This window comes from Panthera tigris, chromosome C2, assembly GCF_018350195.1.
Source record: "Panthera tigris isolate Pti1 chromosome C2, P.tigris_Pti1_mat1.1, whole genome shotgun sequence".
NCBI classification, from domain to species: domain Eukaryota; kingdom Metazoa; phylum Chordata; class Mammalia; order Carnivora; family Felidae; genus Panthera; species Panthera tigris.
Window position 1 is genome coordinate 155,644,859 of NC_056668.1, and position 273,777 is coordinate 155,918,635.

At 41.1% G+C, this 273,777-nt stretch overlaps 2 protein-coding genes across 31 annotated transcripts; one reads left to right on the top strand and one right to left on the bottom strand.

The window, feature by feature from the left end:
* Positions 1–4,912: 4,912 nt before the first annotated feature.
* On the bottom strand, positions 4,913–185,324 carry CLASP2 (cytoplasmic linker associated protein 2). Of its 14 annotated transcripts, XM_042957080.1 has the most exons (41): positions 185,083–185,324; positions 170,854–170,932; positions 164,992–165,095; positions 163,214–163,305; positions 161,976–162,051; positions 160,100–160,197; positions 151,084–151,154; positions 128,003–128,149; positions 112,576–112,655; positions 109,381–109,473; positions 105,339–105,484; positions 102,742–102,877; positions 97,295–97,365; positions 93,037–93,096; positions 91,776–91,853; positions 90,874–91,041; positions 88,649–88,704; positions 87,299–87,472; positions 80,823–80,846; positions 79,091–79,108; positions 76,940–77,044; positions 70,664–70,834; positions 70,112–70,219; positions 66,077–66,139; positions 64,992–65,098; positions 61,665–61,909; positions 59,206–59,269; positions 52,573–52,575; positions 48,129–48,292; positions 47,298–47,376; positions 47,121–47,171; positions 43,253–43,396; positions 29,366–29,509; positions 27,531–27,637; positions 25,978–26,131; positions 22,482–22,710; positions 15,573–15,766; positions 14,936–15,064; positions 10,893–11,099; positions 9,267–9,383; positions 4,913–6,701 (listed from the first exon to the last, which is right to left on the bottom strand). In XM_042957080.1, the coding sequence occupies exons 1-41, from the start codon at positions 185,275–185,277 to the stop codon at positions 6,615–6,617; spliced, it is 4,638 nt and encodes a 1,545-aa protein (XP_042813014.1). In that variant the 5' UTR covers positions 185,278–185,324; the 3' UTR covers positions 4,913–6,614. The 14 variants fall into 14 exon arrangements, with proteins under 14 accessions (XP_042813014.1, XP_042813016.1, XP_042813020.1 ...); XM_042957082.1 differs by lacking the exon at positions 47,121–47,171; XM_042957086.1 differs by lacking the exons at positions 47,121–47,171; positions 66,077–66,139.
* Positions 121,910–201,911, top strand: LOC122230731. Of its 17 annotated transcripts, XR_006207788.1 has the most exons (9): positions 122,079–122,165; positions 128,736–128,799; positions 134,131–134,188; positions 150,383–150,683; positions 155,470–155,672; positions 158,414–158,469; positions 164,888–164,981; positions 186,237–186,474; positions 201,384–201,911. XR_006207788.1 is itself a non-coding variant. In XM_042957094.1 (5 exons), the coding sequence occupies exons 1-5, from the start codon at positions 122,052–122,054 to the stop codon at positions 201,712–201,714; spliced, it is 642 nt and encodes a 213-aa protein (XP_042813028.1). In that variant the 5' UTR covers positions 121,910–122,051; the 3' UTR covers positions 201,715–201,911. The 17 variants fall into 17 exon arrangements, 7 of the variants coding, with proteins under 7 accessions (XP_042813028.1, XP_042813032.1, XP_042813030.1 ...); XR_006207787.1 differs by lacking the exon at positions 134,131–134,188; XR_006207793.1 differs by lacking the exon at positions 134,131–134,188 and having other exon boundaries at positions 158,414–158,461.
* Positions 201,912–273,777: the final 71,866 nt, after the last annotated feature.

Here is a 273,777-nt window from a genome sequence, read left to right on the forward strand (position 1 = left end):
CGTCGACTTCAGCTCAAGTCATGATCTCACGGTTGGTGAGTTCGAGGCCCACGTCCGGCTCTGTGCCGACAGCTCAGGGCCTGGAGCCTGCTTCCGATTCTGTGTCCCCCTCTCTCTGGCCCTCCTCCTCTCTCTCTCTCTCTCTCTCAAAAATAAAATAAACATTAAAATACATACATACGTACATAAAATAAAATGAGAATGTTACCTTACTGGCCCTGGGGGGCAGGGGTGGGGGGGTGCCTTGCAATCAGATTTTGAGAACTGGAACGGTGTCAGAAGTAGTATGAAAATCATGCAGACCACTCAACCCCAAATATGGGCCAGGTATGCTTTGGAATATAAGATAGGAGTCAGCCTCGGTAGCTAGATTGCCTGCATTCAAATTCCAGTTCTGACAATGATTAGTGTGCGCTCTAGGGCTATTTGTATAACCTCTCATTACCTCAGTTTCCTCATCTGCAAAATGGAGCTAACAGTAGATCTCCCTCATGGAGTTGTGCACGGATGAAATAAGTTAATACATCGGCCGAGCTCAGAGTACGCGCCGCGGAAAGTGCCTGCTGTGGCGTGTAATCTCTGAAGAGCTTTTAGCCTCTGACCATCTCATCAACGGGAATTAGCTGCCTACCATGTCCCGGCTAAGCAGGAGACCCAAGAACAGTGCCCTTGCTGTCACCGTTCGTGACGGTGTTGACCATGTCGTAAAATCCGACGAGGATGACCTGTTCCTTGCCCTGTGCGAATGCGGACAGTCTCCAGCTTATAGTCATTTTGTCAACACGCTGAGCCATTTGGGAGTTTCTTAGATATTTTACTCAGTGATGACCCAGAAGACTCTGACCCTGGGGAACTCTGACCCTGGGATGATCCGAAGATGCTTCCAAGTGGCCCAAGTGAGGGAAACAGAACAGGCGAAGTTTTTTTCTGCTAGGTGCACTGAATGTCAAATTCTGCTTTTCCAAAACACCTAATAATCTTCCTTATTTATTTTCTCCAACTCTGTATTTAAATTTTTTAACCTACAGAAAAGCTAAAGGAACAGAAAAACGACCAACTATATATTCTTTAGTCACATATTTTATTATTGTTAACATTTTATTCATTTCTCTCCCTACTTAGGTGTTTAATCACGTGAAGCTAAGTGGTAGCTTTCAAGGTAGCTCAGGCCTAAATTCTTCAAAATGCGCTCTGCGAGGACAGAAATGCTCTATCATGATTCTAATATCATTATTACATCCAAGAAATTCAATAATAGTATCTAATAGTCCATTCACTTCCCAGCCTCTCCATCTGTCCCTGCATTGTTTATTATAGCTTTTTTCGAATCTGGGTTCAACCAAGGACCACAGCTACATTTCTTTTTCAGTTTCTTGAGTCTCTTTAGAGCAGTTCCCCCACCTCCCATCGGTTTTGTTTTTGTTTTTTTTTTACATTTGTTTTGAGAGAGAAAACACAAGTGGGGGAGGGAGGGAGAGAGAGGGAGAGGCAGAGAGAATGAGAATCCCAACAGGCTCTGTGTTGTCTTCAGCGGGCCGCAGTCGAGGTGTGGGCGGGCGGCCTTCCCCGGCGGGGTCCTGGGCGCGGGGACCCGTCCCTTCGCCCTTGGCCGGCCCCGGGGGGGGGCGCTCGCCCGGCTCGGACGACGTCTGCTCCCGCTCTGCCCCTCCCGCCTCCCTCCTTCCCGGACAAGGACACTGATGACCTCGGGCCCACCTGGGTGGTCCCGGCCCGCCCCCCGCCGCAACATCCTCAAGTCGGTAACACCTGCGGGGCCCCTTGGCCGCACGGCGCGCAAGAGCCGCGGGCCCCGGATCTGGGGCACAGACAAGTTGGGGGTGTGGGGGAGCCCTTCCTCCCCCCCCCTCCCCCCAGACCCGCACCTGTCTGCTCGGCCTCCTTCTCAGGGAGGGCTGCCCTGGCCAGTCCTCGTGAGCGGGGAGCCCACCCTCCCCTCTTACAGCCCCCCTTCCCCGACCTCTCGCCCGCTTAGCCCTTGTCACCATCTCAGGTGCAACACTTGCCTTATTTCTCCTTTCCCTGCGGCGAGAGGCGGGAAAGGCTTTTGCCTGCTTCCCCAGAGCGACGCTCTTGGGGCCCAGGACACTCTCCGCCTTCCCGCCCCGGGCATCCGAGCCCTCGCTGAGCGAGGGCTTTTCCAAGACAACGCAGTCACACTCTTTGTGTGGCACTTAGGCCTCAAGCGAGGCTCGTGGGGGCCAAAGGCCGTGTCACTGCGATGCCGCACACCTTTCGTGACCAGAAGCCGGGTGACCTCGGATGTACTCCTGGAATTTCCAGGACCGCAGTTAACGAATCTGCTCCTAGATTTCCTAGGAGGACGTGTACTGAAAAAAATAGCTGCCAGCTGGAAAGCATCCAAGGAGGAGCCCATAAACCGCCGGGCAATTGAAGCAAAGCCTTTTTTTTTTTTTTTTTTTAATGTTTATTTTTGAGAGAGAGAGAGACAGAGCACGAGCAGGGGAGGGGCAGAGAGAGAGGGGGACACAGAATCCGAAACAGGCGCCAGGCTCTGAGCCGACAGCACAGAGCCCGACGCGGGGCTCGAACTCACGGACCGCGAGATCGTGACCTGAGCCGAAGTCGGCCGCTTAACTGACTGAGCCACCCAGGCGCCCCAACATTTATTTATTTTTGAGACAGAGAGAGACAGAGCATGAACGGGGGAGGGGCAGAGAGAGAGGGAGACACAGAATCGGAAACAGGCTCCAGGCTCTGAGCCGTCAGCACAGAGCCCGACGCGGGGCCCGAACTCAGGCGAGATCACGCGAGATCATGACCTGAGCGGAAGTCAGCCGCTTAACCGACTGAGCCCCCCAGGCGCCCCACGATTGCTTTTTAAAAGTAGGCCCCATGTCCAACCCGGGGCTTGAATTCATTACCTGAGATCAAAAGTCACATGCCCCGCGGAGCCAGCCAGGTGCTCCCCGTGGTGACTGATTTTTTTTTTTTTAAATGTATTGAATTCAGTTTCCTAGTATTTTGTTGAGAATTTTTGCATCTATGTTCAGCAGGGATACTGGACTGTAATTCTTTTTAGTGGTGTCTTCACCTGGCTTTGGTATCAGGGTAAGGCTGGCCTCACAGAATTAATTTTGAAAAATTTCCTTCCTTTTCCATTTTTTTTTTTTTTTTTTGGAATAGTTTGAAAATAGGTACTAATTCTGCTTGAAATGTTTCGTAGAATTCACCTGTGAAGTCATCTGGTCCTGCACTTTTGTTAGGAGTTTTTTGATTACTGATTCAATTTCTTTGCTGGTTTTCAGTCTGTTCAATTTTTTCTACTTCTTCCTGCTTCACTTGGGGTGGGTTATGCTTCTAGGCATCTAACCATTTCTTGTAGGTTGTCCGATTCGTTGGCGTGTAGTTTTTCACACTGTATTTCTGTGGTGTCATTTCTCTTCTCTCACTTGTAATTTTATTGAGTCCTTTCTTTTTTCTTGGTAAGTTCGTCTAGAGGTTTATCGAAAAAGACCACTTCCTGGTTTCACTGGTCTGTTCTATTGTTGTTTTTGTTAAGTATCTATATAATTTATTGCTACTCTACAGAGATGGGTAACTTTTTAAGAGCTTTTTAAAGCTTCTTTCTTTTGCATAGCTGTAAAACTGTACTTGACTGATCGCAATGAAACAAACCTAAACAACACAGGAAGCAAAGATCTCAAAGTTTAAAAGAGCCCACATGTATTATGCCAATCCTCGTTTCTATTGACTGTAAATGTTACTCTAAATTAATAATGATGATACATTTGAATCTACAAACAGACCTGGCCTGATACATTTCCAGTATTTTATTGTGAGACATATTTGGTGAAAAGTCATTCTGACCCAAAGTTAGATAGCTAAGTCAGATAGATGTAAGATAGATAGAATATGAAAGAATGCAGTAAACAGACTCTAAATTTGAAACCTCAGGTTCAATCCACATGTTACTTGAAAACCTATTACAGATTTTGAAAACACAAGAAACAAACATGGCTTATAATTTGGAATTATGTGCTTTTAATTAGTTCTGAGCAGTGCAGTAAAGAAATGATACTGATAATGGTTAGGGAGAAAAGCAGAAAGAAGAAATTTAACCAGGAGCTTACCACCATTCTTTAACAGTTGACATCTAAATGTATTTCTGGGATGAACAAATTTGAATAGTCAATAATAACTTTCCTAAAGCCTCATTAACTGAAACTATACAATTTTGTTTTTCATACGTGTGTGTGTGTGTGTATGTATATATATATATATATTTTTTTTTTTTTTTTTAATTTAATTTTATTTTTTTTTTGTTATTTCTTCAAGTAATCTCTACACCCAATATGGGGCTCGAACTTAAGACCCCAAGATCAAGAGCTGCCTGCTCTATCGACTAAGCCAGCCGGGTGCCCCTGAAATTATAGAACTTAAATATGACTTTTTTCATGTGTTTATATATTAGCTTTCACTTAGTCACATTAAACCATCCTCTTTCATTCATTTGAACACCTGCCTTTAGACGCCAGGTCCTTGATCTAAGTTTTCAAGCAGAGTTATTATTCAGCTTATGTCACACTACTGAGTCGTCAATGGTAGTTAAAGCAGTATCTTAAAGCAGAGGTCAAAATTAAATTGTTAGATTAAAAACGATTATAAGACATACCGAAGGTTACGGAACAAAACACATCACTGAGAAGAATTCAGTGTTTAAAATGCCTTTTCTTCCTAAAGATAAGCGATGTCACAGACATGCTGTACAATCTTGTGGATGCTACTCCTGACAAGTCTTTTCTCCTCAGATGCACTTATAAAATTCATGAGAACACCACTGATACAGGACCTTCAAAATATTTTTAAAGACCTAGTTAGGAGCTAAATGACTTGTCACACAGTGAGACAGAAAAACAACCGATGCACATTGTTAATTTTTTCAAGTAATGTTATGTACAGTTTTATTGCCAGTATATGCACAACAGTAAGCATAGAACTATAAATACACAATGTAATTAACAGTAGAAAACAAAATTGTTACAGGTAAAGGGGGGGGATATAGAGAAACTATTTTCCTGCTGCTAGAACAGAAACAAAGGGAAGAGCCCATGACAAACCATCCATCCAGTACTTTTGTCTTAAACTCTTTACATACATTTCTACATGTTTTTCAGTTAAACAAAGAAAGTACAGATCACTCCGTAACAATAGCAAACTGCTATTTGCCTTTCCAGTCAAATTCACTTCATGTTAGGATTAAAAAAAAAAAAAAAAGTCAAGATGAGAAATCATTCGTGTCCCGGTTCCAAGTGATCTCATTTGCTTTGCACCAAACTGGTGAGTTTTGCAAGTCGGCTGCACAGGAAAAGAACAGGTGTAGCGAAAGGTGATTAAAACAATGTGTTAAAATGTAACAGAAAATCACCCTTGAAGTAGTTTTCCAAAAGACACTGTAGGCAGCAGCTCAGTTAAAAGGATCAGCCCTGAAGAGGTAGAGAATTTGAGTCCATTACAGAGATAATAGCCTTGTGCCACCTTCTCTCTCGTCAGGATCAACGTTTTCAAGTAAGACAATTTCACGGTCAAAGGAAACCAGGTGCCACCATTTAAAGAAAAGGTGCTGGTTGACTCGCGCGTCTCAGTGATTAATAAGTTTGTTTTTTAATGAGAAACAGAAGACGGTCAAGACGCACATGCACTGGATTTTCTTCTCTCTTTCCATTATCAAGTTTATTCATAAGTGAATTTGATATTAATAAATACGAAAAAAGCATCATTCACAACAACGAAAAACAAACCAGAAACCCTGCAAGAAAACCTTCTATTTTAATAAGCATCTAGAAAACAACAGGCAGATGATCTGGTGCAGCTTTCTTAAGGGGCCGCAGGGGGGACACGGTTTTAGGCGAGGCGGCAAGATCGAGAGCCAACACGCGGAATCGGCGTCACAGAACTGGCTGATTCTGTGGCACTCTCTGAGGACGTCGCTTTACGCTACGGGTCACCCCAAAGAAGTTGCGACTAACGACACGTGTCACCGTCACGTCGACAGAGTCCAGCCGTGGTTCAAATCAGTCCTGCATCGTTTCACATCATTTCAGTATTTCTAGCATAGGACGTGATACAGAACGAAACTCCAAGTAGCAATAAAAATAGTATTCTGCATTTGAATAGAGGCAAAAAAATGTTTTAGACTGTTAAACTTTTAAAGCTTTAAGCATTCCTCTTTCACCAGCATTTAAAACAATGTATACAATCATAACACTGGCAAAGGTTAATGGGAAGACAAGTACAAACGTGAAATGACGAATTCGATTAAAAATTACTCTGTATCGATCCACTGATGTTAATACTGCTTCTTCTTGAATTTGGAATAACTATCATAAAAGTTACATGCAGACTGAGGAGAGCCCTCTGTTACAGAAAATACAAAACGAAACAAAGAACTAAAGCCGGGAAAAGATGGGAGTTCCGAAAGATGCGTTTGAGTACTTCCTCTCGCTGCTGAGGGGTGGTCTGCCCGTCCCGGGCCGGGGCGGCCTGGCCCGCTTCGGTCCGTATTTCCTTTCACTGATGAGGGGTGGTCTGTCCGTCCCGGGTCGGGGCGGCCTGGCCCGCTTCGGTCCGCGTCACTAACTCTGTCCGGAAACATCAGCAGCGGGGTCAGCTCCTCCAGAACCTGTCTGTGCACGTTTGATGTACAGATTCAGGAGCTTCATCTGCGGATTGAAACCAGAGCGAAGGCGTTTAGCAGGCTGCTCTGAATTACAGGAAGATGCTCACGGAAACAGGTTTTGTGCGTATCGTGAGTCTAAGAAGAGAGGCTTTAGGGGCGCCTGCCTGGCTCCGTCAGTGCGGCATGGGGACCCTCGATCTCAGGGTTGGGAGTTCGGGCCCCACGTTGGGTGTAGAGATTGCTTAAAAATAAAAACTTAAAAAAGTAAATAGAGATTTTAGATTACATTATGCCCAAGTTATTGTTGATAGTTAAGAATTACCAAAAAGCTTTTCAAGTCTCCATCTGTTTATGACTGAGTGCTCTATTTATGCATTTATTTAAGTAACCTCTGCACCCAACGTGGGGCTTGAACTCACGGCCCCGAGATCAAGAGTGACGTGGTCTACCGACTGAGCCAGCCGGGCGCCCCTGGTGACTCTTACAATGTGCCTTTTCTGTAACACTAAACCTGCTGTAGTGTTAGCATGTGAAGCTTAAACGTAGAAAAGAAGTCTCATTAGGACAGTCGGGACAAACGTTCGAGCACTATGTGCTATAGAGTAAGCTAACGACCTGAGGAAATCAAGACACGAAACATGCCAGTCGTTGTCTAGAGTCACAGAGGCAGGTAAGAAGTGGCCCAGGACAGAAAACCAGGCCCCTGGGTTCCAGGACCCGAGATCTTCAACGACTGTAACACTGCCCTCCAAGAATGTTCTTGATTTGTGTCATTTTGTGGTCTTTACCAGATGAGACCCTATTTTTATCAACTGTTAATCAATGCATATGCAATTTTGTATTCTACTTTTTTTCGTCTGATGTCATTTCCAAATATTTTTTCGGCCTGGCTATAGTCTTCATATGCAACATTACTGGCTGCCTCATATTCTGACAAAGTGCTTAACTTTAACTCTTCCACAGACATCTTTGGTCATCAGGACACAACCTGAGCTTATCACAAAACCTGAGATCGTTTCTCTTTGAAAAGCACTGTGTTGGGGCGCCTGGGTGGCTCAGTCGGTTGAGCGTCCGACTTCGGCTCAAGTCATGATCTCGTGGTCCGTGAGTTCGAGCCCCGCGTCGGGCTCTGGGCTGACAGCTCAGAGCCTGGAGCCTGTTTCAGATTCTGTGTCTCCCTCTCTCTCTGACCCTCCCCCGTTCATGCTCTGTCTCTCTCTGTCTCAAAAATAAATAAAAACATTAAAAAAAAAAAAAAAAAAAGAAAAGCACTGTGTTGGGGCACCTGGCTGGCTCAGTTGGCAGAGCACGTAGGGCTCTTAATGTCGGGGTGGTGAATGCAAGTCCCATGCCAGGTGCAGAGTTTACTTGAAAAAAAGAAAGAAAGAAGAAAGAAAAAAGAAGACTGTGTTGTTTCAAGTTTGCTTTTGTAACATTAAATCATTGATCCAACGGGTTTTTAGTCTGATGTCCAGGGGCTTCGGGCACTCACTGAATCCCCTGAAACCACGTGTAAATTTTTCTGTATTTATTTACCTTTCTTGGGATGTGGTAGTAATGCCCGAATCTCAAAGCGGGTCTGCGAGTCAGAGAGAGTTAAGAACTACCACCCACAGAGAACGCACGCAGGTATTTACCTGAGCCTTACAGGCATTTTCTCTACTGTTCCGGTATTTTAAAACTAAATCTGACGATAGTAATGACGATCACTAGGGTCCTGGGAAACTCTTAAAATGAGGGTGTCTCCTGCAAACAGCTCATAAGCAACAATCCAACAATCATCACCTCGTACAATAAATTTCAATGTTTGACAGTATCAAAAAAATGAGGGGAACAAGACTTAAATTAAAAATTTTTTTTAATGTTTTATTTATTTTTGAGAGAGACAGAGACAGAGTGTGAACAGGGAGGGGCAGGGAGAGGGAGACACAGAATCCGGAAAGGGCTCCAGGCTCTGAGCTGTCAACCCGGACGGAGCCCGACACGGGGCTCGAACTCACAAGCCACGAGATCGTGACCTGAGCCGAAGTCGGATGCTCAACCGACGGAGCCGCCCGGGCGCCCCAAGACTTACATTTTTTAAAAGTGTATTTATTTAAGTAATCTCTACACCCGACGTGGAGCTTCAACACACAACCTTGAGATCAAGGTCATGTGCTCTACTGACTCAGCCAGCCAGGTGCCCCTGGTTTTTCTTTTAAGTCTTAAGGACAGTAAATACTTGATTATCGGAGTTCATAGGGGAAAATCTAAGAAATATTCCCGGATTCCCCATTTTGGGAGACAGGAAGTAATCCATGAATACACAACCACTATTTATTCTTAAACCGTCCTTGGGGGCTAGGATCGGGTGTGGGAGCTGGAAAGGAGTCAGCTGAGTGGAGGCGTTTCTCTCACGGCCACACACCCTCCACCGAACCGGCGGCTTCCCCCAGCGACTGATGCGAAAGTAGAAACAGTTAACACTCAAACGGTAGGAGGAGTGAGTCGGATACTCAAGGCCTGACTTATCCAAAGCCAAATACGAATTTACCCTTAACCCGACAGAGACCTAAATTTTGAAACAGGCACCACTGCCACCACCCGTGGACCAAAGGTCGCCACTTACCTTGCTGCCCGTGAGCTGACTGAGATGTGGTTTTAGTTCGTCACCAATTACCGCGTGAACGGCCACCAGGCAGAAGACACAAGCTTTCCGAACACTGCTCTCCGAGTTATCGTAACCCTAGGGAGGAGAGTCCTCGTTAGCACTCCTGGGGGGCCGGAGAAAGAACCATTCCAGCATGGACAGGCGGGGTGGCTCCAGCACGAGATCGCGGGCGCACCAAGGACAAGAAGCTTTAAGGACGGAAGCGACTCCTCCAGCTCTCCCGGCGGAAACGCGCCCTCCTCTCCGTCCGCCTCCCCTCCACCGTCCGCTTTCCTGATCGGCTCCTACCTTATTTGGCCTGGAAGGCGGTCCCTTTGCCAACCGGCCCTGTGAAGTCTCCGGACGGACCTTGCTAAAGCACTCAGCCGTAGGGAGCCCAAGAGCGCCTCCCTTCCGAAAAAAACCTGAACCGAAGTAACACTGGGCCTGGCGGTCAGGGCCCGCCTATGATCCAGGCTGAGTTCTAAGCTCAACATCTGTCCCACCCCTACCGTTACCCTAAGTCATTCACCCAACAGAACATGTAGTCGGTAGCCACCGTGTGTATGATACCCACACACCATGTACATTCTGTGCAAAGAAAGGGATTTGGATCCCATCTTCAAGGACCACACAATTCGGTGAGCAATATTAGACTCAGAACAGAGTCAAAGAGAACATTATAGATGCACAAAGAAATGAATAATTCTCTTCGGGAGGGGTATACGCTCTGTAATTCTGGTCATTAAAATTACATTACAGAATAATAATTTACTGGATGGGAGAGTTAACAATTCATGATTAAGCAAAAAAGCACGCTATAAAATATGATCCCGTTATGAAAATGTTTCTGTGGATGGGTTTGTGTGCATAGAAAAAAACCACATTACATCTATGGCTGTAAATCAGTGTAACCATTTTGGAGAGAAATTTGGCAACACCTAGGAATTCTACTTCTAGATATATACACAGAAGTATAAGAAGATATTATAAAGAAGTTCACTGCAATATTTATATCATTAAAAAAGGAAACAATCCATATATTCATGAAAAGACGAGTGGATCAACCAATTGTGGGATTCACATACGTGGAAATTACTCAGCCATAAGACAGGAATGAAATTCTAACACATGCTGTAACACAAGCCCCGAAAACATTACGCTAAATGAAACAAGCCGGCCACAATAGGACAGATACTGCGGGATTCCATTTACGTCAAGAACCTAGCAAGCAGAAGAGCCAGAGCAGAAGAGGAGTTACCGGGGGCTAAAGGGCACGGGAACAAGGAATTATTAATTAATGGGCACAGTTTCCACTGGGGACGAGGAAGTCTGTCCTGGACATGGGCAGTCGTGAGGGCTGCACAACAGCATGCACGTATTTAATGCCGACGAATCTCACGCTTAAAGGCGGCTCAATGGTAAGTGTTAGGTTACGTATGTACTTAACACACACACACGCAAAGCTGGCCATGGAAAGTCTCTGCTCTGAACGTCCGGGACGGCAGGAAGGCTTGGTTATGCCGCTCGTGCTGCCTAGAGCGTGCCTAAAATAACCGAATCCCCGACGTAGTACAGCTTATGCCTCCAAGTTTGGATTCTTACCTGTATCAAGCCTGGCATAATCTCTGGCAAAAGCAGGTTAAGGGTGTCCTTGGACACCCGCTCTATCACTTTCGTTTGCATCTTGATTGCAGCCAGGTTGATTGGGTAATCTGCGGTTTGGATGATGGGGCAAAGCACTTTGATGCACTGCTCGGGGCTGATAGAAGTGGCCAGCACCGATGCGGCTTCCTCAGCAGATCTCACCACCTGAGACAAAGGGGAAATTGGGCCGGGAATAAATTTAAGAACGTTATGCTGCGTCCTGGGAGTACAAAGTCATGAAATACGCAACAGGACAGGATATCTACAATTAAAAGCAACTTTTTAAAATGCTTGTTTATTTTTGGGGAGAAAGGGAAGGAGTGGGGAGGGGCAGAGAGAGAGGGAGACAGAGAATCCGAAGCGGGCTGCGGGCTCCGAGCTGCCCAGAACCCAACACCGGGCTCGAACTCACGAACCGTGAGATCATGACCTGCGCCGAAGTCGGGACGCTTAACCGACTGAGCCACCCAGGAGCCCCAGCACATCTACAATTTGCTTTGAAAATACTACAATAAACACGACAAAGTGAGGGTACAGGTAAAACAGGAGTGGCAAACTACAACCCGTTGAAGCCAGAATGGACACGGGGAGAATATTTCTTCCAGAATTCTTCCCTCTTTTGTGTTCTTAATGTTGGCTAATGGCGATTTTTACTTTTATTCTTTTTGAGAGACAGAGCAAGTGTGTGTGTGTGCGCACAAACGTGGGAGGAAGGGGAGGAGGAGGAGGAGAGGGATGAAGAGAGGGAGGGAGAGACAGAGGGAGAGACAGAGGGAGAGAGAGAGAGAGAGAGACAGACAGACAGACAGAGAGAATCTCAAGCAGGATCCGTGCTCTCAGGATGGAGCCCAACACAGGGCTCGAACCCATGAACTGTGAGATCACGACCAGAGCTCAAGTCCAGAGTCGGATGCTCAACCGAACAAGCCACCCAGGCACCCTGGCTAATGCAATTTTTAAGTGCTACTGTAGTCTCGCTGTGCTGGGCAGTGAAGGCTCTATTTACCAAGACTATAACGCGAATGGACCCTCTACAGCAGCCGTGCTGAGACGCTGCTCGTTATCCTATACCCTCAACTCCAGGAGTGTTTGTGTTCTTTTCATCACATTAGTACAAAATAAAATAAAATCTCATTAGTAAGTTATCAAGTTAACATGCTATTCTGTTCATAGTGATTTTCTTTCCTTCCGTACTGGGCCTAGGAGAACAGACACTGACTTTGCAATGAAGAAAAGAAACGGTTGTCCATCTTCACAGAATCTGTAATCTCTAAGATGGTCTCGAGACCACGCAAACATTACTGCTTTGGACTCTACTTTACTCGTTTCTCACTTAGGGTCTCAAGCTGTGAGCGGCACTAAGGAAAGGTACAGCGGCAGATCCAATGGCAGACCCGGGGCTAATTTTAGCTGTATTACCTTAAGAATGTTGATTTTACCTTTTGTAAACATAGGGATTCCGGGTCTTATTTGGGTCAGAGGCTGGATAACTGAACCACAAATAGTCGTTTTTTAAACCTTCAGCAAGATACTATGGATGTTCCACTACTGCTGAACAATAGCTCAATACAAAATAATCCGAATAAAAATCCATACAGATTTAAAAGTTATGACTGACTCTCCTACAAGACTCACAGTCATATCATTTGAAACCCAGAGGGTTTCGAGTTCTTCAAATATGTACCAACACTTCTTTTTTTAAGCTATCTCTACACCCAAGGTGGGGCTCGAACCCATGGTCCTATCAAGAGCTGCTTACTCTACTCACTGAACCAGCCAGGTGCCCCAAAGTCCTCACCAACACTTTTGTTTTATTTATTCATTTTGAGAGAGAGAGGGAGGGAGGGAGGGAGGGAGGGAGGGAGCCTGTGTGCCTGAGTAGGGGAGGGGCAGAGAGAGAGGGGGAGACAGAGAATCCCACGCAGGCTCTGCACTGTTGGTGTGGAGCCCACCTCAGGCCAAACCCGGGAACCCTGAGATCACGACCTGAGCCGAAAGCAAGAGTTGGATGCTTAACTAACTGAGCCACCCGGGGGCCTCATCTCACCAACACTTCCGACTGTCGTTCTTCCTAGTGTATATATAAAGTGGTATCTCATTGTGGGTTTAGCTACATTATTTTCCTAATGAGTACCGATATTGAGCATCTTTTCATGTGCTTATTGGCCATTTGTATATCTTCTTGGGTGAACCGTCTATTCAGGTCCTTCGCCCATTTTTAAATTCAGTTATTTCTTTTCGTTGTTGAGTTGTCAGAGTTCTTTATATATTACCTCATCAGACATAGGATTTGCAAAGATTTTCTATTCTGTGGGCTAAATTTTCCACTTTTTTTATGGTGTCCTTTGAAGCACTAAAGGTTTTTTTTTTTTTTTTAAACATTATTCTTTGTGACACTGCTTTATTTATTTTTTGAGTAAACTCTATGCCAGATGTGGGGCTTGAACTCATGACCCTAAAAGAGTCTCACTGACTGTCGCAGCCAGGTGCATCTGAAGCACAAAAGTATTTATTTTATTTTATTCATTTTTAAATGTTTACTTATTTTTGAGAGAGAGACAGAGCATGAGCAGGGGAGGGAGAGAAGAGAGGGAGGGAGACACAGGTTCCGAAGCAGGCTCCAGCTCTGAACTGTCGGCACAGAACCCAACGTGGGACTCCCAACTCACATGCTGTGAGATCGTGACCTGAGCTCAAGTTGGACACTTAACCGACTGACCCACCCAGGCGCCCCGTTATTTTATTTTTAAAACAATATTTTACTTTTAAGTAATCTCACCACCCAACGTGGGGCTTGAATTTACAAGCCCGAGATCGAAAGTTGTGTGTTCTGCCCACTGAGCCAGCCAGGCACCCCGAAGCACAAAAGTTTTCAATTTTGATAAAGTCCAATTTATGTTCCTGTTGCTGTTGGTTACTTGTGCTCTTGGTGTTACATCTAAGAAACCATTGCTCAATCCAAGGTAACAAAGGTTACAATCATGTTTTTTCCTGAAAGTTTAGTTTCAGCTCTTTCATTTAGCTTTGATCTACTTTGTCTCACTGCTGTTTTCTAACTTTTCTTTTTTGATTTCTTTTGCTTATGTCTTGGTTCTACAGAGATATCTAATGCTACTGCTCTGGTGCCTTCTCTTAGAATTGCAGTCTGTACCTGACATTTCCTTTTTTCGTTATGTCTGAGACATAATAAAAATCCTCATGGTTATCTCATCGATGCCACTGTAGGTGGTAGAAATATTGTGACTAAAAAGAGAGGAGACAGGAGAGAGAGACAAACCAAGAAACAGACTCTCAACTCTAGAGAACAAACTGATGGTCCGCAGAGGGCAGGTGGGTGGGGGACGGGGGAAACAGGTGATGGGGACTGAGGAGGGCACTTGTGACGGACCTGGGGAGTTGTATGGAAGTGACCAATCACTGTACTGTACCCCTGAAACGAATCCAACTCTGTGTTAACGAACTAGAACTTAAATACGAACTTAAAAAGCACCCCCACCAAATGTTTTTTTATACAACTGTAAATGCATACACAGAGGAGACAGATTTACAGGACTTCCAGGAAAGCTATCCTCATTATTCTACTGAATAAACTTTTAACAGATATCTAGTTCCCAGAGGCGATTCACTACCACTTTAAAATAATGATTCTTGTCTTCATTAGTTATCTCAAAAAACCAAATTCTTATCGGTAAGTGGAAAGAGAAGGCTGGCGATTCTAAGTAGAAAACTACAAGACAAATTACAGAGGAAATGAAATCAGGATTATTTCCCAGAGCTGGTTGTATTAGGGGAAAGTCCATGATATCACCAGAATTCACTTAGTAGAAAAAATATGACTGCAACTCCAACAGATGTTACCCGGAACATCGAGGTTAAGTGTTCGTTTGATTGAAATGATTGATACTCTCCAAGGGTACTCTTCAAGCGATGTTTGTATGTCTCATGCAATCACGTCAGAGGTGCTGAGAATAAAATAGTAACTTAATCGTCAGGTAACTTACCTCCTTATGAGGGTCTTTATGTGCTTCCAGCGTTTTCATGACCGTCAGTTCTGCATAGTTTTTAAATCTGGCTGGTTGATGCCTTAGGATTTCTCTTAAAACCTTTAACGCCAAAGCCCTGATTGTAGGCTAAGAAGAAATATTTTAATGTTTTTAATATTTTGGGTTGTAGACAATCTACTACATTTTCTGTATCTGTATTAAGGATCTTAACGTTGGGGCGGGGATAAGTTGCAGACAACTGTATAAAGCATACGGTATATGGCATAATTAAGTTTTCACATCTCTAGTTGAAAACTCATGTCATACTTCATATATTTGTAGGAGATCCAGAACCAACAACATTCCATGAAAAAGGAAATTTTACTTCTGAACTGGTTTAAATACGCAAAACAAGTACTCTTCTATAAAAACACTTTCAGCTACCTTTCATTTCTCCCATTGTCAATTGTTCCAAATCCACTGAGTTGTTGGTTTAGAAGACAAAATACTCGTAATGAAAATTTCACACGGGAAGAAACAGTAAAAGAGACCGATCTTCTCAATTTCCAAATTTGTGAAGCACTTGATTAGCAGGCAAGGACGGGCAATCCAAGACAGGAAAAACAGGCTATTATTTACATATTCTGCCATTTACCTCTTTATCCCCAAGGGTTTCAAGCAACAGAAGTAATATTGTTTTGAAGTGTTCATCCCAAACGCTGAAAGATTCCTCCTGTGTCAGTTTCATGAGTTCATAGAGGGCAATTTTTCTTTCCTCTACACGTTCATTATGGTTAGACAACTCCTTCAACAACTCTGCAACCAGGTCAGAATGGTCTAGGGAAAGATCTGGCAGGAGGACACAAGATTAATTCTGTAACTCTTGTTAAGTATGGGGATGACAACTTTAGTTTTAAGGGAAAAAAAGGACTAATTTTCTTTTCCATTTAGTCATCTTGAACCCATCAGTTTTAGTTGAAAACTTTTTATAATAAAAATTTACATGGAGAAAATATATAATGAACCCCATATACCCATCGCCTAGATTTAATAATTAGCCAGATTTTACCGTTCTTACTTCGTCTTCCTCCCTCCCCACATTCCTCCTGAAATATCTCTAGTAAATGGCAAATACATCACTTTATCTTTTATCTTTAAGTACATCAGCATGCACGTCTATGGTATCATGCCAGGAGGCTCACAATGTTTGATGCCTCCATTTTCAGAGGTACCAATAATGGCCAACAGATTGAAGTGGTGACAACGTGACCCTACCGTTGTAAAGTTCCCCATCAATCTTTTTTTTTTTTTTTTTTTTGAGGGAGCTGGGGTATGGAGAGAGAGACAGACACAGAGAGGGAATAAGTGAGAATAAGTGGGGGAGGGGCAGAGAGAATTTTAAGCAGGCTCCACACCCAGCACGGGACCCGAAGCAAGGCTTGATCTCAGGGCTGTGAGACATCATGACCTGAGCTGAAATCAAGAGCTGGATGCTCAACCGACTAAGCCACCCAGGCACCCTAAGAAAGACTATATTTTACTTAAGGGGATTCAGAAACCTGAGGAAAGGAAATAGAGCTGAACCATTAGAACAGATGAGTTCAATGAGAGTAAAACTAACAGATGATAGGGAAGGAAAACGGAGCCAAAATGATGACAACATTCGCTATTAAAAAAAAAAGTTTGCTCTGACAACTTTCATGGAATTACAATTAGAACACTAACGTCATCATACACAGCACACAAGATATGATTACTGAACTTAAAAATTTGAGATATGTGAGAAGACCACTCACATATATGAAGATCTATGACCACTAAGGTGAACCAAGTTGGGGTTTTGGAAGATCAAGTGAAAGAACCTCTATAAAGAGCAGAGCAAACCATGAAGAAGAAATCTGAGTTTGAGGATAACATCAACATCTTAACCTGTAGGATGAAAACTGTCCACAGTAACTTCATTTATACAGACCAGCACTGGAACAGCATTGCCAGTTTAACAGGAAATACCAAAGCAGGATAAATGCGTCTCTATAAACCTCATAAAAGACATTCCGGCAAAGTTGTGTTATCAGACTTGCACAGAGGATTGTTCCAGTAAAAGTGAATTTTATTTCGGCCCAATAAAGGGAAGTCACCAAAAAATGCTTTCCAGGGAATGCAGCTCTTTTCTCTACGAATATAAGCTTTGTAGTTACACTAGGAGATAATCAGAAATGACTAAAATGGTCTGGACAGGTGACTGACAGGAAAATCATTTCTGCCAAAGAAAACACATTTGTTACAAAACCGAACTATTTATATCATACAAATGAGATAAGCCTAAAGTCATTAATTCAGATAAAGTGTAACCGACTGTATTTCCTCTTCTGATAGCCAGGCATCAAGGTCATGTGAAAAGATAAGGCTCTGGACCCACCAAACCTGTGCCTCTGATCCTGAGTGCGACAGAGGTACATTCTTAATTACTGTGGAGGCTCAGATTTCTCACGAGTAAAATGGGAAAAGAGCACCGACTTCCTACTGTCACGGGGACCTGGGCTGAACTAATAGTTTTTCTTGTGTCTTTATGATAAATATTGGCCCAATTACAACTCTGATAATACTTCTGTTGCAGTGCTGAAAATATACGGGATATTCTTTTCACTGGCAAACTTTGATAAGAGGATTCCTTGAATAACAGTGTCATCCTCACCAGCAGTAATATTCTGATATTTTATGGTCTCTGGTAAACTTTACAAAGGTCATGTGGACATTAGTGGGGTGTTAGTTTTTTGTGACACGTTAATCCTGACAAATTTATCGCTCATGTGTCTGTAATGTGTAGAGAATCATCTGAATAATAGACATACTAATTAAGTCTCAGAATTTCAAAACAATTTCTTTCTACAGAAATTCTGACTTAAAAAAATAACTACATCCTGCCAAAAGTTATGGATTTTAAAAACCAAAAAAAAAAAGAGGAGGAATTTTGCAACCAGGCAGACATGAAAGGACAATCCAAAAACCAATGGAGGTCAATACGTTAAAAAGAATGGGTAATGCTAGCAGTGTTCACAAAATAGGCCTTTCTAACAAGGCCTTCCCCACCTCAAGTTTAAAAATGAACACAGACAATAAATGAAAATAACTGCAATATGAAGCTTAGAGCAACTACTATTTTGTTTGATGGCTTATCCATTTTCAGAGAGCGTTTACTCAACGTAAAATGGCTGTCTTAGGTTTCAGAAGTCAATCAAGTGTTATGCTGCGAAGAAATTAATTTTCTCAAGTTCAAAAACATTCCACCCAGTTTAGATTTTGGTTACGTAATTTCCAAACATGTCTTCCTTTAACAAATGGAAAATATATGATCTTTAGTAAAGGAGAAGAGAATTAGACAATGAGTGGATAACCTTGCCAAACTGTCATAATTTTGGCTTTGTGATAATATTAACTCTCTTAACCTGAGCAGTTGGTAAAAATGTAATTCTTCAGCCTCACAAATGAAGAGATTTTTCCATTCGCCAAACTACACCAAACTACAGATGACCAGGCCTGGGAACACAGATTTCTGAGCAGCGTAGGCAGGGTCTCCACACCTGACAGTGGTGAACTACGGAATTTCAGGGCTCAGCCAGGGCAAGAAGGGTGTCCACATGGAGTGGTGACCAGGTGTGACCTGTGAGAGCCCAGGGAGAAGGAGAAGGGCACCCATGGCCCCGGGAGTCAGAGCCCAAGGAGGCTGAGCGCACCCAGGTGGAGTGGCAGAGGTGAGGAGTGCAGGAGAAGGAGGAGGGGCAGAGATGGAAAGCTGGCTGCAGACAGGAGGACTGATCCAATAGGTAAATATATTAAAGGTAATGAAAGGCAGGTTGCTCAGTGTCACAAAGGGGGGCTTATCCATATAGAACAGGAGGATACTAGAAATAATCTTATGGCGCTAAATTGAATTGGGAGTTTATGTAAACTCATAGCTCTTGATATAGAAATAAATAGGTATACATCAGTGTGTGTATGTGTGCACGTGGATAGACATATGTATACATATATTCCCTTAGCTTTGGCCGCTGAGAGGTCTTAGGGGGAGTGATATCCCACTAGCAGTGGCTATACCTAGTGCTCAGACTTTAGCCTTCAAAGACCATTTTCTATTAAATGAAACCGAAGATCGACCCCTGGGGAAATGATTGATTCGAAGACTCAAGTAGGGACAGCACAACATTTTGTCATGCCAGATGCAAGGATGGGGACACTGGCAAGAGAACAGGTCAAATCAAAGGCAATCTGAGCATCAACATAAATAATGATATTACAAATTATAAACGGTTGAGTACAATGCAAACCATGAGTTCATGTAATTATAAATACATAAATGAAACTTTTTAAATGAATACATTTTAACACAGTTTTAAAGTACCACCTTACAAGGCACTTACTAATTATACTTTTTTTTTTTTTTTTTTAAACGTTGACTCCTTTTTGAGAGATAGAGAGACAGGGCATGAGCAGGGGAGGGGCAGAGAGGGGGGAGACACAGAATCTGAAGCGGGATTCAGACTCTGAGCTGTCAGCACAGAGCCCGATGCAGGGCTCGAGCCCACGAACTGTGAGATCATGACCTGAGCCGAAGTCGGACGCTTAACCGACTGAGCCACCCAGGCGCCCCAAGCACTTATGAATTATAAAAAGAGTAACTTCACAGTGGAGAGCCGTGGTAAGCACCAACATAATCAGGTGATAAAAGTTTCTATCACCAGGCACTGGGCAAAGTGAAACCATTTATTACCTGAAGAATGGACTTTCACTTCTGGGACACTGATGCCAAGAGCACATGACCTGAATCCAACCACAAGAGAACGTCAGACAAACCCAAAGTGAGGGAAGTGCTAAAATATAAGTGGACGTCACAAGTGCCACGGCCACCGAAGGAGACTACAGAGACATGATGAGATTCGGAAGTGGGTCCTCTGGCTACAAGGTGTTCTTACTGGACAGGTGACAAAACTCAAATGGGGTTTCAGGACGGGCGATTATTAATGCACGAATGGTAATCGCCTGATTCTGAGGCGTACCGTGGGGTTATGTGGGAGAGGGTCTGTGTTTAAGGGGAGCACATCCTCAAGTACTTGAGGTGATGGGCCATCGGTCTGAAGCTTACTCTCGAGAGGTCAAGAGAAGGTTCGTTGTGCCGTACCTTCATTTTTTAAACTTTCGATTGCTTTAAAATTAAAAAAAAAATACATAAATTGCAGCTGAGGTAAGAAATGTCAGCGGACCCAGTCTGGTCTGCCAGCTTGTGACGGCTATACCTAAGTAATTTAAGAACAAAGCTGCTAAGCTACAGGTCTCAGTTTACTGGGCTGCTGGAACCACAAAGGGATTAAGGGACAGGCACACGCTACGTCCAATGCATTCCCTCCGGTTCTGTTGCTGCCACAACTAAACCTCAGCAACAGAGCCAGCTAATTGTGACAGATCAAAACACACCAAAATCAATCATTTCGGCAGTTTATAGATTCTTCTGTAATTCAGAGTTAGTTTGGCAAGTTGCCATAATTCTGTCTTTGTGATAACTGAGATATATTAATACTTAAAAAATTTTTTTTAAATGTTTATTTATTTTTGAGAGAGAGACAGAGAGAGAGAGAGGGAGAGAAAGTGCAAGCAGGGAAGGGGCTGAGAGGGAGACACAGAATCCGAAGCAGGAGCCAGGCTCTGAGCTGCCAGCACAGAGCCCGACGCGGGGCCTGAACTCATGAACTGTGAGATCATGACCTGAGCCAAAGTCTGACGCTTAACAGACTGAGCCACTCAGGTGCCCAAAATTTTTTATATTATTAAAAAATTTTTTTGTTTTAATGTTTGTTTCTTTTTAACACAGAGAGAGACAGAGTACAAGCAGGGGAGGGGCAGCGAGAGAGAGGGGGAGACACAGAATCTGAAGCAGGCTCTAGGCCTTGAGCTGTCAGTACAGAGCCTCATGTGGGGTTCAAACCTATGAACCACAAGATCATGATGTGAGCCAAAGAAGGACGCTTAACCGACTGAGCCACCCAAGGTGCCCCTAAAAATTTTTTTAAAGTGTTTCTTTTTGAGACAGAGAGAGACAGAGTGTGAGCAGGGGAGGGGCAGAGAGAGAGAGGGAGACAGAATCTGGAGCAGGCTCCAGGCTCTGAGCTGTCAGCTCAGAGCCCGATGTGGGGCTCAAACCCATGAACCGCAAGATCATGACTGGAGCCAAAGTCGGGTGCTTAACCAACTGAGCGGCCCAGGCACCCCGATACATTAAGACTTAACGTGACATATTGGTAAAAACATGATTCGTCAACCTGGTTGGTAATCAAAGAAATAAAAATGAAGATATTTTTCCACTTACCAAATTATAAAAATTAAAAAAAGATTGCTGATCTCTAACTTCTCAATCTTTCTAGTGATTAAGGAAATGCTATCATTGGGATGACCTATTTTATATCCGTCATGGTGACAAAATTTTAAAACGTTTGAATATTCTGTGCTGGTGAAGCAATCAGCACTACACCTCAACTGGCCAAGTATTCTGAGTCAGTAATTGGGTAGTAACTCTCAAAACTTCAACTTAGATATCCCTTTATCAAGCAATTCTATCTCTAGAAATCTCTCAGAGTAAGTTACTGACATAGGTGCATAAAAGCTTATGCAGAAACATGTTCACTGACAGCAACACTGGGGTAACAAAGGAGAACCAGAAACTACCCGAGCGTAGTATCATACAAATGTTAAGGGGTGGATTTTCAAATTCACCCACATACAGTTATCTATTATTTTACATTACTTGAATCTTCAGTAAAAAATTAAAGACTTATATAAATTTGCAGAGAAAAATGTAGTTCCTTGTTACTAAAAATACCTAAGCCATATGCAGTGTTTTGCACTTTGTGTCTGTACATCTTACTCAAACCTAACTGCAAAGTGTGGCTGGAAGGGCAGATAGGTAGTACACAGCCATCCTCCTTCCGAAGGGACGCTGAGGAACAGTCAACCAAGCACCAGGCCGGGCAGCAGAGTCAATGTTGGAACCCAGTCCTGTGCCCTTGGTCCAAGCACCGTGAGTGCTGGAGCTCGTCCCGCGCCCTCGGTCCAAGCCGCTGCAAGTGTTGGAGTTGGTCCTAAGCTGACTTCAGATTCTCATGGTGACTTTGTCCACACTTGGTCGTGAACGCATCTTATGAGAGTTTATGATTTCACACTTTATTAAAGGGCCCTTACAAAGAATGAGTAGTTCTTCAAAGGTTTTGTCACGCTGGTCTAAAAATTAACGGCTGAACGGCGTCTGGAGATAAACTAAATTTAAGCCGCAGCGGACTTCACTTGTTTCTGGGCAGTCAGTATGGTTTTCCTGGTTTTTGAGGATGATGTCAGGGTTACCCTGTTTCTCACTCTGGGGCAGAAAACTACCAAACCACCAGAAAGGAGCTCCTGGAAGATGGGGGAACACCTCTCCCTTCCGAAGCTCCTTACTTCTTAGGGAGTTACCGTATTTCTCCTGCTCCACTGATTACCAGCCCCCGAAAGCACAGGTGACCAAACATGACCCACGACCTACCGTCAGGAAACTGGTCGGCGTCGTCGTCAAACATGGCTTCCTTGAGGGCAGACTTATTGAAGGGACTGATGCTATCTGAATAGTTATATGGATTATAGTCTCGCGAGCGTGGGGAGGAATGAGCAGGCATCGACTGGAGCAACGAAGCTTTATTATCAAGGGAGGTTTGGCTTGAGTCGGCAGCATCGCCTCCTGCCCTTGGGTCAGGCATCCCGGGACCGCCACACATCTATCAATGGGAAGGGGAAGGCGCAGAAAATTAACTCACTTTCAAATATCTCTTTGAAATTCTAAAAAAGATGTTTCTCTGTTGCTTCAAAGGAACCAACGTGAGAAGTCAAAACTTACATTCAAAATGTCAAAGCTTATCGTAAAGATGTAAAACAGAAACAAAAAAACCTAAACCCGCAGCTGTGAGAGCAAATAAGAACCATAAAAGCATGTCGTTTCCAATGACCCCTGCAGTTCCCTTGCTAAGGGCTTGACCAAACAACACGCAGGCAATTACAGCTCTCTATGCCAGTTAAAGACATAAAAGGACTTTCACTACCAACACGGAACTAAAAGCTGCCGGATTCCATTGTTAAGGTAGTAAATCACACAAGGACAGGATGTCAACAAAGTATAAAAGAATGAAATTTTGGGGTTGCCGGGGTGGCTCAGTTCGTTAAGTGACCGACTCTTCATTTCGGCTCAGGTCACGATCTCACAGCTCCTGAGACTCAGCCCTCCGTCAGGCTCCATGCTGGGCATGCCGTCTGCTTAGGATTCTCTCTCTCCCTCCCCCTTCCCTGCTCTCTCCCTCTCGCACATGCACCCTCTCCCTGTGTCTCTCTCTCAAAAAAGAAAAAAAAGGGAGGGGGGGTTGTCTGGGTGGCTCAGTCAGTTAAGTGTCCCACTTCTGCTCAGGTCATGATCTCACGGTTCATGGCTTCGAGCCCCGTGTCGGGCTCTGTGCTGACCGCTCGGAGCCTGGAGCCTGCTTCGGATTCTGTGTCTCCCTCTCTCTCTCTGCCCCTCCCCTGCTTGTTCTGTCTCTCAAAAATGAATAGTAAAACATTAAAAAATGATAAAACACTTTTACCAAAGGCCTCAAGGCTTGTAACTTTTGAAAGGATGCCTGACGGAGTTGGAGCGCATTAACATACTTTTATCATAAAACATCAATACTAACGCTGATTCTAATGCTAGCATGAAACTCATTACTACCACCAGATCACCATCACCACCGTCTACTCAGCAACTATGTGCTAAGCCATTACTCAGGTGCTTTACTAATATTCTTCAAACATGCGCCGTGCACCTACTGTGTGCCAGGCTTCATTCTTGGCAGTGGGGGTATATTAACGAACAAAAGAGCATGCTGGCCACCTTCACGCAGTCTACATTCTAGTTGGGGGACAGACAGTACAAAACGCAGTGAATGAGTAGACAGAATGCTGGAAGATGATTCGCGTGCGGGAGGCGGTGCCGTGTTAAAGGGACCGCGAGTGCTGCGGCGGGAGGGAGGCAAGTGCAGGCCAGCTAGGGTGGTCGGAGTAAGCCGTGCGAACCGGGACTTGGAGGAAATCGGCCAGGAAGCAGGTTTAAGACAGCGGGAACGGCCCAGACAAGGGCCCCGAGGCAAGAGCGCGCCCGGGAAGTTCAAGGAACAGCAAGGAAGCCAGTGTGGCTGGAGCAGAGGAAAGCGGTAGGAGACGAGGCCAGAGAAGTGACAGGGAAAAAAAGCCTGTTGTGTAGACGTTGGCTTTTATTCCGGGACGTCCCACAGGGTTACAAGCGGAGGTGTGCCAAGACACGACAGGGGGTCACCGGCAAAATCAAGGAGGCCGGTGAGGTGCCGATTTTCACAGCCCAGGGGAGAGAGGACTGGTGGTAAGGCCGGCTGGAGCCACAAGGGCAGTGACGGAAGTGGACGGAGTTTGGATCTATTTTGAAAACGGGACGACAGAGCGAGCGTGGAGGATGAGAGAAAGAGGGCCGTGAGGACAACTCTCCGGTCCCAGGCTTTTGGCTAAGTGACTACTGCTACCAACCGCGACACAGAGGAGCAGCCTCGTGGACGAGACTGCAGGTGCGGCAGGAAGCGGGCCGGAGGCATGTGAGCTCCAGAGGGAAGCTGGGCTGCACAGACTCGTATCACTTCTGACACGGACCACACCTTACAGAGTACAATGTCGTCGCCTCATCTTCCTAACGGAAACACTGAGCTGTAGACGTGATAACGTCATCTGACTACTGGGTATCTGCCAGGAAGCGGGATTTGAAGTTACTTCGGCCAGAATCCTGTTTGAGCTCCCCACCCCGCAGCCTGCGATCTCTGAGGAAAAAAAGTCTCAGCAGTGATTCTTACCAAACCGTTACTGCTTTTGGGGTGGGGAACCTCAAATATGAGTGGTGAGCCGGCTCTGGCCCGATAGGCACGGGGAGAAAAACAACAGCGGGAAGGCAGAGGAGGGAGCCCTTTCGAGATGTGCTGAAGAACTGCCACGCTCCCCAATTCTGCCAACGCTGAGAAACCACAGATTCCATAGGAAATGACGGGATGGCTTGTTCTGAGAAAAGTCTAAGCAGCAGCAGCAGCAGGGTAAAAGACAACTACTCTTTTTTTTTTTCCTTCCCTCGCCCCAAACAACTACTCTTTGTATGAACAAACTGAGCAGTATTCACCAATGTCAGAAAAATGGGTCATAACATTCTTCACTGGAGCCATACAAACCGATGACACAAGTCTCCACCACTGCACTAAGGGGGAAAGAAAAATCGAAACACATTAGGTCTTACGAGACCCATGTGATCTGGCCCACGTTCCACCCCCAACCCTCTCACAACGATCCAACAACACTGCCTCTCATCCTGGTTCCCGACTAGGCACAACTTGCTCTCATCTAAATGTCTTTAGACTTGCCACTTCTTCTATGGGATTCTCCTCTCCCAGACCTTGTACGGCTCCATTTAGGTCTCGGTGGAAAAATCACCTAGTGAGAGAGGCCTTCCCTGACCGATTAATCTCAAATAGATTCACTTTGGGGAGCCTGGGTGGCTCAGCTGGTTAAGCGTCCAAGTCCCGATTTCGGCTCAGACCAGGATCTCATGACTGGTGAGATCTGTCCACACGAGGGGCTCTGCGTGGACAGTGCGGAGCCTGCTGGGGATTCTCTTTCTCTCTCTGCTAGTCTGCTTGTGTGTGTTCATGTTCTCTCTCTCTCAAAATAAACGAACGTTAAAAAAACCAGATTCATTTATGTTCTAACCTAAATCTCAATAGTACTCGTCTCTATCAGAAAATTCATAAGGAACTTGAGGGCAGCGACTCTGCCTTGTAAAATCTAAGACCCAGCACGGTGCCTGACGTGTGGCAGATACTCATTGAACGCTTACAGAGCGAGCCCTAAAAACTGACATCTGAAGATGACAGAAAGTTAAAAAAACAAAACAAAACCCAGCAAAAATCTTAATGAACAAATCTGCACCGTAAGAATGTTCAAATACTCACAGAATCACCATCATCTTTTTTAGAATCTCTTTTCAACGGCTCATTCATATCTTCTTGACTACGGAAGCTGAAATTCTGAATTGCTTCAGTGACACCTCTAAGAGAGCTATAAATATCTTCAGAGTTCATATTTTCTGTGTCATAATCAAATGCACTATGAAAAAGACGACTAGTTGTTATTTGGGGGTCGTTTTAAAACACATAACACATTTGAGATTAGGTAGGGTATTTCTAACAACAGGATGAGAATGTACACTCCCCGAAGCACAATTAGCAAAACCAAATCAAACCTGGCAACTGTCAACGGTGAAGGCACATGTCCCCTGGTCCATCCACTAAGGGCAGCTTACGAGGACTGTGAATGCATAGCCCTTAACAACTGGTTTGTCTTTCACCTTCAAAAATGTTCTGATTAACCACAGGTCAGCAAACCATGACCCGTGAAATCTAAAAATGTTTACTTCTTTAGACACTTGGGAGAAAAGTCAAAGTAACGATTCATGACACGTGAAAGTTACATAAAAGTCTTCTTTCAGCGTCCGCAAATAAAATTGTATCAGGTAATCGGGGTATCGGTACCCGCAACACTTACTTACTCCGGCCTCCTCTAGGGACGCCTTTACGCTGCACCAGCAGAACCGGGTACAGGTAACAAGGCCTAAAATATGTGCCATGCGGCCCTTTACAGAAAGTTTGCTAACTCCTGTGATTTGTTTACAATAATGGCACAACTTGAAGACAAGACAAAGGTATTATACACAAATTTACAGGAAGGCAGAGAAGTTTCACTACTGAATATATGTTTATAGTACAATTCTATAATTAGATTCTAAAACTCAACTGAAGCTGGAATTCAGCCATCAGATCGTCACATGTGTGTGACAAGGAATAACTAGGCTAGATGTTAAGTCTGCAATGTATTTTTCTTCCTCAGACGCTGAAGCATTCTATAAATGTAATGAATATGATGAAACATGCTATGATACATGGCTAATAATAAAATTGATAACTACACTAATAAAAATGGACTGCTATGCAAATGTTTTTAAAAGCTAGGAAAAGGGAAACAAATGTTAGTCCATTAATGAGTCAAGAACTTCATCTGAAATACAGCCTATGCTTGAACTTCACAAGTGTGTGAAAAGTTTACACAGCTTATATTTTGTATTAAGGCCCAATCTCATAGTCACGTTTTTTTCCGAAGACACAGTCATAATGCTATTTCATATTTAGCCTTTCCCCATTCTTCACTATTTTTATGCTTTGGTCTATAAGCACATCTGAGAAACATAACTATGCCATTTAAAGCATCAAGCAGTAATTTACAAAAGTAAGTGTCCTTTGCACTTACCAAAAAATTTGATATCCTATGCGTTATTTTCACTTAAGGCTTAGTTTGGGAATAAACTTAAAAATTTTTTGAATCTGCTACATTTCTACATGTCAAGACCTTTGAAGCCAAGTGGAAATCAACTGGAATTATATCAATGTCCGTTGTCTAAGAGTGGGACTCTGCAAACACAAGCCATGATGGAAAAGAACTCTTTTGTTACCTTGGAGATAAAGTATTCTGTGATGTGTTGGTAGGAGAAGTAAGAGGACTGGACCAGTTGGCTGGTGAACGTGCTGTTGGCCTTGTCAAAGGACTCCCCATGGGACCCTGATGGGGGGAGTCAAGTAAATATTAACACATGACAGGTAAGTTCAACTAAAAGGCTCTTAAGGAAGCCATGCAATCAAGAAGTTGAACAGTATGAAAGAGCTGCATTTGTAGGTCAGTATTTTAAATATTCATGTCCTTATCTCTGCTTTCTGTAGGGAAAAACTTTCCCCCTATTTGGAAATCTAACTCTTTAGTCTTCTCTTGTTTTCCTTACCCACTTCCTGCCCTCAAATATCATCAACATCTTCCTCCTCAAAGAGTCATTGGACCCCAAACTAACAATTTGTTTTTTAAAAACAGTTTTGTTTTTAAACAACAGTTTATTTATTTTGAGAGAGAGAGTGAGCGCGCATGTGAGCAGGGGAGGGACAGAGAGAGAGAGAGAGAGAGAGAGAGAGAGAGAGAGAGAGAATCCCAAGCAGGTTCTGTACTGTCAGCACAGAGTCAATGTGGGGTTTAATCCCATGAACCATGAGACCACGACCTGAGCCAAAATCAAGAGTCAGATGCCTGGGGCACCTGGGTGGCTCAGTCGGTTAAGCGTCAGACTTTGTTTGCCTCAGGTCATGATCTCACGGTCTGTGAGTTCAAGCATTGTGTCTGGCTCTGTGCTGACAGCTCGGAGCCTGGAGCCTGCTTCGGATTCCGTGTCTCTCTTTCTCTCTGCTCCTCCCCTGCTCGCACTCTCCGTCTCTTAAAAATAAATAAACGTTAAAAAAAAAAAAAAAGAGAGAGAGAGAGACGCTTAACCTACTGAGCCACCCAGGTGCCCCCCAAACTAACAATTTTAAATTAGCTCCCCATTCTGGGGTGCCTGGGTGGCTCAGTCGGTTACGTGTCTGACTCTTGATTTTGGCTCAGGTCATGATCTCATGGCTTGTGAGATTGAGGCTAAGAGCCTGCTTGGGATTCTCTCCTTCTCTCTATGCCCTTCTCTGCTCATGCTCTCTCAAAATAAACAGAAGTAAAAAGAAGTAAAATTCACTCATATTATTAACTTGCCTGCCTGTTAAGATACAATTAAACGATTCCTTCTCCTTCTAAAAAGATAACTAGCTTTAGTCCCAAGACATCATTCTGATTATTTTTAACCCTCAGACTTTACCTTAAGCCTGCTATAAATGCATCTAATTTCTCTTTCATCCACAGTACAAGGTCTGTCCTTTTAAAAAACCTAAGTTCAGTTCTTTAGGCATATTGTGTAAACGATGCTTGCCATTTAAGGTCTATAAAACACTGTAATGTTTCATTTATTCAGAACTTACTTTCCCAAAACCAAAGTTTGTACCTTCAAGCAAGTATGGGCCCACAAACCTGTGAACAGGTTTTGGAACATCCCTTTCAAAGCCCCAGCTTCTTCAGATGTTATTTGTCAGTCAAGTCACCCCTTCTAGCCCTCCAACAAGGACCCATTTCTCTAAAGAGCATGTCCCAATTCCAACGGCCTGCAGAGCCGCTGCCGTCATCAGAGTTGTGCTCACGTTTTACTTTCCTGTTTGTGTCCTGGCCATGTTCATCACCAACCTAGTTGATACAAACATGCGAAGCCTAAGGACCGTACTCTTTCCAGGACAAGATTTAATTCTGCTTAGGGAATGCTGCCCAGTACAGATGCAAAAATTATACACTAGGATCAAAAGTTTACTTCGTGTAAAAGCAAGCAACTACTGTGAAACCAACCATCCATCATACCACAGGATAGCCGAGAGAAGAACTGAAAGGTACCTGGGTTCCATTGCCAGTGTTTCGAAGGTGATTATGAAGAAGCTTGGTAGCACCATCCTGAAAAGTTTTTGGTAAAGCTCCTAATAACATTGTAAACTCTGGAGTATTGAGTTCAAATAGGGAAATCAGCACGGACTGTGCTGCCTGTAAAATGAAGACATTTAAGAAGTAGATGAGTGTACTTTGGTAACTCAAAGGAGACAATTTTCTTCAGTCAACATTTCTGTTCAATAGCACAAGGCCATCTTTCCCACAGAAACATAAGTTGCCTTTACATACTTTCAGATTTTGTTGCTGGGAGAATAAAAAAATATTTATTTGCGAGAGACAGAAAGCGAGCACGCACGAGCAGGGGAGGCGCGGAGAGAAAAGGAGAGACAGAAGAAGCCCAAGCAGGCTCTACGCTGTCAGCACAGAGCCTGACATGGGGCTCGATCCCACGACTGAGAGATGACGACCCGAGCCATTACCAAGACTTGGATACTTAACTGACTGAGCCACCCAGGTGCCACATCATTTATTTTTTTTTTGAGGGTAAGAAGGGAAGACAAAAATTGTCAAAAATATAATCTAGCACTCAATGGCAGCAGTTAACCAGTCTCCGGGGTTATTTTTTTTAAGTTAAAAAACAAAAAAGTATTTTGAGATAGAGAGGGAGGGAGGGAGGGAGGGAGGGAGAGAGAGGCAGGGCCAGGCAGAGAGAGAAGGTCAAGCAGGCTCTGCATCGTCAGCACAGACCTGATATGGGGCTTGATCTCACAAACTACAAGATCATGACCCGAGTTGAAACCAAGAGTCAAACGCTAAACCGACTGAGCCACCCAGGTGCCCCAAGACAGTTTCCTTCCCAGGGTTATTCTACCAAAATATACCACTTCAGTTTTCCTAATAAATAACTACAAAAAGATGGATGGAAATACCTAAGTATGGGTATCCCATACCCTTCAAAAATTCCCGTCGTACCACTTGACTTTTATGAAAGACCTACCACAGTACCTGCTTTCCCTAACCAAAAGAAAAACAAAGATCCTCACTTTTATCAATAAAGGCAAAAAGCCAAAATACACTCAACATTTGCTTTGCACTGAGCCTGTACTCCAAGCAGTGAGAAGGGCGTCACCAAGCTCCTTCCCCAGGAACTACACTCAGCATCTCAGCATTGAGCCAGCATCGCTTTGTTGAACTGGGTTGTGTATGTGTGCTTTATCTTGATTTGTGCTGCGTGTCTGTTAGCAAGCTGCATCCTAAGGTGTCAGAAAAGATGAAGAGGGAACTCTCAAAGGTTTTTCCATGGAAACTAATGGCACTGCTTCTTTGCTCTACACGTTTTGGTGTGTGAAAGGGTTCACACAACAGTCTACTTTCGGGTAGCAGGGGAAACCTGCATATCCCTAAGCTATACAAAGCTCATCCAGAGCAACTGAATACTTACTTTTCATTACATAAGTGAAAAACTAGTCTAACGTTTGGGTGGAAACGGGAACAAAACAAAGCTTACTCAGATCGGTTAAGAAAACTTATAAATTTACTTTCTTCTTTTAAAATAACCAACTGAAGGGCGCCTGGGTGGCTCAGTCGGTTGGGCGTCCGACTTCGGCTCCGGTCACGATCTCGCAGTCTGTGAGTTCGAGCCCCGCGTCGGGCTCTGTGCTGACAGCTCAGAGCCTGGACCCTGCTTCCCATTCTGTGTCTCCCTCTCTCTCTGCCCCTCCCCTGCTCATGCTCTGTCTCTCTCTGTCCCAAAATATAAATGAAAACATTACAAAAAAATTAAAAAAAAAATAACTGAGTTACTGAAAGCCAAACTTTGAAATTCAGATTTCAAAGAAACTTAACGAGAGGAGAAAGAAACCCACATAGCTCACAATCATGACTCAGAGGGAAACGTGTGCATCTGATTCTGGACGTGTTCAGATCCCAGTCTTAGAAAACTTAAGTGTCCTAAGTTTACGACATCTGAACATGCAACACCAGTGGAATGGTTACATTCTGCTCCACTGGTGCGACGGCAGACCGCAGAACACAGCCTTGGAAGGTGACGGAGCTGAACGCACGCAGAGATCGGCAGAGGGCTGTTAGACACTGCCGAAGGAAAGAGCTAATAAAACCACAGCTGTGACATCAGCCCAGTTTTCTGAAAACGACAAAACACACATTGTGCGGGTACGCACTCTAACACAGTGCTTAAGTGAAACTGCGTGTATTTTGAAACAAAACTTTATGATCTTTTTTGGAAAATATTAAAACTACCTCAAGTTTATTTGAGCCAATGAATTAAAGTACACTTTATTCCATCTAGGGTTTATTCTGGTGTATGAGACTCTGCTTTCTTTCCTCCCAGAGACAGAGAACCCAGCTGTTCCAAAACCGCTTCCCGGACAGTGTATCCTTTCCTCGTGACTCAAAGTGACACCCTTATTGTGAGTTAACCTCCTAAATAAACCTAAGTGTCTTGGATCCTCTATGTTCTATCAACTATTTCTCTATTTCTGCATTAAGTAATATGGGTTTAAGTTGCATGATTTGAAATGCAATAGTTTGTGGGTATATTTTGATAAAGCCCGTTTTCATTAGTTTATATTATAGTATCACATTTTTTTTTACTAGATACATTTTTTAAAATGTTTATTTTGAGGGGTGGGGGAAAGGCAGACAGAGAGAAGGAAAAAGAGAATCCCAAGCAGGTTCCATGCCGTCAGTGCAGAGCCTGACATGGGGCCGATCTCATAAACTGACCTGAGCCGAGATCAAGAGTCGAAGCTTAACTGAGACACCATGATGGCCCTAGATTTTAATTAATTAACTTACTTCTTTCACAGCATAAACCAGGTCTTTATTAGAGTACTGTATTCCATTTCTGTCTTTTTATTTTCTTAAAGATTTGATTTTTAAGTAATCTCTACACCCAACGTGGGACTTAAACTCACAACCCTGAGATCAAGAGTCCTACACTCCACTGACTGAGCCAGCCAGGTGACTCCCCTCCTTTTTAAAAAGTTTTTACCGTTAGTTAGCATAACAGGGTTATCAGTTTCAGGTGTATAATACAGCAATTCAACAATTACACACCTCATCCCGTCTTCATCAGAAGTGCGGTCCATTACCTATGTAATCTCCCCACCAATCTCCCCTCTGGTAACCTTCAGTTTGTTCTCTATAGTTAAATTTGTTTCTGGGTTTCTCTCTTCTTTTTTTCCCTTTACTGCTGCTGATTTTTTTTTAAGTTTATTTATTTTGAGAGAGAGAGAGAGAGAAAGAGAGAGAGAGAGAGAGAGAGGAGTGGGGGAGAGAGGGAGAGAGAGAACATGTGCACACATGCAGGGGAGGGGCAGAGAAAGAGGGAGACAGAGAGAATACCAAGCAGGCTCCACACTGACAGTGTGATGCAGGGTTCAAACTCACAAACTGTGAGATCATGACCTGAGCCGAAACCAAGACTTGGATGCTTAACCCACCAAGCCATCCAGGGGCCCCACTTGTTTTGTTTCTTAAATTCCACATGAGTGAAATCATATAGTATTTGTCTTTCTCTGACTTATTTTGCAAAGGATTATACTCTCTAGCTCCATCCATGTCATTGCAAATGGCGAGATTTCATTCTTTTTTATAGCTAATATTCCACTATGTATGTATACCACATCTTCTTTATTCATCTATACATGGATACTTAGGCGGCTACCATAATTTGGCTATTACAAACAATACTGCTATAAACATAGGGGGATGTGTATCCCTTCGAATCCGTGTTCATGTATTTCTTGGGTAAATATCCAGTCGTATGACTACTGGATCGTACGGTAGGCCCATTTTTAACTTGAGGAACGTCTATATTGTTTTCCACAGTGGCTGCACCAATCTGCATTCCCACCAACCACACAAGAAGGTTCCTTTTCTCTACATCCTCACCAACACTTGTTTCCTGTGTTTCTGATTTTAGCCATTCTGGCAGATGTGAAGTGGTAACTCATCGCAGTCTTGATTTGCATTCCCGGGATGATGAGTGATTTTGAGCATCTTTTCAAACGTCTGTTGACCATCTGTATGTCTTCTTTGGAGAAATGTCTGTTCAGGTCTTCTACCGATTTTAAATTGGATTGTATGTTTTTTGGGTGTTGAGTTTGATAAGCTCTTCATAGATTGTGGAGTTCTGTGGCAAACCTCTGTGTTGAACAAGTCTGTCGGCACATGTTTTCTTTTTTGATTTTAGAGAGCGGGGTGGAGGGGAGAGAGAGACAACGTGAACAGGGGAGAGGGGCAGAGGTGAGAGAGAATCTTTTTTTAATTTTATTTAATGTTTATTTATTTTTGACAGAGAGAGTGAGCAAGCAGGGAAGCAGCAGAGAGAGAGGGAGACCAAGAATCCAAAGCAGGCTCCAGGCTCTGAGCTGTCAGCACAGAGCCCAACATGGGCCTCGAACTCACAAACCGTGAGATCATGACCTGAGCCAAGGTTGGACGCTTAACCGACTGAGCCACCCAGGGGCACCCCGCCTTTTTTTGAAAAAAAGAAAAAAAAATTTAATGTTTAAGAGAGAATCTTAAGCAGGCTCCAGCCTCAGTGTGAAGCCTGATGTGGGGCTCGATCTCACAACCATGAGATGATGACCTTAGCTGAAATCAAGAGTTGGCCATTCAACTGACTGAGCTACCCAGATGCCCCCGGCACACTTTTTCAAACAGCATTTACTCATTTTGCATCTCTGTGTCACATCTGATAATCCTTGCAACATTTCAAACTCTTTCACTGTGATCTCTTACGTTACTTTGTAATTCTTTTGGGGTACCGCAAATTGTGTCCAAACGAGATACCAATCGATACATGTGTGTGTTCTGACTGCTCCACTGAGCAGCTGCTCCCCGTCTCTCTCCTTCCCCCCAGACCTCCCTGTTCCTGGACACACAGCCGTGTTGAAATGAGGCCAATTAATAGCTGCACAACAGCTTCTACGTGTTCAAGTGAAAGAAGGCGTTGCGTGGGTCTGACACTGAATCCAGAGCTAGCGGTGATTAAGCTCAGGAAGGCAAGTCAAAAGCCAAGACAGGCCAGAAGCTAGGCCTCTGGTGGCACGCGGCCAACTTGGGACTGCAAAGGAAAGGTGCTCGAAGGAAACTGAGCATGAAGGGTAAGAAAGCAGAACGGCTTCATGGCCGATCTGGACCTAGTTTCGGTGGTCTGGAGAGGAGACCAGAGCAGCCACGACGCTCCCTTAAGCCAAAGCCTCATCCGGAGCGGGGCCCTAACTCTCTTCAATTCCGTGAAGCCCGAGATTGGTGAGGAAGCCACGGAAGTTGGCTCGTGAAGTTGAAGGAAAGGAGCAAGGTAGCACAGGCAGCACGGGAGTCCCAAAGCGTTCCTCAGAGGACCCAGCTGGGGCGACCCCCGAAGGTAGCTGCCTAAACAGCGGATTTCCAGTGTAGACGGAGCAGCCTTGCATCAGGAAGGAGACGCCACCTAGGACTTTGACGGCTGCAGAGGAGAAATCGGTGCCTGGCTTCGGAGGACAGGGTGACTCTCTTGTTCGGGCTAATGTAGCTGGTGACTTTGAGTCGAGGCCAGTGCTCGCATCATTGTGAAAATCCTGAGACCCTTAAGCATTGTGTTAAATCCACTCTCCTTGTGCTCTGTAAGCGAAACAGCAACGCCGGAAGGACAGCCCATCTGTTTACACGGTTTCCTGAATATTTGAAGCCACTGCTGAGAACTATTGAAGGAAAAAAGATTCCTTTCAAAATATCATGGATCATGACAATGCACCGGTACCCAAGAGCTACAATGGAGCTGTGCAGTAAGAATTAATGTCGGTTTTGTGCCTGCTAACACCATATCCGTGCTACAGCCCATGGATCATAAGCTAATTAAAAAAAAAAATGTTTCTTTAATGTTTATTTACTTTTGAGAGAGAGAGAGACAAAGAGAGAGCAGGGAAGGGGCAGACGGAGACAGAGGATTTGAAGCAGGTTCTGTGGTGACAGCAGAGAGCCCAACGTGGGGCTCGAACTCACGAACCGTGCGATCGTGACCTGAGCCGAAATCAAGAATTAGACACTTAAATGACTGAGCCACCCAGGTGCCCCAAGAAGTAATTTTGACTTTGATGTCTTCTTACTTAAGAAATACATTTTGAGGGCACCTGGACGGCTCAGTAGGTTAAGTGTCTGACTTCAATTCCAGCTCAGGTCACGATCTCACGGTTCCTGAGTTCAAGCCCTGCCCCGGGCCCTGCACTGGCAGCACGAAGCCTGCTTGGGACTCTCTCTCTCCCTCTCTCTGCCCCTCCCCACTCAAGTTCTCTCTCAAAAACAAAAAAGAAACAAATACATTTAGTAAGGCTACTGCTGCCACAGTGATTCTTCTGATGGATCTGGGCAAAGTAAATTGAAAATCTTCTGCAAAGGATGCACCATTCTAGATGCCATTAAGAGCATTTGTGATTCATGGGAAGAGGTCAAAATATCAACACTAACAGGAATTTCAAAGAAGCTGATTCCAGCCCTCAAGGACAATTCTGAGGGATTCAGGACTTCGGGGGAGGACGCAACTGCCGATGTGGTGGAAACAGTAGGAGAAGTGGAATGAGAAGTGCGGCCTGCGAATGTGCCCAGATTTCTCTTGACGAAACTGGGACATGAGGAGACGCCTCTTACGGATGAACAGAGAAAGTGGTTTTTTGAGATGAAAGCTATTCCGGGTGAGCACGCTGTGAAGACTGTTGAAGTAACAGCAAAGGATTTAGAATATTACATAAGCTTAGTTGATAAAGGAGCAGCAGGGTTTGACAGGACAGACTCCAATTTTGAAAGAAATTCTGTGGGTAAAATGCTATTAAACAGCATCTCATGCTACAGAGAAATCTGTTGGAAAAGGAAGAGTGGGTCGATGTGGGGAACTTCACAGTCTTATTTTTTAAACATGAATTCTTAATGATTTTATTTTGACTTAGTTATTTTACAACAATTTTAAAACTTTGAGTGTAGCTGATACCCAACGTGACATTGTTTCAGGTATGCAACATAGTGACTTGACTTCTCTATTATTCTATGCTCACCGCAAGTGTAGCTATCGTTTGTCACCGAGCAATGCGGTCATGACATCCCTGATCATATTCCTTCTGTGGTACCTCTTACAACTGTGACTTATTCACTCCCTAACTGGAAGCTGGTATTTTCCATTTCCTTTACCCATTTTTCCCATTCCCCGCCCCCCCCACCCCCCGGCCCCTTTCCCTCCGACAACTGTTTGTTGTCTATACTTATAGGTCCGATTCTGCTTTTTGTTTATTCATTTGCTTTGTTTTGTAGATTCCACATAAGTGAAATCACATGGTATTTGTCTCTCTCAATCTGACTTCTTTCACTTAGCATAAGACCCTTTAGGTTCATCCATGTTGCTGCAAATGGTAAGATCTCAACCTTTTTTTTTTTTTTTTATGGCTACTAATAGATCTCAACTTTTTTTTTTTTTTTAATGACTAGATGAATAGATCCATTCATCTATCAAACAACACTTGAGTTGCTTCCATATCTTGGCTATTATAAATAATGCTGCAATAAACACAGGGGCGCAAAAGACCTTTTCAAATTAGCATTTTCACTTTCCTTGGGTAATAACCAGTAGTGAAATTATTGAATCATATAGTATTTCTATTGTTGTCTGAGGAATCTCCATACTGTTTCCCACCACTTCTGCCTTTTTAAAAAAAAAAAAAATTTTTTTTTAATGTTTATTTATTTTTGACAGAGAGACAGAGCATGAGTGGGGGAGGGGGAGAGAGAGAGAGAGAGAGAGAGAGAGAGAGAGAGAGAGAGACACAGAATCTGAAACAGGCTCCAGGCTCTGAGCTGTCAGCACAGAGCCCGACACGGCGCTCGAATTCACAGACCACGAGATCATGACCTGAGCCAAAGTCGGACCTCAACGGACTGAGCCACCCAAGCGCCCCAACTTCTGCCTTATTTCAAGAAACTGCCACAGCCATTGCTTCAGCAACCACCACCTTAACTAGTAAACACTGAGACAAGCCCCTCCACTTGCCAAAAGATTACGGCTCTGAAATCTCAAACGATAATTAGCATTTTTTAGCAGTGTTTTTAAATTAAGGCATGTACTTTTTTTTTTTTAGACATAATGTTTTTGCACACTTAATAGGCCACAGCATAAAGATAACTTTATATACACTAGGAACTGAAAATAATCATGTGACTTGGCTTTATTGCAGTGGTCTGGAACTAAATTTGCAGTTTTCTTAAGTATGCCTGCCTATATAAGGTTTTAAAATCAGGAAGTGTGAATGCCTCTTACTTTGTTCTTTTACAAGATTGCTTTGGTTATTATGGGTCTCTTGCAATTCCATATGAATTTTGGAAAGAGCTTGTAAATTTCTACAAATTTCTGGGATTTTGATAGGGATTGCATTTCACCTGTAGATCACTTTGGGTGGTATTGCCACCCTAACAACATAAAGTCTTCTCATCCATGAACATGGAATGTTTTTTGGTTTATTTAAATCTGTAATTTCTCTCAAAACTGTTTTGTACTTTCTACTATAAATTTTGCACTTCTTTTGTTAAATTTATTCCTACAGATTTTAATCTTTTCGATGCAGTTGTAAATGAAAGTGATTTCTGAGTTTCATTTCTGGATTACTCATTTCAAGGGTTTAGAACTATAATTTCTGGATAGCGTTTTATATCCTGCTGCCTTGCTGAACTTGTTTATTAGTTTTAATAGTTTTTTAGTGATTCCTTAGGATTTTTTCTACATATAATCGTATCATTTGCAAATGGAAATAGTTTTACTTCTTTCCAATCTGGATGCCATTTATCTATTTGTTTGTTTAGCTTTAAATTCAATTTAGTTAACATACAGTGTAATCTTGGCTTCAGGAGTAGAACCCAGTGCTCATCCCAAAGAATGCCCTCCTTAATGCCCACCATCCATGAGATGGGATCTTTAGCCCATCCTCCTCCCCCATCTCCCCTCCAGCAACCCTGTTTGGTCTCTGTATTTAAGAGTCTTTTAGGGTTTGCCTCCTCTGTTTTTATCTTATTTTTCCCTCCTTTCCCCTATGTTCATCTGTTGAGTTTCTCAAATTCCACATGAGTGAAATCATAAATCTGGCTTTCTGATTTCACGCAGCATAATACCCTCTAGTTGCCATTTGCAACAATGTTTATCCACATTGTTGCAAATGGCAAGACTTCATTCTTTTTCACTGCTGAGTAATATTCCATTGTGTTTATGTATGTGTATGCTTGTGTGTGTGTATCCATTCAACAGTCAATGGACATTTGGGCTGTTTCCGTGATTTGGTTATTATTGATAGTGCTGGTATAAACATTGGGGGTGCCCCTTTCAATCAGTACTTTTTTAGTGTTTGTTTTTGAGACAGAGACTGAGTGTGAGCGGGGGAGGGGCAGAGAGACAGGGAGACAGAATCTGAAGCAGGCTCCAGCCTCTGAGCTGTCACACAGAGCCTGATGTGGGGCTCAAACCCACAAACCAGATCATGACCTGAGCTGAAGTCAGACGCTTAACCAACTGAGACACCCAGGTGCTCCAAATCAGCATTTTTGTATCCTTTAGATAAAGTCCCGGTAGTGCAATTGCTGGGTCACAGGGTGGTTCTATTTTTAATTTCCCGAGGAACCTCCATACTGTTTTTCAGAGTGGCTGCACCACTTTGCATTCCCACCAACAGAGCCTAGACGGTTCCCCTTTCTCCACATCCTCGCCAACATCTGTTGTTTCCTGAGTTGTTAATTTCAGCCATTCTGACAGGTGTGAGGTGGTACCTCATTGTGATTTTGATTTATATTTCCCTGATGATGAGTGACGTTGAGCATTTTTCATGTGTCTGTTAGCCATCTGGATGTCTTCTCTGGAAAAGTGTTTATTCATATCTTCTGCCCATTTCTTGACTGGATAATTTTTTGGGGGGTGTTGAGTTTGGTAAGTTCTTCATAGATTTTGGGACACTAACCCTTTATCCAATATGTCACTTGCCAAGGATGCCTTTCATTTATTTTTTCCTGTCATAGCTAGAACCCCCAGTTGAATAGAAATAGAAATTGCTGAGTTGTACGTATTTTTAGACATAAGGGTACTGCACACTTAGACCAGAGTGTAACACATAGTATATACTGAATTGCAGAGTATATGGTGAATAGAAATGCTAAGAGCAGACATCCTGTCTTCCTCCTAATTTCAAAGAGGAAGCATCCAGTCTTTTACCATTAAGTATGATTTTAGCTGTGGATACTTGCAGGTACCCTCTCTTGGGTTGAGAAAGTTCTCTTCCATTATCAGGTTTTTTTGGTTTTGTTTTTTGGGGGGGTTAAATCATGAAAGGATGTTAAGGTTTTGCCAGTTGTCTTTTTCTTTTTTTCCCAGATTTATTTTTAAGTCATCTCTACACCCAACATGAGGCTCAAACTTACAACCATGAGGTGGAGAATCCCATGCGCCACCACCTGAGCCACCCAGGGACACCACCAGATGCCTTTTCTATTGATGTGATCACATGTCTTGTCTTGTGACTGACAGGGTGTATTACATTAACATACTTTCAGATGTTAATTTAACCCAGCATTCCCGGGATAAATCCCATTTACTTGTGCGTGGTGTGTAATTCTATGCTGCACGATTTAGTTTGCTAATATTTTGTCAAGGATTAAACGCATCCATATTTGTAAGAGATACTGGCCTGTAGGCTTTTGTGTGTGTGTGTGTGTGTGTGTGTGTGTGTGTGTGTGTGTGTGGCATCTTTGTCTGGTTTTGGTATCAAGGTAAAACTGCCCTCATAGAATGAGTTGGAAAGTGTTCTTTCTTCTGTTTTTTGAAAGAGTTTCTAAAGAACTGGTATTAATGTTTGCTGGAATTCACCAGTGAAGCCATTTGAGCCTGGGCTTCTCTCTGTGGGTTCTTTTTTGATTACTAAGTCAATCTCTTTACTTGTTCTTTCATTTCGAATTCTAGTAATTTAAGTCTCTTTTCTTCTTTGTCAATCTAGTTAAAAGTTTGCCAATTTTGTTGATCTTTCAAAAAACCAGCTTTTAGTTTCACTGATTATCGTTTTTGTATTTTGTTAATTTGTGCTTTAATCTTATGTCTTCCTGTTTACTTTAGGGTTTGTTCTTTTTCCCATGTCATAGGTAGCAGTTAAGCTTTCTAATTTAAGATCTTTCTTCTTTTTTATAATAGGCATTAACACTTATAAATTTCCCTCTAAGCACTGCTATAGCTGCATCCTGTAAGTTCTGGTATATCATGTCTTCATTTGCATTCACTTCACTGTATTTTTCTAATTTCCCTTTTGAGTTCTTCTTTGATCCACTGGTGATTTAGAAGTTCTCTAATTTCCACAAATTCGTGAGCCCTCCACACTTCTGTGTTACTAATTTCTAGTTTCATTCCATTGTGGTGAGAGAACATTCTCTGTATTATTTTCATCCTTTTGAGAAAGCTACTGAGGTTTATCACCTAGCATGTGGTCTTATCCTGGAGAATGTTCCATGTACATTTGAGAAGAAGGTAATATTCTGCTTCTGTTGGGTAAAGTGTTCACCATTAGAAATAAAGGTCAAAAGATGTATACTCCATACTCTTCTTTGTAGTAAATATTGAAGATAATGATTCACAAAGGAAGAGAGTGCACATGCTACATGCAGGATGCAAGAGATGACGGGTGAAGACGAAGTCTCAGGAGGATGGCGAGAAGAACAAAAGGTCTAAGAAGGGGCTCCCCATGGAATAAATAAATAAATAATTTACGTCTTTGAGCACATGGAAAATGTTAGCCATAAGCATGTTGCAGAGATGGCGAAAATATGAACAGATAAACATTAAAAAAAACCCAGGCAAATGAAAAACAAGGCAAATTATTTACACCACGACAAAACTCTTATAAGAAAAGAAGGAAGCGACAAACCACTTGGTATAGGAGTGAATTCTTCCACAGTCAAAAGGTAAATTGATTCTATTGATTACCAATATCTGATTCATACGTATTCTGAAAATTATGGGGAAAGATACACGGAAAGATGTGGGAATGGTATGGGTTAAGCTAAGTTCTTATGTACAAAGGTAGATAGAAAGCTACTCATGGCTAGATTTGTCAACAGATCAATAGATCATGCCCAAAATGAGTAAATCAGGAAACACTGTAAATTCTTATCTGAAATACACTGGTACATCCAAGTAGAAACATTTGGACTACAGTTGACCCTTGAACAATGCAGCGGTTAGGGACACCAACCCTGTGCAGTCAACTCTGCACTTTTTATAAGTTGATTCCCCCTAAACTTAATTACTAATAGCCTACTGTTTACCAGAAACCTTAATGGCAATATAAACAGCTGATTAACATACCTTTTGTATGTTATATGTATTATATACTGTATTCTTTTAATAAAGTAAGCTAGAGAAAAGATGTTATTAAGAAAATCATAAGGAAGAGAAAATACATTCACAGAACTACGCTATAAAAAAAAATCTGCATGTAAGTGGACTGGCACAGTTCAAATCTGTGTTGTTCAAGGGTGCACTGTATTTTTTTGTTTTTATTCACTTTATTTATTTTTTTGATCATGATACGTGTACTCTTTAATCACCCTTCTGTATTTCCCCCATCCCTCTCAGTTTTTTTCTACAGTTAAGAGTCTGTTTGGGGTGCCTGGGTGGCTCAGTCAGTTGAGCGTCTGACTCCAACTCATGATCTCGCGGTTTGTGAGTTCGAGCCCCACGTCGGGCTCTGTGCTGACAGCTCGGAGCCTGGAGCCTGCTTCAGATTCTGTGTCTCCCTCTTTCTCTGCCCCTCTCAGAGCTCATGCTCTTTTTCTTTCTCTCAACAATAAACAAACGTTAAAAAAAACAAAAAAAAGGGTGTTTCTTGGCTTGTCTCTTTTTTTTCCACCTTTGTTTTGTTTCTGAAGTTCCACATGAGTGGGATCATATGGTATTTGCCCTTCTCTGACTTATTTTGCGAAGCATTGTATTTTCTGGCTCTATCCATGTTGTTGCAAACGGCAAGATTTCATTCTTTTTTTATGGCTGAATGATATTCCACTGTACATGTATATGCTACCTCTTATCCATTCATCAATTGGTGGACACTTGGGCTGCTTCCGTACTTTGACTATTGTAAATCATGCTGCTATAAACATGGGGGTAAATGTATCCCTTTGAATTAGTGTTCTTGTATTTTTGGGGTAAATACCTAACAGCGCAATTCCTAGGTCACAGGGTAGTTGTTCTATTTTTAATTATTTGAGGAGCCTCCATACTGTCTCCCAGAGTGGCTGCACCAATTTGCATTCCCACCAGCCAAGCAAGAGGGTTCTTTAGTCTCTACATCCCCACTAATGCTTATTGTCTCCTGTGTTTTTGATTTTAGCCATTCTGACAGATGTAAAGCGACAACTCACTGTGGTTTTGATTTGCATTTCCTTGATAATGAGTGATGTTGAGCATCTTTCCATGTGTTTGCCTGCCATCTGTATGTCTTCTTTAGAGAAATGTCTGTTCATGTCTTCTGCTCATTTTGAAAACTGGACTATTTGTTTTTAGATGTTGAGTTCTGTAGTTCTTTATGTATTTTGGATACCAAAGAGGGCCAACTGTATTTTGAATGGTTACAAGATTAGAGGTTGGGAGGACTGTGGCAATGAGAGTCGGTTTCTTATTCTAAGTTTGAAAACTATACTCCTATTAACTGGATAAAATTTTAAATCATTTAAAAGAGAAGATTAAAAAAACAAGTCTTCATATCACCAAGTAAATAAATCAATACTAACTGGTAACGTCCAGAAATATTAATTCCCTTTGTTGGCAATCCAAAATGACTGACTTGTTTTTCTAATTTACCTTCTAAATCTTACGTTAAAACATACCTTCCGAACATCAGAACTTTTGGGTTCTGTTGTCCAAGTGATGACCCGCGACACTGCCAGGCGAGTTTCACTGGAATTTATAAAATCTCCTGGATCCATCTGCTTGGCCAGAGTTTCTATGTATTTAAGGATAGCAACCTTCACCTGCAGAGGTAAGCAAATGAGAGAGGACAACCAGACGGTCACTGAGGGATACTGACTACACTTCAAAAGCAATCAGGCGATTATTTTTCCAACCAATACGAAACGAAACGTCAATAACAAAAAAGAAATTACATAACCACCTACATACCTGAGGCACAAATACATGGAAATGTGGATTTTTGTTTTCACATATAGCAGAACTTTTAAATCCCAGGTGTTTCATTCCCTGTGTCTGAAATGCTGAAGACTCTCTTGACAAGATTATACCCTTCTCCTTGAGTCGGCCTTCAGAGCTTACAGCTGACTCTTGTCTACATTTCCCTGGGAGCCAGTCTTTATAAATTAAGTGTAATTTGGCTTTTGGGGAAATGAACCAAAGTATTCTGGAAATAAGGTATCATAAACCAAGTAAGTAATCAAGGTGGGCAATACAGGTTTTTCTGCCAAACATACAGTAACGTTCACCCCATGAGATCCAGAACCACCTTTCAAGAGAAGTGTCACAAAGAAGTTTTACACAAGGACCGCTGGAGCAAAGACAACATCTCTTTGTAATTCCTGAGGTTTGGGTGCCTGGTACAGGTGGGGGTGTGGCCAAATGCAGGCTTCAAAATCAGGTGGGGCAGAGCGTACATGCTTCTTTGTAGGCTCAGCCTTTGTCATCCTTAGTGAGCCGCTGTTCAATTACCGCCGTTCTCTCGGGGATGCGAGGGCAGAAGCACCGGCTGAGAAAAACTTCGAGACGTCACATCTTCTAACACCCTAGCGGTTCTAGACAAGGACTCTGAAAGACTCTGCTAGTGCGGTTTAGAAGTGGCAGCTGGCAAACCGCACAGCTGGATAGATCAGGTGTTACGTAGAGCAACATACTAAACACCCACTTGCTGACTTAGATAAAGGAAGGCGTGTATGATTAAAACAGCAACATTGAAAAAATACTGCCAAAGACGAAGATAATCAGGTTTTCAATGTTCTGTCTCCCCTTGTTATTGATCTTAAGATGTTACTTGTCTCCCTAAACCCAAATAAGGTCTTCGGGAGGTACTGTGCCAAGTTTTATGTAAAGGAAGCAAAGTGTTAATATAAGGTTCTGACTCTTGCACATTTTCCCCCTTTGGCTTCCAGTTTAAAAAAGGGGGGGGGGATCAGATTACATTCTTCATTTCAAAATGATTAAAGTTTTAAAACGTTTTAAATATGTTTATTCATTTTTGAGAGAGAGAGAGAGAGCACGTGCAAGTGTGAACAGGGGAGGGGCAGAAAGAGAGGCGGTGGGGGCGGGGGGGGGGGGGGGCGGATAGAGGATCTGAAGCGGGCTCTGAGCCGACAGCAGTGAGCCTGATGCAGGGCTCGAACTCACAAACCTCAAGATCGTGACAGGAACTGAAGTCAGATGCTCAACGGACTGAGCCACTCAGGCACGCCTCAAAATGAATACATTTTAAGAAGTAACTATAACTTTTAGATGTATTGAGAAAAAATTTGAGAGTTAATCCGTCATCTGTCCAGGTAAGATGTACAGTGGAGAGGGAAAGAGGCTTATGATTGATTTTGCAGTAGCAAGCCCGATAAAGTACAGTAGCACTTAATATTCTGGATTCCCAAAGCCGTGTCACCTCTCAGTGTGAATAACTGAACAGCAACTACAGTGAATCAAAGAATGAACATCAATGTCGTCGTTTTCAACTTGCTACCACCAATAACTGAATATATTTATTTGTTCTACGTGAGATTCAACTAGTGCAGTGTCTCAGCAATTTACAGAGACACGTAAGCTTTAAAAGGGCTTCACAGAGTAGGTGCGTTTATAATCCTACTAGGCAAAATAACCACAATACACACATAATAATCAGTTGAAGGTTTAGATTTAAGTAGGATATTTCACGAGTTTATATACACAGTCTGGAATTTTAATAACACAAACATGCATTCAGAGAAGGAAAAATAATCTAGCTGCTCAAGTGTGTTTAACTTTACAACATACCTGTGAAACCCAGAAAAAGATCACCAAAATCATTCTTTTTAATATTACTCAGAATCACTCTGTATTGCTATTTCCCCCTATTCTATTGCTTCTTTTCTGACATTTAACCACGTGACTGTGAGAAATAAATCTTCTCTTTTATCTGAAAGATCCATCATTTTTTATCAATAAAGAATTTTATAGACCTCATACACAAGTTGTTTGTGTATAACCTGTTTTTTCTATAACCTGTTCAGTGTTTTAATCTTAATCTGTCACCCAATTTAAAGTTACTTTTATTTTTGGCCTAAGGTATGGCTCCAATTTAACTTTTCCTTGTTATCTTCAAGTATCAGTTTAGGAGTTTTAGAGTGATTTTCCCCTACAACGTTGCCTGCATACGTGTGTGTATATAATCTATAATACATGTATATATAACATAAGATATAAAAGCCATATAGATAATGGCTTTTACAGATTTAGTCTGTAACTCCAGTACCCACTATGTTTCCCAATAGGAAAGCAAATTTTAATTAGTCTTGTTTCCCACTGTTTTTCTTTAGGCATTTAGCAACTTCATTCTCTCCCCGAACTCCCCTATGACCCTTATTTCTTAAGCTAACGGTTTAGACCTCCCTTTCCGCGGCCCCATGAAAAATCTCTACGTATATTTTCTACAGCACTTGAGTGCCTACTCCCTGGTACCTAAATCATAATCCTTACTACAGTTTATCATGCATTATAATAATGATAAGAAATTGTAAGTTTTATATTCCTAGGAGTGCCTTGCACAATGGCTAGAACAGAGAATGAATTCAAAACATATTTATCAATAATATCAAGTAAATTATTCTCCTGTAGGTCACGTTTTAAAATCAAAACAGATAGAATCCCTTTCATAAAGCAGCTCTGAGAAATTAACATTATGTCGAGTCTAAGTCAACCCTGGTAACAAACATAATTGTGAATTTTAAGGCAAAATCATATTCAGAAACTTAAAGGAAAATTGATCATTGGCAACAATGCTTGTAGAAATATATTTCGTGCAGAAGAGAGCAGAAAAACGTAAGGCTTTTAAATGCACATATGCTTGTTATTTCCCTGACTTTAATCTCATTTAATAAAACTAAGAAAACATCCCTACTAAAGAATTTAGGGGTCTCTTTATTATTTTTTCTTTTATGTTTAAGTCACAAATTGGAATCCACCTCGTTTTCACATAAGTTAACTAGAAAATGTGTGCTAAAAGCAATTGAGAAAGTTAACCCCGACTCTAAATTTTATGCACACATTCGAAATATCACATTGCACAAAGAAGAAAAAAGTTATCGTTTCAGTTAAAGAGAACTGGAGAACAGCAGGGAGATTAAACTTAAAATTTTTTGTTTACTAGAATAAATACATAGGCAAAACTGACAGTTTGCCCAAAATGCCTATTCGAACTTCTACACTTAAAAAAACAACTGGGAAATCACAAACATAAGATGAGAGAGGACTTTATAGAACGAGTCTGCGTTACCAGCTTAGAGTTAGATGGCCATACTTGTGCTGCCTTCTAAATGGAGATCCCCAGGAAGCTTCTCCCAGAGACAGTCTGGCATTTGAGCCACATTTGAAACAAAATCTGTGCATGCTTAAAGTGAGGCTTACAGAGGTTAGTAGTTGAAAACAGATGCACACAAACATTCTCTGAAACACGGCAGCGTTTTTAAAGAGAGTCAAGAAAAGAAATAATGCAGATTAAAACAAAAACAAAAAAACCTTGGAGCTCCAAAAAGAGTGAAGCTGGTCCCGAAGCGCTGGCTTGAGTGTCTGAAAGTTTATAAAACAAAATCCACTGATGGAACAGCTTCTTATTAGACAGAAATATAAACGTCAACATTATTAACAAAACGCTTTAATTCCTTACAATGTCTTCGAAAGACTGCAAATTTTTACCTTCAAGCTTGGTGTTTGGGTCTGATCAACTGTAAATCTCATTAGAATATTGAATTGAAGATCATTTGGAAAAGATTCTCTGAAATAAGGAAAGAACAAAGCAGAACAAAAATTAATCAAGTAAACGTTTAGCAAACTAAACAGAAAACTATGCTTACTACCAAAACATCACGTCACTCAAAGAGCACGCACAAAGCAGTGTCTGTGAGCGGTATACCGTCTATGTCGGGAGGCACACAAGCTGTTCCCAGAACAATCTGAACATCTGAATCTATGCCCAAAGGGGCTTAAAAACCAACACTACAGCAATAACCGTCTATCTTGCTTCAACTGTGCATGTAAACAGAACATTCTGCAAGTTGACATGATCAGAACTGGCTCCCTAGACCTAGTATCTGAATTCTTAGACTCACCTCAACAATCTATCTACACAAGAAAGTAGAAACAGATCACTGGTTCAACATCATCTGAAGAAAGATGCTGAATGTTTAAATGCATAACAAAACATTCTTTTTAAATTTAGGAAATATTTTTTTTTTTTTACATTAGATTGAATAAGATCTTGAACTCTATTTTGAATATCTTAAGTAAGATAAAATACGACCTTGAGTTACTCAACTAATGTTCATGACAGTTTTAGATAAGAAAGGCAGTGTTTGATTTAAGGACCATTGTTGCATTAAATATATCATGTGAACGAGCATGATTAATAATTTTCAAATGAAGCCCATGTAGCATAAATGGACTGAAAGGACTCAGAAATTGAAACAGAGAAACTAAACACTCCTGATTACTACTGAATAAACTGGAAATAGATGAAGAAACTATTACCTTGTAACATCAAGGGCTTTCTGAACTTTTGCCTGAACAGACCCCAGCAAATCAGCACCCATTTTTTTTAAGAGTTGAGTCAGCAGTACAAACAACCAATCTTGAAGATCATCTTTGTGGACTTGTATGAAATCCACTAGAGTCTCCAAGAACATGCTGAATACCTACGGTGGGTAAATGGGGAAGGGGAGAGAAAAAGGAGGAAATATTGACCTCTATGCTTCATTCAAAACCGAAATAGAAAGGGAATACAGGAATCAGAGGCACAGCGATTGGCAGCCAAGCGGAAAAACAATCTCTCTTGCTTTTCATTGGACTCTGTGATACAAGAGTACGTTTGAAATGTTATCCAACTTCTGCCGAAGTTCAACAATTAGCTATTCCATGCAGCATCACTTGGTAAAGAAACTTTGGCCACAATGGCTGGCACACCTAATGATGTCAATGATGCCATAGCTCAATCTGGTTCAACCGAAATCCGCGGTAATCTGAAATTTCGGGCAAGGAACTACCTACTGATAGCCTCACCAGGACTCAGCTCTTTGAAGGAGTGGCACTGAGTTAATCAGAGGGGGACTATGCTGACAGCTACCTTAAAATATAAGAACATCCTGACATATTGGGCTAATTGGAGACTCCTACATTTCTCAATAGGTCAGTTGTCACTCATTTTTTTTGGTATGAGATCTATTATTTATTAAAACCTCCCCAAACATAATTTTAACTGATCTGGAATAAGTAGAACTGTACCTAAAATAAAATAAATTCAGGACACAACTCTACATCTTCATTTTAGTGATTTCTAAAAAAATCCTAGATGGCTATTAGTCTCCATTTCTTTCGATGGGTTTTGTACTGGGTTCCAGTATTTATCTACTAGTTTAAAAAACTTTATAAGATAAAAAAAAAAATTAAGGAAAGGAATGCTAATATTCTTAAGTAATGCATCTCATTAAAATACTTACGAAGAATGACTGACACTAAGGTATATCTCTACAAGAAATTCACCAGAGTGGAGAATTTATTTCCAGGTAAAGAAAAAAACTCTTAGGACAACGTCAGGCATTATATTATGAGACAACTTATAATCACAACAGACCATAAAGACTATAGTTTAAAAAAGTTAATAATCTCAAAACTTTGCTAATTTGGGAATTAAGGAGTTTTGCTCAATATATGTCTTATTATTGACTTCTCGTTATTCAGTTATACACGAACTCCCATTTTTTCTCTTATGTTAGAAAATGAAGGATTTTCCTGACCAGAATTAGAACTAAGGTTTCATATTTGACCCCGAGTTAGAAAGAAATACACCTTAGCTCTGTGCTCAAATGTACTCTAATTATAAGAGCAGGAACTATGACTACTTAAAATTTTCTAACACCGTCCGATCCCCAGGCCGTACAGCGCAAAATCATTAACTTCCACCCACTTCCCCCAAAACCTGGCTTCTCTTAGATATACTGACTCGAGTAGCTGCTGGCTGTCTCCTCAGAGTCTGGCATAAAGTTGAGGAGCCCCACTAAACCCACTCTAGAGAAAATGCATGTATCGAACTTAGTACTCACTCTCACTGGTACCTGGCAGATCGGTCCAGTGCTGTGCCGGAGTCAGTGGGTACTCGCCTAGAAAGCTGACTGCCCAGTGTACAGGGATTTTGTAAGCTGGCTGGTAGCCTGAAATCGGCCACGGTGGGAGCACGCACACCTCAGAAGTTACAGCAGACACTACACATTGGGGCTTCCGGCCCATCCCCTTCCACCTGCTTTGCCAGGCACAGCACTCTAATTCTTTGATTCGCTTTTAATCTTGTTTCAACTCCTGCCTCTTTTCCTGAAGATTCCAACTTTAAGCTTTCACTACAGCAAAGCTAACATTAGAATGCCTAAGTCAACTCTCGTTTTATCTGGTTCTCAGGAAACTGAGAACCAGAAAATTACATGACTTGCCCAAGGCTTCCTTAGTGAATGGTTGGATCGGGACTTAGAGCTAAGTCGCTAGGTTTCCCACTGTGTTCCATCCACTCTATTATGAGATAACTTACCTCATTCACTTTACTGTCACTCGACATAAAATTCTCCACTGACATCCCCTCACCCCCTTTGATTTCCTCTACAGCCACCCTTCTAATAATCGTTTCTACAAGGGAGAACCAATTTTATTCCTCTTTAAGACTAATCTTTCTATTCTGGATTCTTGTTCTCTCCCCTCTACTATCTTTACTCTTTTATTCTCAATCTAAATCCCTTGCTTACAGCTGCAGAAGACAATGTCTCACGAATTTCCCCTTCAGTTTCGCTCCCACCAATCATCTTCTCACCGTGAAATGCAGTAGCTTTTTCACTAGCTTAGTATGCTTGGCCATTCTGGAGCTTCCACTGCTTTCCTCTCATTCTTTCCCGTCTTTCTTTCATTCTACTTGCCAGGCATTGTGCTTCTCCATCCTAAATGTGTGGCGACGAAGAGCTAGTCTTCTTCCTGATTCTCTTTTCATCAAAAGTGTGACCTTAACAGACCCTCTCTGATCTAGCCTACTAGGCCCCATGACCTCTAGAACAGTTCTCTTGAGGCCTTCTCCAAATCTGTCCGTCACACTATCACTTTAGGCACCACGCCTTTCTACCTCAGGTCTGGATTTCTAGAACAAGCCAGGTGAGTACACGTTCTAGGCTTTGTAGGCCATATGGTGTCTGTCACAACTACTCGACTCTGCCACTGTAGCACAGCTGCAGACAGTATGCACATGAGCGTGCACAGCTGTGCTCCATACAACTTTATCTACAGGACGGGCAGCAGGCCAACGCGTGCCTGCTTTCTCACCTGCAGACGGGTACCATTCTGAGAGAAAAAAAACCCTCCACTGTCTACACAACGGTGTGCAGAATAACATCTCAAATGCTTAGACAAGGTTCTAAGTCTCCAAACTGATCTCAGACTATCTGGCAACACACGGTCTACTGTTCCTGAGCACATCTCACCACACTCCTGATTTCCTACCATACTTCCTCTATTTATACACAGCATGTGACTCGCTACAAAGTTTACCACTCACGTCCCAGCCAAAGAGCTTCTCAGACCACTTGAGGATATAGCCACTGATCTCTCCTTCTTGGAAGCTGTTGTGGGACTAGCTCTATGGTGCTATTTAGCTTTTTCTGTATTTATATTATCTTCCCATTTGAAACATAGAACACTCGAGAATGAAGCCTCTGTCTTTGTATAGTTGTGCATTACCAATTAGAACCAAGCTCACAGTTTACCAGAGGCTGAGGACTGAGTAAAACGTTGTTCAATTAACGTGTAGGAAAAGTTCCTTAAAGGATAAGGGTCTTCTATTAAGTGGAAATTTACCCTGTAATTGGTAGCCAGCCCTCTGTTCTCATTGGCAAGGGAAGATGCACAGGATCTTCCCTTCACCCCGGCCAAGGTTAACCTCTTTCTCTCTTCTACACACTTCCTGACATCTCCCACTTCTCGGGACTCAGGGCAGTCCTTCCCAGGAGGCCCTACCATCTCATGCTGCCATAGCCGAAGTTTATGTTCCTGACAAGATCTGAACTGCTATTTTCTTCAAGAAGACTTCTCTGAGTCTCCTGGGGAGAAATTTCTTTTGAGAGAGTACAGATGCACAAAAAAGTAGACATGTTATCTACAGTACTCCACACAGAGAATTCTACTATTGTTTTTCAAAATACATCCTATCAGTGGTACTTACTAAGTGACAACATACACGCCTGTATCTATCTATCGATCTATCGATCGATCTATCTAAAATATATATTGGGAATGTCACATAAAATTTCTTATGTGGCTGCCTTATCACAAAGAGTTCACTGCCAGATGTTGATATCCTCCCATGACCTTATCTAAAATTAAAGAAGAAAATGGAAAGTAGATATGCTAATATTAGGGTTAAAAATTTGATTTCAGAAAAGAAATTTGAGACCCACTGCACCATAAACTGTTTTGTTTGCTTTTATGGAATGACATTTATAGAATATTAGAAAGTATATATGGGGAGATTGGGACTAATTTTTTTAGTAATTGCAAAATTTGGGAATTACTTTTTTGAATAATTCAATGGAACCAACCTTCAGTGGAATCGATTTATAATTCCACGTATCTCACACCTGTAATTTACTAGAAAACGACTAGACCACTGGAGCTATTACAGTTGAGGTGGTCTTTTCTTAATCTCACTTATGTCTTAGGTGTGCCAGTCATCAAATACAGAACAGAAGAACATCATCAAATTAGATCAATTAGTAGATTAAGAAGCACATCTCCAAACAGAATGACAGTTTGCATAACTGCAAATAGCATTTCGTGGATTGCAAAGGGTCCAACACTGCATGAACTCTTCGGGAGAGAAAATAGAGAAAAAGGGTTAATTTCACAGTCATGCAGTAAAGTTAGGTTTCCAACAAATATTGAACCAACTTACTCTCTATTGAGAGTTCCAACACAGGGGACAGCATGCAAAAAGAAAAAAAGAAAAAAAAGAAAAACACACAAATTAGTCGCCATCAATGCAAAGTTCCTGTATGGAAGAAAAACACTTAGAAAATAAAAGTGACAAATGTTTTTCAAAGTTTTGTGATAAACTCAAAGTAGTTTTTAAAACAAGAGTTAAATGAATAGTATGAGAGAAGAGTATGTGATTTTTCCTGTGTTTCTCCCTCACCTCCTTGCAAAAGAAATTTAAAACCAAAAACCAGAAAACCAACTTCTTTTCCAGACCCTAATATCCTTGAGGCTCAACTTCTAGAAAGAATCTAAGACTAACAGCCACCCGCCCCCCGTTTCTGAAGAGTGCCAGCATTTATGTCCAAAGCACAGCATCTAGAGTTTCTCTTTTCCTCTTCAGAAGCAGTATGTTCATAAGTGACTTCTGTGAAGGTTTAAAACAACCACAGCTGACTGGAAATAAAAAGGAACCGTTTATGCCACAACTTTAAATCTTGCCCAGGTAAGATGTCTGTTATGGTGTCCTGATCCTAGGACACCTCTGCTGCCTAGCACACTCTTTAAGAGACCAGATGTGACCTGGGCACTCAAGTGTGTCCATTTTAGTAGCCACAGATTAAACTCCTACCCTAGCTATTCGAGACTCAAAGATAGGACCTCAAGAGGTAGGACTAGACGGACCATAAAATGCCAACTCACAGCATGCACCTTGGTGAAGGCGGCTCTTTTCCAATAGTCTCTTCAGAGACAAATGTCAGAACACGTAAGATAACTTCTAGCATCTGACGCTCCTTACGTTTGAGGGGAAAAAATGAGTCTAGAGCAGTCCAAATAAAAATCTTCCCTGATCTCCTTAATTTTCAAACTTATTTAGTCTTGAAAAACTTACATGAGTGCTTGGCTTTCTAAAGGCTTTACATATATTAACTCATTTAAATATCCTCACAATCTTACGAGGTACTACTGATTATTAGCTATTCATTACTATTAAAACTTGATTTTACAGGTTAGGAAACTAAGGCACAGACTGCCAGTAAGTGCTGAGGCACATCTGCACCTAAGGATCTAGCTCTGCCATCCACACTTATCACCGTGTTGCTCTCTCTGTCTCTGGAAAAATATCAACAGGCTTTAAATCAGACATTTGTAGGGGCACCTGGGTGGCTCAGTCGGTTAAGCGTCCGACTTCGGCTCAGGTCATGATCTCATGGTCCGTGAGTTCGAGCCCCGCGTCGGGCTCTGTGCTGACAGCTCAGAGCCTGGAGCCTGTTTCGGATTCTGTGTCTCCCTCTCTCTCTGACCCTCCCCCATTCATGCTCTGTCTCTCTCTGTCTCAAAAATAAATAAAACGTTAAAAAAAAATTAAAAAAAATAAATCAGACATTTGTAGCTTCTGTTCTAAATTACTGTCATACATACATCATCACTTATTCCCAACTCTAGGTATCTGAAGTAAAAAAAAAAAAAAAAAAAAAAAAAGCATAGCAAGTGACAGGCATATCAACTAACTTCAGCCTGCAAACTCTATTTGCCAATCCTGCCCAGCGTCTACCTCCACGGGATTCAGAGAGTGCTCTTTTCTGGCCCTTCTTTTCTGGGGTGTCTACCTCATTTACCAGAGCTCACCTGATACTTTAGTTGGACTCGGGTGTTTACCGTGAAATATGTAAGAGGGGAGCATTCTGGGGGCTGGAGAAGGAGATCCTATATGAAAGTGGACCGGGCTGCCCACAAACTGTTTCTCTAAGTATCTTGTTTCTGCTGAGGACAGCAGGTAGTCTGGATCGTGTTGGGCGTGAGAACAACTCTCGTTTACCATGGCAGCTGGGTAATACCTAGAAGGTGTGAACACAGGACTGAAGTGTTGATTTCCACCTGAAAAGACATGGGAAAATCCACCTAACCAAGCTCATGGAATGAGATGTCTCCCGAACACTGTGGCCCATTCTGGGGGCAAGTCTTCAGAGAGTTTCTGCCCTGTGAGCTTTCAGGACAGTTGAGGTTATGGATAAGAGATTCCAGTTCAGAGTGGAGAGCTAACCCCGGTTTCAGGAACACAGAGAAATGTCCCTGATGGCATTTTTCAAGGCTATGAAAAAAAGTGCATGGCTCCTCTGGGGACATGGACGTAGTCCAGGCTGGGGTGAGAGCGAGGAAGGGACGACCAGCAAAACGATAGGCTCTGTTTGGGCATTTTCTTGGGGACAGCGAGCAGTCACCGCAGGGTTTTAAGCTGGTAGAAAAGATCTGTCTCCTGTGCAAAGGACGCGGTGTGGAGCAGGTGCCACAGGCAACAGACTGCTCTGCCCCGAGTCAGCAGTGAGAACAGAGAGAGGTTCAGAAGGCTGAATGAGGAGTAAGTGGAGTTGCCAGAGTGATGCCCAAATCCTTCCCTGGAGCAATGAGGGAACGGTGATTTCACGAGACGAGATAAAGCAACGCAGGAGTTCTGAGGCTGAAGATGGCCACGAGGCAGGAGACTACGTGCAAGAGAAAATATGGGCTGGAAGTGCACATCTGTGAGTCACCAGGTTCCCGCCAGTGGTAACGTAAGCTTCAGAGAAGGTACAGAATTAAAGACAAGAGCCTAGGGCAAGAATCGAAGCGACACCTATGCTCAGCAGAACGAGCAGAGAGAGAGGTGCCGTAAGACGAGCGGTACGAGAGAGACTGGCTAGGACACAACAGGCACATCACAACAGGCACATCATGCTCCTCAGAACGACAGAAAAGACACAGTGAATAACTGACAGCAAAGTTGAAAGGCAAAAAGGAATGTCAACCAGCAAACTGGAATTTATGAGAAGTCCCCGGAAGCCGAGAGGATAAGACCATCTCAGCGAAAAATAGAATACTTATTAATGTGGCTAACGACAGCTCTAAGGTGACACCTCCTTCTATTTCAACCGGAGGAGAGGCAGAAAGCATGAGTTTATGTGTAGTTACAGTGGCTGGTCTGGAGGCAGGAAATGGAGTTTCTGCTTGATGGCTTCCGTTTTCTGGGTAAGCTAGGAAGCCAGGACACGTGCTTAGGGCATAAGATAGGTTGGGAGGTGAACGGGCTGCAGTTCTGAGGAGAGAAACTGTTTGACATGGTCTCCATGGAGAACAGAAGACAAAGAGGAGGATTCCTACATAGCACTGAGCACTAGACAAAAACCACAGATCAGTAGTGGAGAATGGCAGGAATACACATAGCTGATTTCACTCAGGGGCCAGTACAGTGTTTCCCTTCAAGAATCCTAACCTCCAACCAGGTGTCACGAGCTCCACGAGCAGATAGGTTATTGAACCTATGTTTCTATTACAGTGTCAATAACTTAAGAATTAAGCATAAAAAACAGGGATCAGCAAACTATGGTTTGCACAATGGTTTTTACAATTTTAAATGGTTAAAAAAACTTTTTTTTTTTTAAGGCAATTTCGTGGGGTGCCTGGGTGACTCAGCCGGTTAAGCGTCTGACTCTTGGTTTTGGCTCAGGTCATGATCTCACGGTTCATGGGACTGAGCCTTGCATTGAGCTCTGTGCTGACAGGGTGGAGCCTGCTTGGGATTCTCTTTCCCTCTCTCTGCCCCTCCCTGCTCACTTGTGCACTCCCTCTCTCTTTTCTTAAAATAAATAACTTAAAAAAAAGTAGGCCTTTAGTATTACATAAAAAGGCAGTTTTGTGACACATGAAAATTAAAATTTCAAGGTTCATAAAGTTTTGTTGCAACCCAGCCACATTCATTTGCTTACATACTGTCTAAAGATTCCTTTGTGCTATATAATGTCTGAGTTGAGCAGTGGTGACAGAGATCAATATGGATGCAAATATTTACCATCTTGCCCTTTACAGAGCAAAAAATGGTCAACTGATAAAGAACAAAACTGTATTTGGAACGGGGCACTTGAGTGGGTGGCTCAGTCGGTTGAGCGGCTGACTCTTGATTTGAGCTCAGGTCATGATCACACGGTCGTGAGACTGAGACCCACATTAGGCTCCAAGCTGAACATGAAGCCTGCTTAAGACTTTCTTCCTCTCGCTCTTGCTCTCTCTCTCTCTCTCTCCCCTGCTCCGCTCCCTCCGCCCCTCTTCCCAGCTCATGCTTTCTCTCTAAAAAAACAAAACGAAAACAAAACCAAAAAAACGCTGTATTTGGAAAGAAAAGCCACAACCGTTGCCTGATCCCGAAGACGGGGCTGATGGTACTTTGTAAGATGGGGAGGGAGAAATCTGCTATTTTAATAATATCAGGATATAATGCAAAAGCTCAAATCAAACCCTGACATTTTAAACTCAGCACAGTATGGTGACATATCCAGTGTATTCTTTTTTTTTTTTTTTTTTTTTCAATTGAGAGGCAATGTGAGCAGGGGAGGAGCAGAGAGAAAGGAGAGAGAGTGCCAAGAGGACTCCGTGCCCAGGGCAGTGTGCAGCCTGATGTGGGGCTTGATCCCAAGACCACAGATCATGACGTGAGCTGAAATCAAGAGTTGGATGCTCAACCAACTGAGCCACCCAGGAGCCCCATCCAGTCTATTCTCAATGAATTCCATTACTGGCAGGGCCTCTGACAATCACCAAACAAAAGTCAAACAGAAACAAATGAATAAACATCCTCCCATCAGTCTTCGCTGAACTAAAACAAACCTAATCAAACACACCAGATGGGTAAGAATTATATACGGTTATAAAACCTGATGAAGAAAACCCAAAAAGTCATCTTTCTCACAACTCTAGGGAGGACTGTAGCTGGTTCTCCGAGTCTGCTAAGGAAAGCCAAACATACGTGCTCGGTTCAGGTCCCTTACCAACATCAAACTCAATTTCCCTATTGATCTCTAACAGCCTCTTTTAAAAAGCAGTTCTCTTTATCACTGTATAAATCCTAGCATCCAACTAAATTGTATTATTGCCCTAACGAAAAATAAAAAATTGTGACTTTGAGAAATAATCCAGCCCTGGTCCTATACCTTCCAGTAGACAAGAATTTTACCACTTAATGAAGATGTTTTAAAATTCTGTTTTTAAAGGCTGTATAGATAATTATTAAAATATTATTTATAAAACAGGTCCATCCAGATCACAACTGTCTTGTCCTTTGGTTTATATTGCCAAGAAAATATTTCAACAACCAATTTGTTCAGGATTTACAGAACTTTTGCATTACAGGGAGTCCTACAGCTGTAATTAGTGGTAGGAATATAAGTATACAATGGTACAGTTATCTACATGCCCAGCTTGAAAATTATAAACTGTATGTACGTATGTATGTATGTACGTACATACTTACTTATTTATAATCTCTACACCCAATGTGAGGCTTGAACTCATATGAGGCCCTGATTGCAAGAGTCACATGCTCTGTCAGTTGAGCCAGCCTGGTGCCCCTGAAAGTTGTGAACTTTAAAACAAACTGCTTGCCAACTGTTTTTTTAATCTTTGTTTTTAATGGAATCTTGTATTCTTGGATAAGATAAATATATCTTCCGATAGAGGATAATCTTTGAAAATTGTTTTAAAGTAGAAGCAATTTATCACCTTCAGCTGGATTTTATTATGTATAAAATGGGATTTCATTATCTTTAGCGTTCCAAGTAATGAAAATCTTGAAAACAGAAAAAAAATGAGAATGATATGCGCAACAATAACGTGAAGACAGTAAAAAAAAAAAAAAAAAAAAAAAAAAAGCAAAATTCATTAATATTTTTCTTATAATTTCCCTTCCACATCTCCCTCTCACTTAGGTTAGAAATTCTCAGGTAGACAACTGGTAACCTAAAAAAAGATACTTAAAGTTTCACCACTGTCAGACACATTACTGAAAACAGAATAAACAAATACGTTTTATAACAGTACTATCCTGCAACGTAAACCACAATTTCACAATACACATGCAGATTATGCCTCAGTATTTAAAATTAAGTATGTTTAAAAACTTTTTTTTTTTAGCAATCTCCACACCCAATACGGGGCTTGAACTCACGACCCCGAGATCAGGAGTCACATGTTCCTCTGACTGAGCCAGACAGGCACCCCTAAAATTAAGTATGTTTTAATCAACATTAAAAATTAAACACTGTTCTGAAAATTTTTATGGACTACTTCAATAAATAAAATGCTTTTTTGACTGTTCCTACGAAACCGTGGCCAACACTGTATTTTGTGCTTTTGTGTTATTTAATGGCAATTCTTTTCTACACAATTGCTCTTTTAAGAATATATTCACGTTAACCTTGCAAAAGAAGAAAACAATAAGAAGCTCACAGAAACGTCTCTTTTTGACTTACCCCAATTTCTTTTTTTTATAAACAGTAAAAAGTTTCTAGTAATACAAAAACATTCAGTTTGACTAATTCTGTGAGTTGTGCTTGTTACTGATGTCCCTCAATTTATATAGTCTTAAAACAGTTCCTCTTTGGAGAAGCTTAAAAGGTTGCCAGTGAACAATTTCTAAATTATGTACGACATCAAACAATTTCAATTGTGTTTGAAAAAATTATTACCATTTTGAAGCAATAATAAAACGCAAACGGCCTACAGTGTTTTGCTATCACTTTACTTTTTTTTGCAGCACACAAATGACATCCCATAGGAGTAAATAATCTTAAATACTAAAACATACCTTGCCGTGAGGATCAGCAAACATTCTTGTGAAAATTTCACATAATCTTTTCAGTTCAACTCGACTGTCAAAATAATAAAATAGCTAATTAGTATCTTGCTATAGGAAGAATTCATTTAAAAGGAACTTTAGGGGTACCTGGGTGGCTCAGTCGGTTAAGCATCTGACTTCAACTCAGGTCATGACCTCATGGTGTCCAGTTTGAGCCACCAGGCTCTCTGCTGTCAGCACAGAGCCCGCTTCAGATCTTCTGTTTCCCTCTTCCTCTGCCCCACCCCTGCTTCTTCTCTCTCTCTCTCTCTCTCTCTCTCTCTCTCTCTCTCCCTCTCTAATAAAAAAACAATGAAACCCAAAAACCAAAAAACAAAACTTTGGAGTAACCTTAGCTGTAATTAGCTTCTTACAAAAAGAAAGGCTAAAAAAAAAACCAGTCCTCAAAATCATAAAGTTTGTGGGACTTACTAATCAGGAATAAACACAAATTTATCAAATGCAACAATAATCCTGTTGCAACCCACATTATCTTAAAAGTTGAAAGTTATATTAAAAGAAATACAGTTGTATTTCTTTAATGTAGCATGACAGGGGAAACTGTACAAATGACATTCCTAGCACACAAATTTTATCCTTTATTTTTATTTTTTAAAAACTTTTTATTTATTTTGAGAGAGCATGCATGTGAGCAGGAGAGAGGGCACATGTGTGATATGGGGCTTGATCTCATGAATGGTGAGATCATGACCGGAGCTGCAATCAAGAGCCAGATGCTTGACCAAATGAGCCACCCAGGCGCCCCTGAATTTTTCCTTTTTTTTTTTTATTTAAAAAAAAATTTTTTTTAACATTTATTTATTACTGAGAGACAGAGAGACACAGAGTGTGAGCATGGGAGGGGCAGAGAGAGAGGGAGACACAGAATCTGAAGCAGGCTCCAGGCTCTGAGCTGTCAGCACAGAGCCCAACGTGGGGCTCGAACCCATAAACTGTGAGATCATGACCTGAGCCGAAGTCAGACGCTTAACTAGGTAAGCCATCCAGGCACCCCTGAATTTTCCCTTTAAATGCGAAGATGTTTTCTTAAATTTGGCCACCTGACGACTAAAATCTTTCTAAACTATGCCTACTCCCTCGCCACTGAAAATGATATACTGAACCTAATATTAACCTAATCTTGATGGGGCCAGGAACAATATTATGATGATTTATTGCAATGATTCATGAAGTGTGATATACACACATTAGAATATATTAGGTAGTACATAAACATCTATTTTAGATCAAATAGTTCTAATACTTCCTAAAGTAAACATACAACTAGTAAATCTAACCCTGATTTCAGGTATCAAGTCAGGAAGTAGCCCTCTGATTTTCCAGTACCCTCAAACTTATGAATTATCTGAAACGAGTTTTTTTTTTTTTTTTTTAAATGTTTACTTTTTATTTTTGGGAGAGTGACAGAGAGTAAGCGGGGGGGGGGGGGGGGGGGCGGGCGGGCGGGCGGGGGGGAGGGGAGGGGCACAGAAAGAGAGGGAGACATAGAATCTGAAACAGACTCCGGGCTCTGAGCTGTCAGTGCAGAGCCTGACATGGGGCTCAAACTCACAAACTGTGAGATCATGACCTGAGCCGAAGTTGGACGCTTAACCGAATGAGCCACCCAGATGCCCCTGAAGCTAGGTTCTTAAAGGGGTTGGCCAGAGAAGTTTAAAACATTACAAAGATAAAGACAATAAAGAATTTAGAGGGAAAAAAAGGAAGTAAAAACCATTAGGAAAGGAAACCAAATCAAGTCAAACCAAACTAAAAACCAATATAAAGTTCTGTTGCATTTCTTTTATTATTTATTTATTTATTTATGAAGTTTATTGTCAAATTGGTTTCCATACAACACCCAGTGCTCATCCCAAAAGGTGCCCTCCTCAATACCCATCACCCACCCTGCCCTCCCTCCCACCCCCCATCAACCCTCAGTTTGTTCTCAGTTTTTAACAGTCTCTTATGCTTTGGCTCTCTCCTACTCTAACCTCTTTTTTTTTTTTTTTTTTCCTTCCCCTCCCCCATGGGTTTCTGTTAAGTTTCTCAGGATCCACATAAGAGTGAAAACATATGGTATCTGTCTTTCTCAGTATGGCTTATTAAGTTCTGTTGCCTTTCAATACACTGGTCAACTTTTTTTTTTTTAAATAAACCAGTCAGTTTTAATTTTATGTACACTTTATTATTTTTAATTTTAAAAATAACTTTTTCATTAACTTGTATTTGTGAATACAAAGTTTCCTTTTAAATAAAAATTTCTAGTTTAGATAATACAGATGGCCTTGGAGACTGGGAAAATATTTTGGTATCACCTTCTGAATTTAAAACAAGTCTGTTCCCATACGAATATCTTGAAAGTGTCCTGGGAACAAAGTTGAAAGTGCGAACCTGACAGGACAATTATTTTAAGATAATAAACTCACCTTAGCGTTCTCTGATTTTTTAGCAAGTTTTGTAGCCCAAGGAGGCCTTCTTTCCTTTCTGACCAGTTGGAACTGGCACATCTATTGAGGACCTCGGCCACATCTTCCGTCTGCCTCATGTAGGTAGGAATACTGCCATTTCGAGAGCTATACGAGCGTTCTGAACAAGCACTCGATGCATCGCTGTTGGCGTCATCATCTGAATGCATTCCGTAGGATTCGTATCTTCTTCGAGCAGGCTTTTTCTGTTACACATAAAGACTCTCATTAGCAGTAGCCAAAAGAATGTACTGGTATTTCACAATTTCTACTGACCACAAAAGGACTGTTTTTTTTTTTTTTTTTAAATCAGTACCAAGCATGCGTCTAAGCACTGTAATAATAAAATTATTATCAATGTTGTATCCATCGATAACTGATTTTATTTTCAATATTTAGTTTTGCTTCAGAAAACAGGTTTTAGAAGTTAGTAGACAATGAGATAGTTTTTAATGATGGGATATAGTGGAAACAGAATAAGACTACACGAAAGTTCATGTATGTAAAGTGAGAAGTGCTCAACTTGTGGGTTTTTCCTTTTCATGGAAACCAAAGAACGACTAGTATATATTTTAGATGAAGAGAAATTACTGGGAATTTGAGTTGGTAAGAAGAGAACATTACTTTATTTTTTTTGAATATTACTTTTTTAAAGGATGAGAATGGGTCAGAAAAACACGTTTTCTTATATGAACTTCTACTTTTGCCTGTGTATCTTCTCTTTTCTCTAGTCCCCCTTTTACTTCAGCTACTGCTTCTCTTGTCACCCTTTCTTCCCTTGTACCCAACCCTCAAGTCTCCTAGAGAAGTAAAATACAGACATAATGAGAATGATGAGAACCTATTTTGCTTACTATTATTTTTAGGAGGCAAGCTCCTTGAGGGCCCTCCATGTTTTCCCCAACGTGTCTATACTGTCTATTTCAATAAATGCAAGAAAGTCCACTTAGATTCGATTTCTTTACATCTGAAGCTTACCGTTTAATATATGTAACTGCTAATTATGCCTTGCATACTAAAAATGAAATGAGCAAGTAGTTTATTTGAGATTTCCTTGGAAGAATTGGAGATACATCTTTATATAATCTGGTATTTGAATTTAGGCTAATGAACAGTGAAGACATTTCTAGAAACATGTTAATAAGCACAAGAATTTAAAACAGTTCCAGATGGCTGTAAATTCTCCAAAGTCTAAAATCTTAAAAAAACAAACGAATTTAATTCAAAACAGTTTTATAAAGACATTTCCATCACTAAATGCCTCTTACTGATTTAGAGACACCAAGTTAATTTAGAATGTGATAATGTGCCATGTCCTGTGCTGGGCTCCAGGATCAGTCTTGTCACAGACATAAGTGTCAATGGTATCGCCTCATCTGTATGGAGCAGTCAAGCTTAAAGGACAAGAACCCCCACAGGACATTCTATCCAAGCAGTATCTCCCTATTAATAAGCATATATACAGAAAAGTGGGTGTATTAAAGGATCTTATTACTTCCACTTGAATATTTATTTTATAGAAGACTATCATCTGTTAAACTGATGAAGCAAAGGAAAAAAGTTATGGTATCATAAGATGTCAGAAAACAGCAATGTCTATACCTTAGTCCGTATGTCTCCTAAGAGCTGAGCGCAGTAAATTTTTAAAGAGAAAAATTGAAAATAATGAAGAACATTTTGCTAAACAGCACAATGAAGCAGGCATAAACAATGCCCATAATCAGAAACAGTAAGTTTTGTTTGTATACAGATACATAAAAACTGCTTAGTAGCAGAGTAGATCTTCAACCTTGGCAATATCCTTTAGTCCTAAGCTACGAGAATATTCCCATAACCAGTTTCCTAAAGAAACTAACGTTTTCTTTCTAATTGGATCCTTTTGTCGTTTCCAAAGTTAACTTTGTTTCTATGATTTTCCCCAGGTCCAAATTAGGCTTAATCAAGTTTTTTTTCTAGAGATTGATAGTTACAACTGGAATATCTAAACTATGCAAATAATGGAAGTAGACCGAAGGAGATTATTGGGATTTAGCTTTTAGCCCTGGTGGCTAAATACCCCTTATATAATCCAAACACACCTTAGTATTAGAAGTAATAGTTCAAAAATAACCCATTCAATTCATAAAACTTATGTGAGCACAATTTAACTGGTACAACTTCCATCTAAAAAGAAACTAGAAAACATGATTTAAGGAATACGTTGATTAGGAATAGTAAATTTAAAGCACTTGACTGATCGTCAGAACAAGATGTGATCAATATATCCCATGCCCAAGAGAACAAAGTTCCTACCTAGTTGTATTAGTTATAAAAAATTAAATAACGGAGGTAAAGGGGAAAATTCCGCACTTAAAGACTGTTAGCGCAGAACTACACATGTGATTACATTTCCTGTACTACAGCTATGATCAGCAGATATTTTTTAAAAGTTTTTTCCAAATACACGTGGCATAAATTGTATTATAGCAACACTGGTTAAGATGTGATACACAGTTTTAAAAGGCACGACGTATTTTTTTTTTTATTTCAGAGCAAAGATGAGGACTTTTATAAGTTATGATAAGTAACTGAGTAAATGCTTCTTAAATATAGATGGGATTAATATAATTTGAAAGAGGAAGTGCAGACCGAATTGATGTGGGAGATTGGCAGAAACCAACTGTATTCACTGTTTCAAATGATACTCCCTTCATAATTTTAAGTGAGAAAAACAACGGTGATATATGGACAGCACTCTTCCGACAAACTATCATGGATCTGTAGATGATGTTTTTAAATCTCACTCCTTAACGTGTCAGGCATAACAAACCAGGAGGGTATCTTAATTATAATTTGTCTTGAAGTCGTGCTTCTCTCAGCTCAGAAAAATACAAGCAAGTAAGACTAAATAAAATCCTACCCCGAACTAAAACAATGCCTAAATACTCCAAACGTGAAGCAAGCCTTGAAACGTATGCCTGCAGTGCACCCATTTATGTACTAAATCTGCCCTTACTCTTCGTGGACGACAGTGCCCCAAACACATCCTCATGTTAACAACATCAATATTCACATTACATTCCTGACACCCCATCAACTACTTCTGGCCCTCGCTTCAAATTCTGACCGAGTAACAGGGACCAAGAACTGATGACACAACTCTGCTTTTTCCATGGCCCACGTTTGATCTTCCTAGATTGAATCCACTAGCTTTTCCCCGTGACCTTCCCCACACCGGGGGACCGGCTTACCCACACGTGAGTTTCGTAATTGGAATATCTCTAATGAAAAGGAAATGGAGAAGAGTACCAAGGCATCTGCTACGGCCTCCTCCACGTCAGAGCCTGTGTTCAGGACTCGCATGGCACTGACAGAAGACGACAGTCGGCTCGATTGGCTCATCCCATACCCTGGACCTAATTCATCAGAAGGAGGAAAAGAGCTTTGAGAGAGTCATAAATGTAACAGCGTCACATTGGAAACTTCAAGATCCTTAAGGGGAGGGGAGGGAAAAAAAAAAACAAAAAAAAAACCAATGGGGCAAAGCATTTTAAAAGCAATTCTGTATTTTCTGGGTACGTTTGGTCTTCGGTCAAATAAAATGGTAAAGGCAATTAAATTACTGACAGTGTATGGAAAATAAATTTAAAGAACAGTAGCTATGATACATTTATGACCAGAAAATAGAAGAAAGCATGGGTGGCTAACTAAGGGCTTGTGAATCTACAGCCCTGGCAATGAATCCAGCTCTATCAGCCAGGCAAATCTCAGCCATGCAGGTGAGCCATGGAGGAGTCTAGAACACACGTCAAACCTCAACCCAATGAAGATGAGGGAACTCAGTGAAGCTACACCAGTCTACAGGGAAAACCTGCCAATTGTTGTCTCTTCTCCGTCAGGAGAGGGTTTCATTCTACAACTAAGATATGCCATTCGACATCTGTTAAGCACCTAGTGTGTGCCCAACACTCTGAGGTATGTAAAGACAAACCAGAGATGGATTCTCCCCAACTACTTTCTACACCATCATTTACAATTAAAACACTTCATCCACCATTTTGGTTTTTTTTTTTTTCCAAAACATGTAAAAAGATGAAGTACATAATTGAGAACAGAAAACAATTCCATATTTAAAAATGACGTAACTTAGATTACATACACACAAAAAGGCTATCTGTCAGTGAGAAAAATGCTCAAATAAGGTTGTGGGAGGGGGAAAAGTTACTTGGGGGAAAAGTAAAAAAAAATACACAGATGATTTATTATCTGACAAATCAAACTTAAACAAAAACAAAGTGATTTAAAAACACGAATGTACCATTCAATGGAAACTGAAAAGGACAAAAATCTGAGATGAATGCACAGATGATAGTGAAAATGTACTCATCCTTCACCTGAGGCCCCATACACATCGGGGGCGTAGAGGGCACCAGTAGATCTGGAATGGTGTCTGGAGGCTGGAATAACAGGACCATACAAACCTCATCTATTACCACAGAAACAAGGAATAGTGGCAGCACTATAGTCAGGCAAGGAGACTTAGTCAACACTGGTATTACTAGTAATAGGTAAGGATCAGAATACTGCCAAGCGAGGCAACTGAACATCAGGACCGTAACATTATCCTCGACACACAGAAGATCTTACACCTAAGGGGACAGACACAAGCCCACAGGAGACAAAAAAAAAAAGCAAGTATTCAAATGGAAGGAAATGTCGAAAGTACAAGCATGAGACAAAAAAATGAACACCGTAGTTTAAAAAAAAAAAAAACCACCATGGTAACTAGTAACCAATAATACACCTAGATCCTTTAGTCCCGAACCCAATGAGGCAGGTATTACTGTTCCATGTCATAGATGGGCAAATTGAAGCAGACAGGGACGCTAATTAACGTGACCAAAGCCACACTACGAGTAAGTGATACACCTCGGTATCTGTACTCTTTCAAGGCCTTTGCTCTCGAATGGTACATGTGCCGTCTTCACATCGTTCAAAAGATAACATACCTCACTTACGTTAATCAAACATTTTCCATAATGGTTCACAGAATACAAGTTCTGCATTCGGTAAAAGATTTAAATATCAAAGACATGTGAACGTAAAAAAAGGATATCAATAATACAATCAAAAGACCTACAAAAGGTCTCCCTATATTTATGTCATGTTTCTCTACGTCTAATTTTAGCATATTTTAAGTTTCATACATTAAAACCCCGATTTTCACAACACCATAAAGTCCATCTTCTTCCTACATAAATATTAAAGATTCATTTTAATATTTAATGAAATAGATTACTCATAGTTAGAAAGTTACTCTTCTTCAGATATATATATATATATTTTATTAAAAAATTTTTTTAATGTTTATTTATTTTTGAGAAAGAGAGACAGAGTGTGAGTGGGGGAGGGGCAGAGAGTGGGAGACAGAGAATCCGAAGCAGGCTCCAGGCTCTAGGCTCTAGGCTCTAGGCTCTAGGCTCTAGGCTCTAGGCTCTGAGCTGTCAGCACAGAGCCCAATGCGGGGCTTGAACCCTTGAACTGAGAGATCATGACCTGAGCCGAAGTCGGACGCTTAACCAACTGAGCCACCCAGGTGCCCCTCTTCAGATATATTAATTAGAGCAGTTAAAATACTTTTTTACAAAAAGTTTATTTACTATTTTGAGAGAGAGAAAGTGAGCAGGGAAGGGGCAGAGAGAAAGGGAGAGAGGGAGAATCCCAAGCAGTGGGATTAGTCCCCAACGTGGGGACTAAACTGACAAACTGTGAGATCATGACCTGAACCGAAATCAAGAGTCAGATGCTTAACCAACTGAGCCACCCAGGTGCCCCCAAAACACTTTATTACATGAATCACTCTTTTCTTTGCCACTGGACCTTAATGAACGCAAAAATGATCAAAAGGATTGAGACAAAGGATTAAACAGAATGCTGTTCGAAATGTTTAATCAGACTCTAAGAGGTGACTGCTGTTGTTAATAAAACATAATACATAGTTTTAATTCTACCTGAAACAATTTTTAAAATGGTGACCGTTGAGTCAATATCAACATGCCCAATGGATGAAAATTTGTGAAAAATTTTATGGTATCAATGGTGGCTGAAGGTAAGAGGTGAGTGGCACCACTCACATTCTTGTAGGAACATAAGCCTATTTTTTGAAACTTGGCTCCAGAAGTAAATGGCAACTAGGGTACAAGTTCCAGAGAAGTTCAGCTTTGCTCAGCTCTGATTTATTTCTGATGCTTTAGAGCCCTTACACCGGTTCTGTGCCCCAGCTGAATGCATAGCAAACTACGGGGCTCACTTGCTGAATGGCGACATTCAAGTCGGAGGTGAAAAAAGAGATTCACCGGGTAAAGCCAGTAAGGACGGCAGAATGCAGGCAGACGCCACAGACACCGGGGATGGGAAGGGTAACCTGATCTCCGAGGCGGCTACTCCTCACCAGTCTTATAAGAGGGCGGATCTGCTACCTTTACGAAGCAGCATCCAGATATAAATAAAAGGGCTACAAACATCAATTCTCCTAAAACTACAGGGTTAAAAGATCTAATCTTCTTTAACCCAAATAGAATGTTTCATTAGAATCAGGAAAACAGCTTCCTTTAATAATAGAAATTTAAGTGATTTAAGTTGTCAAATGGAGGCTTTGAGATGAATCTAGAAAATTAATGGCTAGCTACCATTTCTCTTTAAAAAGACCTAGTAGCAAGGCTTATTTTTTAAGTGATTCATGGTTGGTTATAAATTTCCTCTCATGTCTGACTACTGCACAGGTTTAAAAGGTACAGAAACAGATTTTGTTTTCTTCTTGATATCTCATGCTTTCTAATAATTCTGCAGTACGGCATTATGCAAATACAGGTGTTACCCCATTAAAAACATCTAAGATCTCTGCCACAGAAGTACAAGGAAACTACTTCGAGGCAAGCAGTCAGAGCTTGGTCAGATGACCAAGTGCTTACTGTGTGCCAAGCACTGTTGTCTATGTTCTCTCGTTTATAGCTTCTTCAAAACAATCCTAACAAGTGCATGCTATTCATGTCCTACTTTTACAGATGGGGAAACTCAGGTACAGAAGTTACAGAGCCCAGGCCGTCTGACCCTAGAGCACAGGCTCTTAAACCATCACACGCCCACTCACTTTCTTCAACTCTTCAAGATGGCATGCTTACTTTATACAAACGTAGCATTTATTTCATTTTTAAACATATACACACGAACATATACCATGTACATCTATACGCAGGCACGTGTGCATATGCACATACATAGTCTGCATATGAACTAAAAATACTGTATATGACTCTTGCATATGAGTTAAAAACATCCCTGGCAAAGCACTGGAAGGGAACTCTTCACCCGGAACTAGAACGCACACATCAAAGGCCGAGGATGTCCCTATCTGTGTCCCCAGCGCAACAGGGTTTTCTAGGTCGGTACACGACAGTCCCGTGACTTATTTGAACCAAATGGCCCAGAGAACAAGAATTTAACCTCTGGATGTTCTACACTAACATGTCTATTGAAGGAAATAATAATTCCACTTGGCAGAACTGCACCATGTGCAGAACTATGTTGTACTTAAAAGTCACAAAATCTGAAGAGCAAATCTCTAAGTATTACAGTCATCTCTGTTTTGTGGAATTAAAAGAAAAAATCTGAAAGGGCTTTAGGTATGTATATATAAACAAAGTACTAGTTAAAAAGCTGAAAGACCATGCAGAAATTCTAAAACATTTCAATGTAAAAAATTCTGCCTCTCTGATTATTCTCAAAAATTGTAAGTTTAAAAAATCATTTACTATTTTTATAGCTGAGGTAAATATACTATTATAGGGAAGGACATAGTATAATCTCTATAATCAGGAACACAGAGGTTTTACAGCAGTGACACAACACAAGCTAATATATGCGGAACCACTATTAACCTGTATAATTACTATTTTATATACTAACCATTTTAGTAAGTAGTTCATATGGTATTTTGCAGCACTCTTTCTGGTAAATATCTAAGGTGAAATGTTAGTATTTCTGCTGAAAAAACCAATAGCATTTATCTTATCAAATGAAATGGTCCATACTTCACATGAGAGTAAATATTTAGCTATTATCTTTAAATTTTATAGGTTTATTTCTTAAGATAAATCTTGAACTCCACATCCTGTAGTCCAAATCTATGTGCTATTTACTTGATTACGAAGACAATCTGTTTATACAAGGTCTAGCCTACTCATTTCAACAAGGAAATGTCAAAGGAATTGCCAAACCTATAATTTCCTTACGACTCTTTCTTCTGTCAGGGCAGAAAAGAGAGGCAAAGAAAGACACAGTCGAAGAAAGCTAAGCCCTAAGTACACGGAAGTTATCTGATGGCGATAACAGGGCAAAGAAACGCACCCGACACCTGCGCAGGTACCTACCGAGGGGCTGAAAAGAACGAACAGGACTCGTGTCCCGGCTGCTCTCCCGACTGGCTTCCCGGCTGCACCCTTGACTCACACTTGGTCGAGGAATACGACTGCTTCGGGCTGGTACAAAGAAACAGCCGCAGAGAAAGGGAGGAAACAAAAGACAGAATTTGCATTTTTGATATGTTAACTTTAGTTTTCTTTCTCAAAAACTGATTAATAGGTTAAGTTGTACTAAGGCTGAGAAGAAACTACTCTTGGTAAGGCATTACCAGGAATACGATACAGGTAAATTTGAATACAGTCCTCCAGTTTGTATGAGATTAGAAGGGTAAAATAGTATTTTGCAAACATAAGTAGGCTGCAAATAAAAAGCTTTAAAATAGACTTTAAAATTATACTTTCAGGGTAAAATACCTAATTCAATTTACAACCTGTATTTAAATTCTCCCTGAACTCTCAGTTGTTTTCTTCTAGCTTCTAAGCACCGAGCTGAGGTCTTCACTGTTACCCAAGCCTGGAATACAAACGAAGAGGTCCCATGTCTCACAAAGAAGACCTTACCCACGGACAGCCTAGACGGACTAGCCTCTCTGCTGCACCCCTGGCTCCGTGGGATCTTGCTTCTCTTTGGCGCCGAGGCGGAATTGACCAAGACTCTCTGAACACCAGAGCTCACAGTGGAGAGGGCTGTTGTGCTCAGAACTCTTCCTGGAGACCCGGACCGGCTGCCAGCTGAACACCAAACACACGTGCAAGTGTTATGACGTGAATTCTAAGAGAACTTGTTGAAAGGATAAAAATTCAAGAAATACACCTGAGGAGACTGGGATAGTATGGCAAGTTCTAAGTTCAAAGGAAATGGACTGAGGAAGACGTGTGCATAGAATCATAACCTGGAAAAAAAGGTATGCTGTATATACTAGGACTGAAGAGTGAATCATATAAAATATATTTTCAGTTTTGGGGGGTATAAGATGTTATGTTTTTAATAAGGGCAACACTAACAACAGTATGTTTGTTTCAGAACACAAATAGTATAAAGGATTTCCAAAAAAAAAAAATAACTTATCTGACAATACATTTCATGTGGCTGAGGCTATATATTAAAACTATATATTTATAAGGAACGAAATTAGTCATTACGTTATTTCTATTTTTTCGTTAAGGATATAATAAACATTTGCTTCCTGTGAAACAGCTGGCCTTCCTGAGATGCTTCTGAATGGGTATGACAAAATTATTTTGTTACTATGTATACTTTTAATTTTCACAAAATTAAATTTTAAAGGTTTACAAAATTGGGCCGGCTGAAAAAGAAACTTGCTTTTTGCCTTCAAACCGCAAAGGGATCTTGGGTGGCCACATCCAGGATGGAGATGCAGAAGTACTGAGAGTAAAAGAGAACTAACAGCAAATGTCAGAGAAGTCCGACCCTTTCCCAACTAGTGATTCTCAGTTTTGGAAGGCAGAGGATACGTGGGCCGGGGAAAAGAGAGAGGGAGCCGGACAAAATCTCAGAGACTGGGGCAAGGATTAAGAGATGGGCTCCTTGTCAATCAAAACATTTTACGTCTGCACTGAACGGGAAAACAAACTAGGTCAACTCCAAGATGTAATTTAACTCTACATTCTGAATGGCAGCGTTATAAAAAAGGTGAACTTGCACTTAAATAAATGAAAGCAACTTTTCCCCTTTGTTGGGCATCGCTTCTCTTCACCAACAGGGCGGTCACTGCTCACCTTGATAATCTTATTTCATTTCCACAGAGCAAAACCCAAAGACTCAAGTGCCAATGTGGTCAAGCAGGAGATGTTTATGAGGGAGGAGCACTGAGTGTGAGGCAGGGAGCGGTGACTTTTCAGCTCCAGCCAGCTGTGTCTTGAGGCAAGACTAGCCAGGTTTTAGGGTTTTGTAAAAAAAATGAAAACTCTGAAAGTTCCTCATTTTTATCATGGTGTGTAGACCAAATAATACATGAATGGAGGCAGGCTGGATATTGTCCACGGGCTGCCGATCTGTGACCTTCACTGTAGCTTTCTTGGCATGGTCTTGCTGAATACGATTTAAATTCATGCTTAATTCACAAACTTTATCAGCACACAAATTTTAAATCATCTTCCATTGGTTATAGCAATACTGTATAAAAGCAGTGTTTCCAATGAAATTAACAATTTATTTGAATGGAAGTAATTCTAAGTTATTACAGGGAAATTATTCAACTCTACTTTAAAACGATGGCTCGTTTGAATTATCTCTTGGTGTTTCAGGTGAAGAATCTTCAAAGTAGGTTTTTTTTGAGTTACAACCTTAAGGATACCCACAAGGCACCTATTTTCTCCATGCAGTATCTAAACTAAACATACACACCAAAACATCCAAACACCCAACATGCCACAAACTCACAATGCAAGATAAGCCAATGGAATATTTTATGGGAACACTTGCAACGATATAAAAAGTATAAATAATGAGCTGAATGAACACATACAATATGATATTCTGTTAAAACTGATATAAATTTTAAGGGGTGAAGGTGTTGGTAGGAGACCAGAGAATTTCTTGAAATGTGTGGGTCTATTCAGCAGAGAGGAAACACGCAGGACTCAAGTACAGTAATCACTCCACCGGTTCTGGATTAACTGCATTTATCAAAATCATGCAAGCTCACCCTCTATTTAAATTCATTTATACCCTCTCCTGGAAAATAAAATCAGCAATGTTTATTTTGCTTTCATCATTAGCCTCTCTTCTCCACTAAATCCAAACCTCAACCAACAGTGTGATAATTCCAATGCCTAGGACTCGTTTTGGAGTTATTTATACTTAGGAGATAACACCAAGGCTCATTTCCCAGCCAAGAACTACCAAGGCTAATTGCTTCTTCTAACAAAACCACTGAGTTGATGAAAAAGGGCATGGTGTTACCTGGGAGCGGCATGCTACTGGAAAATACTCTAATTTGCAAAACCTGACAGTGGGTATCGAATTCTTCTCACGCTACCTAAAATTTTCAAACTACCATTTTAGAACTTTTTACAAGGTATTTGCAAGGCATCACTAAAGCTCCTTTGCTTTTGAGTGTCAAAACCTGCGGGATCCACTTGGATATTTTCAACAACTCAAGGTTTTAGCGATAAAGACAGGCCAAAGATAACTGGCAATTTTTGCCCCAATGTGGTCGCACCACGATGGAATATGATGTTGAGAATTTCTGCTGAATAGAACCCAATCTCGATAATGAAAACAGGTGATCAAACAACAGATGCACACAAAAAGTCTATAGATTCTTACCACCAATGGTATTAGCAGATTGTGATCCTGAACAAGTGTAAAGGCAGAATTAGGGTAAGGATTATAATCCATGAAGAGGGAAGGAGCAGATTTAAAATGAATGGCAGATGAAAATAAAGCTTTAGTCAGTTCTTATAAAATAAAAAAGCCCTGAAGCAAAAAAAGCAAACTTCAAAAGAAAACTCCCTAAACCATAGACGTCTGCAACAAAAGCAGTACACTGAGTAGCTTTTACAGCTGAAATCAGACACTCATGTACAGAGCAGATGAAATGAAGTGCAAAAATAAATGTAAATTCTTCAGCTTTCCTTCTACTAACGGCCTATAATCTCAATAATTAAATGTTTAACTTTTAATTATTTAAACATTTAATTTGAAACTACAGGTAAAGAAGAACTACAACATCTTAGAGCTGAAGAAAGCATACATGAAAAAGCTACATTTTTTTTCCTTCAGATGCACAGGAGAAAACCCCAAAAACAAACGGCAGGGGCTTGGGGTGAGGAGACCAAGGTTCCGACAGGCTGCACAGCCGTTTGTACACAACCAGTCACTACCGACAAGGACACAAGACACCATCCTTACGTGTAACTAGAAACCTGGAAATCTCTCCAATGGGTCTGCTTTTATTTATTTTGATCAGTCATCAGAACACACCTGCTTTGACCCATGATTTTTTCCCCAAATGCTAATCTACAACCATGGAAAGACCACGCAAACTCTAATGAATTACTTCACAACAAAGTGAAGACGGAGGTCACAGCGATATTTCTGTGCAAGTATGTTGTAAAGAAACTTGCGTCAAATCATACGGGGCCACAATTTCTTTTTGCAAAAGGATCTAGAATGGAATATACAGTCACTCGAATAAATAAGGAAGCAAGCAAACAAAAACGTCTCCAATGTGATTTAAAACCTGAGTGATTTTATAGGGAGCAAGTCTTCTGATCTTAAAATCCTACCAGGTCTAAAAAGCCTGTCATTATGTTCTCATACTTCCGTAAAGGATTCTAAGTATTGTAGATTGGGTTTCAAAGTGAAAAACCAAATGTAAAATAGTTATTCTATATCCTCCTGAAGTGATCAGTAATTACAAAATACCTAAAAGGGAGGTCCTTAATATATTAGAAAACCATACACAAAGCCCTTTGAACCTTTGCCACAAGCTCCATCTTGCTATTCCTTTAGAAAAGAACTAAGTAAAACAGCTCACATCAAATTAAATTTTATCCTTAAGATCCTAGATATAGACAGTTTTGGTTTGCTATCTTTATTCTTCTTTATGCTTTAAATTTCCCAACTATCATTATTTATTTGTTTCCTGAAGGTCATAAAAATAAAAGGTACAAAAGTACACAACAGGAGTTTAGATTTCAGTTATAGTTAATATGGTTAAGAGTGGCAAGGAGGACAATTTTATCAGCTGAAATATATAATGCTTATTCTGGGCCCAGGTACGGTCTTCAAGATATTAAATGTACTACAACACTGAATACTGCAATCCTCTGAGATTATCTTCTTCATTTTATAGGTGAAAATACAGGGGCGCCTGGGTGGCTCGGTCGGTTAAGCGTCCGACTTCGGCTCAGGTCATGATCTCGCGGTTCGTGGGTTCGAGCCCCGCGTCGGGCTCTGTGCTGACAGCTCGGAGCCTGGAGCCTGTTTCAGATTCTGTGTCTCCCTCTCTCTCTGACCCTCCTCCGTTCATGCTCTGTCTCTCTCGGTCTCAAAAATAAATAAACGTTAAAAAAATATATATATAGGTAAAAATCCAGAAACACAGCAACTTTAAATGAACCAGAAGAGCCATGATTCAAATGTGGGCAGTATGGCCCCAGAATCCATGATCTGAATTGGACACTTCTCAGACTTTACTATAACACGCTCACTTGGCGATCGTGTTAAAAAGCGCCTGAATTCAGGAGATGTGTGGTGGCATGAAACTGTGCATCTCTAACGAGCTCCCAGGTGATGCTGATACTGCACTTGGAGGAGAAAGGCTCTGAGCTGCTATGCTGCAAGTGCTAAAGACTGAGTTACTTAAGAGACCACTCAGGGCTCCTGGCTGGCTCAGTCTGTTAACCATCCGACTCACGATCTCACGACTTGGCGCGTTCAAGCCCTGCAATCGGGCTCTGTGCTGGCAACTTGGAGCCTGCTTGGGATTTTCCCTTTCCCTTTCTCTCTGCCCCTCCCCGACTAGTGCTGTTTCTGTCTCTCAAAACAAACAAAAACTTAAAAAAAAAAAAAAAAGTTACTCTTAAAGTCCAGAAAAAAATAAAAATAAAAATACGGAATATCAGGGAAGATTGTGGATGATTTATTCCTAATTTGGTTGGGAGAAGAGCCTTTACCCAGAGGACATTTGCCATTTTTCCTATTTATAAATAATCCTCAAATTGCAAACCAATTTTACCAAGCATTTCCTTATTTTTAGGACTCTTGTTGAACGTTCCATCATTTTTCTGCCTGGATTTTTTGACTTCGGAAAGAGGAGGAAAGGAGAACCCGCTGGCAGGACCTGAGTCATCACCGCCTGGCTCCCTCCAAGCCTAGCTCTTTTCCTGGATTCCAGGATTCGGGAATCAAATAAGAAAGCAGACAGAGCATCTGTATCTTTATAAATTGCCTAAACCACCGTGAAAGATAAAGATATTTCTTTTTGAAATGGCCAAGTATGTAGAATAACCCCCAAATTACTTCCCTAGAAAAAAAATCTCTGTTTTTAGAGCCAAGGGCTAATGAAAATCTCTTGATAAAGAAAGAATAGGAAGAAACTCTTTTAAATTAATAATGCCATAAATGTGTTCAGGAACATGTAGAAATGAATCATTCATTTTACCTAGACCTCAAAATTGTGCTTTTTAATAATTGTACTTATGAGGAACTCCGCTTCCAATGAAATAGTAAATATAAATCTTAAATTTAACAAGGAGCATAATAGAACTGGACATTTCAATTTATGTTTCCTCGCTATAAATCAGTATATACCTGTCCCAGATGCTAACTGTATTCTGAAAGATTTTGGACAGAGTTTGAAGACACGCTTATCTGTCCTCGAATAGCATTAGCTAGATGCAACCAGATTAGATGCTAACACATGGCGATTATTTTGCCTCTAAAAAGCACAATTTTCTACATTTGCAAGTTTGAGTAGACCATGAAAACCTTAAGGCTAAGAGTTCTGTGCTATTTAAAATATCTCCATGCAAAAGTTTGTACAGCAGATGAAGTATTTTCTTTCTAAGTGGCAGATACCAATGATGCAGCCCTAGGAACACACCAAAGACAAGACGACACCCACTCAAAAAAATTCCAGAACATGCACAACAACTGATCCAAAACATTGAAAAAAAAAATACCTTCATTTTTGTCAGGTGATGACGAACCTAAAGTACAGAACGAGAACTCAGTATGCGGCTTGTGTCTGGAAGTCAGCTTTGTCTTTACCCACTGCTCAAGCGCCTAGGACAGTCAGTCATACGCAAGCAACACGCTTCTCCTCAAGTATCACACATCCGGGAGGACGCATAGGCAATACGTACGCTGAGACTGAGACACCATTTTGGTTCGACTTCTTCCTCGAGAATCTGTCTTGGCATTTCCCATGCCCGCGAGGGGCGCTGCTGAAAGCTTTGCTCTCACCCGGCCTGAGGAATAAATTGATGTATGTAATTAAAGACGTTTTTCTATAATAATACGTACTAATGAGGAGAAAAAAAAAATCTCACTATAAGTTTCTAATTGGGTGTGCTTTTCAAGTATCAAATTCTGTCATAATGTAACCATCACCGAGAGGTTATATTTCTCTTTATATTTTTAAAATATATACTCCTTTTTATGTGCTGCACCATAAGCTAACTTTTCTTCAAGGGTAAAAATAAAGTCAAACTAAAAGATCTCCTTTTTTAGTTTGATATTATTAGTCCAGTAGAGTTATAATTAAGATATTTACCACAGCATGCCACTTGCTCCTTAACTGGCAGTTCCAATTCTAAAATTTCAATTTCTATGAAACTCAGTTTATTCTGAAATACAGACTATAGTTTTAAATATAAGCCTACTCTTAGAACCAACAACCCAAACAGTTCTTTTGACTGAAAATACACTTCTAGATTTGCAAGAAGAGATATCAGGTCAAGTATTTCGTTTTTTATCCTGTGCTAAACATCAGATTACTATAGATGGATATATTCTCTTCCCCCAACCAATTTCATTTATGAAACAACTTGAGGAAATACCTATCACATAAGAGCTGGCACTTTTCTCGGTATGTTTCCTTCTCCACCTCCTGGCCGCACTCCCGTCCCTACCACTGCCTCATTCCCCTCCACAAAACCAAGCCACAAACATCTATTTCTAGAGCTCCTGAACCAAAGGAGATCACGTTTCTCAAAGTACCTAAGTGTCATTAGTAAAAAAATATATTAGTGGTAAGCAGTCTCAACCACTATCAAATCTGAACCGATACTGGATGCAATCATAAAGAGGGCTCACAATCCTTTGAGGTTAAAAGGTACAATTTGTAGGGCAATCACTGTACTAGCTAGCCTGGTATGGCCATATTAGTTAGGAAAAAAATAAATGAAGAGCAAGGACAAATTACAAAATTAAGAACTGAGTGAGAGAAGATAAGAGAGTGATTAAAAACCAGGAATAAAACAGAAGTCTAGTTGGTGAGTCCTATTCTCTCAATTCTTCAAGGCCCTTAATAAGCCCATAGTTCAGGCCTTTTACCCTTTTACAGAGTCTGTTTAAAGTAGGATACAATGTTCTCCCGACTAAGAAGCAAAACAGAAAGACAAAATTATTATTTTTGAAATGGAGAATTTATCCAACATAACAAGGAAATGAGAATAAATATTTTGATACTATCATTCTAAATTACAAGGCTAAAGTGCCAGAAACCATTTTATAGAGTACTCCAATTTAAAATTTAAAATATGAAAATATTTCAAATACATCAGAGTAAATATGAGACCAAAAAAATGTTAAATATACTTGGCTTTGTACCACAGGGTCATCCATGTAAAACTCAGGAGAAAAAAGGTGTTTCAAAATCAGAGGTTTAGAGGACAGCCTTCAGGCAGTATAAATTGAAACACGGAATTTTTTTCCTTTCTACAAATTCAAAAGCAATGAAAAATTATTTTCTTAAAGTAAACTGGCTTAGTAAAATAAAGTGGTATGTCTACGAAGTTTTTGTAATCCCCAATTCAAATCATATATGCAACTTTCCACTGTTTCTAAATCAAAGACACACTTAAAAGCGGACTAAATAAATGCACTTAGCCCCTCATGATAAAGCAATGGAGCATGCTCCCCCAAAGTATAAATGAATTAGCATAAATTAAAAACACACACACACAAAATTAAAGAAAAACATTAATGATGCTGCTGAAAAAAAAAGAAACTATTTATTAACCTTACACCAGATATTATTAAACATGTTAAGCAACTATGTTTTCCCAGCACGAGATGATCCAAGATACAAAGCAAAGCTCAAGATGAAGAACTAAAGAAAACAATCCACATCTGTAACTAACACAACCAAACATAAAATGTAGAAGTTGTCATGGCTGTCAAATTATATAGTTTTGCAAATTAGCCTATTTTAGTTTGTGATATTTAATTCCTACTAATGAAAATATTAATGTAGAGGTATTCGTGTTACTAACAAAATGTATGATTCTTACCATCTTCAGATGTTGCTCCTAAATAAGAGAAATAAAACAATAACATTTCAACAAATTCTGCCAATGCTGATGTTAAAATCTACTCGTACCTCCCACCCAAGACTACAATGAAAGAGTGAAAAAAAAAAAAAAAACTTCTAGTTTGATAGCCTTAAATTAACTTATAAAACATTCAGTTTGAGAGAAAACAAAATTTGAAGTAACCTAATGACACACAGCACAATAAAGGTTGAAACTAGACAAATGAAAATGGCAAAATCCCACAACAAACACTTTTACCTGTGACATTTCACACTCAAAATTTGAAATGGTGAAGAAAGTTATAGAAGCTAATCACCCAAGAAAGATGCAGTCCTGTCACTGCTTTCTTTGAAATGAAGATTTTTATAAAATAAGAATACTTTCTGTGCATTTTCTAAAAGCCATCCATAAAAGAACTAGAAAAACTGACAAACATGGGAGCCAAATGCATGACCCAGGTCTCATTAACCCACTATTTTCATGAAAGCATTACAGAGACCTATCAATCCATTAGCTATGTACTCAACATTTATATACATTCCCTAAGATGTAAAGGAAAAGTAGCAAAAATGAATAAGTAAAAATATCATAACTCACTACTACTAAAGGGCAGTAATAGATATACCTCTGTATGCGTATAGACAGATTTAAAAAAAAAATACGATTGAACATCATTGAGAATAACACATCACATGACACAGATGATTCTTCAAACAGGTTTATGTTTCTGACCCAAACAAGAAAAGATTTTAATCTGGAAAATGAGAATAATTTAAGGACATACAATTTCAGTGCGAGAAGTGGTACTAAAGGGTTTTAAAATACAGAAACTATCTTTTGGTGGACTTCCATTTCATTCAGTAATTTTTAAAATTTACGAAATACTTTAAACATAGAGAGGAGCACAGAGACAATCATGTCATGTATCCAACCCAAGATTAAATAAATCTTCCATTTCATTGGAATGGAAGTTAAATCTATTTGAGTTTATGAAGGAATAAACAGGAAACCACACAGTTCTCCATTTTTCCTCGATCTCCTACTAAGACTTACAGATTGAGTATCTTCTTACAAGTTCTTAACAAAAGCTCAAGTTCCTACACATTATGGTATCTGATGAAGCGAAGGGAAAATGCAGATAATACGTTGTGTAGTATCAGACAAAAAAATACCAAACATACAAAACACCACACTGAACCGAGCAGCTACAGATACACTATATTCATTTGAATACTGAAATTAAAAAGGCAAGACTTAAAGTTCAGTTCTGGTTAAATGTTAGTTAAAACTCACTCTTAAAAAGAAAGCATCTGTGACTTGCATTTTATTTTCACAGATAACCATATGAATCTATCAGAGCTAGGAAACTCAAGAGTTCAATCAAATGACTTAGGGGATTCCTTTCCATTTTTATGAGTCTGATTCTATTTCAGAGGAAGACTTAAGAAATCGAGACTAGTTCTAGGAGCTAAGGCAAAAAATTGTAAGATAATTGATTTTACTTACAGCAAACAGTAACCTAGTACTTGAGTAGACTGGGAAACCCCAAAATGGATATGCCTAACCCCAAATTCAGAGAAATCCGTAGCTATTTTTATATCAAATTGCTGCTAAATAAACAGTCTATTTTCAGAAATTAAGAGAATGAAGATATTACATAGGATCCAAGGGCCAAAAAATCTTTAGTAGAATTAGAAAAGGAAGTTCTTACCATCCATCTTGTCAGAAGTATCCTCTTTGATGAAAGAGCAAGCAAAGAACAGAGGAAAACTTAGCATATTAGAAAACAATAATTTTACAATCCCTAGAAACATTATTTTTAAGAAGACAATTCATAACACAGACATATACATATGTTTTCAATTAAAACATACTAGGAGATTTAAATAAGATGAGGTGCCCATATGAGGGAAAGATGAAAAAAACAAAGAATCGGTAATGAATTTAATTTTCACCGGCCGAGAGAGAAGTTAGTGAAGCCTATATCCCAAGCTGGGACCTTTGCCATCATCAGGCAAACCTCTTGCTCTGGTCTTCGGAGTTTCTTGAAATCCAACACTCGTGATATCCCTGTTCCCAAAGGATTCAGTACTTAGGTGAGAGGAAAAACCCAGTGGCAATTGCTTTAAGGAACGTACTGTTTAACATTGAAAGAATATAGTAAGAAACATCTCTAGTGACTTCCAACTCTCCTCTCAAGCACAGATCTCTCTCCTGAGTTGCAAACACAACATCTCGATGCCACTGGATCTCTCCTGCTCTCATTATACCACTGTGGTTCCTCAACACCTCCAGTCTGATGTGATGCCTCCCTGGGATTTCAAATGCTAAACGCATATAACACAACAAGCTTCTAGCGGCTCATCCTTTAGCAATCTGCCACTAGACTGAGAGACTCTGAGTACAGAAGCATGCATTTCTGCACCTCTTGTACCAAGTGGGGTGCCTGGCAAAACCAAAGTGCTCACTGAGTGTTTGCTGAAAAACAATGGAACACTGCCTCTGATCCGTAAATGTCCAGTTATGAGAAGACTCAAAGTAGAAGAAAAGAGACTATGCCAGTCCCATGTGTATAAGAACGCTGGTGGTGTTGGTGAATGGGGAGAGGGAGGGAGGGAAGAGGAGAGAGGCAGAAGAGGGGGGGAAGCGGGAGAGGGCGAGGGAGAGGAAGAGGGGGAGAGGAAGGAACAGAGAAACAGAAAAAGAGAGAGGAAGAAGGGAGAATCCATTATCCCTGGAAAGAGCCAGAGGCAAGTAGCTCACTGAGTATAAACCTGGGCCAGATAAAGAGGATAGAGGGACACCATTCCCTTCTGTAATGAAGTAAGTGTGTGATTCAAACCTCAAAGAACCAAAATAAACTGAATCCGTCTCACAGCACTATTACAGACTTTCTTAAGGAAAAAAACGTTACAAACTGCCTTTCTGGTTCACATTAAAACGTTTCAAATATTGTATGTTTTTCCTGCTAATAAAAATAATAGACACTAAATCTCACATTTTTATTTTGAAAACTCCAGATAAATAGGTTTTATATTTGTTTTCCGGTGTTCTCCCCACTTAAAAAAAGGTAAGCTATAATTCCTGTACCATAAAATTCACCTTTTTATAGCATACAACTCAGTATTTTTAGTATATTAACCACCCTCATCACAAATTCCATAAAGTTTTCCTCACCCCTAAAGGAAATCCTGCATCCATTAGGAATCACTCCCTATACCCATGACTCTCAGCCCCTGGCAACTACTAACTTATTTTCTATTTCCGTGGGTTCAGCTCTTCTAGACATTTCATGTAAATGGAATCAAACAGTAAATGTCTGTGTCTGACTTCATAAGGCTCTCAAGGTGCACCCATCCCGAAGCTTGCGTTAGTGCCTCTATGTAACGTACTCCCTTATATGGCTGCCTAATATTCCGTTCCACTGTATGGACACATCTGTTTAACGATTCACCAGCTGATGGACATCTGGGTGGTTTCCACGGCTACTATGAACACTCAAGTATACATTTTTATGAGAACGTATATTTCATATTATCTTAGATATACAGCAAGGAGTGGAACAGTTAGGTCACATGGCAACCATTTCACTTCGTGCGAAACTCCCAAACTGTTGCCATAGCAGCGTTCTTACCAGCACTTGGTACTGTCTATCCTCACCAGCATTTGTTACTGTCCATCTTTTTGGTAACATCCACCCTCGTGGATATGAAGGGATAGCTTATTATGCTTCTGATCTGTGCTTTCCTAATGACTAATGATGGTGGGCATCTTCTCATGCACTTTCTGGCAATTAATATGTTGTCTTTAGAGAAATGTCTATTCATATCTTTTGCCCACTTTTATTTTATTTAAAAAAATTTTTTTCAACGTTTTTTTATTTATTTTTGGGACAGAGAGAGACAGAGCATGAACGGGGGAGGGGCAGAGAGAGAGGGAGACACAGAATCGGAAACAGGCTCCAGGCTCCGAGCCATCAGCCCAGAGCCTGACGCGGGGCTCGAACTCACAGACCGCGAGATCGTGACCTGGCTGAAGTCGGACGCTTAACCGACTGCGCCACCCAGGCGCCCCAAAATCTTTTGCCCACTTTTAAATGTAATTGTCTTTTTGTTACTGAGCTCTAAGAGTTCTTCATGTAATTGGGATCTAAGTCCCTAATATCAGATACGTAATTTGCAAATGTTTTCTCTCATTCTCTGTTCTGTCCTTTCACTTTCTTGATGGTGCCCTTTGAAGCACAAAAGTTTTAAATTTTGATGAAGCCCAGTTTATCTCTCCTTTCTTAGATGGTTTGTGTGTTTGGTGGAGGATGTGAGAAAACATTACTAAATCCAAGTTACAAAAATTTACACGTATGTTTTCTTCCAAGAGTTTTATAGTTTTAGCTCTTAAATTTGGCTCTTTGATCCATTTTGAGTTAACTTTCTGGATATGGTGTGAGGGAAGGATCCAAATTCATTCCTTGGCAAGTGGCTACCCAGTTGTTTCAGCACCACTGGTTGAAAAGAATTCTTTCCCCACTGAATGGTCTTGGCACCCTTGTGAAAAAATCAACTGATCATAAATATACTGGTTTATTTTTGGTCCCTCAACTCCATTACACTGGTTTCTATGTCTATCCTTATGCCAGTACTACAGAGACTTGATTACTTTAGCCTTTAAGTTTTGAAATTGGGAAGTGTTGAGTCCACCGACTTTCTCAAGATTGTTCTCAAAATTGTTTCATCTAGTTTTGATCCCTTGCATTTTCATATGGATTTTAGGATCTGCTTATTTCTATAAAAAGGCACCTGGACTTTTGACAGGGATTACATGGAGTCTGTAGGTGAATTTGCTATATTAATAATAAGTCTTTAGAGAACCTGGGTGTATTTCCATCAGTTTAGATCTTATTTAATTTCTTTTACTATAGGTTATAGTTTTCAGTGAACAAGTGTGAAAATAAATATATACACATATAAATATATATATACACATATAAATATATATGTGTGTGTGTGTGTGTGTGTGTGTGTATATATATATATATATATATATATATATATATATATGTATAAATTTTGCCCTTGGTTCTCTGTCCCCTGGTTCCTGAGACAGAGCACCTAAGACCCTTAAAATTTCCTAAATTGTAAGAGCACTAAGGATATCTTTTGTTCTAATATTTGGTCTTTGACCCTGGTGCCTGACAGATACCTTGACTTAAGACCCCTATAATTTCCTGGGTGACAGGAGTGTCTTTTGTTCTACTGAGGTGATTCCTGGTGGCTCCTGGAGAGCTTCAGAATGGAGGCTAGCCGCCAGAAAGATGAAGCCATGATTAGAAGCTTGAGAGTTTTTAGCCCTACTCTTCATCTTCTGGGAAGGGGAGAAAAGCTGAAGACTGAGTTAATGACTCATCATGCCTATAGGATGAAGCCTCCCTAAAAATCCCCAAAGTACAAGGTTCAGAGACTTCTGGGTTGGTGAATGTACCAGGTGGGTGGCACGCTGTGACTCCATGGGGACAGAAGCTCTTGTGCCAAGGACCCTTCTGGACCTTGCCTCATGTGGTTCTTCATCTGCCCATTCACATCCTTTACAAGTCCTTTGTAATAAACCAGTAATCTAGTAAATAGACTGCTTCCTCGAGTCTGTGAGGCAGGCTAGCAAATTAATTGAACCTGAAGAGGTTATGGGAGCCTCTGATTTATGGCTGGTTTGGTCAGAAGCTTGGGTGACAAGCTGGGTTTGCACGTGATGCCTCAAGTGTCAGGGTGGGGGCAGACAGGGGCGATCTTATGGGACTGAGCCCTTAACCTGTGAGGTTTGTGCTTACTGTAGTTAGTGTCAGAACGGAACTGAAATGTAGGACACCCAGCTGGTGCAGGAGAACTGTTTGGTGTGGAAAACCCACACGTCTGGTGTCAGCAGCATTATTAGTGTGAAAGTAAAGAAGAAACACGGGAGTGGTTTTTCCTAGAGAAGTCTTACACTTCTTTTGTTATATTAATTGCTAAGTATTTTATGCTTTTTAATGTTGTTATAATCGATATTGTTTCAAACTGTTCGTTGCTGGCATTCGGAAATACAACTGATTTTTGTACATTGACCTTGTATTCTGCAACCTTGCTGAACTCATTTTTAAGCTCTAATAGTTTTTTTGTGGATTCCTTAGGATTTTCTCTACATAAGATCATGTTTTCTGCAAACACAGACAGTTTTACTTTTCTTCCAGTCTGGACACATTTGATGTCTTTTTTTTTGCCTTAACGACCTGGCTAGAACCTCCACGGTACTGTTGTTGGGAAGGGCAAGGGTGGAATATTCTCTTCTTGCTGCTGGTCTTGAGAAAGCATCCCATCTGTCACATTAAGGATGATGTTAGCCCTGGGTTTTTCATAGATGTTCTTCACTAGGTTCACAAATTTCCCTTCCATTCCTAGTTTGTTGATTAGTATTCTCACAAAAAGGTGTTGGGTTTTGTCAAACGCCTTTTCTGCATCTACTGAAACAACTGTGGTTTTTGTGGTTTTGTCCTATTACTCTATTAATAGAGCGTACTTAGTTGATTCGTTCTCATATACTCAAGTCACACTGCATTCCTAACAAGGGAACATTTCTGTCCTTTCACTTTGTAACACAGAAACGTTTTACGAAAATCAAAAGCATTAAACAACCCACTTTTGACATCTTTTTTAACATCTCTGTCCATATGTATTTAACATCTCATATATATTTAACATATATATTTAACATCTCAGTCCATATATATTTATCTATGTATACTTTTATATAAAATGATGAAATTATCACATTGTTAGGTACCATTCATTTGATCTTTGTTGAAAATACTACTCGTTAATGGCTGCCTAGTATTTTAAGTACATATCATAATTTAATCATACGTCCTTTGTTTACATATCAAGGTTGACTCTAATAATATCTATTATTAAAAACATGATGAATATTCTTTTTTATTTCTTGGTATAATTATCCCCTTTAAGTTTTCAGCCACTCAATTTTATATTTTTACACTTAAGACTGAAATCAGAGGGACTTTTCCCTCCTGGCTTTGGCTTTTACGTTTAGAAATTCCTTCCCCAATCTGAGAAGAGACGAATACTCAAGTACTTTGGTTTCATCAAGTTGCTTTCCAACTTTTTAGTCCTCTGGATTAAAAAAAAAATTTTTTTTAATGTTTATTCATTTTAGAGATGGACAGAGCACAAGTGGGGGAGGGGCAGAGAGAGCTAGAGACAGAATCGGAAGCAGGCTGCAGGCTCCGAGCTGTCAGCACAGAGCTCGACGCGGGGCTCGAACCCACGAACCATGAAATGATGACCTGAGCCAAAGTCGGACACTTCACCGACTGAGCCACCCGGGTGCCCCTGGAATACATTTTTATATGTTTATAAACCCTATTTACCGAGTCATGTATCCTTTCCTCGCTGACTGTTGATGCGCCACACTTTATCACGTACTACAATTCATCCTACTATCTCTGCACTTCCTACTGCATTCCAATGATCTGCCTGCCTAGGGTTCTACCTAAGAGGAAAAAAAAAATGAAGCACAAAAATAGAGATAAGCAATATGAATCAGCAGCCTCAAACTTTTAAAGTTGATTAACACACAGAGGCACCTGGCTGGCTCCGTTGGAAGAGCACACAGCTTTCAGTCTTGGGGTCGTGAGTCTGAGTCCCACGCTGCGTGTAAAGATTATTAAATAAATGAACTAAAAAACATGAAGTCGATAAGCATAAAAAACAAACTCCAAAAAGCTCTGGGAATACATGGTTCAGCTCTGATTATAATTAAGCTTTGCACTTTCCCCAGATCCCCAAAAGGCTTTCTCGTGGCAAGGGAACAGAAGCTGGCTACAAGGCCAAAGCCCTTTCCAACTTCCTCAAGTAGACAGTGGTTGGGTGTGGCAGGAGCACAGAAGGGTGCAAATTCTACAGGCAAATTATGGAGTCAAGAACTGTTCCTCTGATGCGGATGTTCGGGAGGATGACAAGGGAAAAGTCGAAACAAGGCAGCTTGAGTACCTTCCAACTATGTCCTAAGTACGGAATTCTATTAAAAGATGCAGACTATCCTTAACTGGGGAGAATGGACAAGAGGCGATTAAGATATCGCGGTCGCCTGACTTCGCTGAGACCAGGGAGAAAACAACGGACGCTACCCCACGGAGAGCGGCCTTACCTAGTGACGCGTAGGAACCCGGATTCAGGGCCCCTGCACCCAACCGCCCGCTTCGCGCAGACTGCCCGGCAGCATGGTGAGCCTTGGCACCAGCAGCAGCATTCACGTCGATGTCGCTTCGTGAACGCTGCAGGCTTCCGGGAAGGCAACTGGCTTTGCTGCTGCCTGCCGACACTACGGGAAACAGAGCAGAGGCGGCGTATACAATTTAAATCGGCACGAACAGTAAGGAAGTTACATCGCCTTGAAAACAAGACGAGCTAGTCCGTGACGACCAAGGGTCAAAGAGGGAGTGGTGCACAAATGGACACCGGAAAGCACTCCGCAGTATTTTCAGGTCGGGGTCCTTCCGTTTCAATCCTGTTACCCCTAAATCTTCTTGGACAGTCTTCCCAGTGTTTTTCGGCCTCACTTTCCTCTTGCGTAAAATGGGAAAAACCTCTATATTGGTGACATTCACACAACTGCTCTGCAGATGACGAGAGGGTGTCTATGACTGATTCATGAAAATAAAGCACAGGAAGCACGGTACAAGATATGCACAAGACAGCAGTGTTTTCCTTACTATCAGAGACATGCAAGGAGAGCTACCAGTCTAGTATATGGTTATTCAGAAAATAATGCAAATTCTACCCCTCTTAGGCAAAGCAGATTGAGCCATTCGATTTCTGGCCTGCAGTTTTCAGTTTTAAAAATGAAGACTTTTATACACTGTGACTTATGATCCATGAATAGGCCATGAAATCAACAGAGTGGGTCATGACCAACGTTTTGAGGAAGTGAAACAAAAAAGAGTGCATCGCAAGTAAAGGTAAGCGGTGCTTCAGGGAACCTGGCTTATACTCTATTCTGTACAGTATATGTATATCATATGCATATAATTACATACACCACGTTGTACATACTGTGTGTAGTATACGTATATGGTATACAAATGTAGGTACAACGTACACATGTGGTATTAGCTTCCTGCATAAAATGTTCTCACTACACAGTTAAAAGCAGTAGCTTTTAAACTGTTCTGATGTGGCCCGTGGTGAGAAAATCATTTCATTATTTTTTTAAACGTTTATGTATTTTGAGAGACAGCATTCGCACACACGAGGTGGGGAGGGGCAGGGAGAGAGTCCCAAGCAGGCTCCTCGCCATCGGCACAGAGCCCGATCCGGAGCTCAATCCCCGGACCTTGAGATCGTGACCCGAGTCGAAGTCGAGAGTTGGCCGCTCAACCGACTGAGCCCACCAGGCGCCCCGAAAACAATTTTAAATAGTAACATGACTTCTAACGTAGCTTTACTTTGTTATTCAGTACAACATGCTTGGACTCTTGCTTAGAAAAAGACAGTTTACCTCTTCCAGCCACAGTCGATGGGTTTGCTGTAGACCATTTGGAAGAAAAAGGGCGACTGCAAGGTAAAAATAAATGCTTTTAGTAAGAAGATGTAATTTATCACTCTTCTCAGAACAATGAAATACTGAGTTTTCTGAAGAGTTGTCTTAATTTCATTTTAATTTTCCTTTTACAAATCACTTCGGAACAGTGTGGTCCCTCAGCTGTGGAGCAGAAATGAGATAACTAGCAGCGAAGAGACCACAAGCTCTACAAAGACAAGCAACCGGCCTGCTGTTGTTCACTCGGGTCCTCGGCACCCATCACAGTGCTCACCACGCAAGACTCAATAAAGCACACTCCAACCCCTGTACCCCAAGATGTCTTCCTTAGAAGGAGACAGGGGCAGTGTCATCACCAGCACACAGGGAGTTCAGCGTGACCAAAGCCTCTTCACCTAAGCCGTAATGGGCGCGGCCAACGGCACTTCAGAGTAGGTATCACGCTGCCTACGGCCGTGCTGAGCGTAACTGCCTGGGACAAGAGGAACGAGGCTGAGGGCTACTGCTGAGGATAACACCAACGATTAGAAAGCAAAACAGCTCAGATCATTTCAAAGAATCCATCTGCCCTAGTTATCCTTACAAAAATGTTTTTTAAATGTTTATTTCTGAGAGAGAGACAGAGACAGAGAGAGGCAGAGAGACAGAGAGAGAGGGGGGGGGACACAGAATCCGAAGCTGGCTCCAGGCTCCGAGCCGTCAGCACAGAGCCCGACGCGGGGCTGGAACTCACGGACCGCAAGATACTGACCCGAGCGGAAGTCGGTGCTCAACCGACTGAGCCACCAGGTGCCCCTGCCTTAGTATCTTGATTATCTTTCATTATAATGCTATTCTGCAGCCCATAGGTAAATAATATGTCTAGGTATGTCTAGGGGATCAGGGACGTTTATCTACAAGTTTTAAAGGCGCGGGAAGAGGAGCAAAGACCCCAGACAGGTTCATGGTAGGAAAGGTAATTATTCCTGCGATAATTACACTGAAATGGATCGTATCTGCTTTTTCTCTGGACCTAAGTACAGCACTCACAAAACACTGGGAGCGCCTTCCTGGATCCTGTGCCCTGGGTGCCTCACTTGCCTCTCCCTCGTCCCACTCCTGCATCAGGGCCCTGCCAAGCAACCAGCAACCTTTGTGCGGTCCCACAGGATTACACAGAGGTGAGCTCACATTCTGTGAGCTGTTCTTCCCTGGGGAGACCTGCAGCTACTTGGGGCCACCCTAGGGAGTAGACATGGCATCAGAAATTCTAGCAATCTCACAGGGCTAGAGAGATAGAAAGTTAGGGTTAAGGCTGCCAAGGCAGGAAGGGTTTGAGGAAGCCGATAGAAGGAGAATGCGATTACACAGAGGTGAGTCAGATACTAGTGAATCTGCCCCTGATCCACTTTGCCACTGAGGAATTGGCTCAAGTCTTCAGTTGTGCAAAGGCAAGGAAGGAAAGCAGTGTGTTTACTAGTCACACGGTGCGGTGTAAGGGTTCTGAAGATAACTTCAGAATCCCCATTACAATTCCTCCATTATAATGCCCTAGAAATGGGCGGTCTACTGTACCAACTATTTTGGGGGTACTAAAAAAAATATATATATAAATTAGTGCTTCCCAATCTTTATCAAAGGCATGAAAGCACAGACACAAAATCTGAATCACTACACTCTTTGCCTGAAAAGAAGTTACACTAGCATGTAATCCAACCCTTGCAACAACAGACCAAGAGACGAGTAAGTACAGCTGACCTCGAACAACACAGATCTGAACTGAGTGGGTCCGCCTACATGAGGATTTTTTTAACACAGTACAGTACTGTAAATGTGTTTTTTCCTTATGATTTTCCCAATATTTTTTCCTCTACCTTACTTTACTGTAAGAATACAGTATATAACATACATACAGAATACAGAACGTGCCCATCAACTGTTTATGTTCTCGGTAAGGCTTCTGGTCAACAGCAGGCTATTTGCAGTTAAGTTTTGGGCGGGTCAAGTTGTATGCGGATGTTCGACTTCACGGGGTATTGATGCCCCTAACCCCCATACTGTTCAAAGGTCAACCACACCTTCCAGTAATCATTCTTTTAAGGCTTGAAGGGGAAGCAAGCAGACACCCAACCATCTAACTTACGGAACTACCGGGAGTTGGAGAGCGAGTAAGAAATCAGTAATTATCATTTATATGACCTTACTTGAGACTTTCCTGTGAGCTAGATGAGGACCTGTCTGATTGTGGAAGAGATGCTACACTGCCAGAACTCTTTAAGTAAGTCTGAAGACTCTTCTGATAAGATGGCTCAAGTGAATTATACAACGTTTCAGCTTCACCAGGAAAGTGGTTTCTAAGACCCATGTATGTCCTGTAAAACAAAAGAACAAGTAACAACAAAAGAATATAAAGTAATAGCTTTACATAAAATGTGCACATTCACGACGAATGAAGATGAGACCATATTAATATATCCACCACCTATCAAGTGAATACTTTCTAAATCTAACAAGTTTTGGTGGAAAGATGGCAGGCTTTTGAGAAAAGATCTCAGTCCAAAATCTGGTCGTGATCCTTACTGTTTGCATGGCCGCGAAAAAAAACCCTGAATCTCCAAACTTCTGCTGCCAGTCTACAGAGATAGCATGTTTGCAGGTCATTTCCAAGACTAGACAGTAATGTATACCAACTGCTCCACAGTATCAGGTACTTAGCACATTCTCAATAAGTGACAGTTATTTTTATTCATAATGAAAGTGAAGGTGTTATGATGGAACAGGAATACTGACGATGATACAAATGACAATGTGAAGTCCACCATTAGACATCCAGTACAGATACAAAAAAAAAATCTCTACTCCCAACATGGGGCTCAAACTCACAACCCTAAGATGAAGAGTCGTAGACTCTACCAACTGAGTCTGCCAGGCGACCCATACATCTAATACAGATTTAATGGAGAAAAATCTATCTCAATTTTACTAAAGGGCTGATGTAGTAGAATACTTGAGACACTGCTGATATTTTCATTCTTCCGGTGTAATTCTTTTCAAAGAAAAGACCCAAGTATGTTTAAGATGTGACAAAAATACATTATAGACCTACTTTCTTGCCTCCACTCTGGCTTCAGCATCAGCATCATGAATCCCCTTCTTAATAGTTTCAACCAAGACAGCTGCATGTCTATTAAAACAAAACATATTACTTTTTTTAAGATTTTGTTATTTTTAAGCAATCCCTACACTCAACAAAGGGCTCGAACTCACAACCCTGCGATCAAGAGTTGCATGTTCCACCGATTCAGCCAACCAGGTGCCCCAAACACCTTTAGATTCATGAGTAAAACTATATTTCACCACAAATCATACTGCCTGTATGTTACAAATTAATCACAAAGGGGCAGGGGAGGTAAAAAGATTAATTAGTGCGTAATAATCTAAGATTGTAAGAGTTTCTGATAATCTAATTGTAACCCCACATATTTCATTCATGGATGGTTTCCTCCTGACAAGTCAAATATTAAAAACTTGAATATAATTATTTTTATAGAGTCCAAATAACGTATAAATGTACAGTGCTTAAATTTTAAATTCTCAACGAATAAAAAAACCCCTTTGGTGTGGTTCTCACTAACCCACCAATGTAGAAAATAATCTGCTAATAGTATGATCAGTTATGATCTGGACCAAGCTAAATTGTAGTTGCCACAAAGAACTTAAAGGAAACTTAGAATTATATCATGCCTACACGAAACAAACTTATTTAAAAAAAAAAAAAAAAGGCTGTGAATAGGTTCTTACAATTTCCATGTAAATGCAGGTATACGCCAAACTTCAAACTTGAAATTATACCGTGCAAACAGCCAACTAGCTAGCTGGCTGCCTACATTTTTCTCTTGTTCATCTCAGAGCTGCAAGAGATACTGCCCAGTATATACCTAACCAATGATACTGGACAGCTGGTATGGAGAAACTTTCCAATGAATCTCTCTCTTCTTAAAATCTTTTTCCTCTGAAAAGAAGTGCCTTCCTTCCATCTTAAATCATTCATTACTTGATTAATTATACCTCAGGAAACCTAGGTCACTTGTCTGGAGATACATTTTAAAATTTCTGTCCAATTTAACCTGCAGTATCTTATTTAATCCATCCTACTTAAGAGATCCTCATTCACCCCATAAGTAAAGAAGAAAATCATAGGTGCACCAAGTAAGAGGAATCAGACGACATTACAGCTTTAAAGGAAAACCAGTATAAATAGCTTTTAAGCAAAAGGAGAAATCATGCAAAACCAATACCATCAACTTCTAAAGAACTGGTGATAATGGGAAGGAGAGGGAAGCAGGAAAGGAAGAGTTAATACATACCTTTCCAATGAATGAGTCTGCCACTCTTGTAACAATAAATCTAAAAATTCAAATGAGCGCCTGAAAAATAAGTTAATTATAACTAAATGTTATAACACTACGTTAAGTTATGTTTATTTAAAGCTAATTGTTAATTAGCACTTCTACTGTACTTTGTTCTCTGAATTAAAGTACAAGGGGGGCACCTGGGTGGCTCAGTCAGTTGAGCGTCCGACTTCAGCTCCGGTCATGATCTCACAGTTTGTGAGTTTGAGCCCCGCATCGGGCTCTGTGCTGACAGCTCAGAGCCTGGAGCCTGCTTCAGATGCTGTGTCTCCCTCTCTCTCTGACCCTCCCCCACTCACGCTCTGTCTCTCTCTCAAGAATAAATAAACATTAAAAAAAAAATTTTTTTTTTTTAAATTTAAAGTAGGAGATATTTTTAGGTTAGCTTTTTTTTTTTTTTTTTTTTTTTTAGGTTTATTTATTTATTTTGAGAGAGAGAGAAAAAGTGCAAGCAGGGAAAGGGCAGAGAAGGAAACGGAGAATCTCAAGCAGGCTCTATGCTGTCAGGGCAGAGCCCTACGCAGGGTTAAATCCCACGATCCATGAAAGCATGACCTGAGCTGAAATCAACAGTCACACACTTCATCAACCGAGCCAACCCGGTACCCCATGTTTTTAGTTACTGTAACTTCTCAAATACTTAACTACTTTAAGGCTCCAACTACTCCTATGCTGCACAGTTCAAAAAAACCTTCAGGGTTCCCCATGATTTTAACTTAAAATGTGTGTCAATTATAAAACTTAATACTATTTCATTTTAAAAAATACTTATGGAGCACCTACTATGCACTAGAAATTGAAGACATACAAAGGTGACCAAGAAAGATGGAACGGATCTTCCATTTCCACATCTGTTTTCTTAAACATGCATACACGTAATTTTTAATCAAGTGTCTGTATATTTCCTCCTATACCCTCTAGTTCTCGACTCCTTCAACTGTCTCACTCTTGAGCTTCTCTTTCTTGGCATCTGATGACACAGTTCTCCCCTATTTTTCTTCTTTTATTAACACTTTTCCTCCACCTTCCCTTAAATAAGTGTTGACCTGGTTGGTGCTCTTTGTAACCCACCTGTTTCATAGTCTTTACTTGGGAAACATCATCTGAATCATCTATACCCTTAGCTCTGACTATCAGCTATGCTGCTCACATCTAGTCCTTTACCTCCAGCACTGGTTCTTTCATTCAGCCGTGAAGTCAAAGTTTCAACCAGCTCGCGGACATGTCTACACTGGCAGAGACTGTCAGCTCAAACACTACATACGAAAGGACAAATTAATTCTTACCCTCTCAAATCCATTCTTTTAGCCCACACTGTATAGTTTAGAAAATGTTAAGTTAACTTGCCCAAAGTGATAGGACCTAAACCCTGGCATTCTGACTGCAGAACTCCCAGTGTGAAGCATCTGATCTATATCCAATGATCAAGTTCTCATTTCTATACCCTTAAATCCCTTGGATTTATTTACTGAATAAAATCTGTAATCAGTGATCACCAATACAGCTTACTTCAGACCCTGCCCCTCTTACATGAGCTACAAGAACAATAATTCCTACTTAATTAAACCAATATTTCTCATTGTCCCTTTTTTTAAAAGTATATTTATTTATTTTGAGAAAGAGGGAGAGTACAAAGGGGGTGGGCCAAAGAGAGAGGGAGAGAGAGAGAGAAATCCCAAGCAGGCTCTGCACTGACAGCACGGAGCCCGACGTGGGGCTTGAACTCACGAACCGTGAGATCATGACCTGAGCCAAAACCAAGAGTTGTATGCTTAACTGACTGAGCCCCCCAGGCGCCCCTCTCACTGTTCCTTTTTAATCACTGGTCATAGCTGAAATAAAAAGATGGATGACATTACCTCCTCACCAAAAACTGTCCGAGTATGAAGCAATGTCAAAATTTCTCTTCGTAGACGTTCACAGCCCTCTACACTGACTTTAACCTACTCCTGGCCTCCCTCCCCCACTCACATCAGCCTCTTTTCCTACTGTAACCTTCCGTTTATCACGTGTTCTGGCCTCAATGGCCTGTCTGATGGCTCTGCACCACTCAGAAGCTTTACATCTCTGCCTAGGTAACACCCACTCAATTCCCCTACAGTTACTGAATTGCTTCCCATTTTCAAGGCATTTGTTTTTTAAATTAAAAACCTTTATTAATGTTTATTTTTGAGAGAGAGAGAGAAACACACAGTGCAAGCAGGAGTTGGGGAACGGAGAGGGAGGGAGGGAGACACAGAACCTGAAGTAGGCTCCAGGCTCTGAGGTGCCAGCACAGAGCCTGAAGCGGGGCTCGAACTCACAGACCATGAGATCATAACCTGAGCCAAAGTTTGAAGGTTAACCTAAACGACTGAGCCACCCAGACACCCCTCAAGGCAATTTTATGACGCGTTTCCTGACTCCCTCTTCTCTGTTACATTCCTATTTCTCTAGTTACCACTTTCCTCGGTGTTAAGACAGAGACTGGCAAACCTCTTCGGTAAAGGGCCAGGCACAGAGATTTTAGGCCTTGTGAACCACAAACAGTCTCTAACTCGTACTTTTCTTCTTTCTCCCTTTATAACCACCCTTCAAAAATGAAAGAAATAGTCTTTGCTTGCAGACTGCATCAGACTAGACTGTTGGCCAGATTTGACCAGCGACCTGTCATTTGCTGACCCTGGACATAAGAGACAGGTGACAGAACACTTGTCACCAAAACTCTGAACCACTTAAAGGCAGTAATACCTCTTTCAGCTTCTTCCTAGCAAAGTACTTAAATACATAGATTTATCAAGTCAAAAAAAGAGATTCTTTACAATTTTCTTTGTTTTGTTACTCAAGCAATAATGACCAAAGGAGTAAGAACAGATTTTATAAGCATATAGGAACAGAGGTAATATCAAACATGATCAGATAGGACTATAGTTTAAATTGTTTTGAACTAAACATCCTTCACTGCAAATATAAAAATGTAGTTTGATTTTCTTATATCTGCTGTCTTGCAAAAATTGTTTGAGATGGTTTTTGAATAAAGTAAATCAAACCAACAAAATTTTAAAGCAGTTAAGAAATTGAGATCAGGAAAAGAATATGAATTCAAAACAGATGGGTACATGCATCATACTAGCATATACAATATGGTACTTAAAAATGTCTTTAAAGTCATTTCTAAAGCTTATTTTTAAGTGTAGTTGACATACAACATTATATTAGTTTCAGGCATACAAGCTAGTGATGTGACGTCACAAAATGCTCACGATAGTTATGACCTGTCACCATACAAAGGTAAACAATATCATGATTATGTTCTCTACGTTGTACTTGACATCCCTGTGACTTATTTAAAGTTCAAGTTGGTACCTCTTAATCCCTTTCAATCTATTTTGCCCATCTCCCTCCCCTCTGGCAACCATTAATTAGTTTTCTGTATTTATGAATGTTTGTTCATTTGTTTTATTCTTAGGCTCCACATGTAAGCGAAATCACATAGTATGATTCTTCAATTTTTTCTGTAGTATCCATATATTTATGTATTTATTTCTTTATTTATGTAAGTTAAGTAAGTAAGTAAGTAATCTCTATACTCAACATGGGGCTCAAACTCACGCCCGAGATCAAGAGTCACGTGCCCTTCCGACTAAGCCAGCCAGGCGCCCCTGACTCTTCACAATTTTCTTAAACATCAAACGTACAAATCTTGTTTTCGTTGTCTTTAGTATTGATGGTGATCCCGATGGTATTAAAACCAGCAGAAATCACAAGACAGAGAAAGACTGACAGGCTGACCTGGTGTGGCTTTTATTCTGTCCCAAACACTCTAATGAATTCTACTCATGTGGATCTGCCTCATTTAATCCTCACGATGGCATGGGGTCGACATCATCAGCGGTACTAACATATACACACACTGACGTGCAGAGCAGTGTAAATTGCCCAAGTAGAACAGTCAAGTGGCAGTTGTGGGACTCTAGCAAAGGCCTGGTTCCAGACTCCATTCTCTCTGAAAGTGAGGCAACGAGTGGCCCAAAGAAACCAAAGCTTAAAAGGAGAAATCTGGAAAACACGGGTGGTTGTAATGGTCATTTCTTTTTCCTTGTAGGACACGAGATGAAAAAGTTTACTAAGGTTTCCAGAAGGCAGGAAATTTGTGACAGCTAAGTTTTGCACCAGAATTAAGAATTCAACATAATATAAAACTATACTAAATTAGTTTTTTCTCAAAACTTACCTCCTTACAGGAACTGATTTTGATGTGCAATTGCTTGTGATTAAAGGTATAAGTCTGGGTACATGAGTATGCTGAAAAAGATGTTTTAGAAAAGGTTGAGAAATATAGTCCGCTTCACATAATCTCTCCTATTTGCCTTACAACCAAGTATTTAGATATATTAGAACAGAACAAAAAGACCATAAAATGAGATCTGGAAAGAAATCAAACCTGTCCAACAGTTTCCCCCACTTAAATAACAGTAATGACGATATAGTTTCAGAAGGACAGGGGGGCTGTAATACCACCTAAGAAAGGTTAATTGTGTAACTGCAAAGAACTGTCGCGGCAGTGTGTTTGGGGGCGGGAGCCCTAGCAGGACTGGGCTCGCATCTGCCAAACTCTCTGAAGTGCCACAGCTACGGCCGGTGGAAGAGAATAATTAGTAGGCCATCAAAGCGAGTAACCAGAGTGAGCCTGCAACCCTACCTGCTGGGAATGCACTCGGAAATGGTGATTTTAATGGAAGTTTCACTGTGGCTAAACCACAGCTGTCTAGAATTCAGGTAAAGTTCAACAGATATAATGTTTTGATTTCTATTTGTAATTTTACATTCCTCTAGTGAAGTGAACACCAAAAAGTACACAATAGACAGAAGGATAAAATAGTAACCTAAGCAGACATATCTGATGCTTCACATACCCTGTTTTTTCTTCTGAGCTAATGGTACAGGCCAGATTACCTAGGAAACCAGCTCTGAGATGAAGTCTAGCATGTAGGATACTACCAAGTGCCCTTGGGATCAACACCTGTGGAAGGAGGGCAAAGGAGGCAGGGGTGGGCCGAGGAAGAAATGCATCTGTGATTGGGCCTTAGGATCTCTTCGCTAAAAGCCGTTAGGGAGCTCTGGAGTTCAAATGGCCCTTCAGAGCAGCTCGAATTGGTTCCGAACGGCCCCAACGTCAACTTCCACATCAACCAGTTGTCGCATGTGGGCCATAATGGGAAGGGGCGAGACCCTGGGGAACGCAGCTCTCTGCAGAAGTGCTTCCGGTATTGGAAAACCCAGTCTTTCACCGAAGAGGAGTGTGTGTGGCACATCTGTGAGCTAGAGTGAACTCAACCAAAATAAAAGAGCCAACTTTGTTCAGCTGCTTCAGAGGGAGGCTACCTACAGACCTGAAGTTGCTCCAATGAGAAGCGCACAAGGGAGTGCTGACCTGTGGGCCACTGAACTTACACTCCGCATAGAAGGGCCCCGTGGACGTGCTCCCTACAGCGCCCAGAAGAGCCTATTCCCAAACACTGCCATGGACCCCGAGCCCAAGGAGACTCTCCAGCCGCAACACACCGCGTAGGTCTTACCTACCATCCTCTTCTTCCCTTCATAACCTCCCCAAACCCTACTGCTGATGAACACGATTCAACACAGTGGCACGTACGGAGAGATACACTGGCCTAACTATTGCTATGTCACATTCAGGGAGAGCTGTACCCAAGGAAAATAAAAAGTGAACGTTACAATTACAGATGAAGCGTTCAACCAAACACCAAGTCGGACAATTCAGGTTTTAGTTTAGGAATGCAAGCTGACAACCGAAAAATAAAAACCTTTAGAATTAAAAAAAGAATTAGAAGTCAAAGACAGCAATCTAAGGAAGGAGTCTTCTGGGAGACAGACAAAATACAGAAAATAGGAAATAACATAAAACAACAAAACCACCTGATTTGTATTTTCAGTGAGATGACCGGGTAGTGTATCAATAACATTAAACAAGCTTATGAAAAATAAGAAGTTGGAAAACAATGTATGATGTATAAGGCCTCAGAATGGCAGCATGGGTATTGTCACATAAGTAGAATTTAAAGGAATTTTTCTTGAGAACATACACCTGTAAGGCAAAAAACAAAAAAATTATCCAAGAAATGATAAATGATACTGAAGGTTCCAAAACTGTATAACAAGAGTAACGGGAAAAAAAAAAAAAAAAGAACCCAAAAACCTAGCAAAGAAAACAGAAGCAATAAATAAATGATCCACAAAAATTAATACAACTTAAGGAAAATTCATCTTCATCAGAAACTCTTGTACGCTGTGGAAGGGAAGCACTAGAGAAGTTCGAAGTCTCTGCTGGAGGAAAACTCCTAACACCTGGAAAGCTTCCGCAAGTTTTTAGTTTTGCTTTTCTAGGAAAGAAACAAGTGGGATCTCAGTTCTTAGAAACACAATAAAAAGTGAAAATAATTCTGAATGAAAGGTAAATAATTCTGAGAAAAAAGGAATATGAACCTGAAGTCCAACTTTTTAGCTCTGTTAGGGTAAAGAAAAGTCATTTTAAAATATGCAAAAGTAAACATACATGAAAATTGAGAACACACTAAACCAAACAGAAATTACTCAGAACCAACTAAAAAGTGGGTGGTAAGAGCCAATGGCCAGGAGAGAAAGAAGTAAAAAAACTGCAATTTCCAACTGCTGGACATGAAACTGTTTTTATTCAATTTAACGTTTGAGGGGGAAATGACATGAATTAGACAAAAGGTAGTCTTTTAAAAGGTGGGGGAAGCAAAACAGGTTCTATTCCTGACACTGATAAAGAATAAGGAACTTCTAAGAAAATAAGAAACAGGTAAGAAAAAGCACAATGAACAGAAAACAGAAATTACAGGAAGAAACGCTATTTCAAAATGGTAATAGTAAAAAACTTTGACCATACATAAAATCAAGTAAGAACTGTTAGGAAACTGAAATTGACAAAAAACAGAATCAGAATTTTTTAGATAAATTACTTTTTTAAAAAATGAGACCATGAAGAATTGGAATAATAGAAAATATCAAGTTGGATTTAGACATGAACAAAGTACTTTATAAGCAAATTCCGTAGTTTGCAAGTACTAAAAGACCACCTGTATAAATTTATGATGTACTGAGACACAAATAAAATTTAAGGCATTCACTGAAGAAGAAACTGTGTGATCAAATTCCCTAGTTAGAATGTAATGAAATTATGAACTAAGGACAAGAGCAACAAAAGAACCATCTGAAAACAAAGTATCATCATGTAACTCAAAGAGGATGTTGAAATGGAAATTACAAGTGATAAAGAAATATAAAGAGAATGTGGTAAATCTAAATGATTCATGCCAAAATCCAAGAAAACCTACAGCCTTATCATATTACAAAACAAAAACTGTAACAAATTATCTAAGGACATACTACAAAGATCTAAGGGGGGAAAAGGAGCCAAAGCAGGTCAAAGAAAAGAATTAAGAAACTTATAGGAACTAAAAAGTTAGAAAAAACTGAAGAACATCGCTGGAACCAACAAAACTAAAATTTGAGGCTTATAAAAGAAACAATGCCTCTGGCAAGTTAAAAAAGAAAAAAAAAAAGAAAATTAGTATTAAAACAAGAAAAAAATGGTACAGAACCACAGTGCTACAGAGGCATTATTTTTTTAACTTAAGAGAAGACAGTATACCACATCGTGCTGAAGATTCTTAAACTCTATATGAAAAGAATATTCTAAGAAAATACAAATAACCAACAATTCAAAGTGAAATGCAAAAGGGCCCAGGGTCTAAAACATTTGAAAAATTATTATAGAACTTCCAAGGTCAGCAAGCCCTAACAATAGAATAATGTAATAATAAAATATATAAAATAAGAAAAGTACAGGAAATTCTAAAAAGACTCATATATTAAAATGAATGCCAAAATCTGAAGTATTAGCCAAATGAATCCAGCAGTATCGTAACAAACAACGGCCAAGCAGAATCCAGTTCAATGAATGTCCAATGGATAACTAAAAAGAGAACCATTTCTAAAGATATTACATAGAAGCTGGTAAGATTTCACATCTATTCCTGATCAAAATTTAGCAAAATACGAACAGAAGGAAGTTCCCCTAACCTAACATAGAGTATCCAAAGAAATCTGCACCAAACATCGTATTTAAAGTACTCCCATTAGACTCAAGACAAAACAAAGACCTCAATAATTTCTGTTATTTTTCTGGATTTAGAGAACCTTAAAAAAATATTAAAACAGAAAAAACGGACCATCTTCAAAGATAAATTCATAGCTTTTTAAATAGCCATTTGATTTTACCGCTGAAAAAACCTTCTGATGCAGCAACATCAGAAAGAAATTTCATTCCTTTAATAGGAAAGAATAAACTGACCAAAGAAACTGAATAGGAGCTCAGGAAACAAACCCATACACTTAATGGAAATTTACTATATGAAAATGCTGCCGTTGCAAAAAAGACTGAATTACACATGCCACTGAGTCAACTCATTTTGTACTTGGGAAAATCATGTTAGATATCTGTATTTCACACAGAAACAAAATCCAGTTAGATTTAAACATAACAAACAAACTTATAAAAATGTTCAACTGGATATTTTTATAATTGTGAAATAGGGGAAGTCATTTTAACTATAACAAAAACCACAAAAGGAACATTGTCTCAATACATAAAAATTTAAAGGTTCTCTATATAACAAACAATAGTTTAAACAACATTTGAAGAACTGTTTTTGTAGAAAACAGTACCTGCAACATATGTAAAACATATGTAACACAGAATCAATATACTTATGATATATAAAAAAGACCTTAGAAATCAGTGAGGAGAAACTGTACCAAGAGTATAAACTGGGCAATCCATAGAAGAATTCTGAAAGGAAAAAAAAGTAGCCAATGTCTCTAATAATCCAAGAAATGCAAAGTACAGAATATGAAATAATATTCCATGTATTAAATTATAAGACCTGTAAGTGACTGATAATACACAATGTTGGTAAAGGATGGAAAGAAAGGACTCCATAAAGATGACTTAATGTCAATGCCTTTTAACAGAGAACCAATCTAGACGTTAAGAAGAATTAAACGTACAGACAAGAGAAGGTGCCCAAGTTCATGAAGCTGAAAAAACCAAGTGAGAAAGTATTATTTATATATATGTAAAATATAAACATTAGGTTTATATTTTGTACTAAATACTGTTTGTATAGGCATAGAACAGACGTTTGCAAAAGTATATACTGAATGGCTAGACTGATTAATGGTAGAAGAGAATTCAAGAGGGGAGATTTATTTTTTTTAACTGTTCTTTTGGGGGCACCTTCAAGATATTGAAGATGAGAAATATTAAGAATTTGCCTATCATACCACTGCCTATAACAGTTTTACTGTTTGATATCTGCCCGTTACTACCTGTAACGTAATTACACATACACCTAAGTACATGCACATGTGTATATCACATTCTGTATGCAAGTGTATTTACTTCAAAACCTTCTGTATTATTTAAATGTTCTATATAACTGTAATAAGCATGTATTGCTTTTATTTCATAAATCAGTGAGTAAATAAGTAAATAAATAAAAATGCCAACGACTTATTTAAGTATGTTGAAAAAGAGGGAGGGGAGGAGAGAGGGAGGAAGACAGAAGAACCTACCCGAATGATGAACCTGATAGCCGCACATCCAGAAGTTGCCATGACTTTTGCACTATTGGGGACGAGATTAAAAAGCGTAGGTACAATGGCTTCAGCGCCATGATCAAACTTGTTTCCCAAAACTGTTGAAAGATGTCTACAAAGGAAGACCAAAGAATGTTGTTTTGTTTTTAAGTTAGTGGTAAGTATAGGTAGAATCAGATACTTGAAAAATATTCTCGTTGAATTAACTTAAAATTTTTATTTTAAACAGTTCGAACAGCAGAAAAGCAAAAGAGAAAGGGAAGTGCAAATATTACTCATTTCCCTCTTTTCCCCCCTTTCAACTGTCCAGTCCAAAGCTGCAATCTGGCATTTTACTCTCTCTTTACAATGCAAAGAGAAGCCATCTGATCTCAGAATTTAACCATTATCTTGACAGGTAAAAACATTCAGCCCTGATTGTCCTGACCTTTATTAGTCTTCATCCATCAAGTATTTTTATTCTGACGCTCCGATATCGATCTTAAATTCAACATCTGTTCAAAATCTTACGCAATCACTACTCCTCAAGGCAGCCCCTATTTCTATTAATGGTACTACCACTATTTTAGTCAGCAATACTCCACCTTTGGGGTAGGGTTTCAGAATTTTTGACTGAAGATACACCTCTACTACACGCCAGTTAGCTGGGTGACCCAAAGGACGTCTGTCTTCTCTTTCCAATTCTGCAGTTAAACAACGAAATTCAGCCTTTAATTGCGTGAGTTAGTCAGGACACTTAGAAAGGATGTTGTAATCACGCACAGTTCTCACAATGCTTGCAGTGTTGGTTCTTTTCTGTGTATCTTATTTAGAATACACTGTTGGGATACAGTTAGCTCCAAACCTCAGGCTCTTGATTCAAAGAGGAACTCTGACTCAGGCTTATTTACTAGTGTTCAGTTATACTTTCAGTTTTCGAATGTCTAGACTTGTGGGCAAAAAGGAACCTCAAACCAGAAGCAAGCAAACAGATAGTGTGGTCGTCCCTTAAAAAGGGAGTTTTGTTCCGGAAGGCTGGTGAGGCACTTGGGAATCAGTGTGATCTTTATCAGTCTATTGGAAGGAGCCTTGTTTTGGAACTACTTTAGTGCCATCCCCATACAACGGCCTCTCTGGGACCGCTACCGAATGTCCTGGGTGTTCAACTGGGTTTCTGCATCCCACTCCTCGGAACTTGAATCTCTGCAGCCCACATGAGCTCTGGGAACTGTCGTCTGCCTTCTAGCTCCCAGCAACAGTTCTTTCCCAACCTCAGGGAGCTGCCCCTGTCACACGCGCAGATCAGCATCAGGCGAGACTCATGGGACCCAGCTGGCGCAGCTCCATCTCTAGAGCTCTCTTCCGTTTCTCTCCCTACTCTCCCGGATTCTGCATCGCGAGTGGTGACCACTCCAGCCTTCCGCAACTCCCGTCTCTGTTTCTTCTTCAACTCAATGGAACTGTCTTGCTCTGCTTGGTTTCCTTCTTCCTTCTCCAAGGTCCAGAAAGTGTCTCTTGGTCACCCTGCGCTGATCATACTGCTCAACGGATTGGTTTCTTTCCAGAATCAGAGTCCTGCTCTGTCCACTGGCCACCATCTATGAGCAGCTGTTCTACACGTTTCGTCCACGTTCCTCCGGGACACCTAGTCCTGTACCAGCTCTGTTGCATCATCAGCTAGAAGCAGAGCTCTCGCCATGAAATATTTTTCAAGGTTCTGTTTTGTAGATTTCTGTTTTCCTTTTTATTATTGCTTTTAAGAGACACTCAGTTATTTTGTACATTGACTTGCATCTGGCATCTTGCTGTCGTCCCTTAATTATAATAATTTACCTACATATTCTTGTGGTTTTCTGCATGGATAATTGTATCATCTGTTAATAATGTCAGTTTTGTTCCTTTTCTAGCAATCCTCACAGTTTTTATTTCCTGGGCTTTTTCCTCCACTGCTGTGACCAGGACAGAATTCTGATTAGAAATATTAACAGTAGACATCTTTGTGTTTCCTATCTTCAAAGGAATGTTTATACAACAACAGTACTCATATCAGAAGTAGAGGCAAAAGAAATGTAACTGTCATACCATACTAGAATTTTGGGAGAATATTAACATACGGAATAAACTTAGATATTGATAAGTTAATGACACACGCTACAATTCCAGAATAATTGTTAAAATTTCAGAACTGGAAATCCAAATCAGCAAATCCAAATCAGTTACTATCCAAATCAGTAAAGAGAAAACTGAATAGTTCTCAGACCCATTCATTTTCTTCTTACGCACTCAGTGATCAAAAATGAACCGGTGGGCTTTAGATATATAAGCATATTTTAACGTTTTTGTTAAGAAAGATTAAAAAAACAAAGGAAAGGAAAGGAAAGGAAAGGAAGAAAGAAAGAAAGAAAGAAAGAAGGAAAGAAGGAAAGAAAGAAAGAAATCACACAAACTGAATCCTTATTTATAATAAAAATTATTTTTGGATCACATACATGCTGTTTTTGGGTTATCCTGCTACTACTTTACTTAATGAGCACTGAATCACTGAGTACTAAATTTACTCATAAAAAATACAAATCCAAAAAGAACATACTTACGCTACAGTAATGCAAGCTTCTCTAACCACTTGGGATCTAAGATCCTTTGCTGAAAGTTTAAGCGCTCCATCCAACAAGCGTAAATGTTGGAAGAAGCAGTCATATTGTGCAGCTCCAGCAACAAGCAATGATCGAATTTTCTTAAGCTAAAGTAAAGAGAATTCTCATTATTGACATAAACAGTGTCAGTGCAAAAAAGAAAAAAAAAGTTACCAAAACTTCATTATTTAAACAAAATTTAAAAAATAACATTTCAGTATATTTGTATAACTACATTCAGACCTTTTACCAGCATTAAATGTATTTTATAAACATGCAAACCACAAAAAGCTTTCTGGAAAAGAACATTATATATAGATTTAGTTATATACATAATGGACATACATGATGTATGAATAGGTAAGTAAATCTTAAAGTTTTAAGGGAGTCTTTTTATTGTGTAAAATACACATTAACATAAAATTATTTCAAACATTTTAAAGCATACAATTCAGTGGCATTAAGTGCAGTCAAACCGGGAAACATCACCACTACCTCCCAAGGAGATTATTTTTAAAAGAGCCAGATCTGCAACCTGCACTCACCCATAAGCAAAAGTGCAGAATCCAATGGACCAACTACTGTGCCAGCTTCGTATTTCAATACGGTCACAGGTACTTTGTGAAAGAAATAGCTCTTTCTCCCTGTTTCTAACCTTTAGCACGACTTTTTAATACAGGATTGACAAATGTGTCCCATGTTAGCACCCGACATACCTAATAAAATCACATAATCAAAACATACCCACCAGTGCACATCTGTGCTGACACATAATGAGAAGCTAAAAGTTTACCCATCATCTCCATTATGTATAATTTCACAGTAAACTCTGAGGTTCTCTAAAATTCTAAGAGATCTTTATAAATCAGACGGATTAACAATGAAAAAGATACAAAAGATACTATAATAGTACAAAAAAATCTGAAAGAATAGTTACGTAATCTTAAAGCACATAATGAAGGGAAACTATCATTGAAGTCAGAAGACACCTAAGCAAGAGTAACTAAAAACAAAAATCACAATACGGTAGGAAAAAATTACTTGTAACACAGGAGTACAATACACAAAGAATGACAATAAAGTGAGACAAAGACAAATAACCCAATATTAAATTGAGCCAAATAAATACATGAAAATGTGCTCACCCTTACTAGAGATAAGCAAATGCTAATTACAATAAAGACACTTCATTTTTCTTCATCAGACTAGCAAAACTTAAAGACTTCACTGCATCCAGTATGAGAAAGAAAACAGACGCTCTTATTGTAAGGAAGATTACGAGCTACTGACACCTTTGTTCAAAACATTCTGGCAATATCTACTAAAATAAAATTGTATCTATTCTTTACCCAACAACCTCACTTTAAAAAACTTAGCCTACAAAAATAGAACACCAGTGTTATAAATGTGTATAAGGATGTTTATTGCAATGCTGTCAAAATAGCAAAAAAGAAAAAGCAACTGGTAAGTGCATCGAATGGGAAATGGGTTAGTAAATTACATGGTATCTTGCAACTAAGGAATATATGTACATATTGATCTGCGTTCAATAAATATCTGAGCAACTATTATATGCTTGGCACCTATAGCAAATGTACTGAATGGGCACAATTTATGAAAGTGAATGAAAATAAGTTATTAAGTAATATATCTAGTATGATCTCTATTTTTATAAAAGGAGTGGGGAGGGGGCTGTTTATTTTCTCATACATATACAGAGAAGAGGGTATACTCCAAAATGAAAACATTTGTTTCCCCAATACGAAGTAAACTATTAACTTTTTCCTTATAAAACTTCTGTACTGTTTCACTTACTAAAATGAGCCTATGTCACTTTTCTAATTAAAAAAATTAGGGGCTCCTGGGTGGCTCAGTCGGTTAAGCCTCCGACTTCGGCTCAGGTCATGATCTTGCGGTTTGTGGGTTCGAGCCCCGCGTCGGGCTCTGTGCTGACAGCTTGGAGCCTGGAGCCTGGAGCCTGCTTGGGATTCTGTGTCTCCCTCTCTCTGCCCCTCCCCTGCTCGCACTCTGTCTCTCTCTCTTTCAAAAATAAACAAACATTACAAAAAAACTTTTTTTTACATTAAAAGACCATCTATAGGTTTCCAAAAGGGCTGTTTCAAAGTAAAAGAAAAACACTCATTTTTTAAAAAAAGTAATCTCACCCAAAGCAGGGCTTGAACTCACAACTCGTTGGACTCCCAACCCCAAGGATTAAGCATTGTATGCTCCAATGACTGAGCCAGCCAGGGACCCCAACAGGAAACTCTTAAGTACCAAGTTTGTGTTTTATATTGACAACATTTAATTTGTCCTGTTTCTCCACAGATGCCCTATGATACAGGTCGTCCTGTCTCATACTAATCTCAGAGCTGAAGCCAGAGTAATGAGCCATATTTAACAAAGATGGGACACATTTTCTGTTAAACTACTTTAATACTTTAAAATATGTAAACTTCCGGGGCGCCTGGGTGGCGCAGTCGGTTAAGCGTCCGACTTCAGCCAGGTCACGATCTCGCGTGATCTCGCGTGATCTCGCGTGAGTTCGAGCCCCGCGTCAGGCTCTGGGCTGATGGCTCGGAGCCTGGAGCCTGCTTCGGATTCTGTGTCTCCCTCTCTCTCTGCCCCTCCCCCGTTCATGCTGTCTCTCTCTGTCCCAAAAAAAAAAAAAAAAAAAAAGTTGAAAAAAATAAAATATGTAAACTTCCTATTAAAGAGAAGCTAACATTCTTTTGTTTGTAGCATCATAAAGGCCAATTTTCAGAAAGCCATATGCGATTTATTAACGAAAGTGGAGACTGAGAACAGGCTGCTCTCCAAGTGGAAGACTTCAGATGGAACCCTTTCTCTGGCTTTTTGGGGGTACTGAGGTACTTATTTGGAATCTCAGATGTAAATCTGACAAATTTGCAAATTTTAACATATACAGTCCTTTGTCAATGTAGATGTTATTTTAAAAATATTTATCAAATATTTTATTAAGGAATTTAGGCTAAATAAAATATTCTTTTTCAAAATTAGATTTATTTATTTACTAAAAAAAAAATTTTTTTTTAACATTTATTCACCTTTGAGAGACAGGGAGTGAGCAGGGGAGGGGCAGAGAGAGGGAGAGAGGGAGAGGGAGAGAGGGAGAGGGAGAGGGAGAGGGAGAGGGAGAGGGAGAGGGAGAGGGAGAGGGAGGGGGGGGAGAGAGAGAGGGAGAGAGAGAGAGGGAGAGGGAGAGGGAGAGGGAGAGGGAGAGGGAGAGGGAGAGGGAGAGGGAGAGGGAGAGGGAGAGGGAGAGGGAGAGGGAGAGGGGGGGGAGAGAGAGAGAGGGAGAGAGAGACACAGAATCCGAATCCGAAGCAGGCTCCAGGTTCCAAGCTGTCAGCACAGAGCCTGACGTGGGGCTCGAACCCTCAAACCGCGAGACCCTGACCTGAGCTGAAGTCCAGCTTAACCGACTGAACCACCAGGCTCCCCTAAATAAAATATTCTTAAGCATATGAGACTTTTTTCTTTTCAAATCATGGGTGAAAAATATTGATTGTACTCAGAGAGATGTACGGGAGGAAAGAAAGCAAGCCAGACACACATACTGTCATGGACTTCTGCCAATACTATGTGACTATCGGGCATGCAGGCAAAGCGACCTGCTTTACTGGAAGCCCTTCTACGAGCTGAGGACACTGCTGAGGAACGACTACGTTCGCCACAGCCCACAGAGCCACTGCCCTGGGACATCAGTGAAGCTCACATTTTCCTGGTCAGACAAGAGGCGGCACATGGAGGGAGACAAACAAACGTGTGAGCCAGGCTCCACTGCACTGATCAGCACGAACAATGAAAACTAACCCTACCTAAGCGAATTCCGACCACCTCAAAGTATTTTCCAGAAAGAAATGTTAGCTAGCAAACTCTTTCATAAGCAAATACTATGTAGTAATATTGCCCAACGTCCATGTCTTTGGAACAGTGAAAAAAAGAGGAAAGGGGTCAGAAAACAAAAAATAAAACTTACTGCATTGGCACGCTGATCCCAGTCATGTTTGTCATCTGACAATATTTCCCTGATTTTATTTAATGTTTCTTCAAGTTCTCGGCTAGAATAGATCTTAAAGATACAAAAGTATACCATTAGTATTTCTTGCCATGAAGCAAAATCAAAACTGTGCCCCGATATTTACAATAATCTTTCAGGTAATAAGGTTAATTCTCATTCTAGTACCGTTTTATTTTTAAATAAAACGCTATGTAATTTATTTTGTATGGCAGTACTTAGCGGCAGTGTTACTGCTCCCATCTTATTTATTTTAATTTACATCCAGGTTAGTTATATAGTGGAATAATGATTTCAGGAAGATTCCCGTGATTCATCCCCCGTGTATAACACCCAGTGCTCATCCCAACAAGTGTCTTCCTTAGTGCCCCTTACCCATGTAGCCCACCCCCCACCCCAACCCCTCCGGCAACCCTGTTTGTTCTCTGTACTTAAGAGTCTCTTATGTTTTGTCCTTGTTTTTATATTATTTTTGCTTCCCTTCCCTTATGTTCATCTCTTTTGTATCTTAAATTCCACATGGGTGAAGTCGCACGATATTTGTCTTTCTCTAATTTCGCTTAGCATAACACCCTCTAGTTCCATCCACGTAGTTGCAAATGGCAAGATTTCATTCTTTTTGATTGCCGAGTAACACTCCATTGTATATATATACCACATCTTCTTTATCCATTCATCCATCGATGGACATGTGGGCTCTTTCCATACTTTGGCTCTTGTCGATAGTGCTGCTATAAACATGGGGGTGCATGTGTCCCTTCGAAACAGCACACCTGGATCCCTTGGACAAATGCCTAGTAGTGCAATTGCTGGGTCATAGGGGAGTTCTATTTTTAGTTTTTTGAGGAACCTCCATACTGTTTTCCAGAGTGACTGCACTTGTTTGCATTCCCACCAGCAGTGCAAAAGAGAGCCTTTCTCCGCATCCTTGCCAACATCTGTTGTCTCCTGTGTCATTAACGATAGCCATTCTGACAGGTGTGAGGTGGTATCTCATTGGGGTTTTGGTTTGTATTTCCCTGATGATGAGTGATGTTGAGCATCTTTTCATGTGTCGGTTAGCCACCTTCTAGTACCATTTTTAGTGGAAAATGGAAATACATTATAGACAATAAAGTAAAATCCTTTGTCTTCCTTATCTGTTACCCTTATGCTATTTCTCTGCTCATGAGTAACTTCAGATATATTCTTAAGATGGTTTGTTTTTAAAAACAAGATGCAAATATCCTAAGAAGTAATAAAAGCCCAATTCCCCAAAACGACTTCAGGTATGTATCTACTGCGTTCATATCCTTATCATGATTCACCACTGCAGAAGGACACGGTTTAGGTTAGCTCCCCCACACGGTAACCAGGAGAGCTACAGGCTTCGTCTCCTCAGGAGCCAACCATGTGCCAAACACCGTTATCCTCTCATTCACTTAAATATTGACATAACAGGGATGCGCTTCGCTAGGCATGAAGGAGACTATGGGGAGCAAACAACAGGTCTTTGGCCTTATAGAGCTTAGAATCTAACTACAAAGAGAAAAAAGAAATTTATCAAATTATACAAAATTGCAAATGGAAAAGTACTGCCAAACAGAATTACAGTTCCACGTCTATTCATACAGAACGGGAGGCTTGAACTAGTTAAAAGAGTCAAGTGTGAACAGAGAGCTAAAGGGTGAGGGGAGCATCCTCAGGCCAAGTAGGGAGATTAGCCTTCCCTAGAATGGAAAGAACACGCAAAGGCTCTGCGACAGAAGGACAGTAAAAGAAGGCCTAAGTACAGGAGGAAAAAGTGCAAAGGGGGCCAGAGGAACAGCCAATGACCCAACCAGAAGTCAACAGGTGCACATTATTTTTCCACATCACAAGGGTTCAGCGTGCGCATGCGATCTAAATCGGTTCAGTCAGAAGGACTCTCGCAAATTTTACGGCATCAACCAGAAAAGAGGCAGAGGGCAGTGCAGCCATGTTGCTGACCGCGAGCGAAGACGAAACGGAGGAATCCAGAAGCGAGAGATGGAAAGAAAAGGGGTCCTGGTGACACTGAGCATCACTGTGATACGATGCATTGCTCTGGAGTATAGTATCGGACAAGCACCGTCCTCAAGAGAGTCTTTCTTTTTCAGTAGCCATCACTTTCCCCTTTTGCTTGAAACAAAAGCCCCCAAAAACAAGAGTACAGAGGGGAGCAGGGCACGAGACAAGGGGAGGTAGGAGGGAGCCCAGATAACATTCTGTTGGAGGATTCTGAGCAGCGCTTTCTTGCCTCCCGATAGTCCTTCTGCCCAATTTCAGAGTAAAGGCAGGCCCCCCAGCCGCTCTTAATCTTACTAGGATACGATGCATTATCCTGGAGTACAATGTCAGACTTCCTCTCCCCCAACAAGGGAAACGGGGTCAACTCAAACATTTATTTCCGTGAGAGGGTACACGAGTTTTCAAACATTCTCTCAGGAGACGATACAAGCAAAAGAACTCTGAATACTACTAAGTGAGAAATCCGACGCAGTAGGATTCCTCGATTTCTGACTTTTGCAAACCGGACTGATGGCGTCCACGTACACAACACTGGAAGCGCAGACCTGTCAGGGGTCGATCGTGAGTCCCGTTTCGGACAGGCTGGGTCTGAGACGCCTCTGAGACCTCGAGAAGGACATGCCAGGTAAACAGCAGCGGAGAACTTATTCTGGAGCTCAAGAGAGATAAAAACCTGTGCGGGAGCTCGAGCCGTGGGTGTGAAGAAGTGACTCAGTAAGAAAGTGGAAAGGAGAGGGCCCACCACTGACCCCTAAGGAATCCCCATATTCAACAGCCAGGTAGAGAATGGAATGCCCGTGAAGGAGACAGAGATGAAGTGGACAAAAAGGTAAGAGTGTAAAAACAAAACGAAACGAGTCAGAAGAAAGAAGAACAACGTATCACAAACAGCTTTGAGAAAAGCGGAGGTAGTCGAACACTGCTCAAGGTAGTGACTCAACTTTAGCCTCAGTGAAAAATCACTTGAAGCTCGAATCGCACCAAATAACAGCTTGGTAATAATAAGCCCAGTGTTTTACTTACGGTAATTTAAGGGGAAAAAGAACTTTGAGAAAGAGACCAAAATAACTCTATGCACAGGGGTATGAGCAGTAATCACAGGAAGTGCTTCTTCACTGGTGCCCTTACCTGAACAGAAGGGACATCGGTGAAAGCTTTTATAAAATCCTCTTCGTCCACTGCTCCAGCACCCCCTTCCTTAGAAGCACCTGCTAATTAAAAGGAGATGGATTTATTTCTTGAGTTCATTTGTTTTTTGAGAGACAGAGAGAGAGAGCGCGCACGCAAGCACAAGTGGGCGGGGGAGGGGCAGAGAGAGAGGGAGGGAGAGAATCCCAAGCAGGCTCCGTGCTGTCAGCTCAGGGCCTGATGCAGGGCTCAAACTCACGATCCATGAGATCATGGACCTGAGCCAAAATCAAAAGTCGGACACTCAACTGACTCAGCCACCTAGAAGCGCCTAAAGTTTATTTTTATGCATTCTGGCACCAAGGAAAATATGGAAAATATAACTCTCTTGATATCAAAAAGGCATAATTTTGAGCGAAGTTCCATTTTGTAAGACAGCATTAAAATAAAATCAACATCTTTCAGAAAAGTCAAGGTACCTCGCAGTAGTTGACTAATTCCTTATAAAGTAAGAGGGCAGGGGCGTCTGGATGGCTCAGTCGGTTAAGCATCTGACTTCAGCTCAGGTCATGATCTCGCGGCCTGTGAGTTCGAGCCCCGCATCGGGCTCTGGGCTGACGGCTCAGAGCCTGGAGCCTATTTCAGATGCTGTCTCTCCCTCTCTCTCTCTCTGTCCCTCCCCTGTTCATGCTCTGTCTCTCTCTGTCTCAAAAATAGACGTTAAAGAACAATTTAAAAAAATAAAATAAAATAAAATAAAGTAAGAGGGCAGGCTAGTCATAAAATGCAAATTATAAGAACAGAGCCCTCCCATCCTTATTCAATGCAACAGCAAGTACACGAGAAATACAGGTGAAAAGACAATCATTTAAAAAGGTAAACAGCAATTTTAATGACACCGAATATCAATAAATGATGGCAAATAAATGAGGCAGAGGGTCCACGTACGCAGCAGAGCCTAGGAAAGCAAGTGTGAAGGAAACGACGTTCTTGAAATTAAATTTCAACAGGCAAACAGATCTCCCCTGACTGCACACAGACAATAAAAAAGCGAACTTAATAGGTAGTAGCCGTTTAAGAGCCAGTAACTGAACCACCGTCTTCCAGCCCCGGCTGTGCTCCTTCACACTCCGGGATGCTGGGCCTAGGATGGGGCAAACCACCTTTCTGCCAATTCTAAGGGTTTCCTGTCAAACTCTGCCAACAGGGGGAGCGGGCGGAATGGCAGGAGAACCAGCAGGCGCAGCGGAGAGACCGGAAAGTGAAAGAAGGGAGCTGCTCCTTCTGGCTTCCCGCTTGCCTCAGTAAAACCCTAACAGCTCTGACAGGGCGCTCGTTGCAGCAGCAGCACTTGGCCCCCGTCAGCAGTTGCTCTAACCCTGACCAGGCCCACGGCGGGCGCCCGTCGAGAGCAGCTCCTCACGGAGGTGTGAGCAGCAGCTCTGCGGGGCCCCAGCTCCACGTTTCAACAATCGGCCCCTCGTTTTCCCTGCTCTGGACCGTAATTACTACCTCCGTGACGCTTCAGGGTCCTGTTTTTTCATTTTTAATTCACCAGGTCCATTTAATAATTCTTTATATTGAATTCTCTCTGTAAAAATACCGGTTGTGGGTTTCGTCTCTGGACTGAACCCTGATCGATGGAGGCAGTACTTAGTTTCTAACTCTATATACTTATTTCTTCATGGTGATAACTCGACACATTCAAATCGATTTCAACCACACCAAATGTACATCCTAAGAGACAATTAACTTAAAAAATCTATCCGATTAAAAAATTAAATAATAGTATCTCCCAAATTAAGTTTATCATCTACCGAGAGAAATATTAATACTTCAAAACTGGATTTAAAAAATTCACATTGTCCTTGGGGTGCCGGGGTGGCTCAGTCGGTTGAGCCCAACTTGGGCTCAGGTCATAATCTCGCGGTTCGCGGGTTCCAGCCCCACGCCGTGCTCTGTGCTGATGGCTCAGAGCCTGGAGCCCGCTTTCGATTCTGTGTCTCCCTCTCTCTCTGCCCTCCCCTGCTCACGCTCTGTTTCTCTCTCTCTCTCCCTCTCTCTCTCTCAAAAATAAACATACGTTAAAAAATTTTTATAAAAAATGAACATTGTCCTAATTAAAAAAAAAAAAAACCACTCAGGATTTCCCAGGGCAGGTAAGAAGCTCCTCATCTTTAACAAAACAAACAAAACCCTCTGACGCTATATCTTGTTGTGTGTGAGTTTTAAAGGGACTAAGAGGTGGACCACAGGACAGCGTAACAAAGCTGCAAGGCAATATAAAACTGCAAACTGAAAGCAATGACAATTTAACAAATTAAGAGAGGCATGAACGCATACTTGCTACAGAAAATTCAGCTATAAGAGTAAATAAATTAGTTATTCCCTAGATATTATAAAAAAATCAAGTAACAATAAAACTCTCAACCCTGTGCCCATGATCAGTCCTAGCAACTAACAGATTAACTGAAAAGCAGTTGAAGCAAAGAAACAAAAAATAAGCTACCTAATCATACTATCTTAACATCTCATAACATTTACCAAATCAATCTCTTCATGTGGGCTTCAATTTTTTTAAGGTTTTTTTTTTTTTTTAAGTCATCTCTACACCCAGTGTGGGGTTTGAACCCACGACCCCACAATCAAGAGTCACTCTCTCTCTTCCAACTGAGGCAGCCAGGCGCCCCTGAGTTTCATTGTGTTTAACAATGGGTCCCTGAGAGGAAAGCAGAAGCCTGGATTTTTATTATTTCCTCCCAATCTTTCACAGTTGTCTTGCCCAGCCTAGCCCACTGAAACAAATTTCTTTAGGGACTTGTCCTTATCAAGTAGTTCCTAAATATTCAACACAGTTTTAATAAAAACAGTTTTCTTTCCTCTTTCATTCAATATGGGTTGTTCACTTACATGCCACTTCCCGCAAAATACTTTGTTATAGTAACAAGAGGAAGCATTATAGGCAAGTTTGAGAACAGTAATTGACTCCTGGAAAGTATACCTCTCAACTGGCAGAGGAGGCCTGTGCAGACGTCCCAGAGCAGAGCCAGTTGACAACTTTGCTGTGCTCAAGTGTGGAAGACAGAATCCTACAGAGGACTGGAAGACGGAGGGGGAGAGCAGTATGAAGACTGCCTACAGCGTGCACGCAGTTTACGAAAGGTATCGTATGGAGAATAGAATGTAAACTCCAACACATCAACCCACCAGCTACAACACAGTATTAAAAACCTTCAAGGGAATGCAGAGCATCTGAACAAATCCCAAATGAGCCCAGAAAAACATGCCAGGGACTGAGGACGTACATAGGAAAAGTCTAACTTTAAACAAGTCACGATTCACTCAGATCGTAAAGCCTTTTATTACGCAGTGAGTTACGTCTTAGGAGTAGGGCCAAATAACCTAGTGGGGAGGGTGGGCGGAGTCGAAATTAAATGGCTTTGAAAGTCCCACGGAAGCTGCAGACGCAAAAGGCTACAGATATCACCGAATGTGGCCTGATGACCAGCTGAGATGTGACAATTAGGTCTCTAAACCTGGACACGGGCATTACAGAATTTCTCAAGCATGCGCACGGTTCTGAACAGCTGACCCCAACCTATCTCACTCTTACCTTTGAAACTCACTTTGTATAAGCAGAGCTACTGCCACTGGGAGCGGACTGGGTCCGTGAATAGTGTCAGGACAGAGGACGTGTGGATCTGGTCCTTGCTTATCTCTTGTATTATAAGTAAACCTTTTTACAATCCTAGTCCGCCTAATGCTTCCCTTCCCCTTGGTTTTGACTGGGTGGCCAACAAAACAGAAAAGGATCTCTGCATCGGGAAAAACTCTGTGGAACAGACTGTTTCACCTCACGATCACTATCCCATTTTCTGATGCAGCTTTAAAGTTCACCTAAACAAATGCTACCAGACATTTTTAGCACCAGCAAGGAGAATGAATACCATAGGCAGAGAGTCAGAACGGGTGATGGGTTCTAATGTCAAATATTACTGCAGGGAAGGACAGCGAGTCTCTACACCGAGAGGAGGTACAGTGAGTCTGCAAGCAGGAGCACGAGCAGGGGCTGGAGGGCAATGCTGGCCTCCAACCTGACTGAGCTCTTTCAGATGTAACTGGGTCAACAATCACACCGGAACATACTGATAGGCCAAAACAACAGAACGGCTCTGCTCAGATGTCTACCCATGCTAAAACAGAGGTCACTACATTTTTTCTGGAATGGGCCAGACAGTAAGTATCTTAGACTTTGTGAGCCATATGGTTTCTGTTGCAATTACTCAACTCTGCCACTGTAGGAGAGCAGCCACAGACAATATGTAAAATGAATGCGTGGGGCCGTCTTCCAATAAAGCTCTATTTATGGACACTACAATTTAAATTTCATATAGTTTTCACATGTCACACAATCTTATTCTTCTTTTGAATATTTTTAATCATTTAAAATGTAAAAAAAAAAAAAAAAAAAGGCATTCCTAGCTCAGGCATAAAACAGAAACCAGTCGGCTGGACGTGCGTGGCCCGTGGGCTACAGTTTGCTGATCCCTGCTCTAGAACTCACCGTAAACTAGGTGATGCCCCTACTTGGATGGGGGCAGAGAGGGGGGATCAGAGGGTTCTGACATTCAGGGGGTAGCATGTTTCTAGTAAGCCAGAATGACTAGGGTAGGCACTCTCAGAAATTCCCAAATAGTACTTAAAGGCTGAAGGACAAAGAGAAAACTCATTCTACTTAGTCCTCAACTACCAATAAGATGAAGTGCTGAGTGCTGGATACAAAGGTGAGTGAGCCAAAGGGTAAAGCAGTGTGTTTCAGAGACAGGAGCAAGGGGAACAAGTCTCAGAAGTGGGAAAGGGCAGGTTCTTCCCATGTTACAACCAAGAGACTAGCCCTTAGAGAAAGATAAATAATAATAAAGAAACAGCATGGGGGGTAAATATGGCTTAAACCCCAATAAAATTCATAGAAGACCAGAATTTTAATTTTTTAAATTTATTTTAAAGGTTGATTTATTTGAGAGAGAAAGAGAGACACAGCACAGGCTGGGCATGGGCAGAGAGTGAGGGGGACAGAGGATCTGAAACGGGCTCCAGGCTCTGCACTGACAGCAGCAAGCCCGACGTGGGGCTTGAACCCACAAACCGTGAGATCTTGACCTGAGCCGAAGTCAGACGCTTACCTGACTGAGCCACCCAGGTTGCCCCTAAGACCCATAGTTTTCACAGTGAGTGATCCAAGGAGAGCATTACCAGTGCTTCTGAAGAGTGCTACCAAGACTCAGAGACAGTTTAACCTAAGAGCCTTCTTTCAAGCAGGGTTGAAAACGATACTCAGTCGAAAACACAAGATTTTTACGCAAAAGAAGGAAATATTTCAGGAGGCACAGCCCAGAGTTCCGCACAGACCAAGAACAGAGGAAAACACTGGTTTAGAGAACCACACCCAGAGAGAGAATAAAACCCTCAAAGAAACACAATCCCAGAAGGAAGGGAACCTGACGACAGGTTCCTGTTGGATTTGAAAACTGCCATAAGTCAGTGACTACTATGAACTTCCTGTCCCTTCCCTTCTCAAATGGAGTGTCCATTATGGATACTCTGTTCTGATACCCGATTTTGATGCTGTCTGGGGGCGAGTAAGACGTCTTTTTAGTTCACAGGCCTCTGGATGGAGAGGAGCCACACCAAAGAACCCTCCCATGTGACCTGATGGAGACCACAAGATCATGTACTTTGAACCTGACATTATCAATCAGTTGAAACTTTTGGGAAAAGTCCATGAGTGTATCTTGTACCTGAAAGGCATGTGAATTATTGTGGTCAGAGGGCAAGCTGCAATCGATTGTTTGCAAGAACAGCTGAGCAATTCCTCGCATTCCCGAATGCTCCTTTCACTACGTGACTTTGCATCCCCAGCCAACAGGTGAGGAGTGACCTTGAATTCTCGACTTGAGACAAGACCTAGGAGAGGCTGGGGGGGGGGCGGGCGGGGGGGTTCCTGATTGGTGATGCCCCAGTTTTGAGCAGGAATAAATCTCTGAGGAAAGCTTCTACAATTGCCAGTTTAGGCTCAAAGAACTCTCATCAATGAAATTAACTTCAAGCAATGAAATCACAAGGCAAACCATTATGAACTAAGAGTCACAGGTAACAGATAATAAATTTTAGAATTACAGACATTAGAACTGTCTAGTATGGACTACAGAACATATGTGAATACACAATTTAAAGAAATAATGTGGACAGAATCACGAACACACCAATCAACAAAGGCATTAGGAATGACAAACGAATTTGGGGGAGGAAGCACTTGCCCTACCACCTATCAAGATTTACAAAGCTAATTATGACAGGTTTTAGTGCAGGAACAGGCCAACTAATCAAATAAACAAATTAGAGACTTTAAAAAGAGACCCCAAAATACATGAAACTTTGATACATGACAAAGAAGTGATTAGGATTAATGGCGCAAGTAGAAACTATTCACACAGTAACCCTCTGGGGCACCTGGCTGGCTCAGTCCGTTAAGCACCACTCTTGATTTTGGCGAAGGTCATGATCACATCACATGGTCTGTGGCTTGAAGCCCGCATGGGGCTCTGCATTGGCAGTGTGGAGCCTGTTGGATTCACTCTCTTTCTCTCTCTCTTTCTGCCCCTCCCCAGCTTGTACCTTCACTCACTCTCTCCCAACATCAATGATAAACTCAAAAAAACAAAACAATAAAATAGTGTCCTAAAATTCAACAAAATGCTGAGATAATGGATTATCAAGAAAAAAAGGTATTTTCTTACTAAATATTAAAACTTATAGTAGACATTTTGAATCCCGTGGGAAACGGTAGTTCCCCAAATTCAAATCAGACATTCAACTACATACTCCAAAAACCAAAGACCAAAAAGAAGAGCAAGTAAAACCACCCACAGCACATATCAGCTCAGAGAAGATTAATAACACTTCAAACTTTGATTTACAAGTAAATGGGGAAAAACAAACATCCAAGGCCAGCCTTGGACTGGACTTGAGAGTCCTCACTGGAGAGAAAAATCAGAGGACACTCTATGGAGGATGAGGGTCCTGGTGGTGGTAGAACAGACCTCAGCTAAGATTCCCCCAGGACTCCCAGGTAAGTAGCACTCAAAAAGGAGAGGGATCCCTTCGAAGCTTGTGGATAAAGGAAAGGAAGAAAGGGAAGATACAGGCTCTACTGAAATGAGATGCCATCACAGAATTAGAAATAGAAAGCCCCCCAGGTATCATTTAGTGAAGACACCGCATCTCATTATAACGAGGGCATTCTTGAATGAAGAAACTGAAAATTCTTCCTGGGCCCATAGAATTTATATATTTGATATAAAAAAATATTCTTAGGATACTTGGGACAATTTGAATACAGAATGGAAGTGCTTAAAAGGAGGGGAGTATATAATTTAACAATTTACAAAAACTAAAATGGCGAGAAGAAACAAGTTAAATAACATCAAAAAGAAATCAGACAAATCTAGAACAAACCCAGACAATCTAAGACAACTGGCCTAGACTCTTCAAGTTATATCAATGTTACGGGTATAAAAATTGGTAAGGTGACTGTTCTATACACATTATAGAATCTTCTTGCATATGATAATGATATTATACATATAACAACTGTAGCATACCCGTAAGTCTTAGGAAGAGCATATTTAATATTTATGGCTGGAATGTCATAACGTCTACAACTTGGACACTACAATGTTTCCAACTGTTGAGATTAAAAAAAAAAAGAATATGTGTGGGAATAGGTTTATATAGAGTCAAATATGGCAAACACTAGTTATTCAATCTAGGTGATGGGCGTTTGCTGCATGTCAACTTTGCTATATATGCTCAAAATTTTTCTTAATAAAAAGTTTGAGGAACCACTCACTATAAAAGCTATAGATCAGGAAAAAAGAAACTATAGAAACTAACTGAAATATATGCAATAGCACTCATTCAATGAAGTAAAGAATGTTTTCTTTAAATGCACAGACATTAATTGGCCATGCATAAGAACATAAATTAAAATAGATAAATTGTCATTGTATACAAAAATAAATTCAAGATATACTGATAAAATTAAGTGTGTAAAATAATAATTTTTTTTTTAAGTTTATCTATTTATTTTTGAGAGAGAGCACATGCAAGCCAGGGAGGGGCAGAGATGGAGACATGGAATGTAACACAGTCTCCAGGCTCTGAGCTGTCTGAGCCCAGTGGGGCTCAAACCCACAAACCATGAGATCATGACCTGAGCCAAAGTCGGAGGCTCAACCGACTGAGCCACCCAGGCGCCCCTGATTAATGTGTTAGAATAAATTGGAATAAAACATTTGCATAGCCTTGGGACTGGATAATAGTCCTTTTTATTCAGGTTAGGAAATTTGGAAGTCAAAAAGAAAATAACACATATATTACCTACTACAACAAAAAGTTTTTAAGTTTTTTTTACAAACTTTTTACAATTTTTTTTTTTTACATTTATTTATTTTTGAGAGACTGAGAGAGACAGAACACAAGTGGGGGAGGGGCAGAGGGCAAATGAGACACAGAATCCAAAGCAGGCTCCAGGCTCTAAGCTGTCACCACAGAGCCCGACGCAGGGCTCGAACTCACAAACCACGAGATCACGACCTGAGCCAAAGTCAGACGTTTAACCGACTAAGCCACCCAGGCGCCCCCAAAATTTTTTAAGTTTTGATGTAAAAATGCCATGGACAGAGGAGATACGGATGAAATATTTATGATTTTTAACAAAAGACTAAGAGGCCTAATATTTTAAAAATTATAACAAACGGATGAGAAGAAAAAAAGCCCAATAAAAAATGGGCAAATAACAACATGTAATTCACAGAAGAGGATACGCTAATTTCATTAATAGATGTAAATATTCTGAACCTCAATAGAATAAAAACTCCAGGAAGGCAGCAGGGTCTTTGTTTTTGTTCACCGACTGTTTTCCGGAGATCACAAAAGTAGCAGCATGCTAAAAAGCTTTCCGTAAACATCTGCCAGCTGCTGGCCAGATGGATAGGTGAATGGAAAAATGCAAATTAAAAAGAAAAAAAAAAAATAAACACCATTTTTTACCTATCAAAATGACAATAATTAATAAGGCTGTTACATTCAAAGCTGGAAAAGGTAAAATAATGTCTTTATTAAAATTAAAAATACAACCTTTAATTGAACCTTCAGAGGAATCGATTCCACAGATCAGCAACAGAATGTGCAAATACAGGAAGTACACGGAGATCTGCATTCTTGGTGACACCATAAAGCTACAGACAACCTGAATGACCCTGGCAGAGAAACAGTTTATTACATCATGGTACACCAATCATGTGGAATACTAGATGGCTATTAAAAGGATGTGATCGCTGCCATTCTTGATGCTGAAGGATGGACGTCTTGTGAAAAAAGTCAAGTTGCAAAGTGTTTACTAACTAGTGTGTTTAATGTGGGTGAACATAACATGTAATCCGGGCACCTACATAAACGAACGTGGAGTAAGAAGTAGAAGGACACATATCAAACAACAGTGGTTACGGCAAAGCAACAGGATTCGAGAGGTAAGATGCTATGAAACTAAACTTGTTGAATTACTTGAATCCTACTCATCTTACAACTAAAGCTGAGACAGATGGCACCAGTGCTTCTTACGATGAATAAAAATCCATCAGTGATACGGTTTTTGTTGTAATTTAACATGGAATGATGGCTACAGGCCAATCACTAAATTCCCAATGTCAATAACAGTATCTTGCTATATGGGATAAAAATAAGAAATATGCATCATGGGGCGCCTGGCTGGCTCAGTCGGTTAAGCATCCGACTTCCGCCCGGTCATGATCTCACGGCTTGTGAGTTCGAGCCCCGCGTCGGGCTCTGTGCTGACAGCTCAGAGCCTGGAGCCCGCTTCGGATTCTGTGTCTCCCCTTCTCTCTGCCCCTCCTCTGCTCATGCTCTGTCTCTGTCTCAAAAATAAATTAAAAAAATTAAAAAACGTTAAAAAAAAAAAAAAAGAAATATGCATCACACACAGTGCTGGATAGGAGATGACCAGAGATGATCCAAGAAAAAGCCTCTGGCCAAGCAGAGGCTAGTAACTGTCTTATCTTGGATACATCATTTTACTCTCAGGAGGCTCAGTCTCTTCACCTGAATTGTGCCAGATAATCTTTAAGATTAAGGGCTAAAACACGCTGCTTCAGTACCTTCCCTTGGCATTAAGCGAAGAGAAGAAAACAAACACAACAAAACAAAACACACAAACAGAAAAGTTATTTGATTTCATATAAAGTTCAATAGCAAGATATTGAGGTTTACCCGTTAAAAATTTGAATTCCAAGATTAAACATCCAATTCTGTGAGATTTATTAAATATATACCGATTCTCATGATCTTTATTTGTTTAAAAGAAAAAAAAACTTAACTGTTTGCATGAGGGGAAAAAATGGGAATGATCAGCATGGAAAATCGACATTTGGATCTTCTTAATAAAACTTCAGGTCAGACATAAATGAAGTTAAGCAAATATAAAATATCAAAATGATAAGTACTTCTGAATCTGAAATGGTGGTAATTATCTAATTATATGAATTAAAAGTTAAAACCATTTCAAAGGAATCTTTGATATTAGATGAAAAGAGTAGAGAGAAAATACTGTCCACTTGAATGAACGAGCAAGTGAGAAAGAACATCAGAACTTTGAGAACTAACTAAAGATTTAGCCAATGATGTGTCTCAATGATTACATACAAGCCTCAAAAACAAATGACTAACCTCAAAATCTGGTACTAATCATTAACAATAACAATTATATTATCATCTAAGTCAACCTCTATATTAAAAAGAATAACAGCCAAAATAATTGGTACGGGGTGATTTCAACAAGAAAATACTAAAAAGCATTTCTATTGACAAAGAATAAATTTCAGGTTTGCTTATTTCCAAATATTCTATTTTTCTGAGAATCATATTAGTTGAGCTTTAAAATGACTGAGTTATGGATGCTGAAAGGTAGTGACCATCCCTGTAGATTATAATCTTAGATCTAAAGGATCTAGAAGAATTCTTATTTACCCAGTGACATTAGTGCGGGTGGCTGTACAGCAAAGTGCTTTCTGTGCTTTGCCTACTTATTAGATGCATGACACTATGCAACTTAACTTCTCCAAACCTAAGTTTACTCATCAGTAAAATTGGGATAATAAAGCACGGAATTCTACGGGGTTTGAGGTTTAAACAAGAGAATATATGTGAGAACACGAAAACTTTTTTTTTTTTTTTAAATTATTACCTAAAGTACTCTAGAGATACAAATATTTTAAAAAACCAGGTTCCATCAGTATATTCTAAACCATGAACCCAAAAGAAAACATATTTACCTTAACCCCTATTTAAAAAAAATTTTTTCAATGTTTATTATTATTTATTTAATTTTTGTGTTTGTTTATTTTTGAGAGAAAGAGAGGCAGAGCATTTATGGGAGAGGGGCAGGGAGAGAAGGAGACCCAGAATCCGAAGCCGGTTCCAGGCTCTGAGCTGTCAGCACAGAGCCCAATGTGGGACTCGAACTCAAGAACCGTGAGATCATGACCTCAGCCGAAGTCGGACCCCTAACCGACTGAGCCACCCAGGCGCCCCCAATGTTTATTTTATTTTTGAGAGAAAGAGACAGAACATGAGCAGGGGAGGGGCAGAGAGAGAGAGAGGGAGACACAGAATTCGAAGCAGGCTCCACGCTCTGAGCTGTCAGCACAGAGCCCAATGTGGGACTCGAACTCAAGAACTGTGAGATCACGACCTAAGCCGAAGATGGACCGACCCTTAACGGGCTGAGCCACCCAAGCACCCCTACCTTAATCCCTATTATGAAGTTATAAATGTTATTCAGAAAAGGACTATTTAGAGGAAATCATTAAAAAAAAATAATACATAAAGGAATTCATTTTATCCTTTTATCTAATTAGCTAAGCACAAAGGTAACGCTGACACTCACATAATATGGGTTTCTATAGCAATAATATACTGGTATGGAGCAACCCATGACCCTTTGTTTGATTCTCCTTGACTTAAAGGCCACACGATTACAATGTGAGTAAAACAGGTTGGCACCCTGAGCCAAAGGACAGAGAAAAACTAACACACACTAAAGATTAAACACAGGTCCTATTGGCTTTAATTAACTGGATAGGATACTTTGCTAAAAATAGTACACATCTCTTTAATCTTGACATATATCTCTGAGAAGTAACTTAAACTCCAAAACTTCAAAAGTAGATTCAGTAAGGATTCCAAAGAAATTCACTTATCTTGGCAATCTTACTTGAAAGAATATTTGTTAAACGCAGTGGACTGTGATGGGTTTATTCAACTAATACATATACCCCTCCACCACCATATTCCTTTAATAGGAACTAAACATACCTATCAGTATATTATATGCCTAGAAGTAGCAAACGAAATGCTTAGACTGAATCCTCATTATTCCATATAAACTTATGAGAAAGAAAGTGTATAGTCTAGAAAGCAGAATACTTACAGAGAGAGACAGGGACAACCCAACCTTCAAGTATTTCAAAGTATCATGTTAACAAATAATTAATCTTCCCTGCTTAAGTTACAAGGAGGCAGAATTTAATGCAATGTAAAATAGAATTCATTTATTCAGAACTGAATTTGGCTTATAACCTTTCTGGAGGACACTGTGCCACACTGAAAGGAGAAATCCCTCTATCTTCTGAGTCAGTAAACTTGAGAAACTTATTCCAAGGAAATGATTGCAAGAGATGTGCTGAAAGATACCCATAAAAGCCTAATGGAATTATTTATAACGGCAGGAAATATTGAAAGCAACCTAGATATTATTTAGCTATGAATAGTTTTCAGTTAATAAATTAGGATAATGAGAAAATGCTCCACGTAGAATACTAGTAAGAAAAAAAAGGTATACAAAAGGACATCACGAATGGTGCCAATTCTGTCCTCCTCCTAAGAAAATGTGTGTGTGTGTAAGTTTATATATATGTAAATTATTGGAAAGTAATTAGAAGAAAGTTCATCAAAATATATCAATTGATTATCCTCACATATAGTGGTATTGTAGGTGGTTTTATTCCAAATTGTAATCAATGTGCATACATTATTTTAATCAGATGTTGAATAGTCACCTATCAGGAATACTGTGAAAGGGACTGCTACCCTTGAACACTAAACTGAACCATATGACCAATGTCCTCTCTAATGCAAAGGTTCTTAAACTCTTACGAAAACTTTCTATAACTAAGCTAAAAATCAATAAGCCTCTGCCAAGAACAGAAAATCTAAAGTTAAATTTTCAAAGGACTGAGAGCCAAGAAGGGCATTAGTTTCGGAAGCAGTATCAGTATCTTCTGGCTAGTAGCTCTTTTCTTAGGTAGAGAAACAGGCAGTGAACCTAAATGAGCTGGGGCAAACAAAAGCAACAGACAAAAATTTGCAGGATGAATCTGCAATTGCCAAAAGGAGGAGGATGAGAAAGAGGACAAGGAGGGGAAGGAAGGAGGAATGGAGATCTCGTCCTCATTTTTATCAAAAGAGCCACTGCTTAGATGGATGATATAATCTGTATGAGTGATTAATGCCTATGATCACAAAAGCTATCTAGCATTTTCGTATCTGGTAGGACTACAAACCAGAGAAGGTGATGTGGCATAAAGGAAATCTGTTTCCTTAAAAAACAACAACAACAAGACACTCTGATCTTATCAGTTTAATTAACATCAAAATTAAGTAAGCTTTTGTAGGTAAACTACAATCTCAATTTTCCTCTAAGGAAAATAAAACATGAAAAGCAGAGTTAATCATAAACCAATGAATGGCTTAGATTCACAAAAATGTTAAATATTATCACCATGCATTTCACGTATTAATCCATTTTAAGTTAAATAAGACCTGAAATCACTATTGTGTCATATATCAGAAATCTATAATTCAAAAATCAAGACAAAAAAAATCCCCTTTGCAAGTAATTCAAGGTAGCCATATGTTACAAAAGAAATCACAGAATTGTCGTATACTTTTTACCAGAGATAAGAATGCATAATAGACAATGTCATGTAATAGGATATGATAACTAACATTTGGATGATAATATATTCCTATAACAAAGAGAAAATAATTAAAACACTAAAGTGTAAATTACCCAAAATACCAAGAGAAATCATTAAGACATTTCTATTTCAAAATATTTACCTATTTATTTATATGCTTAAGAGTATATGTAAAGAGGTTATATGTTTATATATAGATATATAAGTGTGTGTATATATCATCTTTCTTGCTAGTTATATGGCACACTAAAGACAGCTAAAATGAAATATTAATGGTATTTTTTCTGCATTGAGAATATCACATGACTTGAAATTAATGTTTAGTTGTATAGAAAGGTCAAGAGAACACAACTTACAGGACCTGGTCAAAATATACAGCTTATTTTTCCTTTCTCTATACTTTTAATAAAAAAGCTATAGGTAAAAAGGGGAAAAACAAAATTCTGAAGATCAGGATTTTCCTACCAGTTATCAAAAACAAGGCACAATCTGTTCTCTCAAACACACACACACACACACACACACACACACACACACGAAAGAAAAGGAGAAAGTAGCTAATGTCCTTTTAGCATTAAATATTTACTTATTCTAATAGGATTCATTCTACCAAAAAGACCTGGCAGAAAGTAGCACCTGAAAAGTACTCGTGACTTTCTTATTAGAATATGAAAAAAATACCCATAAAAAAATTTAAAAGATAAACAGTATGACAGAAGCAGTTCTAATATGATCAAAGAATGTACTATGTGTTTGTAACTTCATAAAAGCTGTTTTTTCCTATTTATTATTATCAAATCCAGAAACCATTTTTGAGGCAATTTCACTTGACCACCACCCATTTCCTATTGTGACAAATGATTCAACATCCAGTATCTTCAACCATTTTTTCAACCCTGAAGTATTCAAGACTCACTACTAGATGAACGTATAGAAACGTTACATAAATCAGTATTTCTTTAACAACGATAGCACCTGAAAATTAAGAGCCAAAATCTGAAAAACCTGCTCTCTCCTTAAAAACAAAACCAAAAAACCCCAAATCGAAAGATTCCCTTAAATGTCTCCCTTGAAAAATGGCATCTGAAAAATGAATACACTCAAGATACACTAATTCACAGGAAACAGCAATAGATCCCATTTTAAAAACGTTTTGGAAAAGGCAGCACGTTCTCTGTGTGTTGCAAGAGACGCCCCAGACCTGCAACCATGCTGCAGTCATGAATAAACATATTCCTCCGAAGTTCTAAGTATGTGTGTCCACATCAAGGGCGTGCGGCATGCACATCAGATTGGAAATGGATTTACATTACCTCCAACCTTAGGGCCACCTGCTGAAGCAGGCTTCCTCGCGCTGTTGACAGGATTTCCGGATGTTTTAGGTGCAGGAACCTTGAAGGCTGAGGCAGCTGATGATGGCCTATTTCCATCCACCGATTCCTCATCATCAAAGCTTTTATCTGCACAAAGCATGAGAAAAATGTATTTTAAGAGAACTACGCCCTGCTCCATTTCCCACAAGACTCAAAAATCAAATAAAGCTGTAAATAAAATCATTACTTTGTAAGAGAGAATACAAAATAAAGCTCCTTTGAATAAGCATTTATATACTGGCCAACACTATCTGAAATAGCCCAGTATTATTTACAACTCGACTGCAATATTGTCACATTTCCTACCTATACATGAAGGCAAATCATCAAACCAGATACATTAACCCTGATCATGAAAAGCATTTTTCATTTTTCTGCTACTCATGTAAGCATTTTCTGCCAGCTCCTCCCATAGTATCTCTTCCAGCACACCCTGCCTTATTCCTTACACCCGGATTTTGCAACTTACAATCACAGATCCGTTTGCAAATCAGTCGCCTCATTCCTCTGAAAGCGCTGAATTTCCCTCACCCTAGGATGCTCCCAATGGTTCACATGGCCAAATACAGTAGATCTGGTACTAAGCAAAGATTCTATCAAAAATAGACAGAAACAACCACAGAACCACCACTGAGGTTTGTGCCGGCATTTTTCTTTCTCTTCCCTGCCCTAGGTGCTGTAACAGCCAATCAGCTACAAGGTGACATCATCTTATGGCAGCTACTGCCAGATGAAAGGTAAAAATTCTCCATGTATTTAAAAAATTATCTATGCAGCTGCAATCCTCATTCTTTACCTAAATTTCAAAGGCTTTCAACACAAAGGTTTCTAAACCTAAATTTCTTTTCTCCTATTTAATTCATAAGAATATTTATACAAATATAACATAAGGTTTTATGCAATATTCATTCTGCTGGGGTGCTTATTATTGCATCAGTAAAACATGGAATATCACAGTGCTCATTTCTGTGCATAATTAACTCTCTGATCTCACAATTTTGCTATTTATTTAGGCCACAGAAACCAAACTGAACAATCTGTTTTCATAAATGATTCTAAAATATTCTACCCAAAGCTCCTTTTAGAATATTCATTAATGACCACAATAGTATCATCTCCTTGTATAATATGAACCGCGCCTCCCCCCCCCCCTCCAAAATCACAAGCTGTATGCATTTTACTTGTCTGCGAAGACGGTCTTCTCTAGGACCCTGCACAAACCAACCACGACAAACAAGATGGGCGAGGCAGAACAGCAGATTTGCCACAGGCTTCGGATCAATAATGTGTCAGAATCTTTTCCTTTCAACTTGTTCCCCTCACCTATGCAAATACCCAAATCAACTAGAATGAAATCATTACTACAGAGGGATACTTCAACTATTAAATATATTTTAAAGAAAATACACCAGACAAGTGGTAAGACTGTTGAATTTATCTGGAAAAAAGAAAATCAAATAGACAAACCAATATGAAGCCACATTTCATTCCATCAAGTTTTTTTTTTTAATAGCATAATTTGTAAGAAAAAACTAAACTGAAAATACTATCTTCAAGTTAAAAGATAGATATATTTTTTTCTTTTTTAGCATAACACTATTAGAGAGCCAGTCTGGATAAGTTAAAACCTGTGCTCTATATTGACTGCTCTGTAAAAAACACTAATATGATCCTCAAAAAACTTTATTTTACCACCACCATGTAAAAGAAAACGTAGCCAAGAGAGACAGAGGAGACACACAGATGTATAGAAAGATAGGTACTAAGACACTGAGTAGCCAGAAGTTCCCATGGAAACAGTGTTCTGTTCCTACACACACAAGAATCGAAGAGAGTAAATGTCTCTTGCCACTTAAAAAAATTTTAACTCTTAATTTTCTCAAACTATTGGGAAATTAAATTTTAACTTAAAAAAAAATTTTTTTTAATGTCTTATTTATTCTTGAGAGAGAGAAAGAGAGACAGAGCATGAGCGAGGGAGGGGCAGAGAGAGAGAGAGGGACACAGAATCCGAAGCAGGTTCCAGGTTCTGAGCTGTCAGCACAGAGCCCAACGTGGGGCTCGAACTCACGAGCCATGAGATCATGACCTGAGCCGAAGTCAGACGCTCAACCAACTGAGCCACCCAGGCGTCCCTAAATTTTAACTTTTTTTAATCAAAAATAAGATAGACAAAAGTATATAAATTTTAAGTCTGCAGTTCGATGAATCTTCACAAAACAGACGTGCAGCGTAACCAGCCTCCAGACCAGGAGATCATTATCAGTATCCTTTACACACCCTCACTCACCTCCCCGAAGTCATGACCACCTACCAACGCTAGTCTTGACTCATAGCCGCATTGTCAGCTCTACCCATTCTTGAGCCTTCTCTAAAAGGAATCATACGAGAAGCTAGCTTCTTTTCACTCAATATACTATTTGGGAGATTCATTTTCATTGCTTATAGTTTTCTAGGGTATAAACACACCACAATTTAGTAATATCCATTCTACTGCTGATGGACTTTTGAGTTGTTATCAGCTTGAGATGATTATGAAATAGCGCTCTTAAGAGGTAAGCAAATAAAGTTAAAGAGGCTTTGGGCTTTTTTTTTTTTTTTTTAATTTTTTTTTTTTTTAACGTTTATTTATTTTTGAGACAGAGAGAGACAGAGCATGAACAGGGGAGGAGCAGAGAGAGAGGGAGACACAGAATCCGAAACAGGCTCCAGGCTCTGAGCTGTCAGCACAGAGCCCGACGCGGGGCTCGAACTCACGGACCGTGAGATCATGACCTGAGCCGAAGTCAGACGCTTAACCGACCGAGCCACCCAGGCGCCCCGGCTTTGGGCTTTTAAGCATTGTTGTGGGAGCAGTATACACATTTATTTTTTACTGAATAAGTCAAAGATGCACATTATAACCTCTAGGACAGTGGTACAGACCGGCAGCTGAGCATCACCTGGCAATTTCTTAAAAATGCAAATTCTCTGGCCCCAACTGAAATCTAATGAATCAGAAACTCTGGAGATGGGGGCCCTCCCAGTGACTATGATGCATGGTCAAGTTTAAGAACCAGGAGTTGGCAAACTTTTTCTATAAAGGGTTACATGGTAAATATTTTAGGCTTTGTAAGCCATACATGAATCTCTCTGTGCGGCTACACAATACTTACGCTATTGTGGTGCCAAAGCAGTGATACATGATATGTAAACACATAGGTGTGGCTGCGTTTCAGTAAAATTTTATGTACAACAGGAGGATGGCTGGATGTGGCCTGCAAGTGAATTTGCCGATCCCTGCTAGGGTAACCACTAGAATAAGAGTAAATGTATACATAGATAAACTAATACAAGAAAAATTCAAGAATCTAAATAATTGAAAAGAAGCAGGAAAGGAGATTAAAAGAAGATTAAAACAAGTGGATGAAATAGAAAAAAAAGATAAAGTGGCAAAAACGAAACCAAATATATCAGGAACTACCTTAAAAATAAATGAACAATACTGCATTTTTAAAAATAGGTTGCCTGTACAAGATATACTTTACAAAGCCACATAAAAGTTAAAGGTAAAATGACAGACTATGGCAAATACCAATCAACAGAAAGTTGATACAGCTACTCTAATTTCAAACAAGGCAGTTTGAAGAAGCATTACTAGAGGTAGAGACTTTTAGTAAGGATAAAGGGATCAATCCAAAAGGGAAAAAAAAAATCAGGACTCTAAATTTTTATGGACCCAGTAACATAGCTTCAAATACATAAAGCAAAAAAGGACGTATCTACAGAGGGGAATTTTTTTTTTTTTTTACCACTTCCAAAAATGTTATACCTTTTCTTGACTGTAAGCTAAAAGAATTCATGAAATGAATCCATCATCACAAGTCCCCAAAGTAAAAATGTCTTGTAATTTATATGGAAATTATAAATATTCTACGCTTAAAAATATCTTCTTAACTGTAAATATTCAGACCAAACCAGTTCTGGTTCTTCCTAGCACTTATCACCTCCAAAAACAATAGACGCTTTTAAGAGTGAACTAGAAGTTGGACTGGAAGTGGGCAGAAATGTCGTCCTGTTTACGCCATAACTCCATCACTCCTACTCCACACCTCTGCCCTTTCAGAGCTTATTCTCAACATAATGTCCTGAACTGAACAAAATCATACCACCTCACTGCTCGAAACCCTCTTGGGTCTCCATAAGAAGGTCTATCAGTACCAGTGCTCCAAAACCTGGGAGATCTTAGATACTACGTGCTTCTCTCCAATGTGATCCTACTCACTGCCCTCCAGCTTCTTCTCCAAACCAGCCCCACCGGTCTCCTTGCCAAGACTCATAGGAAGGCCTCTGCACTGGTTCCCTCCGCCTCGAACGCTCTTCCCTGCAGAGCCACCCTGTCTACTCACCTCCTTCAGATCTTTATTCTTCTATCGCTTTCTCAATGAGCTCTTCTCGGATCCTAAAATTATAAACTTGCCAACATCCCGACACTACCAATCTATCCCTACCTTCCTATTTTCTCTCCTTAGCACTTACCATCTATATATTTTATTATCTGACTCCCCCCACTGAAATGTGTTATTATTAGAATAAGAAGTTGTCCATTTTGTCCACTGCTATAACTCCATATGTGGAACGATGCTTAGAATGACCCTTCTCATAGTAGGAAGACCTTCAGTCTCCAGGTTATTGAAACACAATTCCGAAGGCAAACAACTATAAACACTGAACAGATATTTGAGAAAAAAATCTTGTTAACAACTAAGTATCTGACAAAATCATAAGAAATAAAGGACAAAACCAGTACATATGAATTTCTATTTTGAAGCCTTGGGGGCAAAGGAAATAGAATTTGAAAATCCACATAAAAAAGATACAGATTCTAATAGGAGACTCTTCCCATCAAAAGCTGGTTTACCAAATGACTATACTCTCAAGGTTAAAGTGAATGATAAGTAAGCCCTTATCTTCTTATAGTCTTTTATTCTGTTCCAATGACTCTCAAAGGAGAGCAATAGAGAAGCAAATCAAATGGAGTACTTCATTAAGGTGAATCGCTTAGACGGTCAAGACTCTCCAGCCCTCAAACTTAGTTGGCTCACATTGGGAGTGCTCCTACTCCCAAGCAACAGCCAAGGCAAATGCAAAATTTTCCTGGAATAAAGTCTCTGGCCTCGCATTATGTGCACAAATCATTTTCGAAAGGTCACTTGGCATGGCAGGAAACAAGACACTGTGAGCAAGAATAAGCAGAAATAGACAATAGGAACAGATCCACTAAAAATCCTAAAATTATCAAGCACAGACCATAAAATGCCTATACTTGAAAGCTTTATTAGAAAAGCTTGAAAATAATTTCAGGGATCTTTTAGGAAGTTCAAAAAGTGACAGATTTTTAAAAGCAACCAAACAGAACTTCTAGAAATAAAAATACAATAACTGAAATTTAAACTCAGTGGGCAGGCATGACAGATTAGACACAGCTCAACTGAACTAGAAGATAAATCAAAAAGAAAAAATCACCTGGGCTACATATAGTAGGTGCTTTGATATTTACTGAATAAATAAAAAAGGATCAACTACAGAAAGCATGATTACTTTGACACCTTTGCTCTCACTCCAAAAAGACATTGGTATAGTTTAGTGCCGAACATCATCAAGAGGAAGAATTTAAAAGTACTAGAAGATAAAAACTAATAAAGTAGCAGGTTGCAGTGGGTATGTGTAGGATTGAAATGGAAAATGAGAGAAAAAGAGTAGTGGTAAGAGTAGAAGAAAAAGATAGGGATAATAGATGGGGGAGGAAGAAGAGATGATAATAGAATGAAGAAGGGGAGGGAAGTGAGGAGGAGGAAGGGTGGGGGAGAGGACAGGTAGGCAGAAATAAAAAGCAGCCCAAGCAGAATAAGGCTCTACCTTTTGTTGCCTTCATCTAACACCAGGGTACTGTTCTCAGCAAGCACGGAGAGATTACAGGCCCACAATCCCTTAACTGCAATGCCTGAAAGCCAGGAAGTTCTAAAAGTCCAGCTTTAGCGTGTTGTTTTTTTTAATTCCAGTGTAGTTAACATACAGCGTTGTATCAGTTTCAGGAGTACAGCATCGTGATCCAACACTCCTATACATTACTCAGTGCTTACCGCGGTAAGTGTACTTTTAACACCCTGTACCTATTTCATCCTCCTCTTCCCCTCTGGTAACCGTCAGTTTGTTCTCCATACTTAAGAGTCTATTTCTCGGTCTGTCTCTGTTTTTTCTTTGTTCCTGTTTCTTAAATTCCTCACAGCACTGAAATCACATGGCATTGGTCTTTCTCTGACTCATGTCACTTAGCACTATACTCTCCAGATCCATCCATGCTGTTGCAAATGGCAAGAGTTCATTCTTCCTTATGGCTGAGTAATACTCGTTATGTATGCGTGTTTATACACACACACATACCCACATCTTCTTTATCCATTTATCTGTCATTGGACACTTGGCTGCTTCCATAATCTGGCTATTATAAATAACGCTGCTATAAACATAAGGGTGCGTGTATCTTTTTGAATTAGTGTTTTCATCTTCTTTGGGTAAATACCCAGTAGTGGAATTACTGGATCTATTTTTCATTTTTTCGAGAAACCAAAAATACTGTTTTCCACAGTGGCTGCACCAGCTTGCATTCCAATCAACAGTGCAAGATGGCTTCTTTTTCTCCACTTCCTTGCCAATACCTGTTGTTTCTTGTGTTTTTGATTTTAACCATTTTGACAGGTATGAGGAGATACTTCATTGTGGTTTTGATTTCCATTTTCCTGATGAGGAGGTTGAGCATCTGAGCATCTTTTCATGTATCTGTTGGCCATTTGGGTATTTTCTTTGGAGAAATGTCTGCTCACGTCTTCTGCCCATTTTTAATTAAATTATTTGTGTTTTTTTGGTGATGAGTTGTATTAGTTCTTTACATACTTCAGATACTAATCCTTTATCGGATATGTCTTTTGCAAATATATTCTCCCATTCTGTAGGTTGTCTTTTAGCTTTAGCTGTTTCCTTAGCTCTGCAGAAACCTCATTTTGGTGTAGTCCCAATAGTTTATTTTTGCTTTTGTTTTCCTTGCCTTAGGAAACATACTGAGAAAAAAGCTGCTATGGCCAATGTCAGAGAAATTACTGCCTGTGCTTTTCTAGGGTTTTTATGGTTTCAGGTCTCAGGTCCTTATTCCATTTGAGTTTATTTTTGTGCATGGTATATGAAAGCGGTCCAGTTTCATTCTTTTGCATGTAGCTGTCTAGTTATCCCAACATCATTTGTTGAGGAGATGGTCTTTTTCCCACTGCATTTACTTGCCTCCTTCATCAAAAATTAACGGACTATATAATCATGGACTTCTGGTTTTGTTTTTTGTTTTTTTCGAGAGAGAGAGACGGAGACTGAGACAGAGAGCACGAGCGCAGGGGAGGGGCAGATGGAGAGGGAAAGAATCTTAAGCATGTTCCATGCCCAGTGCAGAGCCCAATGCAGGGCTCAATTCTCATGACTGTGAGTGAGATCATGACCTGAGCCGAAATCAAGAGTCGGTGGGCTCTCCATTCTGTTCCACTCATTTACGTGTCTATTTCTGTACCAGTGCCACAGTTTATATCACTACAGCTTTGTAGTAGATCTTAAAATCTGAGACTGTGATACCTCAAGTTCTGGTCTTCTTTTCCAAGACTGCTTTAGCTATTAAGGGTTTTTTGTGGTTCCATACCAATTTTAGGATGGTTTGTTCACCTTCTGTGAAAAATGCAATTGGTATTTTGATAGGGATTGCATTAAATGTGTACATGGCTTTGGGTAGTATACATGTTTTAGTATCTGTTCTTCCAATCCACGAGCATGGACTATCTTTCCATTTGTGCCGTCTTCACTTTCTTTCATCACTGTTCTATAGTTTTCGCCGTACAGGCCTTTTGTCTTAGTTTATTCCTAGATACTTTATTATTTTTGGTGCAACTGTAAATGGGATTGTTTTCTTAATTTCTTTTCTTGCTGCTTCATTTGTAATGTATGCAAATGCAACGGATTTCTGTACATTGATTTTGTATCCTGTGACCTTACTGAATTCACTTATCAGTTTTAGCAGTGTTATGGAGTCTTTCAGGTTTTCTCTATATAATATGATGTCATCTGCAAACAGTGAAAGTTGACTTTTTCCTTACCAGTCTGCATGCCTCTTACCTCTTTTTCTTGGACTGCCAGTACTATGTTGACTAAAAGTGGTGAGAGTGGACATCCTTGTCTTGTTCCAGAGTTTTGGGGGAAAGCTCTGTTTTTCACCACTGAATACGATGTTAGGGGTGGGTTTTTCATATATGCCCTTTATTATAATGAGGTATGTTCCTTCTAAACCTGCTTTGTCGAGAGTTTTATGAGAAATGGATGTTGTACTTTGTCAAATGCTTTTTCTGTGCCTATTGAAATGATCATATGGTTTTTGACCTCTTTCTTGTTGATGTGATGTACACATTGACTGATTTGTGAATACTGAACTACTCTTACATCCCAGGAATAAATCCCACTTGATCATGTGAATGATTTTTAATTTACTGCTGAATCCGATTTGCTAACATTTTGTTGAGGATTTTTGCATCTATGTTAATCAGAGATGTCGGCCTGTAGTTCTCTTTTTTTGTAGGTCCTTATCTGGGTTTTAGTATCAGGGTAATGCTGGCCTCTTAGAACAGATTTGGAAGCTTTCCTTCCTCTTCTATTTTTTTGGAATAGTTGGGAGAAGAATAGGTTATTAACTCTTCTTTAAATTGTTTTTTCTTTTTAAATTCATTTGGTAGCAAAATCTAAGCTGATTTGAACTCAGTTTATGGCACAACATGTGAACTGACATGAAGCTGTTTTTTTGTCTTTATTTTACTCATTGTGAATTTGCATATACTTAACTGCAAAAATATTAACATGCTTGACTACGAGGTACAGCCCAGAACACAGCTGGAGTTTTTGTGTGATATAATGGTTTATGATCATTGCTTTTCTAAAATCTGACATACGCAGAATTCCAAAACATAGCTGGTCCCCAATGTTTCAGATAAGAAATTGTAAACTTATATTACCATTATCAGATTCCTTCCTTTTTTTTCTTTTTCCCTTCTAAGGAAAGCCATGTATTCAAATGGCTATTCAAACTTTCCACTTCACTTTTATGGGTGCATGTATTCCAACACCTGAAATTTCTGCCTCTGAATTCATTTAAAGGATAAAAAACTTCTCCATCCTTACATGACAAACAGAAGATCAAGCCAAAATTGTATACCGTATCTCCTTTAAAAAAATTCACTTTGTGTGGCTTTTCTTCAGTAAACCAACCAGTTCAGAAAAAACCCACAATGCCACCATTTTCATGCACAAATACAGTGTTTCATATTGGTTTCTTATACCAAAGTTCCTCTTTTCTCTTGAAGCTATATCCTTCCTTATTCTAATTAAAACAATGAGCAGGAAGACTCTGGATTCCTAAATAGTCTCACCCTCTTACCTGTCTAACAATGACCATGGTCATATCGAACAGCTAAATCAGTAACTGAGATTAGGAAACAATCATCACTAGAAGATGGTACTACAGGGTCCTCAAACTCAAACACGTGGGATCATTTGCATTCCCCATTGTGCTTTTTTTAAATTTATTTTTTACATTTATTTATTTTTGAGAAACAGAGTGAGACAAAGCGTGAGCGGGGATGGGGCAGAGAGAGAGAAGGAGCCACAGAATCTGAAGCAGGCTCCAGGCTGAGGTGTCAGCACAGGGCCCAACGCGGGGCTCGAACCCACAAGCTGGGAGATCATGACCTGAGCCGAAGTCGGTCGCTCAACCGACCGAGCCACCCAGGTGCCCCCCCCATTGTGCTTTTACAATAGAATACTTGCCTTGGCTTTCCTCTGACCTCACAGGTCCCGCTGGCTCAGTCTCTTCCTCTTTTATCCAATCACTAAATGTTGAGTATCTTCCTTCTCTCCAGATTACACACTTTCTAAATGCCTTCATCCATTCTCAATAGTTTAAAACACCTTCCATATGATGACAACCCTGAGCTATTTGTCTCTAGCCTATACCGTCTCTGAATACCAGACGTAGATATTCAGCTGCCCTACTAAACACCTCCCCCACGGATATCTCAAAGGCATCTCTAACTTGACATATATACCTTAACACCAACACCATCTCCAAACCTGTTGTCCTGAAGTCTACTTCTATCCCAGTAAATGAAATCACCATCTACTCAGCTGCTCAAGCTCACAATATAGGAGCCCCATTCCGAGTTCTCTGCCTTCCTTTATCAACAGTTCTTGTACATAACTCCAAGTTATATCTCAAATTCACCTATTTCTCTTTATTTCTGCTGCCCCTCCTAATCTAAGACCAGACCAGTATCATCTCTGCCTACACTGCTGCAACAACTTCTTAACTGGTTTGCCTGATTCCATTCTTAACTTTCCAAACCCCAAAGTAAACAATGGGATCATCTAAAAATGTAATTGGGACCAGTGGCTGCTGAAACTGTTAAGTGAAAGGCTGCTGGGGAACTTTTTAAGAATAGATCAGGCTGATAACACCTAAACCCACTGTTGTATATTAATATCACACACAAAAAAAGACAATCAGGCACTGGATAGCTTCTGACAAAATACACAATACCATCTATAAAAATATGTGTCCAGTGGCACCTGGGTGGCTCAGTCAGTTAAGCATCTGACTTCGGCCCAGGTTATGATCTCACCTGTGGTTCATGAGCTTGAGCCCTGCATTGGGTGAGCTCCAGCCCTGCATCAGGTAAGTCCAACCCAAATAGGGTGAACCATGCTCTCACGCTCGCTCACTCGCTCTCTCTCTCTCTCTCTCTCTCTCCCCCCCCCCTTTCCCTCTCTGCCCTTCATGGGATTCTCTCTCTCTCTCTCTGCCACTCACTCGTGTCCCCGCCGCCCCCGAGATGTGTCAACCCCCCACAAAAAAACAAACAAAAAAATTAGACCTGATTCTGATCAAACCATTAGCAGAATTTTCAATTTTTAGGAAATAAAGGGGCCATAAAAACCTTAAAAAACCGTAACATAAAACCAACACGGCAATGTAATCGTCAAAATCTGGCAGATGGGAAAACTTTACCTGATAGATGTTTTCTTGTTCAACAAAAAAGTGGCAAGAGAAGAAAAAGTGAGACAACTGCTGTAGATGAACAGAGCCTTAAGTGATATATCAACCAATTACAATGGTGAACCTTGTTTGAATCCATATTCAAACTGTAAAAAGATATTTAGGAAGCAACTGAGTAAAATCTGAACACTGAATATTTGACACTAAGGGTTAACTTTTTAGATGTGAAAACTGGTTGTCAATGAAATATTTCCTGGTAACAAACAAAACCTGTCTTTTCTAAAGTACTCTAATTGTCTTTTAAAAAGACACGTTACTGTGTGTGTGTGTGTGTGTGTGTGTGTGTGTGTGTGTGTGCATGCGTGTCCACACACATACCCCAGGCCAGCATGAGAGGTAAGGCCAGGGGATGATAGGAGGGATACAGATGAATAAAGATTGGTTATGTATTGATAATTTCTTGAAGCAGGATAGTAGGCGGCAATGAAGGTTTGGCACAACGTTCTCTATTTTTAGGCATGTTTGAAATACTTCCTTAAAAGAACTATGGTAATTTGAATCACTTTGCTCTCTTGTTTAAAAGCCTGTGATGGAACCCTAATAAAATTATAAGCACCATCATAAGACCACAGAAAATGAGGCAGGGCAAAGTATGTGAAATCAGCACCCGAAAGAGAGCAACAAATTCTTAAAAAATGAAAATTAAAAGATAGGAAGTTTTTGAAGAATAAAACCACAGTAAAGCTGCAACTCATAATTCTCAGAAGCAGACTGAGACAGCAATGAGAACTCATCTGACCCACCTTGTAGAATGACAGGAGTGACAATCTCTAAGTCAGCAAATACAGGAATGATTTGCAAGGAACCACTGAAAATCTATGAAATGATTTCATCATTTAGCTCTTCCCACGCCCAACTCAGAAAGCTCAATATTTTATATATAAGTGTGCATGTTTATACACGCACGTGTGTGTGCCTATGTGCACGTGTGCATGCACACACACACACACACACACCTGTAAAAATAGAACCACCAGAAAAGGGGAAAAGGTTTAGCCATATTAACTTTTATTTGTTAAAATTAAAATTTAATAGAAGGATTAGATGAGAAAGTCAAGGAGAACTCCTAGAATACAAAGTAAAAGAGAAAGCCATAAAACTTAATAGAGGAGACAAAATAAAGGACAGTGAATCAACACAGGAGGTTCAACATATATCTGATGGGTTAACAATTCCATAAGGAGAGACTAAAGCTAATGAAGGGGAGAAACTTACCAAAAGAAAATAATAGAAGATTTCTCATAGTTAAAGAAAATGACAAGTGTTCAGAAGTAAAAATAATCAAATAGTAAACATTTAAAATATACTCAATTTAAACGAAAACAGAAACTTTCAGTAAAATGACTAGAAATTAAAACTCCAAGTGCTTCAAAATAAAACAGCCAAATTTTAATATTCACATAATGATGCTATGTTTTCAGCAGCACAGTTCATTTAAAATTGTTAACAATTTTATTTATAAAAAATAAAGTCCATCTTATATAAAGTTGGAAAGAAACGAAATTTGATAAAGTCTCTTAGAATTTCTAGGTAGGCATTAACTCACTAGTTAAAAAGCCTACTTGAAGTCTTACACCCTTTTCTTTAAAGAAGCCCATAGAAACTTTAAGACCTTTGATAGTTCAATGAAGGGGCAAACACAATTTAAACCATCACTCGTTATTAATAAAATTGAAAACAACATATTTCATGATAATCATAATATCAAGTATATAATAAATGAGGCTCATATTAAGGTTTATTTATACCCGTTATAAAAACCACGTTGGGTAAATTTCCATGGGCACTTCAGTTGGTCATATTAGCTGTCGAGAACATCAACTATACATTCTACATGCACAAAAAAAAAAAAAAAGATGTAAGCCTTTTCTTGAAGATTCGGGTTCATTAGCAACATCATGCTGGAGGGTATGTTGCTACTGGGGCCCAAGCCCTTGCACCCAGACGGGTAAATGGAGTCTGTTTCAAGAAGGCTAAGATTTTCGATCTTCGTACCCAGTGCTACTGCCCATCTTGCCGAATGTCCAATCTTTCATCCCTTGTAACTTACTTCTTCTCCCTACTGACTCTGTTTTCCCCGTTATCACTGCTCCTAGAAAACAAGTGTGGCCCTTTTGCCAGTGAGTTAAAGGGTTGCTTTCTTTCAGTGATTTGTATTACCCAATTCTAGCACAGAATATTCAAAGGTACAGGAGAGGCCTGATCTATCCAGCACTGGTTCTTGCTATTGTTCCCTACCCACGAAATCAGTACTGATACGTCCGTTTGGAGTGGTCCAGAAGGCTTACCTCTAGTAAAGTCAAGGTTGTGTCATTACTTGTATATGGTTTTTTAAAAGGTTCGTGTTTGGCAGAATAGACTGTGTTGAAATGTTGTTAAGTGTAGAAACAGTCCGTTTGCAACAAAACCTTATTTCTTTCCAGCCCTTCTGCAGCATAACAGAAGGCCAAATTCCTCTCATGAGCTTTTGAGGCAGATTGCAGGGCCCAGTGCCACATAATAATCCTACAGGTTTTTAACTCTATGTGGTTTGACTGCCCGGAGTTACTTCACAATCATCTGACTACCTGGTTTTATATTCCTGGATTAGGATAAAGAAAACTAAACAGAAAGGCACATAAGAGCCACCCTCAACAGCTCTTTGCTTGATAGTCACTATAGTATTTCGAAAATCTTAGTTTGCCTGTTAATAAAACTGCCAATAAAATCTTTCATATGGCCTTGAAGTTAGGCTTATGTAACATATATTTAATAGACAACAGATTGATGACCAGAATATGGAAAGAGAACTACCAAAAACAACAAAGTAGAATAACCAAAAAGTTGGCGAAGGATGCCAGAATGCAATCCATAGAAGAGGAAATACAAATAACCAAACATCTTGATCAACCTTATTAGACAGCAGAGATGCTTTTAAAAGGACGAGATATTTTTCATCCATTTGATAGGCAAATTTTAAAAATAGTAACAATAGCAAGGGGCGCCTGGGTGGCTGATGGGCTAAGCGTCTGACTTCAGCTCAGGTCATGACCTCACCGTTCGTGGGCTCGAGCCCCACATCGGGCTCTGTGCAGCCTGCTTCAGGTTCTGTGTCTCCCTTTCTTTCTGCCCCTCCCCCACTCATGCTCACTCGCTCTCTCTCTCAAAAATAAAATAAACATTAAAAAATTAAAAAAAAAATAGTAACTAAAAATAGTAATTAAATAATTAATTTATTTTTTTATAAATAGTAATTTTTTAAATAGTAATTAAAAAAATAGTAACAGCAAGAACTGAAAAGAATGTAGGACAGCAAGCACTGATGGTGAGAATGTAAGTAGTAAAGCCTCTTTTGGAGGATATTATAGCTGTAACTAGCACAATTTGAAATGAATACAAACCTAGGTCCAGAAATTCTGCTCTATAGTATTTTAAGAAACATATGTGTGTATGTATACATACATATGATTTATAGAAAGCTGCTTCAGAATCATTTAGAGAAATTATATATGATCAAACAACCTAAAGTTCTTTAAAAGAAAAAATGGTCAGGATTCATCCATACTACGCAATATCATGTAACAGTTCAAACAAACAAGACAGTTTACACGAGGACATTAAAAAGAACACAAAACCCTATGTCACACTGAGTAGACACCGCAAACGGCGAAAATCCTTTCAGAATAGTATCGTTTACGTGGACAGAGTCCAAACAAAACCATTCATTTTGCTTCTTAGTATGCAGGTGAGGCACAGTAAAAGGTATGCGAAGACAAACACCATACTAATGGTTCACCTCCTTCTACGCCTAGGCTTGAGGTGGTTCTGAGGGGAATCTGCCTTTATCTGTGTTGCCTGAATTTTGAAAAGAAGATATTGCCGTTACTTAAAATGAAAGAATAAGAAACCCAGCTCAGGAAGAGCATAAACCATTTGCTATTCATGTTCACGTGGTACCCGTATGGTACAAGCGCACTATATGTGAAAAAGACTAACATGCAGAGGAGTAAACGCAGAACTGTTAAGAACTACAGATCCCTAGATAACCTGTTACATACTGTTTAGATTTCCCATTTTGATTTATGTTTTTAGGTTTATATTGAGAGAGAGAGAGAGAGAGAGAGAGAGAGAATGCAAGCGCACAAACACAAGCTGGAGAGGGGCAAAGAGAGAGGGAGAGAGGATCCCAAGCTATTAGTGCAGAGCCCAATGGGGGGGTGGGGGGGTGGACCCGCCTTGAACTCACGAACCGAACCGTGAGATCCTGACCTGAGCCGAAATTAAGGGTCAGACACTTAACTGACTGAGCCACCCACGTGCCCCTTTATTTTAATTTTTAAAATAAATTTAAAAACTTTTAAAGTAAACTCTATGCCCAATGTGGCACTCAGATTCACGACACCAAGATCAAGACCCAGAGCAAGGCAGGCACCCCCCTAGACTTCCTATTTCCAAATAAAGGTGTATTACTATATTAATAAAATACAATAAAAGTATTTCCGTTTTGAAGACCAGAGGCGCAGGAAAGTTACCCTCCGAGCTTTATAAGAGGCTGTTACTTCAATTTTTAAAAATTCAGACTATTTCTAAATAGTCTGAATGTATTTATGTATTGCTTGAAAAAAGAAAAATTAAGTAAATAGCCAAGGAATCTATGTTTAAGAAAGAAAAAAAAAAAGGAAATAAAATCTGAATATGGCCCAAATCAAATGCAACATTTAGAGTTGCCTGTAAATTAAGGTTTAATATATAAATAAATATATAAACATGCAATGTCCTTAGTTATATGAGAAACTAATGTATCAATTTTGATGGATTTCGCCTTAAAACTTCATAGTTAAAATTATTTATTTCTACAAGGACATATAAACCAGTTACATAAATTCTTGGCATAAACCATTGCAATATCAACACAAGATATACCATTATATTTCCATCAACATGTACATAGCGGTTCAAAAGACTGATGATGATGTACCTACATCATCATTTTGGTACGTTTGCATCCCATTTCTCATCGTGGGCTCGAGCCCCACATCGGGGCCCCAAGGGGACCAACTCCTGACAGTTTGAGTCATTATACTGTCATAAGGAAGGATAAAACTGTTAGAGTTAAAACTTCTGAATACAGACCAGTCTTCCTTAAGAACCCAGTGGAAAACATACACAATATTTTGGAGGAACTTCAAATTCCCCTTCATACACATCTCTGGTACGGATGAGACTATGAGGTATACCTCTAAGCATCTTAACAAAAGCTTTAATAATGGAAAAAACAAACAAACAGAAACACCGTCAAGTACGAAGTGTTATGAAGGACAATACCAAACACAACTTGAGGTTCTAGATTCGGTTCTGGTTCGCTCTCCGTGCCTAGATGTGGAACTTACCACGTCAGCAAGCCTCAGTTTCCCAATCTGTGAAACGGAAATACTAAGATACTCTGGACACCTCATTTGGCTCTGTACCTGAGGAGTTAATGTATACTAAGTATATATATCAAAGTGCTTTGGAACACTATAAAGCACTACAGAAATATTTTCAAAATTAATCTTACTATAATAAAACACTGGGAAAATCAATTTTTAATCAAATTATACCCTACACAGGACCTGTAAAAAACTAAGTATTTTCCAGAGAGCGATTTACTAGGGACACTGACAAATCACAAGCACGGTAATTAAAACAGTGTCTATGGCAAGCCATTTTGCTTCTTTAAATACTTTATCAGCACAGAATTCTCCTTGTCATCTCCAGCAGGAGAGAGGACGGGCTCGCTCACCAAAGCTCCCTGCCCAAACCTGTCATTCTTCAAAGGGCCGTGTTCTCTCTTCAAAGGTTTTGCATATGTTCCGTGTTCCTTCCGATATCCCTTCACATCCACCACCAGAGCCCGAGAGCTCGCTTGGGCTGCAAGGTAAATTGTCACATCTGCTAGATCCTGTCCGGACGTATCAAGTAGAAAGGAATGCTACACGCAAGTGAGCACACATGTGCACATATGCACACACGACTGCACACACACACACACACACACACACGCAAGTGTCCTTCGTTCTTCGGGGGAGAAATGTATTTCTCACACGGCAAATGACCGTCACTTTCAAAGGAAGTGCAGAACGCAAGCTTAAGAGGAGAAGAGACCTTACTCACCATCTCCCATAGCCATTCGGAGGGTCCCGGGAGCCTTTTGGAACCAAGGGGTCGGACGGCACAGCAAACAAACGCAGCTCGGTGCCTGCGCCACTGGCTCGGCCTGCAGCCGCAGACACCCGGAGCGAGCACTGTGTGACCCAGGCCGCGCCGCAGCTCTGCACCGCGATCGCCAACAGCTGCTACTCCACTTCAAAATAAAAGTCTGGGGTCTTGCGGAAACCCTGGCCTCTTTGGTGGAACCCGGCGGAGCGGGATCAAGATTATCCCCTAACTGCACACATGCGGTTACCTACAGGTGACGATGCTTCTCCCTGTCCCGGCTGCCTGGAATTTAATGCAAGAACAGCTCTGGGAGCCAATAAACGCCATCCCGCTGGGGGACTTTTAATGCAATCATCAAAACACAAGGCATGTGTTCAGCAATCATTTTCTGCTTCTCTAAAGATATCCATGTAATCAGTAGCAATCACATGATCTGACGGATTAACTGATTTGTGCCTTTTAAAAAGGTCTTCATCCTTTTGTCGTTACCTTTTAATGTTTACAACAGACACTGCTGCAAGTGCACAAACAGGAATAGCCCAGTTTCCATGATTAACTGCTCTCATTATGCAGGAAGCATTTCTGGCTGCCGTCAACAAATCACGTCAAAGGCAGCCCATCAAAGGCCGCTCTGTGTGCGGACAGCGGAGCCCCACGGAACAAAGCTTGCTTCTGGTGGAGCCAGAACCTAGCCAGTGCGCAGCTGCGGGACTCGGAGCGCCCTCCATCCAAGCTGCACAACCATCAGCACATTGTCAAGCTCCGGGAAGGCCGCGGGGCTCGTGGTCACAAACAGACACGTTTTAAAATCAATCTAAGAAAAGGGCTTCTTTGCTTTTCACTAAAGGCTCTGTTACAAACCCAGAAAAAACCAGACTTCAAAGTTACCCTATTGCCAAGTATCAAGGTAATTCCAAAGCCGGATTTCTATGCTTTGTTTTACTGCCAGCCTCCTAGAGCAATTCTTTTCCTAGCAACTGTTTCAAATAGAGAAGCTGGGAAATATTTTACAGTGATTTCACCCCAAGACTTCATTAGGTCCTGCACACATGAGACAGATCAGAATTATGCACAGTGAAGGAGAAACAGACATGCAGTCACAGCCACCAACACTGTTGCTGTTTACATCTCAGCGTAGGAGACAGTCTAGAAAGCTCCATGACAACAACAGGCCCAGCCGTAATCACAGGGAGCCTGCAACCCTCACCCTTTTCCTTCCTCCAGGGCTGGTGCTGCCTCCTTCCAGCCTTGATCTGATTAATGGTAAACTCAGTTTCCTTATAATAGAAGAGGGAATTCCACTGTACTCCGGGATTCTGCCTAACTTACTTTGTAACATGAGAATTAAAGTCAGACTTGAAGAACCCTCCAGACAAAAAAAAACGTGCATTTCTGGCCTTCCTAAACTAAATGATATGCTCAAATCTCTGATGACATAATTTTACTTTGTGATTTGAGTGTGCTGAACTAATTCTCTTGAAAACCAAGTCAAAGAATTCAACCAAAACTGAAATCAAGAGTACAGAGGGGTGCTTGGGTGGCTCAGTCAGTGTCCAAACACAGCTCAGGTCATGATCTCCCAGTTTGTGAGATAGAGCCCCCCGTCAGGCTCTCTGCTGGGAGCACAGAGCCTGCTTCAGATCCTCTGTCCCTCACCTGCTCTCTCTGTCTCTCTCAAAAATTAACATAAAAGAAAAAGAGTACAGATACGGCAATTCTGAAAGAAACCAGAGACAAAAGCATGAAATGTAAACCTGTACACCGAGACATGCATAAGGGAGAAGAGGCAGACTAAAGAGAAAAAATGAACAAGACTATTTCTTCAAACAGTAAATAAATGCAAGGTAGGGTTAGATCATATCACTCCCGACTCCCCACGTCTCTCTCCAGCCGAAAATGCTTCCTCCTCCCAGGGGTCTATCAAAACCCCTCCGGGGGCGCCTGGGTGGCGCAGTCGGTTGAGCGTCCGACTTCAGCCAGGTCACGATCTCGCGGTCCGTGAGTTCGAGCCCCGCGTCAGGCTCTGGGCTGATGGCTCGGAGCCTGGAGCCTGTTTCCGATTCTGTGTCTCCCTCTCTCTCTGCCCCTCCCCCGTTCATGCTCTGTCTCTCTCTGTCCCAAAAATAAATAAAAAACGTTGAAAAAAAAAAAAAAAAAAAAAAAAAAAAACCCTCCGAAGCTTACAACAAGGCCCTCGTGTCATGTTTCCTGCTTATTTTTCCAGCTACAGCTGATACATGGTCTTCCTTCCACTTACCCCTAGCTAGCATCACTGGGCTCCAGCCAGCCCTAAAAGTCCTTTTCTACCTCTGGGCCTTTACGGTCACATTTTCTCTACCCAAAGCTCGTTTCCTACCATTTATCCCATGACTAGCTCATTCTCATTTATCAGGTCATAATTCAAATATGTCAACTCTCAGAGAGGCTTGCCCCACTAATTATGTCTAAAGGGGCATCACTGAGTCACTCACCATGTCTATACCCTATTTACTTCACTTAATGACAGTTCAGATGGCAACTTTCAGCTATAATGACTCTTAAAACATTATACCACCTTTATAACAAATCCTCCGGGTTTTATTGTTTTTATTTTTGTCTGTGTTTACTAAAAGGAATTTTTCATCCCCAAACATTCTAAATCAAAAAAAGAAGTGTGAGGTTTCATTATTATCATTTTAGGCAAAGTCACACTAAAAAATTTTATCTACTGTAATAGTTTCTAGACTATCATATGGAACAACTCTGAACTGAATGTCATGTTTGGGTGAACTCACAACAATTTGCTTTGAATATATATGTCCATCAAGTATCTTCAATGGCTTTTCAGTCTGTTATGTGCAGGAACTATCTGCACAAGTTTTGTGTTGAGCCTTTACTCTGCCCTAAAATGCTTTCCTGTTCTATAATTTTAACGTTTTAGGCTGGGTGCACAATTACAATAAGCCAATAAGGGCTGAAAATTTTGTAGGGAAAAATCGTGCAAAACTTAAAAAAAAAAAAACTATTACTTTGGGTACAAAAGTTTTGCCCTCAAATTGTTACTTACAAAAATTTGTTTTCAGTGTTCAGTTGATATATTTCTCTACCTATAAAAATTATTCAAAAATTACTCACGGAGTGCATGGGTGGCTCAGCTGGTTGAGCATGTGACTCTTGATTTCAACTCAGGTCATGATCTCATGTTTCATGAGTTTGAGCCCCGTGTCAGGCTCTGCACTATGTCAGCGTAGAGCCCACCTGGGATTCTCTCTCCCTCTCCCTCTGCCTCTACTCCACATTCTCTCTCTCTCTCAAAAATAAATAAACTTAAAAAAAAATTACTCATTATCCTAGGTTGGGATTACATAAACCATAATGTTAGTGGAAATAATTTCTTCAATTAGTGGTTTTCACTTAGCGGCAAGGATTTTAGGAATAATTTAATTTCATTAAACAAAGGGTAGTTGTATTTCTCCCATTACCAACTGTAATCACTGTGGATATTCATTCATTCACTTGTTTATAATCTAGCTCCCTTGCTAGAGTGTAGGCTCCCTGAGGCAGAAACTTTGTCTTCTTCACTGCTGTGATGATACCTAATTTATATTTTAAGATTATTCTCATTTCTGGGTAGAAAATAGATTCTAAAGTGCAAACATGGACCAGGTTTCTATTGCAGTCATCCAGGTAAAAGCTGAAGACTGACAGTGGGGTTTTAGCAGTGGAGACAGGAAAAAAAATGAACACATTTTGGATGTATTAAGATTTTAAAGGTAGACAGACGGGCGGTCAGTTCAGGTTTCTGGCCTGAGCTGATGGTGGCAGCACTGACTGAAATGGGTAAACGGGGAACCACGGGTTTGAGGGGAAGGAAAAGACAACGGGCTTCCCACTTTCGGAGATCCCTATTAGGCACCCCAATGGGAATGTCATCGAGGCCACAGACTACCCAAACTAGAGCATTAGACAGACGAACGAGGGCCACAGAACCACACATTTAGTTAGGTGTCAACAGCGAATAGTTATCATTTCAGCCCAAAGGCTTTAATTACATTACTGAGAGAGAACACAGACAAGGTAGAAGAGAGACCTGGGCCCTGGGACTTGGCAACATGACCTGGGACTTGGCTTCCCTCTTCTAATCTCTTCCCTTATTAACAAATCCATGAAAGTGTTTTTCAATGACAGCATTACACTGTCTTCAAACCCATCCTGACCTATTTCTACATCCTACTGTATATACATACATAAATCAAACTTTAATGTTCGCATTTGACCACACTTGAAATATTCACATGATAATCTCCAAGACAAATAAATGCCAGATCCTGACCCCAAACCTCCTGTTTATGGAGAGATAAACAAGAGAAAAAGAAATGGGAGCTAACAGAATAGAGAATACAAAATCAATTTCGAAGGTAACAGAAATAACCTCACAAAACACAAGAGATCACACTTTTGAAATAAGCCGTATTCATATAATAAATATCTTAAATTTATAATATGCAATAATATACTTTTTTCTTAGAGTTGTAACTACAGAGTCTGGAATACGCAGGTGAGGATGCACTAGAAATCGTATGAAAACACAGCCATCCCAATCCAAGGAATTTTAACAACCATCCATCTTCCTGCTGTTTCTGGTTTCTATAGAAATAGAGGTAACTGCTAGAAAAAGAAGGATAAGGTACTTAAAACACCTTCTATTCAGGGAAGAGTGAGAAACAGCTGGCAGTCAGGACTGGTAGCGCTGAAGTCGATTTATGCTTCTGGAACTAAGTTTAGATTAGGGTAGACAATCTTTTTAGCACTAAACCCTCACTCCATCTGCCTTCCTGCAACACAAGGCTTAGTCTTGGTTTCATCCAGAGAAAAGGAACTATATGATATTAGCAACTAGTTTTCCCATTATTTGACTATATAACAACTCACACACCCAATATTTCCCCCAACATCACTTACATTACTAACGCTAACCACGTTCTCTTTTATAGGAACCTACTTTCCTAGGTGGAAAAACCACCTATAACTATCTTTGGAAGTAGAAGATATTCTTCACATATGTGGCTAATTATTATTTAAAACCTAAAGTCTAAGTAAATGCCGCCCAATAAAAGCAAACACAATCTCACAACCTTACAAAAAGAAGAGCAACCACAAAATGGAGTAAGTGCCCGATATTAACCTGAAACCTCTTTGAATTCCAACGCGGTCTCATTCTACTTGAGAAGCCAAAGACGATCATGCTGGTGCGGTTCCTACATCTATGTCTCTTCACCAGTATCAAGTCTACAGGTAGGTGTGACAGAACCCATCAACCCCACAACTTCTACTAACAACTAAGTAAAACAACTACTCTGAGAATAAAAAACACTGTATTCATGAAACACAGAAGGCAAGAGGGTCAACGTTTCTTCAACTCAGAAGATACAAAAACTCAGGCAAAACAACAGTACCATTTTACCCCTTTGACCCATAATTAAATTTTCAGTTACTCCAAAAGAGTCAAGAGGACAGCGAATGGTCAGCAGTATGGAAAGACTTTGTTATTATCTCCTAACTAAGCTTCGGGCCACAAAATCATATCTGCTGAATCAGTGATAAAACAGTTGACCTGAAAACACGTTTCAGTCTCTAAAATTGGCTAAATAATCTTAGAAATGTTTGAGAACTGGGATAACTTAATTATTCTTACCTTTGCAGACACTCAAAATCATACCGCCTGAATTTTGCACTTCATCAAATTTGGCAAAAATCATCTCTAATCTGGGAATAAAGAACACATTTTGTTTACTTACAGTTTAAACAGAATTTCCTTCACTATCTCCCTGAGAGAAATAAGGTCAGGGATTCAGTTAGTTCTACACGACTCTGTCTAACAATGATCTCACTCACTGAGAGAAAACACAAAGCCCGTCCCTCATGAGTAGAGAAGGAACCTAACACAGGCACATCTCCACGCACACAGCTTTGCGTTTCCTCATAAAATTATTTTTCCAAACCCATTAGAAATCTTTTAGTTACAACCTCATAATAAATCCACTCAGTCACCAACACATCTTTAAAAAGTACATACTCTTAAACACTGAGAACAAACTGAGGGTTGATGGGGGCTGGGGGAGAGGGGAAAGCAGGTGATGGGCATTGAGGAGGGCACCTGTTGGAATCAACACTGGGTGTTGTATGGAAACCAATTTGACAATAAATTATACTTAATATAAAAAGAAAAAGAAACAAAGTACATACGATCATGCAAAGGAAACTTAAGGCAAACATGAAAGCAATGATATAAAATGTCAGAAACTACAGTGATGCAGGTACGGCTGATAATTTGACATTTTCTCTATTAACCTGTTTTCATTCAACACCAATTCCATCAGTGCTTCTGATTTTATATTCAGAATTACTTTCTATACTTCTATCTCCCCCCCCCTTTTTTTTTTTTTTAGCTAAAATGTATTTCTTATTACAACAGCAATGTACATTCATTATAAAAGAAAGCTAGGAAATGTAATTAGGAACAAAGGAAAAAACCCAAAACACAATCCCACCATCCAAGTTTTTAAACCATATGCTTTCTGATGGTTTGTATTTATATATAATTTTTCTTCAGATCCAAAGGCAATCATGTTGACAGCACTATTTTTTAGTTCACTTTGCCTTTACTTTCCACTATATCATGTTATGGTTTATTCTTAAAGTTATGACTTAGAGATTTGGGGAAGGAAGAGGGCCGTTGTCATGGTTTTTTTTTTACTTGCCAGATGTTGTTCTCTGACTCACCTTTGTTTTTGTCAGTGTCATTTCTACAACCTTAGTTAAGCGTTGGTCCACATTGTGTCATTTACTTGTAAATTGAGGATATGTTTGGTCTTAAAAATACATGTTTTTTTAGCTGAAAACCTTCTAGGAACTCTTCATAATGAGATTTCTAAACCTTGACCTCACTTCCTACCCCCATTAAATTCAACAAATAAAAATATTCACACATCTGGGGTGCCAGGGTGGCTCTGTGGGTTAAGCCTCTGACTTTGGCTCAGGTCATGATCTCACAGTTCGGGAGTTCGAGCCCCACATCAGGCTCTCTGCAGTCAGCACAGAGCCTGCTTTGGTTCCTCTGTCCTCCTCTCTCTGCCCTTCCCGTGCACACATGCACTCGCTCTCAAAAAATAAACACACATTAAAAATTCACACATCTAGAAGGACTTCAGTCCAGAGTACTGAGCAGACAGCAGACAGGCTGCCCAGAGAAAAGAGGTGGGCAAGACGAAATGCGGGAAGAAACCCTGGAACCGGAAGGTGGGACCTCGGAATGAAGACCAGACAGACAGGAACAGAAAGGAGAGGATCCAGGAGAGCTCTTTGGGGAAAAAGGCAGAACAAAGATGTTAAGAAGTATGAAATTAACATACAGCTAGAGTAGCAAAGTGGGAGTAAGAAACTGACGATAGAAAGCTGAGAAGAGAATTGGTGAGGAATTAAGGTGGGCAGACAAAACATACAGCAAGAAATGTCTACAGGCAGCTTTAATTTAAAAAAGGAGGGGGGGGAATAAGCTGAAATTCTAGGGAAATATAATGGTAATAGGGAAGGAGGGAGGGAGGTTTAGTTAAGGTGGAAGATATCACCCAAAGGTCTTTGAAACTGGGTTCGGCTACGAGAGATGCACACTGAGCTTATCTCACACCCTTTATCCTGCTGCCAACCCTCACTTAGCTTCCTATAACTATCCTGCTCTCTCTTCTCAGTCTCCCTTTCTTTTTTTTTTTTTTTTTTTTTAGTTTTTATTTATTCATGTAAGTAATCTCTATACCCGACATGGGGCTCAAACCCACCACCCCAATATCAAGAAGTCACATGCTCTTCTGACTGAGCCAGCCAGGCACCCCCAGTCCCCCTTTCCTTCTAATGCTTCTCACTTGACCAACTTCCACGTGAAACACTGACATTTGCTTAGTATTCACTGAAAGGATTTTAGTTCCCTGTTTAAAATTTTATAAGAAGTTCACACCTTCCTATCTTTATTTTTTTTTACTATTTTTATTTTATTTGAAAGAGTGAGAGAGATCCTGCATGTGCATGAGTGGGGTAGGAGGGGGAGGGGCAGAGGGGGAGAGACAGAGAGAGAGAGAGAGAGAGAGAGAGAGAGAGAGAGAATATCTTATGCAGGCTCCCCGCTCAGCCTCAGGACCCTGACACGGGGCTCAATCCCACAACCCTGAGATCGTGACCTGAGCCAAAATCAAGAGTCAGACGCTCAACCAACTAAGCCACCCAGGCACCCCACACCTTATGATCTTTAAAAGAAAAAACTAAACATACTATAATTTTCTTTCTATGTGGCCCTCGCCAGATTGCCCTCATCCCTGATCATTAAGTCTCAAATAATACAAAGCTCCATATAACTATTTAGCTTATTCATAGTGGAAGATCACTGCACATATAATCTGATGGCAAAGAAATAAGGGCAGAAAGAAGAGACGAGGATCTTTTAAGTAATTCAGGAAGAAAAAAAATTATAAAATTCAGTGGAAAGAAAGTACAAAGAGGCCGGATTGTCCAAAAGGCCAGTGAGGTTCTAGGAAGGTTCTGACTCAGGAGAAAGACAGAGACCAACCAGTAAAGCTTCAGTACAGAACTGGAAAAGCAACCCTAACCAAAGTCCACACTTAAGTTTAGAGTCAAAACAACAAATTTCACTGTAGTTTTGATCTGTATTTCTCAAGATGGCTAATGGTGCTGAACATCTTTATTATGGGTTTATTGGCCATTTGTATTTCTTCTATTCAAATCCTTTGCCTGTTTTTAAAATTGGTTATCTGTCCTTTCACTGTTGAATTGTAGAAGTTTTTTATAGATTATTTATATACTCAGGACATAAGTCTTTTATGAGATGTATGATTTGTAAATATTTTCCCCATTATGTGGGTTTTCTTCAGATTTCTTGATGGTATCCCCTGAAGCCCAAGTGTTGGGGTGTATTTTGATGAAGTACAATATACCTATTTATTTATTTTGAGAGAGTGATCATGAGTGGGGGAGAGGCAGAGAGAAAGAGACAAGCTCAAGCAGGTTCTGCGCTGTTGGCACACAGCCTGACACGGGGCTCGATCTCAAAAACTGAGATCATGACCTGAACTGAAATCAAGAGTCAGATGCTTAACTGACTGAGCCACTCGGGCACCCCAATATATCTATTTTTAATTTGGCTGCTTATGCTTATGCGTATGTAAGAAACCAATGCCTAGCATTTTCTAAGTTTTATCGTTTTAGCTCTTACATTTAGTTTTATGATCCATGTAGACTTAATTTGGGGGTTTGGTGTGAAAAAGCCCAACTTTTTTCTATTGCCCATGGAAATTCGGTTTTTACAGCATCATTTGTAGAAAAGACTATTCTTTTCCCATTGAGTGGTGTCAGTACTTTTGACAAAAATCAACGGGCCATAAATGTAAGGGTTTATTTCTAGACTCTTACACTGATCACATGCCTAGTGTTAATGCCACTACCACACCACCAGGCCTTATCTTTTGAAAAATAGCTGACAAAGGAAGAAAAAATTTTAATTATTATTTTAAAACTATTTGATTCAATGGCTTTATAAATTCTACTTACGTTTAGCTATTTTAATAAAGAAGAAGGTCTTTGACATAAATAAGGGTGGGCAAAACCAGAAATTTACCCTAAAGAGTTGTATCCAACAGGAAATTTGGAAATCACAAAGAGAGCAGCGTTTGAGAAACAGAAATACCCTTTCTGAAAATTAAACTTTTATGACCACTATATGATTAAAAAATACAATTCTCAAAGAAATTTAATATTCGATATAAAGTTAACTTTTGAGAATAAATGCTGGTGGAAAGAGGGCAACAGTGGAACATTATTTGAAGAAAGAAGTAAACCAAACAGTCATTCATTATTTTACCTTATGAAAGTTTTAGATTCTTTGATATACATGGGTCCAGTATTTTGAAGATTCAAAATAGTGCCTACAAAATAGTGAGGTCATCATATGCTAAAAGGATAGAAGACACTCTGTGCATGCTTGAAGCAAAGCTCATCACACCTTATACCTACACAGAGTCCTTCCCACTCCGTACTACCCAGCAGAGAAGCACCGTGGAGAAGAACAAGGCGAGCACAGCACTGAGGAAAGAACTGTGGACCGGAAGTCAGAAAGCCTCAGCTTCTCACCAACTACCTGTCTCTGCTCTGGTCTCAGACTCCTGAGCTGTCGAGTGACTAGCCCGCTTAGAGGTTGGAGAAACAAGAAGAATGGACGAGGTTAGTAAGTCATTGGCTTACTTCAGTAAGAACATTAGCATAAGCTATCCAGGTATGATAAAACCCTTAAAGTTGATTCTGATGGGGGGAGAAAAAGCACATAAGGAGTTTCCCCTAACAACTAAAGTTACTTATAAAACATAACTTGGGAAGAAAGGAATATTACACACTAATCTTACTTGGAGCATAAATGCAAAAATCCTAAGCACATATATGGACACTTAATTTATGAACACAAGGAACACTGAAGAAAGACATTTTCAATAAGTGGTCTGGGTCAAGTGGACACCCACATGGAAAAAAAAATGTATCTGCACCCCTATCTCACACCATTTTCAAGGAAAATACCACATGGCCTATACATCTAAATGTGAATGAAACTTGAAGACAATTACCCAGAGCATGTCTTTAAGACACTAAGGTAAGTAAATATTTCTTAAACCAGGCACAAAAATGTCTAATTGTAAAGGAAATGACTGAAAACTGCATGAAAATTAAAACTCACGTATGCGAAAAGACATCGCCAAGAAAGTAAAAAGGCAAGTCATAAGGTGGGAGAGGATATCTGAAGCATATACATAGCTGACAATGGGCCTGTATCTAGAACATATTTTTTAAAAGTTCTAATAATCAATTTTTTTAAATGACAGACCACCAAATTTTTTAAAAACAGGCAAAGACCTGAAAAGACACTTTAAAAGAACATATCCAAATGACTGATAAATGCATTAAACAGTGATCTTCTTTATTAGTAATCAGAAAAATGCAGATAATAACACATTCACCAGAAATCTAAAGTTAGTAAAAATAAGACTAACAATTTAGGCAAGTAACAGTGAAAATATAGACTAATAGGAAGTTGCAAACAGTGCCAGTAAGAATATAAATGGGTACAACCACTCTGGACAAGTGTTTGTCAATATCAGTTACAGGTGAACATACCCTATGGCCCCAAAATTTCACTCTCAGACATATTCTAAGAGAATGAATACATACGCACACCAAAAGACATGTACAAGAATGTTTTTAATAGCATTATCCAAAAAAGCTACAAGCTGAAAACAACCCACAAGCCCATCATTAGTATGGATTCACAGTATAATCTATTCGTAAAATGGAAAACTATATGGCAATGAAAATAAACCAACTGTAGCCAGATCCAACAACCCAAATGAATTAAAAAAAAAAAATTAACTGAGAGAAGGCAGACACAAAAGAACACATACTTTATGATTCCATTTATATAAAATTCAAAAACAGGCAAAATGAAACTATAGTGATAAAAAGCGGGATCATGGTTACTTTTGGGAAGGACAGAAAAGGCAAGAATTAAAAAGGATTTGGGGAGGCTTCTGGATGATTATAATGTTCTACTTTGCCACCTGTGTGGTAGCTACATGGGTATATTCACTTTGTGATAATTTACACAGCTGCATACTTAAGAGTTACATATTTTTCTGTATGATGCCATACTTGAATAAAATTGTAAAATTATTTAATAAAAAGTAATTTCAATATACATTTTTAATTTTTTTAATGTTTTATTTTTGAAAGAGAGCGAGCGAGCAAGGGGCAGAGAGAGAGAGAGAGGGAGACACAGAATCTGAAGCACGCTCCAGGCTCTGAGCTGTCAGCACAGAGCCCGACATGGGGCTTAAACCCAAGAACCTTGAGATCAGGACTTGAGCTAACGTCAGGCACTTAACCGACTGAGCTACCTAGGCGTCCCTAAATTTTAAAATATATATAACGTAACATATATACATACATATATGCACATACTCATACACATAAATATATTACATTAACATCAATTCTCTCATTCACATAAAATAACGTACTTTACTCAAATGAAATTGTTAGCTTTGTAAGTAGAAAATGAAGAAGCACTCAAAATAATGCATATTCCATGTGCAATCTTGTTACCAAAAAATAATCGGTACTGGGAAAAAACTACGTGGTAAGAGACACAGCCAGATAGGAAGAGAGTTACGACAACAGAACAGACCACCACCTCTTAAGTGGTCTGGCTTTTCCTGACACCACCCTACACCACCAAAAATCTATCAAGCCTCCAGATCCAACCAGCAAGTTACAGGGGGTGAGGACAGAAGAATATCTTAAACCACAACCACAGGAAAGGAACTAGCAATATTCAGAATACGGGAAACTTTACAGGATAAACTGCCTGGCTTATTGAACAAATAAACACAAGGGAAAAAAAGTGTTGGAGGTACATAAAGATTTGGAAAGACTTGTAAGAACATACCAGCTAATTGCAGGACTTCATTTGGGTATTGATACAAACAAAAACAGACAAATACTTATGATGTTTAAAAGCAACTGGAAATTGGGGTGCCTGGGTGGCTCAGTCGGTTGACTGTTCGACTTCAGCTCAGGTCACGATCTCACAGTTCGTGGGTTTGAGCCCCGCGTCGGGCTCTGGGCTGACAGCTCAGAGCCTGGAGCCTGCTTCGGATTCTGTGTCTCCCTCTCTCTCTGCCCCTCTCCCACTCATGCTCTGTCTCTCTCTGCCCCTCGAAAATAAAGAAACGTAATAAAAAAAAATTTTTAAAGCAATTGGAAATTTGTTTTTTGGGTTCTTTGAAACAACTGGAAATGTGAATGCTGACTGGATATTTGACTTATAGAATTATTTGCAAAATATTTTTAACTTGTGATGACAGTATTATGGTCGTGACTGGAAAGAAACCTCTTTTTCAATTTCTGAATAATTACAGATGAAACATCATAACTTGGGCTATGCTTCAAAAGAATACAGGACAAGAGTAAGTAGGTAAGAGTAGAACATATGAAACTGGCCATGAGTTGTTAATTGTTGAAGCTGTGTAATGGGTACATGAAGGTTCATTATACTACTGCCTACTTTAGCGTATGTTTGAAATTTTCCATAATAAAAAGTTAAAAAAGACAACAGAAAAACCTTTCAAGCCTCCCTTAAAATGGGGACTAAAATTTGATAACAAAAAAATTTAATTGGAATAATATCTTTTTTTTAAACCTATTTTTTTAAGTTTACTTATTTATTTTGAGAGAAAGAAAAAGGGAGAGAGGGAATCCCAAGCCGGTTCTACACTGTCAGTGCAGAGCCTCATGTGGGGCTTGAACTCACAGAACCATGAGATCATGACCTGAGCTGAAACCAAGAGCTGGATGCTTAACCAACTGAGCCACCCAGTTAGCCCTTAAGTTTATTTCTGCAGGGGGAGAGAAAGCACAAGCAGGAGAAGGGCAGAGAGAGAGAGATAGAGGGAGACACAAAACCCGAAGCAGGCCCCAGGTTCTGAGCTGTCAGCGCATAGCTGGACGACATGGGGCTTGAACTCACTAACTGTGAGATCACGACCTGAGCTGAAGTCGGATCCTTAACCAACTTAGTCGCCCAGGGACCCCTGAAATAAGATCTTTAATAAAAATAGAAACTCTGAGAATTACTAAAGAAAAAAAGTACCTCTGAAGAAAATGTTGATATATGAGAAGCTTATTGATGGGATTTTTATTTTTACCGACCTGATTGATGAGACTCAGATATTCTTAATGTTCCTTTTATTTGACTACACTTTAAGAGTAGTGACTAGGGGTGCCTGGGTGGCTCAATTGTTAAGCAGCTGACTTCGGCTGAGGTCACGATCTCATGGTTCATGAATTCGAGCCCTGTGTTGGGTTCTGTGCTGACAGCTCAGAGCCTGGAGCCTGTTTCAGATTCTGTGTCTCCCTCTCTCTCTTCCCCTCCCCCGTGTGCACGTGTGCTCTCTCTCTCTCTCTCTCTCTCTCAAAAAAAAAAAAAAAAAAAAAAAAGAGTAGTGACTAATTCTTATATAGCTTTCTGTTATCCAGTACCTTGTATAGTATCTTTCAACAGGAGGCACTAAAAAAAATATTTACTTAATGAATGGATTAATATTTTTACTATAATCTTGCTCAAGCATCTTCCAAATACTGTAATGATTATTACTGCCTGGTATCCAAAAACAGTTTACCTGACATGGTATTTAATTACATATTAAATAGTACAGGGGTATATATATATAATCAACCAGTGTCCAAGAAAATTACAAGATCTCAAGAACTTTTTATTTAATTTTATTTTTTAAATGTTTGTTTATTTTTGAGAAAGATGGGGGCAGAGAGAGAGGGAGACGGGATCCGAAGCAGACTCTGTTTTGATAGCAGACAGCACAACGCGGGGCTCAGACCACGAGATCACGACCTGAGGCGAAGTCGGACTGTTAACCGACTGAGCCACCCAGGTGCCCCTCAAAAACTTTTTAAACGGTGATAACCTGCGTATCTTTTTGTATCTTTAGAATTTTTAAAAATTTCAGAAAATTGAACCTATTTAAAATACACACATGAAAGTAAACTTCTAAAACGAGTGGCAAATAAACAAATGTAGCGAGACTTACCTAGCAGGGGGAATCCCCCTCTTACAGAGGTCCACCCGCACTCTCTCTCCCACATGTCTATAGATCTCCACCACAGCCAACACTGCCGCATCTCTCACCTGCCAAAGAATTCAGAAATTTAAAAAAACAAAACAAAACAAAACAAAACACCTTAGATGAAACATAATAAAATACTTCACCTCAAGGCAACATTATACTCGCACACCAACTTGAAGCTCTCAGTTGGTTTTAATGCTTCTAACCCCCTGAAAGATTTTGGCAGGTCATTAACAAAAACCAAGAGGGCCTGCAGAGAAACCTCTAGAGAAACCTTGTAAAAGGTTCTGTAGAAACCTAAAACATGTAAATAAAAGCTATTAACGTGGCTTTTAAAAAACCTTCTATTTGTAATAAGCCTGCATAAAAGCTGCCAGTAACTGTATGATTACAAATCATTACTGCGGTTAATATACTTTCCTGGAATAAAACTGCCCTTCAAGAATGTGGTCCGAACCCAACAGTCAATAATGCGCAAAGCATCATTACTCACAATGGTCAAAAGATGAAAATCCAAATGTCCACCTATGGATGTATGTATAAAGAAAACGTGGTATACACACACAATGGAATATTATACAGCCTTAAAAACGAAAGGAGGAAGTCGGACAAAAGACAACACAGAAGAACCCTGAAGACGTTATGCCAGGTAAAACATGTTAAATACAAAAGGACAAATTATATGGTTCCACTTTTGTGAAATACCTAGAGCGTAACAACTCACAGGAGAAAAAGTAGTATGTGGTTGCCAGGAGCTGGAGGACTGGGGGGAATAGGGAGTTCTTGCTTAACAGGTACGGGTTTGGGAAGACGAAAAAGTTCTGGAGATAGACTGTGGTGATGGCTGCACAACAGTGTACTTAATGCCAACAAAGTACACACTTAAAATCAATTAGAATGGCAGGGGCGCCTGGGAGGCTCAGTCGGTTAAGTGTCCGACTTCGGCTCAGGTCATGATCTCGCGGTTCGTGAGTTCGAGCCCCGTGTCGGGCTCTGTGCTGACAGCTCGGAGCCTGGAGCCTGCTTCAGGTTCTGTGTCTCCCTCTCTCTGACCCTCTCCAGCTCACACTCTGTCTCTCTCTCAAAAATAAACAAACATTAATAAAAAATGACCAGAATGGTAAATTTTATGTTGTGTATATTTTACTACAATTAAAAGAAAAAAATGTGGCCTCAAGACAGGAATTTGGAAGATGGCCGTATTTTCCACGCCCAGCCCACCGCCAAAAAGCAAATGAAGAGGAAGTAAAACTCTACAAACCTCCAGGGGCAGAGCCAGGCCTAGTAGCAAGGAAAACCTTATCCAGGGTTATTCCAAATGCCCAGGCTGTGCCAAAAAGGTTACAGTCAAGATTCAACTCCACTAGGACGGACAGGATCCAGAATACTCCCCTTTTATGCCTAGCATACGCAGCTCAGGTAAATTTCTAACAAGGGATATACCACTGGTACAAACTCTCGTTAAACAGGGTTCTGTGGCAAAAAGTTGTTACGCAGCCACTTTCAGGAATGAAGAAATGAGGCTGACAACCTGTCCTCACGGTTAAGTGCAGGACTACGGAAAGGAAGGCTCTTTGCCACTCCATCTTTCAAACCCGAGAACTATCCTTTCAGCACCACACATCCTTAACGCCAAACGAGTGACAAACTTAAGCAACTGAAGTGAATATAATGTGTTCTCAGGAAGTAACTGGTGGATTTTAAGAGCAAAATGACACGAAATCTTGATTTCACAACCCCCTCCACCCTCCCTCTTCTTTTTTAAAAACGGAGTAAGAGCCCTAAGAAGAAGAGGTGGCCAAAAAAGTTAGTCAATGCTTGAATGTAAATAAAATTTTACCTGACTGTTGGAATCTCCAAATAAGACACACAAATGTGGTACCAACTTGCTGAGGACTAGCGGCCGAGCCCCAAAACTAAATAAAATTTGAAACAAAATAAAGAGAATTTGGTTTTAGTCAAACAGTAAACAAACTATACTTTCTTCTGGTTTGTATCAATAAGACGAATATGGTGCACAGCACGGGCACACATCATTAAAACATGAAGGATGTGAGACACAAGCAAAAACTAATTCTAAACAATGTGAAATATGCAAAAGTGAATAATCATGACTGACAATGAAAACTGTCGACACATGATCCAACAGAACAAAATGTTCAACCGATGGCACTCTTAAACCTAGCAACCTATCAATCGCTCATGAAAATTTGAGCTTTTGCTTTAAAATAGTGATATTTTTAGATGCTGTGTCTCCAATAAATTTGCATTCCAATAAACCTTTATTTATGTTTATTAATATTTTGATGAGGTCATGGGTTGAAAGCAAATGACAGGAGAGCCAAAAACCACAAAAGTTGTGCAGACTGAATGCACTTACAAGCTCTAGATGGCAGAAAGGACCACAGAGGAGTAAAAGAAAATAAATGAAGGTATAGTTAGAATAAAGGAAGTAATGCTACAGGAAAAGTTGAAAGTTACAATAGATCACCTATCTTGTTGCATAGAACTTGAGCACATAATCAAGAAACGGAACAAAAGCCCTGGCTCCCCAGTTTTTCGGACTGGAGTTGTGAGCTCTGTGTTATCTATGCTTCAGAGCTCTACATAATGCTACCCAATTCACCGTCTAGCTACCTGGCCGAATCTTGGTCAGTCTATGATTTTGGTAACTACCCACAGTGGTCTAGAAAACCTAGGTGGGGGAAATAGCTACAATATCTGAAATACCAGAGTTAAAAACAATGCCAAACTGGGTCCAGAACAGAAGATCCTAAGTTATACCAGCATTCCTGTTATATGACCATCTATTTTGGGTAGCAACTATTACTCAACTTATTTAAGAAAAAAAGAGAAACACTTATCACTGACTAGTTGTTTTAAATTAATATACACATAAAAAATTAACAGCCAAAGATATCAGATCAAATAAAAACTCCCATACCAGAGATCAATTAATAACTCATTTAAAATTTGTTATTTCCATAGCTTTCCTTGAGCTTTACAAAATGGATACTGTTTTTTCTTTTTAGCAAAATGAAAAACAAGTTGACTATTTTCAATAATCATAAAACTTACACGTTTAAGGTTTCAATAAGACATAGACACACGCCTTCTCGAGATCGAAAATTCTTGTGCTTAAAACCAGAAGTCAACTGTTCCCAAATGTACTATTTGAAGGAGAAGTAAACAAGAATAACAAAAAATTAAATTACTCATGCTTTAATCTTTTATCTATTCCCAACCTTATCACCAACTTTCATGAGAACTCAATTTTCCCATCAGATTTTACTTCTCAGTTTTTCTAAGCCAATTTGTGCTAGCAGCATTGCTCTCACCCATTTTCTAATATTATAATCACATTTTTTGGTTTTTATTTAATATCTTTCACTTTAGATTTCAATTATTCTCAGAAAAACAATGTCCAATACCTAAAAACCTTACAATTTCCATGCACAGAGAATTCTAAGCTTTAGAAACCTTTGATAACAATGCTACCATTATAAGCCCGGTAGTCCAGTAAGCATTCAAAATGTCTAATGTTGCCTGGCAACTACTACAGACTGTTACATGGAACAGGATTTTTCAACATTTTATAATTCAGGCTTTTCTCCTTCGGCACTGGATCCAAATACAGAAACATTATTTGGGTAAGTCATTTTATTGCTGCCTACTATAATTCTCTTTTGTAAAAAGGATACATAAACCTATACAGATAATCCAACTTTATTTTCCAAACATACAGTCAATTGTCTCAATCAGTCCTTTCTCTGCAGTTAGAAACACCATCCTTTCCATTTATTAAATTCATGCATGCATACACATACGCGCGCACACACACACACACACACACACATGCCCTTCTCTTCCTGGACTCTAGTCAGCTCTACTAATATTACTCTCTGCCAAACTTTCTAGAAGGTAACCTGGAAGTTTACCTGGAAAACCTGAAATGTGAATAAGCTGATGCAGCACCACCACCTCTGGAACACCAGTCTATATAAATACTTATATTTATGTCCAAAAACACACGTACAAGGATGTTACTTATAGTACTATTTATAATAACACATCAAAAGGGAGTTAAAATCTGAACCACTAAGCAAGTGCTGAAGGATACCCACCAAACTATTAGCAAGGACTTCATTCTAAGGTGTAAAATATCTCGGCCAACAGTTTATTTTTACAATTGAACACTCTTTGGATGTTTTTCTAAAACGTATGTAATACATAATTTTAAAACTGTATTCTAAGTGATAACACATTGCATATATTGTAAATTCTGATTTTTTCTACTTAACATGAGATATTCTATAAATCTTTATTTACATGTCAATTTATTTTCAGTCTCCTTTCAAAACATCTCCCTAAGGGCTAAATTTTTTTTTTTTACTATATTCATAACACACAAATCAGTGTCCTAGAATATATGCTTTATCTAATTAGTAACCACCTGTTTAAATAAAAAATTTAGTTCTTGTCACTGTAAAAATCGCAGTAATTAACACAACATTCAGTAGTTCTCAAAAGGAGCTTTCTCACTGAACACTGTATAACCTGCAGGTAAGAGAAACCAAAGAATAATATATTCAGCATATTGTCCAAGTAACAGAATCTGAGTCGGCTTTATAAAAAATGCCAAAGAGTAGAAAATAGGAAAAAGCAAAACAACACAATGTTAAACACCGACATTTTACTTTAAATTTCAATTTCTTTAGAGCATTAACAATGATTCACTGTTTCCAATTTCAGCTTCCATGTCCCTGGAGGCTTCCATGGCTCACTGTGATTACCATCTATCTATCCTGATATTTCACCACTGATTAGCAAAATCGAAATTTAAAAGGTAGGCCTACCATAGGTGCTGCTACTTGATCCATCAGCTTCAATATCAGAGTCTGAGCTTCGTCTCGAACCTTGTCTTTGGCATCTCCCATTCTGTCTATTAAAGCTACAATAACTAGAGAAAGGCAGGAGGAAGAGAGTAAATATTTATAATTCATCTCCATTATAAGCTATATTTTACAAAATTATAATCAGCTCGTTTCATAAATGAAAAGTTACCAGGTAAGCAAATTATTTTCTTTACTCATGAGTCCAATAAAAACTAACGGAGAAGGAAGGTCCAAAAGTATACTTACAGCATGATATCCACTTATGACAATGTTCAAAAAACAGGCAGGACTAAACACTATCCTATTTAGAGACGTGTGTGGCTAGTCAAGCTCTACAGATCAGCGAGGGAATGGTCATCCGAAACGTCATGTCAGTGGTAACGTCTGGTAGAGGGAGGGAGGGGTCAGTAGGAAATGCAGAGAGGAAGTAGCTACGATGGGAGAGTTCTGGTTTCTTGACCTGGGCACAGGCAGGTGTTGGCTTATGATCACACGTCTGACAGGCACTTTTATGTATGTATGACATATTATTCTGACAAAAATAAAAGCCTAGGCCCCCGGGATTACAGTTTTTCTCTACTATGTCCAAGACTGTGGCACTGTTTCACGCAAGGAGGCAAGAAAGGCGGGTGAGAGTCTATTCTTGGGAGAGTTTTCATGAAAATGGCTTCTGTAACTGTAAGTCAACAAAGAACCACAAAGAAATGACATCTGTTGAGGGTGAGGGTGAAGGGAAAGGGAGGTGAGGGCAGAATTCAGAGGGTACAGATTCTAAAGTTCACTCATAGGGCAAAAATCTCTCACAGTCAAAATTATCTTTTTGTAATCCCTTAAATCACCACTGCCCCTTGTGTGGTATTACAAGGTGTGAGGCCACATTACTCTCCTTTTGTCTTTACTTTCTCAGCTCCTAAAGGTTTACAGCAGTGCTCACCCCAAAAGGTGACTAAAAATTAAAGAGAGAATACATTTAAACAACTTAGAGTGAAGGGCACTAAGTAAGTACTCTGTGTCACCTGCCACCCCCATCATCCTCCATGTTGGACGGCAAAGAAATTAACTTGTTTCTCTTTTGACATGATAGCTATAGCCTTCCTTTCCCTGAGGCAGTGAAGGTTGAGGCCTAGTTTAAATAAGGGAAGGAAGAAGAAATAAGATAGAGAAAGGGATTTTCTCTCATTTATTTATACACAATTATAATTAAGTGTATACATAATTTGATGCAAATATATTCTACAATAAACACTGTCTACAATATAACAACCAGACTGATTTAGTAATAATAAACAACACTTAAGGAAAAAAGAAATTACATTATTTTTGGAAGAAAATTAGACTATAGTGAGAAGCCCACTATACCAAATGGAATATTATCCAAAAACCTAAGCTTAATCAAGGAAATGACTATAAGAGAACAAAGTTCTTGCCATAAAATCATAAGCCTAATCATGAGGCAACCGAAGTACCTGTCAGCTGGAACAATATAAATACTTCTCATCTTGCTTAGATGTATTGTTAACATTACAGAAAACCATTGACATCTGTAGGACTGGCTGTTGTGGGACTCTGGTTCTGATAGCTTCTGAGAGGCAGAAGATAGTAATAAACACTTAATAAATGTTAGATATTATTCCGTACTAAGCATTGAATTATCTCATGTCAACCTCATAACAGCCCAATTAAAGAGAGTAGGCTCATTTGATAGAGAAGGCCCAAAAGGATTAAATACCTTGCCCAAAGTCACAAAAATAGCAAGTTGAAACCAGGACTTAAATAATCCACACAATTAGGTCCCAGTTATAACTACTTCCATTTACTTGTAATCGATGGGTTCTATGTGTGTGTATCTGTGTCTGTGTGTGTTAACAATCACACAACAGGAGTATGAAAAAAAAATATCCACGGCATTCTTGAGAGGTGGGATTTAACTCCAAAAAGAAAATTAAAATGTTGGCCCAAACCAGGGCTCACTTCAAGACAAAAAACTAAACTTTTATAGAATATAAATAGCAAAAACAACTTGACACTACATAAACATTTTATTATAGTTATTAAACAAAAAAAAAATCCATAAATTTTTTGCATTAGAGTTCCTTTTTGATACATATTCTCTTGGTGTGAAACAGAACAAGATTTTATTCCTAGTTTTACCAGTTGTTAATTATTTAAGACCGTAAACTTCTCTGAATTTGAAAGTTTCCTTGTCTATAAAATAAGGAGGGGTGCAGGCCTATACCTCACATGACTAGTGACAGAATGACATAAAACTGGAAAAAAAGAAACGAAAACAAAACCCACTTGTGCTAAGCCCATAATAAGCATTTGGAAGAGTCAACAGTCTACCCAAAAGATCTGTACGTATTATAATGACCACTGAATTATCATTCAACGTGATGGATATTCAATAGATAATTACGGGACTCCAAAACAGAGCTTTTTACCGTGCAGCCAGGAAGAACCTGTTACACAGACTGGAACCTGAACAGTGAAACACCGAAGAAGTTCAAAGCACAGCTAGTCGTATGTCTTATTCTCTTAGCACTGTACGAGACACAGACCATCTTGCATTTTACGAGATGCAAGAGTGATGAGCAGGTAGCCCGATTATTCTAATACTCTTTCTGCAATTCCATTTTGGGTTAAAACTATCTGTTTAAAATTTGTAAAATATGAGATCCTTTACTGAATTCAGTTATCATAAAACCAGGGCTGGTGATCATTGTTAAATGTAAATCGGATATATTTTTTTGTTTGAAAACCTTATTTTTCCACAGTATCTGTGGCCACAAAAGACATTTTAAATATTTTACATCAAAAGAGCCCATACTCTTTCTGGAACTTTGTCTAAAACTGAACATCAATCTCAATTTTCCTAAAACATCTCTTCACTTTTAATGTAAAAAGATAAAAAAAAATACCTTTGATAGTTAATAACCTAAGTGTACCGAAAGACAGTATCACTCACATCAAGTTACATACATCTAAGATGACATTATTTAAAAAAAAAAAACCTTCAGGGGCCCCTGGGTGGCTCAGTCGGTTAAGCATCTGACTTTGGCTTAAGTCATGATCTCGCAGTTTGTGGGTTTGAGCCGCACATTGGACTCTGAGCTTACAGCTCAGAGCCTGGAGGCTGCTTTGGATTCTCTCTCTCCCCGCCCCCCCCCCCACCCCCCAAAATAAACACACGTGAAGGGCTCCTAAAGTGGTTTGGCTAAGGTACAAAACAGAGTAAAACAAAAAAGCTAACCCTGGGCTCTTCATTTAGTACCGTACCTCCTTAAGAGTACACAGAGGGGCACCTGCGTGGCTCAGCTGGTTAACCCTCCAACTCTGGATTTGGCTCAGGTCGTGACCTCACAGTTCCCAGGTTCAAGCCCTGCAGGCGGGTTTGAGCCCTGCGGGCAGGCTCTGCTGGGGATTCCCGCTCTCCCTCTCTCTCCGCCCCTCCCCTGCTGGCTCTTTCTCTTTCTCTAAATTAAAACAAAATGAAATATATACTGCCTATCTTGTGGAGCTATCATACAAGTTAGAAATAATGTGGGGATAATGTTTTATACACGTAAAGTTGATAAAGCCCAATATGGGTAACAAGTAGGCAATATACACTAGCAAAGCAGTGATGAAACTTTCGTTACACTACACTGACTCTGAATTAATAACAAGTTTGAATCTCACCAAGGAAAATGATGGACACTTGGGGTTCAAAGTGAAAATGATACTAATATTAATGTGCACAAATAACCATAAAGAGTAGATGAGAAGACAGAAAAAAAAACTACACATACAAGCCTATATACATATACGGAAAACACATATGAAAAATAATAAAAGCAGCTTAATGTAATTCATTGACTATTTAACAGTATAAGAACTAGAGAGTAAAGAAAAATTCAATTTTAGTATATGTGCTGCCGAAGAGAGCACTGAGCAAAGAAAAATTCAGAGTAGGTTGAGGTTGATCTGAAACGCTCCCAGACACCGAAACCTGAAGTAGGTCTTTGAAAGAGAAAGGACGGACCATGGGAAAGAGGAGAGGATTTCAGAAGGAAAGAGCAGCGCAGCAGAAGCACGAGCGAGTTGAGCCAGAACTGCCAGGAGCGAGCAAGTTGCTAACTAAAGTGGAGAGAGTACTTGCGGAAGACCGCTGATCAAGAAGGCTACCAAGACGTAGCAGGGACGTACAGGCTGAGAGAAGCGGACCGCCACCAGAGGAGAGCAAAACAGAGGTTCCGAAAGCAGGACAGTCCCGGGAGGCAACAAACTGGGATTCTGGTCCCGTTATTCCTACTACCTCATTATAAGGAGTCGGTGCATCAAACTCCATGCGGCCCTCCTTGCATTTGAAAAATCAGCAAGATACACAATACCTAGAATTACCGTCCGGTCTAAAATACGGTCTGTCACAACTAATAATAGGGAGCTACTATAGGGCAGGAGTCCCAAACATCAACGCCTACAGTCAGGGAGGTACGGGAAATGCCAGAACTGATCCAGCTCTAGAAAGGGCGGTACTCCAAGCTGGCGGTATTATAACTGCTATCCTCAGGAAGGGGCAAGACGACACGGGAGGACTTGTGAAGCAGAAAGCTCAGGACCCATACCAAAGAGAATCTAGGACAAAACTTCAGCCAACAAGGAAGTACCTGTGGGGGTGGACAAGCCCTAAATACGAATCTTTTACATAAAACTTCCTGATTTTAAACAATGACTCAAACTGTTTTAAGAAAATACCTAAGTAAAACACATATGCCTAGTTTTTAACATCTATCACAGGATTTTAAGCAGAAGACTGATACGGCAAAGAATCGGCCTTTTCAGAAGACATTCATGCAAAGAATGACCTGGAACCAGGTAGTGATTAAAAAGGGAACTTACTGAAGGGAACTTACTAAGATGCTTCTGCTGAAAGGATAGTTAGACAATAAAAATAAGAAACCAGCAGAATCTGGGGACATACCAAACATGAAGAAAAAGTTGACCAAAGATAATGAGAAAATAAGTGTGGGCATTAGGAAGCGTTAACTTAATCCATAAAAGAAAATCACGGACAGCTGCGATTTCCCTTAACTATTGCTATACATTAGGAACCCAATCTACTCGTCAAAGCGCTCCAAAAGGCACACGAGGGCCACTTGGGTTTAGGAAACAGGTCAGAGCCAGCACTGTAATCCCGACGACTGTGCGAAGAAAAGCAATGCACCACGGGCTCGCACCATACCGCAAACACACTGGAAGTGAGTGCGGCGCAAAGGGCGGCTGGCAGCTCGGGACGGCTCTACAAACTATTTGCGGGAAAAAAAAAAAAAAAAAAAAAAAAAAATTGAGAGTGTTTATAAAATGAAGTTTTAAAAACAATCTGACCAAAGTAATTTGGTCTATTGAATCTAATAATAAAAAATTGGGCCCTGTGGTTTTTTTTCCTTTCATTTTGCTGTATCACTTATTTTTACTGTATTTTACAAAATATTGGTCCTGTACCACAGAAGTCTAAAAAGCGGTGCTGTAAGTTATAAATTTTTAATGTTAAAAAAAGTAAAAGTTAACAGTAGAAGTTTTTAAGTTATGAAGTAAAAACCTATTAGCAGAATGTTTAATACGTCTTTTGCTTTTTTTGGTTTTATTTGTCTCAGAGGAAATAGAATTATTTTAATAGGCTTAAAATGTTTTATGTCTAGGCAAACTAAAATACTACGTAGTAGATCTCTGGGCTGTAGAAAATTACTTTTTTCCATTCACAGAGAACCAATTCTGTTAAAAACCATGAGAAAAAAATGCCAGTATGTCAACACCTACAACGATTTTTAAATAAAGTTAACTTACCCATTACTACATAGGACTTAAATCGTGTTGATAATCTGTCCACAAAGGCACTTAAAATTTCCAATCCCATTAATGATACCTACAGATAGAAAAAATTTTAATGAATACAAACTACCAAAACATTCTTTAGTATCAATATATAATCACTGACATATAAAGATCTTCATATATTACCAAGTTTTTGTTTTTTCTAAGATACATTTTATTTTTTTGTATTTTTTTAATGTTTATTTATTTTTGAGAGAGTGAGAGAGAGAGAGGGAGAGAATGAATGAATGAATGAATGTGTGCAGGGGTGGGAGGGGTAGAGAGAGGGAGACACAGAATCCAAAGCTGGCTCCAGGCTCAAAGCGGTCAGTAAAGAGCCGGGTGTGGGGCTTGAACTCACGAACCGTGAGATCATGACCTGAGCCTAAGTGTGATGCTTAACCGACTGAGCCACCCAGGCGTCCCTATTACCAAGTTTTTTTTTTTTTTTTTAAGAACATAAGGAGTTATGGAAACCAATTCAACAATAAATTTCATATTAAAAATTTTTTTTTAAAAATCCAAAAAAATAAGGAGATTGAAGTATTCAGGGGTAAACAGTCATGAGGTTAGGGCCCTCTACTCTCAAATGGTTCAATAAATGCTACTACTCCTACTAATGTATAAATATGCAGGAAGATAAAGGCAAAATGTTAATAACTGGTAAAATGGGTGAAGGGTGTAAAGGTCACTGACTATACTTCCAACTTTCTTCCTGTAATGTTGAAATGTTTCCCAAATGCAAGTTAAAAACTAAGAGCGCCTTTAATTACAGAGGAACTCCAGCTTTTATCTCGGATGGAGACTCTAGGAAAAATACCACTCCCACTTTACAAGAAAAAAAATAATCTGCAGATCTACAATTACTCTTAAATTCATCAGAAAGCTGAAGTTGTAGGATAATCACCTCGCCTGAAACTTAAGGAAAGACAGATGCCCCCAAGGGGAGATGGGACGTGAGCAGTAGGTCACATGTGGCAAAAGACAGAAGGAAAGCCAAGCCTTAGGACAAGCGGGCTCAGCGTTCCGCTGTACGTAGCTCATTGTTAATGGCCGAATGTGGGCCAGCGTGCAAATGTGTAATCCTCGCAGCCACAGACACAAAAGGAGGGACCCCATTTGCAGACTTTTTCTCCACAAACCTCCACCGGACACTATGACTGGAAAAGGGATCTATCTCTTGGTTGTCCGGGTCTCAGAAGAAGACAGCAGCTATCTCTGCAGGAAAGTCACAGACTTTTCCTTTCCCGTACCGTTTGTAAGAAACAAAGGTATGAAGCCGCTGAGAGAAAGACAAATACTGTCACCCCAGGACACAGGTAAAAACTCACTGCTACTGAGTAAAGAGAAAAGAAAAAAAGAGCGCCCTACCTCTGAGGGAGAAGCAGAAAATCACCCCGGGCTCAAATGTTTAAAGGTCTACAGCTGGGGAGGGGCAGGATCTCTAATAAAGCCTCATCCCCTAGACTCAGGGACAAAGGGCTCGTAAGGCTGAAGCTGGACCAGAAAACCCAAGAACACCGCCACTCCCCACAACCAGGCTCGCAAGAACAGCCTAGGAAGCAAGAGCACTTAATCACTGGAGGAGAAAACACGGAGAAAAACCCTCCACGAAGCACAGGAAAAAAAGGGAAGGACTAAAGTGTAGGGTGTTGAACACTGAGCACCTAACAATTTATCCCACTCCTGGGTCTGTATCCAAAGCAGGACACGGATACTCGTATGCCAATGTTCACTACAGCATTATTTGCAATAGCTAAAAGGCACAGGGGCCCACATGTCCATCAACTGACGAACAGACACAGAAAATGTGGCATACGCTCAATTAAAAATGTGGCCAGGGGTGCCTGGGTGGCTCAGGTGGTTAAGTGTCAGACTTGAGTTCGGCTCAGGTCACGATCTCATGATTCGTGAGATCAAGACCCACCATGGGCTCCACGCTGGGGGTGGAGCCTGCTTCAGATTCTCTCTCTTCTCCTCGTCCTCCTTTTCCTCAGGGGGAAACTCAGGGGGAAAAAAAAAAAAAAGTTTGGCCATAAATAGGACTGACTGGTACATGCTGAACATGAATGAACCCTGAAAACATTATAAGTGAAAAGAAGTCACAAATGGCCAAATGTCATACGATTAAACTTATAAGAAACGTCAAGAATGTCCGGAATCGATGAATTGTACACTTCAAATAAATAAATTGTATAGTATGTAAGCTATATCAATAAAACTGTTAAAACATAGTTGAAAATCTACAAATAGACTCACAGACTTAACAGACTTTACAGATGATAAAAGCAGTATCTCAAATCAGCAGGAAAGACAAGCACACTTGGTAAGATCTCACTTAAAAAGATCTATCCCTAAGATACACTAGCAAAATTATTAAAAACATGCAGACATTATTCATTGCAAGAGACCGGAAACTATCCAAACATTCATCAATATGAGACAGAGTCAATAAATTATGGTACATCCACACTCTAGGGTACTGTAACACTTTAAAAATAAAAATGACTACTCTCCTAATTCTGCTGTGCAGTAACCTCCATGATATACTGTTAAGTGAAAAAAGCAAGTTGGGGCAATGTGTATATACACAAAGAGGGCTATGAATAGACACAGTTACTTAGAAATGTTTATTAAAAATAACAACCATGAAAAACCAATCAGGAAAAAAATTAATCATTAGGAATAGGCTATAAGTAATAGAGAAAGAAACCAAGACTATTGTGAATACACCTTATTTGTAGCAATAACTAGTTTCACTGAAAATAAGTGAACCTAAATGTATACCGAATTATTATTATAACCACACAGATTTTCAAGTACAGCAATTTGATGATCTCTCTCCAGGGGGATAAACACTAAACACAACAACAACTCTGCAAAAAAGAAACTTCAATGCTTTTAGAAATCTTGTTGGCTGAAGGAGATAGAAGACATACAGAAATAGGAAAGACTGCAGTCCGGAATCTGAATTAGAATCACTATAAACTCATGATGTATTTTTCTTTAAAACTAAAATAAAACCGAACCCTATTCATCGACAAGAACAATGAGTCCCACTGGCACTCACACTGCATTTTCCACATACTCGTTCCCACTAAAAAGAACAAGAGCTTCTTGGAGAAGCGGCTGATCCCAGGGCAGGAGCAGGAAATAGGACATCTCACGATGCCAGACAGCAAAGATACTATCAGAGGTTACTAGGGTCGTGCCAAGATAGGACAGTTTGAATGTTAATAAGGATAATAAGCGCACCATCTTGAAACACATCAGATGTGCTTAAATACAAGAATTCGTAACGACGAGAACTATGTGGCCGATATTGGAGGATGCTAGAAGGCCACCCCAGTATTCTGACAATTAGTAAACAAAAGGAAAGAATCCTATAAATTACAGTGTACCTCAGAAATATTGTGGATTCTGTTCCAGACCACTGCAACAAAGGGAATACTGCAACAAAGTGAGTCAAGTGAATTTCTCCATTTCCCAGAGCATATAAAAGTCATGTTTACCCTGGACTGAGCTCTATTAAGCATGCGATAGCATCATGGCTCTAAAAAGTACACACCTTAATTAAAAAATACTTCATTGCTAAAAAAACGTTAACCATTATCTGAGCTCTCAGCAGGTTGTACTCTTTTGGCTGGGGGAGGGTGGTTGATGGCTACCGACTGAGCCGGGGAGTGACTGCTGAAGGCTGGGGAGGCTGTGGCAATTTCTTAAAGTAAGACAACAGTGAAGTGTGCCATAACTGGCTCTTCCTTTCACGAATGATTTCTCTGCAGCATGTGATGTTGTTTGACAGCATTTTACCCACAGAATTTCTTTCAAAATTGGAGTTGATGTTCTCCAATCCTGATGCTGCTCATCAGCTGCTCAAAATATGCAATATTTTAAACGTTTGCTGTCATTTCAACAATCTTCGCAGCATCTTCAGCAGGAATAGATCTCGTCCCGAGAAAAGCTTTTTTTTTGGCTCATCCATCAGAAGCAACTCCTCATTTGTTCAAGTTTTATCCGGAGGCTGCAAAGTCAGTCCCGACTTCAAGCTCCGTTTTTTTTAAGGTTTTTATTTTAATTCCAGTTAACATACAGTGTTGTGGGAATTTCAGATGTACAATATACTAATTCAACACTTATATCGCCCTGTGCTCATCACAACAAGTGCACTCCTTAATCCCAATCACCTCTTTAACCCATCAGAATATCCCGTGGGAAAAGGACAGTTTCTTCAACAAATGGTGTTGGGAAGACGGGACAAGAACGTGCAAAAGAATGAAACTGGACCACTTTCTTATACCTTACACAAAAATAAGTTCAAAATGGATCAAAGACCTAAATATGAGGTCTGAAACCATAAAAATCCTACAACGGAACACAGGCAGTAACTTCTTTGACATTGGCCGTAGCAACTTTCTAGGTAGGTCTCCTGAGGCAAGGGAAATAAAAGCAAAGAAGCTATTGGGACTACAGCTAAATAAAAAGTTTCTGCACAGTGAAAGCTCCACTTCTAATTCTAGTTCTGCTGCTGTCTCTACCACATCTGAGGTTACTTTCTCCACTGAACCCCTGAAAGTCATCAGTTTCTTCCAAACTCCTGTTTATGTCGATAGTCTGACCTCTTTCCAGGAATCACGAATGTTCTTAATGGCATCTAGAATGGCGAATCTTTTCCAGGTTTGTTCAATTTATTCTGCCCCGCTCCATCACAGGAATCACTACCTATGGCAGCTACAACCTTGTAATATGTATTTCTTAAATAAGACTTTAAAATTACTCCTTGATCCATGGGCTGTAGCACGGATATGGTGTTAGCAGGCACAAAACCGACATTAATTCTTACTGCACAGCTCCATTGTAGCTCTTGGGTACCGGTGCATTGTCATGATCCATAATATTTTGAAAGGAATCTTTTTTCCTTCAACAGTTCTCAGCAGTGGCTTCAAATATTCAGGAAACCGTGTAAACAGATGAGCTGCCCTCCCGGCGTTGCTGTTTCATGTACAGAGCACAAGGAGAGTGGATTTAACACAATGCTTAAGGGTCTCAGGATTTTCACAATGATGCGAGCACTGGCCTCGACTCAAAGTCACCAGCTACATTAGCCCGAACAAGAGAGTCACCCTGTCCTCCGAAGCCAGGCACCGATTTCTCCTCTGCAGCCGTCAAAGTCCTAGGTGGCGTCTCCTTCCTGATGCAAGGCTGCTCCGTCTACACTGGAAATCCGCTGTTTAGGCAGCTACCTTCGGGGGTCGCCCCAGCTGGGTCCTCTGAGGAACGCTTTGGGACTCCCGTGCTGCCTGTGCTACCTTGCTCCTTTCCTTCAACTTCACGAGCCAACTTCCGTGGCTTCCTCACCAATCTCGGGCTTCACGGAATTGAAGAGAGTTAGGGCCCCGCTCCGGAGGAGGCTTTGGCTTAAGGGAGCGTCGTGGCTGCTCTGGTCTCCTCTCCAGACCACCGAAACTAGGTCCAGATCGGCCATGAAGCCGTTCTGCTTTCTTACCCTTCATGCTCAGTTTCCTTCGAGCACCTTTCCTTTGCAGTCCCAAGTTGGCCGCGTGCCACCAGAGGCCTAGCTTCTGGCCTGTCTTGGCTTTTGACTTGCCTTCCTGAGCTTAATCACCGCTAGCTCTGGATTCAGTGTCAGACCCACGCAACGCCTTCTTTCACTTGAACACGTAGAAGCCGTTGTGCAGCTATTAATTGGCCTCACTTCAACACGGCTGTGTGTCCAGGAACAGGGAGGTCTGGGGGGAAGGAGAGAGACGGGGAGCAGCTGCTCACTGGAGCAGTCAGCACCACTGCGTGTAGAGACTGAGTTGGCCTTCTCAAATGGGCGTGGTTCATGGTGCTCCCTAACAATTACGATAGAGCAATTGTAACATCTGAACGTACTGACCACAGACCATCATGACATACTGTAACCAGAAAAGCCTGAAATATTGCCAGGATTTATCAAAATGTGATACACAGATAACAAAGTGACCAAGTGCCACTGGGAAAATGGCAGCAGTAGACACGTTTCATGCCTGGTCACCGCAAACCTTCAACTTGCACAATAAAGCAAAGCACAACAAAATCAGGGACGCCCGCCTTTCTATTACAAACTATGCCAATGAAATAGAAGTGGAGGCCGGGGCGGGCGCCTGGGTGGCTCAGTGGGTTAAACATCAGACTCGATTCTGCTCAGATTATGACCTCATGGTCGTGAGATCTGCGTGAGGCTCTGTGCTGAACGTGGAGCCTGCCTAGGACTCTCTCTCTCTTCCTCCCCCTCCGCCTTCCACCTCCCCTCAAAATAACTAAATAAACGTTTTTTAAAAAAGGACTAAATGGGAAGTTTCTCTGTACAAAGCATCCTAGTTAATAGGTGACAGAATGACAATTAGAATATCACTGTACAAGCCCTAACGAGTTAAGAGATCTAAGCACCGAACATTAATGATTGCTAACATCATAAAAAGATACTGGCAGACCTTATGTGCCTTCTTGACATTATGTGCCTCCTGAGGGGGAAGAAAAAGAGAGGTTGAAACTGATCAAGCTTTAGGTCCAACTACCAACTTATAGTAAAATACAGAGGAACTAACACTACAGGAGTGAAATCAGCAAAATCACAACTTGTGAAACTCCACAAATAAAGTCCAAGAATTTTTTAAAAGAATCTTAAAAACGAGTTTTTAACAGAGGTAGAAACAAACTCAGAGACTTAATAAACACGTTAACTGAGGGATGGCCTCCCAAAGGTGTTCACATCCTAACCTCCAGGACCTTACGCGGTAAAAAGAACTTTAAAGGTGTGGTAAAGATCTTAAAACGGGGAAATTACTCTGGATTATCCTGGGCCCAATATATCACAAGATCCCACACGAGAGAGAGGCGGGAGGTTAAGCAGAGATGTGGGTACAAAACCGGCAGTCAGAAAGATCTGAAGGTGCAGGGCCCCAGGGTGGCTCAGCACTGAGGTATCTGTTAAGATCTTTTGCTCATTGTAAAAATCGGATTGTTCATTTTCTTATTGTTGGCTTTTGAGAATTCTTTATTTCGGGGGCGCCTGGGTGGCTCAGTCGGTCGAGTGTCCGACTTCAGCTCAGGTCACGATGTCACAGTCCGTGGGTTCGCGCCCCGCGTCGGGCTCTGTGCTGACAGCTCGGAGCCTGGAGCCGGCTTTGGATTCTGTGTCTCCCTCTCTCTCTGCCCCTCCACCACTCCTGCTCTGTCTCTCAAAAATAAAAACATTTTTAAAAAATAAAAAAAATAAACAAAACCCACAAAGATTTGAAGGTGCTATACTGCTGGCTTTGAAGATGGAAGAAGGGGCCATAAGCTAAGAAATGGCACGCAATTTCCAGAATCTGGAAAACTCTCTCCTCTGAGTTCTCCAGAAGAATACAGTCTTGCTGAAACCTTGATTTTTATCCCAATAAAATCCATTCCGTACCTCTCACCTTCAAAACGCTAAGAAAATAAATGTACTATATGTTGCTTTAGGCTACTAAGTGTGTAGTAATTTGTTACAGCAGCAACAGGAAACTAATGTATTAAACATGATGTGGAAATCTTATTTGGATCCTGATTTTTCTTATAATAACGAATTTAAAAATTTGTATGACTTTTTTTTTAATGTTTATTTACTTTTGAGACAAAGAGAGACAGAGCATGAATGGGGGAGGGGCAGAGACAGAGGGAGACACAGAATCCGAAGCAGGCTCCAGGCCCCGAGCTGTCAGCACACAGCCTGACGCGGGGCTCAAACCCACAAAATGTGAGAATATGAGCTGAGCCAAAGTCACATGCTCAACAGACTGAGCCACCCAGGCGCCCCATATGATGTTTTTGAAAATTAGAAATTTGACCCTGCATATTTAATACCAAAGAATTAGCTTTTTACATGTGTTAATGGTAGTGAGGTTATGGTAACAATTTTTTTTCAAGAACACTTATCTTTGAGACACTAACTAGAAAGTCTTATTGACGAAACACTGTATCTGTGATTGATGACAAAGTAACGAGCATAATTAGCCATGGACTGGTGTTGTGGGTGGGTCTATTTATTCTGTCTACCTTTAGATATGTTAAAAATCCTTCATAGCTAAAAGTTAAAAATTACAGTAAGTGTGATTGCTCATGGTGAAATTGCTCTTGAAACAAAGGACAATTCAAGGCCCACACTCTTTCACTCAACCTCATCCTAAGAGTCTTAGCCAAATGCACCCAAACCAAGCAAAACTAAATAAATGGAAAGAAGAAGCAAAACTATCATTATGGTCTGGATTTTACAGTAGTCCCTACTCATCCCCAGTTTCGCTTTCTATAGCCTCAGTTACCCAAGGTCAGCTGTGATTTGGAAGCAGATAATTCTCATCAGAAGGTCAACAGTAGCCTAACACAATGCCACACGATTACAACGCCCACATCATTAACCTCCCTTCATCTCATCACTTTATTATCGCACATCATCACAGGAAGGGAGAGTACGGTACAAGGAGATTTTAAGAGAGACCACATTCACGTAACTTTTATTGTATTATGTTGTTATAAATGTTCTGTTTTATTATTAATGTTAATCTTTTATGGTGCCTAACATAAATTAAACTTTACCATAGACATGTATTTACATGGAAAAACACAGTAGATACAGGTTCTAGCTGCCGTTTCTGGCATCTGCTGGGAGTCTTGGAAACAGATTCCTCATGGATGAGAAGGGACTACCATATGTACAGAAAACCTAAAAGAATCCACAAATTGCAGAAAAAAAAATGTTCTGAATTGTAAGTAGGCTGGCCATAAAAAGTAATACACAAAATGCCATTTCATTTCAATATATCAGAAAGCAAAAATATAAACATATATTAAATATATAAATACAAAAGCATAACAATAAAATGTTACAAATATGAAAGCAAAATAACATTTTTTAACAGGTAAAAAAACAGAAACTCTAAAAATCAAATTTGGAGCTAAGACCAAGCTTAAATTTTAGGGTGTTTTAAAGTCACAAAACTGAGGGCTGCGGGTGGCTCAGTTGGCTAAGTGTTTGAGTTTGGCTCAGGTCATGATCTCACAGTTTGTGAGATCGAGCCCCTGCATCAAGCTCTGCGGAGCCTGCTTGGGATTCTCTGTCTCCCTCTCTCTCTGCCCCTCCCCTGCTTGCTCACTCTGTCTCAAAATGCATAAACATCTAAAAAAATTTTTTAAATTTTAAGTGAAATCAGTTAGAGGTTTTGTGTTTTTCTCCATCTTCCTTCAGTTGCACTGGTACAGATGTGGGATACGCAGAGTTCAATTAACCAGAACTGCACTTTATCAAATGAGGACCATGAAATAAGTGTGAAGAGGGAGAAGAGAATTAAGAACGAATGTCAGATATCTGGATTGGAGTGATCAAACTCTTTAAGACGGAATACTCAAGGAAAATAAGGTTCGGGATTTGGAGTTCCAGAAGATCACCATCAGCAACAGTAATGCCACTTGTCAAGTCTGAACCAGCAGCAACCACACACCTGAACTGTGTGGTAGCATTTACAGCAAGAATATGCATTGGTACAGCCACCTAACTACCATTATGTCTTCATGGGTCGTCAGGCTGGGACATTTCCAGATCGACATCTACTTTATGTCATCACAAATTACATAGAATTTTCCTCTTTTAGTACAGTTAGGACATTATTGGGACTTTGAAAAATTATGTGTACTAGATATTACATATAAATTTTATTTCAGGATTATAAGGGAGACATTAAAAGAGGGCACTGAATCTCATGGGTTCAGAATCACTGCCTTACTCAACTTTCATGCACATATACAAGGTGACAACATAAAAGGACAGTTACAGTAAAAAAATAAAAAACCTGGACATTCTTTAAGTAAAAAGAACAGGCAAGATCCATATATAAATAGCTAGATCTCAACTTTTATTTAAGCAACCTAAGAAATGGTATGTTTTAAGAAATTGATAGTTTATAAGAAATACAATCAAGGTGAGGCTGATATTGGAAAGGATCCTTCAAACGGCAAAGGGGCTGTGGTTTCGGATTCTGAAAATACTTGAAATCTTAGCACATTACTTAGCTGAGCACTACATAGTTATGATATAAATGCTATTTATTTCTCCATTTTTTGGGGTCAACTTACTGTTATAGTTGCAGATAAACAATACAAAAAAGTAGAGCTGACAAATGATAGGATACTCAAGAGTCAGGTTACAGAAAGGCAGAAAAGGAGGAGGAAAACCTTAACCTTCCCTAGGTTCAAGTACCCCTCGGCCAATTCACCAAGTGTATGATGGGTGCTCAAGAAAGGCAATGACGCGGGGCGCCTGGGTGGCTCGGTCGGTTAAGCATCCGACTTCGGCTCAGGTCATGATCTCACGGTCCGTGAGTTCGAGCCCCACGTCAGGCTCTGTGCTGACCGCTCAGAGCCTGGAGCCTGCTTCAGATTCTGTGTCTCCCTCTCTCTCTGCCCCTCCCCTGTTCATGCTCTGTCTCTCTCTGTCTCAAAAATAAATAAACATTAAAATTAAAAAAAAAAAAAAAAAAGAAAGGCAATGACGCTTAATTCTTCTTTCTGGACCCAAAGGAGGTCCCACTGGCTCTATCCCCAAACTGCATCTCAAAATCCTCCCCTTTCCAAGACCGCTGTGCCACCAACCAGTCTCAGCCGCCTCCTTGCTTCTTCTGGTGCGCCTCTACAGCCCACGCGCGGCAAGGAAGCCACCCCTCCACTGACTTAGAGTAACCCTACAGGGCCCTTTCCACCCGCCTCCTCAATTTCATCTTTCTTAACACCTCTCGCTTGTAAACTCTAGCCATGTTGTCCTTCTTTATCTTCCTCGCAGAACTAGGGCCTACACATTTGCAGTTTCCTCTGTCTAAATCATTCTTCACTCCTACGTTTATTTCATGTCTGTACGCAATTTTCACCTCACTTTCTCGACTACCCCCAACTTGTCTCATCTTAGCCTCATTCCATCCACATCAGTTGATTACAATCACTTGTTACCTGACATTATCTACATTGTATACCCTTCTGCCTTTTTTTTTTAATGTTTTATTTATTTTTGAGACAGAGAGAGACAGCATGAGCAGGGGAGGGGCAGAGACAGAGGGAGACACAGAACCCGAAGCAGGCTCCAGGCTCCGAGCTGTCAGCAGAGAACCCGACGTGGGGCTCAAATTCACAGACCGCGAGATCATGACCTGAGCCGAAGTCAGATGCTCAACCGACTGAGCCACCCAGGCACCCCCCCCCCTTCTGCCTTTCTCTTTCTAGTGGGATCTCCATAAGGGCAAGGATCTGACTTTCCCATGTGGGTTTTTTTTGTTGTTGTTTTTTTTTAATGTTTCTTTATTTTTGAGACAGACAAAAACAGAGTACGATCAGGGGAGGGGCAGAGAGGGAGACACAGAATCCGAAGCAGGCTCCAGGCTCTGAGCTGTCAGCACAGAGCCCGACACAGAGTTCAAACTCATGAGATGGTAACCTGAGCCAAACACTCAACCAGCTGAGCCACCCATGTGCCCCAATGACCATCTATTTAAAATTCCAACACTTCAGGGGCGCCTGGGTGGCTCAGTCGGTTAAGTGTCCGACTTCAGCTCAGGTCATGATCTCACAGTCCGTGGGTTCGAGCCCCGCGTCGGGCTCTGTGCTGACAGCTCAGAGCCTGGAGCCTGTTTCAGATTCTGTGTCTCCCTCTCTCTGTGACCCTCCCCCGTTCATGCTCTGTCTCTCTCTCTCTCAAAAATAAATAAACGTTAAAAAAAAAAAAATTTAAAATTCCAACACTTGAAAGCAATTTGACAATAAATTTCATATATTGAAAAAAAAAATTCCAACACCTGCATCCTGCCCAACACTATTCCCTTCCTGCTGTTTTCTCTGAAGCACTTACCACCATCTAGCATACTGTAGATTTTACTTACCTTGTTTGTTCCCTGCCTCCACTAGAACCTAAGGCCACAGAGGAAAGGATTTCTTTCTCCACTACTGTATCTGAAGTGCCTGAAGAGTGCCTGCTTGTAGTTGGTCCTCAATAAATATCCAAATGAAGTTAAATGAATGAGCTTTGCTAGTTTTCCTCACAGCGGGATCCTCAGGATCTAGACCACCACCCAGGATAAGCACATCACTCAAATTTATGGAAGTCATGATGGCTGTTAAGACGAATTGTAAAGTACTATCAAATCTGAAGAAAATTAGAACTTGCTCAGCATAATTTGAAATTTAAATACAATTCTCTATTTGTGCGTAGGTTCAAAAAATTCCACGATACGCTTTTTTTCAAAAGAGTCAAATAGGTTTTATTGTATCTTGGGTAAAAAATGACGACCTAGTTTGGTAACTTACTTTATAAAACTCAAATAAGAAACAAAGCCCAATGCCCTCTAACAATGCAGCATTCAGTAGAAAGAAGAGAACTAAGGATTCGGGAAGGAGAAAGGAGAATTGATGAATTAATGTCCTTAAGGAGGCAAGAGACCACGGAAGCGAGAAAGACCCTTCTTTCATGTAACAGCAGATGGCAGAATGTATGGGCGTAGCCACAAGGGAGTGTGTGGCTAAGGTCGTGGAAGCCTGTGGCAGTTATCTTCTGATTGTGGAAACTGTCTCAAGCTACAGCATCTAGTAAGGAGCATGGACAGAATGGTGAAGAGATGAGAGCCTGCGTCAGATCCTGGATACATTCTAGTTCTCATGGACCAGCTGAAAGGAAAACACAGCACTGAGTGCAAGTAGTGCATAAAGACATTCAGGAAAAATCGGGCTACTGTGGAAGATGGTACATCTGAGGGGTGAAAGGGCCCAAAGCCAACTCACCACGGTCTGCGTAGGTGACACCCTTCGCTGGGAAGGGAAGAAGCAAGCCCTACCAAAGAGCTGACTTTTTCTACAAGAGCCTATGTTACAACATGAAATCAATTCTCTTGAGTGGGTATATGCCTTGACACGGTGAGTAAAGTTAGGTGGTTTCTCCCAAATGGTACTGATATATCAAGTGTTAACTTTTCCTGAAGTTCTACAAAAGAATGACGAGCTAGTATGCAACAGAGCATCAAACTGGTTAATTCTCAAACGGCTTATTATCCTTGTAAAAGTCAACCCCTTCCAAAACTCATGTTTAAGCTTCACCATTAAATCTGCACAGTAGTGGAGTCTGTCTTTCTACTCTATGAGAATAAAGCTTTCAAAGTATAGCCTATTTGCAGGGTTGTAAGTATAAATTACTTAGGAGAATCACTGCGTCCAGAGTTGAACTCGCATTTTAAAGCAACACTGCCACCAGAAGACTCGAAAGAAAAATAACTGCTAAAAACTACGGTACGGGCTCATTACAGAATTACCTGGTCTCTCAACGTGGCTACATTACAGCCCACCTCCTACCAGCTCTTCAAAAACACTCATTCCTGCTTGTACAATTTTTTCTCGGCATCAGCTAACCTGCTGAGACACAGGTTTCGAATCCGAGTCGGCCCTCAACTACGGTAAAAGGAGTTAACAGCATTTAACTGCTTTCCGTCCACAATAAATGAAAAACAAACACCTAATGCCCTGGGGTCAGCATGTTTGTATTAGATTTAACAGTAAACTTAATCAGGCACCTGATTAAGCTCTAAAGATGCTTTTAGAGACAAAGAGCACAACCTTGCAGGCTCAAAATTTATTTTAAAAAAAAGCAATAAAGAAAAGAAACAAGATTAAGCAGGCTGAACAATCACTAAATAAGGGAGATTGATTTAACACACTCTTTTGAACTTAAAAATATCGTATCCCAAGGTCCTCCGTCTCCAAGTAGCGGTGACACAGGGACGTACAAATGCAAAAAGTCTTCGAGCGCTTTGTGTATGCAAATCACCAATGAGTTTGAAACAGGAGGCGAAACGCTGTGTCCTGACGCCAAGTAACTCCGCGTCGAGTCGCGGAATCGCTGAATTTGTCAGTCTTCACAACCGGGGGAAAACTCGGTCGCGGTGGGAACGAAGCCCCCGGCTCGGGGGCGCGCCCAGGGACCCCCCCGCCCCCCCCCCTCGCCGACCCCCGAGCCCACAGGCTTCCCTTCCCGTTCCCGGGGCGGTTCGGAGGCGCCAGGCGCACCCCGGGGGGCTCGCCCGGCGGGACGCGCACGTCCGGGATTAAAGGGCCGGCCCGGGAGGGCGTGCCCGGCCCCGCCGCGCCGCCGCCGCCGCCGCCGCCGCTTACCCGGTAGTTGCTCGAGCCCACCCAGCCGGTGAGCGCGTCGATCGTCTTGCCCAGGCGGCCCAGGTCCTCCTCCAGGTCCGGGATGGCGCCGGGGGCGCCCAGATGGAGCAGCAGCTCCTGGCCGACCTGCAGGCGGCCGCCGACGTCCTTCTGCTGCACCTGGGCGCTGAAGTACTCCATGCCGCGGGGCTCCATGGCCGCCCGCCCGGCCGCCCGCCCGCGGGGGACCAAGTTGCGCCGAGCGCCGCCCCGCCGCCGGTGCGGCTCCCCGCCGCTACGGGCCGGCCGACGCGCGGCTCGCGGGGCGCGGCGGGCCGCGGGAGCAGCGCCAGGCGCCGGGCGGCCCCCAAACGAGTCAAACTCGGCGCCCCCCGCCACCCAGCCCGCTTTAGAGGCCGCGGCCGCCGGCTACGTCAGCACGCGCGTGACGTCGGCGCGACGCCGGCGAGCGCCCGCCTCCCCCGCCCGCGACTTCGCCGCGGCGGCTCCCGCCGGCCCTGCCGCGGGTAGCGGGGCGCCCGGCGGGAGCTGGGGGCCAGGCGCGGCCCGGCCCGGCTCGGCTCGGCCTCTCCCTGGAGGCTGGCCGTGGCCCGGCGGCCGCGGCATCTTCGTCCCCGCCTGTAAAACAGAGGTCGCTTCTTGGAATCAACGCCGGGGAAAGTTCCTGGCCCTTGGAAAGCCCCCTTCCCGGTCCGGCGCACTTCCTCTTAAAAAAGCTCCGTGACCCCTGCTCCCAGCCACCTGCATCGGTTGGGTCACCGTGTAGTTTGTTTGTTTGTTTGTTTGTTTGTTTGTTTGTTTTTAACTCCGGTTTAATTTACGTGGAATAAAATACACCTATTTGAAGTGTGCCGTCCATGAGTTTTGGCAGATTCAGCCACCAGGGTAACCGCAGCACCGGCAGAGAATAGCGCCCTTCCATCCCTGCACTCCCAGGCAATTCTCATCCGGTTTCTACCACTTTACCGTAGTTTTACCCGTCCTTTGACGTCACACAACTTCGCATCCCCTGTACTCGTTTGAGCCAGCCTTCCTTCTCTTAGCACGATGTCCTGAGTCTCACCCAGGACCGCTGGTGTGCCCGTAGGCCCTCCTTATGCACAGTAGTAGTCCACTGTATGGAAGCAGTACAATTGTGGACCCGTTCACTACAGGTATTTGCAGCTTTTGAATGATTATGAAGACGGCGGCTATAACCATCAGCAGTTCTGCGCAAGTCGTTGTGTGGACGCGTGTTTTCGTTTCTCTCGGGTAAATACCGGGGACTGGAATCACTAGGCTTTCGGAGAAGTATGTACTTCACCGTTGTCCAAGGTGGCTGGACCACATTACACTCTCACCGGCAGCGCTTGAAGTTCCAACTGCTGCGCATTCTCCACGATATTTAGTAAGGTAAGGGTTATTGATTTGAGCCGTTTTAGTGAGTGTGCAGCGGTCCCTAATATATTCTCAATGCACAATGTATTTATCTTCCTGCCAGTCACTTCCAACCACAATTTAGTAATTATTTGTATAATATCTGGGTAGTACACAAAAAGCTCCAAGATAATTTGTGTTTTCCCTAGGATGCGGCTTGGCAAATAATGGAGGCTCAAAATTTAAGGTGAACAAGTGAATGAATCCAAGGAAAATTGTCATGTTGATAATTGAAATGTTCATAAAAACAAAATAATAACAGTGACAACAATAATAATACATGCTCTGACTTCTATTCTTGTTTTTTTTTTTTTTAATGTTTATTTATTTATTTTCCGAGAGCGAGCAAGCAGGAGGGGGAGGGCAGAGAGAGAGGAAAAGAGAGAATCCCAAGCAGGCTCCGTGCTGTCAGCGCAGAGCCCGATAAGGGGCTCGATCCCACAAGCCGAGAGATCGTGACCTGAGCCAAAATCAAGACGCAGACGCTTAACCGACTGAGCCACCCAGGTGACTCCTGGGGGTTTTTTCTTCCATATTTGTGTTTCACGTTGTATTTTAAAGTCTCTTTCATCAACAAGTGCTATAATTTCCCTGAAACTGGAGCGCAATGAAGTCAACTGTGGTAACTATTCCTCAGGTGCCTAAAGGTTCTATTCATGAAGGTTGCAGAAGAACGTTAAGAGGATCCTGTCCACAAGAAGTTTATACTCTATTTGCCGGTGACCAGGTGTAGTGCATGGTGTGGGAAAAGTTAAAATGTAGGAGCCCTGGAGTCCAGGTTCAGAAGTGACTGCTGCTCTCGGCCTTCCATTCACCTTTCTGAACTCAGAGATCACACTAGATGGTCTTTAAGTAACAAGAAAACTAAATCGTCTTCAAGTTATAAGATAATACAATGGCATTTGAATAACCCTGGAAGTACCTGTAAAATGCTTAGTAAACACTGGTTACTATTACCCATATATACCTGTGTACATTTTATTAGTTCATCAACAAATACCTTCTGAGCACTTGTTACCCGCTAAATACGGTGCCAGATTCAACAGATACAAAATTCATTTAGATCTGGTCTCCACCCTCCACAAACTCAGAGACAAAAAAAATCAAAGATCCTAGGATGCTATGTTGGGATAAGCAATGTGTTTTTGGAAACCTAGATGACAGGTTCCTTATCTAGATGGCACTGAGAATGGGAGTACGAGAGTTACAAATCAGGGAAGGCTTCCTGGAACAGGTTATATTTTAATTGAGATTTGAGGATACACAGGAATTAGCTAATTAAAGAAGTGGTTTCCTGGGGAATAGTTTATCTACAAATTTAGTCTGACTGTTGTAACATTTGTTATTACATACCTACTACAAAATCTACATATTCCTCTATATTACTGTTACCTATCCTAGGTTAAACATCTTTAGAACAAAGTTAGTTCACAGCACTTAGTATCTCAGTCACTTTTTCACATACCCCTAGACCAAAAAGGAATACCTAAGAAATACCACCTACTATGTAGTAAGATCCAAACAACTTAATGAATATTCATATCCTAAGACCTTAGTAGGCATATGAAAAATAATACACAAAAAAATGGAGAAAAATACATTTTTATTTCATTTTTAAATAACCCCACCTAGGTACTAATGAGATCTCTTTACCTCTTGGTCACTGCAATTTCTCAAACCTTGGATTCAGATGGGATTTTGCTATCTTCTACCTGTTGTACACAGATTTCCACGTAGCATTTACTTTTCGTCACAGCAACCACAGAAAACAGTCTTGCAAAGATATGACATCAACGAAAGAAATGTACCATAATTTAATGCTGAAACTGCAAACTTCCTGGAGCCAGTACAGTTCATGCCTTGTCTGACAGATGCCAAGTTTCACTGTTTCCCTTTAAAATTTAAAATATCCCAGGGGGCGCCTGGGTGGCTCAGTCGGTTAACCGTCCAACTTCACTCCGGCTCAGGTCATCATTTCACAGCTCGTGGGCTCAAGCCCCGCATCGAGCTCTGTGCCGACAGCTCAGAGCCTGGAGCCCGCTTTGGATTCTGTGTCTCCCTCTCTCTGCTCCTCCCCCACTCGTGCCCTGTCTCTCTCTCAAAAATAATAAATAAACATAAAATAAAATTGTCCTGGACTGCTCTAGGTGGGTTTGCTGCTGTACCCTGAGATGCCTGAGTACACAGTTTAGGAAACTTGGCAGACAGATCCCTGCCAATACCCAAGTTATCAGAAAGACAACAGGAAACACAAAAAAGCAGCTCATGTAGGAAGAAGGCCTGGGTCCAATGAGAACTGGGCTTCACAAAGGCTGTTGCCTGAAGAGCTCAGCTTGACTTATGTCTTTTAATCCTCCAAGAACTCCTGTATGGAAGGTATTGAATCCCCATTTCAGAGACAAGAAAGCTGAGGCTCAGAAGCTAAATCTCCAGGCTTGCTCATGATTTCAGATCCATGATTAAAACCTAGGATGTCTGTCTTCTGTTGTCTCCCAGATAGATAATCCTAGAGGAAAGAAAATGAAAAAGAAAATTTTGGAATTAACTACCAAAATAATAACATTCCTCGTATAACATAGATTTCCTTTGAATATCTATATAGTATTTCCACTTAGATCTACCTTTCTCTGAATTACTGTTAAAAAGAAAAGGAAAGGCTAAGGAGATGAAGAAAATGGGTAGCACTCTTAGGAAAAAAACAGTGTAGGAAACATCTACATTCTTTCGTAATCAGTCACTAAAATGTATCTGGGAGCACAACTCTATTTTTAACTGGCAACAAGACTGAAATAGATCATTTAAATACAGGAGACTGACTTCCCGACCCATTTGTTCATTATTTGCGATGATAGTGGAAACTCTGAGCAGACTTTGTTATGACATTGGACTTTATTTTCCATTTGAGGGCCAAGAGACAAATCACTGCTAGTTTGAAACCATACTTCACCAAAAATCCATCAAGTAGGGCACTGTGTTAAATACTAGAGTGGGAGGGGGCACTGGATGTAGATCACATCCTTCCTCAGGGGTTAAGTATGTACACAAATGTTCAGAGTAGCTTTATTCATAATTGCCTGTACTGGAAACACCCCAAGTGTCTACCAGCTGGCAACCGGATAACTGTGGTATAGCCATACAGTGGAATTCTACAAAGCAATAGAAAACAGACTACTGGTCCATTCAACAATGAGGATGAGTCTCAAAAACCCTATGCTGAGCACAAGACACAAAACAGGGATTCTATTTATGGGAAGTCCTAATACAGGGAAAACTTACCAATGGTAACGGAAGTTATCACAAAGAATGGGAGTCAGTGGGTATCGAGTAGGAGGGAACATTCTGCTTCCTGATCTGAATGGTGATTAGAGCAGAGAATGCATAGGTAACAATTCAGCAAGCTGTGCACTTAAGATTAGTACATGGTGCATTTGCAATGTATATGTTATAACTAATGAAAATGAGAAAAAAGATTAGGAACAAAGGATTACAAGGAAAATAAGGAATAAAAAAGGGACAAAAAGGAAAATATGGTCTATTGCAGTGTTATTCACTAGAAATATGATATACGTGTGATCATAAAATAAACGCAGTTAAAAATTTTCTAGTAGTCACATTTTAAAAAGGAAAAAGAAATGTGAAGTTATATTTAGAATATACGAATTACATTTCATAATATCTTATGTGGTAATATTTTTAAGTGACATTTAATAAGGTTATAGGTGACAATCTTTTTAAAGGTTATATTGAATAATTTTATAATATTTAACAATATCTTATTAAGGTTCGAATAATTTAAATTTGTTATCAAAATTAAAATCATTAATAAAACATTTTACATATTAGATGGTGCAGGTCTATTGAAAGCAGCACCAATTTAGAAGGAGAGAACAGATATTCTCATATTATTAGCTGGGTAAATAAAGTGATCTATTGATGTCTCTGAGCTTCAGTGTTTCATTTTATTTAATTAAATTAATTTCTTTATTTATTTAAAATTTTTTAATGTTTATTTATTTTTGAGAAAGAGAGAGAGAGAGACAGAGCACGAGTGGGGGAGGGGCAGCGAGAGGGACACACAGAATCCGAAGCAGGCTCCGGGCTCTGAGCAGGCAGCACACAAACTGGGAGATCATGACCTGAGCCAAAGATGGACCATTAACTGACTGAGCCACCCAGGCACCCCCCGTGTTTTGTTTAAATAAAGGGGATTAACAATGATTATTGGGAGAGATACTCCTCCATGAGCCCCACGGGTCCTGTTGGGTATGCCAACAATGCAAGGCCTTGACCACTCTGCACTTGGGCTACTGCTCCGGGTGATGTCTGCAGCAAGCAGCCTTGAGGGATGAAATAATGTCTCCCTCCAGGACAAAGAACAGTCTTGCTTAGTGCCTGCTATAAAATGAAGAATTGCCAACCTCTGGGTCTCTCCTGTAACTCAACCTCAACCCTCATAAGATTTGAGAGGCGAAGGGGAATCATTGCAAACATGAAGCTCTTGTAACTTACTGTGCAATGGGTAAGAAGTTTCTGGTCTCTGACCCAGGAGTCTGTGAAACAGCAACAGGCTAAGTTCATAACTGGTAAGTAGGGCAAAGTCAAATCCCATCACCAGCACCAAAGACTTTTTGTTTCTTTTTGGTAAAGATCAAATTAAATCCATTAGGAGGTGAAAAAGCTTCATAAATGTAGCAAATACATTTGAATATATGTATTCATAGATTGCTCTGGAAATTAATAATTGATGAAATAGACCTACCTGTCTGGGCACCACTTGCTGTAAACTTATTTCTGTGAGTAAATGTTTTCTCATTGGTTTCTGATGTAAAAAACTCAAAGGTGGGTTCCCAGTGAGTGGAATGCTTTGCTGAAGAAGGGGGCTGGGAGTTAAAGTGGGCATCGGGTAGAAGGTGCACTGAGGGTTGTGGATTTGCTGTGACCCTGCCTACCAGGAGGGCTCTGCCCAGCTCTGTACCACCAATGGCGTCAATTTTCCTAACTTCCCACTATGTCCCTGAGGTGCAGAAAGACTTATTTATGTAACCCTTCAACTGGGAAATACCTTCGAGTCTCCTACCATTTTTAAGAATTTAACTTAAGCTCTATAGACAATAACGCAAATCCAGAAGGCACTTAAATTCTCCTAGAATTCGACTCCAAACTCCCAATGTCGGAAATGTATGTTACAATGCTAAATGTGGGGAATGGTCATAAAAAGGGTACGGTCCAAGGTAGGAAAAGGTAACTCTTATATGGCAGATTTAAGAGAAGTTTTTTGATATATGAGCAAATGAGGTAAATGGGAGTATGAGCATGATTTCAGCAAGGAGAAGAAGCAGAGAAGGAATCCCAAGAGATAAGAAAGAATTTGGATGCAGAGGCAGGAAATGACAGCCTGAGCTTAGTAATTGTGGCCAGGCCAGTTCAGCTGGTTCCTTGGGACCTACGTGGGGGAGTTCTTGTCGGAATTTGTAAGCCCCGAAAAGGTTTTGTCGCATGTATTCAGAAAGGAAAATAAATAATATACCACTTTTCCATGGTAGTCAGTATCTTGTTTTCCATAAAAACCTGGAAAAATAGACAGTTTTATGTGCAATGAATGATTGGAAAATTTGGTGCTTTGATGTCACCAGGGATTTCTGTCAAACGTGTCAAAGATGGATTAGATCATGGTAAAAAAGACCATTGCGGAGCCTGGGTGGCTCAGTCAGCTAAGCTTCTGACTTCAGCTCAGGTCATGATCTTGCAGTTTGTGAGTTTGAGCCCCACTTCGGGCTCTGCGCTGACAGCTCAGAGCCTGGAGCCTGCTTGGGATTCTGTGTCTCCTTCTCTCTCTGCCCTTCCCCCACGCACGCCCTGTCTCTCTCAAAAATAAATAAACATAACAACAACAACAACAAAAAGACCATGAAAATATCACCAAGAGCCACAGCATTAGTGTGCAATTTCTTGCCCCATCTGCAAGGATCCGCCCAGCTGGTATTTGCAAAAATAAATTCCTCAACAAATAGAAGACTGTTAAAAAAAAATGTCACGACAGAAAAATTATCCAGTAACTGCCATAAAATCAATTCCTGCCTAGTTGCCTGTGATGGATGTTTTACTCCAAATGGCATGTTCCTATTTCATTTAGTGGTGAGTTTTCTGATAAGAAAAAAGTACTAAAAAATTTGTGTTTTGAAACTTTGGTTTCTGTCTCATTTTCTGTATTAGTTACCTATTGCTGAGTAACAAATTGCCCCAATCTTAATAATGTAGAACAATGACACATAGTTATGATCTTACAGGTTCTGGTGGGCCAGGAACTTGAGATTGGCTTAGCTGGAGGGTTTTGGCTCAGGTTCTTGCATGACGCCGCAAGATGTCAGCCAGGCTGCATCATCATCCGGAGACTTGACCTGTGTTGGAGGCTCTCCTTCACATGGTTGTTGGCCAAAGTTCCTCGTCTCCTGAATTTCTCCACAGGGCTGCTTGGCTGTCTTTATGACAAAGCAGCAGACATCCTTCAAGGTTGAGTGATCCAAGGCCACAGATAAAGTCTCAATGTCTTTTACGGCCTAAAATCAGAAGTCAGACACCATCATTTACACAATTGTCTTATGATTCACACAAGTCATTGTGGGAAGGTACTAAACTAGGGCTCCAAGCCTTCATCAGAGGCAAGGATGGGGACCATTTTGGAGGCTGACTGCCACACTATCTTTATAATACTTTTTAAATATTGAAAATTGTATTTTCAAATAGAAATAGAATCAATGGTTAAAAGCAGTAAGGTATTTATTTATTTATTTTGAGAGAGAGAGAATGTGTATTGAGGGGCAGAGGGGCAGAGAGAGAGGGAGGGAGAGTACTAAAAGGAGTAAATTTCAGTTATAAGTTTGAAACAGTGAGAATAGAAGCCATTCAGGAAAACCTGAAATTACTGATGTTACTGACAGTCAGAACTACCCAAATCTCCCTATAATTATTTTGACAGTGATACATTCCAAACACCATTTTAATAAACTGAAGTTCATCTAAAATGTGTACAGGATATAATCAGATGTTAACTTTAATACAAATTTCCATTACTGTGGATGTGTGAATAAGCCTATAGGTTGGTACCTCCAGTGTTTGAGAAAAATGAACAGTAATTGCCTGAAACCATTTACATTTGAAGTGACGTTTAAAAATCATATTTGTAGGGTGCCTACAAATATTTGTAGCGTGTTGAGTTTGATAACTTCTTTGTAGGTTTTGGGTACTAACCCTTTATCAGATATGTTGTTTATAAATATCTTCTCCCATTCTGTAGGCTGCCTTTTAGTTTTGCTGACTTGAGTGAATCCTTTAAATGTCCACTTTACTGGGGCGCCTGGGTGGCTCAGTTGGTTGAGCGTCCGACTTCGGCTCAGGTCACGATCTCGCGGTCCGTGAGTTCGAGCCCCGTGTCAGGCTCTGGGCTGATGGCTCAGAGCCTGGAGCCTGCTTCCGATTCTGTGTCTCCCTCTCTCTCTGCCCCTCCCCTGTTCATGTTCTGTCTCTCTCTGTCTCAAAAATAAATACATGTTAAAAAAAAATTTTTTTTTAAATGTCCACTTTACTGATAAAGTTATCTTACAAAGTTGAGTTAATTTTCATTTTAAAAGCTAGCCTCTCAAATGATAATTAGAAAGTTACTCTAATATTTTCAGTGCACATGACAAGGCTGCTAAGTGAAAATAAAATCTGAATTGTATGAGAATTCATGGTGGAACTATAAGTTGTTTAAGACTCTTGGTTCATTTACATCAGATTTAAAAGACTGGCATAAATAAAAATTGTCAGGTTTTTTTTTCCCCCCCCCACTAAAAAAACATTACTTGGCAAGTATTCTAAGATAACAAGGGAGCTGGAATGATCAGAAATGAGTTTGGTCTGCCAATAAACCACAGGCAATTAGATTCTTGGCGCATTGTGGTCACCATAGATCTGGTCTGCCTAGTACCGTCTCCCATCCATTTTTGGATGATGCGGTGGTGGGACTAACTGTCCTGCTATGTATGCCCCACCCAGTTTTATCACTTGAAGTTCTGGGTACGGGAAACCCCACAGCCTTGGGAACATGGGAAGAATTTGTCACTCCAGGGGTATGGGATATGGAGTGCTGAGAGGCTGACAATCAAACTGCCACGGGCATGGCATTCAGTCAAGTTTTGATCAATCACTGCATCCCACCCACATGGCCAGTGATTAAGCGAGAAATGAATTTGAACAAAGCTGGTCTGTCTCTGGCACTTTCTTCTAGAGGTAAGAGGGAAATGAGCTCTTTTCAATTGTACAATTTACCATAACCACCATCTTGATCGCCGTGTGGAAACACCCTGCCCTAGAAATGGAGAACCAAAGCCCTGATCATTGGACTCCTAGACAGAGGCACAGATAAAGCCATCTGCAACCCTGGACTTTAAACTTACTAAGCTATGGAGTCCCTTTTCCGTGTCAGCTGGTTTGAGTTGAGTTTCTATTGCTTGCAATCCTAAGAATAGTGACACTACAACCTGTTAGCATGAAGACAGATTTATTAAAATTTTAAGCAACAGTAGTCCGAAAATGTACTGTTCTACCTCTTTGTCAGCATTCAGGGCATTTCTACTCAATGATTACCCCCATAGCTCCTAAAGCAGTTAAAAAAGTATATCCATACATTTTTAACTGTCTGGATTTGAGAAATATTGTGACACCTGTAGCGAAAAGAAATCGCCTGATAGGAACTGTCAGGTCTCTGCTATTCAGTCTAATTATCCAAAATTGGTACTTGATGCGATAGCTCATGTCAGTTAACCAAGGAAACAGTAGGAAAAATCTTTTGAAAACTTTCCTGATGGCAAGAAATGGAAAATGTGTCCTAAGTTAAAATAGGTATGACCACATAATGGATTAGAATGCAAAGCTGACATAAAATCTTAGGTGCCTATAATTCAAGGATACTTCTTACTTGTGCCTAGTTGCTTCAGTTTGTACATCCTGGGGCACATATTCATTTTCCTGTGTAATTAGGAAAGGCATTTCTGTAAAAAAAAAAAAAACAAAAAACAAAACTTAGTGAAGTCTCATAATGGAAATGGGGAGCCATAAAAATCTTTGGAAAATCTAGAGATATGACCAAAACTACAGCAGTAGCGAAGATGAACTGGAAAGAGAGGAGGTTAGAAATGAGATCCCTTAGGAGTTCAGTGCAATTGTCTAGACAATAAATATGACAGTCTCAATAAAGAAAAATGATTTCTTGCTCTGGGTTTCACCTCACCAATGCAAAGCACCCATCATACAAGGCAAAGTACATATGAAATACCAAACAGTCAACTTATATAGAGTTCTTTAGTTAGCAAATTTTTGGATAGCATTTAAGAGCCAGGTGCTGTTTTAAGCACGTTACATATATTGGCTCATTGAGTTTCCATAACAAACTTATGAAGTAGGTACTGTTAATATCCCCATTGTACAGATGGGGATACAAATACTAAGGGAGATTAAGTAACTTGATCATGTTCACCCAGCTAATAAATGGCTTAGCCACATGTGAATCCAGATAATCTGACCCCAAATCCTTTCACCCCAACTGCAATGCTCTGCTCATTTTTTGGAGGGAAACTGTTAATTGAGTGCTGCTACTCAAAATATACAGTTTAAAGCATTATTTTGAGAGCAAAAATGTGAACAGGAGAGTAAAGAGGTACTTTGTGGCCCTGAATCATTCAGAACGTGTGGAAAGGAATTTGATCCACATACAAAAAATTGCTAAGCACAGCAAACCATCTCTGAGGTTGTAAGATGAGCTCCACCTCAATTGATACTTAGGCAAAAATCAATCAATCAATCAATCAATCAATCAATCAATAAAAAATGGGGCTCCTGAGTGACCGAGTTGCTTAAGCATCTTGATTTTGGCTCAGGTCATGGTCTCACAGTTGTGAGATCGAGCCCCTGCAGTGGGCTCCGTGCTAAGTGTGGACCCTGCTTAAAATTCTCTCCCTCTTCCTCTGCGCCTCCCCAACTCTCTCTCCTAAATAAATAAATAAATAAATAAAAATTTAAAAATAAAAACAAAAATATAAAAACCTGTGTTTATCAAGGTAAACTTCTCAATATATGCAGAATATCTCTAGAGATCTATATTGTAGTTGGAAAATATGAATACATCTATCATGTTTTGTGTTGTCACTCAGGGAGAGGTAAAGTGAAAGGCATTTTAGTTGTCTTCCCGCTTGTGGCGGCAGTGACAATGTTGAGGTTTTCAGAACACTGAAGTCAGCTCAGTTACTGAAAGACTACACAGCTAACAAATAATGATGAACGATGGAAGGAAATTCACAATTGTAAACACTAGTGAAGCTGGAAAATCTGTTAAGAAAAAAAACACAACAGGTTGCTTAAAAAAAAAGAGCAATTTATGCCAAATAAATGATCACTTTTCTAAAGTGAGAGAGGGAGGTAAATGTAATTAATTTGACAAATCAGTTTAACGAACGTCACAGATACAACATGAGCACTATATTACGAAATCTGCTCCCGGGAGTTTTCTAAGCAGTTCACATACATGTCTTTGGTCATTTAATTCTCATGGAAACCCTATAAGGTTTGATTACTATCATCCTGCTTCCATAGATGAGTGAATTGAAGCACAGAGAAGAAAAGTCACATAACAAATATGCCCGGGAAAGGAGATTCAAAACTCTCAGCTCCGACACCTACAGACAGCTCTATACATTCAGCTCGGCATTCTGTCCCCACACTTTTCCCTGACAATGAGAGTTGCTGTGGGGTTGAGACCCCAAGAACAAGCTGCAACCAAAGAGGTTCAGGAATTGGTAGATAAAGACCCTAGCTTCCGTGCCTCTCTGTGAGACAATCCCAAACATTCTTCACAGACCTCGGAGGGACTGAACCCCAGTTACCCCCAGTAGTAACTCGCTCATTAAAGTTCCCTTTCCTGGCTGTCTTCCTTCCAGGTCTCACTCTCACCACCCTTCCAGGGATCTTTCTTTCTTTCTTTCTTTCTTTCTTTCTTTCTTTCTTTCTTTCTTCTTTCTTTTTTTAAGTCCATTTTTATTTATTTTGGGGGAGATAGAGAGCAAGCAGGGGATGGACAGAGAGAGAGGGAGACAGAATCCCAAGCAGGCTCTGCACCATCAGGGCAGAGACCTAAGTGGGGCTTGAACACACGAACCATGTGATCGTGACCCGAGCCAAAAATCAAGAGTCAGACACTTAACCAACTGAGCCACCCAGGTGCCTCCGGGGGTCACTTTCTGAATCAACTACTTGCACCCAAATCCTTGCCTTTGGAAAAACCCAGACTAAGACAAAACCCAAGCCAGTCTGCCCTCAGCTCCCAGCCTCTGCACATCTATGTGTTCTAAGAGCTGGTTGTCATCATAGTCCCTCTCGGAGAGAGTACACACTCATTGCCACAATGACTATATCTGTATCTCATACCCCAGGTCCCCAAAAACTCGTCCCCGGGAAAGAGAGGCCCAGGCCGGTAACCACGACTGTCCCAAGAGCTGGACCGTTTTTTTCTGAACCCTGAGTCTCTGATAACAGATTCTCTGGTGCCTGCTTCTCAACCCTTCCCCTCAACCAGAGCTGCACTTTGCCTTGGCCTCAGCTGTTCGTTCCTGCTTAGCCCCGCCAGGCTCCACTATGGCTCCCACAGATCCAGCTCCAGAAAAGACCTGCCTCTCCACTTCTCTTCTCACCGCACACCGTCCCAACCTCACCTTCTCAGGTGCAGTTGTCAGTGTCACTTCTCAGGCATCGCTGCATTAATTCATGCTAAGAAAACTGCAGTTTTGCCCCGTATTCTTTTGTAGCATCAGTGCCAATATCAACCCCGCGAACAAGGCAATATTGTCTTAGTATTATTATGAAAATAATGGACTCACTTTGAGAACGATGGCACCAGAATATCTAGAGTGGGTTTAGTTGTGGCCTCCCAAAAGATATGGCCGTGTCCTAACCCTAGAAACTGTGAATGTGACCTTATTTGGAGAAAGGGTCTTTGAAAAACATAATGAAGGATGTCAAGGTGAGTTCATCTTGGATCATCATTAGTGTTTCCAGCCTGAGCTCAGAACATGAGGTGCCACATCTGTTTGACACCCCAGTTAGGGGGAACCATGTCAAGGCGGTCACAAGGCCGCACAGCTTTAATATCCTATATTAACTTACTGTGCATTTGGCAATCAACAGTCAGCCTAAGTCCACAAAGCCTGACTTTTTCTTTTAGGTATCTGTGTATCTGAAGTAATTGATAAGGAAATCATTTTTTTTTTTAAGTTTATATATTTATGTTGAGAGAGACAATCCCAAGCAGGCTTCACGGTCAGTGCAGAGGCTGAGGCAGGGCCTGAACTCACGAACTGTGAGATCGTGACCTGAGCTGAAATCAAGAGTCGGACGCTTAACCAACTGAGCCGCCCAGGCGCCTTGATGAGGAAACCATTCTGTCTTTATTTTCCTAATGTGTCACTCAGATTTTTGATAGTCGTGAGAATCTCACTCCAAGAGTAGAGAACTACATCTTCCATCTTAAATTATTGCAACAACCTCCTTAAGAAATTATTCCCTGGTATTATGGAATGAATGTGTCCCTCAAAACTCTTAGGTTGAAGTTCAATGTGGTGGTGTTAGGAGGTGGGGGTTGGGGGAGATAATTATGTTTAAATGAGGCCGTGAACATAGGGTCTCTATGATGGGATTAGTTCTTTCTCTCTTCTCTCTCTCTCTCTCTCTCTCTCTCCCTCCCTCCCTCCCTCCCTCCCCCCACCCAGGTAAGGACATCACAAGAAGGTAGCTATCTGCACCCTGACTGTGCTGGTACTGATCTCAGATTTCCTAGCTTCCACAATGGTGGGAAATAAATGTCTGTTGTTTAAGCCACACAGCCCATGGTATTTTGCTATATAAGTCTGAGCAGTCTACAGCACCTGGCTTCCCCTTGACCTGTTCTTCACTTGCAGCCAGTGATCTTTCCCTTTCAAGATTTGATGTTACATTTTTTTACTTAAAATCTTCATGAACCTCTTTAATTCCAAAAGACAGATTATAAACTGTTGACCTGGCTCCTATGATCTTTCCAGCTTTCATACACCTAACATACCCAATCCCAGGGAACCAGTTGCTGTCTCCTGAAAATTCCAAACCCTTTCCTACTTCAGCCAAACACATATAGTGATTTCCTGGTCTCAGGAACTACTCTGTACCGTTCTAAAAGCTGTCAGGTCATGAATAGCCCACTTTTCCTTAATATCAAAGCTTGTTAAGGCTTTACAAAGAAGGGTGGATTAGAAGAAATTTGACACATTATAGAAAAGGAAATGCTAGCCAGCCAGTTGTCCAAAGTGCATAGGCGACTTGGGGTCGAGCCAACGTGAGCGAGGGAACAGCTTCTCAGACAGGAATGATGCCAAGAGGATTTCAATGAGCCCATTCTTCAGACTCCCTGTTCCATTACTTAAAAAAAAAAGTTTTTTTCATGTTTATTTATTTTTGAGAGACACAGAGAGACAGAGAACAAGCAGGGGAGGAACAGAGAGAGAGGGAGACACAGAATCCGAAGCAGGTTCCAGGCTCTGAGCCATCAGCACAGAGCCCGATGCGGGGCTTGAACCCACGAACCCAGGACCCGGGACCCCATGACCCGGCTCGAGATCATGACCCGAGCCAAAGTCAGTTGACTAACCGACTGAGCCACCCAAGCGCCCCTCCCCCTGTTTCATTATTAAGGTTTTCAGAGAAGAGTCAGATGCAGTGAGCAGCTCTGTGCCTGTCCTTGCAAAAGCCACTGGGAGCAAGAGTATATAGTACGAGAACCTGCGCTAAGACCTTTACTGACTGGGCTCTCGTTCCGTCCCATCTCTTTTTTGTTTTGTGTTGTCACACAACTCCCATGAATTCTCCCATGTTATGATTGCATATTATTCTGTCAAAGTATCTCATAAAGATATTTTGAAGTGCTTTCAGTCCCCTAGTGTAGTCCAGTTGTTGGAAAGGTCCAGATAAGATTGGCCCGGGTGTGCACATTCCTTGCTGCGGGGAAAAGGAAACCCAGTGCCCCGGCCAAGATCTCTGTGAATTCCCTATGGAGTTATGGTCTCATGGCTGTGCTGGCTCTGACCGCCTCCAGCTGAATTCTTGTTCTCCATCGCGCAGCTAGAGGCTGTTCCTTCGTCTCTACCCTGTCTTCATCCATTTCTACATTTTCAGACCCAAAATGGCTTCTGCTTCCCCGAGGTTCTGAGTACGTATCCGTCCACAAGGAACGTTTAGGGAAGTGGAGACACAGAAGCATCTCACAATCAAACATCAGACACTCTTGTTCTCAGCCGTCTTTTGGTTCCATCCCTCGTTTCTGTGCTCACTCCTCTCCTCTGTGCTTGCCCTCTCCAAAGAGAAACACACACACACACACACACACACACACACACACACACACACCAAATTCTTTCCATTTTCTTTTTAAAAAAATTTTTTTTTCAACGTTTTTTATTTATTTTGGGGACAGAGAGAGACAGAGCATGAACGGGGGAGGGGCAGAGAGAGAGGGAGACACAGAATCGGAAACAGGCTCCAGGCTCCGAGCCATCAGCCCAGAGCCTGACGCGGGGCTCGAACTCACGGACCGCGAGATCGTGACCTGGCTGAAGTCGGACGCCCAACCGACTGCGCCACCCAGGCGCCCCCCATTTTCTTCTGTTAGAGCAGTTTAATCTTCTCAAGCTCCTACCTTCCCAAAGCAGCTCTGAGCCTTTGACCAGGGACTTTTATGGTTTCCTTCTATAGATATAAATCTTTGGACTATCTGGTATTTGTTTTTGTTTAAGACTAATTAAAAAAATTTTTTTTTTTACTGTTTCGTATAGCAATACAAGGAGGTTGGATATAAATCGGCAAAAACAAAACCAAACAAAAAACAAAAGGCAAAAAGAACCAATCAACAAACCAAAAACCAAGGATTACCAGGAGCACCATGCTCAGAATGACTCAAAGCAGTGCTCGAAGACTGTGCTCGTTGCCAGGCCCGGGGGACACACAGGTACTCTGCTCAGATCCCCTCAGAACCCTCTTCATATACCAGCAACCTTCTTTGTAGGGTTGCCCTTGGGCTACTGGAGTCACCTCCAGCTGGAAGGTTGGAGATTCCAGGAGTTCACATCTCTGAAGGTGACCAGGAGTTGGCCACTGACTAGTTGAGAGTGTACGAAGCCCAGCTCCTCAGCCTCAAGACTGGATGAACTCAGAGGTGTAAATTACGCCCCAGAACTCCCCACAGGATCAGACTGACTCCAGGAATTCATCTAAAATTGTATACTTGTCTGTCTGCCTCCTCTTGCCTGTCCTGCTTCCCCACTGCCTTGCTAGTCTGTCCTGGGAGCACTTCCTTAATAAACCTCTTCCACTTGAATCTGTGGCTCAGTCTGCTTCTGGGAGAACCCAATCTAAGATGTTAAGTATTCCATTTTGTTGGATAGGCAACCTGGGAATTCATTCTTGCCTGCATAGACACTGAACACCTAATATATGTACTGGGCACTATTAAAACAGTCTGTACCCTCAGGAAAAGTGTAAACTAGTTAGTGAGGTAAGACACAGGGAGCCATAAGTATAATTTGAGGCCACATGTCCTTTATTTACAAAAAATACTGAATATTCTCTATGTACATATGGTAGAATCTCAACATGATAGGGAAGGAGTGCTTATAGCTTCATGGTCTTAGGTGCTGGATTTGGCAGGGCATATAAGATTTCCAAACAAAAAGTTGGAAGTGGAGAAATATTAACTAGAGAAAATTGTATGGGTAGTTGAACATATAAGGTTGAGAAGATAAAGAGAGACATAGTTCGGGGCACCTGGTTGGATCAGTCAGTAGAGCATGCACCTTTTTTTTTTTTTTAACATTTATTTATTTTTGAGAGAGAGAAAGAGAGAGAGACAGAGTGTGAGCAGGGGAGGGGCAGAGAGAGAGAGAGAGGGAGACACAGAATCAGAAGCAGGCTCTAGGCTCTGAGCTGTCAGCACAGCGACTGACACGGGGCTCGAACTCACAAACTGTGAGATCACGACCTGAGCTGAAGTCAGACACTTAACCGACTGACCCGCCCAGGTGCCCCAGGCATGCAACTCTTGAGCTCTGGGTTGTGAGTTTGAACCCCGCATTGGGCATGGAGACTACTTTAAAAGAATAAATAAACAAACAAATAAATAAATAAAAATTTTAAAAAAAGAAAGAAAGATATAGTGTTAAGAGAGCTCTTGAGAGGATCCTTTGTCTTCTGAAAGACTGAATCCTTGCCATATAGCTTCATCCTTTCACTTGGCCATTCATATCCCATGAACGTATGATATGATGCACACAAGGGGTCATTCTGTACTTGGGTAATGGCTAAAAATCTTAGGGAACAGGTTCAAATATGCAAAAAAACCATGTTACATCCTTTCCCTCCCCTTCTATATAATTTCCTGTGTAATTATCCTTGTAAGCCTCCATTCCGCTAGGGTGGTGAAAATTTGATCTTGATCAAATCGTGTGTCCCTCTACCACCCCTTTTCCTTCAAGTTGCATCTAAGTTCCAAGAGCTTTGGGGGGAATTTAGTAGGACCCTTAATCCTCACCACCATCCAGACATCTGATCCCTGGGTTATCAGGCATGAGCAGTTAACTGCTGAGTTGTCCTTCATGCCTATCCTCAAGACATCTGTAGATTCCGCTATCCTTTCTGCTAATCTCATTCTGTGCTGGGGCATGGTGTGCTCTAGCAGGTTGGTCCCGGGGGTGTGCCCAGGGGTGAGCAAGGTGCAAGGATTCATCTCTATTTAAACTTCCATCATTTTTCTGTTTTCCTTCCTTTGCTTCTTTCCTCTCTACTTATAGAATCATATTTAGTAACAGGACAGGAGTTGGCCCTTACATTATTCTGGTTTTTTTTTTCCCTCCCAAATATTGTCTGTATTTTAAGCCATTTCCATTCCTTAAGGATTTTGAAACTATCAAGTGAAGAGGAGATAGGCTGTTCTCTTCCTGCTGTCACATCTTGAAGGTGGGGAGAAATCATAGAAAGAAACTGGACAGGGAAAAGAGGTGACTACAGCACAAAATTTAAGAAAATACTAACTCTTGGGGTCATATAAATGCTGACTCTACAGAATCCTGAGAATGAGTGCCTCCTAAATTTCATGCCCTACAGATCTCACTTGCCTCATGCTAGTCCCAGACTTGGAAGAAAATACCAATCATTGCCCATAAAAACCAGTTAAAATAAAATTTTTAGCCTATCTAACTTGGTCAAAAGACTAAAAGAGATGTCAATGGTGGTTAGAGCTCCACAGTGGATTATGGATGATATCTATGTTGTTCATCTTTTTTTGGTATTATTTTCTTTTTTTCCTCCACGTTTATTGAGGTATAATTGCCAAAACTGTAAGCTATTTAAAGTATACATGAATATTTGATATATGTATACATTGTGAAGGGATTCCCCCATCAAGTTAATGATCACATCCATCGCTATATACATTTGTTTTGTGTGTGTTGGGGGGGAAGGGTGTGAGAATAGTTAAGTTCTACTTTCTTGGCAAATTTCAATTATATAATACAGTGTTACCAACTATAGTCACATGTTATAGATTAGATCCTTAGGACTTATTCCTTTTATACTGAGTAGCCTTTTTGTTCAAGCAACCCTTGTGCTAAAGACTTGTGATAAAAGGGTACTTAGAAGATATCAAAGAGAATCTTTGGCTCATTGTTATCTGAACGTGGCCTTCTTTCCACTTCATTTTCCAGAATGTTGCCATAGGCAGAGACAATGAAAAGGCGGGAGAAATGGTCCAGAACGAGGCTGGGGATGACTGTTGTATCTTGTAAACGCTGTGTACATTTTGTTTCTGCTGGCTGCTTGAACCACCCTTTAGAAGTCCCTGCTAAGTGTTGTCACAAAATATTTGTAGGTATTCTGTATATTTCTAATATCCTCCAATGAGCATGTAATAATTTTATGATTAAAAATAAAGTTATGGGGCGCCCGGGTGGCTTGGTCGGTTAAGCGTCCGACTTCGGCTCAGGTCATGATCTCACGGTCCGTGAGTTCGAGCCCCGCGTCGGGCTCTGTGCTGACAGCTCAGAGCTTGGAGCCTGTTTCGGATTCTGTGTCTCCCTCTCTCTCTGCCCCTCCCCTGTTCATGCTCTGTCTCTTTCTGTCTCAAAAATAAATAAACGTTAAAAAAAAAAATTAAAAAAAAAATAAAGTTATATAAAATAAAAACTATTGTGATAACATTGACAGGGAAGCTAGCAGAAGTGTGTAAGGGAATGTTTTGCATTATTCCTGCAGTTTTTCTGTAAGTTTGAAATTGTTTCAAATCAAAAAATTTGAAAATCATGAAAAATCAAAACCTTTCTAAAATTAAAAAAAAAAAATGTGTTAAGTTAAAACCTCAGTGGCCCCAAACAGGCTGGAAGCCAACCCAGAATTTTATAAGTCCCATAGTTCAACATACTTTCTCATATGCTATGTATATGAAGCTACTTGGCTTTTCGCTTATTAAGATTTTGGCAGATCCCCAATTTAGGCAACTTTCTTAAAGACTCGTTACAATTTTTATAATGGATAGTTATAAAGGTTGGTGTCCAGGAAGCAGAGGACACATAGAGGAATCTCTATGCAACTTGGGCTGTAGCTCATGTTTCATGTCCAGTGAGGTTCTTATGTTTATTTTTTGGTTTCCTTTCTTTTCTTTCTTTTTTTAAGTTTATTTACTTATTTTTGAGAAAGGGAAAGAGAGAGAGTGAGCAGGGGATGGGCAGAGAGAGAGAATCCAAGCAGGCTCTTTACTGTCAGCGTGGAGCCCAACATGGGGCTTGAACTCAAGAACCGTGAGATCATGACCTGAGCTGAAATCAAGAGCCCGATGCTTAACCGACTGAGCACCCCGCCCCCGCCACCGCGGGCACCCCACATTAGGTTTTACTCTTGATGTTCAACATTCTATTGGTTTGGACGAATGTATAATGACATTTATCCACCATCATAGCTTCATACAGAATAGCCACCCAGCCTCAAAAATCCTCTGTGCTCTGCCTACTCATCCCTCTTCCTCCCAACACGTGGAAACCACTGATCTTTTTACTACATCCATTGCTTCGCTTTTTCCAGAATTGCTGGAATCATATATTATGCAGCCTTTCAAGTTGGCTTCTTTCACTTAGTAGTATGCATTTAAGTCTTTTCATGGCTTGATAGCTCATTTCCTTTTAATTCTGAATAGATCCATTGTCTGGATATCACCCATTCACCTGCTGAAGGACATCTTTGTTGCTTACAAGTTTTGGCAATTATGACTAAAGCTGCTATAAACATCTGTGATAGCACAAGTTTTTGTGTGGACATAAGTTTTCAGCTCATTTGTATAAATACCAAGGAGTACAATTGCTGGATCAGTTGGTCAGAATAAGTTTCATTTTGTAAGAAACCTCCAGACTGTTTTCCAAAGTGGCTTTACCATTTTACATTTGACATTCCCACCTGCAATGAATGGGAGTTCTCACTACTTTGTATCCTCACCAACATTGGGTGGTGTCAGGGTTTGGGTTTTGGCGATTTTTTTTTAAATTTTTTAACATTTATTCATTTTTGAGAGACAGAGTGTGCGAGGGGGAGGTGCAGAGAGAGAGACACACACACACAGAATCTGAAGCAGGCTCCAGTCTGCTTCAGTCCATGTGGCTCAAACCCACGGACTGTGAGATCATGACCTGAGCTGAAGTCAGATGCTTAACTGACTGAGCCACCCAGGTGCCCCCAGGTTTTGGCTATTCTAATAGGTGTGTAATAGTATGTCACTATTGTTTTAATTTGCATTTCCCTGATGACATATGATGTGGAACATCTTTTTATATGTGTATTTCTTTGCAGCATGTAAGGGTGTCTGGTAAGCTGTCTGTTCAAATCTTTTGCTTATTTTAAAATCAGGTTGTTTTCCTATTGTAGAATTTTAAGAGTTCTTTGCGTTTTTGTTTTTTTTTTTAATTTTTTTTTTTTTTACGTTTATTTATTTTTGAGACAGAGACAGAGCATGAATGGGGGAGGGTCAGAGAGAGAGGGAGACACAGAATCTGAAACAGGCTGCAGGCTCTGAGCACAGAGCCCGATGCGGGGCTCGAACTCACGGACTGCGAGATCATGACCTGAGCCGAAGTCGGATGCCCAACCAACTGAGCCACCCAGGCACCCCGTGTATTTTGGATAACAGTCTTTGACCAGGTATGGCTTTTGTAAATGTTTCCTCCCAGTCTGTGTCTTCTATTTTCATTCTCTTAACAGTTTCTTTTGTGGAGCAGAAGTTTTAAATTTTAATGAAGTCCAGTATATCATTTTTTTTTTCATGGATTATGCTTTTGGTGTTGTTTCTAAAAAGTCAACACCATGCCACATGCCCAAGATCATCTAGATTTTCTTCTATGTTATCTTCCAGGAGTTTTAGAGTTTTGTATTTTACATTTAGTTCTATGACCTATTTTGATCTAATTATTGTGAAGGATCTAAGTTCTGTGTCTGGATTCTTTCTTTCTTTCCTCTTCTTCTTCTTCCTCTTCTTCTTCTTCCTTCTCTTCCTCTCTCCTCCTCCTCCTCCTTCTCCAGCATGTGGACACCCAGTTATTCTAGCACCATTTGTTGAAAAAGATGATCTTTTCACCATTGTATTGTCTTTGCTTCTTTGTCAAAGATCAATTGACTATATTTATGTGGGTCTATTTCTGACAGCCACGAGATGACTTGCTGGGATATTGATTGAAATCATGGTAAAGTTGGGAAGAAATGGTATCTTGACAATATCCACACACATAGAATATATCCACATTTACTTAATTCTTCTTTGGTTTCTTTTTTTTTTTTCAATGTTTTAAATGTTTACTTTTGAGAGAGAGAGAGAGACAGAGAGAGAGAGAGAGAGAGAGAGAGAGAGAGACATAGCGTGAGAGGGGGAGGGGTAGAGAGAAAGGGAGACAGAATCCGAAGTAGGCTCCGGGCTCTGAGTTGTCAGCACAGAGCCCGAGACGGGGCTTAAACTCATGAACCGCAAGATCGTGACCTGAGCCGAAGTCGGACACTTAACTGATTGAGCCACCCAGGCGCCCCTTCTTCAGTTTCTTTTATCAGAGTTTTGTAGTTTTCTTCATATAGATCTTGAGTCCACCATTTTAAAAATATGTGTACTGAAACACATAGACATACTGGTTGCAATTTGATCATGTTTAATTTTTTTCCCAACCATGACATTATTTTTACTATTATAATAGTAGTGGTAAAACTATATATAACAGTGTGGTAAAATACAACTAAATATTGGCCAATAGAATGTTTCCAATAAACACCCATTAGGTGGTGAGGAACAAAAGTGCAAATAGTGACAATTTTTGATCAAGTCTGACACAGAAGAAAGAGCTCTTCAGACATGGTTGGTGCATCCCAATAAGAATATGACACAGTGGCCAGCGTGAATTATACTAACATTGACACTTAAAGCTGGTCATGATTTTGAAACTCTTTCATGAACCTAGCAAATCAGGCAAAATAATTTTTGTAAGCCTTAACATTGTCGAGGTCAGGAAATACAAAAATACAAAGAAAGGATGTAAAACTATTCCAGATTAAAGAAGACTAAAGAGACAGGACAACTGATGCAATGCATGATTCTAGATTAGACCTTGGACTGGGAGAAAAACAGCTAAAATGGTTACTATTGGGACAATGCATGAATTTTAATATGAATGGCAGATTAGATAATAGTATTATACTAAGAGGATGTCCTTGTACTTTGGAAATACACACTGAAGTAGTTAAAGTTTTTTTTTTTTTTAATGTTTATTTATTATTGAGAGACAGAGCATGAGCATGGGAGGGTCAGAGAGAGAGGGAGACACAGAATCTGAAGCACGCTCCAGGCTCCTGGAGCACAGAGCCCGACGCGGGGCTTGAACCCACAAACCGGGAGATCATGACCTGAGCCAAATGCAGATGCTCAACCGACAGAGCCACCCAGGCGCCCCCACACTGAAGTATTTAAGAGATAGAGAGGCATGCTATTTCCAACTTACTTTCAAATGATACAGAAAAGATTTATACATACTTTTTTTACGTATGGAGAGATAATGACAAAGCAAATGCAGGAGAATGTAAACAAACTGGATAATGAGTATACGAAAAGATATTTTTACTTTCCTATAAGTTAGAAATCGCAACAAAATTAAAAGTTACCCCCCAAAAAATAACGATTTAAAATTAAGCCCCCAAAGTTTAAAACACATGTATTTGACATATTTTCATGATTTCTCTCTAATAATCCAGACTTTTTTTTTTTTTTTTTTTTGGCCCATCCAATAGCTGCGGATAGACTATTTGGCTTAAAGATGTAACCATAAGGGAAACATACTTTAAAACACCATATAATGTTCTATTAACATGACTGCTACGTAGGAAATATAAAGTTGAAGAGAAAGGAAGGCTTTGTTTTAGGTTCTTAGAATCCTTAGTTCTGCACACGTGAAATTGACTCTGATGGCAAGATGATAGCATATGTAAGTAGATTTTTTTTCGGTGAAGGAGGCCTGGGAGGAGACGCTATAGCTCTTTCTCTTCATGAGAAATCGCAAGTAGTGTTTGGAGGCAGAGGGTCACGACAGCAGCAGTTGACTCGAACGGTTCAGATAAAATGAGGGCGGAGAGGGAGAGAGAGAGGCTCACAAGGCAAAGGCGGCAAAGTGTGAACCAAATGGTGAGTTGAGAGGAAGCGTATATGGGAGTCCTCTGTATTGCTTTTTTCTACGTTATTGTTGTGACTTCTCTGTAAGTTCGAAATTATGTCAAACTAAAAGTTTACGGAAAAAATACAAAGAAGTATGAGTTAGCAGATGTCCTCCTCACGGTCCTCACCCTCTAATATCAGAACAAATTCCGAATCAGGCCGTCTCCCTCTAACGTAGCCGTCTACACCGACGAATGTCTAGAGTAGAGCCGTCCCAGTTCAGTACTGCATTTTTTTTTTTTTTTTTTTTAGCCTGCATCTCAAACCCTGTGGCTACCTACCAGTGGGCATGGCTCCGCCTGGCTTTTCGTTATACTGAGAAAATCTGTCAGGATCAGTCCAACTGGTTAGGATCCTCTGGAGTAGCACCAATATGCCTACTTTAAATACATGCCATTTCGTGGAGGCTCAAAAAACAAACTAAACAACACGAAACTTACTTTGCTTCCAAAACAGAAGATTAGTGTGAGGTTTCCTGTTGGCCAGGAGATCCTGAGTGGCTGAGAGCTCTGCCCTTTGCGAAGGCTGTCTGCAGCCTACCTGGGGTAAAGCGCTTTGGCCTCCCTAAACTCCCTCCCAATCGTTGCGATCAGTTTTTATTTTCATGATTTCCTTCAATGGAAAATCAAGGTCACATAGCCTATTCTTCACCAAAACAGTGAAGAGAGCAGTATGTGGATCGACATTCATTTCGACCTTTCTAATGCACATATCGCTGCCCTCTCTGGCTACCTACATCCCTGGTGTGCCATCAGTATTGACACAAAAGCAGTGCTCTTGGTATTATTATAAATAATAGGTAACGTTAATTTGAAAGGGACTTGTTTTGGTATTTGGGATACTTACTAAGATGGCGATAAGTACACAACTTGTATTTAATAGAGGAGTTGGAAGCCAAGATACACAATCGTAGAGAGATACAAGTTTGGGAAAAATATTTTGTGAATAATTTAGTGAAAAAGATAATGCGTTGAACCAGTAGGCTTAGATGAATATGTTTGGGTCAGCAGGGGCACACGCATGATGATGGGGAAGAGGTAGTTCAGTTTCTACACTTGTATAATCAAAAAGTAAAGCAAGCAGTAAGCGAGCTGAGAGCTGACCAAGGGGATGGAGGTCTTGACTGAGAACGAATTATATAACCTTGTGAGTGCGCACTAAGGAATTCTGTCCATGTTGATTACATTATAATGAGTAAAAACGCATGACAATAAAATAAGTTGTACATAGGAGCTGATGGGGCATGTAAGAGGTCTATTGGCCATAACATTTAGAAGGAGTTTCAGGAAAAGATTAAAAAAAAAAAATTAAAACACTGGGGGCAGAGTGTAGCTTTTCAATTAAAGGAATACATGGCATCTGTGAGCTCCTGAGTATCTTGGCCACTGCTCAGACCCATGTGAAAATTAATGAAGGGAAACCTCACTAAAATGGGTTAGAGAGGCTAGAAGGGAAGGTTAGAAGGGGGAGCCCTACCACTCAGTGTCAACCACGGGAAGACTTGTCAGTTGCAGAGACCAACAGAAGAGTAGCAACAGGAAAGAATCATCAGTTCCAGGGCCCAACAGGGAAGCATGTATGTTGCATCTTTTACAAGAAATCAATCAGCCCTGCAGTTCACCCAATGACAAACGTGATCACCCTGAAATCTTGCTTTTTTTCCAGTGGGCTTTTCATTCAAAACAACCCCTCCCAAATTTTTCCTTCTTCTCCATAAAATAATGCTCCTCTCCTTTGTTTGTTGAAATTGCCTATGGTTTTGCCAGCGCTTGCATTTCTCTACTATTCCTGAATAAACCCATTTTTTTTTTTCTGGTAGAATAGCTCACTTTTATTTTTAAGGTTAACACCTACCATTTCTCCCACTGGTATAGCTACAACCTTTGAAAATCCACCAAGGACCTATGGATCCACATGGCCTATCCTCTCCTGTTTACCAATGCTACCGCATGGAGTAAACCCAGAGAGGGAGACAGCAGAGCTCTCTCTTCTCACAGCTTTTTGAGCATTGGCTTTAGTATATGTGCTACCGAAGCAAGCACTTGAGCACTGGTTTTAATATGAGCCTGAGGGGAGCCCGCTATCGTAGCTGTCCTCCCCGCTCTGAGATCAGAGATGAGGGTGAGACAGGTCAAACCTAAAATAAGGAAAGAGAAGTGTTCTCCATCTCAAACAGGGGTTTGAGATGATAAACAGAGAAAGAAGTCGGCCAGCACTTTTCCCCTGACTCTCGCTCTGCATGAAAAGTTTTGTCCCAACAAAGTGCTAAGTATCTGTGAAAATGCATACATTAGGGTGGTTTATTTTCTATGTCCAATAGTGTCATTTAATAAATAAATTTTGCTAGTAGTTCATTCTGTTAGCTCTCTAAGCCTAATGTTTGTCGTTAACTTTGTTGGGTAGATGCCAAGCTTTTTAACTGCAGAGTAACATTTTTGTTGCTCAGAATGCAACTTTGAATGATTTTTTTGATTAAAAAAATTTTTTTTTGTTACTCCTCCTGTTTGTAACAAAATTTTCTAACTATATTGGAATAAATTATGTTGCGCTAGATAAAGAAAAAACTCAACAGATTTTTATCCGTGAGGTCACTGCTTCTTTGAAAAAAAAAAAAAAAAAAAAAAAAAAGCAATGTTTTGATGACCTCCCACCAGTAATTGATGGAGTTTGAAACCAACCTGTATAGTCTGGTCCAGGGACAAATGGATTGCTGAGTTCCCATAGAAATATTTATTTAGTCATAGTTATACTTTGTCATAATTTTTATGAAGTTTTTAACTGAAAAATTTTTTTTTAATATTTATTCATTTTTGAAAGACAGAGAGAAACAGAGTACAAGCGGGGTGGGGTGGAGAGAGAGGGGGACCCAGAATCTGAAGCGGGCTCCAGGCTCTGAGCTGTCAGCATGGAGCCCATTGTGGAGCTCAAACTCACGAATCGTGAGATCATGACCTGAGCCAAAGTCGGATGCTCAACCAACTGAGCCACCCAAGCACCCCAGTTTTAACGTTTATTTTTGAAGGAGAGAGACAGAGCGTGAGCAGGGGAGGGGCAGAGAGAGAGGGAGACACAGAATCCGAAGCAGGCCACAGGCCGCAGGCTCTGAGCCATCAGCACAGAGCCTGATGCAGGGCTCGAACCCACGAACTGTGAGATCATGACCTGGGCCGAAGTTGGACGCCCAACCGACTGAGCCAACCAGGCACCCTCTGAAGTTTTTATTTAAATTCCAGTTAGTTAATATACAGTACAATATTAGTTTCAGGTGTACAATTTAGTGATTCATCACTTCCATACAACACCCGGGGCTCATCACAAGTGCCCTTCTTAGTCCCCATCACCTGTTTAATCCATCTCCCCATCTATTTCCCCTCTGGTAACCATCAGTTTGTTCTCTATAGTTAAGAGTCTGTGTCTTGGTTTTCCTCTCTCTTCTCCCCCGACCATCATCGTTTGTTTTGTTTCTTAATTCCACATATGAGTGAATCATATGGTATTTGGTTTTCCCCAACTAACTGATTTCGCTTAACATTATACTTTCTAGCTCCACCCATGTCATTGTAAATGGCAAGATTTCATTCTTTTTGATGGCTAGGTAGTATTCCATTGTATGTATACACCACATCTTCTTTATCCATTCATCCATCGATGGACATTTGGGCTCTTTACATAATTTGACTATTGCTGATAATGCTGCTTTAAACATTGGGCTACATGTATCCCTTTGAATTTTTTGTATTCTTTGGGTAAATAACTAGTAGGGCAATTGCTGGATCATAGGGTAGTTCTATTTTTAATGTTGTGAGGAACCTCCATACTGTTTCCAAAGTAGCTGCTTCTTTTCAACGGCACGTGGGACATTCTCCGGAAGAGATCATATGCTAGGTCACAAATCAGGCCTCAACAAGTACAAAAAATTGAGATCATACCATGCATATTTTCTGACCACAACACTATGAAACTTGAAGTCAACCACAAGAAAAAAATTGGAAAGACCACAGATACATGGAGGTTAAACAACATGGTACTAAACAATGAATGGGTCACCCAGGAAATCAAAGAATAAATTTAAAAAATACATGGAAACAAATGAAATTGAAAACACAAGGTTCCAAAACCTTTGGGTTGTAGCAAGTGGTCCTAAGAGGCAAGTATATAGCAATATCAGTCTACCTCAAGAAGCAAGAAAAGTCTCAAATACACACCTAACCTTACACCTAAAGGAGATAGAAAAAGAGCAACAAACAAAGCCTAAAGCCAGCAGAAGGGGGGGAAATCATAAAGATTAGAGCAGAAATAAATGATATAGAAACTAAAAAAACACAGTAGAAAAAATCAATGAAACCAGGAGCTGGTTCTTTGAAAAAATTAATAAAATTGATAACTCCCCAGCCACACTTATCAAAAAGAAAAGGGAAAGGACCCAAATAAATAAAATCACAAATTAGAGAGGAGAAATAATAACCAACATCACAAAACACAAACAATTATAAAAGAATACTGTAAAAAAATCTGTATGCCAACAAATTGGACAACCTGGAAGAAATGGATAAATTCCTAGAAATATAGAAACTACCCAAATTGAATCAGGAAGAAATAGAAAACTTAAACAGATTGATAATCAGCAAAGAAATTGAAATGGAATCAGTAACCAAAAATCTCCCCATGAACAAAAGTCCAGGGCCAGATGCCTTCACAGTGAATTCTACCAAACATCTGAAGAAGAGTTAATACCTATCCTTCTCAAGCTGTTCCAAAAAATAGAAACGGAAGGAAAACTTCCAAACTCATTTTATGAGGCCAGCATTGCCCTGATTCCAAAACCAGACAAAGACTCCAATAAAAAAGAGAACTATAGGCCAATATCCCTGACGAACATGATGTAAAAATTCTCAACAAAATACCAGGAAATCAAATCCTTCAGTACATTAAAGGAATCATTTGCCACGATCAAGTGAGATTTATTCCGGGGCTGTAAGGGTGGTTTGGTATGCACAAATCATTCAACATGATACACCACATTAATAAAAGAAAGGATTAGAACCATATGATCCTTTCAACAGATGCAGAAAAAGCATCTGTTGACAAAGTACAGCATCCATCCATGTTAAAAACCCTCAACAAATTAAGTATAGATGGAACATACCTCAACATCATAAAGGCCATATATGAAAAACCCACAGCTAGTATCACCCTCAATGGGGCAAAAGGGAGAGCTTTTCCTTTACGGTTAGGAACAAGACAGGGATGTCCATTCTCATCATATTGTTCAGCATAGTACTCGAAGTCCTAGGCAGAGCGATCAGACATGCAACAACAACAAAAAAAGGCATCCAAATCGGCAAGGAGGAAGTCAAACTTTCACTATCTGCAGATTACATGATAGCCTATGAAGAAAACCCGGAAGAGTCCACCAAAAATTTTTTCTAATTGATACTTGAATTCAATAAAATCGCAGGATACCGAATCAACATACTGAAATCGGTTGCATTTCTATACACCAATAATGAAGCAGCAGAAAGAGAACTCAAGGAATCAATCCGATTTATAACTGTAGTCATGTTTTTTGTTTGTTTGTTTGTTTGTTTGTTTGTTTTAAAATCCACTGCGTACACATCTTCATTTTACATTTGTTCCGGGACCTGTGACCACTGTTGAGGAGATTCTTCTTTAAATCCACTTTTATAAGTCTGAGTTTCCCTTAGCATCCCTAAAATACTTTTCTCCTCCCCAGGGAGGGATGGGGGAAGCAATAAAAGTTAAAATTTCAGGACAGCTATTTATTAGTCTTAAGAAAGTCACATTAAGATCTCTGAACATCTTTAGGAAAATCAATTCCATTTTATTGTAACAAATGAAACATTTAATACTTGTGACATTACTTGAGACATCTTTGTTTCAAAAATTGTGCCAAAACAAATTTTGGGAGTTTTGAGGAACCTGGAAGTTCCTCAAAAGGTTAAGCAGAGTTACTATGTGACCTAGCACTTCCTCCTCTAGGTATATACCCAGGATAAATAACAATACACAACAACTTGGACACGCATTTCGGAGCGCATCAGTCATAATCATCAAAGGTGAACACAACCCAAATGTATACCAGCCGGTGGATGGATAAACAAAATACGGTAAAGCCACGCAATGAAATACTGATGCACGCTACAACACGAACGGACCATGAAAAGATGCTAAGTGGCTGTTACCAAAGACCATATATTATATAATTCTGCTTATATGAAATGTCCAGGATAGGCAAATCCATAGAGACAGAAAATAGATGAGCGGTCGTGTAGGGGCTGGGAATTCTCTAGAAGGGGCATGTGAGTAGCTGCTAAAGGGGAAGGGTTCTCTTGGGTGATGAAGATGTTCCGAGATTAGATAGTGCTGATGATTACACACCTCTGTAAATATACCCCAAGCCACTGAACTGTAAGCTTCAAGTGGGTGACTTCATGCTTTGCAAATTATATCTTAATAAGACGGTTATTTTTTTTTAAGAAGTCCCAACTATGTGTTTAATATCGCAACTAAAGAACAGAGGGAATGCTGCTGATGAATGATAGCTGCCCTAAGTGGGGTTTTAAATGGGCTTGGAGCCTCTGTGGCCTTTGAAGCAGGCATCTGGTTGAGAGGGAAGTCTCTTCTCAACACCGTCTCCCCCCAAAAGGTGGGGGATCAAACTTTGCCTGGACACCTTGCGAACGGAAGGCTGAGATTATTTAAGCAAAGGATGGAAGGCAGGGTGGCAGCATCTGAATGCCGTTCCTCGCGGTTTTTCACAAAGCAGCAGATCTCGAGCTTGGCAGGACACCACCGCGTGCTCACCTGAGGCGTTTAAACAAGATCGATGCCCGTGGTCCCACTTGGAGAGGTTCTGATTTACTGGGTCTGAGGTCAGGCCCGGGGTTGGAATTTTAAAAACTTCCCTAGTGGTTCTGATGTGCGCACAAGGCTGAGAGGTACTGCGGTGGAGAAAAAGGAGTAGCAAAATATCTGACTAGTTTATTGGTCCCTGGGTGCTCTGAAATTTCCACTTACTGCTCATTTTTAAGAGCTTAAAATTAGGCCTCGCCCAGACAAGTGATTCTGGCAAGGGCTTAGAACAGCCAAGCTATTCTTAGCGATGTATTTAGGCTATTATTTGCCTTACTACTTTTAAGCTTCCAAAAACCATAGCTCAGTGATCGACGTGTTAGATGACTTGAGAATGTAGAACAACACAGCAGAAACCGCCAGAGCTATTAAGTTTAATAAAAGTAAACAATCACACGGAAATAACTCAAAACACCACGGCTGCGATAAACTGTATCTGGTTAATTAAACATTAGCCAAGATAACGTTGTTCTTTCGTAACCATTACAAAGCCGTCTTTAAGACTGTGATGATTTCTAAGAATGTAGCCGGCCTTCTGAGAAAGTAACAGTTAATCCTGTATTTCAAAATTCTGAATAATACTGTTTATTGCTTTTTCCTCAGAAACCTCCAAAGTACTTGAGAATCACAGACAGTCACAACTTCAGAAACCGTTAGTGGCTCATTGCTTCCGTCAGTAGTAAATGATGCACATCATGTTGGCAGACGCCATCACAATGGCATAATTATAGCCCCTTTAACATTTTTAGCTTTTTTTTTTTTTTTTTTTAGTATTTACTACCACATTGCTAAATGCCAGCTATGAGGCTATTTCTTGTTTCTTTTAAATTCCGCATTAGCTAGTGTCTTTTCAAAATGAAATTGAAGATTTATTTATTTTTTTTTTTTTACATTCCCATTTTCCTCTCCTCACCTCCGCTGCGTCTCATCCCATTTTCCAGATATAATTACGATTTGCAGTTAGGTCAATATTCATGGTGTATTTTATTATGGACTATGTGACTGTTGTTTACTGTTAAGCAACACAGAAGATTGTGATTATATCTCCTTTTTGTGTAATTTTTGTGTATTCAACCTATGAAGGTATAATTGCCTTGGGTTTTTTGGTTTGATTGTTTAATATTCTTAGACCCATCATTAATTCATCCTCGAGATCTTTGTCAAAGTGATAAAACTCCTCCCAATCACTGTAAGCACTGTAAACACAAACACTATAAACACAAACCTAAAATTACAGCTTATCAACTCAACCGTTTTCTTTAAAGGCACCTTCCTGGAGGCCTCTGTCCTGTTCTAGTCTGGATCATGGCTTTCTAGGTGGGTTACACAGCTGTCAAGGGAACGCACTTCACCATATTTTAAAGAATTCCATTCTGTCCCTTGTGTTGTGGATTCTACATTTTCTCTATCTTGGTTTACGCTTTTACCTTGTAAACCACATAGCCCATTGGAACAGAAATCATTCAAGACCTGGCATTTCTAATTGTATAGTTATTCTACCCTCATACTTGGGTAGTTTGGTTCTAGAATTCTACATTGTAATCCATTTTCTCTTACGTTTTGGAAGTCATTGCTCGAAAGCTTGCAGCATTGCTCCAAACTCTTCTGGATTCCAATTTTTTTTTTTTTTTGAGAAGCTTTATATTTATTTCAGTTGTAGTGATGTGTGTTGATATGGTTCCCTGTCATTTATTTTGCCAGCCACTCAGTAAACCCTTGCCATTGATCCAGGTTGGGTGAACTTTGCCTTATTTCTTTGAAAAAGTTCTCACTTCCATTGCTCTGTTTTCACTTCCTGGAATTCCTATATGTTGGATGTTAGACTTCCTGGAATAATTGAACTTACTAATATTCATATATCTTTTCTTTGATTTTTTTTTACCACCTTCCAGGAAGAATCCTCTATTTTCATTTCCAACCTATTAAATTTTAAATTTAAAAAATTTGCTCCCAAGAGCTAATTCTCCTAATGTACTTTTAAGAAATCAGTTCTTGCATCACAGATGTAATGTCTTCTGTTATCTCTTGAAAGCTTCTTACAGATTTTTTTCCCATTCCCTGCATACTCTGTTTACTCTGACTTCCTTTCAAAAATCTCTTTCATGATAAATATTTCCTAAAATGTTTATTTATAAGGAAGATAACACGAAGCTATCGGAAGCGTTGTGAAGCTGTGTGTGTGTGTGTGTGTGTGTGTGTGTGTGTGTGTGTGTGAGTCGAATCACCAGGGGCAGTCAGGCAAGAACCTGGATATTTGATTGAGGCTTCAGCAAATATCAGGGTCTGTAGGATTTTTTTTTCTCTTAACTCAGTCAATTTTCCCAGAGTGTAACCCTCCAATCTCTTGCCTAGGAGGTGGTTATGGGGTGAATTTTGTCCTCCCCAAAATATGGTGGAGTCCTCACCTCTGGAGCCTTGGAATGTGGCCTTATTTGGAAACAGAATCATTGAAGAGGTAATTAGTTAAAATGAGGTCCTACTGGAGTAGGGTGAGTCCTTCATCCAATATGATGGCGTCCTTATAAGAACAGACAGTGATGGGGGGCGCCTGGGTGGCTCAGTAGGTTAAGCATCTGACCCTTGATTCCGGCTCAGGTCATGATCTCATGATTCGTGAGATCGAGCCCCACATGGGGCTCTGTGCTGTCTACTTGGGATTCTCTCTCTCTGCCCCTCCCCTGCTCTCTCTCAAATAAATAAACTTAAAAAAACAAAAGAGATTCTTCCTTAAAAAAAAGAAAGAACAGGCAGGACAACACACACACACACACACACACCCCAGATGGCTATGAGGAGATGGAGGCAGAGATTGGAGCGATACATCTACATACCAAGGAGCACCTTGGATTCCCAGAAGCTGGAAGAGGCCATGTAGAATCTTGGAGCCTTCAGAGACAGCATGGCTCCACCAAGACTTTGGTTTTGGGCTTCTAGCCTCCCGAACTGTGGGGTGATACATGTCTGCTCTTAAGGTCACCTGGTTTGTAGTACTTTCTGAGCTGCAACAGCTCTAGGAAACTAACACAGCTGCACAAGCCTGGCTTTCAATATTCTGGGAACCAGCAAGCAAGGATATAGAGATTTTCCTCATTCGGTACGTAGACTTTTATTTGTTCCTCTTCTTCTCATTATGGCACTTCCACCCTGCCCTCCGTTCCGCCTCAGATCCTCTGTGGTTCAACGTTTCCCAGCATGTAAACCTCCAATATTATGCTGCAGTGGAGGAAGGATGACCTTCTGGTGGCGCAGGCTGGGGGCAGTGACCTCTTATTCGGAACTGGTGTTTTAACTGCTCCTTATACGTATCATCAATCAGGCTTCCCACCCCCTTATTACCCTACCAGTGGCTTGCTTGGTCCTTCTGAGTTCAAGTCTTTTCTGGGTTTTGTTCTTCAACTTTATGTTCTAATCTGTTTCCCTAGCAATGGAAGAGTAGGTAGGTTTTTGGTGCCTTTTTTTTTAAATGTTCGTTTACTTTTTAAAAAGAGAGTGCAAGAGAGGGAGGGGCATAGAGAGAGGGGGACACAGGATCCAAAATGGGCTCCGTGCTGACAACAGCAAGCTTGAGGAGGGGCTTGAACTCATGAACTGCGAGATGGCTACCTGAGCCAAAGTCAGATGCTTAACCGACCGAGCCACCCAGGTGCCCTGGTTTTCAGTGCTTTTAAGTCAGTTTTTACTCCTTTGTCTGCTTTTTATGCCACCAATATTTAATTTTTTATTCTTACAGATCTATATTTTTTGCCGCCAGCAATTAATTTGCTGCCAGTATATTTTACTTATGTATATATACTTTAAAATTTCATCCTTTGAATGAGATTCTTACGATTCTTATTCAATTTGGCATCCTGATTCGAATATAAGCAATGAGAATTATGTTTTACAAGCATTGCGATAAAGTGCTATCATTGTGATAGTTTTGCATTGATACCTAGATAAAAAACAACTTTGGAATTAAGGCAATAACTACATGTGTGAACCAAGCACATTACCCTGACATGGCGCTTAATAAAAAGCTCTTTCGCTTAGGTGATGGCTGAAACTGCTGGCATGCAAGTCGATTGCTTTGAAGGAAATTCCTCCGAAGGACAAGGTACGAATAGCTTTATTAATTTGAAAAATCCCTCCTACTGTCCTACAATGGCTGGACATGTCCACTCCTGTCACTTGCAATCACTGTGCCCAGGGTCTTCTGGAACATCTAATGAACATCTGTTTTGTTTATACAAGATCATCTCACTTTGAGTCACCACCATCCTGACACGGTGGAGTCACCTGTGCCGGCACGTTTCCTAGAAGAGCTTCTCAGCCACGAGGGTAGGGTGGCTCAGGACATACTGCAAGATGGTCTTCAAACCACTTTCAACATTTCCAGAAAACTCACAGCCAACAACACAATTTAATAAGTCTCAATTAGCCATCCTGGAGAAAGTCTCTACGGTAGCAACACTGAGCACCTTCCTAAGCCAACTGGTAGTTGATAATCTGGTTCTTATCGCAATATCCCTGGCACATGGAAACAAGTACATTTTCAAGGAGCACCTGGGTGGCTCAGTCGATCGAGCGTCCGACTTCAGCTCAGGTCATGATCTCACAGTTGTGGGTTCGAGCTCTCCGTCGAGCTCTGTGCCGGCAGCTCAGAGCCTGGAGCCTGCTTCCGATTCTGTGTCTCCCTCTCTCTCTGCCCCTCCCCTGCTCGAGCTCTGTCTCTCAATCTCTCTCTCTCTCTCTCTCTCTCTCTCAAAAATAAATAAACCATTAAAAATAAATTAACAAAACAAAAATACATTTTCAAAATACCTTAATGTCTCTGACCTAATGTTCTTTTCAAGGTCTTGTACAAATTCTGACTGATAATATCTGACAATTTCTCAGATTTCCTTATTTGTTCTTGTTCACAAAATTTCAGTCAATACACATTCTTGAGTTTTTCTGGGATAAAAAAAAATCATCTATGATTATTTTGGTAGGATTCAGGAAGGACCAGAGAAAGGCTGTGCCCAGGCAGGCAAGTCCGGAAATCCAATCATATAAATTTTTAGAGGATCCAAGCTACCAGCTAAGTTGGAAGAGAAGAGAATTTGTTCAGCTTGATGAAGGGCATCTACAAAAAAACCTACAGCTAATATAATACTTAATGGCAAAAGATTTAATACTTTCCCCCTAAGCTCAGAAACAAAACACTTATGTTCACTCTCATCACTTCAATGTAATATTGTACTAGAAGTTCCAGCCAGTGAAATCAGGCAAGGAAAAAAATTAAAAGGCACCCAGATTTGAAAGGAAGACATGAAACTGTGTTTATTTATAGGTGATATAATTGTCCATATAGAAAATCCAGTGAGGGTACTAAAAAGGCTTCTAGAATATATATTAGTTTAGCAAACTTACATTATACAAGATCAATTTGTGAAAATCAGTTTTATCTTTATATACTAGCAAAGAGCAATGTAACATTGAAATTTTAGAAAAACACTATAAATTCCTAGTATAAAAATGAAACCGGGATAAATCTAACAAAGGATATGAAAGCTATAAAATATAATATAAATATAAAATATTTCTGAGAGAAATTTAAGAAGTCAAATAAATGAAGTGATATATCATGTTCATGGGTTAGAAGACTCAATATTGTTTAGATGTCAATAATCCCCAAGTGAACTATAGTTTCAACACAATTCCAATAAACATCCCGGCAGGCTTTTTATGTAGAAATTGACAAGCTGATTCCAGAATTCAAACAAAAATACAAAGATCCTACAATAGCCAAAATTTTGAGAAGTAGAAACAAAGTTAGAGGACTACCACCACCTAATTTCAAGATTAATAGAGGTATAGAAACCTAGATAGTACGGTATCATCACAGACAACAGTGGAACAGAATAGAGAGAAGAGAAGGAAAACCCCCACATGTGGATGGCTGATTTTCCAAAAATGTAAAAGGAAATTCTGTAGAGAAAGGATAATGTTTCAACAGGAACAACTGGTCACTCATATGTAAAAAACAAACAAACAAAAAGCAATTTTCAATTAATGACTTTCACCATATGCAAAAATAAACTCAAAATAGACCATGGGACTAAATGTAAAACCAAAACTTATACAACTTCTAGAAGAAAACAGAGGAAAAAAAATCTTTGTGACTTTGGGTGGGGCAAAGATTTCTTAGTACGACACCAAGAATATAATCCATAACAGAAGAAATTAATAAAGAGGAGGTGAGCCAAATTTAAAACGAATGCCCTTTGGGGGGCCTGCATGGCTCAGTCAGTTAAGCGTCTGACTCTTGATTTTGGCTCAGGTCATGATGTCACAGTTGTGGGATCGAGCCCTGTGTTGGGGTCCACGCTGACAGTGTTGTTGTGGAGCCTGCTTGGGATTCTCTCTCTCTCTCCCTCTCTCTCTCTGCTACTCCCATGCTCACATGCTTATGCACTCTCTCTCTCAAAATAAATAAACAAACTTAAAAAAAAAATGAAATGAATGTCCTTCAAAAGGCAACGTTAAAAGAATAAAAAGCCAAGCCACAGATTCAGAGAAAATATTTGCAAAGTAGAATTTAGATAAAGGGTTGTATCTAAAATATATTAAGAACTAAAGGTCAATAATATGGGAACAAAGAACACCTAAAATATGGGCAAAAGAGTTGAACAGACACTTCACCAAAGAAGATATATGGGTGAAAAGATACTCGACATCACTAGTCATTAGAGAAATGCAAATCAAAATCAGAGTGCTATATCCCTGCATACCTATTACAATGGATAAAATTAAAAAGACCAATTAGGGGCGCCTGGGTGGGTAAGTCAGTTGAATGTCCAAATCTTGGTTCTGGCTCAGGTGATGACCTCACAGTGTGCGAGATCAGGCCTGGCATCGTGCTCTACCTTGGCAGCGTGGAGCCTGCTTGGGACTCTCTCTTTCCCTCTCTCTCCACCCCTTCCCCACTTGCTCTCTCTCACAAAATAAATAAATACACATTAAAAAACACAAAAGACTGACTATACCAACTGTTAGCAAGGGTGTGGAGAACCTGGGCCTTTCCTACACTGCTGGTGGAAACATGAAATAGAATAACCACTTTGGAAAACGACTTGTCAGCTTCTTTAAAAGTTAAACATACACCTTTCCTATGAACCTGCCACTCCGGTGCTAGGTATTTACTCAAGGGAAATGAAAGCATCTCTCCATACAAAGACTTGTGTATAAACGTGTGCAGAAATTTTACGTAACAGCCCAAACCTGGAAACAACAAAATGTCCAGCAAGTAATGGATGAACAGACTGTAGCCTATCCATACGATGAAACGAAATAGACACACAATAGAAGGAGTGAACTGTTGACACATTACAACATAAATCTCAAAAAAATTAGGCTGAGTGCAGGAAGCCAGACACACAAGATGTGTGCTGTACGATTTATACTTATGAAAGTCTAGGAAATGCAAACTCATGTGTAGTGACCAGAAAGCAGATCAGTGGTTGCCTGGGAGTGGGTGGGGAGAGGTAGGAAGGAGAGATTACGAAGAGGCACAAGAAATTTGGGGGGATTATCTTGATCGTGGTAGTGGCACTGGTGTGTGCGCACACACACATACACACACACACACACACACACAACTGTACACTTTAAATATGTATCATTTATGGCATGTTAACCATGCCTCAATAAAGCTATTAAAGTTCAACTCTAATTTGGTGAAGTTTCAGGATGGGGCAGAGAAATAGATACAGGTTAGTCACCAAGTTTAACTAAAAATATGATCACATGCCGTGTAAAAGAATCCTGTTCTCATTTCAAAGAGCACTTTTGAGAACTTTTGCTTGCTGTATGTCTCTCTATCACTCATTAATACTTCCATTCGTTTCTGTCTCATCTTGTTCCCGACATAACCAAGTTCTGGGTTGGGTACTAGGGATGGGCCCCGATGCAATGAATTACCAAAGGCGGCTGGAATGTTACTGCCCGAGGATTCATTCCTTAGTCAAATCAGGTACAGATCTGTCCATGAAGCAAGAGGATAGACGAAGCAATCTTTCAAGTTCTTTTCAATAAATTCATCACGTAGTCATATCATAAATGGTTAACCGTGAAAATGAAGGAGCAAGTGGGTTAGATAATGGGTCTTGGCATTTGCAGTTTCATATACGCCCCCTCCCTTCTCACCCCTTAGTCCAACCCTTGACTCTATAGGTTCCCGGAATGGGTGGAACGAGCATGAGAGAAGCACACATGCGAGGTATGGCCAGGACAGGTATGGACATGCCAGAGGCACACCTACACCATGATTGGTGGATCTGGATTGGAATTCTTCTCCTCAGAAGTGCTTTACTCGTACATCACTTCTTTAATAAAAGGAGCCTCTGGTTTTACCAGTTATATGTTACTCACAACCATAGTGGGCAAGTCGTGTTTTTAATCTAAAATGTTTTTGTGCCCACGGTGATTGGGGAGTTCCCAAATGGTCAGGAATTCAGAATTCAGAAACCAAAACTCCCAGATCTCAAAAATCTTTAAAATAGAAACCAGAAGGCTCCAGTCTGGAATAGCACTTTACAAATGAGGTAAAGCAATTGACTAAATTGTTAAAGGAATCGGGAAGGAAAAAGGAAGAAAATTGGGGAAAACGAGACCCTTGAGGGTAGTGTCTACACTTTATTACCTCCGTATTCATGTTGCCAAGCACGGTAGGTAGACATCTGTTGGACATCTATCATATTGGGTGTGATTTGCATTCTTTTCCTCTTACTCTGATACTGGGCCACTCCTTTCCTGTGGGGGAGTCATTTTGTGTGAATCTGGTGAGACTCTCACTGCCCACTAGCCCACGGGTGACAGGGACTGGCAATTCATTTCCTCAGGAACAGTGATTGATTCAGAAATAGGCACATGAACTAGCTGGGCCCGTTGCAGTTTTCCCCAAGGCTTTTCTTGCTTGTTTGTTGGAGAGACTTTTCTGAGATATAGACATAGCTTCTGACTATAGGAAAAAAATATGAGGCTGTGAAGACTGTGTTTGAGCACCCCACCCCCCCCAAATCCAGCTGTCACTAAAAGTAGCCATGATCTTTTTTCTGTTTGAGCTAGCTTGAGTTGGGAAAGTCCTTTTTCCAAAAGAAGTTCCAAAAGAATTCCGACTAATGCCACCAAGATGATTTAATGACATCCTTGAAAATAGGATTTTGAAAATAAATATGAAGATCAGCTGTCTTCCGACTCAATGAAACCAAAATATAAGAAAATAAAATCCAACCACATCTTGAGAGAGTATGGCTTGCAAGAAGGAACAATTTGCAAATAGTAAAATCTTTTAGACAATGAATGGAGGTCATGAGGGAATCTACAAACTTTCTTTTTTTGTAGAATTAAAAATTTTTTTTTAGAATTTAAAAGAAATGTGGAATTTCTTTTTTTTTTTTTAGAATTTAAAATCTTTTAGACAATGAATAGAGGTCGTGAGGGAATCTACAAACTTTCTTTTTTTGTAGAATTTAAAAAGTTTTTTAGAATTTAAAAGAAATTGGAATTTTTTTTAGAATTTAAAATCTTTTAAACAATGAATGGAGGTCGTGAGGGAATCTACAAATTTTCTTTTTTTTTTTTAAGAATTAAAACAAATTTCAAAAGTGGTGTAGCTACCTGGGTCTGAAGAATGAGTAGCATCTCAAACACCTCTGAGAAGCCATCTGGGTGGCTCAGTTGGTTAAGTGTCCAACTCTCGATCTGGGCTCAGGTCACGATCTCACGGTCTGTGAGTTCGAGTCTCCTTCTCCCCTGCCAGTCTCTGGACTGGCAGCGTGGAGCCTGCTTGGGATTCTGTCTCTCCCTCTCTCTGCCCCTCCTCTGCTTGCATGCGCTCTCTCTCTCTCAAAATAAATCAACTCAAAAAAAAAAAAAAAAGACTTCTGAGAATGCAACTATAGCCTCTGTGTCTAAGTTGCACTAATTGGAATAAAATGAAGCTGGGGCTCCTGGGTGGCTCAGTCAGTTAAGCATCCGACTTCAGCTCAAGTCATGATCTCATGGTTCCTGAGTTCGAGCCGCATCGGGCTCCCTGCTGACAGCTTGGAGCCTGGAGCCCGCTTCCGATTCTGTGTCTCCCTCTCTCTCTGCCCCTCCCTTGTTTGTGTTCTAAATAAATAAATAAATAAAACCCTTAAAAGAATAAAATGAAGCTACATTTCCTTTAGTATCCCGATTGCAATGACTTATCCTGACTGCCCCTGCCTGCACGCTGACTTTCCTAGTCTCTGCCCCTGGATGCCCTGTCTTTCCACCGAGTTCCCCACTCTCTCACATGCCAGGGACACAATTACTCTCAGTCTTCTACTCTTGTCTTCTCATCAGCTTGCTTGACTGTCTGGGTTCTCCAAGAGGAGTCCATGGTCAAGGAGCAGTCCTGTCTCCTGAATCTCCTACTGTCTCCTTGGGCTGCCAGAGCTGCGTGACTTCTTATGTGAAGGGAGGGAGACCGGCTTCCCTGTGAATGAAAATCACCTGCTGTCAGCTGGGGCCCGAGAGAGCACGAAAACCTCACCAGGTCGATCATGAAAGCACGGTAAGCCGTAAGTTCAAACACGGTCTCTCTCTCATGTACATACTTATGTACATACACACACGCAGATACACACACACACAGATACACACACACAGGCAAATACACTGCTTTTTAGGCATAGAACACAACTCTTTCTCTAAAGTCCATAGTCGGTCTGCCTACAGCCAGGACAAACTTGACCTTTGTCATATCGGACAGTGTAGTAATATGGAACCTTCCACATTTCCATTAAAAAAAAATTTTTTAATGTTTTTATTTATTTTTGAGAGAGAGAGAGAGAGAGCGTGAGTTCAGGAGGGGCAGAGAAAGAAGGAGACACAGAATCTGAAGCAGGCTCCAGGCTCTGAGCTGTCAGTACAGAGCCTGACGCAAGGCTCAAACTCATGAACCTTGAGATCATGACCTGAGATAAAGTCAGACGCTTAACTGACAGACCCACCCAGGAGCCCCTCATGTTTCTACTTTAAAAGAAGCTCTTCTGTTGGGATGAGCACTGGGTGTTGTATGGAAACCAATTTGACAATAAATTTCATATATTAAAAAATAAATAAAATAAAATAAAATAAAATAAAATAAAATAAAATAAAATAAAATAAAATAAATGCAAAAAAAATAAATAAAAGAAGCTCTTCAGTTTACTTTCTTTAGTGGGACTGGTATAATTGATCACTTTCTTCTTTATAATGTTCTGTATTCTTTGGATTTTTACTCTGTTTTGTATTGCTGTTTTATGAGTGAAGCATGGAACCCTTATCTCCCTTTTCCCATTACTCACTCCCTAATTGTCTTGCCCATTTCCTCTACATATATGGAGAATCATGCCAGACACTGCTATAATTCTTGCTTCAACAATCAAACATAATTTAGAAAACTCAAGAAGAGCCTGTTATATTTATCCATATTTGTACTCTCCATTGTTCTTTCTTCCAGATGTTCCAAGATCTTTTACAATTTTCTTTCTTTTTGAATCCCTTTTGCCATTCTTTTGGGGGTGGTCTGCTGGTGACAAATTCTTTTAATTCTTCTTCCTCTGAGAGCGTCTTGATTTCCCCTTCATTCCTAAAAAGTATTTTCCCTGGATGTGCAATTCTGAGTTCACAGTTCATTTCTTTAAACGTTTCAGAAATGTTTTGCCACTTTCTTTTGGCCTCCATGATTTCGGATGAACAATCTGCTCTCATTCAAAATGTTTTTACTCTATGAGTAAGGCATTGTTTCTGTCTCTTGCTTTCAAGATTTTTTTTCTCTGTCTTTAGTCTTATGGCGTGTCCTGGCAAGAATTTCTTTGGGCTTGTCCTGTTTGGGGTTCAATAGCTTCTTGGATCTATAGGGTATACATGGTGCCAGATTCAGAGACATGCCAGCCATTACTTTGTCAAACACCTTTTCAGCCTCATACTCTTTCTCCTCTCTGATGACACAAATGAAAGCCTTTCAGTCTGTTTTCTTTCCACCATTCATTTTCGGCAAGTTTCACTGATCTAACCTTAAACCCATCGATTTATTCTCACCTCCTCTGCAGTCAGCTGTTGAGCCCATCCGGTGAGTTTTTATATTTTATTATAGGTTTCATTTCCAAAATTTTTACCTGACTCTTCTTTATAATTTGTTTCTTTGCCGAAACAGAATTTCGGCTTCACAATTTCTCATTGAAGCATTCTTTACGATGGCGGCTTTAAAATCCTTGTCAGATAATTTCGACGTCTGTTGTCATCTAGTCTTGCCATCTGTTGATTGTCTTTTCTCATTCCAGCAGAGATTTTCTTCTTTCTTAGGAAAATGATTGATGTTTTAAATTAGTTTCAGGCACTTTGGTTATTGTGTCATGAGACTCTGGATCTTATCTAAATCTTCAGTTTTCGTGGGTTTCCTCTGACACTGCCCCCCCCCCCCCAAGAGGAAGGATGATGCCGCCATTCACTGTCAGGTGGGATGGAAGTCCAAGGTCTTCCTGTGTTGTCCTCTGAGACTTCAGAAGATGGAGGTGCTTGTTCCTGACTGATTAGGATGAAAGTCCTGGTTCCTCACTCGGCCTTCTCTGACACCACCTCAGTTGGGGCAGAGGTGGAGAAAAGGAATGCTCCATCCCAGGTCAGTGAGGGCAAAGTCTAGGCCTCCCACTCAGTCTCTGTTGATACGGGTGCAGGTGGGGCTCAGTTTTTCCTGTGGCATTTGACTGCAGTAGGCTACTTATTGTCTACAAGTTTTCATTCTTGCTAGACTGCCCCCCTCTTTTGGTGTAAAGGTCTACATCTGTGTTTTCGTCTACATCTGTTGGCATTTCTGTGTTGTTAGCCTCTCCAGCACCCAGCTGAGACTAAGAAAATTCAGGGAACTCAGTGCATGCCATTCTTTGGGTTCTGAACTCCCTAGCCATTCTTTTTCTTTGCTCACGTTTCCAAGGTCTTCTTCAATTTATTTTATATATGATATCCAAGGTGTTTAGTTGTACTTAGTAGAAGGAATAAGAAGTGTGTCTATTCCATTTCATCTGCAACCGGAAGTTTCTTTAGTTTACTTTTCATACTTAAAAGGCTCAGCTGGGAGTCATATTGTTTGTATTTAAGTCCCAACTACGCCATCTGAGATCATTCTTTGAGTCTCTGTTTTCTCATCTGTGAAATGGAGATTAAATCAGCACTTGCCTCATGGGGCTGTAGGGAGAATCAAATGAACACACACACACACACACACACACACACACACACACGCACACACCCAGTACCAATGGCTGGCCCAGTAAGTGCTCAACAAAGCACTGAGCTGTTATTATTTACAGTAGCATAAGGTATCTATCTACTGGATAGATTGGCCCCACCCATGGGTTAGCAGGCTGTAGTTTCTCCTATCAAGGTTTTGTGCTAGCTATTATGTGCCAAAGAAGGTGTCTCAAGTCCACTCCTGAATTAGCCCACACTTGAACCCAACCTCTTGACTGCATTGTACCTTACTTAAGGTTTCAATCCTCAGTACCAACAGCAGGCTCTTCCCTCCTGGGCACCATTTCCCATATAATTGCTCCGGGAAATTGGAGCTTTCTACTTTCCACTGCCTCAAGTGTTCTTAGAGATCTCTCCTTAGTTTCCTCCAAAGCACCTTATATAACAGGCTCACCAAACGTTTTAACATTACACACACACACACACACACACACACACACACACACACACACACACACACACGTATATATGTTAGTACAGAGAAAACGGAACTTTAGGAGTGTATATCAATCATCACTACTCCTAAATCAGCCATGCTACAACATCTTGAGTATTTTGTGTCAACTGAAAACTCTTGAAAGTTTTGTCCAAATAATACAGCTCTTACAACCCATAAAGCAAAAGACAGCACAGTGATTGGACAAGTCTATATGTTTTGCTGTGCTCACGAGCATAGCTACCATCTGTCACCATACAGTGCTCTTAGAATATCATTCACCGTATTCCCCATGCTGCACCTTTCATCCCTGGGACTCATTTATTCCATAACCGGTAGCCTATACCTCCCACTCCCCCTCATCCATTGTGTCCCTCCCCCCAACCTCTCCCCTCTGGCAGCTATCAGTTTGTTCTCTGCATTTATGGGTCTGTTTCTGCTTTTTTGTTTGTTTTGTTTTTTTTAGATTCCACATGTAAGTGAAATCCTATGGTATTTATCTTCCTCTGACTTATTTCACTTAGTATAACCTCCTCTAGGTCCATCCATGTGGTTGCAAATGGCAAGATACAATGATAGTTTTTAAAACAACAGTATTTATCTTGTCCCTATACCACTAAAAACAATCTACAACAAAGGAGTATTGAAACCATCTTTTAAAAATGTTTTCTGTGTCTTTCTACTAAGAATTCAAACATCTTAAGAAATAATTAAATAGCTCTAATTCATACAACTATACACTCTTCAAATAAAGATACATCTTTTCATGCATCCAAGAACTAGTCACAAAATATGATTTTTAAAAACAATATATTTCAAAAAAAATAGAAATAGCATAGGTAACATTAGTTTTTGGCAATATTATTTTGTACCAGCCATAATTAAATTAGAAACTAATAACAAAAGTATACCAACAAATAATAAACATTTTTTGTATCAAGGAGGATATTGAAATGAGATGTGAAAACAGTGAAACATCTGAGATACACACAAAGCAGGTGCTTGGAGGAAAAGGGAAAGTCTTAATACTGAATTTTTTTAAAAAGCAAGATTGACAGTAAAATAATTCAATGTACAAATCAAGAAATCGGAAAAGCAGAGGAAAATAAGTCTAATGGTATAAAAGTTAATGGATTAATAAAGATAAAAGCGGAAGTTAGAAACTGAAAAAACTGGCAGATCCGAGAAATTAAATCTGAAACCGAATTCTTCAAAAATAAAGCAAGATAAGTCAACTGTTATTCAATTTAACTAAGGTTAAAAGAGTAAAATTATGAATGCAGAAAATAAGAATTTATACGAGAGACTCAAACATAGATACAGGAGAAATTAAAAGATGTAGGAGAGACTACCTTGTACATCACTATAAAATAAATTTGAGGACCTGGTCCAAATGAGGGATTACTAAAACTGATCTCAGAATGGAAAGAAAATATAGGGACTGATTACCATAGAAAAAGCATACGTAGGGGCACGGGGGTGGCTCTGTCGGTTGAGCATCTGACTCTTGATTTTGACGCAGGCCATGATCTCATGGTTCGTGAGTTCGAGCCCCACATCAGGCTCTGCGTTGTCAGTGCGGAACCTGCTTGGGATTCTCTCTCCCTCTCTCTCTCCCCCTCTCCTGATAGTGAACTCTCTCTCTCTCAAAGTAAATAAATAAACATTTAAAAAGTGTGTGTATGGGGAAATATTAAAGAGGTATTCCCTAGAAGGTGCCCTGATACAGATATTTTTACTTAAGACTTCTACCAAATCTTCAAGAAATAATGACTTTGTGCTTCTATGTTCTAAAGTATGCAAGGATAAGACTTCTAAATTTCTGAAGAAGTGAATATAACTACAAATACAATACAAAAAAATAAAATTATAGTTCAATATCACTTGTGAATATGTATATAAAAATCCTAAGTAGTGATACCCATAAAAAAAACCCTAAATACCATATTAGCAAGCAGTTAAGAAATACATTAAACAAATAATATAACTTGACTAAGTGGTATTTACTCCATGAATGCAAGGATTTTTCAGTAATTCACCATTTAGTAAAGAAAAAGTGGGAAAATAATATAATTATCTCCACATACACTGAAAAGCATTTGATGAAGCCCAACATCCATTTTTTAGAACAGCTCTTAATAAAATAGGAATACTAAGATGGCTTAGTCAATAAATTATATTGAGATAACTGGCTATTCACCCAGAAAAGAGAATTGGATGACTGCTTCTCACTTTACACCAAAACAAATTACAGATGCATGAGATTAAATTTAAAAAGTAAACTTATTAAAGTATTAGAAGAAAATATGACAGAATTTCCAAAAGAATCTTGAGCAAGGAAAAAACTTGCCCAGCACCACACAAAAATCAAGAAGCAACAGATTTGTATATTCCACTACCTAGAAACAGAAAACAAAGCTGCAAAGCATTGAAATTCCATAAACAAAGGAAAAGGAGAAATGATAAACTTGGAAAAATATTCATATCACATCACAGAGAGTTAATTTTCCTACACAGTGTCTACAAATTAATAATAAACAGCCAAAAGCCAATATAAAAATGGCAAAGAACATAACTAGATAATGAACAGAAAGAGAAATGCAGATGTTCTTAAACATATAATACATGCATCATCTCATTAATTACAAGAGACACCTTTTCTTTTTTTTTTATGTTTATTTATTATTTTTGAGAGAGAGAGAGAGAGAGACAGAGTGCCAGTGGGGGAGGGGCAGAGAGAGAGACACACACACACAGATCCAAAGCAGGCTCCAGGCTCTAAGTTGTCAGCACAGAGCCCAATGCAGGGCTCGAACTCACGAACTGTGAGATCACGACCTGAGCTGAAGTCAGATGCTTAATTGACTGAGCCACCCAGGCGCCCCAAGAGACTCCTTTTCTTATATGCCAAACTGACTACACATCATGTTGGTGAGGGTTGGAGAAATAGCCATTCCCTTCTATTTTTAGTGATAGTGAAAACTGATTTAACTTCTGTGGAAAGCACCTTAGCAATATCTGCCCAAATTCAAATACACGCACCCTTTGACTCAGGAATTTCACTAATAGGAATTTATCCTACAAAAATATTCATAATTTCTGATATTTCATACGAAGATTCACTATAGCATTGCCATATATATTTATTTAATAGCTAAACATTGCAAATCTACATGTCCAAAATTAGGGGGCCAGTTTCTTAATTACAGTAGATACATGCAACGGAGTACTCAACAGCTTTTACAGAAGGAAGAATACTGTGTGCACTGGGTAAGAAACATCTCCCAGACACAGTATCAAATAAAAAGGCAAAAGGCAAAACAGTGAGAGTGTATGATACAATCTGTTTATATAAAACAAAAATAAACCCACAAAAATGCATATTTAATACAGCTATTTTATATGTACATACTATACATTTTCCTATATTTCTCTAAGGTGACCCGAGACACCGGCAATCCTGGTTACCTCTCAAGAGTGAACTGGGTGCCTTGAAGGAAGGACGCAAGGATACCCTTGTCTTACGTCAGATTCTCTAGACACCGAGGCTGAGATAGGGATTATTGAATGTGTGATTTCAGGAGAAGGGGAGATAAGAAGGATAAGGCAGGAACCAAAAGCTAAGCAAGAAGGTGTCTTAGCTGGAGTCTAGACTAAGTTCTGGAGTGTGCGTTTTGTCCCAGCGTTGGTCCTACCTTGAAACAAGGGGCCCGGGTCTTGGTACCTTTATCCGTCAATCCTTGGCTGTGAGCTGCCTCTGGAGGAGGGAGGATCCTCTCGGGAGGCTGTTATTGGCTAAAGGCAATTGTCTAGAAAAGGAGCAGCTCTGAGCAATTAGCAATCAGTCTCCAGAGCAGCGGGGGAAGGAGCAAGATTAGAAGCAGGGATCCGGGCCCGAAAGTTGCCTACTGCAAAACCTCACTGTACTTTTTGAAAGCTGTAGAGGATGTACGGACCTCTTCCAAAAAAAAAAAAAAAATTCAATTAAAAAATCAGTATTACAGAGGGTCTCTTTGTGGTTCGTCTAGATTCTAAATTCAGCATGAATGCCAAAATTTAAACGGGAAAAGTTAGCCTTAGACATCCTTAGCAGGGCTCCAATTTAGGACCACATGTTAGTCATTTTTTCCCCCAGGATTGGAACAAATTGTGTTTTTTTGGACGAACACCACGTGAAATAGTTGGCTTGCATTTGTGTGACCTTCTGTTTGAAACATTTACCACGTTAAACACTGGACTTGTATTCATTGGTGCGAGGCCCCGGGACATGGAGAGGAACGGAGGGAACAGTGGAGTTTTATGTACCATCACTCCAGGATGGAATCGTGTGTTGGTCTGTAGCCTTTATTTTTCCACACTAAATGTAGTCGTGAGTGTAGTACATGTCGCACAGAAAAAATTACCCGGACTGGACAAAATGAAAAGATAAGTAAGGGATATTTTAACATCGTATTAGAGAATTTTCTAACAGACTCACCTGAGTTGTAGCTCTCAAGAAATATCACTTTGTCTGAGCACTGATTCGGGCCCAGATGTCTCCTAACTCCGTAAAGTTAGATGTTAACTTGTAAAACTTGCAAGGTATGATCCCCCTCCCCCCACCCCCAATCTGGTAAATAAGATGAACCCAAAGGTTATGGTTTTATTGCCTTGTGGGATATGATCCTGTTCCATGTCTAACTCAGCAATGTGATTTCAGCATCCCTGTTCCCCCTGACGTTTCCATCTCAGTTTCTCATATCCTCATCAAACTATTCTCTCTGTTTTCTGTTTTCTTCATTAGTGAGTTAAGTAAAATATTGACATGTACTAATTATCTTGATAATCATGCTTTTTTTTTTTTAAATTAATGTTTATTAATTTTTGACAGAGAGAGAGAGAGAGCGAGCATGAGCAGGGGCAGAGAGAGGGAGACAGAATCCGAAGCAGGCTCCAGGCTCTGAGCTGTCAGCACAGAGCCCGACGTGGGGCTCGAACTCACGGACCGTGAAATCATGACCTGAGCCGAAGTCAGACGCCCAATTGACTGAGCCACTCAGGCGCCCCGATAATCATGCTTTTTAAAAAATTTGAGAAAGTATGCTTTTTCGGTATGAATTAACATAATGTACATTTATGTGGTTAAAAGCACATGCTATGTAGCTTGCTAAAAAATAATACATTGACAGTGAATCCCAGTGGAATAAAACACTACTAGATTCATTATACATTATCTTCTCTCTGGAGGGCATGGTTGCATGTGTTTTAATCTAAGCTTATGAGTCTCGCCTGGCTGCTGAAGTACTTGACGTGTATAGATAGTGCTTTGAAAAATAGCGTCACCAGGAAAGAGAATAAAAAGGAAAACATTCATATATTTTTCCTGATGCATTTGCCCCCCAAATCCACGTACCATGTTTAAGCAAATAAAAATATAGCACATCTAGTTAAACTTGAACTTCATGTGAACAATTAATAATTTTTGGTATACGTCTGTCCCAAATATTATGTGTACTTTATCTGGAAAGGTTACCTGGGGTGTCTCAGAGGTCAGATGGGATTGTGGGAAACTTGGGGCAAGAAGGTGATTGGCCGCAATGCCAGAAATGCAAAGGGCCATAGGCACAGACTGAGTGCTGTGCTCCGAATACCAAAGGCCAAACCCAGGATGTAGAAACCTGTTCCAAGTTCATTCCGAGGAGTGAACGATAAGCGTTGAGTGAGAAGCCGAGTGGCAATGGAACAGGGCAAACAGCTAGAGCCAGAAATGGGGCCAATGTGGAGAATTCACAGAGCTGCTCTGAAGGTTAATGTGGTAAGTGGGTTCTTACTGCTCTGGAGGGTCCATCCAGATGAAGGAGTTGACTAGACATATCTAAAAATTCAGGGTCAGGGAAGACATATTTTTTAAATGGTGGCAAAACACATATAACATAAAATTTACAGCTTTAACCATTTTAACTGTACAATTCAGCGGCATTAAGCACATTCATGGGGTACAAACCATCACCACTATCAATTTCCAGAACTTTTTTCGTCTTCCCGAGTAGCACCTCTCTATTCACTTATTCATAACTCCCCCGTCCCTGGTCACTTCTATGAATTTGCTTACTCTAAGTACCTCATACAAATGGAATCATACAATCTTTTTCTGTGTCTGGCTTATCTCCCTAAGCATAATGTTTTCAAGGTTCATCCATGTTGGAGTATATATTAAAATTTCATTCCTTTATTTTTTAAATTTTTTATTAAAAAAATCTTTTTTGATGTTTATTCATTTTTTGAGTGACAGAGAGCACAAGCAGGCGAGGGGCAGAGAGAGAGGGAGACAGAATCCAAAGCAGGCTCCAGGCTCTGAGCTGTCAGCACAGAGCCCGACGCGGGGCTCAAACTCAAACGGTGAGATCATGACCTGAGCTGAAGTCGGACACTTAACTGACTGAGCCACCCAGGCGCCTCAGAATTTCATTCCTTTTTAAGGCTGAATACATACATACACACCGTATGTGTATACACACACACACGACACATTTTGTTTACCCATAAAAAGGACGTTTGTAAACATTTTTTATTTGTAAAAAATAATTTTTTGTAAACATTTAATTTTATTTTTGTAAATATTTTATTTCATAATTTTTTAATTTAATTTTTTGTAAGCATTTATTTTATTTTAATTTATTAACGCTTATTTATTTATTTTGAGAGAGACAGCGTGTGCAAGCAGGGGAAGGGACAGAGAGAGAGAGGTAGACAAAGAATCCTAAACAGGGTCCGAGCTGTCAGCACAGAGCCTGATTGATGCAGGGCTCTATCCCCTGAACCGTGAGGTCATGACCTGGGCCAAAACCAAGAGCTGGATGCTTAACTGACTGGGCCACCTAGGGCCCCGGACATTTTATTTTTTAATTTTCCTGTGTAAGATGCCTATTCCCATATTATGTCATAAGGAGAACATTTTATTTTAATTTTTCTATGTTTTTATTTGCTTATGCATTTGTTGCTAAAAAATACCCATTCCATAATTACGTGTATTAAAATACAGCCTTAAAATGAAAAAAAAAAAATCGAGGAGTCGGCACAATGTTACATTAGTTTCAAGCGTGCACCAGAGTGATCCAACTCTCTGTACGTTATGCCGTGGTCACCACAGGTGTAGCTACAGGTCACCATCCAATGCTGTTACAGTATCATTGCTTGTATCCTTTATGCTGTGCCTTTTCCTGTGACTTATTTCCTCCATAACTGGAAGCCTGTATCTCCCACTCCCCTTCACCCGTTTTGCCGATCCCCTCACCCCCTTTCCTCTGGCAACCATCAGTTTGTTTTCTATATTGATGGGTCTGATTCTGCTTTTTGTTTGTTTATACATTTGTTTTGTTTTTAGATTCCACATATAAGTGAAATCATATAGTTTTTACCTCTCTTAGCCCGACTTACTTCACTTAGCATAGTTCCCTCTAGGCCCATCCATGCTGTCGCAAATGCAAATTATATATGCATATGTGTCTGTGTGTGTATATATATGTCTATCTATCTTCCTTATCTATTTTATATATACACACACACACAGATTATATATATATAATCTTCCTTATCCATCCATCTATTGATAGACACTTAGGTTGCTTCCATAATTTGGCTCTTGTAAATAATGCTGCAATAAACATGGGGGTGTGTATATCTTTTGGAATTGGTGTTTTCGTTTTCTTTGGGTAAACACCCAGAAGTGGAATTATGGTATCCATGGTATGTCTATGTTTAACTGAGGAAACTCCATACTGTTTTCCACAGTGGCTGCACCAGTTTACATCCCTACCAACAACAGTACACGAGGGTTCCTATTTCTCCACGTCCTTGTCAACACTTGCTGTTTCCTGGCTTTTTTATTTTGGCCATTCTGACAAGTATGAGGTGGTTTTGATTTGCACTTTCCTAATGAGTGATGTTAAGGATCTTTTCATGTATCTGTTGACCATCTGTATGTCTTCTTTGGAAAAATGTCTATTCAGGTCCTCTGCCCATTTTTTAATCAGATTGTTTGAATGATACCTACTTAAAACTGCTCTAGGGGCGCCTGGGTGGCTCAGTCAGTTAAGCGTCCTGCTTCAGCTCAGGTCATGATCTCAGGGTGCATGGGTTTGAGCTCCAGGTCGGGCTCTGTGCTGACAACACAGAGCCTGGAGCCTGCTTTGGAGTCTGTCTCCTGGTCTTTCTGTTCCTCCCCTGCTCTCTCTCTCTCTCTCTCTCTCTCTCTCAAAAATAAATAAAGATTAAAACATTTTTTTTCTAATTGCTCTAGAGTCTTTGGATAGACTGGGTAGCTCTGTTAACTTGGGCTAGGCTTTTGTGATCTCAGCTGAATTGCCTGTCATATCTGTGGTACCTTCTAGGTTGGCTGGGAGCTGGCTAGTCTGGGGCAGCCTCACCGAGGGTGACTTATCTCGCTTCATGTGGTCACTTATCCTCCAGTAGGCTACCATGATCACGTGGTAGTAAAATAAGGAGAAGGGTGGAAGGTGTCTCTAAGCCTAGGGTTGGAATTAACACGATGTCCCTCTTGCCTCATTCTTTGTGGTCAAAGTAAGTCACAAGGCCAAGCTGGATTCAAGGGATGAGAATTGAGTCCAGCTTTTGATGGGAGGAGCTCAAAATTCATGGCATCTGGGGTGCCTGAGTGGCTCAGTTGGGTAAGCATCCAACTTCGGCTCAGGTCATGATCTCGTGGTTTGTGAGTTCGAGCCCCGCATTGGGCTCTGTGCTGTCAGGGTGGACTCCCCTTCGGCCTCTGTCTCCCTCTCTCTCTGCCCCTCCCCTGCTCACTCAAAATAAATCTCTCTCAGAAATAAGTAAACATTAAAGAATTTTTTTTAATCATGGCGTCTATCCATATATGAGGAAGGAAATAATTGTGGCCATCTTTGCCAAAAGGCTACCACAACCTAAATAATAACATCATTTTATAAGTTTGTTTTCTACTTCTCAAATTGATCTACAGAATCCATGCAACCCCTATCAAAATTCTGTGGGTTTTTTTTTTTTTTTTTTTACAGAAATGGACAAGCTTATTCCAAAATTCACATAAAATTTTAAGGGACCAAGAAGAGACAACACATTCTTGAAAAAAAAGAAGAGTAAAGTTGGAGGATTTACACATCCCAATTTAAAAACTTACTACAAAACAACAGTAATCAAGACAATGTATTGGCATAAGGATAGCAATGTAGAACAATGGAATGGAATTGAGATATAAATAAACCTCCATAAATAAATGTCTGCATCTATGGTCAATCGAAACTTGACAGAATGCCAGGACCGTTCAGTGTGGGAACAATAGTGTTTTCAGCAATTGGTGCTGGGACAACTGGACATGGAAAAGAATGTGGTTGGATCCCTATCTCACATCACATTCAAAATTGAACTCACAGCAGATCAAAGACCTAAATATAACAGCTAAAACATGAATGCTCTTGGAAGAAAACGTAGTAGTAAATCTTCATGACCTCCTTCCTATTTAGCAATAGATTCTTAGACGTGATACCTAAAATATGAGCAACAAAAGAAAAAAGTAGACAAATTGGATTTTTTTATAGTACATACAATTTATTGTTAAATTGGTTTCCATACAACGATAAATTGGATTTAAGCCAAATTGAAAACTTCTAGTGTCATGTTTCAAACAACACTATCAAGAAAGTGCAAAGAAAACCTACAGAATGGGTGAATGTATTTGCAATCATATATCTGATTAGGGACTTAAATCTAGAATATATAAAGAACTTTTAAAACTCAGTATTAACGGGGCACCTGGGTGGCTTGGTCGGTTAAGCGTCCGACTTCGGCTCAGGTCATGATCTCATGGTCCGTGAGTTCGAGCCCCGCGTCGGGCTCTGTGCTGACAGCTCAGAACCTGGAGCCTGTTTCAGATTCTGTGTCTCCCTCTCTCTGACCCTCCCCCGTTCATGCTCTCTCTCTGTCTCAAAAATAAATAAACGTTAAAAAAATTAAAAAAAAACCCTCAGTACTAAGAAATGTAACCTAATTTTAAAATGGACAGGGGAATCTATAATTTATTTTTGTAATAATTTTTTAAATGTTTGTTTATTTTTGAGAGAGAAACACACTGAGACACACAAGAGAGGGGCAGAGAGAGACTGGGAGACACAGAACCAGAAACAGGAATCCAGGCTCTGAGCTGTCAGCACAGAGCCCGACACGGGGCTCGAACTCAGAACGGCAAGATCATGACCCGAGCCAAAGTCGGATGCTTCACCGACTGAGCCACCCAGGTGCCCTGGACAAGGGATCTAAATCGACATGTCCTAAAGAAGATACAGAAATGGCCAAAAAGCACATACAAAGACACTGAATGTAATTAATCATCAGGGAAATACAAATCAAAACCACAAGCTCCCACTTGACACCCATTGGGATGCCTATCATTAGAAAGTCAGATAATAAAATGTTGGTCACAGGAACTGGTCACAAAAGATCACATAGTGCACGATTCCATTTATATGATGTGTCCAGATACACAAACCCATAGAGATAGAAAGTAGATTACTGTGGCGCCTGGGTGGCTCAGTCGGTGGGACATGCGACTTGGGCTCAGGTCATGATCTCCCGGTCTGTGGGTTCGAGCCCCGCGTGGGGCTCGGTGCTGACAGCTCGGAGCCTGGAGCCCGCTTCGGATTCTGTGTGTCCCTCTCTCTCTGCCCCTCCCCCACTTGTGTTCTGTCTCTCTCTGTCTCTGAAAAATAAGTAAATGTAAAAAAAAAATGAGGAAAAAAAGAAGAACGTAGATTACTGTTTGCCAGGGGTCAAGGGAAGAGGGAATCTAGAATGCCTGTTAATAGGTATGGAGCTTCTTTTTGAGGTGATTTAAATGTTCCAGAATGAGAGGGGAGTGACGGTCGTACAACATCAAGAACATCCTAAAAACCTTTGGGTTGTACCCTTTAATGTGGTGAATTTTATGTTATGAGCATTTTATCTCAATAAAAGAATTGTAGCTGGTTTTGTGTTGTAGACATTAAGACTAATGGCTGCACACACTTCTATTTAGGGGGAGCTCATTAACTCATTGACCCCTCATTAAATCGAGATGAATTGTTTTAAGCAAACTTAAGTACACTTAAAAAAGTTTCAGTAAAAGTGCTCAAGTGTTTCTAGCTTCTCACGGCTCTGACGTACACCGACTATAATTTGCATCCCTACACCTTCTTTACGTGACCGTGCTTACTTGTGGGAAGAATAAGAAACTCAACCATTATTCTAAGCTCATGGTTTTAATTAGTGTAATTATATCAACCCGAGGGAGTTTTAAAAAGCATTTGCTACACATTAAAGTAGGTTTTAATAGCTGTAATTTTCAGATTTAACTATTTGGCCTCAATACCTACTTCTTATTTACACATTTTTACAAAAAAAAAAAAAAAGGAAGAATGAATTACAGGCATTTCTGTTTTTGGAGTCCTTCCCTGGGTTCACATTATGACAAAATGCTTTTGTATTTAGGACAAAGATCAATATGGAGTGATTCAATAACAAATCGATCTTGAATTACAAGTATTGCCATGGTCACACTACAGCTAACGTTAGTGCAACACGGTGACAGTGTGCATCTAAATAATTACTATCTGCTTTGTCTATGAAACGTTATGCAAATAAATTTTTAATTCATTACTTTTTCCTTAACTAAAGCTTTTGTCTCAGAAGGGTGTCTCTTGAAACCTACCTTGCCGAATGTTTGATTAACTATTACTATTTTATACATTTAAATAAAAGTACGATTGATACCTGGGACTTGGAAGATTCTTAAATTGTTGAATAAGAAATGAATTTATTGATTTAGAAAAGATAATGCCCAGAGTTGATAAGGATGTGGAAAAATAGACACTGTCAATACTCTTTGCTGGAGATATAAATTGCTGCTAACCTTCCGGAAAACAAGTTGGGTTCAAAAACACAGCAAGATTCTGAAACTTTATATAATCTTTGACCCAAATATTTCAATTTTAGAAATATATCCTAAGAAGATAATTGGGTTAATGTGCAAAGTTTTGTTCGTTGTATCACTGTTTCTATATAAAAACTGTACTGGGGGCGCCTGGGTGGCTCAGTTGGTTGAGCGTCCGACTTCAGCCCAGGTCATGATCTCACAGTTCGTGAGTTCGAGCCCCGCGTCAGGCTCTGTGCTGACAGCTCAGAGCCTGGAGCCTGCTTCAGATTCTGTGTCTCCCTCTCTCTCTGCCCCTTCCCCGCTCATGCTCTGTCTCTCTCTGTCTCAAAAATAAATAAAAACATTTAAAAAAAATAAAAATAAAAATAAAAGCTGTACTGTATGCCATCTACATATCTACCAGTAGGTATTAAGGTTGACATATTTATGCAAGAAAATACTCTGTGGCCATAAATTGATATTCCTTACTATGGAACCATGTCCAAAATACGTAATTGATGGAAAAAAGAACCATTAAGATGGTTCACAGAGCCTTTACACTTTCTATATTTTCCGAATTGTTGCAATGAGCATGTGTTACATCTGTAGTCATAAAGGTCAATAAAATGATTTCTATCTCACAAGGAAAGATGCCTTTCTGTGCAGTAACCAGTGGTTACCCCTTTCTACCTTATCCTTTTTAACTACTAGATGTCATTCTTATCCTAGGACTTCTTTGAGCTTCCCCACTACACTACCCTGAAAGGAAGGCAAAGTGGATAGCTCCCTCCTGTCTGACAGCCTAAAAGATGTCACAATCGGGCCAAAGTTCACACCAGCTGAGGACACTGATGGCCAATTCCAGAGTCGTTAGCTAGTTGCTGCATTCAGGGTTCTTAGGTAGAGAGTCGCTACAATGTTTTACAATTAAGTTTGCTTGACGCCCTCTTGCAGTAGCTTTAAGGAGCTAAGCACAGGTCACCCTACTGACCGCACCAAACCCTCAGCCTTGGGGACTCAGCCTTGGGGACTCCCTCAGCCTTGGGAACTCTCCCAATCCTCTGACATTCCTCTCTACTGTTCATCCCATCCCTCCTGTTCTCCGTCCAGGAGAATCCTGCATAGGCTTCCTTCAAGGGGCCTTTAATAACTTAGTTGGTCTCATTTTATTGGGGGTAGGAGAAAGAGTCTGCTGACAACTCTGTTTCCATCGCGTTAAGTATCAGGTGTACTGAAACCACACATTAATGTGCTTGGTCACCTGGATGAAAAGTCCATTTCACTTGGCTACTCTTAGGAGAAAAAAGTCCCATACCTATGATCTTGTTCTATAAACTTAAAGATGACACAAATAAAAGGTAGGAGGATAGGATATTCACAAGTTGACATGAGCTGTATTCGTCATAAATACCCTTCCTTCCAGGAAAAAAAAAAAAAAAAGGAGGGGGATAGTACGGAGCTCACCAGCCTCAGAAATGCCACTTGTCCAAGAATTGTGTGCAAGTCATCTCATCACTGTTCTTATATAACATGGTACCCCCATGGTTGACTTCCAATAAATGTCCACTAAACATAAAGGGAGTTAATGTTGCATAGAAACAATATGAATTTTATATATTCAGTTGTGCACCGCTGTTGGATCTTGATATGCTGAATGTTTGCAAGGAGGCCTCCACTATAGCCAAGTTAGATCCAAATTCACAACGAAATTGGCAAAGTTTGTATTTTTGAAGAGGAAAATTGCATCCTACAGAGAATACTGACATCCGTAATTCTGTAATTGAAAGCAGTATTTATGAAAGAGAGAAAAGTTTTAGTGATCAGAGGAAATGAAAAAAAAAAAAGTAAAACATATTTGTCTCAAAACAGCCAAGACTGGACATATTTCTCAAAGCTTCCACCAAAACTGGGTTACAAAACTGAGTATAATTGCAGGTGAGTCCTAGATTATAAAAATGAGGGAAATCCAAGTTTTTGTAATTATCTGTTATAAGCCCTGTGTGTGATTTTTCACACTCACTCCAGGCCAGTCTGAAATTGGCCGTGTCTCCCTTGGGCTCCTTTAGCGTGCCCAACCAGGTGCTTAGTGTCTTCTCAGGACTGCATTCTTCCTGTGACTCTGTCATTCACTCCTTTCCCCTAGTCCCTCCTGGGTCACCTGGTAAACAGCCTTAGTATTTAAAGAAGTATTTCCTTCCCATTATCCTGTGCATTAAGTGCATTTCAAGCATGGCCAACTTCTAAGGGAATAAATCTCCCTAAATAGGGAAATCTCAGGGTGCCTGGGTAGCTCAGTCGGTTAAGCAAGTGACTCTTGATTTCGGCTTAGGTCATGATCTTGCAGTCATGAGATCAAGCCCCATATCATGCTCAGAGCTGGGCATTGGAGCTTAAGATTCTCTCTCTCCCTCACCCTCTGCCCCTCACCCACTCACGCACGTGCACGCTCTCTCGCTCTCTCTCAAATTAAAAAAAAAAAAAAAAGAAATTTCAGGCAAGAGAACAAGCTGGATAAGATATTTTGGTCAGGAGTATCCCTAGGTGCCCCTCAAATATTGTTGAGTCTTACCCACTAAGACAGGCTCCTCCCAGTCTGGCTCTCTTCCCTGGTACAGCAGGGAAGCTAAGCTCATGTCACCCTCCCAGCCCCCCAGTGTGTGGCAAATCGCCTTCACCCCACACCACTCCCTACCAAGACTGCCTACCCAACTCCCCTCAAGGAGGGCTTTCAGAACTGCACCGTAAGCCATCTACATATCTACCAGCAGGCATTAAGTTTGACACGTTTATGCAAGGGCTCCACTTGTTTCTAAGGAGTCTTTGGAAACAACGTTGGCCTCTCTGTTGAGGGAAGGAGTGGAGAATGCTGATCAGAGGACTGTTGGCTATGTTTGTTTATGGGGATCTCTCAGCGGACTACCATTCTTGTCCACGGTAATTCTAAGTTTGTCACTTTTGGTATGCTTCTGGACGTGGGCTCCCTCTTGTGGCCCATAGGATATGAATATGACATACAAGATGTAGGAAATTATATCTGCATTTTTGCAGTTGCAAAGATTACTTGGGGACTGGTAGAAAAATGATTATAGCTAAATTGATCAATGTATTTTTTAAAGTCATCTCTACACCCACCATGGGGCTTGAACTCACAACCCTAATATCAAAAGTCTTATGTTCTACCGACTGAGCCAGCCAGGCACCCTTGAATTGACAAATGATTTTTAAGCCAAGATTGTATACACCTAAATTAACTTATTTAATCTAGAATCATACATGTATAAAGACCCAGGGTATAGGAAATTATATCACTTGAATAAAGAAAAACCTGGCTTATCCAGCATTCAAAAACTAATAATTAACATTTATTGAGTGCATACTATGTTCCAGATACTGCTGTAAACATTTTACACAAAGAATTATGTAACTTTTTAGTATGGAAAATTTATTATGGAGAATTAAGAAATATAGAAAAGCTCATACAAGAACCTCTCTCTCTATATCATCCACTTTCAACCATTATCAAAAACATTTTAACATTTTGCCATCTTTGTTTTATGGGGACATCATCATTCTTATCTTCCAATTTCTTTTTCCTGGAGTATTTAAAGCAAAATCCAGATGTCCTACAATTCAGTCATAAATATCTTAAATGGATTCTAAAGTTTTAAAATACGTGAGCTATTTTAATATTCACAACAAAAGTAGATACTGTTATCATTCCCATTTTGCATATGTATAAACTGAGGCAAATATTAAGAGGTTCAAACCCAGAAACTGACTCCAGAGGCTGTGTTGTAGCCAGCTTCCAAGATGGCCTCTGCCTCCTGGTAGTTATACCTTGTGTCGTGTGCTCGCATGTTGGGCTGTGAGGCCAACAGCAGGAGAGATGGCGTGTCACTTCTGAGATTAGACGGTGACTTGTGTCTTAGGTGACTGCCCTCTCTCTTTCTTGGATCATTTGCTCTGGGGGAAGCCAGTGGCCACAGCCAGCAGCCCCCTGGAGAGCCCCAGATGGTGATGCAAAGCAGGCTTCTAGCCGAAGTTTGCCAACAATGAGAGAGTTGGGAGGCCCATTTCCAGCCCTATTTGAGCCTTGAAATGACGGCAATCAGAGCTAACCGCTTCACGAAGGCGTGTAAGACCCTGAGCCAGAACCATCCAGCTAAGGCACTCCCGGATTCCTGACCCAGAGAAATTGTGAGATAATAAATATTTGTTGTTTAAGCTGCTATACTTCGGGGTAACTCGTAAACGTAGCCATAGATTACTGACAGCCTGTATCCTCAGTCACTGTTTTAGTCTTCCCCCAAATGCAAATCTGCAATAGCTTTTGTTTTGTTCCTACCGTGACGCTTGACGTTAAGGACAACATTGAGGCAGTGCAATGAACCGAAAAGATATATTTAGGGGAGTTTAACAGTACTCGTGCGTTACATCGCTGTTCTAATCTGTGAGTGTGAATGTGGCAACGCTTGAGGAGAGGTACCAGTTAATGAAGCCCAACATCCTACTGTTCATGTTTCCATATCAGCACAAACTAATCTACCTCATATTTTAAAAAAATGATTGCAGACTATTCTATCTTAAGTATTAAACCAATACCCTACGAATTAGTCATTTGGTTCCAGGTTTTGTTTTTGTTTTGTTCTGCTATTACAAATGCTGCTTCATGGAACATCTTTATACATCTTACCTCGGTAAACTTTTGCAAGTATAGCCTTATGGGGTATTTCTACAGTGAGCAGGCTAGGCCAAGCGTATGTGCATTCTGCATTAATAGTGGATGCAGAGGCGTCTGGGTGGCCGAGTCAGCCAAGCATCTGACTCTTGATTTCGGCTCCGGTCATGATCTCACGGTTCGTGATGGAGCCCCAAGTCAGGTTCTGTGCTGGTGGCGCGGAGCCTGCTTGGGATTCTCTCTCTTTCCCTTTCTCTGCCCTGACCCTGCTTGTGCTCTCTCTTTCTCTCTCTCTCTCAAAATAAATAAATAAACACTAAAAAAGAAAAAAAAAGAAGAACTGGAGAGCACCAAACTTCAAAATTTTCCCAACCTAAAAGCTGAAAGAATATCTTCCATGGTTTGAATTTGTATTTCCTTAACTGTGGCTGAAGTTAAGCCTCTCTTTATAAGTTCACTGGTCATTAGTATTTATTTTTCTCAGAACCATCTGTCCTTAACTTTTGCACCATTTTAATCTTACTGGTTCACAAGAGGTCTTTATATAGTATGGAAATTAACCTGTCAAATGTGTGGCTAACATTTCTCTCACCATTTGAGCTTTGAATTTGTTTATGGTTTATGCATTTATGTACTCCTTAGTAAGGCTTTCCCTGTTCTACAATAATAAAACTGTATTCCCATGATTTCTTCTAGAAGCTTTTGTTTTTCATTTGTTGCATAACATCTTTGCCCCTCTGGTTTAAGAGTGAGGTAGGCCTCCAGCATTTTTGTCCTCCAAAAGTTACCTAGTTGTTTTGATATCATATATCTCTTATCAGTTTGGGGTGCCACCTTTAACGCTAAATCTCTGCACATATTTGGGTCTATTTTGGACTCTGTTCCATAAATCTGCCCATTGTTTTGCAAGTATTAAAGTGTTGTTATTATTATAGCATTAATTTGTAGTAGGACCACTCCCCTGCCATACTTTGCTTTAAATTTTCCTAGTTACCTGGGGGAAAACAGGTTCTACTTACATAACTGAGTTAGAAAAAAGCTTAGGGCAGAAAGCTTAGGGCTTTCACCACGGGGTGAAAGCACCCAAGGTTAGCTAGTGAGATATTGTAATGGGATCATGAGTAACTTGTTGTATCACCTGCAGGAAACTACTTTCCATCTGATGCCAATCTACTACGGTACTTTGATCACAAACTCCACCTGCTCCCCAGACACTTTGCTTCTTACACATACAAGTTAATGATTACTGTCTGATTGTTTTCTCTATGTTCATGTGTGTAAGAGCTTGTTTTCTTCATGTTCACCATGTGGGTAGTATCTTAGGAGCTCAATAAATACAGAGACAAAACCCCTGTTCCAGGCTCTTGTCTCCTGGATATTAGCCTCTCTTGAATTCAATTCTGTGTCCACTCTCTTGCCGGACAAGAGAGACCTCCAGACTCATAGCCTGCAACAGTTACCATGAATTACAGAATTATTTTTATTTTTCAAGATAATAAAATTCCTGTTTGTATTTTAATTGGGATTATATTGAATTTATAGGACAATTTATGCAGATTTTGTATATTTAATATATTTAGTTTCCTGATCAAAGAAATGTCTTTCAATTTATTTCTCTTCTTTTATGACCCCAAATAGAATTAAAAAAAAAATTTTTTTTTCAACGTTTTTTATTTATTTTTGGGACAGAGAGAGCATGAACGGGGGAGGGGCAGAGAGAGAGGGAGACACAGAATCGGAAACAGGCTCCAGGCTCCGAGCCATCAGCCCAGAGCCTGACGCGGGGCTCGAACTCACGGACCGCGAGATCGTGACCTGGCTGAAGTCGGACGCTTAACCGACTGCGCCACCCAGGCGCCCCCCAAATAGAATTTTAAAGTCTTCATGGGGCGCCTGGGTGGCTCAGTCAGTTAAGCGTCCGACTTCAGCTCAGGTCACAATCTCACAGTCCGTGAGTTCGAGCTCCGCGTCGGGCTCTGGGCTGATGGCTCGGAGCCTGGAGCCTGCTTCTGATTCTGTGTCTCCCTCTCTCTCTGCCCCTCCCCCGTTCATGCTCTGTCTCTCTCTGTCTCAAAAATAAATAAACATTAAAAAAAAAAAAAAGTCTTCTTCATTTAAGTTCTATATATACATTTTTTATTTATGAATACTTAAGTATTTTACTGGTTTATGGGTTTAAAATAGTTTCTTCCTGGGGCGCCCGGGTGGCTCAGTCGGTTAAGCATCCGACTTCGGCTCAGGTCACGATCTCGAGGTCTGTGAGTTCCAGCCCCGCGTCAGGCTCTGTGCTGACATCTCGGAGCCTGGAGCCTGTTTCGGATTCTGTGTCTCCCTCTCTCTCTGCCCCTCCCCCGTTCATGCTCTGTCTCTCTCTGTCTCAAAAATAAATAAACGTTAAAAAAAAATTTTTATAAAAAAAAATAATAAAATAAAATAAAATAGTTTCTTCCACTGAATTTTCTTTTTTTCATGTTTATTTATTTATTTTTGAGAGGCGGGGAGGGGCAGAGAGAAAGGGAGAGAGAGAATCCCAAGCAGGCTCCACCCTGTCAGTATAGAGCCCAATGTGGGACTCGAACACATGAACCGTGAGATCATGACCTGAGCCAAAACCGAGAGTCGGATGCTTAACCAACTGAGCCACCGAGGCACCCCTGAATTTTCTAATAGTTATTGATTAGGGATATGTTGTTGGTTTTTATATACTAAATTTATAACCTGCCATTTTACTGAATCCTGTTATTACTTCTGTTTTAAGGAATTCTGTAGGCTTTTTTTCTAGATAGGTATCGTCCCACTGGGATCCCCTTTAGCAGAGCAGTGTACCCATCCCCCAGCTGTCCTGAATGTTGACTACTAACTACTCGTAGCTGTCCCCATCTCTGGAGAATTGCCTTTCATTGAATGGGGGTTGACTTGCCTGTGAAATAACATTTCTCCTCCATTCCCATCAAGCAGCATATAGCCAATAACTAATGACTTACTGATTTGGGTGTTTAAAAAAAAAAAAAAGCTTTCCACCTTGCTTTAAAGTGGTCCCAACTCTGTGGTACCAGTTGTGCTCTGGAGCATTTGATGAGCTCTGACTTCCATAGCCTGCTTCTGTCACTCTCCTTCTCCTTCTGTAAGAGCACTGCTTCAAGGGGCACCTGGGGGTGGGGGGGGCTCAGTTGGTTAAGCGTCCAACTCTTGATTTCGACTCCGGTCATGATCTCACGGTTCATGAGATCGAGCTTTGCATAGGGCTCTGTGCTCTCAGCACAGAGCCTGCTTGGGATTCTCTCTTTGCCCCCCTCCCCGCCCCACCCGCCCCGCTCATGTTCACTCTCTCTTTCTCTCTCTCACAATATATTTAAAAAAATAAAAGAAACTTAAAAAAATTGTTAAAAAAACGCCACACGATTCTGCATCCCTGTCTTAGGCTTTGCTTCTAGGAAACCAACCTAGGACAGTAAGTAATCCTATGGATTCAATCAGCATTTATTAAACAGGTGTTACTGGACATTGACAATGAGCTAGTGCTTTCTTGATACTGGGCGTCTGAACACACCAAGTTCCTTGTCTTTGTGGAACTTGCGTTTTAGTGGGAGACAATGGCAATGAATAAGCAAACAGACAAAGAAATATGTAATGAGGAGGATAATAGAGTGGTGCGTGAGGAAGTGAGGCACTATTTTGGAAAGACTAGCCAGAGAGGGTGTATCAGTTATTCTGCCTTTGGTACAAGTAGACGGAAAACACAACTCAATGTGGTTTAGGCAAAAAAAGAAAAAGGAAAAGGAAGAAATGTATTATATCACACAACAGAACGTCCAGAGGTAGAAGTCTCCACGGTTAGGAAAATAAAGATATTATCAGGGAACCGGGTTCCTTGTGTCTACTTTGCCACCCTTGGTGTATCAGTTTTGACCTCCAGACAAAAGAAACAAAGATTCTGAGGCAGAATAATTGTTGAACTGCAAATAAGACTTTGGAGACAAATTTAGTGTAAAGTTTTGGGGATTTGCTCACTTATAGGTGTATAAGAGAGAATACAGCCTTCCGAAGACCGTGTCTCTGATCAAAGGCAGGGGCGGGACCTCTAAAGGTAGAGGTCACAAATTTTTACAAGGAGAAATGACTACTTGGCTTAAGCAAACTTTTGGACTGCCAGTTCGAAACTGGTTGGTTGTGCTGGAGCTTGGGACAGCTGATGGCTATGCTTTCAAGTCAGTTTTTCGAGTCTGGACGGTCCAGTCACAAATTCACCCTCGGCAGCTTTTCTATGGACTCTGGCTAGCATTCTAAAAAGCAATTTCTCTGGCTCCTTCTTTTGGAAAAGCAGTTGCCCTGACTCCCTGCTGTATATTATAGGGTCAGCATCATGCAGTGAGCAAGTCTGAAGGCATATATTCAAGGTTCAATGACAATTTCTTTAAATACTTTCTTCATGGTCACAAGATGGCTGCAGCAGTTCCACATGTCACATCCAGACACACAACATCCAAAGGCTATCATGTACCATGCTGTAACATAGTTCTTTGTAAATCTTTCAATAGTTAACACCAGATATGCTAGATATGATGTGCCCGATTTGAAATGCAATGTTCATTTCCTCCCCAAGCCATGAAGTGTTAAAATATTGGTCAGAACGAGAATCATGGTGATTCACCATGATTAAAAGGGCAGGTTGAATCACGCAAGGACAAAAGATTCTAAATAAATTGCCCAAAGAAATGCCCAATTCAGTTTGCATTGGATTATCTTCTTGCCTGAGTAAGTGTTGGGGAGGGTTTGTTGATTACATATCAACTAATCCCCAAACTCAATGGCTGTTTTGTAATTCCTGAACATCTCAAAGAGCTCTGCTTGTCCACACCACCTCCCCTAACCAATCCATGTGAAATTCTGTCTAACCACACTACTTGAGGAGAAAGCTGGGCTTGCAAAAGCACACATCTGGGAAAAAGTAAGAAAGAAAGGCTAGAAATCCAGCCCTTTCTCCTAGGAAAAATACTGGAGTTTACTTCAACTCAGCAGTGGTGTGGGAAATCTGCCCTGAGACCATTGCAATATGTGGATTAAGGATGTGTTGGAGATCATCGAGAACTATCACCATTGTATTTTTCTTGTAACATAAAGAAAGTTAATGGGGGAGTGGAGAACACACGAGAGAACTGTCAGCCTAGGAAAAAGGTGAAAGGAGAGAGGGGGAGGTCTAGGGGCCACACAGACAGCCCAAGCCGGTTTCACAATGTAACCGGGGGCCAGGTTGAGATTGTTAACTTCAAAGCTCCTGTAACTGGTTCAACCACATCTTCCCTGTCCTAACTTGGTAATGTCTTTGGCTCTAAACTTCATCCATCATTACAACCTGGCTCGTCATGAAGTAGTTCAGTTCGTATTCTTCAATCTGTCTCTTGCCAAATACACCTTTCTAGTTTGGTTCATGCTTTTGTTTCCTTGTCATGTAAGCAAAAACATGTCTCTCTCAAGAGGTTTAAGAGCTTTACACTCCAGTTTAAATGCTGGTTAACTGCTTACGGAGCCTGTATGGCTGAGGTAGTGCAGCTGGCCTAGCATTTATTCCTTCACAAGATGTTTGCTGAGTGTCTGCTGTGTGCCCGCAGGAGGTGAGACGAGCATGATAGCCCATTGTTTAAGGTGTTCAGCGATTAGTCTTTATTGCTACTGGAGTTGAGAGATACTACATCATTTAGAGGACCCCATTCCCTAGTAGTAGACATTCATTAACAAACTTCGTTGTTTGAGGGCCAGAATTCTGTAGAAGGAGCATCGCGCCTCTTGGTGACTTTCCCCAAGGTATCCGTTTCCACCGAGGAGCGAGGGCACAGAGGCAGGGAGCTTGGGTCCGGATGCGATGGCATTATGCTGACACACTGTGTATTACGTATCTTTGGCTGACTCAGTGTGCAGCCATAGCCCAGCAGACTCTAAGCCTAGGGTGGGTGATGGTCTGGTGAGGCCAAAGAAAATCCTGGAGACGGAGATCAAGACAGAGGTTTATGGGGGAAACGTGACATACGGGGCGTCGAGGAGCAGCTGACTGGACAGAGTATCGGCTGCTGGGATCTATGTGCAGCAAGTGTTTATTCATAGCAACTTACCCTAGACTATCGGTGGCCCTTCTCCTCCTCGAATGGCCAGCCTTTCTGAGGCGATTAAGGCCTGCCACCTGGACACTCTTCATTGGCCACGGCTGGAGCCCCTGGCTTTGAACAGTGAACAACACGTTCTTCTGCACATTCTGCTTGATGGACACCAAAATAGTGATTCACAGAGGCGTTCGGGGCATGTTTGGCACAACTAGCTATCCATATACACAGTGTGAACCATATACTCTGTCTCCCATTAAATAGTTTAAAAACTTCTTTCCAATTCCCACGCGGGCACTTTTACTCATTCTTTCATTTATTCCTTTAAAAATATTTATTAAATACTGAGATGCTCTTTGCAAAAAAATATTATCTTCATAGATCTGAGATTTGGGATGGGTCCCTTCAGCTTCCTGCAAAGGAAAACTTGGGTTGTAGAGAGGAAAAACGTGGTGTTTCTGCTGAAATCTTAAAGATATCCTGATGATACATATATCACAAACTAGAAAGGGATGCATAGGAAGAAATGCTGTGCAGGTCATTCTGTATTTTCGGGCATTATCTCTTGACTATGATATCCTGGTATCCTCTAAAGACCTTTTTTTCCTTGATTCCTTTCCCCTAAGACCCAAGGCCTAGGAGCGGTGGAGACATCCTGCCATATCCTCATTCTGCCTCCCAGGAGCATGGAAACCTGTAGTGATCAAATGCCAACCATCGTCCCAGGTGCCCAGTGGTCTAACTGTCTCCCTCACTTCTGGGAACCACCACCTCTGAAAGGCACAGATGGCCACACCGTCTGAGCTGACCTATCAATTTCCAAGACGAGACCCCAAAAGGCAATAAGTTCATTTGCTTAAGTGTTTTCTCTTTAGGCTGCAAGAGTGACTTTTTATTCATTCAGCAAGTGGTTGAACACCTTTATGTTTAAGGTGAAACACTCTGCCTTTAAAAGGAGTTTCACTATTAAAGGCATCTCTTCATAATATTTACTTCTCTGTGGGTGTGGAGTAACCAGCTTCCAAGATGGTCTCCCAGGGACGTTCACCTCCTGGGAGTCCTGCTCGTGTGTGTTCCTCTCCCATATCATATCAAGGTCGGTCTGTGACTACGGTGGAAGCGATGGTGTGTGACTTTCATGGCTCAGTCATAAAAAAACTTGCATCTCTGCCTGGCTACCCACAGCAACTGTCAGATAATCAATGTTAATTGTTTTAAGCCCCTAAGGTCTGGGGTAATTTGTTATGAGGCAATAGTTAACTACTAATCTCCGTATAGTGTGAGGCCACAATTAATCTAGCTGAAGCTTGAGGTGGGGTTTAATAAATCGAAATGATTTGCAACGATAGAAATAACACATAGTTGTTTATCACAAAATCGGTTTTAATAAGCTATGTAACTATTAAATGTAATTTACCTTCTCTGATTGCCAAAGTTACTATGAAAAAAAATTTCTTCCTACAATAATCAACACATAGGATGCACATAATCAAGGTAACTGTGCTAACTTTACAGGAATATTTCTGGAAGATTTTAGAAATTATAATAAACGGAGCAGGGTTAATGGATTTAAAGACACTTCTTCAAGCAGTTAATGGTAAATACAAAAGAATCTCAAAAAGGAAAATTTAAAGAAGCGTCTATTCATGTCTTCTGCCTATTTCTTCACTGGGTTATTTGTTTTTCGGGTGTGGAGTTTGGTGAGTTCTTTATACTAGTATCTTTGGATACTAGCCCTTTGCCCGATACGTCATTTGCAAATATCTTTTCCCATTCCGTTGGTTGCCTTTACTTTTGTTGATAGTTTCCTTTGCAGTGCAGAAGCTTTTTATCTTCATGAGGTCCCAGGAGTTTATTTTTGCTTTTAATTCCTTTGCCTTTGGAGATGTGTCAAGTAAGAAATTGCTGCGGCCGAGGTCAGAGAGGTTTTCTCCTGCTTTCTCCTCTAGGGTTTTGATGGTTTCCTGTCTCACGTTCAGGTCCTTCATCCATTTTGAGTTTATTTTTGTGAATGGTGCAAGAAAGTGGTCTAGTTTCATTCTTCTGCGTGTTGCTGTCCAGTTCTCCCGGCACCATTTGTTAAAGAGACTGTCTTTTTTCCATTGGATATTCTTTCCTGCTTTGTCAGAGATTAGCTGGCCACACTTTTGTGGGTCTAATTCTGGGTTCTCTGTTCTATTCCATTGGTCTATGTGTCTGTTTTTGTGCCAATACCATGCTGTCTTGCTGATTACAGCTTTGTAGTAGAGGCTAAAGTCTGGGATTGTGATGCCTCCCGCTTTGGTTTTCTAACATTACTTTGGCTATTTGGGGTCTTTTGTAGTTCCATACAAATTTTAGGATTGCTTGTTCTAGCTTTGAGAAGAATGCTGATGCAATTTTGATCCAGATGGCCAACAGGCACGTGAAAAGATGCTCAACGTCACTCCTCATCAGGGAAATACAAATCAAAACCACACTGAGATACCACCTCACGCCGGTCAGAGTGGCTAAAATGAGCAAATCAGGAGACTGCAGAGGCTGGAGAGGATGTGGAGACACGGGAACCCTCTTGCACTGTTGGTGGGAATGCAAATTGGTGCAGCCACTCTGGAAAACAGTGTGGAGGTTCCTCAAAAAATTAAAAATAGACCTACCCTATGACCCAGCAAAAGCACTGCTAGGAATTTACCCAAGGGATACAGGAGTGCTGAGGCATGGGGGCATTTGTACCCCAATGTTTATAGCAGCACTTTCAACAATAGCCAAATGATGGAAAGAGCCTAAATGTCCATCCACTGATGAATGGATAAAGAAATTGTGGTTTATATACACAATGGAATACTACGTGGCAATGAGAAAGAATGAAATCTGGCCTTTTGTAGCAACGTGGATGGAACTGGAGAGTGTTATGCTAAGTGAAATAAGTCAGAGAAAGACAGATACCATATGTTTTCACTCTTAGGTGGATCCTGAGAAACTTAACAGAAGACAATGGGGGAGAGGAAGGGGAAAAAAAAGTTAGAGAGGGAGGGAGGCAAACCATAAGAGACTCTTAAAAACTGAGAACAAACTGAGGGTTGATGGGGGGTAGGAGGGAGGGAAGGGTGGGTGATGGGTATTGAAGAGGGCACCTGTTGGGATGAGCACTGGGTGTTGTATGGAAACCAATTTGACAATAAATTTCATATTAAAACAAAAAGCAAGTTGAAGGAAAAAAAAGGAAATTTTAAGAAAATTGATTTTCATTGTTTCAAAATTCTCAAAATTTAAGATAAAATTTCTTAATAATAGTTGTCACTGATTAATCCTTTCAGTAGGAAAGTATGTGAGGAAAGTATTATTATACCCAAACTTTAGCCTAGGAAACAGACTTAGACAACTGAAGTCACTCGTTTAAAGTCACCCAGATAGGAGGTGACCAAGCTAGAATTTGAACCCTGTTTTGAACCCTCTCTCCTTATCCTATACTAACGGGAACAGGACCTTTGCCTAAAATTAGTTTTAAGGTTTGGTATGTGTTGAAAGTCATTCATGTCACCGCTACACTTGGAAAATGAGCAGACTTAACAAATACTTATGATTTGCATTTTCAAAAGTCCTGCTCCCCATTTGTTCATCCATACCTTTCACTGGTTAACTGCTCTTTTTTTTTGGTTGTTTAGCACAGACAGTTGTAAAACTGATAAGAGCTTGAGAGCTTACACGGAGAGCAATTACTCCCTGGTTAATATTTAGTTAATAAAAATACTCTTATTATATAACATCTATAACATATGACCTATAACATGAGTTATTCCCCAGCTAACGTTTAGTTGATAAACTATTGTTATCTGCCCTTTTTGTAGTAGATAATATCTTTTGATGCTTGGTAATTTATGCGCAGGGAAACCTCAGATGTGGCCATTTTTGACATACTGATATGAATTAGTAGGTTTTCCTTGCTTTTTAAAATTTCCTACTCTGAGTATAACAAAACAATCAATGTGTATTCTGTAAATATTTTTTTGTAAGATGATCTATTTAATAAATATAGCAGGATCATAATCTATATTTTGTAATTTTATTTCTCAAAGAACTTCTGTCCTTTCTGTGTGATGAAAGCACCCAGGAGGTGATGTATTTTGCTGAAACGCTCATGAGTTAGGCTTTTGCTTTCTCTCAATGTGCCCTGCAGTCTTCTGTATGTTTTCCATATCGCTTCTTCCAGGAAGGGCCCACATTTTAGTTTTTTTGTATCATTCGTATGTGAATCCTTTGAAGTACAATTCTACACTGTGATGCTAAGGTAGTTTAGAGAAACAAAAACATGTCACTGTGTTTGAGACCATAACATGTAATTTAAGGTGTTTTGAGGTGAATTAGAATGTACATATAACATGAGACTCCTCCTCCTTCTTTCTTCCTTCCCTTTACGTTTAAAACCGTCTACACCAATTTGTCCCTTACTTTCAACCTCAGTAGCTGCTGTGCCTTTTTGACCCATGGAGCTGTGTGCTTGGTGTCACCTCTCCCTTTTCACTGTGGACCTTGGTTCATCCATTACCCTCTTTCATTCCCTTGGCCTCCTTCTCTCCCTCTCTGCTAGCTTATAGCCTGCTGTTTATAACTGAGCTGAAAGTACCCAGGGGCGCCTGCGTGGCTCAGTCAATTAAGCGTCCAACTCTTGATTCCGGCTCAGTTCATGATCTCCCGGTTCATGGGTTCACGCTAACAGTGTGGAGCCTGCTTGGGATTTTCTCTCTCCTTTCTCTTTGCCCCCTCCCCAACACATGCATGCTCGCACACACTCACTCTCTCTCTCTGAAAATAAAATAAATACATTTTAAAAAAGAAGTATCCAACCCAATAAAAAAAAATTAGCCCAACCTGTTAACAAAGTCAAAGACCTTTTGGCAAAAAATAATCCACGAAGCGGTAGGAAACATCAGTGGGTCAATAACTAATAGGAGAAATTGGAAAAATCATTAAAGAAAAATAATTAATCGTTAATGATAGTAACTACATTTATTGGCCTCGCTCACCATTTACTATATTTAGATGGCATGCTGAACATTTTACATAAATTGTCTTATTTAATCTTCCACAACAATATAAGATAGTTACTATTACTAACACAACAGTGTTGTACAGGGAAGGAAATTGAAGTTTAAAGAAGTAAAGGTAGGTACCTTGCGGTTATATAGTTTTCTTTCATTTATTAGAAAAAGCTGGAATAGGACCCAGGTTTGTTTGATCCGTGTAACCACGTTTCCTTCCCCACTTGGTCCAGGCAACTTAATGAGTTCATTAAATGAATTTAATTTAATTTAATTTAATGTGTTCAGTTTAATGAACACATGCGTTCAGGGGATGAGACGTTTCTGTGTGTCTTTCAAACACAGAAAACAAGAAATAGCTTTCTAATTTTCTTAGGAAAACCAGCTTAGCCTTCCAAACCTATACTACACACAGATGCAAAAAAATCTTAAAATTTAGCAAACTGAGTCCAGAACCGCAGTAAAAGGTTCATGTTGTCTGTCCTGCTAGAGTTTATTTTAGGAACACATGGATGTAAATCACATGCCCAGCCTGTGCCGTAACAGGTCATTCCCGTCAACATTCATATCTTCATTTAAAACCACGCACAAAGGCTCACGGTTGCACGCACGGAGCCCCCTCTCGACACTCCCTACTCTCTCTCTCTTACCGAAGGGTCGTTGTCTTTGCCACTCTGACTTTCCATCCTTACAGACTCTCCAGAACCCACTTAGGTCAGGCTTTCCCTCCCCCCAAATTGCTCTTGAAGACTATCCTCGATTATACACATTTCAATGAGCAATTTCCATTCTTACCGACAGCAGTTGGCAGGCCTGACCCTCCTCTCCTTCTTGCAATCTTTTCTCCACTTGGCCTCCAGGCAGGACACCCTCTCTTATGGTTCTTCTCCTGTGGTTCTGGCTGCTCCTTCTGTCTCTTTTGCTGGCTCCTCTTAATCTTCCTGACCTCTCAACACCCGATGGGCCCTGGGCTCAGTAGTTCTTTCTGCCTCATGATCTCATCCAGTCCTGGCTTTTTTATTTTTAGTTTTTAAATTAAATTTTATTTTATTGAAGTCACGTATACACATTTTTCAAAAGCCAAATAATATTCATTAGATGCTAGAAGCTATATACATTGGCCTCTGCCCTGGTTGCTGGCACAAAGCCCCCAGAGCCCTTATGACTTTCTAAGTAATAAGAACACTAGGAGCCTTCCTTGCAACATGTGCCTTTGGCCCTGTCTCTGACAGGGGGCTCCTAAAACTCGTGTAAATTTCTCTTATCATTATTTTTTTCATGTTTTTTATTTATATTTGAGAGACAGAGACAGAGTACAAGTGGGGGGGAGGGGCAGAGAGGGAGGGAGACACAGAATCCGAAGCAGGCTCCGGGCTCAGAGCTGTCAGCACGGAGCCCCACGCGGGGCTCGAACTCACCAACTGTGAGAGCGTGATCTTAGTGGAAGTCGGATGCCACCTAGGTGCCCCAAACTCCTGGAAATTTCTAAGATTTACGAGTTTTAAGGAGCATCTTTTGTTCATTGTGGTGACTCTGAGTGGACCCCTGGTTGGCTCCTGGGTGAGGGCTGGTCACCAGAAAGACCAGGCCATGATTAGAAGCTTTGGAATTTTGAGGCCTAACCCTCAGCCTCCAGAGAGGGTAGAGGGTCTAAAAATGGAGTTAATAACTGACATTTCTACATGAGGGAGCCTCCAGAAAATCCCAATGGCATGGGGTTTGGAGAGCTTCTAGGTTGGTAAACACGTCCACCAGGAGGGTGATTCATCCCAACTCCATGGGACAGAAGTTCCTGCACCTGGAATTCTCCAACACCTTGCCCTATGTATCTCTTCATCTGGTTGCCAATCTGTATCCTTTACTAAATCCTTTAATAAACTAATAAATGTAAGTGTTTCCTGGGTTCTGTGGGCTACTCTAGCAAATTAATCAAACCCAACGAGGGGCCCATTGGGACCTCCGATATATAGCCGGTTGGTCAGAAGCTCAGGTGACAGCCTGGGCTTGTGAATGTCATCTGAAAGGTGTGTGTAGGGGGCATGGTGACCACAAGTATCAGAAGTGAAGTGTTCTCTGTGAAGGCAAAGGAGACACACAGAGAAAAAAGACACACAAGGGATGAACTGGGTTATTCCTACAAAGGAAGAAAAAATACCCGGTTTTTCCCATTTGCACTAAAAAAGTCCTATGACAAAATGCCTCACGTTATTCTGCTTCACTTGAATATACTCTGCAGATATTGTTTGTTTGTTTTTTTAACAGATTGAGGATTTGTGGCAACCCTATGACCCAAAAGTCTATCTGTACCATTTTCCAACATGTCCTCCCTTCTCTCTATATTTTGGTAATTCTCACGATATACCTTTTTTTTTTTTTATTTAAAAAAAATTTTTTTTAACCTTTATTTATTTTTGAGACAGAGAGAGACAGAGCATGAATGGGGGAGGGTCAGAGAGAGGGAGACACAGAATGTGAAACAGGCTCCAGGCTCTGAGCTGTCAGCACAGAGCCTGACGCGGGGCTCGAACTCACGGACTGCGAGATCATGACCTGAGCCGAGGTCGGACTCTTAACCGACTGAGCCACCCAGGCGCCCCCTAACTTTTAAATTATTATTGTTATAGTGATCTGTAATCAGTGATTATGACTCGCTGAAAGCTCAGATAATGGTTGGCATTTTTAGCAATAAAGTATTTCTTAAAATTTTTTAAATTAAAAATTTTTAATGAACATACAGTATTGTATCAGTTTCAGGCGTACAATATAGTGATTCAACACTTCCATACATCACCTTGTCCCCATCACCTATTTCACTGGTTGCCGCCCTTCATTTCCCCTCCCATAACCATTGGATTAGTGTTTTAGTTGTTCTCTGTGATTAAGAGTCTGTTTCTTGGTTTCTCTCTCTCTCTCTCTCTCTCTCTCTCTCTCTCTCTCTGTTCCCCTTTGTTTTGTTTCTCAAATTCCACATGTAAGTGAAATCATATGATACTTGTTGTTCTCTGACTTGTTTAGCATTGTACTCTCTAGTTCCATCCATGTCCTTGCAAATGGGAAGATTTCATTCTTTTTTTGGTTGGAAAATATTCCATTGCATATACATACACCATATTTTCTTTATCCATTCATCTATTGATGGATACACTTGGGCTGCTTCCGTAATTTGGCTATTGTAAATAACGTTGCTATAGACATAGGGGTGCATGTGTCCTTTTCAATCAGTGTTTATGTATATTGGGGGTAAATATCCAGTATTGCTATTATTACCTAGTAGGGTAGTTCTATTTTTAACATTTTTTTTAAAGTAAGCTCCACACCCAACGTGGGGTTCGAACTCACAACCCTGAGATCAAGAGTAGCATGCTCTGGGAGCGTCTGGGTGGCTCAGTCAGTTCAACGTCTGACTCTTGGTTTTGGCTCAGGTCATGATCTCACGGTTCAGGGAATAGAGCCCTGCATCAAGATCGGTGCTGCCAGTGTGGAGGCTAGTCTTTGGAGAAATGTCTGTTCATGTCTTCTGCCCATTTTTAATTGGATTATTCGTTTTTGGGGGGGTGTTGAGTTGTTATCAGTTCTTTATATATTTTGGCTACTAACTCTTTATTGGGTATGTCATCTACAAATAGCTTCTCCCATCCCATAGATTGCCTTTTAGTTGTATAGATTGTTTCTTTTACCGTGGAGAACATTTTATTTTGATGCAGTTTCAGCAGTTCATTTTTGCTTTTATTTCCGTTGCCTCAGGAGACATATCTAGAAGTGTTGCTATGGCTAATGTCAGAGACATTACTGCCTATACTCTGTTTTAGGATTTTTATGATTTCAGGTCTCACGTTTAGGTCTTTAGTCCACTTTGAATTTATTTTTGTGTATGATGTAAGAAAGTGGCCCAGCTTCATTCTTTTTCATGAAGCTTACCAGTTTTCCCAACACCATTTGTTGAAGAGACTGTCATTTTCCCGTTGGACATTCATTCCTGCTTTGTTGAAGATTAATTAACCATTTAATTGTGGCTTTATTTCTGGGTTTTCTATTTTGTTCCATTGATCTATGTGTTTGTTTTTATGTCAGTGCCATATTGTTTTCATCACTGCAGCTTTGTAATATAACTTGAAGTCTGGAATTGTGTTACCCCCAGCTTTGCTTTTCTTTTTCAAGATTGCTATGGCTATTCAGGGTCTTTTGTGGTTCCATTTAATCTTAGGATTGTTTGTTCTAGTTCTGTGAAAAATGCTGTTGGCATTTTGAGAGGGATTGCATTAAATGTGTAAATTGCTTTGGGTAGTATAGACATTTTAACAAAATTTCTTCTTCCAATCCAGGCACATGGAATGTCTTTCCATTTCTTTGTGTCCTCTTTAATTGCTTTCATCAGTGTTTTATAGTTTTCAGAGTATGGGTCTTTCACCTCTTTGGTTAGGTTTATTCCTAGGTATCTTATTATTTTTGGTACAATTGTAAATGGGATTGTTTTCCTAATTTCTCTTTCTGCTGTTTCATTATTAGCATATACAAATGCAATGGACTTCTGTACATTGATTTTGTATCCTGCAACCTTACTAAATTCATTTATCAGTTCTCGTAGTTTTTTTGGTGGAGACTTTAGGGTTCTTATACATAGTGTTATGTCATCTGCAAATAGTGAAAGTTTTACTGCTTCCTTACCTATTTGGATTCCTTTTATTTCTTTTTTGGAAAAATTTCTTTATTTGTTTATTTTGAGAGTGAGAGAGGGAGAGAGACAGAGAGAATATGAGTGGAGGAGAGGCAGAGAGAGAGGGAAAGAGAGAATCCCAAGCTGACTCCACACTCAGCATGGAGCCTGATGCGGTGCTCAATCTCAAGACCACGAGATCCATGATCTGAGCCAAAATTAAGAGTTGGATGCTTAACCCACTGAGCCACCCAGGCACCCCAAAACACTTTCTTTTAATTAATTTTTTTTTTATTTTAGAGAGAGAGAGAGAGAGCACACGCACAATGAGCAGGGTAGGGGCAGAGGGAGAGAGAGAATCTTAACCAACACGGGGCACCATCTCACGACCATGAGATCACAACATGAGTCAATATCGAGAGTCAGACATTCAACTGACTGAGCCACCCTGGCACCCCGGAGGAGGCAGCTCTAAACTGGCAACAGTCAGTCCCCATTTGGACTGACTGCCCAATGGAGCCCCCAACTTGGTCAGCAATCCAGGTTCCCAGCTGTCTCTTATTGGAGGAGACCCCCACCAGGGGTTAGCCAGGCCCAACACTGGCTCAGCCTTCAAGGAGAATATGTGCATTTGTGTAGAATAAGGCTTGGAGTTAGGCAGATGCCAGGTATCCCCACGAGCCCGCTCCTGTGACCTGGCCCCTCCCTACAGCTGCTATGTTTCAGGTGCCTGGACCCCAAACCCGCACTGCCCGCACATACGCGGTTTGCTCTCTATCAGCCGGCCTCTGGCTGCTGAGGCCCCCCAGGCCTGTTGTGCTCAGGCTGGTCCCCCAAACCAGCATAGCCTCCAGGGAGGAGGGTACCCGCTCCCTAAATTGAGATGTCCGCTTTCAATGGGCGGTAGTCAATCACCATCTGGACCGCCGCCGAGGCCGTCCTGCGCTTCTCCAATCATCAAGCTTCCCAGGTGCCTGTTACATCGGAAGGCACCCTGACCCTTGCTGGCTGCCTCCCTCCCCCCACCATCCAGCGAGACAGATTCCCCCACCCCTGCTGTCAAGTGGGAATACGCACACTTGTGGAGGTTAGCGCTTCAAATGAGGCAGATGCCCGTTTTCCGCACCAGCCCAATCCCAGGACCAGCCTCTCCAGACGCTTTGCCCGGTTATGGGTCTCCGGGCCCCTTTCAGCTGCGCGGCTCCCCCCGTGCACCCCATGGGCCATATCAGCTGCCGGGGGCAGCCGAGGCCCCCCAAGCCGGTGGAACTCGGGCGGGTCGCAAACCACCTACCCGGGCCCCAGGGCAGCAGGATCGATCTCATAACTCCTCCACCCCACCCCACCCCACCCCACCCCACCCCACATCTTTCTGAGGCGGCAGCCCAAGCTGGCAACACTCAGCCCGCATTTGGATTGGCTGTTGGAGGCGGTGAAAACTCACCGGTGTCACTTGCGGAAGGATGACCTCGGCAGCACTGTAGGCCCCATCCTCGCAAGCCGGTCCAGACTCCTCTAGCCTCACCTAGAGGGGAAATGCGCACGTTACAGGTTAGGGTTCGGAGGGAGACCAACGACCCCCAACGACCTGCCTCACTGACCTGGCCTCTCCGGACTCCTGACCCACACAGACTACGCATGTGCCGCACCCACCCCAGCGGTCCCAGGGGAGCAGTCAGGGCCCTCCTGGCCTGTGGAGCTCCAGCCAGTCCCGAGCCACCGGCACGGCTTCGCGGGCAGAGGAATCCCTCCTCAGAAAATCGTTCCAAGATGGCAGCTTTAAACTGGTGACAGCCAGTCCCCACTGGGACTGAAGGCCTGACGGGAATCCTTGGGGCTGGAAGATGCCCAGGACACCCTCAGGTAGGCAGTCCCCGAAGTGGAGCCTCAGAGATGTTACCACGGGGCGGGCTTTCTCCACACCGAGACCATTCGGGCGGCCGAGGTCTTCCCAGACCCCTGGAGTCCTGGGGTGCACCCGCAGTTCAAGGCTAATGGAGTGTGGACTCCACCGATGTGGGCAGCCCAGATCAGGGTGGCCAACCAGGGTCCTGGAGTGATATCGTGCTGGGAAAAGAAGACTGTCGGGAAAACCTGGCCTCAGCCTGATTATACGTATTACTACAACCGTGTGTATCCCCCCTGAGGGGAATCCAAAGCAGGGCAGTGCCGCATAGTTGGGGTCGCCACAAATACGAGGCGCCTGGGAGTGTCACGGTCCTATAGGTCCCCGGAAGCCCAAGGCTGGGACAGAGTGCAGAATTTGAATGCGTGGGGAATGAAAGTCAGGGGACCTGGGAACCGGAAAAAGGCAAGCTATGGTGAGAGGCAGGAGCAGGGGCGCAAGTCATGGGGGCTGTGTGTGTCTCCATCTGCCTGATTCTATGCCCTAAGCCACACAAAATACACACACTGCCCCCCAAATGCAGAGCTACAGCAAGTGGCCTGTCTCCCCAGAGCGGAGCAGGCCCTCTGGCAGAGGAGTCCTCCGTTACAGATACCTGGAAGAACTGACGGAGAAGCCCAGCTACTCATCAGGCAACTGCTCCACATGGAAACTGTTGCCTCTTTAAAGATGGAGCCCGGAGGGGCGCCTGGGTGCCTCAGTCTCGGGTAGGCTTTCGACTTCAGCTCAAGATCTCACCGCTCCTGAGTTCGAGCTCCCTCCCAGTCGAGCTCTGTGCTGACCGCTCAGGGCCTGGAGCCTGCTTCAGACTCTGTGTCTCCCTTTCTCTCTGCCCCTCCCCTACTTTCTTTCTCTCTCTCTCTCTCTCTCTTAAAAATGCATAAATATTAAAATATACTTACGGAACCTAGGAGAAGCTTCAGGGAGATGCCTCTGTCCAGCAGACTATGCACGGGTTTGGAACCGGCCGTAACTCCAAAGGCCTACAAAAAAAAAAGCTGCCCAGGCCCTGCGGACGGGGTGCATACTGCGCACGCGCTAGCGAAGCCCGGCGCAAGGTCATGAGAAACCTGGAACTCCGCAGCTGTGTATACAGGCCAGGTCACAGGAGAGGGCTATTGAGGTACTAAAAACCCGTTAACAAGCCTTCTTTTACACAGACGCGCATAATCAACCTGAAGGTAATGACGGAGGCAACCCCGATACCGATGCCGGGAAGCCGGCTGACTGGCCGAGGGGCCTCCTCTAATAAGGGACCCCTGGGGGCCTTGATGGCTGGGGGAGACAGGGACCCCAAGTGGCAACTGGGCCAAAACCGGCCTCAAAAAGAAAGGGTTGCCTTTTGAGAACCGCCGCCCCAGGAAGAGCTTAGCTGGGGGATCTCTCTGCCCGGCGTGTCAGGCCTGGGGCTTGGGCCCCGCCCGAGGCCCCTCCGGCCCGGAGGGCCCCACGTGTCCGAGGCGGCCCGACGTGCTGCGTACTGGGCATGCGCGAGCCTGCACCTGCCGGCGCGGGGCAGAGCCGGGGGCTGCGGAGGCCGAGGCTAGGGAGGGGGTGGGTGGCGCACGCATCTGCCTTTTCCCAAGCCCTCACCGACGCCAGGGCGCCTCCGTACTCCTGCGGGCGGAGCTGGCGGAGTGTGGACGGCCGGCCGGGGCGGTCGCGCTGCGGGGGCTCCTACGACAAGGGACACCTGGGACCCCATCAGGCCGTCGGTGAAAGTGGGGACTGAGTGGGGGCAGTTTCACGGGGCCGCCACAGACAGATGTGGGGGCGCGTGCTCCCTCCTCCCTGAGCCCAAGCGGGTGGTTCGGGAACCAGCGAGCTGCACGGGCTCCCGGGGCTCCCCCTGCACCCGAGGGGGGCTGACGCGGTGCACGCGGGGCCCTGTGACTAGGGTCTGGGTAGAGGCCCACGTGGAGCAGGACAGGTGGCGAGGGGGGATGGGGACGACCGGGGTGGGGGGAATGAGGGGGAGGGCGGCTGGTGGGGGTATCTGGGAGCCGCCTAATTCCAAGCCCTGAACCACACAAATGCTCCTATTCCTTCATTTTATGCCCCTGAGGTAATATGCACCCTGGCGTAGGTTGAAATGGGAATTAGGTAGATGCCTTGTACCCCCCACAGCCTGCTGCTTCTCCTGTGACCGGGCCTTTCCAGGTCCCTGGTTTTCCCGTGCTGGGCAGCTTGTGCATGAACAGGATACACCCCTCAGCCTAGCCAGAGGGCGGGGTCTCCCCCCTACCATCTGCCAGGGGCTAGGGTTGGTCCAGAACCTTTTGGGTATCCTCTGGGAAGGATGGAGCCCATCTCCAAAAAGTCTTTCTGAAGTGGCCGCTTTAAACAGGTGACAGTCCATACCCATTTGCACTGACGGCCTGTTGGGGTCCCAGGCTTTCCCACGTGTCTCTTGCTGGAGGAGCTCCCGCAGCCCAGCAGACCCCATCCTGGCAAGGCGGTCCACGCTTTTCCAGATTGACCATCAGGGGGAATATGCACATCTGTGTGAGTGAGGACTTGGGATCAGGCAGATGCCAGGTGATTCCGGGACCCCCCGCCCTGGGGGCTTCCCAGGAATCAGGGCCACAGCCGGTCTCTTAGTGAACAATTCCAGGGCAGCCTGTCCGGCCCCATCCTGGCAAGGTGGTTCAGACTTCTACAGATTTACCTTCAGGGGAATACGTGCATTTGTGTAGGGCAGGGCTTGGAATCAGGCCTTGTGCCCCTGATGCCCACTCCTTCTCTGGGGCCTCTCCAGACGCTTGTCCGACCCCAGGTCCCTGGCCACCCTGACTTGTGTTTCTGCGTATTCCCCTCGTCAGCCTCCCGGGGCAGCGAGGGCTCTTCCAGAGCTGCAGAAGTGCAGGAAGGTCTTGAACCACCTTGATAGGCTCCTGGGCAGAGGAACCCTGTGCCCTACAGTGTGTCTTGGGCAGCAGGTTTAAACTGGTTCCAGCTGGCCCACATTGAGCTCCGCTGTCTCTGAGGTGCCCGGTTTCTCCAGCAGTCAAGGCTGGCTTGTGTGTTTTATCGGAGTATACCCAGGCTAGTGAGCTGGGCAGGACGCTGGCGAGGTGGAGTGCTTTCCTCCCACTCGGTGCATGTTTTGCTTGGAACTGGGCAGTTGCCAGGTACCCCGAATAGCCTGTTCCAGTGACCTAGGCTTTCCCTACAGATGCCCTGTTCCTGGTCCTTGGCTTTCTTGACCTGCACATGCACCGTCTTACCTGGCCAGCCTGACTTGGGCACCGGGGGGGCATTCCAAGCCCGTGGAGCTGGGGGAGGATCCCATCCACTTGAATGGCTTCTGGGTAGAAAGAGCCCACATCAGAAAATCTTTCTGAGGTGGCAAATTTATATAGGTGATGGTGAAACCACGTTTGGATTGGCTGCCTGATGGGGCCCCAGGGTCCTCCAGCAACCAAGGCTCCCAGGGGTCTCCTTTTAGAGGCTATCCCCACCATCCCGGGCAATCCAGTTCCCTCTAGCTGTGCCTTCTTGAAGAATAGGTCATTCATGTAACATAGGGCTTGGAATTAGGCAGATGCCCTGTCCGCTCAATAGTCCCCTCTAGTTGCCAAGCTTCTCCCAACACTTACCCCGTCCCGGTCCCTGGTTAAAGTGACCAGAGCAAGAAGGGATTACGCAGTATACACCCATCGGCAGGCCTTGGGCAGTTGGGGCCTTTGGAGAGTGGGCCTGTCCCCAACCACATGTATAGCCTTTTGTGTGAAGGGCGTCCATCCCTGAAAATCCCCGAGGTGGTGGCTTTAAACTGTGGACGGTCAGTCCCCATTTGGACGAGCTGCCTGACGGGGTCTCCGGCTTCTCCAGCCATCAAGGCCCCCAGGTGTCTCTTACTGGAGGATATTCCAGCCAGTCAGCTGGGCCCCAACCTGGCAAGCAGTCTCGTTTCCTCCAGCTTTGCTTTCAAAAGGAATACATGCATTTGTGTAGATTTGAGCTCGGAGTTGGGCAGATGCCTTTGTAGGGGCCAAGGGCAGATGCTCTCTCTCATCGGAGGACACGTAGGCCAGTCTCTTGGGCCTGATGCTAGCAAGGAAGTGCAGTTTCCTCCAACTTTGCCTTCGAGGGGAGTATACACCTTAGTGTAGGTAAGGCCTGAGATGAAGTCGATGTCTTGTACCCCCAACAACTCATTCCAGTGAACCAGCCTCTCCCAACTCTTGTCCGATTCCACTCCTCTGGGCTGCCTGACCTGCATGACCAGTACCTCTGAAGCCCTACGTGGCTGTGGAGCTGGGGCTGGTCCCGAACAGCCTCGTGAGTGAACGGCGCCCATGATGAAATTGTGTCTGACGTGGTAGCCTTGAACTGGCGTCAGTCCATCCGCATTGAGACTGGCTGCCTTACAGGGTCTTTTTCTTCTACGTGAATCGGTGCTCCCAGATGTGTCTTAGAGGGTACCCCGACCGTCACGTGAGGCCCCAGCCTGGCAAGGCACTGCGGATTTTTCCAGTTCTGATCTCAGAGGAAATTTGAGGGTAGAGCCTGGGGACGGGCATGTGCCTTGAAGCTCCAACGGCCAGCTCCCATGACCTTGCCTCCCCAGACGCTTGCTGTGTTCCAGGTGCCTGGCTGTTCTGACCTGCTTGGCGGGTGCATCCACAGCTGGGGTCCTCCAGGCCCGTGGGGCTCGGGTAGGGCCTGAACCACCTGCACAGCCCATGGAGGGGTCTAGGAAAGTCAGGGACCCACATTGTGCTCTCACATTCATGTCCTTCTCTCTCCCTGCATCCTGCTTCCTCACAGCCCACTCTTAGAACCTTCCAGAATGCCAGGCACAGCCATAGGAGATTCTTCCATCAGTCAGGAGTTGTTGCTGAAAGGGAGGCTGTTTCTACACAGGTCCCCACCCTGCGAACATCTCCTCTGCATCAGACTTTCTCACTTCCAGCTGTGCTGGTCAAGGCCAGGAGACATCACGTCAAGTGGAGAGTGTTAACTATACAGGTGAGTGGGTTCTGGACACAGCTCAGCTCCAACAGTTAAGACAGTTGTCGTCGTCAGAGAAAGACCACACCCTCAGCACAATGGTATGGGAGGTGTCCCCTGTCATTAGTGCCCCTCCCACTTGTCTTTCTGCATCTTGTTTCTTTCCTTGGGGCTGCCTTTTCCTCCTCTCTAACCGGCCTTCAGATCCCTAGGTCAGTGCAGGCTCTCCTGTCGTCCTTCACTATTAAAAGTGATTTGAGGGGCAGCTGGGTGGCTCAGTCGGTTGAGCCTCCCCCAGCCACTCATTGAGGTGGCCTTTGTCCCCACACTGTCCCCCAGGCTGCTGTCTCTTGGAGACCATCCAGCTACACACCCCGTCCTGTGCACAGCGGCAGCTATTTAGGGGAAAGAGCCTCCCGAACAACTGAAGGTAGGTCATATGGTGGTGCACGCCTGGAACCCTCTATGTGGAGGTACACAGAAAGCAGGCATTTGGCCCATCAGGCTTTATGCCCAGGCCTCGAGTCCCCAGGCATTTCTTCTGGGTTGGGATAATATCTCTGGAGATACAGAATGGGCAGCTGCTGAAAGCGTCCGTCACCCAAACGTGTAGCTTGTCTGCCCGCACTTGCCGGGACAGGATCCACCGTGAACTTCTACAGTCATGGCCTGGAGTCCACGTCTCAGCTTTACCATGAGAACACAGTCCTCAGGGAAGAAAACCAGGCCCTTCAGGTTCAGCCGAGTCACGTTTCCAGAGCTAGGTGGTAAAAGCCACAAATTGTGCTCATTCCCTGCTTCCTTTCCTCCCTGCCCACACCAGTCCCTAACGGGAGAAGCAAAGAGGAGAAGGCAGAGGTGACAGAGCTAAACAGACCCAACCCAAAGTGCCCTGGCTATTCTCAGCCTAGAAAGGGCTGCTTCCTGAGAGGTCCCAACCATGGGCTCCAGGGACACAGCTCTAGGAAACCTACCACCTCGGTGCAACCCACAAACATTCAGATAGCCAGAATCGTAAGTTGTCAGATTGGATACTGGTTAGGTGTCTGTTCTGCCTCTCCACACTTTACCGCAGCTCTGTGTGTCCCTCCCGGTAGCAATCTGTCATCCCTGTATCCCCTCCCCCCCTCCCCCCACCCAAGTCCCCAGGGCTCCTCTCTGGTCACTAATCCTCAGAACTCTGGGTCTAATTCAACGGGCACCCGCGGATGGGTGTGTGGCCTGGGGGCAGCTGACGTTAGAGTTAACGGACTCGATCAAGTCAATATATTAGCAATAACAAATTATTCTTACTTACACATATTTATGGAATAGCCATAAGAGGCTAAGAATAGTTTGCAAAAGGGTTAATCCCAGAATGAAAGAAGGCTTGTGGGATAGGGAAAAGACAGCAAGCGATGCTTCTAAATTAGCCACCTCAGAGCAGGAGGATGTGCAGAAAGGTCACTGCTTGGGGAAGAAACCAAAGTTCGGTGCCCCGAGTTAACAGATCAGACAGAAGGCACCACGACTAAGCCACCGTTGCGTGCCTGGACAGCCTCGGCAGACCTCCTGGGGGGGAGATGGTAAGGTTTCCATGAGGACATTCTGCCAGGCCTGGAGACTCCCCCGGGAGTGACACCCCTGCAGCCTGATTCTCAGAGTCCCTGTCAGTGACCTTTGAGAAACCATGAGGAGCAGAGAGACACCGCAAGCCCGGAAAAGAACAGCTGTCCCCATTTTCAGAATGATGGTAATGGTATCGTCTCAGAGCCACGGACAAGAAGTCTTGGTGTTGATCTTTGGCAAAGTTCAAGAGTGAAACGTTGCACAGAGAGTGTGTGAAAACCTAGACAAGAGCGAATGTTAAAAACCAGAGTGTTTTCCCTAAACGTCAAGGAGGCCTTATGAAAGAAGACCAAAGACGTTGCAAAGGTGGAGGCTCCCCGCTCCCCAGGGTGCGTGGCTGCATGAGCGGACGCTCTGCTTCCCTGGGCGGCTGTAGCGTGAACTGGTCTTCCTGCGGCCTTGGTTCCCTGTGTGTCCCTATGGATGTGTCTGGGCTCCCCTGCCACCTTTGGCCCCACACTATAAACACCCCTGTGTTCTGCTCACCAGAGCGCTCCCAGGAGACAGAAGTCCACAGCCCGAGGGAGACTCTGCTGTCCTCTCCACCGCCATCCCAGCGCCGGGAGCTAGGGGTGGGGCTGGGAGCACGGGAAGGGGGAATGGCAGCAGCTTTTGGAAGACTTGAAGGAGAAGCAGCAGGAGATCTTGAATTTCCAGGAGGAGCAGCTACATCCCTCTGGGAGATAGACTCCAGGTAAGAGGGAGCCCCATTGATAAGGGGGGCAGCCCCATTTTCAGATTTCGCAGAAGGGATATTGGCAAGACAGTTGCTGACCCCTTTTTGAAACCTGTAGGCCCTCTGCTATTTCCCAGAAGGAAGGACTTCTCTGGGAATGCTCTTTTTCCTCCAAAGATAGAGCAAAAAAACCTCTTATGGAAGGCTTCGGCCTATCACGTACTGGAGAAAGGATGTACTCATGCTTCCAGTCAGCTTAAGGATATTAGCCTCACCAAAAAGTAGGGGGCATCTGCACCAGCCACGCTGCTCGTCCCCAGCACGAATCCTACAACTTCTTGTCACATGGGGGAGAGCTCTGTAGGAGCAGTAACACGACGGGGCTGCGGTGTCTGTTTCTAGCTAATGTAGCTAATGGCACGACTTCAAGCCAAGTTACGTCACCTCCCTGAGCCTCTGTTTCCACGTCGTTGGAATAAAAGTGCTGGTCTCTGTGATCCCTAGGTTGACATCTAGGGCTAACAGTCTCTAATGCAAAGACCGGCTGACAGCGGGTTGCCCTGGCGTGGCCGAGGGGCCCTGGCACTCGGCGGGCCCTTGCCGATCTCCTGGCAGCTGCAGCATAAGCTGGCCCTCCTGCGGCAACAGCGTGAAGAGAAACGGTAGCTCTTCCAGTCTTTCTGATCAGAGCTACGGCTCGACTGGGCTCTTTCTAGACATTCCAGAAGGGGCTGAAAGGTATGTGTGCTCCTCATCCCCCCACCCCTGAGCTTCCTGCCCTTAAGGTTGCAGTGAGGTCTTTGCCTTGGGAGTTGTGGAGGTCTGGAAAGCTACCGAGTTCTGTCTCAGAGAAGAGCCCAGCTAGACCTGGGGTTCCCAGGACGAAGAGAGGGAAGCTCTCCTACACAAAGTCCAGAGGTTGGTGACATGAGCAAGATCCAGCCCAGGCGTCCTCAAAAATAGACCACAAGAGTTTAGCTCCACCCACCTAGATGGCCAGAGAAAAGTCCAAGTCCAGACTATACAGTGGTTTTTTTAAATGCAAGGAACAGTCCTGATCATCGTGTGCAAAGCTCTCAGACATTGTGAATAATACATACTGACCTCCCATGCAGCCAGTAGAGTGGATAATGTGCTCCTACCCTGACCCATTCCCAGTGAGAAAATTAAACAATCCAAAAAAGCACATTTGCAGAAATACCACAAATAGGACTTGGATTTCAAGCCTGAAATTAAATTTTAAATTCTTTTATTGAGGACTTTTGCTACCTGCTGAAATAATCTAGTCTTTGAGAATCTTCTACAGATGAGACAGGGTATTCTAAACAAGAAAGTTAATAAATCCAAGCAGGCTGGAACAGAGAGCTGATGCCAACATGATGAAATTTAGCAAAGATTACAAAAATTCCTGAGCTTGATTAAAAATATCAGTAGTAGAAATACTGGACGGGAGGCCTGGCTGTGTAGCCGTTTATGGGCTTGGGGATGGGGGAGTTAGGTAGAAACACATCTACACAAGCAGCATGCAGGCCAAGGTTGCTGGAGAAGCCAACTCACCCTGATACAGAAGTAGTTTACACATAGTCTCCAAATGGTGAGATCATGTTGGAGATACCGTTAGATTGTGGGGCACTATCTTATAAAAGGGACATTGACAAAGTAGACACTGTAATAAAGACACGGCCTATGTTGCTGAGGGGCCTGACATCTCAAAATGGTTGAAGGAACTAAAAAACAAATCAGGCTTGGAAAAGATCACGAGGAGATGAGAATTGTATTTGAAGAACTGTCAGGTAAAGGAGAGCTGATGTGTTTTGTGTCCCTTCAGAGGGCTGAACAAGGGTCAAAGAGTGAAGGACAATGGGATGTGAACATACATACTCAATGCTTTCCTTAACACTAGAGCTTTCTAGTGTGTAATGGCTGGTTTGTGAAGGAGCAAGCTTCTCATCCAAGCCTTCTTGAAATAGAAAGGGATGATTTGTCAAGGATCCTATAGAAGCAGCTCTTGCTTTGGGCGAGATGTTGATTCTGTGAGCCTTTCAATTCTCAGTTTTCTTGGTTACATGTTTTAAAATTCCTTAAGCAGTATAGTTGAAGAATTTTCAGTATTCAGCCAAATTTGAATTTTCATAAAACCTGATTGAATTTCCTAATTTGCTGATGAGAAGGTGAACCAGAACTTGAAGAAATGTAGAGGGTGCAGCAAGCTGAGGGAATAGCTTATATACAAAGTCATGGGGGCACCGGGTCAGTGGGGAATGCTGGGGACAACCAGCTTGGAGGGGAGCTTTGTGTCAGGGGTGTGAGAAGTCAGCTCAGTTGAAAGGAGAAGCCCTACAACGTGGGATGAAAGTTT

Bases quoted from the DNA above. Each gene is read 5' to 3' on its own strand.
- LOC122230731 (XM_042957094.1), top strand. From the start codon at position 122,052: ATGTGGGTGAACATAACATGTAATCCGGGCACCTACATAAACGAACGT. The intron at 150,684-158,413 runs GTAGGTGTGACA...GAATAATTACAG, and splicing joins CACCAGTATCAAGTCTACAG to ATGAAACATCATAACTTGGG. The intron at 158,470-201,383 runs GTAAGAGTAGAA...TGTTTCGTATAG, and splicing joins TACAGGACAAGAGTAAGTAG to CAATACAAGGAGGTTGGATA.
- CLASP2 (XM_042957080.1), bottom strand. From the start codon at position 185,277: ATGGAGCCCCGCGGCATGGAGTACTTCAGCGCCCAGGTGCAGCAGAAG. The intron at 29,510-43,252 runs GTATGTTTTAAC...TTCATTTTACAG, and splicing joins AAAGTTCTGATGTTCGGAAG to GCAGCACAGTCCGTGCTGAT. The intron at 15,767-22,481 runs GTAGGTCGTGGG...TCCTCCTGCCAG, and splicing joins CGCCGACCAGTTTCCTGACG to ATCTTTCCCTAGACCATTCT.